Genomic DNA, 257591 nt, shown 5'->3' on the forward strand with positions numbered 1-257591 from the left:
GAATATGCTTGATGACTCATGTTAACGCGTGTGGAGTGCCTGAAGCATTGTTATTTTTTTGTTTGCTTGTATGTTAACTACAATCAGTGGCTCCACAATCACACTACTCCACACGACATAAGTTCAACTGTTTAATAAAATGATAACCAAAATTATCCAATTGGCAGAACGGCGACACTGCTGATGAGTAGTTTTTAAAGAACAACAAAAATACATTGTTACAGTTGTATTTGGACTGGTTTGTGTGTGTGTGTGCAGTCAGAAGTACTATTTTAACAATATGTTTATTATTGTGGTTGTAGGTTGTGGTGTATAAAATGTGCTGCTGTAGCTCTGTGTGAAATGTACAATGCAAGACAATTACTTTTTTATGTAAAATTTACATTAAAAACAAGGTAGTAAAGTTAAAAATAAATATCCAACTACTGTAAAGTATATTATATAATTTTAAACCCTGCATTTTCGTGGTTTAGCAGTTTTTTTAAACTAATTTGGTGCAATACCCATTGGCCATAACCATAACTACCAACCTTTGAATACATTTGATCAATGTGTTATGTACTCCATTTTATTAATTTTACTTTATTTAATATTATAGTATCCATTTCATTGGAGATTGAGGGTGCCGGACTAGTACCGGATGTTGAATTAAAACTTGAGGCAACAGTGTACACACCGAGATGATATTCAGTTGTGCCTCTGTGGCTCTGGTCATTAGATTGTCACTGAGTGACTGTGACCAGCCACTGAAGCCAATTGTCAATTATGATGTTTATTGTACAGCACACTACCTTAAGGGGGAAGGGCACCCATTCCCTACTTTCGCCTCCTGCAGGCTAATTTGGAGGCTAGTGACACTGAGCCTAAAACTGATAACCATTTCTCCCCTGTGGATTTCCCTTGGGGCGGCAAGAAGATGCAGGCCCCTTCTTTAATATTTGTTCATAGTCTCCTGAGGGCCAGCATGGAAGGCTTTTTTTTTTTTTTTTTTTTATAAATCACAACTAGGTATATAATTTAACCACATTGAAATGTAATTATGCTGAACTTTAAAGAAATAAAATGTCACGTGGTTTTATTGACATATACGGTACAAACATTCACTTTTTATTTTGTCACTGAAGTGCATTTTAAAGACCTTAGCAGCAGTTCTTCATATACTGTAAATGTACATCATCATTAGACATTTGAGGATCTCTTGTCAACATGTCAGATACGATAGATTTTTACATATGTACACATAGGTAGAATATTGCCATTTAGACAATAATTCAATGTATTTCTGATAACTAATGGGTCAGTCTGTCTGTGATGAATGCAGTTGACACACAGATGAGAAATAAAGCTTTATTAATTTATATGAGATGAAAATGCAATGTGTGGATGTGTCTTGTTAGTTTGCTACAAGACTTTCATTGCTACACAACCACTGCAACATGAAAAGCACTTAAAGGTACAGTATATGAGCTTTCCGTAAAAAATGTGGAGTGGGGGCAGAAACTACAGTAGATCTGGTTGAATCTGGTTCAAAAGATCTACACGATAGTTGTTTACAGTCAGACCACAACATTGGACACAATCTATATGAGATCCAATTCAAAAGCTTTATTAACAAATATTAGGGACACCTCCCAGTGTGATGCTAACTACAACCACAATAATACACTTATGTGTCAACCCAAAGTACTAATATTCTAATGAAGGTTGATACAGTTTTTGTACTGAATCACTTTGGCAAATGTTCCTGTTGTGAGAGAGTACAGTATATAATATTTGATATTGTGTGTGATCTCACCGCCAACTGTCCGGAGAATTAAGATGTGGCAGTTTATTTGTCACCATAAGGGAAAATTACATTTGTTGTTTTATTTTATTACATGCATCAACTCGCCACAACACCAGGACCACGTGCACAAACAAACTAAAACCTCATTAATATTGTTAAATGAATACTTCGGTGACAGTGTCAATTAAAAAACTGGCCATTGTTATCACTGTAAAGGCAGAATTTTTCTTTTGTATGGGATCTCTTTGGATTATTGCATAGCCATATATGGCTACTGTTCAAACTCTTGGTGTAAATGTGGTGCATGTATTTGTAGGTTCACACATATTGACTTGATATTCTCCAATAATCAAGGTGTCTGCTCCTTGGAGCTGGGGGGCCACAGGTCAAATAACCACAACATGGAATTACCAGATGTCACTCTCACTGCTTCCATGTTACTTACAGGCCGAGCCATGCCGCTGTCTGTCAGTCTCCCAAATCAATGTGCAGCCAGCACAATCATAACGCAGATTAACAGCGACCTGCATCGAGTGGGTAGCAAATTACATTGCTGAACTAGTGAGCATTCTCTAAATCAGGAACAATAATTTTCTCCCTGTGCTTGTTTTTTATTTTTTATTTTTTACTGTCACTCCAGCTTCCTCCTACATCCCAAAAACAAGCATGTTAGATTAATTGAAGACTGAAGAATTGAAGACTGAACTGAAAATGAAATGCTATGGAATTTCAGATAACTGTTGAAGCATGGGGAAGATCAGAATTAGAATGGTTTGAATCTATCGCGAAATTTGGAACGAGGAGGTAAATATATAAAATGTCTGTGAGTTTTGGAATTATAATGTGAAAATGTGTACATTTTGGAAATGTGATCCTTTCTCAAGATGTCTGAATGAGCTAAATATTTTGTTGGAAGTTGGAATGGTTTGAATCGGACAAAAAAATGTGGGAGGAGGAGGTACATTTTAAAAATATATCCTAATTTTCCAAGGGAACTATGTTGAAGTGAGTTGAGGAGTTGAGACAAGAGTAGTGCTTTACCTATCTTACCTATCCTCCATTATTTATTGAAAAACTCACATATTCGCTGTTTTGTACTCAGACCAAGACCCTGACTAAAATTATAAAATAATAATATTGCTTTGGTGCCATCCTGTGGCACTTTGGTGCCAAGGAACTACTGTAAGGAAGGAGCTTTATTTTGGCAGGGTGTAAGCCCGGTCTAATAGAGAAGTAGCATTTTGCTGCCATCGTGTGGCATCTTTTGGCAATTAGAAATCTTTTTGGGAAGGGGAAGGGCATCAATTGCAGATTTTCACAAGTCGCAGCAGGGCTCAGTCCTGAAAGCAAAAGCAACAGAAAATAAAAAAATGAGAGGACAAAAAAATAAAAATAAATAAAAAATAAAAAATACCTTTTGTGGCATCTCATCTCACCTGTTTTTGTTTAAGCTCAAGATTTTTTCAACTTTTGGATATACTTTATATTCCTTAAGAGGAGTCCCTGTCCTCTTAAACAAAACAATACAAATCTATAATATAATAATAATCTTTCCCATCATTAGAACATGATGATCATAGCTGTAGAGATTCAGGTCAACAAGGCCTTTGTGTTCAAAAAGTGACGTGCGATATGGAGATGTGGATCCAGGTCAGGGCACGGAAACGGTAAGGAGATATATTTAGCATGAAAGCATAGAACAGAAGAGTCACTCTCTCCATCATCAGCTCCACTCGCACTTGAGGAAGCGGTAATGGCCGCACTCATGTACCTCGTCTTCTCTCGACCCAGTGTGGTGTATTAACCTGTCGTCATGTCGTGTTGAACTGTGCTGTGCTTGAAAAGCGAGGCTGCAGCGGAGATTGACAAGGAGCGGGGGTGGGGTGAGTGACGGAGACAAAGGAAGTGGGGAAAAAAAGGGCGAAGTCAAAAGAGGGCAACCATAGAAAAAGGTGAAGGGTTGGTTGAGATGGCATTGAATTGTGTCTCTACCTTCTTTTTGTCTCACTCCCTCCACCCATCCCTTTCTCTTCCTCTATCACCCGTCACCATGACAGGGCCAGTAATTGGATGGGGTCCTCTCCCTCTCTTGCTCTCTCCTTTCCTCTTTTTCTCTCTCTCTCCCTTGGCTCTGCTCCTCAGCGGGAGCCTTGGGGCCCGGAAATAGCTGATGACAAGATAGCGGCTGCCTTTCATTTAGCTCAAGGTTACTCCACCCTTCTGTGACAGACGCCACACCTGAGAGGTGGGGTTGCAGCAGGGTGTGTTGACACGTGTGTGCGCGTGTGTGAGTTTAAAGGAGGCGTTGGCTAAAAAAAACCCCCAAAAAAACAAAACACACAATCCCTTTTATTTCCTGTTCCTTTCAGCACATCCAGTTGACCTTCCGGTGTTTGTATTGACTGGTGGAGCGGATGTGTGGGACATTCACAACAAAACACACACAATGATGACAGCTTTCCACTCTCGGTTATGCAGGGTGTATATGTTTGCAAAGAGCATGGCCCCTACCTTACCCTAAAAAAAAAAATAAAGGTTAACACATTCACACGCATGTACACACACACAAACACAGACTCTTTAGTCTCATAGCAGGAACTGTTCCTGCTCAGGTGGTTTCTTCACCCAGGTGCCCAGGCCTGTTTCTTGCAGAGACCTGAACCACTGCTGCTTCACTGTCTGGTAAGGGCCGTGCCGCCATCTTGGCCTGGGAGTAAACGAGCTGACTGTCTTCTGGGCGGGACGCGGGGACCCCCAGCTGGCAAGGGCAAGAGAGCAAAAAGAGAGGGGATGTGACGACGGGCGTAGCAGCTTCCACCGTCACCAAATACATTCTTTACAAAGTCAGAACATTTTTGCCCATTTTAATGAGCGTAGGTTTCTGCAATCATGCTCTGACAAGAACAAGGCAGTAAAATGGCAATGATTGGCCTTTATTTTGCAGCTACACACAAACATAAAAGACAGGGTCTCTCTCCCGGTGCAATATTGAGAGGGGTGCTTTGTGAATGCTCTTCTCCGTGGACCTCGCGGTACATTTGCCGCAGCGGAAAATATGCGCTCAAACATACTAACGGTATGTAATGCCGATATTTCTGGAACTAAAATAAAACTAAGTACCTGTAAAAGAGTAAAAATAATTATGGCAATCACGACAGTCAAGCTAACATAACCAAGTGCCTTATTATCATCAAAGTTTTTGTTTATACCTAACTGATCTATATCTTTTTATCTGTCTTGTTTTAAACATATTTTTCAAAAGAGTAAAGGCCCGACATGTTTTCAGTTTGGTATCATAATCATTTCATAAGTTAACTCCTATAACGGAAACACATCTCTGTTTTATATTTGTTCTTGTCATGTATTTTTTTCAATACACCTGTTCCCCTCAAATTGAAACCGCTCTTTGTAATTTCAAACGGCTTCTGAGTATTGTGACAAAGTAAATTGTTGTGTATTTGTACATTACCTGTGCTGTTTTGAATTCAACACAGTCGTAACATTTGAGTTTAAGTTGTAAACAATGGATTGGTTGGTTCTATGGTGCGAGCTCAATAAATAATTATATTTTTTTAGCTTAGATATTGGGTGAGAGTTTTTTTTTTTTTACATCTTATCGTATTTTCACACAATACATTCTACATGGCAGGAACAGTAAACAGTAAAGTCTGCATGAGGACTTTTTAACACATCCTTAGGTTTATGAAAAATAGCTACGGTTTTTGACATTTTGGATTTCACATTTTCTATATGAGTTTATTCATGATTTAAATAAGGGAATGGAATCAGTAGTTTTACTTTTACACAAGTATCTGTACGGCTACTGAAGTACAGAGTGTGAGTATTTACTTACAGAATTTTATTTGACTCGATCAATGGTGTAAAGTCTACCTAACGCAACAAATGCCACTCAAAACGATACCGTACCTCTCCCCTTTAACCTTGGCAGAGGTAAAGAAATAAATGACAAAAGACAAAATGGGCTGCAAGGCTAAAGGTTGCGGTGGCGGAGCGAGGGAAATAGACGAGCAAAACAAACCGAATGAGGTGGCACAAATGCATTTAGGAGGGGTTGCGGGGAGGTGGGGGTTCGGGGCCTTCAACAGCTGTGTAATCTCCCCCATTTAAATTTCACAAGCAATTGAACATTCTCTGCGCTTTCTGTGCATTACTATTGTCGCGAGGGGAAACAATGAAGATCAGCGCGGAGACAAAGAAGGGGGGAGAATAAGAACGCCAAAGTTTCTTCTGGAGATTAGTGCGACTGCTCTTGCGTGGCCCTTATGTGCATCGTGCAGGGAACACTTAGGTTGGGGGGGGGGACGTCGAGTACTTCACCAAATAATTATCGTTTTATAGTCATTATGCGTTAACGGCCGCCATTTGGTGATGAAGCCACTTTCTGTTACATAAAGTTTCTGAATGGAAATTAGAGTGCAGCGAGGTCTGCTGTTAAAGATCTACGCTGCCAGGTTGTGATAAGCTGCAAACACAGCTCACATTGGCGGGTCAACATATTTATCTACTGGAGAAAGACAAATGTGCTGTGCACATCTTTTTTGTTGATGTTGTTATCATGGATCTTCTGATAATGTGCCACACGCACATTCTGATAGAAATGGGCTGCTTATTTTATTTTTACATTATTTTTAGGCCAGGGAGTGTTCAAAATGCAGTGCAATAAGAGAAGATTGACATCACATTGTGCCATTGCAGAACAATCCTGATTATAGTTTTGACTAAATAACTTAATAAAACAAAGGTTGTACACTTAGAGTATTTCACTGTTACTGTGATTGGCCGGTGACCAGTCCAGGTTTAAACCTGCCCCTTGCCCAAAGTCAGCTTGGATAGTCTCCAATTTAAGGAGGAAAAGCGCCATAGAAAATGGAAGCATGGGAGTTTTTTATTTAGGCAAAAAAAAAAAAAAGAAAAAAGTGGAATGTTATGATAAGGTCATAGCATATAATACGAAAAAGGCTTTCTCTTCCCCAGAATTTTTTTTTTCTAATCTTAAATTGTTATTTTGGAAGTACGGATGGATGGATGGACGGATGTTTCATTGTTTTACAGTACAGCGTTCATCCACATATTCGCAATTCGCGACTTGCGGATTCACCTATTCTATTTTTTCGGCGAACCTATCCTATGTTATTCGCTGGAAAACTTTGTGCCAAGGAAACTATGCGGAAGTGACTTGAGGAGCTTTATTTAGAGAAAAGTAGCTATTTGCCGCCATATTCTGGCAGCTTTTGATAATCAATTACTCGCGGATTTAGGCTAGTTACTGCAAATAGCAGAGAAAACACTATCGTCAACGTTTTAAACTTGTGTTGACAGTTGTGTGACGCACATCTGTGAGCGCTGTCACCTCGGCAAGATTGCTTTATTTTGAAGTTTTAATATAAAACGTGGTTATTTTTACACATGCATGCTTGATAAGAGAGTTCAAATGTTACTTAACAGTGTCTGCACATTTTGACATTGTGCGTTTTTATAGGATTCAACTGCCATGAGAAAGCAGCGCCAATTTGGGATTTATTTATTTAAGTAGACTTGGACACAGAAAAGGAAACTTTATAAAGCAAAAAACGAAATGAACAATGTTACAAAGTGTGTGCAGTCTGGTGTCACGTTTACTGGCTGTCATTGCAACAAGGGCATCTTGATGGTGCACCTGTTGTTCCTTGCGCAATGACCTACCACCATTATTACTATAGACACGGGCAACCTCCCTTTGTTGGACTAAAACATTACACAATAGTTGAACTTATCCAAAATCGGATTTTACCGAGCAAAATTGCTGAACACATTATCAGGTTTCAGAGAGGTGTTATCTTCAGTTTGCTGTGAGTAGCTCACAATGGAATTCTAACCTTGAGGGAACATTTGCTACTGAAATGGTCCATGTGAGTAAAATAAATCAATTTTGGCTGATCCACAGCTAAGACAAGAGGTTAGAGTTGCAGCTGTAAAAATAGTAGATGGACACATTTCAGGTCGATGCAAACCCTTCATAAAACCCAATGCTGAAAAAGAAAGTGAACATTTGAATCGCATCCCAGATGGCTAAGAGAAAGAATGTAATATTCCAGTTTAAAATCTTGATTACATACAGAGCACTGAGAACAAAGTTAAGTGAGAATGGTCAATGCAAACCCAAATAATTAACCCCTAGAATCAAACTCAAAATCAGCGGAAGAGGAAAAGATCAAGATCGAATGATTGATTTTTTTTCTTCTTTTCTTGGACCACACCTTCCACCTTTCCTGGTGTACTGGCCTGTCTCCTGGCACCTCCTCCACACTCTCGACATCATGCTCAGAGACACAACAAGCCCACTGGCCATGGTATGGAAAGCCGCTTGAGAATTGATTTGATATCCTAATTTGATCATTTTCCATGTACTAGTATTTTTCTTTGTCCTTCAATAGTAAGACAATGCAGTGCAGGAAGGCTCAGTAACAGAACGACTAGTAATAGAACGACCTTTGCCACTAATGCCTTCTACTACTGTATGACAGTTCTGCACACTACTAAAGCCACAAGAACAAAAACTATGTCTTAATAATTACTACTACTGGTGCTACTAGTTGTTCACGAGAATAATCTTAGAATGTCACCAGTAGAACAGATGATTTGCAGTCAAAACACAGTTACAGTTGTCTAAAGTAGTAGTAGATTTTCTCTCCCTTCCAGTGGCTCATTTTGGCCGAGTCCATTGAGCTAAAAGTTAGTCCTCACCTTGCAGTAAAGTCTGTTCCAGCGTGTGAACAGTGCGTGTTTGCAGAGGCGTGAAGGCATCCCTGAGTCACGTCTCCGTCCTGTGGCGGTGTTTACCACCTCCAACTGCGCGTCGCCCGACGTCCAGTTGACACTCACGCACAAGACCTTCCCTGAATACTGATACTCGACACAGCTTAACCCTGCAGAAGAACCAACAAATAGACTAAACCTCCTCAAAAGTTACGACTGTTCACTGTATTTGATTGCTGTTATGAAGTACCGAGTGTAGATTTACAAGGATTTTACATGAGTTTAGCTTAAGGGTTCAACATAACAACTGAAGAGGATCTGAACAGTCTCTGAACACATTTAAGCGTATGCTCCCCGAGGCCAATACCAGGGATACTATTTTATAGCCGCTTGAAACTGTAGGGCTTGGCTGCATATATACATTTTAATAACCGCTCAGAGACTGAGGAAAAGAGGTGATAACGAGAGGCCTAGAGGTATACAAGCAAAACTTAAGCATGTACAATACTGTCATCAGTGACAAGCAAGTATTGCCAGTTATATGCTGAAACTGTCCCAAAACCCATCGATGAAAGTTTTTTTTTTTGGGTAAACATTTTCTTGAGAGACAGTTATAGGACAAAATAAATAAGTAGTGCAAGTGTCAGCAACGTTAAATACTCAAAGTGCCATAGGGATCCTCTCCCGCAGAAAAACAAACAATCAAAAACAACAAAAACAACAACAACAAAAAAAACATTGACAGTCAAAAAAGACGCTTTTAAGCTTACTTTCAAATTAAATTTGATGTTTAATACAGGGCAGTGATATAGTTGCAAAATGTATGCAATAAACTTGCATATAATATAGTAATATATAGTAATTTTGGGCCATCAGCATTTAGTTTACCAGTCAAACATTGTAGTAAGCCTGACTGACATGACATTTCTTTTTTTCATCTTGGCCTTCGGACACAAATGGATGCTTGAATTGTCGTCAAATCCGTGTCTAGCAGGGATAAGGTGACCATGATCTTGGACCTTCAATTTCTGGATGAATCCCAAAACCTGAACTGTTTTACTATACGTACTGTAAGGTCTAATGTACTTTTGTCACACAGTTTTGTAAAGTCACTTTTGTCAAATTAAAAAGTTTTTCCAATTAAAAGGCATTGAAATGTCATTAATCCATTCAACGCCTCCTCAAAATGTTTTTAAAATGTGTTTTTAATCAATAAAAAGCTGAAAATCCCAACAACAAAAAAAAGTGTCCCAGTTTTACTATTCTTGCTTATTGAAGCTGTCTACACATTTCCTATATTATTGGTAATATGCCAGTTACTTTCCACTGTAACGGTTTCCAGTTGGCTACCGTTAAAGCGTATCAGTCAAGAAGGTACTCATTCTTGGATGGCTACTCTATGTTTTTACTGAATTGCTGCTAGCTCCTCAGCGGGTAGCAGCACAACACTGGCAAAAACAACCATCCAGGGTAAAGGGTACAAAGTTTAGTTGGAACCTCGTTGTACATCTGTTCAACGGCTTGACTCGTCCATCGCTTCGGCATCCGAGGAGCGCCCCCTGTGCACAATACTCGCACTGGATTGCTAACTACCACCACTACCTCGAACACCAGTCGGCCACGAGATTCAATTGAGATCCTTTTGACAGTGAAAGCAGATTATTTCTTCCCTTTGTGCTTTAGGAATTTTACGGTGCAATTTGTTCGGTCGGCGCCACGATGGATAACTGGTTAGCACATCGCCTCACAGTTCTGAGCACCCCGGTTCAAATCCGGCCTCGGCTTTGTGGAGTTTGCATGTTCTGCCCGTACCTGCGTGGGTTTTCGCCAGGTATTCCGGTTTCCTCCCACATCCCAAAAACATGCATGGTAGTTTAATTGAAGACTAAATTGCCCGTTGGTGCGAATGGTTGCTTGTTTAGATGTGCCCTGCAATTGGCTGGTGATCAGTTCAAGGTGTACCCCGCCTCTCGCCCGAAGATAGCTGGCATAGGCGACCCTAGTGAGGATAAGCCGTGTAGAAAATGGATGGATGGATGTGTTCGGTCTTACCTTTTTGTTTCCCGTGTTTGTGCCTTCCTTGTCTACTCAAGCAGCATTGTTTGCCTTTGTGTTGTAAATAAACATTTCCAGTTCCTTTGCCTCCCCTCCACCACACCAAAACCTAGACTGATAGCATGCCTACAGATCATCTCACCACCATTTCCCTATAATCACCATTATTCGTACATTACCACAGCTGCTCCTGTTTTGGAACTGGAATGAACTGCCTGCCACAGCAACAATCATCACTGTGTCTTATTACCAGTTTTCTCTCTCTTTACGACACACTCCTTTGTACAAAAGAGGCGCTCTATCCATCTTGGCTTCACCTCCCCTTTTCTCGCACCATTCATGGCTCATTGAATCCCTTCAATGGACTCGACTCCTCTGTCTGTAATAGCCAATTTCATTTTTCTTCCCCTGATGGAAGACTTGATCGGTGTCTCGGTCTGGGAGAGAGGACGCTCGGCAGACATGAAAGAGGCAAGAATTAGCGTGTTTAGTTATGAGATGCGTGACTGTACAACACACACAGAGCAGTGGATTAATATCAGAGTTTGCAGTGGTGCCTTGAGATAAGAGTTTAATTTGTTCCATGACCACATTCGTAACGCAAAACACTCGTATTGCAAATCATCTTTCCCCATTGAAATGCCAGCCTCCAGAAAATGTTTTTTTTAATGAGAAAAATAGCACTCTACAATTATACTTTACAAAAAGTAATAATAAGAGTTATTACATAATTGAATAATATTAAAAATTGTGAAACATTTTTTGACACTTTCTGCTGCAATGCACATTGTGCTCATTCTGATGTGTGTGCCTTGACCCCATGGTGGCAGTATAAGACAGACTTATACTACCTGTCTGCATGTGTTGCTGCAACGTTTGTGTTCAGATACTGTATTTGTTGCTTAAAGAGTCACAACAACCACCACATAAACACTAATTGTTATCCCGTGTGCTGGCTATGAGGTTGTTTCAAATACACAATGTGTAATTGTCTTTGTTTTATGTTCAGTTTGACAGTAACCTTCAGATACAGTAAGAGTTGCAATAAACAGCTTGAAACTTGTTTCTTGAAGAATATTTACAAATTGACTAATCTACCAAACTCCTGCTTGTTGTGAAGTGAGTGAGTCACCTTTCACCATATAGATTCAGTTTGTGCTCGCAAGTCAAAGCAAAAAATAAAAAAATAAAAAATAAAAACAGACCGATTGACTGCTCATATCTAAAAAATCTCATGAGTCGGGTCACTGCTGATCTATTGAAAATGTCTAAACACCCTTTTTTATTCATGGACCTCCAAACATCCATTCTGTCACAAGCACAATATTCTGATTCAATTACTTTTATTGGATTTATTTCATACAGAACAAAAATAGCACGCGGTCCTTCTAAGTGTTAGTATGAGTTAGATGGAGCAGTGCGCACGTCTTGATTGGCTGAAGACACATCCGCTACGTTAGATATATTCATATTTAAAGTGTGGTATATTTATCTCATGGATTTCAATGACATTGACATTGACAATGAGTGACAGGAAAACTCCATGCTCAGTGAGTTACAGCCAGCCTTAGAAATCAATGTATCACACCTCTTTAGTGTTTGCACACTCTTTCAGAAGTCTGGATGGGAAAATATGTGTCAATAAAAAGTGTGCAAGTCCAGGCTCGTAAAAAAAGATTTTACACACAAATCCGAAAACATAGCCCAGACAATAATACTAGTGCAATGAATACCTTTTTTTCCTTGATTCATTCTGCCCTCATGTTTCCCTGTGACCATTTCTTGGTGACTACTTGAATAATGTCATATAAGGACTCTGATTACATTGATTTGGTGGAGGGCCATCTCCACTCTCTGTCCATCCTCCTCATCTCCCTACTCGTCAACCTTCCATAGCCTTCAATGGACCGCTACAGCTACTCTAGCTACTGCAACCATAACAATCTGACACACACAAACGCAAAGAGACCACTATCATTGGAGGGAATGTCAGCGTGCGGGGCAAAGTGTTTGTTGCAACTCTGTTTTGAAAGTGTGTGGAGGCAAAGGGCACAACACTATTTGTCAACTCAAAAAGCATTCTTCTTGCTCTAACACTGTGAAGAAAAGACACTGTGAAGCCTTCAAAACATTTGTAGACTTAAATTATACTCTTTTCCCTGCATGTAAAGTTTTTTTTTAACTGCAATACTGGTTATTATTAGGTCATATGGTTTATTTCTACCTTTTTTCATGGTTAAGGCTACACACCAAACTGTTATATCAACTGTGCCTTTAAGTGTGTATGACAAATGTCAAATATCTTACTATACACTACAATTGAAAATATTTTTTTTTTGTAAATGGTTGGATGAAATAAAGTTGAGTTATGTGCAGTTTACATTTCCAACTAACTAACTAACTAACTAACTAACCCACAACATTTAGCTTTTGAAATTGAAATGGGTTAGTTGTTGAGATTATTATCTGAAGTTGAATTTTCCCAAAATCAAAAAACAATCTCAAAATAACATCTAACATTCTACAAACAGAATAGCTAGAAAGAATGGAATGAAATCAGATTTTTTTTTTCGTAGAAACATTTGTTCCTCTGCAGATAGATTATTGTGAACATATTTTTGTAATCAATATCATCCATAGAAAGACATGCCCTACATCGCATGTATAAATTGCTCAGGGAGCGGCCTAGATTGGAAGTGACGGCTGAGGCAGTATCTACAAGCTGGGTGTCATTCAGATCCTCTTCCAGCATTCAGCTTCACTCCAAACGAAATATTCGAGTCTCAGTGGAACCTTGGAAGCACATTCGCTTGTCTGGCTGCCACAATGGCACTGTAGGGTTGGACAACTAGATGAGTTTATGTGTCAGTGTGTGTGATGTTTGCATGCACTACTGTTATAGTTCAATTGGTACAAAGTTGACATGTTTGGAATCTGTGAAGATAAACCCCATACGGCAAACACAACTGTCAAAAAAGAAGATTCTTTATCTAGATTCTGGATCGTAACCTGGAGGCATCTTTGAGGAAAGTAAGAATTGAAAGCACTGTTTGTCATTTAGCTGCAGGGAAAAACTGAAATGTTTTAACATAGTTTTGAATTGAGTGGATATGCTGAGAATTTGTAAATGTATAGCAAAAAATGCATTATGCAAGATTCATTGAGCTAGATAGTTAATGAGAAGATTCCTTACAAATTCAGTCTCTGATAAATGTGAAGGTGGAATTCTTTGTTTTACTTTTTTGCCCCTGGAAAAAAAAAATCAAGTTGTACAGTACTCTTGTGACTTGAGCTTCTTTCCAAGTTTAGACAAACATAGCTTCTGTAATGAATTTGATTGAACTAATTTGCAGAGAAAAGGAGTCCAAATTGTTTACAAACCACAAATATTATACAAAACCCACAGTAGAGAGCGGACCTCTGCCAAAATTAGTTTGGTCCTGTATGTGGCAGCAGGGTTCACATATATGAGATCCAACAGGTGCCAAGGCCTCGCCAAATGCTGCTGAGCTACCAGTAAAGACATTCAATTCATCAATCTGAGGGGTCTATTTTAATTCATAGATGACACTTTCATTGCTAAGCTGCCAATTACGCATTTTAGATTGCAAACTCCAAAAGTAGCCAACAAAAGTAGTATAATTATGTACACTAGTATCAGGCAGCTACACACAACAGATTGTACAAACTTGACAGACAGCACGTTTTTCAAATAAAAGGACCTTGGACTGGGACATGAGATCCAGGATTCTGGGTTCGGTCACATAGCGGATTAAGCTTCTGGGATATTGCTTTAGTTAGTTAATTTGTGAGCAATAGAGGTTCACTGTACATGCTGCTAGTGTGACAATACTGTAGAGTCAGTTAGAAAATAGACCCAGGACACACCCTTGTTTGGATGTGTGTGTGTGTTTTTACCACTGAGTAGCGGCTGGTTGCGTCTGTACGTGGCGGGAAGGGGGCCTAATCGTTCCTGCCGTTGGTTCAGGACCCTGCCCAGATGGCCCGTGTGGCGCAGGCTGCCCACAGTCACGCTATGAAGGTACACAGGCTCCATTAAGTGGCTCAGCAACGCACCCTGCAGGCCAAGAATATTCCACCTGCGCGCAGGAAAAGGGGAAGGACACATTCAGGAGCATTTATGTAGCTGGTAAGCTGAGGTGGATGGTGTGGAGAGCAGGTGGGAATGAGGGCACGGTGAAAGTCAGGGGCTTGGTTGAGGTAAGAGAAAGGGGACAGGCAGAGCGAGAGAGACCAATTTGAGAGCCTCAATGACAGGAAGAGACAATTTGATCGTTATCTTGATGTGGGACGTGATGAATAACATCTGCTGGACTGTCAATACACACAAACACAAAAACACACCATTTTCCCATGGTTAGAGACACAAACCATCAGCAGCGTCGACAACAACAACACCGCCACAGGTCAGTGCATCAGCATTCATTACCACAACAACACATTAGCATGCATGCATTTGTCAGTGCCAACGGGGTTAATGCACTGCGCAACGTCGCAGGCAGGCGTCCGTCCGTCACCAAGTGGGAGGTCGATCGCTGAGGGTTTGATAAGGGAGATCCACCTGTGTCGGCAGGGGTTCATCCCGCCCGCCTCACTGACGCCCGATAAGGTAGCCAGCCGGCCCTGCCTCGGAACAGCGACTGCTGGAATTCTCAATTTTACAAGCAGATGCTCATTCGGTGGTGGAAAAATTATAATTATGATGTTTATAGTCCTTTCTAGCCTCGCAGAGATATTCTGCATGTGTACCTGATCGTTTTTCTACACTTTTTTCTACATCGTTTTTCAAGGACTCGTGAAGTTAATATAGGGCAGGGGTGTCCAAATATTTTCTTTTAAGGGCCCCATAGAGAAACATTGAGGAATCCAATGTCCACTTTGACATTCTTCACCTTTGATTTATTTAACAAAACCAATCCACCAATACGTGAAGCAATTATATCTTGTTTTGTATACATTATATAGCACATAAATAATAATAATACAAAAACAGCAGTATGATAAGGCAAACATTTCAAATTTTTGGGTGGCTTTTTGGGTGGCTTGTATCCCACTAGAATCAAAATCTCCACATTGAGAACCAAAACAAGAGCAATCACTTCTAAGCTGACCTGAACACCGTTTACAAAGTGGAGCAAACAATCGCAATTTACGCTATTTGCTGCTGTAACGGAATTATCTTTATTCGATGGGGTGTCATGAATATTTTCCTATTTCCTATAACACATTTCTTCTCCTCTTGTCCTCCCTTTCCATGGAGTGTAGAAAGTAAATAGTACCATGCAGGCAAATGACAGAGCCCATGTCAATTGTGAATTTTAGTACACGCTGGGGGCCGCTAAAACATTTAGGAGCGAGCTTCCGATACCCCATGGTCGCGGGACATGATCGCCGTTGCATTTCCAGTCGTTTATTGAATGGAACAAACACGCAACACAACACGAAAACACTCACAAGGAACATGGAGAAGACGCTCACACTGAACTAACCCCATGGTAAATGGAAAACCGGAACTGGAGTCAACGCTCCTAAAAGCACTCTCTAGGCCACGCCCCTTAAAGGCACATGTCAACACATGAATACTACAGTATAAGTGTATGCGACTTTAAAGGCTGTGGTCTAGTGAGCGACATCAGGAGCGAATGAAACTTCTAAAGTCAAAGTATCACTTTACCTGCCATGAAAGCACCAGTGTCGTTCAGACATGATATGAAATTGACTAAAGTTTAATTCAAGGTCAAGGTGACCCTTGTAGTCAATACTGATAACAGCCTCCCCCCACCAACTTTTATATTGAATTCCATCATTAGCTGTAATTTTCTAAAATATTAGATTAATGAAAAGCACTTTTTTGGTTGTCCTTTAGCTGGATTACAAAAAATACTCTAGTTCCATGAAATATATGAATATGGAATCCCTGAATTAATTTGTTTAATAAGCATTTCCCCCCTACATTTTCCCTGATATGTCAGTGGTTTTATTAATGGCACAATTCAGACATGTGCATCAGGTGGATATCTATGAAGGTGTTGAGAGAGGTCTATTTTCTACTGAGTAACATTGCAGTTCTTTTGGTTAATCATTGTCGCTTTATCATGGTTGCAATTACGGTGACTACTGTTTTTCTTTCCTGGCTGACTTAATAATCACTCATTACAGCGCCTTTCACTTCCTAAGCAGTCAATTAACATTAGCGGCTATCAGGGAATCACTAAATGAGCTCATGACGCGGTGGCCACATTTTACCTGCAATCTGTCCACACAGGCGCTCAGAGCTTTGCACATACACACACCGCCTCTGCCAAAATCTAAATGGTTTAGCCTGAAATATTAATTTAGCCAGAAAGCGACACCGTGAATCAGAAACATCTTCTAATCTCATGCAAGAAAAGGCAGCCATCTGGCTCGGGTGTATGAATTTAAAGAGTGGAGAGAGGGGAAACGTCCACTCTCCCTCTCAGTCACTCCTCACTTTTTCCCACCCTCTGTAAACGCCGCCATTAAAGTAATGTGATCATCTGCATGAAACTACGAAGGAATGGAAAACATCATGATTATATGAGTGACATTCAGGACCCTCAATTAAATCCAGCTGTCAAATCAAATATTAACGCAGGGGCAACAGCGGGCATTCACAACTCTCCGGCTGGCCTAAGAAAACAAAAATGGATTATTATCACTGTGTGGCATCAGTGCAACTTATTAAAAATGTTTATGATTAGTGGAAAGAGCCTACAAAAATCCTCCACAGGCAAGGCTAAACCAACCATAATAAAGTGCAGGTCCTGAAGGAAGACGGGATAAAAAAGTAATAGGACTGTAGAATGGGTGTTACAGAGGACAAAAAGAGCATTGATGGGGATCAGTGTGTGTGTGTGTGTGTGTGGTCACATTGCAGTCCTCTCACCCTCCACCCTGACCTTGATAAAGCGGCCCTTGGTGACCCACTCACTTTAACGATGAACACCGGTGATTTACAGCGATATAAAGAGTGCTCAGAGGAGGCTGCAGAGCAAAGAGTGTGTCTGGCTCGATGGTGGGAGAGGGGGAGAAAAAAAAAAAAAAAAAAAAAAAAAAAATCAGGGTGTCCCTTCATCCTCCTCGTCACTCCATTATTTTATTTTATTTTTTTTACAAAAAATAATAGCTTTCACCCCTGGTGGTGACCTGGGTATATTTAATCACACCATCTCCAGCCCTTGCCAACTGAATCAAATTGGTCAAATTAACAGAGGCTCGAAAGAAGGAGGGCTCGCCTCACGCTATCACTCTCTCTCTCTGTCTGTCTGTCTGTCTGTCTCTCTTTCTCTCTCTCTGTAGTTTTATCAACCTCTTCAAACAACAAAAGCTCAGCTACGGTTCTCTCTAAGTGGAACGTTAAGGTTCAGGTCCTGATGAGGCAAATTTTTCAACTAAGCTCCAATTAGAAATTGCTATAAAGACTATTTTTTAAAAACTTTTATTTATTGTTATTATTATATATATTTTTAACTTTCTTTTACTTTTTAACTTAACTCAGTTTTCCCCACTGCAATAAATTGAAACGCCATTAATCCATTTGAGCCCTCTAAAAACCACCACAATGTTTTTGGCTTATGTATTTTTATCAGTCAACATAATAAAAGAGGATTTAAAGAAATGCTTTTGTAAAGTGTAATTATTGCATGTTGACTTACACATGCCCAAATTAAGTTTTTCGAGCTTTGTCAATTTTTTGCTGTGCTGCGAGCCAAAATTCGAGTTAGAGTGAACTCATGATACATGAGTGAAGTGGGGAAAAAAAAGAAAAGAGCAATCCAATGCACTTTCAGCTGTTTATCAAATGGGACAAACAGTTAAAAACACAAATACAAAATGAAACACTCCCAAGATGCACGAAAGAAACCCTTACACTGAGCTTACGGTTGTGGTAAACGGCCAACCAGACTAACTCCAGGCTCTGGCTGTCACTCACTAGGCCACGCCTCTTAAAGGTACTACAGTGTGAGTGTAAAAAACTAGTTCATTTATTTAATTTTACATTAGGTTTCTACATTTATATTTTAAATAAAAAAAAAATTTTTTATAAAAAATTTTAAACAAAAAGTTAGTTTTTTGGGGAGCGCTGGAGTGAGTTGTGAGCTTGGTCACAGATAGAAGTAAACTCGTAAGTCAAGGTACCACTATACGTTTATCACGGATGTGCATATGTTTTTCTATTTTGTATTATGTTTTGAGATTTGGCAGCACAAACCTGATCATTTTGTCAGTGCAGGACATGGTGATGAGCTGCTCTCCCTGTAAAATCCCGTCCCACGTCTGGACGGACCCCCGACACCTCACTGGTACCGTACCCTCGCCTGATTCGATTTTGGTTCGCAGGTGGCAGCGGTGCTTCCTCATGAGGTTTCTGCTGCTGGGTACTTTAAACACAAAAGAAGCACCAGAGCTAAAGTTCTTCAACAAGACATAATTTCAATTCTTGTACTGTGGCTTTGCTGGGTATTCAATCTATAAATAACATTTTAATTGCAAAATAAAACTAATCTATTTCCTAGCAGCAAAAATAATTAGATTAATTTTGATTTTGGGATGAAACAGTGATCAACCTTAAAGAGTGTTCCCAGATGTCTCATAGCCAACTATTAAACAAATCTGTTTTGGGTTTTAAAGTAACCAATACCCCCCAAAATCTGAACCTTTTTGACAAAATAATCATTAAATATGGTAAAAAAAAAACTTCAATCTGTTTGCAGCAAATATGTAACCTATTTTCTGTGGCCCAGCTGTGAGTTAATGGAAGAAATTCAAACATGTTGTGTTAAAATGCTGCAAATTGGTCTCATTCACTGCAAAATTATTAAAAGTAAAATTTTAAAAGCGTGTATTAGTGATGGTAACCATTGTTCAACAATTTTAATATCTACTATAATCTATTATTAAAATCTTTAATCCTTTATTTCAACTTTAGAAATAATTCAAATTTAAATAAAGCTCATAATTATCATTAAGTGTCCAATAATAATGTTTTGTGGTAATTTTGAACCAGTTACCAAATATAGTTCCTTGTGTCAGGAGCAAAAACTTAACTTTATACAGTAAGCTTCCTGTAAAGCACTGAAAAATGCTTCAATTCAAATTAATGGGCACAAATGGATTCTTAAATGGGGTCCATGTTGTAATGGTTCGCACTCTGAATCCAGAAACCAATTTAATGGCTTGGCAGAACTTGATTTCATAGCCTCTACCCTGCTCTATGCTTTTTCCTCACAATTGTAATTAGTTAAATGCATTTAATGTATTAAATACAAATGTAAAAATGAGTTCATGATAGTAGAAGGGCCTAATTTTGGAAAAAGAAGTTGATTCGTTTTCATTAGCCTAGCAAGAATTTTTTGTTGTTGCAGATAACACAGTGGCGCTGTACACCTGAGAGACACTGTGACGTGATGAAAGAAGGGAGAAGTGTATTATGTTTCTGGGAATATAGTTCTGTAACATTATTTAATGAGTTGAAGTGACGTGAAGACAAACTTACAGTCCGTGGTGATTTCGTAGGGCGAGTTGAGTCTCCCGTCCCCACACGGCGAGGTGCTGATGTACATGTGGAAGTGGACGCTGTCTCGTAACCTGTAGCTGCGCTCCTTATGCCTCACAAAAATAGACTGTTCCCAGTCTTCTGGCCTTTTACTTTGGTTGCAAACAAGCAAACCAAGCAACAAGAACAACAAAAAACATACAATGAGAATAATTACAGCAACACAAACAAAAAAACTGCATGAACCAATGAAGGGGCTCAGTGTTGTGATGTTCATTTGTGCTATTAATCAAATAAATTCTCAGCACTTACTACACTGTTGCACGGGTCGCACCGAACATCCCCCCCCCCCCCCCAAAAAAAAATCTAGATTTTTGAAAATAAAGAAAAAAAATCTGTTTTGAAAAAATTTTTTTTGACAAGACTGAAGTTGTAAGCTTTTGCATTCTTGCAGTGTACCTAAGGTTTTGCTGCAGGTTTACTGATACTGTACATCTATTATTGTGATTGTAGTTACCGGTAAGTTGTTTTTGTTTCTTGCTTGTATCTTAATAGCTAACCAAAGGAATGTTGTTAACATTTCTGCACGACTTGACTGTACCGGATGTTTAAACCCAACGTACCACAATAACTTCAGAAGCAGACGGGTCAAAAGAGTATAGTTAACTGAACAAAAATAATGCTTTAATTCTGAATATAAAATCGAACAAAGTCTAACAATCCTAACAAGAGATGTGAGATGTTAGTATGGTTCTGTAAAAAATGTAAGAAAAACATACGCAACTTGGATACACCTGATCACAAGTTTGCCATTGATTCACTGGTCGGTATATTTAAAAAAAGCATCACAAGCACCTTTTTAAATAACCTCTCATCTGTCTGTGGTGTCCTTTCACTGTGGGTAAATATGTCAGTTGTGGCATTTTGGTGGGTCATTTCATTATGAGTTATCTCCTCCATTAGCCTTCTTGCTCAACCGTAACTCCTTGTCACTGCCGTCCAGCATTGTGCTGAGATGGAAAAGTGTATGCAAATATGACATTCTGCTATCTACACTTCTTGCCACTAATCTGACAAATCAGCCTTTCCATTAAGTTCTTTGGGGGGGAGACACACAATATATTCTTATGCACTGGAAGCAGGCGTCACAACACAAGACTGTCTCTCGGTGCCTATTGTGCGAATTTGTGCGGACTGGACCACAATGCACAGGTTGCAAGAGCACACACAAAGTAGGTACATTTGCAACAGTGCTATAATAAAATTAAAGGTCATCAAGACTCTGAGGTGTTTCATTAGCTGGTGCACATAGGGTGTAGTGATTATTAAGAAGTCAATAGTGAATGGAGCTTTGCCATGGAGCTTAATATAGAAGAGAGAGCAATTCTTAGCACTGCAGTGGGAGGTCACGCCAAACAAGCTCTTTAATGCTATTAAGCATTTAATGTGATAAGTTGTTAAAGTTGCTGGAGGCATGTTGGCAATAAACACTATAAACCCGATAAGTCGGTAAGCTGAGACCAGTCTGTTGCATTTGGATCATCCCAAACATCAACTTTAAAGGTAACCCCTGCAAACATGCTTGATTTAGATCACTACCTTCATAGATGGGTTTGTCAGCAATTAGGACATTTACAAAGGTTATCTAGGATTTGGATTCAATTTCCTCAAAAAGTATGTCTTGGGTCAAAAAAGACACGATTGTCTCTGTCATGCGTGAATTGCCGAGAGGCTGTTTTGATTGCTATTGTTGGTGAGTTTGTTTGTTCATCAGCAGTAGCATATTAGTTTCATCAGCCATTTCTTCTTTGGCTTTGTGCTTGCAGTCCACATGCAACAGGGTCAATGAGCTCCATCAGAAATAGTTTTTTTTACTGGCTGTGATAGTTGGCAATCAGATAGCATAAACAGTTGCAGTAAATTGCTTTATATACTGCAGTTAGTATGATTCCTTGCAATCACAATTTCCATTTCTGTGCTTTTAAATTCTGGTTGATTTTACACAAAATTAACAAAGAAAAGCAAATGGTCTGATCTAAACTTGACTGCTGTTAATCTTTAAACTGTTAAATTACGATATGACCACATTATGAATTTTTTGAATATATTATCATTGTTGTGAACAATTGTTGAACAACAAATAAATAATAACAGAGTAGACTTTCAGATTAGAGCACAATAAATAGCGTATGTAGAGCGATACAGTAATAGTACTTCAAAGCAATGCAGTTAATGTTTATTACATGCTTTACCTAAAGAAGAGCTCCAGTTGAGAATAGAGGAAGCGTAGCAGGGCTCTGCGTACTGTCACTTCAGCGTGACAGTCATTGACCACTTGTCCCTGGTCACTCAGATTCTCCCCGTTGATACATTTGGTTCCTGTGGACAACGCCACCACCTGGGCATAGTTAATGTCCAGACCTGTCCAACACACAGACATGCTTTGCATTAATATGTTTCTATTAGTTAAATAATAAGCCCTTGTCATGTCCTTGACAAGGCCAAGGACATGACAAGGGCATGTCCGTGACAAGGTCAATCCAGAAAACAACTTGGAACATCACGTTTCAGAAGAAAAAACAGTGGAAAGAGCCCAGAATTCTTTGACTTCCATTTGTTCGTGTAATCAGATGCATTGTGTGTATTTTCCTGACACCCTCCAGTTCCTCCCTGTGTACACCTGAGCCACCATTACCTGTTCCAGCTTGATCACCTGTCATCCATCAACTCAGCAGCTTTACTCCTTTGCCGGATCATTGTCTCACCAGCTCCGTTAACACTTTTGCTCTTCCTTGCGTGATTAATCATCATTTACCTCAGCTCCCTGGGTTGCCCTGCCAGGTTAGACTGCTTGCCTGTTGGCCCACTCGTCAGCCACCTTGTCTGCTCCATTCGCTATCCTCTCTCCCCTGGTTCATTATATCAGTTCTTTGCAACTCACTTCATTATTCTCTGTCAGATTCTTCTTGCTCGCCGACCTCCACCACCAGCTCCCCATCTTTCCATATTATATTCAAATAGATTCACATATATATAAGAATCTATGTTTGGATCAAGACCTTGAGCCTGCATATTTATTTTATCCTCTTTGTTTTAACATAAGTGCTACATTTGGCTAGAGTCTGCAGAGATTAGCTTTCATAAAGGCAGCTGATAGCTAGCGATAGTGATGACAACATTCGTTTCGCATAAGCATTAACCAAACTGACTTGTGTTGGATGAAATTAAATGGTTTAATTCAACATTTGTGCGCTTAAATATACAATGTTTAATTATCTTTTGTGACAGTTTTACAATAAACTTCAACCGGGAGTGACAAATAAACAGCTTGAAGCAAGCACGCGTGGTTTCTCTTTTGGAGAACAGTCACTAAGGACTACTGTAAAAAGTGTTTTGATAAATTTAAGGGTTTTCAAAGCATGAGGGAGGGGTAAAGCTATAAAAAAATATTATATCACCTCTCTCTATTGCGGATTTTATGACAGAACACAAATCCACCTCGCCTCATACTTGTTTCCCAAAATTTCTCATAGTGATGATTTCTGAGACCAGCGTAAGTCAGGTCGCGCAAGTGCGTGATGCACAGACGAGACGCAGCAGCACATTAATGGCAAGCCATTCCTTTGTCAGTTGCCTCACATCACTCTCATCGCCTCAGAAAGTCAGGCTCTGTTGGCTACAGGCAGACCCGCAGGCACTGCCGGACCGGCACATGAGCTTTTATCAGCTTCGGCCCAGACGGCACTGTGGAAGGAAGAGTCCTGACACCTGAGAGGAAATGGGGCAAATGTTAGGAGGGTGGGAGTAATGGGTGGCATGATGAATGTGTGTAACTGTGTGTGCAGTTGTGCAATAAGGCATAGCAGGAAAGAACCTGTATTTCATTCCTTGAAAATGCTCATTTGTGGAATAGCAGTTAGCGCAGGAACTCTGGATTTCTCTCATAGTCCAAAAACATGTAGAGTATGTGCTGCATATATGAACAGTATGGCATTGTAAATACTATAGATAATTAACAGGAATCCAACCCGTGCATCCAAGCCAGCTCGGTGAACCACTACATTACTAATGACCCTGATGTGGATGTTTTTTCCTCCAATGCAATTCCATCAGGAGGTTCACATCTGTTAATTGTACTACAGCGTATAGGGCAAGGAACCATTTTTGCCAACTTAAGTGACACTGGAATCTAAATAAGTTGACATACTGCTAGTTGGGACACGGCTTAAAAGAACTGATGCAAATCACCTTTACTAATTTCCAAAGATGTAGCACCTTTTATTCAGCAAAATGATGGGAAATAATTACACTGCAAACACTCAAATCTTACATAGTTAATTTATCTTATTTCTCGTGAAAACTCTCGTGTACTTATTGTAAGACAATTTTCAGAAAGATTAAAATCCAAAATCTTATTTTAAAAATCTTATCCAGTCAATTCATACTAGTTACAGTGGCAGATTTGATCACTTAAAACAAGACACTTTGTCCCTAAAGTAAGTGGAAAAAAACTCTGCTAATGGAACTAGTATGAAATGAGTTGATAAAATCCTTAAAATAAGAGCTATCTTAAAACACGTCTTTTTGTCTTGCTGAAATTTTTGAAAGTCCAAACTGTCTTAAAATACGTACAGTAAGATGTTTTCACTAGAAATAAAAACTTCACTAGGTAAGATTTGCATTTCAGCAGTTAAAAAAATTGGACAGGCTAGCAATGGTACACAACTACAACTAGGTATACTGCACAAAACACACACACAATGATGACTTCAGTGCACCCAAAATCTCCACTTTGGGTCAACGCTTTCCATTCCCAGTTAGTTTTCACTATATTTCCTTCACAGTGATAAAGTGAGTTCAAATAGGTAACAGACTCCCAATTTCACTCTCCTGCTTTTCCTCACTTTTCCACTTTGCAATTGTTTAGATCAATTTTGCAATGGATAATTTCTGCAGCGCTACTCGCTACCGTGGCATGAAATTGGCACAGAGTTCATTGTTGGTTTGCAGGGGAATGTGAAAAATGGATGCAAGGTGGGGGGCGAGGGGTGGGAGGCAAAGTGAGAGAGACAGCAAAAGATAAAGCCTCCCATAAGCTACGTTTTATAACCAGAAATAAGCGGCTAAAATACAAAGAGAGAGGGTCAAAAGTAACATCTCTGGCCACAGAAATCTGTTGATTATTCATGTCACACATCTAGATAAGAGCACTCTCAAAAAGCATGAACATCACAGAATGAGATCTGGATGTACAGTGCATTGGGTGAGGGGTTTCACATCAAGTTGCATTTTTTTGCCTACTCTCCCTGAGCGGAAGACAAAGGTTACTTTAAGTTACATTAACAGCAAGACTCCAACTATGGAGTTTTTGCTGTGGATTGACATGTATTGATATTTACATTGACATTTGCTCTTTCATGTTGCTCAATGAGGCAACCAATGTATTCAAAACACCATTCAGTGTGATGCAGTGCAGTTCTACACCACTTCGGCAAACAAAAACACTGTTAACTGAATACTTATCTGAGAGCGCCAATCAAACCTGAGCATTATTATCTTTGTTAAGGCAGAATTTTTAAAACTAGGTATGCAGATGGTCATAATATTGTGGCTGGTCAGCATACTGTATATGATGATGCAATGAAAGTACAGATTGTACTATAGTAGCCATTGAATGTTAGTACACAGGCACGTGCACACATAGACACACCAAGTGGTGCTCAAGCACCTGCCCCTTTGCTTCAGCCCTTTTTTGGTAATCTTTATTTATATATTACAAAAAATAAAATAATTAAAAAAAATACTCTGTCATCAATCAAATCCAGTGATTTGATATGTGAGGGGCATTTAAGGGCAAGTCCTTGGGAGAATTGTATACATGCTCCCACCTTAATTTATTTGAGGTCAATCAGAGGCACTTTAAATGGTGGCAGGTGTGTGCTGATCCCCATTTAACATGAGTTTGAATTGCATGTTTGAACACAGCCACATCACCATTTATAAGAGGGTGTGTGCATTTGTGCAACCATTATTTTTATTTCCCCTCTCATTCCCCCCCCCCCCCCCCCCCCCCCCCCTCCCCAATTCAGTTGTACAGGTTATAGGTTAACTCATTGTGGAAAAAGTCTTAAAATGATTTAGCTTGTTCTCAATTTTGCATACCACAAAACCTGAAATTTCAACAGGGGTGTGTAGACTTTAAAATTTCATTATAGCTTCCCTTCACTTCCTTTGTTAAAAGTTATTGACTGTGTTGATTGTGTTAAGAGAAATAAGTAATAAGTTATACTACAGTTTTTTGTTATTACGATGAACAATTTTGGCAATGGGTGCCCCTTTTTTGGCTTGAGCATCTGCCCCCAAAAATGTCTGTGCACATGCCTGTTCGTACTACCTCTTATTTATTATGTTTACCTTCAGGGGTCATGGCCTAGTGAATGACATCAGCAACATGGCCGGTTAGTCTTTGTGTGAGCATCTGGATGTGAGTTTTGGACTACTTTCGCTGCTTGTGATTGTTCTCATTTTGTCATTGTCGGTGAGACTATTTGTACTGTTCAATAAACGTCAAAGTGCATCGACCACTGTGGATCTCCTTCGAGCAGCTCACTCAAGTCGCGGCACATCTGAAGCTCATTTTGGTTTCAAATTTCGGTTTCCAACACAAAGTAAAAAAACAAATATTATCATGAAATGCAAACCAACATATTCTATAATCCAACCTCTTTCTGCTTCAGCTAAAATGACCTTGCCCACATGGTAATGTCCAACAACCCCAGGCTGCATCACATTGCACTGCTTAAGCTTGTCTCTTGTGAGATTCACCCATGTTCTTTTTTTTTTATTATCAGTCCATTCTATTCATTTAAAGGAAGCAGTTTGGTTGTTTCAGTATCATCCTTTTTGTCAACCTGGGGCACAAAATTGATCCAGGACTCAAAAATCAATAAACCACAGCAAAGTGTTGAAGCATTACATGCTACACCAAGGTTACAATTAATATATAATTTGCAGCACTTTTATATTCTTCAAAAAAACTCTTACTCTTACTAAAGTACATTTATGCTCTTATTCAAAATAAATCACCATACTTATGACAAGTTGACAAGATACACATGCAGTTTCCATCACTGAATCTTGCAGATTGATGCTCATTGAGAAAAACCAAGTCTGTCAACAATAATTCTGTTTCTCTGATTTAGTAGTAGTAGGCTGAAGTCTTCGTAAATTTGGACCATTCATTTTGAACTGACACTGTTGTAGAGGAAGTAAGGTCCAAATCACTGTTCAATGAAAAACCTGTCTCTCACAATTTAGATTTTAGCAAATGTTTTCCATACATTTAAAATATTGTGCTGTATATGATGACCGATGGCAGCATGGTGATTAGAGTGATTAGCACATCTACCACAAAGTTCTAAGGTTGGTGATTTGAATCCGGGTTCCAGCCTTCCTCTGTGGCGTTTGCATGTTCTCTGTGTGCTTGCGTAGGTTTTTCCAGGTACTCTGGCTTCCTCCCACATTTCTAAAACATGCATGTTAGGTTCATGGAAGACTACGAGTGAGTGCAAATGGTTGTTTGTTTATACGTGTACCGCGATTGGCTGGTGACTAGTCCAATGTGTACCCTGCCTTTCGCCCAAAGTCAGCTGGGATAGACTCCAGTTCAACCGCAACCCTAACGAGGATAAGGTGAATAGAAGATGGATAGATGGATGAGTGGATGATACCTGTAACTGAAGGGGAATTTAGCTTTCTTCGTGTTTCGGATAAAACAAAAATACAAAACTTTATAAAATACATTTACATCACATTTGGTGAAAGAAGCCTTTTGCTGGACAGCATCGAAATGTTACAGTTGAAAGCAAAAATAGTTAAAATATTTTTGGGAACATTATAGAACAGGTAATACAACCTATTCGAAAGCAGGATAACATTTGGCATCAAGTTGTCATCATCATAAAGCCTATCTTCTATGGTTTGTTTTACCACATTAGGCTGGGTGATTAGCTGGAATGTCATCCAAAACATGTTCTTTGAATTATGGGAAACCTCTAAAAATCCTCTATGGTTGTAAAGAGGGAGCGTTGGCAAGAATAGAAAGAGCACCCTGTTGAATCTTTATTAGCTATAGCAGTCAACTGCTCTGAGCACATAAGGGTGTCTTTGTGAAATGGTACTGAAGCTCCCAAAATCTCTCCCTGCGCCGCAACATGCTGTGCACATCTCTGCTTTTCTTTTTTTTTTTCTTCCACTTTGAAAGGGTTTTCTTGCTGCATGTGATTACTGACTTGTGCATTTTCAGACAGCTTGAAGACCAGATTAAGTGGTGGGAAAAATCCCTGTTTGAAAATGAACGTGCAGGCTAAATACCGTAACTTAACTGTCATTTATAATCAACATATTTAAATCCCCTTTTCTCTCATCTTTTTTTCTTAAGTCCCTCTGGTAGCTCTGTATGCTTCTGCATTTTGTAGCTAAGATTAAAGAAATATGATTCTGAAAAACTTGCATCCAATTCACCAAAAAGCAGTTTCCAATACAAACAGATTTTTCATGTCTCTGAGCCTATTTGAACATGAAAATCTACACACTATTTGATGCCGTGTGCTGCTACTTTGCTTTGACTCTTGTCTCGCGACGCTCACCCTGCTGGCGAGGCTAATCTTGATCTCATTGGGGCTCAACTGCCTCAGCACGACTCCGTTGGTATATGTGGGCAGGGGATTCGCTGTCCGTCTGCGCTTCAAAGACGGACCCTGATTAGAATTCTTGAGGCGCGAGATGGGGCATCAGACACATGGAAGGGGACAAAGAAGGAGGGAAAAAAGGCAGCGGTGGCGGCAGACAACGCAGAACAGGACTCCCCAGTGTTCCTGTCAAGTTCTGTGTCTGCATGAGGGGCGGCAGAAGCAATGCGACAGCCACTTCGACAAATGCACAGCCCGTTTGTCTGGATCTTTGAAGATAACGTGCTATTAATAAACAAACAGAAGCAATTACTGGGAGGCAGAGGAGAGCAGAAGGATTGGATTTGGTCAGGATGAGCGCAGCTGAAGTCTACACTGATGCGCTGCAGCAGAGATACCGATCCCTTCTCAGTGACCCCTGAAACCTTGCTTCCTGCAGCCACAAGGGTTGGGGTCATTTTTTAATTACAGTTTTTTGCGGAGGGTTATATCTTGTGAAATCTTGGTTCCAAGGAACTATGTTGAAGTGAGTTGAGGAGGTTAATTTAGACAAAACTTGTGACCTCTATAAGCATAAAATTCTTTTGGGGGGGGGCTCAATTATTCGTTATTATTTTCACTTTTTGTGGTAGGGATCAGTCCCTATCGCCCATGATTAGAGGGGAACATTATATATACAGTACACACACACACACACACACACACGCACACACACACACACATACTTTAAAAAAAATATATTGATATTTTGCCAATTCAAATGATTTAACACTTCTTATGAAACTGAAATTTGTGGCCATTTTGAGTTGCGGTGCTTTTTTTTCACCATAATGCAATCTATCCATCCATCTATTGAAAATGGATAGATGGATGGATAGATCCTTTCTGGATCACATCATGCTGGGACCAGGGATTACATCCCTGGTCCCAGCATTCATCTTCTACCGCTAATCCAAGGTCGGGTCGCGGGGGCAGTAGCTATAGCAGGGACGCCCAGACTTCCATCTCCCCAGCCACTTCATCCAGCTCTTCCGGGGGGATACCGAGGCATTCCCAGGCCAGCCGAAGGACGTAGTCCCTCCAGCGTGTCCTGGGTCGTCCCTAGGGTCTCCTCCCGGTGGGACATGCCCAGAACACCTCACCTCACCGGGAGGCATCCGAATCAGATGCCCCAGCCACCTCATCTGGCTCCTCTCAATTTGGAGGAGCAGCGACTCTACTCTGAGATCCTCCCGGATGACCGAGCTTGTCACCCTATCGCTAAGGGAGAGCCCGGACACCCTGCAGAGGAAACTCATTTCGGCCTCTTGTATCCGGGATCTTGTTCTTTCGGTCACGACCCACAGCTCGTGACCATAGGTGAGGGTAGGAACGTAGATCGACCGGTAAATCGAGAGCTTCGCCTTTCGGCTTAGCTCCTTCTTTACCACAACGGACCGATAAAAAGTCATCATTCATTTTCTTCTAAATTAAGCTCAAATTTGATGTCCCCCCCCCAATAAACGCTACAGGGTGTAAACAATCTTTATCCGCATTTTGCAAAATGTTATGTGCCAAAGCAACAGGTGGCACTGTAAGACTTAACTGTAAGTCCACTACAACCAAACACCTGTGGAAGTTGCAACATAAACATTAAAAAAAAATTGTTAAACTTAACAAAAGAGTGCAGTGAAGACCCGCTGTTCTGTGCCTTGCCGCGAATAGTAAAAAAAAAAAAAATCGGTAATTGCCCCACCAAACGTTTTATATTATATTGCAATTACCTGTTACTAGATAGTGACAAAAGACAGCTCCTGTCTAAATGAAGCACCTCAATTCACGTCATCACTAACCAAGAATACTACCAGATGGCACCAAAGCAATACTTTTAGTTACTGATACTGTTTTTGCCACCTTTCCATCCTTGCGCTCCCTTATCACATACACAATGAATGTGTTTGTTGAGGGTGCACTGCGCCTTGCTAAGTGCAGTATGAAAAGGTCTTTAGTAGTATAGAACATGGATGGAAAGTTGGCAAATTGCCCTTAGCTACTGCCAACTAGTCAACCTCCAGAAGCACACTGAAGCATAATATCATGAGCAATTGAAAAGTAGATGGATTTGGATCGGGCCAATAACAATAGAAGCACAAGAAAATATGGATTGTCTCAAACTGAATCACACCACAGTGCTTAGTGGAAATGAGACTAAAGTCATTTAGGATTGCCTCAGCTGCACCAAAGTTTATTTAATAAAAATGTTTTTTGTTGTTGTAATGTGAGAATGCATATAGGCTTTTTGGTAGTGTGCACAGGTGTGCGGCTGACGATCCCCATATAATGTGCAGCAAATACAACCTATGAAAAATGATTAAAACATGAAAGATGAATGTGCAGTCATAACTCATTGTTTCACATCACAGTGAGAAGTGTCCTCCACCTTGCTGTTCTTTCACTGTGTCACACAGTGAGTCCTCAGACTTAAGCTGATGTTGTTAGGATTCCCACTGTGTCATCGGCAAACTTGTGTCAAAGCTGCCTGAGCATGGAAAGTCCAGCAAGTATGAGGGAGACTGACTCCAATGAGCATGCCCCCCCCCCCCCGAGAATGAGTAGTCAATAATTCACCAGGAAGGGATAAACTACTCCATGTGCACAAAAAAAAAATCTTCATAATGTTTCTCCCAATCGAGACCTCCCAGTTTCTCATCTTCCGTCTCTTCTTCCCCACTCTCTTTATATTGCAACACCTTAATAATTCAAGATGATATATAAAAGTCAATGAAATTTACCATACCTCGGGTCATTACGATGCCTGCCAGGGATTTGTGTTGAGAGTAAGCTGGACTGCAGCCGCCCAGCAGTGTGCGATACTTCTCCCTCACCAAGTGGAATATTGAATCGGCAAAGTCCTGGAAAACACAGAAGAATTGCTGCCTTAATTTCTGCTAGACACAAATGAGAAACACGTTATATATAATATTATGTATTAATAACTGCATACTTTTAAGACAGAATATATCCAGTTTAAAAACAGAAACAAAGTTAAACCAAAAGAGAAGTGAACAGGACCATTGTTTATTATTATTATTATGTTTTGTTTACCTACTGTATAACTCTTTCCTGTGCGTACCGGTGTCAAATGAACAATGCTAACGAAGTACAAATATGTCTATACTTTTGCTCCCTACATTTGAGAACAGACATCTGTACTTTCTACTCTTTCCTTTGTTAAAATATTTTTGTTACTTATATTTCAACCTCTGCAGATGATGACGTGACTTAAAAAAAAAAAAATAAATGGAGGAAATAAAGTCACCCTAGGTCTTGATTGATACATTGGTTGAGAACTTGGAGATTTTTAAGGCAGAAGAATCAGGGACAGCAACAACACGGAGGAAAGTAAACCTGGAAGCATCAATGACGATGCCACAACAGATTTAGAGAGGCAATCTTTTCTTTATCCATGGCCTTATTTAAAAAATTGTCTGATGCTGACAACATCAAAAATTAGCAAGTTAATGAAAAAGAAAACAACATTTTGTGCTATGTTTGTTTTAAGTTTTTTGTTTTGTTTCCTTTGTGCCAAGTTATGTTAAAAATGCATTTTTGCTTTTGTACTAACATTTCAGTCTGTACTCTTTTTAAACGTTTACTTAGGTGAAGAGGTTCAGTCAGTACTTCTATTTTTTTGCTGTCTTTTCACACAATTAGTGTCAGTACTTTTGCCACCTCTGTAAAACCCACCCACCACCAATCACCCACCACACTAAGAAACACCAATACCCAGACACAGGCTATAACATGCAATATGCTCACTAATTCAGTCGCTGTGCCTGTCTCGTTCTTTTTTCCCCCACCCCTAATCTCTCTCACTCTCCCTATGGCACTGCGGCACCTCATGATGTCCTGTTAGCAAGTGGAGGCTTAAAGTGTCCACAAGACCCACTCTGCTGCCAATCTGTTGTCCCTGTGATCCTTTTAAACTCTGCAGTTGGTGTGAACAATGCTTGAAAACTAACCCTTAATAATCACTCAAGTAAACGATTCAAAGGGGTGTGATCAATATGTCTTGGCAGCAACTGCTGAACAGTGTGCAGTTAAGTGGACCACTAGTGTGAGGTACTGCCATGGCTATAAGGATGTCTTAAATGCAACAAACTGCTCTGAACTGGTTTGCATTTACAGTATGTACATGCGTAGTCCATCACTAACCCACACTATGTCCGTAGCAAAGTCATAATTACAGTAAATATTTATCTGTAAAACACAGTGATGAATCTTGTGGTGCGTCGCCTTGGAATGTTGAATGTCGGGACCATCGCAAACTCAGTCATTCCTGTAAATTCTAACAAATCAAAGCAATGAACCTCCACTATACTGCTGTTTATCGTTCATGCCACTGCTAAATTGGAGTTGTTTTTTTTTTTAAAGTGATTGTTCTTTGAGTTTTTATAGTAGTTTACAGGTAACTCTGAATTTAGAGTTGCATGCCTTTAGTGTAGTACCATGTTGTGCTGCAACATGGAGGGCAGCACCGAGGTCTACTAAAAAAGATGCAGTATAATTAAGAGTAAAAATAAGACGCAGAGACGGTCCCTAATGACTGTAATCTCCAGTAATAGTTATTGCTGCCACAGAATATATGAGTGCGTGCAGGAGCCGCAGACAAGGGGGTGCCTCAGCGTGTTCCGTGGGCCGTGGGCGTCGCTGTCTTGCTGTACAGCAGCTACGACGGTCCGTCAAAATATGTTCCCATGCTCCGCCTGTGTGGAGTTTGCATGTTCTCCCCGTGCCTGCATGGGTTTTCTCCGGGCACTCCGGTTTCCTCCCACATCCCAAAAACATGCATTAATTGGAGACGCTAAATTGCCCGTAGGTGTGACTGTGAGTGCGAATGGTTGTTTGTTTGTATGTGTCCTGCGATTGGCTGGCAACCAGTTCAGGGTGCCCCCGCCTCCTGCCCGATGACAGCTGGGATAGGCTCCAGCACGCCCGCGACCCTAGTGAGGAGAAGCGGCTCAGAAAATGGATGGATGGATGAAACAAAAGTTTTATTTGCTCTATTTGTACAGAAAATAAATATGTAACAAATAGGATGTATGGCTACAAAAGTAAATCCAGTGAGGTCATTGGTCCTGAAAAAAAATTAGCACCAAGCAACAACCTCTCATTTAAGAACCAGACCAAAATTGTTGCGTGCACCCCTTACCATAGCATTGATGGTAATTTATGTTAGTTTGTATGTAATTTCACATTATATGTTAGCATTTACCTATCAGACTTTTTGGTAGACTAAATGATATGGGTTGATTGAACATTTGGTACATTTTTTTTTTCCGATAAACTGATCGTCAATTTGTATTGTTGACTGTGAAATCAAGCCGTCATTAAGAGTATTGTGTATGCTGTATTTCTTCAGTCGAAATGTTTCAGGGTGTTCTGATTCTATATATGAGGACATTCTGCAATATGTAAAGGCAAAGAAACGCCTGCCATGTTCCTTATACCTGATAGTGATTATATCTTACAGAATCCTGCTTGGCTCGGCAGCCTCAGCTGCTGTCGGTCACAGTCTGAACCCTGAGTCAAGTCCTCCATACACCCCAAGAGGCCTTTTCATTGATGATATAACTGAGGTGTGAGAAGGTGGCAGCTCCAAAAGGCCTGGACAGCAAATGTGGAAAAGACCCTGGCGTAAAGCCCAGCTGTTCAACTCCTCCTCCTTTTCCCCATCTCTTATTGTTCCATGTCCCTTTCTCTTCGCTTCTCTTTTTGGTTTAACCTTTCCTTTACACCTCTGGCTTCTACATTTTACCACCCTACCGCTTAGTTCTCAACATTTTCTCTCTTGTGCTGGGTTCTGATGGAGGGCAGGACGTACCAGGACTAGGGAATCAACACTTAGCCATTCCTATGTATCTGCTTATGTAATGTCAATATAAGTATATTAGGGTGACCCTACTTAGAATTTCAAAAAAAGACACTGGGAGTGGGTTACTAAAACAACAACAACACAAAAGTGCATACCAACTGAATTAGTAAAATCTTGGAGAGATTCAACATCATGGCCAGATGTTTTCTTTGGTCCTAAAAGCAGCACACCCCCTTGAAAAAGAGAACTTCTGGTCACACTAGTCTGTGGATCTGTGGTTTTAGATAAGATGTCTTGTATTTGCCTTTGTTTTTTTTTACGTAACCTGTACAATCACACATATCTTCCTCCCTCAAGGAGAGTTGAGTTCCACCTTCACTCTGAGCCTAATGTGGCAGAAAAATGGGGCCAAGGATCGTGGTCCACAGTCAGACAGATTGTCATGACAACCTGCCGCCGACTGTGTGTGGGGATCGTTGTGTGCCTGGCTGGCTGGCTGCCCAGATTCCTCTTGGTTGAACATTGAGCTTTACCCTGCTCCCGTAGCTACGCGTTTGAATTTGTTTTTCAAAATATATTTGACTGAACTGATGCGATAAGTGTCCGCTAGCTTGATCAGTGCTGAAACTGCTGCAGCGGCCATTGTGTGACTCACCCCACCTGGTGTCTCTGCCGCATTAGTTCTGAACAATTTAACAAGAAATCCCATTGGGCCTCTTCAGAATGGAGAAAACAAGCAGTAGGATTTATTTAGTAACTGCTTTGGCTGCACTAAAGGAGATTTATTGGGGGAACACTTCCATCAACACAAGTGCGTTAAGGCTCGCACCCATAATCTCCACTTGTCAAATCAGAAATATTGGGTTTTTAAAAATGACTTCATACTCAATGAAAAATAGTTTACACTTTCATTAAGTACACCTGCACAAGTAATAATATCCAATACTAGAGCAATTACAGCATTTTTATACAAGTAAATGCAAATTGTTTAATGTAATGAGATTGTGCATGTGCATCTCATGTTGTGATCAGTGTATGAGAAGGTAAGTAACGAAGGATCAAATTAAGGTAAACAGATGCATAAAAAATGTGACATATGTACCAAAATTATATTTAAAAAAAACCATCTGATATTTGACTTCACAAGCTCAGAGTGTATTTTTTGTGGAATACAAAGACATTCACGCTACATGATTCTTGGATAGCTTTAATGCTTGACAGGACGGTAGTGGGCTTAATTTGACAATTTTAATTAGAAGAAAACAATTACCTGCTACATGTCAAAATGGTTACAATAGTGGTTAAACTGGATAAAGAAGCAGGATATACGACCGCTATAATTAGGTAAAGGATACACAATCTTAAGAATATAAAAAAAAGTGTTGAAAAATAGACACTTGCAAGTAGGGATGGGAATTGATAAAAATTTAGCAATGCTGATTCCATTATCAATACTGCTTACCAATTTGATTCCTTATTGAGTCTCTTATTGATTCAGATTGGGAGAAGGAATTAAATAATACAGTTGATATCAGACGCCCTGCTATCATCTTTTCGAGTGAAATAGACACATTTTAGAGTCCTTCTGTCTTGACACCATGTTAGAAAAGCTCATAACTAATATTAACTTATTGTGTTTGTAATATGGACAAAATCAGAAAATCCTGATATAAGTAATTTTATATCCCGATAACGATATATATCCTAAAATAATATTTCCCCTTAAAATTATATGAAATTGATGGCAGATTTTCTTGCATCTTTTCTCCCATTTATATATAAAACACATTTTATATATAAAAAAAACAAATAGCCAATGGCAAAATAAATACCATTCAAAATAATTAGCAGTACAACCAGTTTTCAACCAATGCAACAAAGTTCAAAGCATTAAATATCCACAGAGCTTCACGTTACAATGAAGTATGCTTACCAATCAAAGCAGTCAAAGTGCTAATAAATTAACAGTTTGAGATGTTGTTCAGCTTGTTGTGAAGATCCTGGTTTACTCGACGGCACGCAAACAACAAGGGCTGTGTCAAATGTTAATTTTAGTTCATGGTGCGGGCTGCTTAAAAACTGTAAAAAAACAAACAAACAAACAAACACCCATGTTACGCTCCTTAAAACCTTCAGAGAGCCGTAAATAGCCCCCCCGGGTCTTCGGGCACCCCTACTTGAAGCTGCTTATAGGTTTGAAAAAGAGTGTGAAAAGTTGTTTTTCAAAATGTGCCCTGCGATTGACACCTTATCACCTGCCTGCCGAGTCCGGAGTGTATCCTGCCTCTTGCTCATAGGCTCCCGCTCACCCACGACCCAAACGAGGGAAAGCGGTCAACAAAATGGATGGTTTGATAGTAGTCATCTGCTCTTGCAAAAACTCAGTTTCTCAGCGTCTCCATTCTGAATAGCAAAATACACATTTTAACATGCATCTCCAAGGTAAAGCGGAATGTCACCAACAATTCTCCTGCCGCCTTCCCTCTGAAGTCAATATTGTGCCAGAAAGACAAAATGTCACTGGGGAAAATTTCTCCGCTGCGTCTTGACCTAAAAGTCAGGCACACTGGCGTGTGTGTTTGTGTGTTGTGAGAGTAAAAAGGAAGTTTAATATATTGTTTAGCTTTATGGCATCTAGGGGGAAATGATTTAAGAACAGTTTTTTTTTGTTTTTTTTGCCACAGGTAATATTTGAATGCCTCTTTACAGTCTCCATACGCTTAGTATATTGCACTTTGTAGCTCTGTTAAAGGTAAGAATGCAATACCGTACCCACGCATGATACGTTACGCCATTAATGTGGGCTTGATCCCCCACCTCACACACGTGCACATACACAAGCAGACACACACACTTTTAACCCAACACCTTCTCCCTCTTATCACCTGCCTGCAGAGTGGCCAAGGCAGCATAAAAACGGGGCCATGTCTTATATTTCTTTATCGAGGTATTTAACAATTCATTCTTCTGAGTTTTAATAGCGTCTGTCCTCTGCTTGCATATCTTCAATCCCACTCCCCACCAGCACCAAGCCCACCTTTCCTTCTCGCCATTCCACGTCTCATGCCGAGCAAGGGGCTTTTGAAAATGATATCTATTCATTTGGTGGGATCAATGCCTTTGGTGGCTTTTGAGAATGTAAAGCCAGCCTCCTTGTAACGTGAAAGATTTCCCTCTCGTTTGTTCTCTTCATTCCTCTCACTTTATTATTTTGCTGACCTCTGGATGTGTGTCACAAGTTCCCTGTCACTATTTCTGTTGTCAATGCTCAGTCCTCCCGTCATCATCTTGATGTTGAAGACTCATGAGGACACTGGCCATGTTTACATTCGCAAATTAATCAGGTTACTAACATAGTTTGTCTGTACTTTCTCTTTCTCATGATCTTCACCATTGGGCCACTAGTGGTTTCTTTATTCTTCAGTACATTACAAATGGTTTTACTGGCTATGACCAGTGTTTGTGCTCGGCTTGATCATTGTCTATCTGAAAAAAATTAAGCAATTGGTTCGAGTCATTTTGGAAGGGAGTGTGCATGCAAGAGGTTTTCCAATCAAAAAGTTTTGAGCACTGTCAGATTAAGCCATGTACATGCATTTTATGTCTGATTCAATGCAATAGTTTGTTTTTCTTTGGTACGGTACACAAAAATGTACTGAATGCTGTGCAACGTGTCTATCTTTATATGCATTCACTTGCCTGTATCCACCATCTTTATCGCATGATGGCCACTTGGCCTTGCCGCTGGTGGAACAGACTTTCCCCCTGAACAGCAGGGCCCTGTCAGTCACATCAAGGAACCGGGCTGCACCATGTAGCCATCGTCATCGTAACAGGCTGCTCCCTTTTAAACTGCACGCTTGATCTTTAGGCGTGGGAACAAAGGGATATGAAGATGCAGTCACAGATCCAATCCATCTTTACTGGAGCTCACCCCATCCTTGCATGTAAGAGGGGAGCAGTGTGGAGGTGGGCTGATGCACCACAGGCTTCGGTAAGCAAAGCGTAACTCAAGCAGAGATTCATCATTAGCTTCGAAAAAGGTAGAGCCCGGTATCAAAGTCAAGGATGAGCACCTACAAGAATGATAGCTCCGTCCAAGAATCAAGGATTGGACTTGGATGCAATGATGAACCTAAACTTAGTATGGGACCATAATTTCTTCTTTCCTATTTACCACCTAGGGATGCGGTCAACCATCAACGCATCCAAACCTTGAGCCTAAAGGCATGGTGAACTACAAAGGCGCTGAGCAGCAGGAAAATACAAATTTTAACTGCACCAGAACAGTCAAGTGTTCCACACAGGTGATTGGCAGTACAGGACTGTGTAAATGGGAACAGTTAGTGCTGTGCAAATCAACACGCAGATGTCCTGACAAAGAACAGGTTGAAATAAATAATCAGTTCAATAAGAAATATTTAAATTTCTTTCTCCAAGAGCTGGAGTCCATCCACAATATTTCCTCCAGATCTTGGCTTGTTACTTCATAGGAAACTAATGTTGCGTTCTCTGTTCACACCAAAGTCATTCAACCACACATTTCTTTGCTTGGTGGCAAAAAGTCTTGCTGGAACAGACAATGACTTCCCCAAATTGTTCTCAGAGTCAGAAGCATAGTTTGTCTTGCTAAACTAAAAAAATCACTTTTGCAGGGGCCTAGCCCAATCCCTCACTAATAAATAAAAAAACTGCTCCAACTTTCCCAACTAACTTCATATGTCGCTTGACTGGATACATCTGCTAAAATCCAGCGGAGCCCTTAAGCTGTAAACCAAACATTTTGCGAATTGCAAGCCCCCCCGACAAAGAAGCCAAAAAGGACTACAGCCAATGAATCATGACCACAAACCGCACGTTAAGCATGGCAGACTCTGGAACTTATTATCAATATAAATTATCGTCATCGAATCAAACAAGCAGAGCCAATTACAACAAAGAGAGTCACTATCAGACCCGGGCCCATCTGTGCCAGCGTATTTGGTTAGGTAGTAACATAAAAAACTATGCCAGGTCCACCAACTCTCCATATTGACCCACTCAGGGGGGTTCTCTCAGATGAATACCATGTTTACAAAGCGTATTTAACTAAGCTCTTTCTGATGCCCATGTACCATGTTTTAAAACCCAAATCTTTCAGATCAGATGTTAGAGAAAAAAAAGGAATATGCAGCAGCGTCATGGATGATGAACATAATCTGATTCGGCTCTATGCACTGTAAATTAGATAACATCGCTATTTTTTTAATAATACTGAGCATACCTGCTACATGCTCGGTATAGCAACTGAGATACTGTAGTATACAAAAATGGCTTTCAAAATTAAGACACAAATATGAAAATGTGTGACATTTTACTTAAAATAAAGAAAAATCCTCGTCAAAACAAACCAAAACAATCCCAACATTATTGTGAAAAAAACAACAACAACGTACAATTGGCAGAAACACTTTAAAATCTATATTTTCGATTTTCGTTCGTTTAAATGTACAAATGTATGTATTATTAAAATGCAAATTAGCCAAAGCTTCTTTAAAGCTCGAGATATCCTAAAGCAAGTATAGTATAACATATACTTTTTTTTAAGCCAGTGAAGAGAACATTAGGGGAAAAAATACGTATAAAACGTAAATTAACAGTTCACACCCAAGTATAGACATCTGTAAGCTCAACACTCAGGTTAATGAATACATGTATTTCTATTTGAATCTTTCAGTTCCATTGCTAATGAATTTTACAGTAAATATGATAGGTCATGGCGGAAAGGTGGACGACTGGTTAGCACATCTGCCTCACAGTTCTGAGGACCGGGGTTCGAATCCCTGCCCCGCCTGTGTGTAGTATGCATGTTCTCCCCGTGCCTGTGTGGGTTTTCTCCGGGCACTCCGGTTTCCTCCCACATCCCAAAAACATGCATGGTAGGTTGATTGAGGACTCTAAATTGCCCTTAGGTGTGAATGTGTGCGTGAATGGTTGTTTGTTTATATGTGCCCTGCGATTTGCTGGCGACCACTTCAGGGTGTACCCCACCTCTTGCCCAAAGTTAGCTGGGATAGGCTCCAGCAAGCCCGTGACCCTAGTGAGGATAAAGCGGATGGATGACAGGTCATGTCATGTAAAAGCCTATAATTTATAACAAATTGTTCAGTCAAAGCCTGGTTTGGAAAATGACATTATTTAATTTTAAGATAAGATAAGAAGGCATGCTGATTATGAAGCATTATAGTTGATCATTTTATTTAAATGAGGAAGTAGTTTGGCACAGGATATACCAGTGAATAATGAGAGGAAAATGATTGATTTAAGTATGAGAAAATGGATGGATGGATGATAATAATAATAATACACAAATATTGAGCGTTCCCTCATCCGTCAGATATATAATTCCTTTTGACTGACCTCCATAGGGAAGATAAAAGCAACGATATGGCTGAAACAACTTAATAATGTCAGACAGTATAAAACACACACCAGAGGCTTCATACATTATGCACCAAAGGCCAGCAGAAGAATTCCTGTCAAAAGATTACATGACCCTACCCTTAGGGGAGATGTGGAGAGCAAGAGAGGAAAGAGAATGAGCAGTAAAACAGGCAGGCACAAGGCAAAGAGGCTGGGTGGAGATGAGAGGAAATGAAAGGGTCAGTGATGAAGTTCCAACCAGTCTATTATCTCCATTAGCAGACTGAGACCACTCCTGACTAAATTATATTATATAACACATCATTTGTACTAACATATACAGTAAGAATATCTAATTAACATTTTATTTTGACAAAACACCACTGACCAATAGCAATTCTTTTCAGTTCAACTAAAGATTGTTCAGATCGATAGAGCCTTGTTTGCGTACATTTTGGAACATTGTGTATATACACTACACAAGTTTCAATCATATTTTCGACATGCTATATCTTATAACCAAAGCCATACTAGAAAGGTTATTTGAAGTCCGATACTGGATATAGATTAATAAATATACAGAAAAAAATAATGGTCTGGAGCTGTGGTCAGGGACAGACCTCCCGGCTGTTATAACAGGGTTGCATTTTTTTTTTTTTTTTTTTTTTAATAAAAGTCCTATATTGGCATGGTGTGTCCTCTCACACATTTATCAGCCTAACAATATTGTTCATCTCCCTATAGAGAAGTTCAGTCTGGAAACTGATGTTGGATGTCTGTCAGAGCAGACAAATATACTTTCAGATCCACAGAATTTATACTAGAAGTACAACAATTCTATATATATATGTGTTTACTTCTGGAAGGGGTCCAGTCAATTATAAATATAATTCGCCAATGCAACTACTCTTACCTTGAAATCCCAAATTACATTTTGTATAGATTTCATAATAATCTCCAACTATACTTTTTGCAGTGTGGTCAGATAATTTCTGTGTCTGCCTTCCCGCTGCTGATCACTGTGTGTCTCCTCAATTTCTTGTTTGTGGTCAAAATCCCTACATACAGCCGTTCATCGTCAGACGTTGATGTTGCACCATGGCTGATATTGTTCTGAATTCAGAATTCCGAAAAGTTTACAAGGGATCACGGGAAATGTTAGTGGTGACAGCAGACACAAAACACATGGGTGAGTAAGGAAAGTCGTTTGAGCATTTATTCAATATTGTGAATTTTCACCTAAAGGTCCATGTACTAGTACACTCTTTGTCCTCATTAGTAAGACGATTCACCACAGTGTTGGATTGAATACCGCGCGCTAGTAGAATGACAGTCATAGTAGTAATGTCTTTCCACGACCGCCTTACACCACTGTATATATTATTTCTCCACACTACTAAAAGATCTTTGGCACAGTCGTAGTAGACATCTAAATGTTACTAGTGAGGCAATATTGTACACTATTTGACATCGGCGTGCTACTTGTACTACTAGTGAAGCACTAGATGTTAACTAGTAGAATTATATAACTAACCATCCCTCGTTTTTTTTTCTTCAGTCGAAGTCTGTAATCTGTGTTATTCTGATATTGATATAAAAGGGTGGTCCTCATTTTACAATGGTCCCGACCTATGACATTTTGTGGTTACAAAAGGCACTCGGTGAACTACTTTGCGCCCCTTGTGTACCACAGGAAGAAAATATATATATAAGGATTTTTCCCCCCATTTTTAATTATGTTGTATTTATGTCCTAGAAGAATTTTTCCAAATAAATATTTACTGTAATTGTGACTTTACTATTGTGTTAACTTACCATAGATTGGTGAGAGAGACTATATGTGTTCCGTGAAAAAAAAGGGTTATGTTGTGCATACTGAAAACCCCTGCATACAGTACACTATATGTTCCCATGTGACTATCTACTTTTTTTCATGTTTCTTTTACCAGGATCCATTAGGCAGCATGCATGGGGATTAAGATCAGATAGTATGTGACTGTAAAACCTTAAAATACAAAAAAAAATAAATAAAAAAAAAACACTTCCTCTCTCTTAAAGTCCATTGTCTATAAACACTAAAGGAAAGGATTGCAAGGGATGGGTCAGAGTATGGTCTGTCCAGTCACAAACGCATATAGTGTCTGCGAGGGTAACTATATAGACTTCATGTTTGGCAGCGGTCATGATCCAATAAATGCCATGAACATTTCTACATGTAATGCATAAGCATTGACCTCTCCAAGGGCACATCTACCATGTTCAGTAGCAAGGGAAAAGAAATGGCATCCAGTAAAAAGTCCAAATGTCTTCATTTTGATTTGCAAGTATTTGGTGTACACTGGATACCAAACCTGCTAGCTGAGACTGCACATTTTGGAAACATTTCAAACATCAGTTCATAAGTTTGGTCCATAAGAGGACTAAGGGCTAAAACAAAACGCGAAGCCAATGTTGTTGTGTTATGACTAAGACATACTTTGGATGACTGTTGAGTTTTTCCACCTTGTTTTGGCTGCAATTGAGTGGTGGAAAAGCTGAGTTTTTTGACAACCTTTCAACACCCCAGGACAAACTAAATGCATGTTTTCAAACTCTAAGCAATGCTGTTCAGCTGACATTTGGCAGATGTAAAGTTTTTCCCCAATAGCATTGATATGTTTCTCTTGCACATAGACGCTATAAGTTTACACCTGGCCTTTGCAGAAACTAGCCTTGCTCTTTTCTTTGCTGATGAATATGGCTCCTTAAACATCCCCTGACAGAAGCGATCCCTCACATTGCCAACCCCCAACACACACACATACAAACACGGTACAACATAATGGTATTATACACTTCACAGCCTAAGGAAAAATGTATGAAATGGTGTAGAAAGACTTTTGAATGTGCAAAAAAACTGTCTATGGCCCAATGCTCTTTTAACATTTACTAAAATCCATTATGTGTCGTCAGCAAAGTCGGCAGAATGCTAGATTGACTGGAACAAATGCATATGCTCTCTTTTGTCATCTTTCTTTTATGTTAACCCATTCCAATGAGCTTGCATACTATCATGTGTCCACACACTCTTTCTGGGGTAGAGAGCAGGAGATGCACGACAACAAACAGATGGCACAGTTAATACTGAACTATGTGGGATCAAAAGCAAAAAACACAATTAATTATCTGTATTACAGCTATCCTTCTGAGAGTATGAGTGCAGCCATGTTCACAGGGTGTGTTTTAGCTTTGGCCTCTGTGACGTGATCTGAAAAGTGCTTTGCAGCGGTGATAGAATATTATGAAAGAATATTAGGATTCATGGCAACTCTGTCTGTCATCTGTATGCAGAGTTCAGCATTTCCTGTACTGACTGGGTATACGCGTTGCCAAAGAAACATTGTTGTATGACAATAAGGACACAGACAGCATTAACAGGCCGCTCTAGGTCCACATTTAAAATGCTGAGGTGATCCTTGTGACCTGAATGGGATATTAAGATTTTTCTGGAAGCACAAAAGTAAGATGGGAAAGGTCAGTAGAGGAATGGAAAAGAATGGATAAATGAATTATGGATGAATAAATTAGGGAGCACCCTTCGTGGTTGTTTGCCCATATGTACAGTATTTATTATATTAGCAGGTCACTTCCTAGATCATGGAGGATGATGATGTTTGGATAATCATCATTGATTGATTGATGTGTGTGCATGTGGTTGGTCTGTGCAGTACATACAGAACAGATTGAGAGATAATTTATTAATCCCAAGGGTTGTTTGCTTTCTTTTGATAGAGAAAATAAAGCTGTATGTTGAAAAAAAAAACATGAAAACATGTTTTGCTGGTTAAATTAGCCTTTGTCTCATTGAATGGCAATGACCTATGGGGTCCCTCAAGGGTCAGTTCTTGGACACCACCTGTTCAGCCTGTATATGCTACCCTTGGGTCAAATTCTTCAGAACTTTAATTTTGACTATCATAGCTATGCAGATGACACACAGTTATATCTAGCAGTGTCTCCAGATGACTACAGTTCAATTAAGGTGTTGTGTCACGGTCTAAAACAGATAAATAACTGGATGAGTGAAAATTTTCTTCAATTAAACCACAATAAAATTGAGATTATTGTTTTTGGCCATAAAGTAAAGAGGCTTGCTGTTAGTAAATACCTGGAGTCACTCTCTTTAAAAAACAAATAGCAAATCTGAAACCTTGGTGTTCTGATAGATTCTGACCTGACTTTAAAAAATCATATCAATTCAATTACTAAAACTGCCTCCTACCATCTGAAGAACATATCCAGAGTGGAGGCTTGCATGTGTCAAGCAGACCAGGAGAAGCTCATCCATGCTTTTTTCTCAAGTAGACTTGACTATTGTAATGGTCTTCAGACTGGACTCCCTAAAAAGAGCATTAAACAGCTGTAGCTCATTCAGAATGCTGCAGCTCGGGTTCTGACCAGAACAATGAGGTCAGAGCATATTACTCCAATTCTAAAGTCTTTACACTGGCTTCCAGTCAGCTTTAGAATAGATTTTAAACTTCTGCTACTGGTCCATAAATCACTCATCAGTTTAGGTCCTGAATACATGAATGAAATGCTAATGAAATATAAACCCAGTAGGGCTCTGAGATCGACAGACTCAGGTCAAATAGTGGAGCACCGAGTCCAAAGTAAACATGGTGAAGCAGCATTGAGCTATTATGCTTCACACAAATGGAATAGGTTGCTAACAGAAGTGACATCAGGCCCAAGTGTGCATGTTTTTAAGTCCAGGTTAAAAGCTCTTCTTTTCCCCCATGCTTTTTAGAGCGTTTCCACTTTTAAATTATATTTCTTGCACTGTATGCTGTTTTAATTGTATTTTTATTGTTTCCCCCTCTTTGTTTTAAATGTTTATAAGCTGTTTTTAAAAAAAAAAATGCTTTTAAGCATGTATAGCACATTGAGTTACCTTGTGTATGAAATGCGCTACATAAATAAATTTGCTTTGCTTTGCCTTGTCAGAATCATCTAATATAGGTCTGGGTCCATATAGAAAGGCGTCTGGGTTGATTATGGACCTCTGCTCTGTAATGTGCTGCTTCATAAAATTAATACTAGGAACATTTCACCCATTTGCTGCTTATGTCCCATCATATTAAGAAAATATGATCCACTAAAACGGGGCATAACCACAATCCAACCATAGCATTATATGTTACATATATGACCCTTCTATTATTACCCAGTGGAATAATGTAAAAATACACAGATGGAAAAAGAGGAGCTCCATCTATTAGCCAATAGTTGCAGGCACTGCAGAGGTCCTAACTAGCTGCCTGTTGTATACTCATGGGCAGGCTGACTGAAATATGAGGGCTGAGGACGAGGTCTTCCCAGAATGCTAAACTTTCTCTCTGCTGCCTCGCCATATCTTTCAGTGCCCCCCATCCCCCATACTGTGCCCTGAAACCAATCTGACGCCTAATTAATCCTGAAGGTCTTTTGTTCCGCTGAGGTTTCCCTCTTTTTCCCCCCCGACTGCAGTCCATCCATCCTCACCTCTCGCTCCCTCCCATAGCCTTCCCCTCATCTTCTCCATGCAATCCAGGATTTTACTCCTCCTCAGCAACACACCTACACACATTCTGTGCACCGTATTCCCCACTCACCCATTTCATCATCTCCAGAGAGGCTCTGTCTAGTCTTGCAAAGCAGGACAAAGGTAACAGATGTTTTAGGTCTTACATCTTCGGCATAATTTTTCAGGAAAAATATATTTAGCTAATTATAGTCATACAGAGACTTGATAATGAATTTGTCAGCAACAATGCAGGGATCATAAAGCATGGCAACTAATCAGCTAAAAAAATATATTTTCAGGCTAAATGATTCCCTTCCGGATTATAGAACATCGATCCATCCATTTTCTTTACCCTGAACTGGTCGCCAGCCAATCGCAGGGCACATATAAACAAACAACCATTCACACCTACCGGCAATTTAGAGTCCTCTATCAACCTACCACGCATGTTTTGGGATGGATTATCAATAGAACCATGTCACATAATATTATATATATATATATATATATATATATATATATATATATATATATATATATATAAATGGATGGATGGATGGATTATAAATGCTATAACATACAATACATTTTAATTATATTTTATTATATTGACTAAATACTGGCGGCATGGTGAATAACTGGTTAGCACATCCGCCTCACAGTTCTGAGGACCAGGGTTCAAATCCTCCCACATCCCCAAAACATGCAGGGTAGGTTAATTGAAGACTCTAAATTGCCCGTATGTGTGAATGGTTGTTTGTTTATATGTGCCCTGCGATTGGCTGGCGACCAGTTCAGGGTGTACCCCCCCTCTCGCCCGAGGATAGCTGGGATAGGCTCCAGCACGCCCGCGACCCTAGTGAGGAGAAGCGGAATGGAAGATAGATGAATGAATGAATATTATGTGACATGGTTCTATTGATAAATTACCAAATTTAGTTACTTGCTCGGCAGCACGGTGGGCGACTGGTTAGAGCGTCAGCCTCACAGTTCTGAGGACCCGGGTTCAATCCCCGGCCCCGCCTGTGTGGAGTTTGCATGTTCTCCCCGTGCCTGCGTGGGTTTTCTCCGGGCACTCCGGTTTCCTCCCACATCCCAAAAACATGCATTTATTGGAGACTCTAAATTGCCCGTAGGTGTGATTGTGAGTGCAAATGGTTGTTTGTTTGTATGTGCCCTGCGATTGGCTGGCAACCAGTTCGGGGTGTGCCCCGCCTCCTGCTCGATGATAGCTGGGATAGGCTCCAGCACGCCCGCGACCCTAGTGAGGAGAAGCGGCTCAGAAAATGAATGGATGGATGGATGGATAGTTACTTGCTCAATGGAGGGTTATGATAAACTAGTTGTAGTACATTTAGATGTGGCATGTGATGTTTTCCTAGTATTTCTATGAGATAGTGATTTTTTTCTCCATCCATCCATCCATTTTCTGAGCCGCTTCTCCTCACTAGGGTCGCGGGCGTGCTGGAGCCTATCCCAGCTGTCATCGGGCAGGAGGCGGGGTACACCCTGAACTGGTTGCCAGCCAATCGCAGGGCACATAGAAACAAACAACCATTCGCACTCACAGTCATGCCTACGGGCAATTTAGAGTCTCCAATTAATGCATGTTTTTGGGATGTGGGATGAAACCGGAGTGCCCGGAGAAAACCCACGCAGGCACGGGGAGAACATGCAAACTCCACACAGGAGGCGACAGGGATTGAACCCCGCACCTCAGAACTGTGAGGCTGACGCTCTAACCAGTCGGCCACCGTGCCGCCGTGATTTTTTTTCTTTCTTAGTTATTGTTCCTTATCCTTCATATGAGATTTCTATGGGACTTCAACATTCATATACAGTGGTACCAGGTTTAATTAGTTCAGTGACTACTGTTGTGACTCAATTTACTAACCACTGTAGTATTAAAAGATGAGTGTCACAAGAATTGACACACACACACACACACACGCACACACACACACACACACACACGTCAGATGCATGACAAAGGTTTTAAAGGAAGGAAGTAAATGATGTGTACAATATCCGTCTACAAAAATGTAAAAACTATCCACTGTCTGTTCTTGCGTACATGATTGTCTACATGCTGCTTGACTGCACATGTATTGTGGGACTGATCAGTCAATGGAAGCGGAATAAAATTGTAGTAAGCAGAGAAAAATAATATTTCTTTCTTTTTTAAGGCTGCATTAGATTCTTCTTAATGTCTTCTTAGAAAGTTGTATCTGTGTTTTAAAAATAACAGGGAAATGTCTATCAGTGGCGGCACGGTGGTGACTGGTTAGAGCGTCAGCCTCACAGTTCTGAGGACCCGGGTTCAATCCCCGGCCCCACCTGTGTGGAGTTTGCATGTTCTCCCCGTGCCTGCGTGGGTTTTCTCCGGGCACTCCGGTTTCCTCCCACATCCCAAAAACATGCATTAATTGGAGATTCTAATTTGCCCGTAGGCATGACTGTGAGTGCGAATGGTTGTTTGTTTCTATGTGCCCTGCGATTGGCTGGCAACCAGTTCAGGGTGTACCCCGCCTCCTGCCCGATGACAGCTGGGATAGGCTCCAGCACGCCCGCGACCCTAGTGAGGAGAAGCGGCTCAGAAAATGGATGGATGGATGTCTATCAGTCAGCTTATTGTACGTTGTTAGTATGTTGCCTTCACGAACACTGCGATTTTCCAAATGTGATGCAGTGTGTGACAAGAGGGTCCATTGCTGCAGGTTGGAAGGTCATTAAAAGCGCAGACATCCAGACCCCTCCTCTGCCTGAGAACTAGAGATAAATATGCTACACACCAGCCACGCAGGACCAATAGTCATGATTTATCAGTCGCCATTAGCTATCTGAGCGCCTGTGAAATTGTAATGAACTTGGTTATGCTTTTAATGGACTGTGAGGCGTTCCTGAGAATGAACTGTTGCCACACTCCAGCACGTAGGTATAGACACCGTGCAGGGGGAAAGAAGGACCTCAAGACAGTCTCCAAAAATGAAGACTTAGTATATAGCACATCTCAGGGTGAGCGGAGGTTCTTTGGAACCAGATCACATGGGCGGTTTTCATTATATGCCAAGTGACTTGACCTGACCAACCATTTTGATACCTTCTTGTTAAGGGATTTTCTCACAAAGCTGCATGCTGACGCGGTACATTACATTTAACAGCCTGCAGCCTCATAGGTCATATTTTGCATACTTATTGGACAGGTGAGGATGATGCTAACCTTTCTACAGTATGAACAACGTGCTCCTATTCAGCTGAAGAAACATCGTTTGGTGATTTCAGACACAAATCTCCACTATTTTATCTAGCTTTCCCTTCAAAGGTAAATAATGAGTGTAGTGGGCTGCGGAAAGGGCAACTGATAACCCAGAATTAAAGAGGATTTCACATTATTTGGCAAACTATGTAAGATACAGTATTGTGGAACTTCATAGATGCACACCAGTCACAATAGTCCCCTTTCTTACATCAATTACAGAGGTCAAAGACAATAATTAGCTTTGATTAGGGCTGTTAAGTTCATGCGATATGACTAATTAACTTTAATGAACTAATTTAACAATTTTAATGCCCCTATTTTCTTTAACGCAGATGAACACATGCTTTGTTTTTTATGACTTTTTGATTTCGTGATACTTCATAGTGAGCAGCTCAGCAGCTGTATGTAGAGGGTCATCAAACAATAAAACACCAGCCGTGTTAATATGACACACTCAGCAACTGTTCCAGCCAACATTTTTACTTTATTAGGTTGTTTTAATAGTCAGAACACATCAGGTCATAAGTGGCCAAGTCCAATTTCGTGCCAATATATAATCTTTTTGACTGTCTATTGACATCAACTTTCAAGTGACCTGTATCCAAAATATCATTGTGATTTTGTTACTGAATATTTGAAACAGTTTAGATAAACTACACTACCTAAACATGCCTGTGGTTGCCCCCGGTGAGGGCCCAAAAATGTAAGGGGGTGGGGGGGTCTTTAATTTTAGTGCTAGAAGTAGTCACAATTTTGAATAAAAATAATACAAATTAATGTGTATACATACAGGACTTGAGTTAAGAACTGGTAGGAGTCGGCATTCAAGCATTTCATGATGATGAATGGTCATGTATGTACACTGAATATAAAAAGTCTAAACACCTGTTCAAAAAGACTATTTTTTTTGCTATATATATATATATATATATATATATATATATATATATTTGCAATAAAACACTTTACTCCCAAGCATGAATGCCCATTTAGCAATTAGACCTAAAGGTACATTATCCCCAGTGAAACATAAAATGGACATAGCGAAATAGTTTGTCAGGCTATTTGCACTACAACATTAGGGTGTTAATCACAGCTGATCCCGAGAGGACGGTGTGCTGTGGTGGCTGTCACTTTCGTGTTGATCTGCTGTCATCACTGTCCCCATGCTGTGGTTGTAACACTACCAACACTGGTAATGAAGTCCTCTCGAATGTGTTGTTCACACCTTCTCCCTCGGCGGCTTGGTGTTTTTTTTCTTTTTTTTCCCAAGACGGGTGGCTTGGCTCGGTCACGGTCTCCAATTTGTTGTGGTAATATTAATTAATGATCAGACTGTCACAGCTGTTTATAGTGAGACAGATTAGAAGTGGGAGAGATTAGACAAAGAAGGCAATCTTCTGAAGACTCGCCTACTGACAGGGGTCACCTTCACATGTCTCAAATCATATTTAATTTGCTGTGCTGGAGGCAGAGAAATTACTCCACTTGACCATTTTGTAGCCTTCTCTATCTGTGAGGAGTTAAATGAATCAAATCACTTTCATTTCAGATGACATCATGACCAATACAAATATTCTGTAGTAACGCTTTGTTTACATAAACTATAATACTGCCTTCTTTGAACTTCCAGTCTTTGTATGCTTGCTTTCTTCACTTTCTCCTTCATTAACCTTAATTGTCATTCAGCTCTGCTGCAGAACACATTTCCCTAATCAAATGAACCTTAATCCAAGGTGGCAGAGTGCAGCGTCCCGACCACTAACCTCTGGGCTGTCCTTTCGCAAGCATCTGCACCCACTCTCTCACCGTTGCTGCACACGTGTTTCAGACTCAAGCGACATAGCAACACTGAACTGCATTGTGACAGAAATGGGAGCTAGATTAAATGGCCAATCATGGTCTGAACAGAAGGCCAATTATTCCACTTGGCGAAATAGGTGGCAGGATTATTTCAATACTTTGTCATTGTAAAGACTAAAATGTATTTTTAGAGACAAATTAGACCTTGATTTTAAAAAGAGGTTGGTGGGGTTAATGCCTGGCCAAGGATATACTGTAATCCTTCCCTGACTTGCTCTACTGCAGATGTGCCCATAACATTAACTCTCAAGGTTAACAAAGCAGTTTATAGACAAACATAGACTGATTGGACACATTTTACCTTCCCAATCAATCTCACTACTCACCAAATGTTAGGGAATATTGGATTTATAGGTGAAATTTCAGGATGAACCTAAAATGCACTATAGCCTTTATAGGTGAACTTCTTTTGAGCATCTTCTTCTTTGACGCTTTAAATGTTCAATATGTGAGATTATTTTTTTTTTTGCACTTAGTTGCAGAGAACTAGCTGTTCTCTAAAATATAGCTGTCAAAATTCAAAACAGGTGTTTGATCCATGAATATGTCCAAGGACGTCCACTTCTAGTCCTTTCAGTGACTCTACCAGTATCTCTGTTGCAACCTGCTGATGACACTGTGACGCTCAGTGGCCACTTCCCTCTGACTACATCCTTTTTTGAGCCTTGAATCGCTCAATCAATAGGACGACAGACATTCCAAAATTGTTTTGAAGTAGGTGCAGTCATCTTGTCACTCTGATAAGACTGTTTCAATTAACATGCAGGGGCAATACATCTTTTACAACAATACATTATTACAGCTAATTTTATCATTTATATCTCTACCATTCTTGGTTCCGCGTTGAAATTTTGAAATTTAATTCTGGTAAATAATATTCAAATTCAGATTTCAATGAAGAAACATAATGATTGCCATAAACCTAATTGGTCACCAAAACCATAAATGGCATAGCACCATAACGCCTCCTACACTGCAGCCTGCATGCAACCACATATTACACATCCCATGTGCAGGGCAGTCACCCATTGCCTAGTCAATCAGTGTTTGGGATGAGGACTGCTTCACAAAAATAGAGCAAGAGTATCTGTGCTTTATTGCCAATGACTCTTGAACACGTCATATTTCAAACACGCCTCAATTAATCCCACATGCATGTACCCAAATTGTTGAACTTTTCTAATTTTTCCTTTAGCATTTGAAATGAATTACTTGCGAGTCTGGCATACAGTCGCCTGACTTTCAAGAAATTTCCACAAAAGAGTGGAACTAAACTGGGGCGCCAAATCCTATTAAAATCGCTTTAGACACCGTGGCAGAGGGAGAAAGGAAAAAGTTTCTCCCAGCCAAACGTGCAGGTTTGTTAGGTTGATGTCATGCTCTGGGGAAGGACACTTGCCAGTTTATTTCTTCAAGGATGGAAAAAGATGATAATTCTACACAACATGCACCTGACACAATTCTGTCAATAAAAGCCTTCAAGAAAAGACTTTCGCTTGGGAGGCTATGGCTATACTGAATACAAGAAGTGAAGTGTGGCGTTTTATCCAGTGTTTTACTAGTTTCAGTTTTATTAAGGCCACAGATGAAAACCGCTAGCTGATGATATAGGCCTGGAGTACAATTCATATCCTATTACTACAAGGATATTCGAATACAATAGAAAGAATAGAAATTCTTTCAATTGCCCATAATAAGCTTTAAGTTTCCAAACAACAAATTAAATCAGTCTGACAATGTAATTAGGGTAGTTTTCTTTAGATGGAATTCTGCAGCTGAAATTGAGTTTGGAATAGGATCAAACAGGTGCCAGCCAATCTCACAACTGACTTGCAATTTTCTCAAGTTCCTCCAAAACTAGTTTCGTCGCTCTGATTGCAATTTGGGTATTTGGGTAAATGACTATGACATAGGCTCAGTGTTTTGTTTGTCTATTTTCTCTATACGTCTCTATCAGCTTTGAGCAACAGATTGAATTTATGCTTGTTGTCGCTTTGAGGCCACACGATGAGACAACACAGTTTACAAATTTACAAAACCTTTTAGCTGTGTCCTGATCAGTTATGTACCTTCTAATGCATGAGTTTCTAAAAAGGCCAACAAGCAGATGAAGTGTATTCAAACACAATTTGTGATTTGAATCATATGATGCATTCCCTACTTTTACAAATACAGTAGAAACTCTAAACTCCCCTCAGGTCTTGCAATTAAGAATTGGAGAATTTAGAATCTATTCTTTAGTCGCTCAAAACTACATTGAAAAAAACTACATGCATGACACGAGATATCAGCAAAGTTCATAGTCAAGAGATGTCACTTCAACAAGGGTTCTTAAGAGTAGAAGAACATGTGAAGAAGAATATACAGTGGAAGTTACATAATGTAAGTATACTTACATTGAAAACAGTAAGACTCCAGCAGTGTTCCAATGCTTTTGCTTCCTTGTGCTCCATTACTTTTATCCAGTGTCACCATAAGAATGATCATTTCTCATCAAAGTTGAGGCAAACACACACACACACGCATACGCACGCGCATGGCTTGGAACCGGCCGTGGCTGGGAATTGGCGCACTGACCGGGAATCAAACCTCTGCCGTCTGCGTGAGAGGCAACAGCACGTACTGTACCACTGCACTACAAGCATCAAAGTTGGGTTAATTTGTTTAAATGATTCATGAATCAAACAGGTGCCAGACAATCTCACAACTACTTATACGAGTAGTTAGCTTTCTTTTAGACTTGTACGACTAAGACTGACTAAGAATATCGCGTTATACAGTATACAGCATGTAAGGTAACTCTACAGTATAACACGGACAACTTTCACATTACTTGTCGTCTACTCAATTAGTTCTTCTGGGAAAAATGCTTTAAACTCTGAAAGACAAATGAAGGTCAATCTGTTTCCTGAAATGGATTGTGTTTGATTATAGAGAGTTCACTGTACTTTTGTATCCCGTCTTTTTCAATTACTTCTCCAATATGTTTGCCTTTAAGCTGCATGACTGCTGTTTTGGTCATTACAGCCCCTGTATGATTTGTAGTGCGTGCCAAAAAAAATAAAAATAAAAAACTTGGCTAAACACAGACCAGGCTAATTCTCTACTCACCTGGGGTAAATGAGGGCATATCTTCCTGCTGGCTTTGAGACCCATCCTCCCTTCAGGGGCTGTCCTGATATTAAAGAGGGCCTCAAGAGCGCACTGGGCTGCCTGGGTCTTGGCCATCTTCTTGCTACGACCACAGCCCTCAAAAATCCGTCCATCCACGCGTACTGCCATCACAAAGCTACGCAGCCGCCGGCCCTCGGCACGCTCAGAGAGACAGGCATAGCGCAAACCCGGACGCAGCTCATTGAGCAGCACCACGGGACTCTTGGGCGCATTGGGCTCTGGAACAATGCCCCCCAACCTCTGCTGAGCCTGTACCATCAAGTCCAAGGTATGGCGAAGCAAGCGTCCATGTCGCAGGAGCTCAGTTGATAATAGCTGACTTTCTGCTTCTGAGTTGCAAAGGGTGAGGCCATCAGAGCATTCTGAAGATTCAAACTCTTTGAAAAGAGTGTCGGGGAAGTCAGCTTGGTCTGAGGTGAAGTCGGCTGATGGGTTTGAGATGTTTCCCATGGCTAAGTGGGCCTGAGGAGCATTAGGAAACTGAATAAAAGATTTAAGGGCCAGCTCTGCTGCCCTCATCTTAGCCTTCTTCTTTGTGGGGCCTGTCCCTTCAAAGGTCAAGCCATTAACCTCAACAGCAATAGAGAAAACAGGAGCGTGGACTGGACCTGTTTGTGAAACCATGCGATACTGAAGACCTGGCCGAAGCTCATTGAGCTGAACCAAAGCATTCTTTGGTGCCTCAGACCAGGACAGTTTCTTATAGATCAGACGTAGTTGGCTGAGGTGACCATTGTTGTCTTCCTCCAGGGGCCGTTTCCTCTTCAGACTAGAACTCCCACTCCTTGTAGATTCAGAGCAGAAGAGTGATTGACACTCAACTGATGCTAAGGAGCGATCCTCCAAGTTATCAATATTGCGGTTCTCTTTCACCTCTGCACTGCTGGTACCTGAAGAGAAAGAATGCGCTTAATCTCTACTGAACAGAATGAATATAGGAAAATCTCTCCAGGCAAATTGAACAACTTGATATACAACGAAACGATAATGAACCAATCTCATACAGGTCTTAATGGTATTTAAGTGTTTTAAAATACAAATCCCTTAAAATGGGGATGCTATCTGCCGAATCATTCTGTAATCTGCCTCTAAATTGGTTGGAAATCCTTGTTGTAAGTGAGAAACATTGGTCCCTGTGGCCAATGCAAAGCAAAAATCCTATTTGTAACGGTGCTGGGGATTCCACCAGTGGCAGGCGCAGGGAGAAAGGAGAGAGAAGTGTCTGCGGCCTGCTTTATTTCACACTTCTATCCTCCATGAGAGCAGAGGCTGAACGGCTGTGATACGCTCTTCAAATCTAGTTATAAAGTGGTGGTGTATTGCATTACTGATGGGAAATTGACAAAAATGTTCAGAGCTCACCCAAAAAAGTCTAATAGGAGACTGGGGTCAGGTAATGGTTGTTCATCGAGATGTTTGTGCATGCACCCACTGATTTAGACTCATTATTACTGAGGCACTTTGTGTTGCTTTTTTAAGTGTGAAGAGTGCTATATCAATGACGTATTGATTGATTGAAATGTAACAATGTTTCATGACCACTTTTGGACCAAATGTTTTGGCCCAAATGGTGACACTCACCGAGTGAGAGAATGAGAGAAAAATCTTACTTAAACTGTCCTCGTCCTCTGTGCTGCTGGTCCCAGGGCTTATGTACTTGAAGGGATTGATCAATGCTGACATCATACTGACTTTCTCTGGAGGAGAGACAAAGGACAACATGAGTAAGGAAGCACTGAAAATATTTTGATAGTGGAATTGATTAAAAGCCTTGATAAGCATGGAAACAAGTTTATGTGATTATACAACTGAGGTCTTTTTTTTTTTTTTCCTGCATGAACATGAAAGCAACCCCTTCACTTTTGGTGATAAACGTCTCTTCTTATTAAAGACAACTTGCTGGCAGCTGCTCTCTCTCGTTACCCCCAGGGGACCCCCTGTTGTCCAGGTATGCGTGTTGTTTGCAGTTTCAAGCCCTATTAGAGCAAACACTTAGTCTGGTGCTCTTCATGCGGTACTGAGCCGAATTGACAGACCAGTCTGGCTCCTTAATTACACTCTGTGTTTGGAACATCAGCTAATCATCAATAAAAGAGATTTCAAGGAGAGGGAAGAATAGGAAAGTTTTGCAGGAGGAAAGACTTGAAGTAGGAGAATCAGAGGTAAGGCAAAGGTTGAGGTAGTCTCGGAAATCCAAACCTCAGACGTGTGGCAGGCTGGCAGCAGCAATTCACATAGCTGAATGCTGTATACCCTTGGTACAACATCACAGTGCAATAAACATGTTTGGATAAGAGCATCAGGTTGTGAGTGAGATTGGCCCTCGGTGCCCTCTTGCTCTTGTCGCAGCGCAACAGCACTAGAGAGGCTAAATGAGTCACAGACACACACCGATACGCTCTAAACACAGAGGTTGGAATTGTGCTGGCCCTTGTGGGCCAACATCACAATACAGCCATTTACATTCTGACCTAATTATGGCTAAAAGCCAAACACCAGCAGCAATTTGGCACTAAAGGACTCCCTGGACCACCATTATTTAGACCATTTTCAAATCAGCCTATATTGTTTCTCAGTTCTTTTGTAAAACATGGCTTTCCACATTAGTGTTTCAGCAGAATTAGATTAAGTGAAGTTGATTTTCTCACATTGGTCTTCAAATCTACATGTACATGTCGTTGGATGACAAATGTTGTAATTAAGGCGGAAACTATTAACTGCCAATTGGCAATCAAGCTTTCTTTCACATTGTGGTCCTACATTAGATAGTATGGTTATTCTGTGGGGTAACGCCACAAACTCATCTGCTTGTTCCAAGTCCAATGTCCCACTAGCCTATGAACTATAAGGGTTTAGTACACCAGTTATAAAGGAATAGGCTGCATTAACAACTGCATTCCAACTGGAGAACAATGATACATTTTCATGAGAGAACCTCACATTGAATATATCTGGATTTTGTGTTATATTGCATATTTACTAATTAACCTGTACCATGGTCTCTCTTAAACCAGTTCAGTAGAGAGACAAGTTGTTACCATTCTGGGCCGCTGTACTGCAAGGTCATGTTTGGAAATGTGGAAGTGAGCTTTGACAAGTTGTTGACATACTGTATGTAACTAGCCTCGTCACATTTGTTTGTACCGTTGCGTCACGTTGTCCATTTAAAAATGCACACAATGTAAATTGTCCGTCTGAGGAGGAACAAAAGCAGACTTCTGGAACTTCATAGTTGGGTAAGCACATCCATCCATTATCTGAGCCGCTTCTCCTCACTAGGGTCGCGGGCATGCTGGAGCCTATCCCAGCTGTCATCGGGCAGGAGGTGGGGTACACCGTGAACTGGTTGCCAGCCAATCGCAGGGCACATAGAAACAAACAACCATTCACACTCACAGTCATGCCTACGGGGAATTTAGAGTCTCCAATTAATGCATGTTTTTGGGATGTGGGAGGAAACCGGAGTGCCCGGAGAAAACCCACGCAGGCACGGGGAGAACATGCAAACTCCACACAGGCGGGGACAGGGATTGAACCCCGCACCTCAGCACATGACCCCGCACCTAAGCACATGACGGAAAATCACTCTTTAAACAGGTAACAGAGGGGGGTACGTAGTGAGAAGAGGCCAGCGAAGCGATGGGGGAGGGAGAAGTGAGGCAGTCGAAGCTGTCAAGATGGTCGAGACAAATAGATAACGAGCAGACTGGGAAGGCATGGACAGGACACACAAGAAAACAAATCAAAACTGAATAACAACATAGAAATCTGTAATTAGTACTGTCATGTTAAACTAAAAACCAAAAAAACAAAAAACAAATAAAGTGCAGATTATGACAACTATCCCTTCTACATAACGTATAAAAAACGGCTTTAAAATGGATAATTTTAAGTTTCAAAATTCTTTAAAAAAAATGTGCGTATGAAGGGCAGACATTTCCAACAATCACTTTAATTCAACATGGTTACCAATTTAAATGACTTCATCCAAGTGAATGTACACAGCACAACAGAATCCTATAATTGCTTTTAAACAAGGAGTGGCTCGACCATTTAATATTATTTTTAATATGTTATATACACTTGAAGGTGGTTATAAAACTGAAAAAAATAAAAATTAACGTCAGTGGTTGCATGCCACAAGTGAATACAAATGTAACAAGACATACTAATGAGAGCGTCAACATAGGTTGGGTAGTTACATACACTAGGCTAAAATCATCCCTCTTCAGAATTTTCTCACTCAATACTGAGAGTGAGAAGAACTGAGCCCACAGTTCATTTGAAACACCTGAGGAAGCAGTAAATATTATGTTGCCCACTAACTGATGCTGAATCGACTATACAGTGGTGAGCCGTGCAGTTTAGGGGTCACCTGTGAAATGCCACCACTGATCGTCATTTCATAGCTTTATGAAGTGCTGGCACAAGCACACGGTCTGATTTATGAGTGGGCTACGCATGTATAACAGCAAAGGCAGTTTCTTTTAGTGGTTAATAGTGTGAAGGGTGATTGATTTTCCTGTTGCGGCAAAGTATGTTTTCAACCTTATAAATTTAAATAGACAATACAGAACTCGCACAATAACATAATGGTACAGTTGGTTTTCCCTATGAATTATGCCGTTTTGAATATCAGTAGGCTGAGATGGAAAGAGGAAATTCGATGCGGCCATGAGCTCATCTAGTCTCTTTCAGTGTACTGTCTTTATGCATAAAATAAATGCTCTTAGCTATGCTTTACACCTGCCTGCTTTGGGTATAAATTCATCTGTATCAGCTGGATCTGCACACAGCAGAAGAAGAAACAAGAGTCAGTTTTAGAATAAAATGTTATGTAGTGTTTGAGATTCATGACAATGCTGTAATTTTTTCCCTCATCCATCGATTGTCTGTACCACTTATGCTGCTCAGGGAGATTGTTTTTTCCCCAACTACAATACATGTTCTCGTCTTAGACTAAAATGTAATTTAGTAATTTTCCAGTTAATTTCTGTTAATTCCTTTGGGAAAAAAAGTATTTGTGGATATTGCTTTTTTTCCATGTTGAAGTAAGTTCCATTTCCGTTTCTATGGTCAGCATCAAACATTTCTGTGACGTGACACATGATGATGGTTTAACGTAGATTTTGTGACACTTTTGAGGAAAACCAGAGATTTTTCATTGTAGTGCAAACTGTGTGCCTTTTTTGTAGACTTCATATATTTCAGCTTCCACTGCACAATCAATAGAATACTCCACAAGAAAGTCTTTAATAAACTATACATATTTTTAATGGCCCATAGTGTTGAAAAGACGAGAACATATTTCTGAAAAGCTGTTTTTAAATTGTTTTACTTCCCATGAATTTATTCGATAAAGAAGTACGGTTTTATCATTTTAGAAATTACTGCATGTGGCAGTAGCTATCAGGAAATGTGTCCACGTAAAATGTCTTCTATTTGTAGCAGAAAGCGATATCTTCATTAGTCAAATCCTTCTCGTGACTAAGATTTTATACAGGTCAATAAGATGACTGTACATTAAGGATGAACAGTTTTCTTTTATAAAGTCAAACTACAAATCCTTCCGTACTCTGATTGTGTCATGTCTGATGTGGACACCGTTACCTTTTGTGCCCTTCACAGTATCTCTCATCCATTCCTTCTCATTCATCAGCGGGATGAATGAAGGAGACAATGCATGCCAATAAAGTCTCAGTTCACTGCGTCCATCCCCTCGCCGCACAGTGTGACACAGACGGACGAGATGACGCTCATTTGTTTCCACCAAAGTCGGAGAAGCGGAGGAGAGCCTTGGTACGTGGTCACAGGCTCCTGATAGTGAACACTTTGATGTGTGTCCATTCACAATGTGAGAGACTTCTTGGTCTTGCTGTATAAGTTGTGAGGAGAGGGTAATGAGCCCAATCAGATTTCCCCATGGTTCAGCATAACGAATGGGTCAGATGAGTGAAGGCAGACGCTATTGCAACAGGCACTGGGGGAAATCATTGACTGATTTCTTCTGTCTTTCTTTGCCTCTCTCTTCCTCAGTATTTCTCTGCAAACCTCATATTGAAAGTCACTAAACCACTAGATGAGAGACTGCTTTGTTTTTCCACAGCACTTGAACAATTTTTTGTCACTTTCCTAATCCAATTCTTTTTATCACTATAGGAACGCAGAAGTCCCAGACATGCCTTGCAGCTGACTTGCCAAATGTATGACCTTTAAGGATAGAAGGGAGCAAACATGGTGTCTTGAACTGGGACTCATGTCAACACTTTTTTTGTGGTGCAGAAGTAGCCAAAAATATAAAAATAATAATTGCCTTTAATCACTTCAATCATTTATGTGCTATAAATGTTTTCTTTTCAACAGGGTTTGTGGTTGGCAGGTAATGCTTCTTATTTAATCATGTTAAAAGTGATGCATGAAACCCTTTGAGGGCTGTGAACGATTCAACGGCTGTGAGCCTTGTGTTTTCAGTGGGGAAAATATCCAAAGTAAATTTCTAAAATAACAATTCCTGAAAAAACTAAAAGAATCATGGAGAAGCACCTTTCTGAACAATGATAACCCAAAAAACAAACACCAAAAAAAGCACACACTCCTTACATATTTATCATTATTTTCCACTCATGTCATCATGCTGAGTCCTGAGCAAACGCCTCCATCTGTCTCATGTTTGAAGAGTGACTTTTCCAAATGGCATGTTTCAGCTCCTTCCACATATCTTCAATAGCATTTAAATCAGGGCTGTTCAGAATAGTCTGTTGTTTTGTTCTTAAGCATTCTTGGGTATTTTCCACTGCGTGTTTAGTGTCATCGACGTGTTGGAGGAACCATGACCTGTGGCTAAAATCAAGCTCCATTGGGAAGCAAATTTACCTCCAAAATACCTTGATAGTTTTGACATTTGTATACTGCACTCTGCACATTATAGCCAGTACCAGACATAGTGAAGCAGCCTCACAACTTAACCGAGGCTTTTTAATATAATATTGCTTTTGTCAGTTGGAATTTATATCAGTGGTCACCCTATAACAGAAGGGTATCAACAATATAGCCTATATGTGTTCTAGTGAAGTGCAGGCTTTGTCTTGATGATAAACAAGAGCCTTATTAAATCCTGAGCCAGTGCAGCCAGGGAAATCGTATTTACAGGAATTAAAGTGGTGGCCACTATTCAATATTCAATATCAGAACATTATTGGGAAATGAGCAACTTTGAGATATTGTGGCACTGTGTAAAAGTAAAAACTTTCATTTGCTACTTGATTGTAATAGCCAAATCACAGAACAGCTTAGAGTGCCATGCCTGGTTTCAGTGCAGAACAAACTTTCAGAAAATTGGATGATGATAAAAGCTTTTTAATGTCACATGTGCAGTCTCGAAGTATGCTGGTGGAAATAGCAATACAATATGAATTTTTCACACCATGTTTCTTTTATGTTGTGCATCTGGCCTTAAAGTAAAAGTATGCTTCCTTTTGGACAATGTGATTGCAAAAGCTTTTAGCGCTAGAATAGCAAGATCTCAACAATAGTGCTTCATAATCCCAAAAAGCCTTTTGGGAGAAAATGGAGGTACATCTTAAAAATGAGAAAACCTGCAGTTGAAATATCAATTTGGCCAAAAAGAAAGTAGGATTGAAGAAAGAGAAACATTTTTTTTTGCCAACAGGAACACAAATCAAATCATGATCTGTCCCTGATAAGTGGCAGATGTAATGCACACTCCTTTTCCTCCTTAACACAATACATTATTAATGTAGGCTGTCATCCATGAGAATGACTCATTTACAAGCAATCGTAAGGAGCTGAAGGCTCAAACCTGGATGAAGTTTGTTGCCTCGCACGCTTGATAACAAGCAGGCCGGCGTATTTACAAGGCACAGCCAGGAAGATAAGTGTTTGTCGTAATGACACACAACAGATCAGTGACGTATCTCCCGCTCAGTGTTTTGTTGCACATGTCCCTCTCGATCCCGTGGCACCCTCAACATGCACAGCATTCTCATCGACACCATAGCTTGAGAATGAAATATGGCCATGCTCTTTTTTAATACACAGAACTTCCTTCCTCTTTTCACATCTGATTTTATGTGTTCAGAACAGCTGACGGACATAAATTCGCAGTAGAGCGCAGTCCTCTACCAAGGCCAAATAGCAAGACCCTTGATCACAGTTTTCACAATACTATTTCTACTACTACTGCTACTACTACTACTATACATACCTACACACACGCTAACAAAATCAATAATAATCATCCTTTTTATTAATTGACAGTCAACCAAAAATCGGTATTTTTAATAACCTCCCATGCAATTGGGTGGTTCTGCATTGCTCTTTAGTTAATTCAAAACAGCCTTTCGAAAATCTATTTCGATCGAATCGATTTTTTTTCAGCATTATCTGCTATTTTTCAGGCTCGTTTTATATATATATATATATATATATATATATATATATATATATATATGTGTGTGTGTGTGTGTTTGTGTCAATTCAATTGCACTATCAGACAACATGAACGTTGGTCTTTTCTAAGTTGCTATTGTGACTACTGCTTTTCCGGAAATAACTTTCTTCAGCCTTGTGATTACGGTTACAACAGTCCTGTACATTTCTGGAAAAAGAAATGGAACAGAACCGAAATTAAGTGATTAGCAGATGTGCTAGCCACATGCACCACTGTACCTCCCTAAATCCTGTATATTACAGTACAGTACAGTGAATTGATTCCCACATAATTAATCCCCATACTAGGGAAAACTTGTAATAGAAAAAAATACTTGCAAAAAAGTTGATAAACAATAGAAAAGTATATTCTTCTTTAGCCTATCAAAAAACCTTCAAGGGTTCATTGGCTCTTCCCTGCTGTGTTTTATCCCTCACATTACGACACATCGAATCTGACTAGTTGGTCCAACTTTTTTTTGCTCCATGCAAATTGCTGCGCTGATGGTTTAGACAAAGCACAGATGGGACGTGGCCACTTTTTCATCGGCTGTTCCATATCGCAGAGCGCAACACATCTGGAAGGCAGTGAGAAGCATCTTTGCACTAATTTGTTTGTCACTATACATTGAAGGGACTATCTATCATCCTGCCATGCTTTGGTTGCGGCACGATGTTTGAAGAACATGGCTTGTCATAAGTTCCTGGCAGCCCGGCTGCTTGGCCACACGGGACTCACTCGCAGGAGCCATCTGACTGGAGAGGGCGGGAGGCAGGGATTGTTGGTCAAAAGAGAAGACAGTATATCTCACATTCTTGAACTCAATAAAAATGTAAGTTAAGTAGTGATGTAGACAGCATGCACAAAGTACATGCGTACATATTTGTGGCAAGTTTGAGGGTTTTATGCTTGAACTGACCGGTCGCCCCATATATTTATCAGTCATTTATCATTTCTAAAGCCTCTTCTTTTCACTACTGACTGTTTTCTGCTCCTTCGTCTGCCATTGCTTTTCACACGTGTCTGTTTAGTTGAATATGCGACGTTTGTGTCGTGACCGAAAGAACAAGATCCCGGATACAAGCGGCCAAAATGAGGTGGCTCTGGCATCTGTTTAGGATGCCTCCCAGACATCTCCCTGGTGAGGTCCCAATGGGAGGAGAACCCGGAGACGATCCAGGATATGCTGGAGAGACTACGTCTCTCGGCTTGTCTGGGAACGCCTCGGAAGAGCTGGATGAAGTGGCTGGGGAGAGGGAAGAATGCCTCTCTGCTAAAGCTACTGCCCCCGCGACTCGACCTCGGATGAGCGGAAGAAGATGGATGGATGGATGGATGGATGTGACGTTTGTCACCTTTGGATAACATATGGGCCAGATGACCGTGACCTGAGTCTCCGGACTGCAATCACATCGGATACACGATGATGGATTTATATCCACATACAAAGGAGATCCGGGTCAGATTTGGGAAAACAAAATAAAACAAAAAATTAAAAATAAACATCGGAATTGTACTGTTTACAATTGACATGAAAAAAATAAATCTGATACCGGTACATGTCACTTATGGGCAAAAAAGAAATCTGAATTGACCTGCAGTGTGAACGTAACCTATGATTCTTCCTTGACAAAGCTAATAAAACTCAGTTTTAATTGACACTGTCAGTGAGGTAATTATTTAACAGTACACTACAGGACGATATATTAAAACATTTTTGGGTAACTTTATTTAGTTACCCGAGATTGACGAATTATTAGAAACACCTTTAATTAAGATGCAAACTACAACCACAAAAACAAACTTATTGTTAAACTAATACCTCAAGCAATCAAAACTTAGCATCATCTGCTATATGCGGAATGTCACGTGATCAAACCCGTGAAACAGGTTAGTTCCTTTGGGTACTTTGTTCCGGTATCATGCTATAGGGCTCAGCTATTTACCCGAGCGGAAAGGAAGTACTTCGACCTGTTTTGCCGAATGCGGAGGTTGGCTGCGCATAAACCCCATTATCTATGTGAAGAAAGAATTTTTGAAACACTTATTGTATTATTATTTGATTGTGAGTATATATAGTATACAGTGTACAGTATATTATATACCTGGACATACATTTTTCTCAAGATATAATGGAAAGCAAAATTCTACTGGAAATGTGGTGCTTTTGAGTGAAATGTTAATGACTGTGCTTGTACAAAGATCTATTTTTCACGTGAAAAAAAAAAACACTTATCTGTTGACAAGCACTTTCCTGGACTACTTAAGAACAAATTAATATTGCAGGGGAGGATGTCGCTATGGTAATAGTAGCTGCAAAAAGACTTTAGAGCACTCCACATCTCAGACGATTAACTTTAAGGTTTATTTAAATTGAAAAGGTAAAAGCATCCACGTCCTGCTTTGGGCCTGAAGCCCAAACTTACGCAAAGAAACTGGCAAATATTGTCCAATATTTAGGAATATACAAATAGAAAACAGGTAATTACATATTGTAAAGTGCACAAAAATAACCATCCATCCATCCATCCATCCATCCATTTTCTACCGCTTATCCGAGGTCGGGTCGCGGGGACAGTAGCTTTAGCAGGGAGGCCCAGACTTCCCTCTCCTCAGTCACTTCATCCAGCTCTTCCAAGCGGATACCGAGGTGTTCCCAGGCCAGCCGAGAGACGTAGTCTCTCCAGCGTGTGGGACGTGCCCGGAACACCTCACCAGGGAGGCGCCTGGGAAGCATCAGAATCAGATGCCCCAGCCACCTCACCTGGCTCCTCTCAATGCGGAGGAGCAGCGGATCTACTCTGAGCCCCTCCCGGATGACCGAGCTTCTCACCCTCTCTCTAAGGGACACAGCCCGGATACCCTGCGGAGGAAACTCATGTATCCGGGATCTTGTTCTTTCGGTCACGGCCAACAGCTCATGACCATAGGTGAGGGTAGGAACGTAGATCGACCGGTAAATTGAGAGCTTCGCTTTTCGGCTTAGCTCCTTCTTCACCACAACGGACCGATACAAAGTCCGCATCACGGCAGACGCTGCACCGATCCCCCTGTTGATCTCTCGTTCCATTCTTCCCTCACTAGTGAACAAGATCCTAAGATACTTGAACTCCTCCACCTGGGGCAGGATCTCATCAAGGGCACACCACCCTTTTCCGACTGAGGACCATGGTTTCAGATTTGGAGGTGCTGATTCTCATCCCAGCTGCTTCACGCTCGGCTGCGAACTGCTCCAGTGAGAATTGGAGATCACAGCTTGATGAAGCCAACAGAACCACATCATCTGCAAAAAGCAGAGTTGCAATTCTAAGTCCACCAAACCGGACCCCCTCTACGCCTCGGCTGCGCCTAGAAATTCTGTCCGTAAAAGTTATGAACAGAATTAGTGACAAAGGGCAGCCTTGGCGGAGTCCACCCCTCACCAGAAAAGAGTCCGACTTACTGCCGGCAATGCTGACCAAACTCTGACACCGGTCGTACATAGACCGAACAAAAATAACCTTTTTTTTCTCTCTTTTAATTCAATAGCAGAATTTTGAAAAGTAAAATTTAAACTTAATTTAACAGAATGATCATCTACTTTGAGCACAGAACACTTTTACTGGAGTTATTTATTGTTATTGTTATTTGATCAGACTAAGGAAGCCTATAATTTTGAATGAGATAGCCAAGGTAAAAAAATCATTACCTCATTTATCTTTAAGGAAACCAGCCTGGTCATACCACAATTTTTTTGTTGGTAAGTCCTCACTCTGCACATAAACCAACACATAACTGTGCAGACTTTCCGCCTCAAACTCAATTTGTCCACTTAAATTGCGTGTGGCATTCAAGGAGGGTTTAACTGGTGCAAAAAAATAAATAAAAATAAAATAAAAAAATAGCGTTCACATGGCATGAATAAAGGAATGAGCAGAGAGAGAAAGACAAAAATATAAGAAAGATATACAGTATTTAACTATTCAAATAGTCACCACTTTCTGAGAAGTGTCTTAAATAATGAAATGGTAGAATGGGAGCCTTCAGATGTCATAAAAGGATTTTGCTGTATTTCTTAAAACTAGGTGGCACGAAGGTGAAGGTGTGTTGTGTGCTATGTAACAGCTTTAATACTGTTCTCAAAAGTCTAGTATGGCTTTAATCTTTTATTCCCTTGCCACTTCCTTTGTGAGTATTACGTTTTTGTTGAGTCATTTTTTGGGGTACTTATATCCAGTTATTAAAGGAACATAGATTCTGGCGCCTTAAGTTGCGTCAACATGGATGTACAAGAAAGGTTTGGACAAGGATTTGACTTTTACAAATTTTAAAACTGGCCACTGCATGGGTCCTATGTAAGTTTTTATTTAATATTTTGTAAGTTCCAGGTAATTAGGATCTATGCGTTGTACACACACTGGGATAGACCATAATATACAGTCAGTTATCTGGCATAGATGGGGTGCAAACCAAACAAGTCTTAAATTTAACAATATAAATTAAGGTTTTTCACTCTTTCAATGCTCACTGAAGAATATATGGCCTGGGAGTAGTGCTGACTATTATTATCATCTCATTTTAAGTCCTTAAAATTACTTCCATTCATGCAATCCTCCCACCTCTCACACACCTTCTGTGAGTCAGTGCTACCATCCCACCACAGTCGGGCCTCATTAAATTATAAGTAATCATGAAGCAGAGAGAGGTCGTTATATAGATGTGCATGTTTGAATGGGCCCACCGGAGGCTTCATTTGTACACCATTCACTTCTTTTGACTTTGAAGTGCACGTCACACCTGACTTGAATAGGGAAAACTGGTGTTCCTGCTCATTTCCACTTTTTGAAGCTAAAGACGCTAAATTATTCCAGCCCGGAAATGGAACGTTGAGAGAGTAACCTCTCTCAACATAAGGTACACAAGATATATATATATATATATATATATATTGTATATTAACTTCACAGTAAACCACCAAGCAAAAGTATCATAAAAAATAGGTATACCGCAATAATTACCTAGTCTCAGTTTAGTCACAAGTGTACCTGTGGGATTGTTTAGTTGAACACCAAGCTGATCTATTTTCAGGAAGGCATGAATTATTCTGTCGTATGAATGCAACATGTAGATACACAGGATTATTGAAACTTTTGCCATCCGATGGAAGAGCATTTAATTCTTCTTTCGCCACTACATAATTTAAGTAACCGTAATACAATAACAACAACAATAATAAATGATAATAATGCTTTGAACATGCCATCTCTTTTGACCAAACTATACAAGACACCATATATTTTTGTCAGAGTCATGTACCAAACCGAACTTAAAACCGTGACCACAAAAGCAAGATATGAACCGAACCATGGACGCACGTGTTTTGATTCCTCCTTTGGCTTCTTGCCACTTTTTTTTTTGTTTTTTTAATTAAATCTGAATGGACGGGGGTGGCCGACTGGTTAGCACATCTGCCTCACAGTTCAAATCTGGCCTCACCTGTGTGGAGTTTGCATGTTCTCCCCGTGCCTGTGTGGGTTTTCTCTGGGTACTCCGGTTTCCTCCCACATCCCCAAAACATGCACGGTAGGTTAATTGAAGACTCTAACTTGCCCGCCGGTGTAAATATGAGTAAATGATGGTTTGTTTATATGTGCCCTGCGATTGGCTGGCAACAAGTTCAGGATGTACCCCGCCTCTCTCCCGCAGTTAGCTGGGATAGGCTCCAGCATACCCACGACCCTAGTGAGGTTAAGCGGTGTAGAAAACGGATGGAGGGATGGATTCATGGATGGTGGTACGACAAAGAAAAAAGTAAAAACAAAAACAACAAGATACAATGAGAAATTTGCTGGCGTCAGTAAGAATGATAATATATACTGAATATACAGTAAGCAACAGAAGTCAAGGACCTGCGATATAGCAAAATAAGATGAAAAAAAACAGATTGTTGTAGAAAAAAAAACAACACCTTAATTTTCTCTGAAACATTAAATAAGGATTAATTATCCATTTAGCAATGTCAGCCAGGCTACTAATACATTCAATTTATCATTTGATATAAACAGTTATGATGAGTATAATCTTCCCCTGGATCAGAGTTGACCTGGAACATACTGTATAATGTTTGCATGGAAAACAATCCATAATACAGGAGAAATGTAGCTTAACACCATACCTTTAGAACAATTTCTTCAAGAATTTTACAAAAAGTAAATCAAGTAAACCGAGACGGTATTTACTGTCAGTGTAAGAAAATGTTTTTGCTTCTGGTGCATGACCCAAAACAGGGAAGTCCACGGAATGGAACATCGGCTTAGTATTGCTCTAATAGACTCTGATGGGTAGAAGCAAACTGAGCTTGGCAGTGGTACACAACATGGCTGTGTGTAATGGAGAGCATCCTAAATGCTCTCTGACACGAATACAACCCTCTGTCTGTTTAGATCCATAGGAGTATGCTGTCCTTGCATATAGCCTTACTGTCTACTGGGTATGTTTGCATGCCTGCGTAATTTACGAGGAACAGTAGTAACCATGCGTTACTTCTGAATGCCATGTAGATAGTAACTACGTCCAATGTTTGACTGAATGATAACACTACCTCAAACAATTTTTATATAAGGCAGAATGATGCAAAGTTGCTGAATCATATACTGTTGGTCAGTGATTTGAGTCAGGAAGTACGAGTCCAAGGAAACCATTACACTGAATCCTATCAGTCTTCCGCTCAGTACACATGGTGAGTTAAAGAAAGACAGTCAGATGACTCCGTTGAATCAGTTCACTGATTCGAGTTAGCAGACCCACCGGAAACACAGCAGAGCCAGATTATTTTGTTCACTGGCTAACTCCAGTCATTGAATTTAATGCCAAATCCACATGTGCATGGATATTTTCAAAAACACACATTTGTACCATTTGTTCATGAGCAGTTTTCATTTTATTTTGTTAAATCCTTAAAGGTGGTGCTTTTGGAAAACTCTGGCCAGTGTGAAATCCCTTCAGCATTTCTGTATACATAGGTGAAACAGAGTTTTTTGCCTTGTCCCCTTAAAAAGATGTCACAATTATGCACAGTTATCTCCTTATGAGGTGAATTTAATTTCTGCAGTGGAAGACATAACATTGCTGGTTTTGTTTACATTTTATTAAATAAATAATATAAAAGTAACTGAACTTCAGTATCGGCCCACATTTAAGTGTCACCATTCCTTTGAGCAACCACTGTTCTAGAACTTACAGCCACTAACATCATTATTATTTAAAAAATACATATATAAGACAATATTGTCAATGTTATAATTAGCAAAAATATTTTAAACTTTGGTCCATGGGAACTTATTCTGAACTAGAAAAGATCATTCATGCCCTTGTCCACTCGTGTCTTGGCCACTGCAATTTTCTCTCAACAAAACCTCCTTAGACAGTCTCCAGTTAGTTCAAAATGTCGCCGGTAGACTTTTGTCTAAATCCCATAGGTTGAGCCACATCACTACCACTCTTTCGTTCATGCACTAGCTCTTTGTCTCTTTGTTTCTGGATTCAGTACAACATTTTAACAGTCAGCTACAGAGCCCTCAATGGTAAGGCTCCTCCGTACTTATGTAAATATGTATATTCTGTTAATTATAACATCATACTGTACATTCTTCTCAAGTGTGAGGATAAAAAGGTCACCTTGTTCGTGTCTGTTTCTTTCTCTGATATTGTAGTATCGCTTGGCTGTGACAACAAACCAGATGTCTGTCTGGGAGGGGGCCACCAGTTGCATAAGGCAGAAGATAACTGACTGTTCTTCTTTGTACTTATGAACTATATTAAGAGAAATATGCATTTCTTAGCAGCATCCAACCAGGTTGTATTAAAACTGTCTCCTTGCATGTAAGTTTTTATTCAATTGTAGTGTATCTCTCAATTTTCTCAAAGAGCTTATCCTGTCTCTTGTCTACTAAAGGGTTCACAATTTTCCCGTTACAGGTCTGCTGACTGGGTTTACTTAATGTCCCTCACTCAAGATTAAAAACTAAAGCTGATAGAGCCTTGCAGTTCATTGCTCCCAAATTGTGTAATGCACTTTTGAGCTAAAGTATCTTTAGTGGGCAATTTTAAAAAGCAGTTAAATTGCTTAATTGCGTAGGCAGGCAAATTTGCTTAGGCAGGCATTGCAGGAAGACTATTTTTTAATTTGTTTTGGATTTTAATTAATTAATTTTTTTCTTTTCTTTAATAGCTGCAATTGGCTGGCATCCAGTTCAGGGTGTACCCCGCCTCCTGCCCGATGATAGCTGGGATAGGCTCTAGCACGCCCGCGACCCTAGTGAGGAGAAGTGGCTCAGAAAATGGATGGATGGATTTTCATTAATAGATTTTTTTCATGCAACTATAAATGTAAAATGTGATTCTAAATCTTATCCATGTAAGACTATTTTAACAATGTGAAACACTGTGAGTCCTCTGTGAAAATTGCTATATAAATACAAGTTATTTACTCACTAAGTGGCATATTTTCATTGTATCTGGGGATTGGTCCAATTTGCTGTGATTAGAGTCCTCACTTCATGTCCCTCTTCATTTTAGTTGGGTTTAAGATAGAATAGAATGGAATAGAATTGCTGGAGTCGTTGCCAGTTAATTGCAGGGCACATACGGACAAACATGTTTGACCACCTTTTTGACAACAGCCACAAACAAGGGTAAGTGTTCGGGCATCATGTGACATGCGGTCAGTGGAGGCAAGGGAGGCAGAGCCTCACCTGCACCTTAAGAGTAACAAAAATCAAATAATGACGACAATTATTTCCTTTTTTATTTCTATTGTCTGTGCTTTATATTGAGTTTCTTTTTTAATCCAATAATGTCCAGGATTTCATGGTTGAAATTGCTGAATTTGCGTATTTTCTGTTCAAATATATGGGCGAGACAGGAAGTGCGGCAGCGAGCAGCCAGGCTCACCTCAGATTGAGCAATTCCTCACAAAAACCAGAAATAGCACAGAGCAACAGAACCAATTTTTTTTAGTAAAATATTTTGGAACATTTCGGTGTAGGCCTAAATTAAAATGAATGTTTTTCTACAACACAGTAATTTAATGAGTAACCTTTTAGATAAAGAAATTAGTAAGAAATCTACTCTCTCTAAACCACTGCAAATAATGTTCCCTGTGGCCAAAGATTGTGTGAAAAGAATGCTGAAAAACAGTGAGCTCCATTGGGTCTGAGTGGGTCGAACGGACTTCAATGTGCATTCGCACAGCCTCTTGTATGTTTCTCCATTTCCAAGTGAAGTTCTTTTAAACTGAAATTTTGACATTTGAGGCAGACACAGATGACAGCACCTGACATAGCTGCTCTTTTTCATAGTCCATCCATCCATTTTCTCTACTCAGGTCATGGGTGAGATCTGCAAAGTTCATATAGATTTCTGCTGCTTATGTTTTACATAAATACGTCTGAAAATGTTTCTTCTGTGTGGGGCCACGTGGAGGCTGTGTGCAGTTACATGACTGCCTGGCTCCGTTTGAATGGTTAAATGGCTTCAAACATCACTAGTAGCTCCGAACGTTGGATTGGTGAAAAAGAGTCATGTGACAAGTCTCTCTGATGTACCAAAGCAAGCAATAATAAATACCTGTAGATAAAAATACAGGTAACAAGCGGACTGTAAAGGAGTAAAAGTAGTGTTATTTCTTAACAAAAATACTCAAGTAAAAAGTATGCTACATTAAAACTATTCTTACAAGTAAAATTTATCGAAAAAGTTAGTTTAGTATATGTACCTCATTACTACCCACCTCTGTACATAGACATACAGTAAGTATACTGTACATCTCATAGATGCAAAAGGTAAATCATCAACAAAAGTGTTATGACATCAAACTTTCATGGAGAATTAGAGTTAAGAATGTTTAGTCAACAGCCTTGACTTATATAGAACAATTCTGTTCATCAATTGGCAATGCACAGTAAGATTTCAGGCCAATGGTTGTGTGTCGCCATGTCTCATTTCCTGGTCAAACTGTGCCTTTGCCCTCAGCAGAGTGCCTCCATCCGAGTCACATGTGCCTGGAAGCAGCTTCTCTACCTGGCTGCATGGCGCTCTGCCTGTCAAACCGACTATCCACCTTTCAATCTGTGAGTGTGTCCACCTGCATGTGGCGATAAGGAGCTGTGGGTGTCTGTAGCCCTGACACCAGCTGATTTATGCCAGCCTCTTCCCATCAGGGGTCCAGTTTGTGACAAAATCCCCAGAAAGTCATGTTGTTTTGTGCAAAATGAATGCGTATCGCTTTGTCAGTCTGTTTGCATGTGTGCGTATCACACCAGCATCACATCAAAACAAAGATGACAATGAGCTGTGACATCTTCACTGTCACATTTCAACTATCTTACATTTCTGTTTAATCTGGTGACTTGATAATGACATTTTTTTTTATTTTGGGGGAAGATTCAGAATTTTTAGAACAAACTTTTTTTTCAACTATTCCTAACATGCTGCTTTCCCGATGTTTTATGTTCCACTGTTACAGAAGCAGCACATGCCACTTGATCACCTTTAGAGATACAATGCAAAATTGTCAATTTCAATAGGAATGGATGTATTTCAAGAGATCATATTGTGTTTTAGTTATCACATTATTATGATGTCCATGATATTTTTAAAGCCTGCTATATCATCATTACTTCTTTTCTTGGAGTGCTGGTGCCAAGTGACTCTGAAATGATACAATCATAATGAAACAACGAGACTGCACGGGTTCTAGCTTCCACACAACTCTGATAGAATATCGTACTGTATATTCAATACACCCAGAGCCTGTTTGTTGAGATAATTAAATTCTCAAAGGATGTAAGGAGATGCAGCACGTAAATTAATTTGAACTGCAGCAAGAGAAAGGATTTGTACCTCATTGGAGGGAGTATTCACTTCCAGAAAAAAATAAATGGGATGGTTTTTTAAATTAATTACTGTTTCAGTGTGCCATTAAAGAGCATCAGTTAACATAAATACTATGAAATACAGTAGACACTTTTGATGTGTTATGATGAAATGTAACATCATGTAAATTATCCTTCCTTACTGCAGAAGAGTTAGATAGGCTTATCCAGAATGTACACAAGAGGACAAAGTAAACAAGATATGCCATTTCAAAATTAAAAAGGTTCTATGTAAGTCAACTCTTTGCCACAAATGTTACTTTCAAGGAGACTTTGAAGGTGAAGTGGAAATACCATTCCCAATTTTGCAGGTTAATAAAACAGCACTACATTTAGGCTAAAATACCATAAAAGACATACGGTGAAACCTAGGTTCACGAACAAATTGGTTTACGAACATCATGTTCACACACATGATGCTTTCATTCAGAAGTAATGCTTCAATCTGCAAACAGTCACAGCATCCACATGGAACACTGAGTTGTGCTTTCTCTCACACGGCGTAAAGGTTGTTCGCTCCGTGTGTCATGTATTCTAAAGTGAAACCGAAATAGAGTTAACCAAGGCCGAAAACTGAAACACCAAAATAAATTATTATGCCAATTATTAGTAAAATTGCATTTATTGCTGTGACTGTGCATGTACTAACCTCAGGTTGGGCAATACAAAACATATACAATACAAAACAAATGATCACAATATAATGTTTTCATATCATTCAATCACAATCATAATCATGATTTTTTTTAAATGTTTGTAAACTAACAGTTTTACAGTCTCTAACGTCTGTTACTTGGTGGTACTGGAAAATTTGGTAATAGATAGATGTGTTTTGTTTTTTTTCACCCAGAAATTTGCCCTCAGTTTGACTCCCAAGAAAGTGAAAAGTGATTGTGATATTTGAAAGCCTTAGAAAATATCTCTGCTCCGGCAGCTTTCAGTGAGCTCTTACCGCTAGATCCCCGCCGGACAACCCGCCCACATTGCAGCTCCGGCATCCGCTCTACCGTCCACTTCTTGCCAGCTAGGCGGAGGAAGCTTGGTTCTTGATCTGGAATGGATTTATTTAATTCAATTTATTTTTACTGCAAAAAATTGCCTGGTTTGGAAACAGACATTTTAGTTTGCGCGAGAGAGCCGGAACAAATGAAGTTCGTGAACCGAGGTTCCATTGTACATAAAAAGAAAATTTGTGAGCACAAGTAACAATCAAAACTAATGTCCAATTCATATCAAACCCTTGATTTCAAAGATTACTGTAAAGTATTGCTATTTGTTCTGACACAAAAACCTTTGTGCTCCTGCTATTATGATTTATTCTCCATCCCGAGAGGGCTTCAAATGCAACTTCAGATCCTGCCTTAGGCTCATTCAGTCCACTTAAAAAAATAAAAAATAAAATAAAATAACCTTCATTCACATCAAATGAGGTAACATGTTTCTGAATGTAGGCCAGAATTGTGGCAGATATGACTGATAAAGTTTTGAGTCTCTTGGCTGTGATAATGTGGGGCTGGATTTAATAGCCTGGCTGTTAATCCAAGTCAAGAAAGGCAGAAAAGGTCCATTTGACATGGGCTAACTTCCCGCTGTAATTAGAAAACCTCATTAAGTTCATTAAGTCATCCGTTGTGTTGGGGGATTTGTTTTACATGCACCACAAAAAGACACTGCATCCAGAATGTAGGCTAACTGAGGTTGTTCTCTTATAGACAGAATTCACCATGAGGCATTTAGGCTCATAAAAGGGACCATTATTTGGGATATTTAAATATTAATAAGCCATGTTAATGTTGATCATAATACGCTGTTGAAAAAAAAAAAAAAAAAGCGGTGAGTGAACACACAGCAGCACTACGTTTACAGGGAAGGATATCAGTGTGACACATCCCTGAATGGTCCTTTGTCTTTTCTATTTATTAGTGGCCTTGAGCGACACTGTAACAGATGACTAGACGCCACAGCTAAAGGCCCTATTTTCCCCCCCTCAAGTTTGGCCAATGATTATAATTTGGGTGTCAGTGAGAACAGTGATTTATCATTGGTGGGATTACTTAGCGAGCAACAAGCAGTGTGCTATTCATCTCTGTAACAGACACAACCTCAGTCAGACAGACACCGTTGTTGCCAGTGCGACCACTGAGACTGATGTGGTTGCTGAAAAATAATAGTAACTCTAGGCATGTAGTCACATATAAGTGCTGTGCTGTGTCCAGCACTTACATGTGACTACATGCCTAGAGTAAATCTTTTCCTAATATACCGGGCTAGTAAATCCCAGTTCACTAACATCCTAGTTCCCGAGGATGACCAAAGATAATGGGGCTTTCCAATTTTGCATTCTGGAATGGAGAAGGAAATTTCTAGCTGATTAAAAAAAAAGCAACAACTAACTTTGTTTTACAAAAGTGAAAAAGATAATGAATGCACCAGCATATTTTTTTCTTGTTTTCAGTCTACTTTTCGGACCCCTGAGGGAAACAAAAAAATGACTGGAATCAAACACCTTCTCCAAGTCCACAAAGCACATGTAGACTGGTTGGGCAAACTCCCGTGCACCCTCGAGAACCCTGCTGATGGTGTCGATCTGGTCCACAGTTCCACGGCCATGAAAAATACCACACTGCTCCTGCTGAGTATGAGATTCGCCTTCCCGACGGACTGTCCTCTCCAGCACCTCCAAATGTACCTTACCAGGGAGGCTGAGAAGTGTGATCCCCAGTAGTTGGAGCGCTTCTTAAAAAGGGCGAGCACCACCCTGGTCTGCCAATCCAGTGGCACTGTCCCTCATGTTCATGCGATGTTGCAGAGGTGTGTCGGACAAGGCAGCCCCACAACATCCAGAGTGTTTAGGAACTCCGGGTGGAGCTAATCCATGCTTGCTTTTTAACAACCTTGGTGACTTCAATCCCAGAGAGGCCCAGAATCTGAGGTGTCAGTGTCAAGTACTCTACCCGCCAACTCTCCGGTTCGAGTTCAGCAGCGTCCCATTCCCATTATAGACAGTGTTGATGGTGCACCGCCTCCTCCTCCTGAAATGCCAGATGGTCGACCAGAAATTCCTCAATGCCACCCAGAAGTCGTTTTCCATAGCCTCACCGAACTGAGTTTTAGTTTTAGCTGCACTCAGCTTGGCCTGCCAGTCCTGGAGTCCCACAGGCCAAAAATGCCCGATAGGACTCCTTCAGCTTCCCTAACTGCTGGTTTCCAGCACCGTGTTCAGGGTTGCAACCACAACAGGCACCAACCACCTTAAGGCCACAGCTTCAGTCGGCCACTTCAACAATGGAGGCATGTCTAATTTCAAAATATTTTGCTTTGGCGCCATCTTGCTTCGAAGTAACTATGTTGAAGTGAGGGGAGGCGCTTCATTTAGTCAGTCCATAGCTTTGTCCAATAGAAAAACGGGTCTTTGCCGCCATCTTGAGGCGTCTATAGACAATTACAAACCTATTTGAGTGTGCATCGTAATTACTTACAGATGTTCACTATTCACGGCAGGGCTCGGTCCCTATAGAAAGGGAACACTGTATGTGAAGAGATAGACAAGACGTTGGTGAAGATGTGCTCCTAATAAAAGTTAGAGGGAAAATAACAGTTGGAAGTTGTGGTAGAGAGTTCCACTCCAATCCCATCCGTGGTGGCATTAAATGATGTTTGCAGAGAAATTAAATGTTGTTGTTTTTTTATTAGTGCAGTGTTACGTAAAGTTATAGTTGCATGTTTTAAATTATACAATAATGTTTTAATATGATATGCATGGAGGCACATTCATGAAAACACATGCTACTGTATTGGTCCCCTCCACCCACCCATCCGATTTCTTCTGCCCTGGCAGGCCTAAACACCAGCCTATGCTGCTGATAACACGGAGGAACCGCTTGCTTCCCTGCAGGTGAAAAACAAGGTGGACAACTAGATACCGTGCCTCATGCAGCATGCTGAATTTACAATAAAACCTCTGTGGCATCAACATTAATCTACAGCATGTGTGTGTCCGGCATATGCATGACTTAATGGCCTAGTGTGAATGCCAGAAAATCTATTCATTTTAGAGGGAATAAATATACATGGTGGAGATTCAGCACTTATTATTCAACAGTAAAATGTGGCAATACAATTCTTGCAAAATTATAATTTTCTGTACAAATATGGTTCTAAAGTCACACAATATATTGCTTTTTTAAAATGTTTTACACTTAACAGTGGTTAACTTCTTTTTACCCTCATTTACACTGTGGCCATTAAGGTTAAGAAGTGGAAGTAAACATTATGCACATTACGCTTTTGTCAATAGTCATTAAAGTGAAGTGTTTTACATGCATTTTAATATATAAACTAATAGCTGTTTAACATATTTTTACACTTATATGACTGCTAAATATATTTCAAAATGCTATTTCAAAAATTGCCTGTACATTCAATAAAGGTTTATGATAGTGGAAGTTTGGCCCAGGAATGGATTTGTTCTATTTCAATTATTTGTAATGAGAAAAACTTTTCCTAGATCTGAACAAACTAGGTGGTGAACCGAATTTTGGAGTTTGATTGGTCCATTAATACCATGCACTAAATTTTTTTATTTATATATATGCAAAAATTCAGCAAACTATACAATCAGTGAACTTCATGGCAACTCAGAGAATGGACTGCAGAAGCATGCGCAGTCACCTGAAATCCCACAGCATAATTTCAAGCCTTCATTGAGGACGAAGAAAGACATGAAGGGAGAAAAATGAGATTGCATCTTAAGTTCGCTGATTCATGCAAGTTGTATCAAAAGAAAAAGTAATTAAATCGTTTGAGGATGTCATTGGAAATGAGGATTCTATCGTACAGTATAATGCCCGGAGCTTATCGTGTGTGTTTGTGACAGACATGTCACTGTGCAGTGGAAGATGACACCTCTGTTGTGCATTTGTAGCTGCCACAGCTAGTCGCTCCTCATTAACCTTCTAAAAGATAAGCCTTTTTTTTTTTTAAGTCATGATTGAACAGCCTGTGTGAAGTATCTCCCACTGATAGGTGGCTAGGAAACCACTACGAGCCTCTTCCCCCTCATCTTTCACATTTGTTATTCCTTTTCCCTCACCTCTGCCAGATTACCAGAATTAATTTTCAATTTTAATTACAGGCCTGTAAATCTCCATGAATTTTAGCACCTGAGCCACATTGAATCAGGGAACAAGCATTCTGGGATGGCGTGCTGTCGTGGGCTGCTAACAAGGTTAAAAGGTGCACAGTGTGTGTAATGGGAAGCAGAGGAACTCACTGAGCAATCGTTAACACTGTATTAGGTACTCTCCCTCTTTGTCTCTTGCCATGTTACCTTCCTATTTACCCAGTGAAATACACAGAGCACCTTGTTAGAGGCACCAGGCTAGAAGTAATGTAATTTAGCTAAGTGGTGAATGTGGAGGTGCCAGATGTGTCTTTGCGCTGGATGGTGTGCGTCGAGAGGCAAAGCTGTTACATTATCTGCTACTTGCAGCGATGCTGGAAACAGGATGTAATAATTGGTGAAGAGGTAAAGTCCTTCAACGATCGGGCATTACCTTTCGTGTTTTGTCAAAAATGATCAGCTGAAAAAAAAAAAAAGGTCCATTCCATTAAGAGGACCTCCCACATTTAAAAAAACATTTTTAAAAAAAATGTATTTCTCAACAAATTGAAAATGTATTGGAATTAAAAGTTAAATAATATTTCTATTTTGGTCCAAAGAGGGGTTTTACTGACTTGTTCACAATGCATTACAGGACAACAAAGACTTTTTTTTTTTTTTTTAAACTACTGTTCATTAATTGATCAAGTTTAGTCAAACAGTTAGAGATGTTAGTAATTGACATCAGCCAAGGCCTACATTCACACAATCCTCTGGGCAGTGATACAACACTGGAATGGAAACAGAAGTTCAGATCATTCAGGGAGATAAATATTGTTTTCATCGTGTTACAAAGATTGGTTTTACAGACCTGGCAACAGACATCTTGCTGATGAGCAAATAATAGATAGATCAATTCATTTATAAGTTTTAATGCCTTTCCTTTATAATGTATACTTGTTATGTTTGTTAATTACTTATAACATGGTTTAATTTTGTTTTTTTTAAATTTTCACAGATGAATATTTTCAGGAAAGGAAAACTTGCAATTGCACTCCTTAACTGTTATTTTTTTTAAACAAATCAGACTAGACCCAAACATTATGGTTACTCTATTCTATTTCAATGTTCAAGTACATCTCCGTCAAAGCTGCTTAATTTTCAAATGGCAAATAATAGTTCCAATAAAATGATTGGCTACGTTGTTTTGATTTTTATCTTTTTTGCTTGTTTGCTTTGAAAAAGTGACATATACAGTATATGGCTATTTAGCCCAAAAATATTACACTTGGATATGACTTTTGGGCCAGATATCCATCCCTTCTCGGACACCCCTTGATATTGTTGAAAATTCTTACCTTTAACCTATTTTCTCATGACATGTCTTTCTATGTCTATCAGACATTTCCAATGTTTAGGTGATATTTGTAAACACTGAACACCCATTTAAGTTGAATACAATACATTTTGAATGATTAGATTAGATTTGTGGTGTTTGATTGACAAGGTTGAGCCGCTGCTTATCAAGAGAATAATCGCCAAGTCTGCACTCTCAAGTGAGTCTGAGCAACAGTAAATCCCACATATGCTCTTTGTCTCAAGCTGCAGGCTGTGAATTAACCAGGAACAATGTCATGCAGTCTGTAATACAATTATGTGTGAGAGGACTACATGTAGGAATGGTGAAAGGGGTTTTGTGACAGGATTTCATCACTATGAAGAGAGATTTTCTAATTAAGCAGTGGTGCATAATAGAAGTCTTTGAGCTTTCCACTGTGTGAAATTGTGTGGCAATTAGATAATCATCTACTTTGGACATGAAAAACATTTCCATGATGATTAAGCACATAATTATGGCTGTCGTTTATTTTGTGCAAACTTTGAGCTATTATTATATTACAAGCCCTATTCCAGTGAAGTTGGGACGTTGTGTTAAACATAAATAAAAACAGAATACAATGATTGCAAATCATGTTCAACCTATATTTAATTGAATACACTACAAAGACAAGATATTTAAAGTTAAAACTGGTAAACTTTATTGTTTTTAGCAAATAATCATTAACTTAGAAATTTATGGCTGCAACATGTTCCAAAAAAGCTGCAATAAAGCGAGAAAGTTGAGGAATACTCATCAAACAGCTGTTTGGAACATCCCACAGGTGAACAGGCTAATTGGGAACAGGTGGGTGCCATTATTGGGTATAAAAGATGCTTCCCTGAATTGCTCAGTCATTCACAAGCAAAGATGGGGCTAGGTTAACCTCTTTGTGAACACGTGTGTGAGAAAATAGTCAAACAGTTTAAGGACAATGTTCCTCAATGTATAACTGCAAGGAATTTAGGGATTTCATCATCTACGGTCCATATCATCATCAAAAGGTTCAGACAATCTGGAGAAATCACTGCATGTAAGCGGCAAGGCCGAAAACCAACATTGCATGCCCGTGACCTTCGCCCCCTCAGGCGTCACTGCATCAAAAACCGACCAAAAACCAATGTGTAAAGGATATCACCACATGGGCTCAGGAACACTTGAGAAAACCAATGTCAATCCAGTTTGGCGCTACATCCGTAAGTGCAACTTGAAACTCTACTATGCAAAGCAAAAGCCATTTATCAACAACAAACAGAAACGCCGCCGGCTTCTCTTGGCCCGAGCTCATCTAAGATGGACTGATGCAAAGTGGAAAAGTGTTCTGTGGTCCGATGAGTCCACATTTCAAATTGTTTTGGGAAATTGTGGACGTTGTGTCCTCCGGGCCAAAGAGGAAAAGAACCATCCGGACCCTTATGGTATGAGGCTGTATTAGTGGCAATGTTATGGGTAACTTATACATCTGTGAAGGCACCATTAATCCTGAAAGGTACATACAGGTTTTGGAGAAACATATGCTGCCATCCAAGCAACGTCTTTTTCATGGACACCCCTGCTTATTTCAGCAAGACAATGGCAAACCACATTCTGCACGTGTTACAATAGCGTGGGTTTGTAGTAAAAGAGTGCGGGTACTAGACTGGCCTGCAGTCCAGACCTGTCTCCCATTGAAAATGTGTGGCGCATTATGAAGCGTAAAATATGACAACGGAGACGCCGAACTGTCAAGCAAGAATGGGAAAGAATTCCACCTACAAAGCTTCAACAATTAGTGTCCTCAGTTCCCAAATATTTATTGAATGTTGTTAAAAGAAAAGGTGATGGAACACAGTGGTAAACATGACCCTGTCCCAGCTTTTTGGGAATGTGTTGCAGCCATAAAATTCTAAGTTAATGATTATTTGCTAAAACAATAAAGTTTATCAGTTTCAACATTAAATATATTGTCTTTGTTGTGTATTCAATTAAATATAGGTTGAACATGATTTGCAAATCATTGTATTCTTTTTTTATTTATGTTTAACACAATGTCCCAACTTCATTGGAATTGGGGTTGTACCTTGGCACTGCAACACCCACCAGTACCGGTAACCATATTCCAAGAAAAACATTAGTTACTGTACATTTGCTCAATCTGTAGTTATACAAGATTAATTCCAGCAATTTGTTTACATTAGCTTGATTTTGATCACCAGTCCGCTAAGCTCCACAGATGTTTAGCCACGTGTCTAAAACGTTTGAAAGCCGAGCAAGCAAACAAGATTCTTCAATTTCGAAGGAACAGCTTCAAAATCCATCAATGGCAGTGAATGAGTTAAAAGTTAAGAGCAGAATTTAGATCAGTGATTCCCAACCAGGGTGCCATGGAACACAAGTGTGATGGCAGATTCCCTGCAGGAAATTATCCAATTTCACTTTTTTCGACATTTATAATTTATTGCACGGCACAGTGAATGACTAGTTGGAGTGTCTGCCTCACAGTTCTGAGGACCGGGGTTCAATACCTGGCCCCGCCTGTGTGGAGTTTGCATGTTCTCCCCGTGCCTACGTGGGTTTTCTCCAGGCACTCCGGTTTCCTCCCACATCCCAAAAACATGCATGGTAGGTTAATTGAAGACTCTAAATTGCCCGTAGGTGTGAATGTGAGTGTGAATGGTTGTTTGTTTGTATGTGCCCTGCGATTGGCTGGCAATCAGTTCAGGGTGTAGCCCGCCTCCTGCCCGATGATAGCTGGGATATGCTCCAGCACTCCCGCGACCCTTGTGAGGATAAGCGGCTCAGATAATGGATGGATGGATAATTTATTCCTTACAAATACATCTATCTTTGTTCATCTATCTATGCCAGCGACGTATCGTGTCAGGCTGAACAATTAAATTCTTCCATTAGATGCCAGCAGGTACAACAAACCTGTTGCCATTCATACAACAGAAAAAGTTCTGGCTTCCTGCGAGTATATCAGCTTTATGTTCAACTAAACAGGCCCAGATTTCACACTAATTAAATCTGTGAGGAAATTGAAACAAAATCATCATTGTTTCAATATTGATATTTTTTGTGACAATTTTGTTTGGTGGGACACGTGAAAATTTGCGTATATAAAAATTGACTGAATTATGCATTGTTTTATTAATGTGCAATTTGAAATAAAAACATTTTGTAGATTTGCACAAACAAGTGCAGGTGTTGTGTGCATAGTATGTGTGTGTTGTCAGACAGTTTTCAGGAAGCAGCTATTTCCCCACAAATTTTAGATGTGGCTAAGCTTTTGGAGATAATGTGGCTGTTTACTTTTCAACTTTGATAAGAGTCCATTATTCAACACCTTGATCAGGATAAAAGCTTTTAACAATGGACCCAACCAAAATAAACGTGATCAATAGTAAAATGCTCGAGCGAATGAGAGAGCAAAAAATAAAAAAATGAATTTTTCATGGACAGACTTGATTTTTGTGTTGAGGTCAGCTTTAACCGAAGATTTTATTTAAATAAAAACTAACATTTGGGCTGTTGTGACTTCTGCCAATCAAATTCTGGAGCAAAGTAAACCAACAAATGCAAACAAAGTACAACTAGAGGTATACACTCATCTGACACTTCAGTAGGTACACCTGCAAATCTAATGTGATCTAATACAAGGGTCATATCACAATGATTATAATAATAATCATTCAATTGAGGATTCATAAACATTATAACTGACAGTGTCAGTAAAGTATTAATTAAACAATATAATTAAACAAAATGTTATTACCCATGACTATAAAAAGACACAAATGCCTGTTTTTCATCGTTATCTTTGTAACAAAACAAAACAAAAGACATTGAATCCAGTTCGGCGGCACGGTGGACGACTGGTTAGAGCGTCTGCCTCACAGTTCTGAGGACTGGGCTGTTTGCATGTTCTCCCCGTGCCTGTGTGGGTTTTCTCTGGGCACTCCGGTTTCCTCCCATATCCCAAAAACATGCATGGTAGGTTAATTGACAACTCTAAATTGCCCGTAGGTGTGTATGTGAGTGCGAATGGTTGTTTGTTTGTATATGCCCTGCGATTGGCTGGCAACCAGTTCAGGGTGTACCCCGCCTCCTGCCCGATGATAGCTGGGATAGGCTCCAGCACGCCCGCGACCCTAGTGAGGAGAAGCGGCTCAGAAAATGGATGGATGGATGGATGGATGGATGAATCCAGTTCTTGAATTGAATCTCATTAGATTGTGCAGCTCTACCTATTGTCCCATTACTATTTTATTCATGCATCCCTTAACAATAGTCTTATCATCATAAGTGCCCGGGAAGGCTTGAACGAATTCCTAATATACAATAATACAATAATACAATAATATGTACTGTATCTCAGCCTCTCAGAGTCTTAGTGATTACACACTTCACAAGATGGTACACTTGTAATATAGAATACATCTATCGGCTGAGAATAATGAGTAAATTTCTGTTCCTCTGCAAATCAATAAAACATGTGTTTCTTCCAAAGCTTTCTATTTCCATTATTTTCTCAGGGAAAATCAAATTCTAAATTTGAACCAGCATCACAGGGGCTACACTCTTCAGTAGTCCATTGACTCATTAAGAAAGCAGTCGCTTGCTTACTAAAACATTGGAAGGATGAACAAATATACAAAATAGTGCTCCACAATTTATTTTCCACTTATTTTTCATTAGCTTGGTCATCTGCACCATTCTTGATGCCGTTTTTGTATTAAATGTCATTAGATGGTGATGAACCCAATAAACCTAACGCTTTCATGCTTTAAATATCAATTTTATTTCCCATCCATCTTGTTAGAGTGAAGTGTCATATAGTGTTTTTGTGCAGAAGCTAAACACGTGCCTACACACACACACACACACACACACACACACACCTTGAAATTTACACCTCCCTTCAGTTTCACAGTCAAGCAGGGAAAGCGACTCCCCAGACAATATTATCTCATATGCACAGACAAATTACCTCTTTGTTTTAAGGACATTAGTATTTTTTTTTTTAAAGGGGAAACACACACATTATGAAAATCCCCCCATAAATAGGAAAAATAAAGCACTCAAAGGAAAGCTAAAGTGGCACTTACAGATACTCGGGGTAAGAAATTCTCTCATTAGATGGGTCGCACTCTCACTTGTCTTGCTGCAGAACTGATGAAATGAAGGTTATGCTGCCCTCTCTCATGGCCTACATCCTGATGCCAGAGCTAATTGCATAATTTGTTACAGAATTAAAAGCTAATAGCAGTCTCTTGCAGGCTTATGCCAGCCCCTCTCCTTTCCCACTCACTCGCTATATATTTTATCTGCCCATCATATTTGAACTATATTTGCACAGACTTAGCAAATCTACATGCAATAAAGAACTGCAGTAATGTGCTGAGAGCGGCAACAGCTTGGTGAACCTAACAGTTTTTTTTGTGTAAATATATACACACAACATTATGACCACTTCCATAATGATATAATTAAAAGATCCGAGTATTTGCGTTAAATCGTATAATTATTTGTCAATGCATTTTAACCAGAGTTACAACTGTACAACTCTAAATTCAGGCTTGCCCATACAGTATAGTACTGTAAACCCATAAAAATATGCGCTATAGTAGGGCTGCGAACAATAAAACGCGAGATCATCATTAGATGTTTTTACATGAGGATGGCAGCTAGCTCCATTCCTAAGAAAAGACAAGCTGAGAAAGTCACTGAAAAGGTTGCTACAAAAGGTTAGTGACCTCGCATAAGACAGTATCCTTCACTTCTCTATGTGATAACCAGTCTGAATTGCAAAACTAAGCCAAACAAACAGGAAGACGGGTCAAAAGAGCACTCGGTAGTACCAAATTAGAGACTCAGGATAAAATCCAAACTGCCTCAGAGCTACCAATCATTGGCTTCACTGTTCCCAGGCATAGAATAACAATTGCATTTATTTATCTTCCATGCATACAGTATATCTGCAAGGAGGAACAACTACAATGTTTATATTATATTTTGAATGGAATTAATGGATTTTTTGGTCGGTCAAGTTTTGATCAAATATGTCATCATGGAGTCATTTCAATTAATAAAGCTGCATGTAGTGTTCGGCTATGTTGGAGGTGTTCCCTGCTCTAGCCTGAGTAGCTTTATAGCAAGTTCTACGGCCATCCTTTGTTGTGTCTGTCAGCTTACTCAAACAGATGGCTGTGTACGCAAAATACTTCCAGATTTAACTTTATGCTTCTTTCTTCGTCAGCTGCGGACGGCTCACAGAAGTGCGAGAGCTTGTCTCTTTGTTTTCGAAACACACTTAGGGGTGTGAGAAAGGCGGCGCCCACCAGAGGGAGGAGCCAGACACACAGACTGCTTCCTGCCATGGTTCGATCACTGTACTGGCACGCAAAAAAAAGTGGTATTGTTTCCGTTTTCACATGCACCCAGTCTGGATATTGGTCTGGTTTGCCCGTAATAAATATAATGGTAGTTGGGTCACTGTGAAGCTACACTCACAAGTCAGTTCATCCTGTTTTTACAATGATAATAACGCTCAGTTTTGATTAAAACTGTCAACAAACTATTCATTTTAGTGGAATATCTTTACTGCCTCTTTTACCTAGTTATTCAATTTTGATGCACATTTTATCCACCTTGCAATTGGCTGGCGGTGAATCCAGGGTATACCCCGCCTCTAACCCAAAGTCAGTTGGGATAGGCTCCAACTCACTTGCAACTCTAATGAGGACAAGCAGATAATTAATGTTAATGGAATTGTAATTGACAAGCTCCTCCACTAGGTAGAGTAACTGTCACTGTGAGTTCCTCCACTTGTGTACGGTATCGTACACAAGTATGTATGTACAAGATGCTTTGCATTGCTAGTTATTGGACTTGTAGGTTACAGTGGTAGACTGGGTAGAGGTACAGTGTTTCTAATATTTGTTGTAGATAAATAATGCAAGCAATATATTCAAAACATCTAGGTTGAAGCAATCCAGTTCTGCACTACTGAAAACTACAGTACAACCACAATATTAAATGCATTGCAGACAGTATAAAATTAAGTAAAACTAAGAATTATTTAAAGGGAGCTTTATTTTCAATACAACTCTGCTGTTTCAAAGGTCATTGAAAACCTGGTGACATGGCAGGTGTGAATTACGCACTTGATTGCAAAGCCCAAAAAAGGTCCCCATGGTAAATATTTGAATATTTTCCTGTCACATGGCTTGACCCAGGTAGCCAATGATCTGTATCTGGCTCTCGCTCCTTCCTGATGCATACAGTACACCATGCAAACAGAGCCCCGGGCACAGCTCTTAATTAAGTTCCTGCTCAATGTGCAACCTTGAGACAACTTCACTGAAACAAAGGGAAGAAATAATAGGAAAAAAAGCACCCCCACCACCTCCTCGCTTTTTAACATTTAGGAAATAACAGCATTGAACGTACCTCATACCTTTGCCTGGAATGTGATTATGACCTCGGGTCACTGTTTCTATTATGGTACGTAATAATGTTCCATTGCATTGATCCTGCTTGGAAATTTAAATTTGACAGCTCCCACAAGTAGTTATATCAGTACATTATTTCACCATGCATTCATACACTCAAAATGTGTGTTTGTTAGATTATTTATGTGTGGTTAAAAAAAAAAAAAAAAAAAAAAAAAAAAATATATATATATATATATATATATATACACACACACACACGAGTGGAAAGCCTGTTTACATTATTCCCCTTTTAAGGGAGCCCGCATTTCTAAGGAACATGCATTTGTGGGTTAGGAAGCATTACTGAATCTGTGCAATGAACCCATGTAAAATATGCTAACTTTTCACTGTCCATGCCAAACCTCTAACTCTACTGTTGCCTCTGACTCGTTTTGAGCTTGTCACCTGCACTTGTGGAGGAACAGAGTCCCGACTCTGCCAATCTTTGATTGTAGGGTCAAAGTGGGAAGAAGATAGGGAGATGGCTATGCAGATTGCTGCACCACTGGATTACAAACTTTTGGTGGCAACTGTGATGGTGTCGGGTGGCGTCTCCATCAAATTAGGCTTGTCATGACAGAAGACAATCTCATTGCAGAGGCATATTGAGATGAGATTCTTCAAATGTTAGCAATCCCATCGCGTCACAGTTTGGGACCAAACTCCCTTCTCCAAGATGACAATGCTCTCCCCCACAGATTGTTTATCAGAGACATATTCAAGCCTCCATGACCCAATTTAATCTGCTTGTGATCAAGTGACCAACACAACTGGCCAGATTAGTGACAACTCCTGGTGAAGAAGTCCCATCTAACTGCAGTGTGTGACCAGCCTGGATTTTGTCAGTGTATCGTTCTTTCACCAGCAAATGAGGTCTCTGGCTGTTTCATATGCACATATCTCAATGGTATTACACCAGAACACAATGAGCAATTTTGATTTGCTTTCGCGGGCCACATAAAATGATGTAATGGGCCGGATCTGGCCCCTGGGCCACCACTTTTCCAGCTTGTAAGTAAGACTTCAATCAAGCAATCATATTCCATTCAGCTGAGTACATTTGTCCTGCATTTGCACTTCTTTCCTAACAACTCACCCATTGTAACCTTTCAGTAGCGGCAGTAAAGTGGGCTCCCCACTAACTATTATTAGATGTGTGTGTGTTGTTGTACTGTATATGTGAGTGAGAATGAGCACGTGTCACTTCACTTTCAGCGGTGCTCCTTATAAGCCCCCCTCGTCCCCTTACGGGCCACCTTCCGACACACAGCCTGAGCAATATCAGCAGCACCAGAGACAGTATATGACCCAGCTTTACTCATCTCAGCTAAATCCATATGACACCCACTTGCGCGCACGCACGCACGCACGCACGCACGCACGCACGCACACACACACACACACACACACACACACACACACACACACACACACACAGCACAGGAAAGTTAATAACAGTCCTACCTGCTTCAGTCAGCAGCAGAATAGCGAAAAAGAACGGAAACGGGGGAGGGGGGTGCGGATAGTTTATGAACCACAGATGTTATAAATTAAGAGACAACAGAACACACAAATGCGGCTATATACTGTAACCACTAGTGTTTTTGATATATGTACTCCATGTAGGCTGTTTCAACATCACAACTTTCATGTTAAGTGCGTCATAATACACTTTGATTAGTGTAAACAATTTCAACCATGTCTAAAATTATTGTAAGCTTGACCTCATCTAAATTGTGTTCTTAGCATTTGTGGACATCAACAAGCTCATTGCAGTGGTTTATACACTATATGTGAGTCGATTGTGTTCTGTTGCTTATATTTTCAGTGAAAATAGGCATACAGAGTGTACATATCTTCTTGCTGTTTTTAATGTGAGTAGGTGTAGTTTCCTTTCCAAGAAGCATACTATAGCACTAGGAACCCATGTTTTTTTTTTTTTTTGTTGTTATTATTGGTCTCACAATATAAAACTATTTCTTACTTCCTGTTTTAAACAGTGTTGTGAATGTTGTACATAATAATGTCTTGTCTCCACGTTAACCTTGAATATGGAGCTACTGTATATTGCAGGAATTGCCAAATACGAGGCAAGGTTTCCACAAGGAAGAAAACCGTGACGTTGATGGAACTTTATCATAGAAAGCACTAGTATGTTTTAACTTTTACGATATGATATACAGTTGATTGTGTTACTTTCTGAAATTGTATGACAAGGAATTTATAAACCACAAATAAGATGTCGATCACCATGGTTGCAATTTAGAAGCATTTCCACATAGATAAAATTATCAATATAATTTGCTCATGGGACTTTATAACCTTGACAACAATCTAACCTTCCACTTTGCCTGTAGCTATTTTCTGAACAGTAACTTGTTGCAATGCTCCCCTTCACGCATAACAAAATGATTATTTATATAGTGATAAACAAGCATTAGATGAATGAAGTGATGCAAGAGAAATGTTGATATCATGATTGGCTTTTCAGTGCAGGTAGAAGTGGGAGATTTTAATCAAGATTTGAGACATTCTACCACGATTGGCATAGGTTATCGTCAATTTCCTTGTGTGTCAGCATCCTAAAGCATGTTTTCCTTATCAACGTTTAGCACATTGATAACACCAGAGAATAGCAAAATGTCATGGCTTTGCTGAAGGCAGGCCAATATGTCTCTGGTAAACAACCTCTTTAAAACAATGGAGTTTATTAAGTGGAGATGTAATTTGTCCACTTCATTACACACAAATGCATTTTCATTGTTTTTCTACTTCTATATAAACTTGTTAGATAACAGTCATGCAAATGTAAAATTATTCCCCCCCCCCCAATTTTCTTTGATGGCTACCCTCATTAGTTGCATGGATAAATTATTGTTCAAAAAATAAAGTTCCTCTCCAATGAGATATATTTTAAGAGGAAATACTGTAAATAATGTAATCTGTCCCAAAGGAGAAATTTGTTTAATTTGGTCTGACGTCTTAATCAGTTATTAATTTTGATTTGTATTCAAAAGTAATCAGAAATGAATAATGGGGTGTTTAAAATGGAAATGTGTGTGTCAAACTCTGGCATAAACATGATGATCAGTTTTTAGTATTATCAAAATATTGGTGAAAGAAATCCAAACAAAATAAAGTACAGATTCACGCACCAAAAGCATTGCAATAAGTTTTGAATACAAAAAAAAATGCACATTAGAAATTGTAAATACCAACAACCAAAATGAGTTTCCATGAATTCAAGACCCCACAAAATCTTTAAATTACCAAGATGACAGTAACAGTGGTCACAGAGATGACTGGTAAGATTACAGATACACATATACAGAGTAATTCCATCCATCCATTTTCTGAGCCGCTTCTCCTCACTCGGGTCGCGGGCGTGCTGGAGCCTATCCCAGCTGTCATCGGGCAGGAGGCGGGGTACACCCTGAACTGGTTGCCAGCCAATCGCAGGGCACATCGAAACAAACAACCATTCACAGGCATGCCTACGGGCAATTTAGAGTCTCCAATTAATGCATGTTTTTGGGATGTGGGAGGAAACCGGAGTTCCCGGAGAAAACCCACGCAGGCACGGGGAGAACATGCAAACTCCACACAGGTGGGGCCGGGGATTGAACCCGGGTCCTCAGAACTGTGAGGCTGACGCTCTAACCAGTCGGCCACCGTGCCGCCTACAGAGTAATTAATCTTTATTATTCAATCTTAAAAAAAGTTAAATACACACTTCTGGACAAGTCTTCTTTGTAGGTGAAAAAAAAATCAGTTGGCTTGCCTTCCACCACGTTTCGTAACGTGTTTCAGATCTCTTTTTTTTTTTTTTACAACTCGGGGACTCTTCGTCTTGGCCTTTTTCAATAGTTGGATCCAACTACTACTCTCAGAGACGCTAAAGACAGCAGTAACGACAATTTTAAATGTGAAACGCTAAAATTTTAAATGTCATGGTTTATCGGTAAGCCATAAACTGTCTAATTCCTAATGAGTACATTACCAGACGTTTTGTAAAAGTGATAAAAAAAAGGTTTACCAACAGATAGCATGAGATGAATATTGCATGGAAAAGCAAGCAAAGATTTGTTATGACTGAGAAGTGAGAATCCAAACAGCATTTTTTTGGCTGAGGCTACAAACAGGCGTGAGTTATCAAGCTGAACAGCAGCTTGCCGTCAGCCTTCCTATTTGTCTGTCACACGAATCATTCCACTTTCACCAGATGTGGAGTACATCTGTACTAACGTAGTTTTGCTTGCCTCAAGACAAAACAAGCACAACAAACACTGAAATATGTCCTTCTCTTGTCCAACCCCCTCGTCTACTCTAGTTTAACTTTTCGAAATTGAATTGATGTGGATACAGCAATCAAAATCTTTTGCAACATTTTTGATTCCTTTCAAGTCGTAATGCTTAACTCTGACATACTGTACAAAGTGCAGAAATAAAAAAAAGAGGGAACCAAAAACGAGTTGCTTGGGCAGCCCATCTATGCAGATTGATTTGATGGCTTCCACAGTTTGCAGTAGTAAATACAGGATGATGATGATCATTTGAGACATCCCATTTCTCCACCAAAATGATCATCATCATTCAATGTTAAACACAAGCCATAATAAATTAACATTTCAAATGTTCAACAATTTAACGTGACAAAATGAGGAGGACCGCACCGCCGCCAGCTTTCTCATAGCATTTTCTGACATCGAGTCTTACAGGGGGGGAAAAAAAATAAAAATGTTCACCGCGAGTGTACCCGTGAGTGCCTTCCACCGTCTCCTTTCTTGTCATACTGAAAACAATGTAAAATCGACTCCGCTCATGTGACTCTTGCTGTACCTCCTATTCTTATAGCTACACTGTAAGATGTTACCAAGCTTTCAAAAAAAATAAATAAAAAAAAAACACTAAAATACTATATTGAGAATTTTATCGTAAAATCACCACTTTACTGTGACAACAATAAATTACAGAATAAGCTTGAACTGCGATGTATTGTGCATTTGGCACAATCTGAAACCATGTTTCTCAGAGTGGATGAATTCCGCATGTTGCCATGGAGGTGCCAAATGCTAGACTAAGTTTGAAAGCAGTCAGCTTGCCCAACACTTGGCATGGCGTGTATGCAGTTCTATGACAGGAAGTGAGGTAACTATTTGCAAATGATCAGTTTTTCTAATTCTTATTTTGTTTTGGTTCTCTTTTTATCTCTATCTCTCTGTTAGTGGCTGAAATAAATTGATTTACACTTTGATTTAATTATATTGTAGCGACGGTGAATTGTGAAGCTCCGTGGTTCCCAGTATGCATTGCGATATGAAATATTGAACAGTTGCCGTAATAAGCGCCCCAATGAATAAAGTTGGGTATATAAAGGCTACACTGCAAGGGCTGGTGGCAGTACTGGCACAGTAACTCATTTGGGGGGCGTTGCGCTGTACTGTAAATATACAGTAAAATACTGTCATTACACAGCTATATACTGCTATTTCACAGAAATTTCATGGTGTGGCAGATTTGGGACTACAGTGTGCAGTTGTAGTTTTATCATCATTTACTGTGAAATATTTACAGTACAATGACTGTGAAAGTAAAGCAACAAGTAGCCAGTAAATTACTGTAAGTTTACAGCCCAATATTTTACAGTGTACTCTGTTCGCAGCCACGTGGTGTACTAGTAGTGCACACCAGTGAGGATGTGTTTAAACTCATTAGGATGCGTTTAAACTAAAAACAAACGTGCTGAGCAATAATGGATTAAACACCCAGTAGAATGTTATTTGCTTTGCATAATACTTTTGTTTATAAATTGCAAGACATTTCCTTTTAATATCTTATTCATCCTTAAACCTCTTACTAGGTTCTGCTGTCACCTGCTGCAATATTGCATGCTCTTGCCCTTGTTTTGCACACACAGTTGCAAGATTATCTCTGAGGTGAAACTAGAGCTGGTGGTGTTTGTACTTGGAATCCAAAAACCATTTGAGACCATTTGAGCGCAGATTTTTCGGCACTATAGTTCATAACTCTCTCATGATTTGATTGGCAGGCCAAGCTAGACAGCGACACGGCGCTATAATTACTGACGGTGAGGTTGTATGCACAACACAAACAGAAGCTGACACAGATATCTACGTAGTGCTGAGCTGCTCCATTCATCTCAACAAAGAGTTGTGCTAACATTATTCAATCACATCATGAATGATGTTTCCCCTTTTATGGCAGGAACAAACTCAAAGAAGCAAGCTTTTGTCAATTTGTTTTTTTTCTTCCTCTTTCGAACTGGTGCTTGTTTCCCCTCCCGCAGGCAGCCACATGTTGCTGTAGCAGTTACACAGTTGATGAAAGAGGGCAAGTACTGAATGGTGAGATGAGATGAAATAAGTGATGAACTGGCAGACTATGCTCAACATAAAAAACATGTCATGTCTTGAGAAAATAATGCCGAAAATCTTGTTTGCTTCACCTTCAAATGAAAAAATGTCCCTAGGATTCACCGGATTCCTAGGATTCATGATTAGTTCATAGTGTATTCCTATGGTCTGTCCTATGCTCTGACAGACGTTGTGTCAACAGTGCTTGTGCTTCAATTTAATTTAATTGATGCCCACTATAATTGCATTGAAAAAAGGTATTTTTTTATTTATTTTTTTAAACCCCAACATTTTTTTAAAAAGTGGGGATAAACCATCAAAAAAACATCATTTTGCGGGTTGGTTTTCTCCCAAAAAACAAACAAAAAAATATATTTTAATAACAATAATAAAAAGCAACAACACACAAATGGGTGAATCTGCGGGTGCCGGACCGCAAATAAACGGTGGTACCGTTTATACTGCATTTACCTTTTGCTTTACATTATAAACATCTGTCCATATCCACATCCAAAATACTTGTTTCTTGCTACAGAGGCTGAAACTAATGAATGTATATGAACTCATGTTTATGTCATGTCATGATTTTAGCTAGCATCAAAGCTTTTTCAATCTAAAACAGAGCCTATTTGTTGTTACCAATAATCCATGCTATTGTGTTGGTGTGTCTGAGAATATCCTGACTGTTGTTTTAAGCAGCTGTTTACTTTGTGTGTTTGAGGAAGAATTCTAAACAGATTTTTTTGTAGAAAAATGTGGAAACTTAGGTTTATTTTAAATTCAATCTGTGCTTTACACATCCAGTGCACAGTCACACTGTACTAAAGAACTGGATTTGGGGTGGCCAATGATGAGAGGTGACCCATTTGTATGTAGCCAAAGCCACAGCAAGAGGAAGGCCCATTCTTCTGCCATCTGCTCCACACAGAGCCACAGTTGCCTCTTGCCCCCATTGATTTCAACTGCCTGGACAAGCCACTGCTAAGCCAAGTAAGTCACAAGGAGGAGCATTCAGGTCCTGCCAACTCTCCGCTCACTTACAGAAGCTCACTGGGACAAAGTAGAGGGCCAAAAAGTACTGTAGATGGATGACAGCGAAAGCAAACAGCAATAATGAGGTGTTAAGAAAGCTTGATAATTGGCAATACATCTGTTTGTCATTTTTCTGAACTTTATGCCATCATAAGAAGACAAAACAAAACTCAACTGACTAATTAAAATAGGTTTGACGCTTCCACGTAAATGTGTAATTATTCTGTGAGGCCAGCCAGTGAGGGCAAGCATTGCAGTTATGGAGCCTAATTAAATCGGTTTGTATGCACTCAGCCAATCAAACTTGACAAGAAATGTTACCTCGTTAAATAACAGTGCTGAATGGATGAAATGACAGAAAATCTCATTTTTATTGTGAATAGCAAACCTATAAAATCAGCAACCCAATACACTTTCTGCGCATATTTGCCATTTTAAAAACAGCTGCAACGGAAATGAATTTTCAAGCATGCAAGACTCCATCGATTTTAATTAAAACTAAGACAACAACGATTTAAACTAATCATAGAAAGTTAGGAGTATTGCGCTTTGAGGTGAAATTTCAAGATGAACCTAAAATGCACAATATCTCTCCGTCATGCTGTTCACATTTTGAAGCAGACACCTAACAATTTAACTGTACCACGTCTTTGTGAGGCTATAAACAGGATTTTCTCCAAGGAAAGTGGGCACTGAGCTTCATGTGTCACAGAGTGTCAACACCAGGGTGCTACAGAGACAGAGAGAGTCTAGAAGAGTCACATAAAGGCAAATACGAGGAGATCCTTGGAAATTTAAACACATCCCACATCTGTCAGGAATTTTGCCATTCAGCTTCTTTTTAGAGAACAGCAAGTTGTGCAAAAAGTACTGAACAGTTGCAGGTAAAAGTTTATAGGTTAAACTGGAAAGCTTATAGGACATCTTAGGTTCGGCCTCAAATTTTAAAGTCGAATATCACTATATATCACAATATAACTTTTTGGGAGTAGTCCATTTAAATAAATTCCAACTTGCATTGGTGTGCAATTTGTGATCACTAAGATGAGAAAACAAAAACATGCCCATGCCTGGTAAAGATGATGGACAGATGATAGATGTGAAATGATGGATGTAAATGTAGATGATGAGATGGCATTAAAGAGGGACCTTTTGATGACTGGGCAGACTGGCATATACTGTAGATGACATGATTAATGGAGTATTGGATGACAGGATGATGAATGAATGGCTAAAGTCATATAGATGAAAAGATGAATTGGATCCACATTTGGATTGTGGGATGGCTGGTCGGACGCTCTCCACAAAAAGTGTGGTGACATTTAAACACATTTTCAAAATGTTCCCATCAAAACATATCCGAGACAATCACAAATGTAAAGCCTATCACACAGTGAACAAACAAACAGCTGGCTACTGACAGCAATGTCAACCTTGCATCTCCTTGGGATGCATCTCTTTAGCGCACTCTTCATGCGTAACCATTGTCAAAATTAACTTCAGAGCAGATAAATAACAAGGGAGGATAACATTGTGGCTGTCACTTAGCTGACAGAATGAGACATGGCAGTGATGGACAGTGCTGGACCACATGCAGAGATGCTCGCAGTTTGGAATGGAAAACAGTTATTCCATCAGAAGTGTTATGACTGCTGGACCTATCATACTCAAATTTCAGAGGATTGCATGAACAGTTAAGTAACTACATATACATATATATATATATATATATATATATATATATATATATATATAGACTAAAGGTATTGAGATGCAGGCCCATTAAACTGGCAGAAATGGAACACGGAACTGGTATCTTACATACAGCATACAACAGTTTTTAGACTTCTGGGAAAACTTGATTTGTGATTGTTTTTGCCTAGTAATACAGAAGAGTTATGGGAGATCATTTATGTTTGATGAGAGGATCCTGGCTCACAGTGTCTGTTCTTGGTCAGTCCAAAGCATTTAATAAGCCAGAGTTAATGGCTAGGTGTTGGCCACATGATGGATGTTCCCACATAGGTGGAAACATTGACTTCCTCAAAATGTCTTGGTAAAAGTTAAAAATCAAGATTCAGGAGAAATCATTGGACCTCGACAAATGCTGAATGGTTAAGATGCTTGACACAAGACTTGTAGATATATGTACAGGAAGGGATTATGAGAGCATTAAGTGCTGCCGCCAAAACCTGCCAGCTCTAATATAATGTTGGCACAGGGAGGCTTTCAGTGAATATTTCTAGTGTTGCGCACAATCTGTTTTTAAGGCTAAATATACAACTAAGAGTAGGCGCATGGCAGTTATTCAGGTCTGACTCAAGATGTAATAACTAATTGGTCAACCATGACTTAAAAACGATTATTTTAATATCGCTTCTTGGAGCGGTGTGTTGTTCTAAATCTGAACAGTTGATAGTCTGCCAAGGATAAGCCGGGCCAGCCCACAGTTCTATCTTCATTTCATTGTTAGCTCTAATGTGCTCAATAGTCTTTTGCCTGAAGCATCTACTGGTGTGTATCAATGTTGTGTTAACTGGCTCAAGCACAGCAGCTGATCATCTGTTTGGATTTATCCATCAAATAATTACATCTCTTCCAGATGTTAGTGTGTGTGATGTGTGATTGTAGAACAATATTTTATCATCTGCCCTGACATGTAAAAGTTACAGAGGATTGACCACCAGTGCCATTGGTAAGTAACGATAACATAAATGCAGACAAATGTGGATTAATGCCATCCCAAGCTAACTCGCACTGTGTTGCGCTTGTATGTGCATGTGTATGCATTAGAAAGAGGAAAGCGTTTCCTCAAGGCGATACAGCAGACACCAAACACTTCAAAGACTCGCTGCACGATACGGAGCATGATATGTGCCTAAAGAGACAAGGTTTAAGCTCTGATCCGCCACTGTTTTCATTACGATTAACCAGGCGGTGGAGCAGAATGTCTTTTAGTCTAACACTGTTCTGGTGGATTTGCTGCACTGTTTGTCTTCTTAAATCTACAAAAGAGGGCTTGGCAAATGAACCCTGAGCCCTGCGACTAAATCAGCAGGGGGAAAGCAGGGAAAGTGGTGTGAAAAAAGGCTCGACCAGTTAGAGGTTTTGAGGAACTAAGATGTATTGAGAGCAATGGGATTGGAGTTGATCACAGGTGTCAAACTCAAGGCCCCCGGGCCAAATTCCTACATCCACTTATGCGGTACATAAAAATTTGCAACAATTTTCCCTTGACTTCTGTCAAGTGTGCTGCCCCCTCTGTTGTGCATGCCTTACCCTGACTGAAGCAGAAGTCATGAGACATGATCGACTAACCAAAAGGACAAACTGCAACAGACAATCAGGACTGCAGAAAGAAACGTCGGTACCCCCCCTCCCTTCCCTTGAGGACTTGCACGCAAGTAAGGGTATGCAAAATCCTCTTGACCCTCCACATCCTGGTTACCACCTCTTCCAGCTCCTTCGCTCAGGTAGGCGCTATCGTTCAATGCAAACTAAAACCAGCAGACATTCCAACAGCTTCTTCTCTCTTGCCATTAACTTTTTTTTTTGTTTTTTTGTCCTATTCGACTGTTAGGTCAAGCAGAATGGAGGCTGTATCCCTTTTATGCCGAAACAGTTTTACTGTGTCACAGTGGAGTTTTTAAGCTTCTGCTGTGGTTTCTTAGTATTATAATTGTAGTTTATTGAGAATCAGTCGATCAGTCGAACAGAACAAAGTTTCTTGAGGGCTGAGAGAAACATAAACAAAAGACAAAGCACTAATTGTAAACAGGATGAGAAAAGTAAGTCATGACATTATCTACAACAATGAAACAAATACGAGTGTTGCATGGAGATGTAGAGCTACACCCTGTGAGGGAAGGACAGGGCAAGATAGAACAGGACAAGGACAGGAGAAGAAGCATGCAGGACAAGGATCGTGAACCCGACCTGTACAACTGAAGTGTGGTGGGATTGACTATGTAAATTATAAAAGTCTATCGGACGAGAGTATGAGTGAGCGGATACACAAGCAATTCGCATATTTATGAGTAATTTGTCGCAATAAGTGAGTGGCCCCACAACCAGTGAAAGAGTCCTAGGGGTGTGTGCCTGCGGACACATGCAAGTGAATTGACACCATTTTACATGCACAAAGACAGACAGAAGTGTCCTGTAATTGTTGTGCCCGCACCGCGGAGGCTGAGGCCCCCACCCAATCAATCGAGGGGCGGGATCGGGCCCAGGGGTCCACCCGAGAGCAGCCCGGTGGACGGGACACGTCCCACATCAAGGGACCCAGGGCGGTGCGCCATCCCCACAGAGGCGCCCCGACAACTGGCCACCAGGTGGGGGCCGCAGGCACCTAATGACCCCCCCCCCCCCCCCTCCCCTCCCAGCCAACCCCCAGGAGACCCAGACGGCCCCCCCAACCCGCAGGGCCCGCGATGCAGCCAGTCCCCGCCCAGCTCGAGAGCGGGAGAGTGTCCTTTGTTTGTTAGAAAGGAGGACGGATAGGGGCACCCGACAAGGGAATGATAAGGGGGGAACCCAAGGAGCAGCTGCGGGTCATGAGAGGGGAGCCCCAACGCCAAGCAGTCATCCATTAGCCATTAACTTCTTAAAAAGTTAACTTACAATTCCATTGTAACAGGCTGCCAATTTTGTCTTTAGATTGTTGTCACGTCTGTCGGGACACTTCTACATTATTTGTGCACTCACTGTAGTCGTCTCATCACATCTGTTGTTGACCAATAAAGGCCACTCATGTGCTTGAGAACTATCTGCACCATTTGCACAATTGTCACTGTTCCAGATTATCGCAATACTAGTCACTTTGAACTGCTTAAATTTCTTGAAGACTGCATCATTTACACAATTGTCATTGTATCAGCATTTCCACATTACAGATAACCTTTCATTGCTCAGTGACTCTCCGTATTGTGTTTTTATGTCTACCGGAGACAAATTCCTTGTGTGTTTTTGACATACTTGGCAAATAAAGATGATTCTAATTCTGATAAGATACAGTAATAAATTTTTTTTTTACGCAGCGCAAATATAAGCCTGGTGAGTATTGTTGTCAGCACTGTTTGTATGTGTTATTGCTGTGTTTATGTAAAGGTAGCAGTTGTTTGAGGTTTTAGAATTACATCATTGCCAATTTACATTACCCCATCTAAAGGCTTCTTTATACTCCTATATACTTCGCGCGGCCGACAACGCCCGCATTACATCATGTGACCGACGGATTGCTCCGCATGGCCCCTCTGCGTAGCTTGACACGCACGCGGCAAAAATTGTTGCTGCGCGTCAAACCCCGCAGAGATCATCTCTCGTGATTGGTCCGTTTTAGTCACATGCTGTGATGACGTACTCAGCGTGTCCCTTGTTTCTACATACCATCTACGCCGCCGCCTTCACGATCGATTTTGCAGCATAATTAAATGCATCATCTGGTCATCTAGGTCCATTTGTTCTAGCAGACACTGTTCCACGGTTGCCATTGTTGTTGCTTTGTTTCCTATTACTGAAAGAGGAAACTCCTCCCTGTGGTGTACTAGCCAATAACAGCCGTAGCGACACCCCTGACTTGGAGGTGAACTGCAATATATTTTCAAAACTGCACGGGTGGGTTGCGCTCGAGTATAAAAGGCAAACTACGCGCGGGACAGCCGCAGTGACGTCAGTGAGGATAATCGGTAAAGAAAATGGATGGATGGATGGATGGATGGATCCATTTCTTTCCTTATTGTACCCACTGTTTACCAAACCAAGGCCTTAAACCTAAGGTATGTACCAAACAGTGACTTGTGGCATACTGTTACATAGTTAACAATCATACATTTATGCGGTTTCACCATTATGTGGCCCACTGAATGCAAACAGCACGACAAAGTGGCCTGTTTGACACCCCTGATAGAGAAGTAGTGGTTACCTGCTCCAGTAGGAAAAACAAAAAACAAAAAAACAAAAACTTTCTGGATTTAGTGAGCCACTGTAAGGCTATCCCTATGGTTATTGTTATATTTTACTATAAAATAACTTTTCTCAACCAAATATGGGGAATGATCTGTTTCTCAAAGCCAACATTTCTCAAAGCCTCCTGCTTTGGACATTAAAGTGGTCATGTACCCTTTCAAAGCTCTACCAGTCACAATTTTTAATCAAATTTTTAAAATTGGTTGAAGTGGGATTTTATCTGTGTGCAAACCAAACTGCTATTGATTTTCAATAATGACCGACCAAGTTTCTCGAGAATAATTGATCCTTGAGATGTCAGAAATCATATTTGGTATAGTTTTTTTGTCAGTTCTCCTTTGTCGTGTTTGCGGGGACTCTACTCCATTTGGTCGTCCATCCATCCATTTGCTGTCCTGCTTATCCTAACCAGGGTTGAGGGCGTCCCAGCAATTGCGGGCAGGAGGCAGGGTACACCCTGAACTGGTTGCCAGCCAATCGCAGGGCACATAGAAACAAACAACCATTCACACTCAGATTCACACCTATGGGCAATTTAGAATCTTCAATTAACCTATCATGCATGTTTTTGGGATGTAGGAGGAAACCGGAGTACCCGGAGAAAACCCACACAGGCACGGGGAGAACATGCAAACTCCACACAGGCGATGCCGGGATTTGAACCCCGGTCCTCAGAACTGTGAGGCAGATGTGAGGCAGTTCACTGTGCCGCCCCATTTGGTCGTGTTTAAATGTTTAAATCTTTGAATGGGAAAAGTCATATTGACCCTAGTCTGTTTTCATTTGTTAATAACAAGGGTGCTAATCTAATTTGTGACATCACAAGTAGCTTTCCTAATTCTAGCAAACAAGTGATTAAATGCAACTCTCCCAACACCAGAATATTCCATCACTATCTAACACAGACCTGTAGGTCATTAGCTTAGAGACAGTTTGGCCCAGTGACATTTCACCCAACATAGTCAGTCATTCCTCACTAATGATTATGTTCATTTGTGGCCAGAGAAAGCCTGTGTAATTTTTCCCTCCTTTTATCACAAGGATGCAGGCCGGCACAGCGGTGGCATACGTTCAACACTCTGCAGGGACAGACAAACAGGCTCTGCCAACAAGATGAAGCATTTATGTATTTTCCTCATCAATAATAATATTCACATACCTCTGCCCATTGCCCCTTTATGGGTGCCACAATTTCAAAAACCCTTTAGCTAGATGTCTCCACTTGTGGGGATTGATGACAATTCAAGGAGCCCTCCTGACCCACAAGTTCTAATCATAACTGTAACTCAGTCACTCACTCACTCACCTCCGCTACAGACTTCTTGCCGGTCCCTGCGTGACCAGTGGGCTCATTAGCTTATGTTGGGGAGAAAAAAAAACAAAAAACTATTTTTGACAAAGGTGGGTTGTTGTTCTTTAATTAGTTCAACACTTTTTCCCATATGCATTATTCAACTGTGTAGGAGGTATTTGGAAAAGAAGAAACCCAAGGGAAACATGTTTTCCCTCATTCTTTGCATTCATTTGATTCAAATCACATTTAATTTGAGAACAGTTTCTCATCAGTTCTTGCAGTTACTTTGTTAACAATGCCACATATTTTTTTTGTGGGATCTTTCAGGTAAGGAAAATATGTTTGCCAGTGAGTCAGACATAGATTAGCACAAAAATAAAGGTGAGAGGTGGTGGAAGTACACATCCAAGTGCAAATGGATAATTAAAGGTAATTTTTTTTGGATGACTTCAAGTAATAAACATCCACCAGTGAGGTTTTAGATGAAATGTTAATGTGCAGTGCCAGTTGTGCTTGGCTGCAGATACACTGGATGCTATTTCACATTCAAAGGTCTATGGGCAAAAAAAGACTTCAATTTAATATTTCACAAAGTCAAATTGTGACATTTAGAAAATCCCCATTTTACCCTGACAAACCAGAGATGGGGAGGAAGTGGAGGACAATCATGGCTACATTTTAGCAGCTCGTTTTAAGTGGCTTAGTGGGTACCAGCAATCTGCAGAGGGCACCTTCAGCAATCAACAGCAATAGCTGCCACATGTGAGGTGCATTATGGGAAGTCAAAAGCACAGAACAATACAATTAATCCCACAGGATTGATGAAAAGAAGACATTCCATAGAAAATTATTGTGCCACAACCTATTTCCTATGCATGTGCCTGTTTGAATAAGTACTTTGTTTAATAATAATTGAATGAGGAGAATTCTGAAAGGTGAACATTAGGGAGCGGGCTGGTGAATTCTGCCCGCTTTTTCCTCTTCTCCCCAGAATTGTATTTTATGCTTGAGTGAATTAGGTGATCATTTTTTTTATCTTACATGCCATGGTGGCTTCTGGAGTTTCTTGCTTCAATTGGAGGGGAAGAAGAAGTTGAACATTTATCGCATGCTGAGGTTAATCTCCTGAAATGGTGGGATTTGGTCAGAGAGCAAGTAGAAAATCCACGCTTCCACTTGCAAGCTGCATTACCGTCACATTTCGTATGTTATTTCTTCACTCCCCCCTTCTCCTTTTCTCCACCCTTCCTCTTTAGGATGGAAGTAAAATCCTTGGAGCTCAAGAGCGGTGACAAGGCGAGGCAGCAATGCATAAATTAACAGTGACTATACTCGTCACTCGCTCACATCCACTAATAATGCTATAGGCTGTTTGAATCATGCCTTTCAAGGTAAGCAAACACCTGCTTGGTGTGCTTGTGAAAGATTTACTCTGGCATGAAATCAGATGGGAAACACTTTCATTGGAAATTATTTCAATTTTGAAATGAAGTTATTCGTGTACTTCTTGACACTTAAGATGTGCTAGCAGGTGTCTTTTTTTAGAAATATAAAATATACATACAAATGTTTCAGTGAGTATACACTGTATATTTCCATGATAAGATTTACATTGTAAAATTATTATGATGAACCTATAAATCTTCCCCATTATGAGATAATTTCAATGTAAACATACCAAAACATAGTTTTGAGGCCAAGGAAGTATATCATGCTTGAATGTGGCACTGTGCCCTCACACTAGTCAAACAATCAGAAAACAATCAGAACTTTAGGTGTCAAGTGTGCTTGATTACGGTGGGAATTGGCTACCATGAGTGTGCCCTAAATGGCCCATCTCACCGGCTGAGATGTTGCCGCGACTGCTGAGACTGAACAGTTGTGGCGACTTGGTACAGCTTGTGCTCTCACCAAGGCAACGTCGTGTGGAAAAAAAATTGGCAACGCAACGTCTCCACGACGTCACAATGATTTCTTCGTGTGTATATATGTGAGTCTATATGTCAAAATGACATGTATCAAATGCCAAAATTTGAGTTTCTGGACATTTGTTGTTGGACATTTATTTTCAATATAACACCACTGCGGTAAAATTTGTTGTATCATATGAAGAGCTCTGCTAAATAGGTGGTAGGAGGGAAAACATGATATTGATAGACTGTTCGCTATTTAAATATACAAATATACTGTATTTATACTCTATATACTGTAACTATGAGTTATTAAATCAAATACATCTAATAACATACAGGGGCACTGCCAGGCAAGTAGCTGGTAGTTCTGAGCTTACGTGAGTATCTTTTATGTTAACATAAAAATAATATAAACAATAAAATAGCGTGAAACAACATTCCTAATTCAAACATTTAATTTTTGCGAATAAAACAAAAAACTGAGCACAAATTTTCATATGTAAAGGCACAATCAAATAAAACACTTATGGCTCAGTCACGTGGTCTCGTCGCAGTGACTTTCAACAACTGGTGGGTTGGCACTCAAAAGTAAAGAAATTACATATATTCTTATTTAGATTTTTCTGCTACATCAGAGAGGTGTACAAAGTTCCAAGTTGCACTCACTTAAACATTTTTATCAACCAGGGCTTTTCACATGGCGGTACATCTCGTATTTTACGCCATGATGTCGCTAACCTTAGAATATTTTAAAAGTAACGAGCCTATTTTTAAAATGTTAGGAGTAGAAAAAAACAGATATTTGCGTTAAAAGTAAGGGAGTAAAACAAAAAGTCACCAGAAAAATAAATACTCAAGTACAGATACCAGAAAAATTTGTATTTGTACTTTGTTACTTGACACCTCTGCACCAAAGTCATACAAACTGTTCAGGTAATGTTTCAGAGTTTTACCAGACTAAATTATCTTTGTAAAATTCAAGCCAAATCTTTCAGCTGACCATTACGGCTTCAAGCCTCAGAGACTGCTATTGTTTAAAAGTCCTTTGTTTGACTTTTAGAACATTTTCTGGGTTTAACTTCCCCTATTACTGTACCACACTTTTTGGAATGATCTGAAGAGTACTGGTAGGTGGTAGCAGGACATGTACTGTATCACTCTGCTTCTGTGATGCACTTTTCCTCTTTCCGCCTCGTCCTCTCCTCAACTTCCTCACCTCTCTTTAGACTCTTTTAGAGAGGCACGTGTCATGTCAAACCTGTCTGCCGAACGGACAACAATGGGCAATTTAGGTAGATGCGTGTTGAAATGACATGTTCATTAAAGATAACTGCATTTCTCCCTGACCTACCATTGAGGTGCGTCTTAGTCAGCAAGGTAGAAAAGCATACCCTCTACCCTACCACACACAAAATATGGCAAACCTTTACAATCATGTATAAACGGCCACAGTCCTTAAAGATATAACTTACAAACACTTGAAGTGAATTCCTCCCCAAGACTGGTGGGCAAGTGTTCTAATTTGAAGCCTGCTCTTTTTGACAAAGAAATGCCCGACCTGCTGTCAGTAATGAGACCCGCACTAATGCACTCCCTTTTTCCTATCCTGTCAGCCACTTGAACAAACCACTCGCATGCCGTGGTGGCTTGTACCTCAGCAGCAAGGCCGGTGGTCTCATCGCTCCACACTACATACATACATGCCTGTGTACAATAGCTCCTCTCATTAAGTCAGTTATAATGTGTCCCCCCGGCAGGAATGGCGTGTAATATGAAGCCGTCTCATTAACGCTGTCACGTCACTTTCATTTAGAAGCTATCCAAAAGCATTACGCGCCTCTTTGAGCACTCAGGCCCTCCCAGGCTAGTTCAGCATGTCCAATGACTTATTCCTGCTTAGCGCTTCATATTTCCTTAACTTTCACTCATTATGGATGGATTATGAAAACATATTCCCGGAGGATTTATGCCAATTGAATCCTTTGTTCATGTGTATGGTAATGCAATCTAATAAGCGTCAATTGAAAATAAGGCTTGATGAATACGTCCTGGCTGTGGAACAGTGGACCAGCTCTACACCCTCGGCAGGGTCCTCGAGGGTGCATGGGAGTTCGCTCAACCAGTCTACATGTGTTTTGTGGACTTGGAGAAGGCGTTCGACCATGTCCCTCGGGGAGTCCTGTGGAGAGTGCTTCGGGAGTATGGGGTACCGAACCCCCTGATACGGGCTGTTCGGTCCCTGTACGACCGGAGTCAGAGTTTGGTCCGCATATCCGGCAGTAAGTCGGACTCGTTCCCGGTGAGGGTTGGATTCCGCCAAGGCTGCCCTTTGTCGCCGATTCTGTTCATAACTTTCATGGACAGAATTTCTAGGCGCAGCCGAGGCGTAGAGGGGGTCCGGTTTGGTGGCCTCAGTATTGCATCTCTGCTTTTTGCAGATGATGTGGTTCTGTTGGCTTCATCAAGCCGTGAACTCCAACTCTCATTGGAGCAGTTCGCAGCCGAGTGTGAAGCGGCTGGGATGAGAATCAGCACCTCCAAATCTGAGACCATGGTCCTCAGTCGGAAAAGGGTGGCATGCCATCTCCAGGTCGGGGATGAGATCCTGCCCCAAGTGGAGGAATTCAAGTATCTTGGGGTCTTGTTCACGAGTGAGGGAAGAATGGAACGGGAGATCGACAGGCGGATCGGTGCAGCGTCTGCAGTGATGCGGACTTTGTATCGGTCCGTTGTGGTAAAGAAAGAGCTAAGCCGAAAGGCGAAGCTCTCAATTTCCCGGTCGATCTTCGTTCCTACCCTCACCTATGGTCATGAGCTGTGGGTCGTGACCGAAAGAACAACATCCCGGATACAAGCGGCCAAAATGAGTTTCCTCCGCAGGGTGTCCGGGCTCTCCCTTAGAGATAGGGTGAGAAGCTCGGTCATCCGGGAGGATCTCAGAGTAGAGCCGCTGCTCCTCCGCATTGAGAGGAGCCAGATGAGGTGGCAGGGGCATCTGATTCGGATGCCTCCCGGACGCCTCCCTGGTGAGCTGTTCCGGGCATGTCCCACCGGGAGGAGACCCCGGGGACGACCCAGGACACGCTGGAGAGACTACATCCTTCGGCTGGCCTGGGAACGCCTCGGGATCCCTCCGGAAGAGCTGGATGAAGTGGCTGGGGAGAGGGAAGTCTGGGCGTCCCTGCTGAAGCTACTGCCCCCGCGACCCGACCCGGATAAGCGGTAGAGAATGGATGGATGGATGGAAGACGAGAGGATAATCAATGGCCAGTCCTCAACTGATTTGTGAAAATAGCTTGCATAGTCATTCCCTGGACAGATAATGGAAATAATTTCTTGCAGAGTGACCAATCAACTTAAAACGGCATATGAATCACCTGTGTTCTGATTTTGGCAAATAAGCGGCAGATTACTCCCCATAAAGTAATATCTCTCCGCCATATCAGTGAAAATGAATTACATTCTGTCTTAGAAATGGACCAATAAGAAATAACTAATAATTACAACTAATACATTCATTTGAAATTGTGCCTGGAGACTGAATTGTTAAAAGTAAATAGTTCAATCCTATCCATGCAAAGTCTCATGTTTAGCATATCTTATCTTTATATTCAATTTTGTTTTTTTTGTTATTTTGACAGTTAAGATTGACTATTTGTATTTTCTATTATGTGAACCCTGCGATTGGCTGGCGACCAGTTCAGGGTGTACCCAGCCTCTCGCCCAGGGTCAACTGTGATAGACGCAAGCATGCCTATGACCCTAGTGAGGGTAAGCGGTATGGAAAATGGATGGATGGATAGTATGTGAAATCAATTGAATGTGATTGACTAGTTCTGAACAACACTGAACAAGGATGTCACATTTCATACAATCACCAATTTATGTTGCTCACGAGCTGTATCAAACATTCTAAATATATTGTATACTGTATGTTTGGGTTAATTAATAGGGTTACATGAGAGACTGTTTCCAGTAAATTTGAAACAGCTCAGTATAATATATTGTATAATACTTTTTGCTTTTACAAGAAAACCAAGATAATTGGCATATAGTCATGCTAATAATTCTGAGGTAATGTGAACATAAATTGTGCAAGGGCAGAACTGTCTATAAATATATATTTTTATTTTGAAACACCTCTTATACTGGATCTAAGTATTACTTACATATTCCAAAAGCCAGAGTGAGAAACTAGAAGGGGTAATATCCAGGAGTGACTGTTTGGAAGAATTCATTAAAATCCAAAAAGGACATTTTAGATGAAAATAGGTTAAAATGATTAATTTACACTTACACGGGCGCATGATTGGAGTCAAACCAAAGGAAAAGCCCTGGAGGTGATCATGACTTCAATACCCATGTCAACAAGTCCATAAAGAAAAGCTGTGTGTCCACCTGATTGGTTTTGTTGGGTAAGGGTAAATAAGTTGACACTTGCACATGGAAAGGACTAAACCATTGACCATTGAAATGACCATTCCATAAGAACAGTTTCATACATCCAGTGCATTCAACTACCTCAATACTATGTTCCACTTCTCGGCAGTAACTGCAACTAAAAACTAAAGCCATCATAATAAAAAAAAAAGGTATCACTCAAATCTTGGCTTTATAATCTTTGCAGAATGTTTAATAGCCTACAGCTCTTGCCTTGGTTCTCATTCGATTATGCAGGCGTATAATATTGTAGCATGTGAGTGAACAGTGGTGACTCACACAGTGTAAAATTTTCATTTTCCAATCCAGTGAAAACTAGAAATGCGGTTGTAGACCAGGGTAACATATCACATCAGGCATCCTCCTGTTTGTTTTTACTGTATCAAAGTATGTACAATAACAGTCTACAAAAAATAGGTCCATAAATACTGTAAGTTCACCTCAAATGAACTAGTTAACTTTACCATTTTCTGTAATTCTTATCCTCACTTCGAGTAGCATGGTGAGCTGGAGCTCATCAAAGATGATTTTGGGCGACAGGCGGAGTACACCAAATTTGTTAGCTAATCACAGGCCACAAACTATAGACAAACAGCCATTTGCACTCACATTCACTCCGATGAACCTTAAATGAACCTAACAGGCATATTTTTTTAATATGGGAGGATACTGGAGTACCCAAAGAAAACCCACGCAAGCACGGGGAGAACATGCAAACTCCACACTGGAAGGCTGAAGCCAAGATTCAAACCCAAACCTGAGACTGTCAAGCAGATGTGCAAAACCATGTGTCAACCGTGCTGCTGATGTTAAAATATCCATCCATCCATCCATTTTCTGAGCCGCTTCTCCTCAATAGGGTCGCGGGCGTGCCCAGCTATCATCGGGCAGGAGGCGGGGTACACCCTGAACCGGTTGCCAGCCAATCGCAGGGCACATACAAACAAACAACCATTCGCACTCACATTCACACCTACGGGCAATTTAGAGTCTCCAATTCATGCATTTTGGGATGTGGGCGGAAACCGGACTGCCCGGAGAAAACCCACGCAGGCACGTGGAGAACATGCAAACTCCACACAGGCGGGGCCGGGGATTGAACCCCGGTCCTCAGAACTGTGAGGCTGACGCTCTAACCAGTCGGCAACCGTGCCACCATGTTAAAATATATTAATGAAAAATAAAGAGTTTGAGAATACATTTTTGGCCCGTTTTACCTCAAATTTGAGCGTTATCAAATTTGGGGAGTTGATGATGATTCTGTTACTGACAAAGGCTCGTGGAAATTGTAATTTTAACATGCATCATTGATGTGGAGGGCCCCAAAGTAAAAAATATATACATCATAGCATACTTGCCTTTACACTGAAGAGAAGAAAGGTCAATATTTAAATGTAAGGTTGTCAAAGGAAACGTATAATATGTGTCTGGAGTGATCATCAGTCATCCATAATCATAGAACTATTTGTAATGTGGAGCTGAAGTGGTGAGTTTATGCCGATAATTCTCTTGGGCCTTTTTCCAAGCAAATTATGTGCAGTTCACTTGACACCGCTTATGACTGACAAAATGCCAGGCAAACATTTAGCGCGAACAGCAGGCTGTGTTTGAGATTGCTGACAATACAATCTCACATCTCCATTCGCCAAGCTGGCACTTTTTTCCCGAGCCATGTCTCTAGCTGTTTGTTCTCCTTTATCAATCCCTACCTCATTTGGTCGCCTCTTCCTTTCCTATCGTTGTCAAAAGCAGAGACGAATTAAACGACGCCCCCACCTAATGGTGGAAACATAAGCCTCTGGCAGTGTTCTATTAGCCAGGCTGCCTATTTGTTAACCAGCTGGATTAATGTGCTGCACTTGATATGGGAGGCCACCTGCTCACAGAGTGAAGGGTATTCACAGGCTCACCAGTCCGCTCACTAATCTTCCTCCAAGGATGATTGCAGGTTTCTGTGGCATGATAAGGCAGCTCTTCTTCTGTCGCTCTCTTTTTTTAAAATTTTATTTATTTATTTATTTTACATCAGTTAATTTTATGTCTTGCGGTAATGGCTGAGACTCCCCCTTTCAATATATCGTAGGCTACTCAGTTCTCGCTACAGATTCATATTTCATACTTTTTTCCTAGAACTCTCAGATGTTCTTTATGATTCGTCAGCTGTGGAGAAGCTAGCTGCTTCCTTACAGTACGTCAGGGCTCACAAGATCACAAATAACGTGTATGAGCATAACAGCCATGGTTCAGTTTGAACATGGTTGGTTGTGTACTATATTACATATTTTTTGTATGACAAGCTACATATTATATACGTTGTATATAAACCACACACTATATTGCCAAAAGTATTTGCTCATCTGCCTTGACTCACAAATGAACTTTAAATGACATGCCATTCCTATCCATAGGATTCAATATGACGTCAGTCTACCTTTTGCAGCTATAACAGCTTCAATTCTTCTCGGAAGGCTGTCCACAAGGTTTAGAAGTGCGTTTATGGGAATTTCTTACCATTTTTCCAGAAGCACATTTGTAAGGTCAAACACTGATGTTGGACGAGAAGGCCTGGCTCTCCCTCTGCGCCCTAATTCATCCCAAAGGTGTTCTATCGGGTTGAGGTCAGTACTCTGTGCAGGCCATTCAAGTCTATCCACACCAGACTCTGTCATCCATGTCTTTATGGACTTTACGCTTGGTACAATGCAGTCAGACAAGTACCGGTCTCCTGGTAACCGGCATCAGATTGCCAGATGGATTAGCGTGATTCATCACTCCAGAAGAACACATCTCCACTGCTTTAGAGTCCACTTCATCTGATATTTTGCATTGCACTTGGTGATGTATGACTTGGATGCAGCTGCTCGGTTTTGGAAACTCATTCCATGAAGCTCTCTGCGGACTGTTCTCGAGCTAATCTAAAGGCCTTACGAAGTTTGGAGGTCTGCACCGATTGACTCGGCAGAAAGTTGCTGACCTCTTCGCACCATGCGCCTCAGCATCCGCTAACCTCGCTCCGTCAGTTTACGTGGCCAACTACTTCATGGCTGAGTTGCTGTCATTCCCAAATGCTTCCATGTACTTATAATACAGCTGACAGTCGACTGTGAACTATTTAGGAGCAAGGAAATTTCACGACTGGACTTGTTGCACAGGTGGCATCCTATCACAGTTCCACGCTGGAATTCACTGAGCTCCTGAGAATGACCCATGCTTTCGCTTGATTTTATACACCTGTGGCCATGAAAGTGATTGGCACACCCAATTCTGAGCATTTGGATGGGCGAGGGAATATTTTATATGTATATGTATGTGTGTGTGTATACACACACACACACACACACACACACACGTCACACAGGCACATACAGAGGAGATGTCACACTGTCAGATACCCATGGGTAGCGCTATGTTCCATGTCAGGGAAGAGAAATGATCTGTGAATCCTAAGGGAAGCAGTCAACTAATGTGCACTGAGCCCTGGGAACCCGCACTCCCTGGATAAGTGACATGGCGGCTTCCCTTCACTGCCCATCCCAGTCGAAGATATTAAATGTTTCCCCTTAAAATTAATTGATTGATACAGGGACCACATTGTTCCCTCCAAGTATGAGGCAGAGTTGGTGTGACTGGTTCCATTGTTACTCAGAAAGAAAATGACATCAGATTCCCACACTTTGTGGACTTGTGTATTATAAGTGAAACCATTATTATTTTAGTGAATATCTAAATAACGGATCCAAGATTTGTAACGTAATTACCACTACCATAGGAGGATGGTATGTTGTAATCCCTGTTTGTATATAAAGTGCTGCGCTTTTAGCAATTCTATTATGATGATGTGACTCGAATGTCACCCAGTCGAGTGAAGAACTGTTACCAAATGAAAATGAATTTGTGGAGTAGTGTTTTTGTTTTTCAAGAAGGATGACAAGCAAGTGATGCAATTGTGATGCTTGGGGGTAGGCAGTTCCATTGACACTTCATAACTCAAACAATGAAAATAAAGTCCCCTGACCTTTATTCAGATCTTCATGACTGTTATATTATGTCAAATTCGCTGCTGTGAAGATCATTAAAACAACCAAACCAGTGATGACATATGACTTGCACAGTAGTTTATATAAGTAGCATTTAATCAATTGAATGCTCCCCCTCAAAAGCATATTCCAGTCAGAAATGGGTTTCAATATCTTTTGAACCTCAAATGTTTTCAAAGAGGTCTAGTCTAGTCTGGAGCCCTCGTCACACTGCAAGGCACACTTTTTCATATCTTTTTCCCCCTTACTGTCCTGTGTGAAAGGGAAGATAACGAAATGCGGGGTTGGAAGTTGACCCACTTCTGATATAGTATCAGATGCGGAATGCCAGGTGTGTCAGGGGATAGTGTGAAACCGCGACCAGGATGTTAAGCCTAATAGCCGAAACTCATTGCCCGCGACCCTTTGTGTTGAAAGCAATAGTCGCAGTTACAGACTCTGACGTCAGCCCCTTAGGGCACATTCGCAAATAAATTCTCCTCTACCCTTATAAGTATGATGCGGCAGTTGTAAATCAACATGATCATCATTTTGCTTAATAATAATAGTAATCATTTTCATCTATTTTCTATATCGCTTATCTTGTTGAGGGTCATCTGGGCTGACTTCAGGCATAGAAAGGCATGAAACACAATGAACTGGTTGCCAGTCAGAGTGGTACCTTGACTTACGAATGCTCCAATTCATGTTTTTCGAGTTACAAGCCAATAAACTTTCAGTTGTTTATTTAATGGTGCAGTTAAACAGACAAATACAAGATGAAAATACTCGCAAAGAGCTACAGTTAGCCAAAATTCATGCCCAAGTTGGACCAACCCGACTTAAGTTCCTAAAGTCACTCACTAGGCCATGCCCTTAAAGGCACTTTTGACTTGTCCCAGCATATCGTAATGACAACCACTTTTTTCCCCCTCCTATGTTTTATCATGTTTTTATACAATGGAGTGTAATATTTTTTACATGAAAACACGTAACAAAAAATGTCACGCTGCTTGTGGTTAAAGTCAAAGTCAAAGTCAGGTGAGCATCAAAATCAGTGGCTTACATTTTTTTTTACAATGGTGAGCCAAGTATGTACACTGGGAAAAGGGCATTACTGGCCAGTTATATGTATACGTATATATACTTACCTCATCAATGCTCCTCTGTGTGAGATAGAAATTTGAACAAACCTGAACCAAATGATTTGTTGTGCTTTTTCATACCCCAAGTGATTTGCAATGAGGAACAGAGACGCTAAAAGCAGGAGACGCTATGATTGAATAGAAAATCATCACAGAGAAATGAAGGGGAAAAGAGATGAAATGATGGGAGTGAGCGAGAGAAACATAGCTGGGTGCCAACACTCTGTGTAGACGGGTGACACAACACCCTGTGCCCGCGGCCGTCATAAAAGCAGTAATGGAGTGAACGCACATTGTCATTAGCGATTGATTCATTTCCAATTCTCCATTAATTTCAGGGGGGGCATCACCATGCAGTGGCCTTTTTTTCCCTCCCCGGGCTACATTCCTTAGCTCCGCCTGACATAACTGTGGTAATTACTGTGGTTTCTACTCCCGCCCAACAAGCTGTTCGGTCTCATACCACAATAAAAATTGAATGAGTATTCGAGAGCAAAATGCACATGATGGGAAGAGGAGGAAGAAAGAAATGTTGACTGAAACGGGACATCAAAGTGCAATGAAACACAATCACAGTGTATATGAATAATGATGCTATTTTTGCCTTAATTGTCACATTGTTTGATTTGTTCAAAGTGTGGGAAATGTGTTACAGCTAGGACAAAGTTGTGAAGGGAGGTGAGAAGAGACATGTTGTGACTGAGTGAATGAGTCAACGCCTGCCTTGAGAATAACCACGCTTGAGTCGTCAAGTCCAAGTTAAGTATGCCAAGTGAGCGGTGACACATTCCTACTTTAAGGCCATTGAATTCCCTTCTGCTGATAAACACATCAGGACGCATATGATGTATGAGAACGTGGCACTGACCTATGGTTCAGATTACAGTTGAGGTTTATCTTAGTAAGAGGTCAGTGATGAACTGTAGATGTGATGCAACCCATGTAAAGATATGATACACTTGCAAGCAAATGGGTGGATACACACTGAAGGGGAAAATAGTTCTTACCTGTTCCGAGAATGGGTAGCACAGGGTAGAAAGAGAAAAACAGTAGTAAATATTCATTTAAATATAATACATGACTACAAATTAAACTACAACTTGTCAGAGACAGTATTCAATGTATTGGTTATATTTACATGGACAGCCATTACCGAACCACTGAGCTTATTATCTTCTAAGGTTATATTTTGGTTTTGTTTGTTTCCAATTTGTAATAGTGATCAACAGACTTGATTTGTTAACTTGTATTTTTTTTTTTAATAATGGGGAGACTTTCATAGGAAGTTCCAATTAAATATTGATGAAAATGTACACGTTGGTGACATTGTAACATTTACATTTTTATTTTTTCCTTATTTTATGTGCTGTACAATGTAAGGAAAACTGCATTGCATCATTTCTTTATATAGCATTTGGTAGCAATGTAAATAAAACATGGAACACACAATTAGGAATGTCCAGAAACACCTCTGTCAAACATCATCAGATCAGGTTAGAATGTGTTATGGTAATGCTCCTGTTAGCCATCGGGATCCTAGATTGTAGTGTTTTCTCACTGATTTCAGAGGGGACAAATGTTTGACTGTTGGTGAAAATCTGTATTCTTGCTGAAAAATGGTCATTTGAGTCACATTTCATTATAATGTTTAGATGCCTGAGCCTCTAATATATATTTTTTTTAGAATCCCAACTTTACAATTTTTAATGGAGCATGACTAGCGTTTCCCCATCAGTCTTGAAAATTCTCTTGATAACTGCCATTAAACAACACTAAACTACAAGAATATACGGTACGTAGGATCTATCAAGTGGTTCCAAAACTCTGTGAAAACTTGTATGAGTATACAGTACAATATTGTGTAGATGATGAGGACCATCACTTTTTTCCGTTTTGCTTATTCATTATGAGTGTTTGGTGTTGAATAAACATGGTAGCACGATATTCAGAGTAGTGCTATAACATTGTTGTAATGATGTCCATGTAAAAAAAAAAAAAAAAAGGTTGTCCTATTCGCATTGTTTTGCTTCCTCTGAAGGAAAACAAAAAACATACCAGTACCGTGCAGCCTGAAAACCTACATAGAGGCGACACATGTTTAGTAAGTGGGGAACATTACTATTTTGCCATAACCTGCTCAGGAAAGCAGCACATTCATTGCACTGGAGGCTACCCAGCGGTGTGGAGAGGGAAAAAATGAACTCCATCAGGTACATCTATCACACCAGCTGCCTCCAATGCTCCACAGAACACGAAAAAAGAGGGAAAACAAATGGCAAAGCAAATGAATTACATGAAAAAGAATCATGTCACCTGTCAAATATACACTCCGCTCTGTTGTACTATTTTTTTCCTTCTTTAACAGTGCACCTTTTCGAGATTGAATTTTGAAAACCTTATACATTATTAACACCGGCTTCATCAGTTTAAGAGGTAGGCTATGCTTCCCTCCTCTCTCACTTATGGAAAAATATATTCATAGCATTGATGTGCTTTTTAATCCAACACATCAGCAGTAATATAAAATACACCTGTTATTCTGTTTCAAAATGCTTATGGAAATAAAGATCAAACTAGAGACAAAGGATGGCAGGGATGAAGTGTCAAGCACTATTCCTAATATTTAAGTCAATCATGAAGCAAAGTATGATGGGTGCTTGAGGAGGCCAGAGGCAGCATCTCTGAGGGTAATATATATATTGTATATAAAAATGGAGAGTTTTAAAATCTGCACTTATTACTTACTTGGGGGGTGAAATAACAACAGTGTTGTCAAGGTAACAAGTGCCATTGTGACACCTTAATCTTAAATCTTAAAATATAATTGGAAAAAGGAGAGATGAGTATCTTTATTTCTGAGTGTGTGACGTACTAAATATATCGCAAAGGAAGGTGCCTGATCACTCATTTGTGGAGTGAATGTAAGAATAAACAAGTGACAATATGAGCAGACATCTTTGGAGGCTAAACAAAGAAGCTGTTGTGTAGAAAGAGCAATATGGATTATCCATCTATCCTTCATCCATCCGTCCATCCGTCCCTCCTCATTAGTGACTGGACTATCTCCAACATTGAATAGAAGACATGAAGAGCAAAATGTGCAAAATGACATGCAAATAAGAAAGAACTTGAGAAATCTTTACCATCTCTTACCAATTATCTTGTTAATTACAAACCATTGTCCAAAGCTTGCACTGTGAACGGGCTTGCTGATTATTCAGTGCATTTCTCCCCACTTTCCACAGCCTAATCAGTAATTACTACCTGCGGCCGAAACACTGCACAGAACACATTCGGACATTTTAGGGCCTTGGGGAACACTGGACTATTTGACAGATGGCTCAGTCGGCATACTGACATATTCCACTCACTTGGTGGGAACTTGGAGCTGCACGTTGCATTTGTCACCTAACAGTCAACAAGTCTCATTTTCACACCTCCTTGTTTTTTTTGTTTTTTTTTTTGGGGGGGGGGGTTAGTTGTTATGAGTAACATTATAATCATAATTTCCAAATTATGATTACTACTGTGAAACCACCAGACAACCAGGCAGCAAGTGACGGGAGAATTAGCAAAAGTCCTGTGTTCAACCCAAAGTATGCGTTTGGACCTGGTTCCCCTTTTCTTGTTGTTTGATATGGTGATATTTCTATCAGCTTAGACGTCCCAAAAAAAGGGTTGGTAATTTCACCACACACATGCCACAATATTTGTCTATTCCCAATACCTTTTGTTCTCATTTTAACACAACATCTCGGTGTTAATTCCCCTATTTCATACTGGAGCCAAAGTGAAACAAACATCGCCTTAATCAAGGATTTCATCAATCAATCAAGGAAAATACTAAGACAGAAAACAGTTAATACATTGTCAGATACAGTTTGTGCTTCCCTCCAATTCATGAGCTGGTGTTTGGAGTCATGATCACCCACCAGCACCTGGGGGATTTGCTCTTTGGTAAAAAGCAATGCATACCAATAAACCAGCTATACAAAAGAGGCATTAAGGGAGAGGATTACCGAGAAGTATATTACTGAAGGGGGGTATGGAAAGAATAGTTCATTTAACTATTGCCAAAGCCATATTATATACATACAACGCCAATTCCAATGGAGTAAATAAAAACAGAATACAATTATTTGCAAATCATGTTCAACCTATATTTAATTGAATACACTACAAAGACAAGATATTTAATGTTCAAACTGATAAACTTGATTTTTTTTTTTTTTTTTTTAGCAAATAATCATTAACTTAGAATTTTATGGCTGCAACACGTTCCAAAAAAGCTGGGACAGGGTCATGTTTACCACATCACCTTTTCTTTTAACAACATTCAATAAACGTTTGGGAACTGAGGACACTAATTGTTGAAGCTTTGTAGGTGGAATTCTTTCCCATTCTTGCTTGATGTACAGCTTCAGCTGTTCAACAGTCCGTGGTCTCCGTTGTCGTATTTTATGCTTCATAATGCGCCACGCATTTTCAATGGGAGACAGGTCTGGACTGCAGACAGGCCAGTCTAGTACACGCACTCTTTTACTACGAACCCACGCTGTTATAACATGTGCAGTACCTTTCAGCATTAATGGTGCCTTCACAGATGTGTAAGTTACCCATAACATTGGCACTAACACAATCCCATACCATCACAGATGCTGGCTTTTGAACTTTGCGTCCATAACAGTCCGGATGGTTCTTTTCCTCTTTGGCCCAGAGGACACGACGTCCACAATTTCCAAAAACAATTTGAAATGTGGACTCGTCGGACCACAGAACTCTTTTCTACTTTGCATCAGTCCATCTTAGATGAGCTCGGGCCCAGAGAAGCCGGCGGCGTTTCTGGGTGTTGTTGATAAATGGCTTTTGCTTTGCAAGTAGAGTTTAAAGTTGCACTTACGGATGTAGTGCCAAACTGTATTTACTGACATTGGTTTTCTGAAGTGTATCCTTTACACATTGATGTCGGTTTTTGATGCAGTGCCACCTGAGGGATCGAAGGTCACGGGGATGCAATGTTGGTTTTTGGCCTTGCCGCTTACGTGCAGTGATTTCTCCAGATTCTTTGAACCTTTTGATGATATTATGGACCGTAGATGATGAAATGTCTAAATTCCTTGCAGTTATATGTTGAGGAACATTGTCCTTAAACTGTTTGACTATTTTCTCACGCACTTGTTCACAAAGAGGTGAACCTCACCCAATCTTGGCTTGTGAGTGACTGAGCAATTCAGGGAAGCTCCTTTTCTACCCAATCATAGCACCCACCTGTTCCCAATTAGCCTGTTCACCTGTGGGATGTTCCAAACAGGTGTTTGATGAGCATTTCTCAACTTTCTCAGTCTTTTTTGCCACCTGTCCCAGCTTTATTGGAACGTGTTGCAGCCATAGTTTTTTTAAGTTAATGATTATTTGCTAAAGCGGCACGGTGGCCGACTGGTTAGAGCGTCAACCTCACAGTTCTGAGGACACGGGTTCAATCCCCGGCCCCGCCTGTGTGGAGTTTGCATGTTCTCCCCGTGCCTGCTTGGGTTTTCTCCGGGCACTCCGGTTTCCTCCCACATCCCAAAACCATGCATTGATTGGAGACTCTAAAATTTCCCGTAGGTGTGACTGTGTGTGCGAATGGTTGTTTGTTTGTATGTGCCCTGCGATTGGCTGGCAACCTCCTGCCCGATGACTGCTGAGATAGGCTCCAGCACGCCCGCGACCCTCGTGAGGAGAAGCGGCTCAGAAGATGGATGGATGGATGGATTATTTGCTAAAAACAATAAAGTTTATCAGTTTGAACTTTAAATAGCTTGTCTTTGTAGTGTATTCAATTAAATATAGGTTGAACATGATTTGCAAATCATTGTATTCTGTTTTTGTTTATGTTTAACACAACGTCCCAACTTCATTGGAATTGGGGTTGTACACACACACACACACACACACACACACACACACACACACAGTCACCTGTCAACATTTGGGAGTGGGATTTTGATGGCATGGCACAACAAGAAACAAGGGATCTTATCACACCAGTTAAGCTGATATCCAAAGCATTACAGTTGCTAGTAAATGCACAAAAGGTATTCTCAGTGGAGCTGGCAGAGAGGCAGTGGTGCAATTCACTGCTTACAGTATGTGTGCGTCCTTGTACATGGATATGAATGTGTACTCATGTGACTAGTCAAACAGATAAAAACCTGGCGACCTTCAGAGGTCAGGGCTCCACTGTCAGACTATTAATCACAGTCATGTATGGGTGCTCTGATGCCATGCACATAGTCTGACTGGGTTTATTGTACTTTTTCCAAGGTAGACACACATCCCTCAGGCACCTACACTTTAGTAGGAAACCGTACAAAAGCAAAAACTCAACAATTTTCCCGCAACATAGGCATTACTGCAACAAGCTCTGGTGTGTGCATGCACAAAACCCAGAGGCAACATGCCAAAACTGTGAACCACTGAGTGGAGCTCAGTCCTCCGCAAAAGCACCTAATCATGTCTAACTGACTTGTTTGATTGCAGAATCGTGGTATGCCAGACAATAACGTAGGTGGCGGTAATGTGCATTGCAAAGTTTGTGGCATCTGTTGGCTCCGGTGGATAGCTGCTGCACCTTGGCACCTTAAACTGTACATTAAGACTCAAACTCATGAGCCACCCATTTACAGTTTCAGGGACACTAGGTTTCTAATGTTTGTATAACCAGGATATCTGGCCACCTAACAAAGTAATTGACACAAACAGCCCATAAGACAACAACAACAACAATAATAATAAAAAAAGAACACACCGAAAAAGCATTTCCATAGAAATGTTAATTACAAAACAGTTTGGGATATTACTTTTATAAAAACAAATAAAATAATTTCTACTACTTACAATAACACTAAAGCAGCCCAACAAAAGTTTGCTTGACCTTTCGAGTTTTCATATGATCTCTTACTATATTCTTGAGGGTCTTTTGGCAGACCTCCTACACAGGCAGAGCGGTTTCATTTGGACAGATTAAATTAAAGCCCAAACTATTTATATTTCAGGCATCAAATTCAGCACACTTTAAAGTACTCCTATTTTTTATGTCAATAAGTGACATATACTGTAATATTGACTCTCCATTAAGGCTTACATTGGTTGATTTAGACTTTAGGTAGAGATAGTGCTCTTCTGTATGTGTCCGTGTGCATGTAGTGATGGGGATGGATGGATTAATGAAGGAGAATGATGGAGAGGGCCCCGATGGACGCAGCAGGTATAGGAAATGATGGGGAATGGCAAGCGTGAGGGTGAGGAGGCATGCCAAGAAGAGGAGGGCTGGTTGGCGAGGTGGAGGGCTGGATGACAGTGGAGTGGAGAGAAAGGAGAATGCTTCACTGCTTCCACTTGACAGCTGAGTGAGAGGGGAAGCGGAGTGGCTACTCCATGTAATTTGTTAGCGGCTCCATGATGCATGCAGGCATAATATCACACCAGGGTCGGAGAACACAAAACGCCCTGCTAGAGACAGACAGATGACTGATACTAAGAAGAGTTTCGACAGATCATGTTGCATCAAGTGTGAGGGAAGAAAGGACAAATGAGGAGAAAATAAATCTCTGTTGACCAGCTAGCATCTGTAACACTCTCGCTAGAGCCAACACTGAAGATGCTTTGCAAAACTGTGTCAGTATCCTGCACTTGCATAATTTCTAAACTATTTACCAGAGGTGGGGGACTCGAGTCATATGACCTGGACCAGAGTCGACTTGAGTCACTGATTTCCTGATTTGCGACTTGCTTGGCTAAAACTTGGACTCGACTTAGACTTGGCATTCATGAGACTCGACTTGACTTAGACTCGAACTACATGACTTGACAATTCCTAATGTTAATATCGTTTGACTTCTGTTTTTTAAAGTAATAATTTTTTTGGGTCACCCATGCCACTAATTCGTCAACCCCGGCCCCCAGTGGTTGGCCATACAATATGTTGGTGAAGTTGGTTGGCAACTCCTCTTTCCTTCTTGCTGAGGCAAGGAAGGTTGGAAATTGCCAGGTAGTTGTGGAGGTTTTCTGGCTTTAGAGCAGGCTTTTTGAGGGTGGGTGTAACTGAGGCACTTTTAAACTGGATGATCCAATGCCAGATTCAAGGGAGGCATTGATAATATTGACTAATACTGACTAAACCAAAGTAGTGGGCATAGGGTCCAGGGAGCCTTGGCTCAAGTGACATGCTTGGTCAATTTTGGTGCATTTAGCAGGGGGAATGATGTGAAATGGCACTAAGCACCACGTTGCTTTGACATGCACATGACAACCGAAATGCGTTGTTTTTTTGGTTTGTTTTTGTTTTTGAACAGTGAATACTAGTGACAAAATAATAATGTACTGGTGAATGCCACAATATACTTTGGGGTAAAAAAAATAATACAATTCTGTCAGAGTCTGAAATACCCATTTGTGGTGAGTGCTATCTCACAGCTCTTTCAGGTGATTTTCATCTTTGTATACTGTATGTAAAAAGCGTGACACGCACAGGCTTATCTTCACTGCTGAATAAAATGGCACAAATACTGTATGTGCATCGTGCCACTAATAATGACACCGTGTTGATGTGGGACCCTTGTGTTTGTGTGCGAAAGTGTGTGTTTGTGGCTTGTTGAAGTGAGACTGATGCAGTATGCCATGGCAGCTGTCTCCATTTATTACATGGGAGCCCGGTCACACATACTGTACATATGCACACTTAAACAAAAACACAGTCAGATACACATTGCTGATTGCTTCATGAGACAAAGTTTTTCTGATTGGCTCCTATTTTTACACGAAATAAGTGAACACGTGTTTCATTCCACAAATGTTTGCACTTTTCGACTGTGTTTTATTAGATGTTACGTTAAAATTAAAAAGGCCGGTTTTGCTTTGGGAAACAGTTTGTTGCATGTGTAATTTTCAAGAGACTGGTGCTTGAAAGGGAAAGGTCTGGGAGGTAATTCTGAGACTGAATGACTCTATAAACACTGTCTGCTGTTTGACTAACACATTCATGCCCTCACATACATTCACTACACAAAGCATTCCACTGCAGCTTTCAGCACGCACTCATTTCAATATTAGCATAATGAAATGTACAATTATTACGTGCCTTGAGACTGGCAGAAGTGAAAATGAAATATTAGTTTTCTGGATCGATCAAGCAGAAAACAGAACAATAATGGGGACCAAAGAAAATGCCATATTTTGACCCCAGAATCTCTCTATTCATGATTCATAATAATGTTGGTGGGTGTAGGCTATTGTGGGCTTCTGAGGTGGTTTACTCCCAATCTGACTCCATCCAAACAGGATATGCAAATGTCATTTTGCTGATAATGGCAATCAACGTCATGGCTAAGAGGCGCTGATGCACTTTACATGGTGTTTAGCATTTGAAATGTTCATGATTCAATGATATACTGTACTTACATGCATCTCAAAACATTTAATGCAAATGTTTCATACAAAGGAGAAATTGTGAAATCTTAATGTTGGGCAAACACTTCAGGATAATAAAAATTAATAAGTCTGATTCAACCCTCCTGACAATTTCTATAGCTCCTGTCTGATTATTCTTTGACCTTCCATTATTTTTCTCCTTGTAGTTGGGCCTGACCACCCTCCCCTTTGAAACAAAGTCAATCCAAATGGAATTAACCAAGATGGCTTCTTATGCGGAGAAATTAGCTCTCAAGTGGAACCTCGAAAATCCAACATCCGAGAGATCATACAATTTGAATTTGGAAACAAACCCAAAACAAAACATCAAAACAAATTTCACAAAAATCCAGTGTTGGAACGAGTGTCATGTATGTTATCACATGAGACTTCCACTCAGTGAACTCCTAATTCAACTCAGTGCCACAAGGGGAAGCAGTACACATGTGACAGTCTGTTTGTCTCTGACTTCTTAGTACAATATGATGTTAATTATTCAAACGGAATAATAGAGTGAGACTGCAGTACACACAGGAAAGTCAGCTGCATTTTCTATTAATCATAAAAAATTTACCTATGCACATTTTTCACTTAGACAATTTATGGTTTTAACTGTTATCATTTACCGTGGTTAAATAGCACGGCAGATACGATTGTTACAGATAAGGATTTTAGAATTGCAGTTATTCGTATGTATGCATTCTAAATCTGAACAAATTGGCAATTGACCATGGATTGTGTTCAAATTGATATGTGGGGGTGTAAAACTGGCCATTATCATAATAAAGTGTGTTTCTAATATATTATCCCTCTTTCATAGCTGAGAAAGCAAAGCAAAGTACTGTCATTCTATGTATTGCATATTGCAGGTGTACCTAATGCAGTGGTTGGTGAGATTGAGTCCCTCTACAGTCTCACAAAGGACAGTGGCCAACAACTACAGGAGTGTAAACAGTGGGCTTTGTCTCTACGGGCACACCTACGCAAGAGGATCTCTCTTCTTCTAATCCTCCCTTTTACAAGTGCTACCACATTCCTGGCCATTGTGGTCGGTTGTCTCCCTCCATTTACTCTCTGCATGGCACTCATTTCAGCCAGTTTAACGGCGTCTGGGTTCCAGGGGGAAGGATTAGGACACGATGTGTGACAGCTAGTGTGGCGACAACATTGACTACATAGTCACGCCTCTCTCCTCCCTCAAGGACACACTTGTGGTCTGAAAATTTTCCTCATGAATTTATGCTGATTATCTGTGTAAGCGTGCATTCTTAAACCAATCAGGCGTTGCAGCAGGAGGGGAGCAGCTGTGCTCTTTCCGACATTCGGATGAATCCAGTTAGTCCATTAACTCCTATTAACTCTTTTTCTACTTGAAACTTGGATGCTGATGCAGGGAAGCAATCTTGACTTGTTTGTCTGGAAACAGCCGGACTCTTCCATGGAAAAAAACAAAACAATATTATTTAGTTGCCTTTACTGATAGCATGAAATATAACACAACATTACTGAAAATATCCAACAAATCTATTCACTGAGACCAAACATTTACATGTTGAAGCTTTAAAGCTTCAAGACTAATTCTACACAGTTTCCAAAATATTATTTATTGCTTCATTAATGGTAGCCTGCCAACTGGTATCGTTAACCCTTACCGGTTCACAAAGGCTGACATTAGATGATGGGGATGTACCATTACTGATTCTGGGTCAGGGGAATGGTAATAACTGTTATTTTAAAATGAATAAAGGATCACATCACAACTTATAATTAAAAGTCCATCCATCCATTTTCCGTGCCACTTATCCTCACTAGGGTCGAGGACGTGCTGGAGCCTATACCAGCTATCTTCGGGTGAGAGGCGGGGTACACCCTAAACTGGTCACCAGCCAATCGCAGGTCACATACGGATAAACAAACAACCATTCACACCTAGGGGCAATTTGGTGTCTTCAATCAACCTACCATGCATATTTTTGGGATGTGGGAGGAAACCGGAGTCCCCGGAGAAAACCCACGCAGGCATGAGGAGGACATGCAAACTCCACACAGGCGTGGCTGGATTTGAACGCGAGTCCTTTGAACTGTGAGGCGTCATTGTAAGTTGTGATCTTAATAAAGGGTCACACCACAACTTATCACTAAAAGTGTATAAAAAAAAATAAAACGTGTCAGTGCAGGTATCTAATTTGAATAATTTTGGTATTTCACAGATGCAGATAAAATCATTTTAAGAATCTATTCCCACAAGCACTTCCTGAAGGGCAGCAACAGTGAATTACACATGGAGGAGATGGTTACGGCAGGTCACTTATTTGAGAGAAGCGGCAGAGGTTAACCACCCACATGAGTTGACATGGTTTCATTTAGGTTGCAAAAGGCTAACACAAAAAGGCGATTACCACAGTGGGCGAAGCCATTAAAAATCTGACCTTTTCTTTTGGTAAGCTTGGTGCATGTTTCTTGGGGGGGCGAAAAAAAAAAGACAACCTACATTAACTTGGCTTGCATGATTGTGTATTTGTAGTGTATGGTGGCGATGTAAAGGTCAATATGCCACTTGAGGGAATTTCAAAATCTAATATACAGTAATTGTTTTAAAATGTTTCCAGTTGACTAAAAAGAGGAAACACAGAACTTAAGTCCACAATCATTATTTTGTTATCAATCCATCCATCCATTTTCTTCATAGCTTCTTCTGCCTCATTTGGGTTATGAGTGAGCTGGAACCAAACTTTGAGCCCGATCGCAGGGGATATTTTGTTATTTAACATTGAGCCATTAATTACGTTAAAGTGATTAAAGTCTACAACATCAAATCAAAACCAACAGCTTTTATTTTCATTTGAATTCATGAATTCATTTGGATAAATTACTGGCCAGCAGTTTGACTGCTTATTTTTAAAACATGCCATTAGCGATTATCAGAGGCCATTATGTTCCATTCAAAATGAATCGGTTAGAGGAACAGCCAGTGTCCTTTTGTGAATAAACCACTCCGAAATGTCCTAATTAAATCTGGCCATTAGTGAGCGAGAGAAGTCAACAACAGGGTGTGCAGGGGGGGAAAAAAAATCAAATTCCTTCTCCCAAAAGCGGAACAATGGCAGCAATGGCCGAGCCTTGACTGACAAAAGGAGACATGACGACAGCTGAGGCGAAAAGGCATTCTGGTTGACTTCCTATTATGTTTGTACCTCAGAGACGTTGGGATCTGTTTTTTTTAATTTTTTTTCCTCTCGATCCATTCACTCATACATCAGTCCATTATCTTTAAATACATGTTTGATTGCCTCACAATACGCTCCCTCCTCACAGTGAACAATGAATGTAAGAGGAGGGAGAGAAAACACATTAAATAAATAGTCTATGAGTGAATGACAACAATAAATATATTTGCACTGAGAGTAATGAGCAATGTTTATAGTGATAAATGATGTATAGAGGTGGTGATGCAATACAGGCACCCCAGACGCCACGAAGGAAAGTGGGTGAGGACAGACGGAGGGTACGCTAGAAGGGGAAAAAGGTTGTAAAAAGACGTTAACAGTTCATTTTCCAGGACACGTATGTAAATTAAATTTTCTAAACTAGGTGAGCCTATATTATAAAAACGCATTCCCCACTAATACTGTTAAGTCCTAACATTTTGTTCCAATATAAAATGACATTTTTGGCCTTCTGCATAATGTGGATAAAGGTTAGCATGCTAATACCATCAAAGACATCCATCCATCCATCCATCCATTTTCTGTTCTGAGCCGCTTCTTCACACTAGGGTATAGTTAATGCAAGCATTCTCTTATGAGAGAAGCACACTTGCCTAAACATCTTACTGTCTATATTCTTATATTTTGTCAAATTTGGGATAGCCATGAACATTTCCACATCCATCCATCCATTCTCCACACTATACGTCGGAGGTCAGCTGACTTTGAGCAAAAGTCGGACCACAACATGGACTGACCACCAATTAATTGCAGGACAATTGCGAATGCAGCACTGAACTGGTCCCATGTCCTCTACACAAAAGTCAGCTATGTGAACAACTACATTACTAACCTCCTATAGATGTTATATACCAATAGTAATATTTTCCTGCTTTTTCTCTTGAATTTTTACTCTCAGTCAAATGTTTTGTGCTTGATATGAAGTCTTCAGATCCTTCAAATCATTAAAGAGGCCATTACAGTACATCCAAACTGACATTGTGTGGCGCAACGCCAACAAAAGGTCAAATCATTTAGTCCCTTATTTTCAATCTTCTCTGCAATTACAGAGCACATAGAGGACCTGTGGACCGTGACAGAATAGATGGTTTTATATAATATATAAGAGGGATGGACATCTTTTAACCAGCTTTTTGAAGGGCTTTTCTTAAACTGACTTCAACAAGCCTGGAGGAGAAGTTTTTTTCTTTGTTGTTAGCCATGAGCAAACAGACACAACACAGAGCGTAAGGAAGAGTAAATATCTAAAATATCAATAGACATCAGCCTGGAGGTTCTGATGTCACTCACTTGAAATCAAGAAACCTAAAAAAAACAAAAAAAAAAACAACAACAAACCAGAAACATAAAAAAAATAAATGTTGGAAGACAGGTTATGTTTTGAGTGAAGTAATCTGACAGGTTCTTTTGGTGCAAACAAAAGCGACTGACATCTTTGTACAGTTTTGGGAGTTGTGGTAGCTATAAACTGACAGCTCAATGGAAAAGAACCTTTTGCATTTAGTCCTCGAAGCGTCCTGAAAGGCACTCTGGGAAATGTAGGAAAGCAATTTATATAGTAGAAAATAATCATGGCATGTTGTGGAAAAATGGGAGGCGAGGGGGGGTTACTCCCAACTTGCCTCATTCACTAATAAATGCGTAAAAATGTTCCCACTCTGCGTTGAACGAGCGGTCCGATTGCACTTCGTGCTCGTTCGGTGCCAACTTCGTACTGCACGCAGACAGCTGCAGTGGGGACACATACATTTAAATGTACATACTGAACAAGCACGGAATGAGAGTAAACGTGATGAGAAGTTTCCTTTTCATCATTTAGGACAGTCAGTTCATTCAAACAAATTCCTGGTTTGAATTATTATCACCAAAATTATTGTTTTTATGAATGACTGTAGTAGCAATACAATTGTGCATCTTAGATAAAAGGTGTTTTGAAAACTGATCTTGCATTTATTGTGCATTCTCTGAGGAGGTTAAAAATTTTTTCGCAGAGTACAAACAAAAACAAATACAAACATATTGATGAATCACAGAACGGTGCGTACGCATGTTTATGAATGAGACCCATTGTTTCAATTCACTGTGGTCCTGCTACGCTCTAATCACAAACCTCCATGCCGACATGTTTTCTGGGAATACAGATGGAAATGTGTTACAACGCTCGACTACTTATCCAGATTAGGACAAGACACTCAGGAACTCTGGGACCTTTGTTCACGCCTGTGTGGTCTTGGTGCAGTTTTCTTTCGTATGCTTTTAATTTTGTTCTGTCCTTCATCCTCTATGTATTGTTGCACGCAGGCTCGCACGCAGACACACACAAACCTACGTGTGCACTCCATGCTGACACAGCTCTGGATCGAGAGGGGAGGCTCATCATCACACCGCACTGTGAGATAACTGAAGAAAGGCCAGGGCACGATGGGTAATGCTGCTGATTAATAGCATTCAGCAGATATTAAGGCCCTATGATTATCTGTCCCACACCGTTCCTCTCTCTCTCCCCCGCTATGCTAATTATCGTGGTGTCACTCCGAGGGGTTATTTTTTTTTCTTTGACACACAGTCGTCTCTTTTATCATCAACTCATCAACAGATGCTATTAGTTACTTTTGACAGTTGAGATCTTCTAAGATGTAGGTATTAAAACGAATCCTGGATATAGATACATTATATAGCACTGAACAGAATGACCACATATCTTAAAACACACACTAAGACAATTATTAAAATCCAAAGTGACACATTACCTCCCCAAACACCACACTCTGGCATGTGATGAAATGCACTTCATGATGACTAAAGCTGTGCTAGATAAAGTTAAAGGCAACTATTGTTTTTAAACTACACAACTGAGGCAAATACTAAAATGAACACATACAACTGAACTGAATACAGCTACTCAACAATTAGAAATCCTCGCTATGCACAACAACAGTACATTCTGCTGGCCACAGCACAGTTTGAGGAGGTAGGCTTCAGCAGTGGTTCACGCATAGTGCATCAAACAAAACATCTTGAAATGGGCCACAAAGTCAGGTTTTGGTGAGACATTAGATCGTGATGAGGTGCATGAAAACATGCTGGTGTGCAGCAAAATGTCTGTCAGCCAGCAGGGGACACAGTTATGGGGTGGGGGTAATCAGGACAAAGCATGGTACAATAAACCAGACCCACTGCTTAATTATATCTTAAAACAGAATTGGAAAGGAACACTAAATGTCATTGCAGAGCCTGAATCTGTCCTATTTACTGTTACTATGTCAAAATGACTGTTGATGAAGAAAAAAAACAAAACAATAATAACCAGGCTAGTGGTGACATACAGTAAGACATTTGCACAGTATTGTATCTAGTTCCTTTATACTTGAGCCATTCATATACATGATGGGCAACATTCATATAGTGCCTTTTTACCTTTGAGTTGCTCAGATTGCATTTATCACTTAACTATCACGACTAATAACACAATGAGAGTGCCGATTTTGAAAGGAAGAAACCATCGCATTTCCACAACTGGAGCAACTAGTTGTTTGGTATTTTGTTCAACAGGACAGAAGGGGAAGAGGCTATCGAACCAACAACCTTCTAGTCCCACTGTGAGCCTACCAAGGGAACCAGTATACATTGTGTGTGTGTGTGTGTGTGTGTTGGGTACACATAGCTAGTGGCTATTGTTGTTTAAAAAAAATAATAATAATAATGTTGGAACGAGTGAATGAATCTTTCAATTATGTGCTACCATAGGTGATGGCTACAGAAAAAAATTAATGATCACATTACTCTTGTTTTCCAGATATACAGTATGTTCACACCTTACATTAAAATATGTAATTGAGTGATCAAATTGACTGGTCATGTCTGTCTTGTCAGTCTATCATGTTTTTTTCTAAACTACATAAGTGAGCAAAATGGGTTTCAATTAAGGGACTACTGTCACAATTGTATACAAATACAGCTGATTGTGGTGACTTGGTTATTGGTTTTCAACTGAAATGAACAAAACAAAAACAGAAAACCCTGTTCCTCTGTAACCTGGCATGACAGACTGATTGTTTCACAAATCTAGGCCCTTTGAAAACTACTTTGAAGGTGATGAAATAAATTACAGGTCAATCATATGCCACTTAACACCAACTCCAAAAAGTTACCCGTCTCTTGTTGAAGTCAGTCAGCAATAAAGAAATCCTTTTGATATAAACTGCTGCTAATTTTCATTTAGGGTCACAATTGTTTACATACTTAAATCGACAAGGGGGACACAGGTTCCCTGGTGTTCCTCTATAGAACACTGATTGCTGCAATCAACCACAATTGTATCAGGCAGCATTTAAATTTGCTCGACAGAAAAAAGAAAAGAAAATCACAGTAGCAAATCAGAGTGTAGATAATGATATGGGATAATGTAGATATGTGCTGTCCTGTAGTATACTTTTGTAGAAAGTATTGAGAGACATCTTAAGATAAATTACCCATCAGGTGTTGGCTTGATCTCCTAGCCACTTCGAAGCTTAAGAATCCTTAATTCCTCATCTTGTCACGATGTCTTTTTTTTTCACATTTGGGGAAAGACACTTTTCTTGTCCAGCATGCTTGTACCCAAAGCAAGGTTTATAAAGTCATAGTTAGAAGGAGTTTGGTGTGGAACAACCTGATCGTTTCTTGTCCTTTGTATATGAATGTGTATAGTATTTGCACAAGAAGTGTGACTTGTTCATTAAATTAGTGCAAATTGCTTTGGTGCACATTCGCTACCAGTTTGTTAGGTCTGAGTTCACGTTGTGTCTTACAGCTGGAGATTTATTAAGTTTGTTTTCCACTTGCAACCACAATTTAATTTTATCAAGCACAATCAAAATGATGGCGATGACACCTAACTGTAGCTAGTGTTTGCGACGTGTTGTAAAATTAGAGTGGAAAGTACTGTATATAATGAGTGCATACCACATGTAGTAGACCAGCTATTGACAAACATTTACAGGAGTTTTGGTTCAGAAAACTAACACATGCTGACGTCAACAGTACCAGCAAACTAAAAAATTATGATGCAAAATCTCAATCCCCACATGTGATGAGTGACAGGACCCATGAAACACTTGACAGCCTCATTAAGTCCTCCTGAGACTGAATGTGACAACGTTGCTGTCAGTGTGAGACGAGGGAGCGTTTTCACTTCCACCCGAGCTTGGACCTGGATGCAAAACATGCGGGAATAAACTTGGACTGCACGCAAAGGCAACCCCTTGTTGTTTCAATCAGCGTTCCAGCCAGAGTCTCTACTCTCCCAGGGCCTCTTCTTCCTTGCCGTCAGAAAATAAAGATGATTATCTTGAAGGGCTACTGGAGTTGTGTTCTGAAGGAAAGCTCTCCGGCAGAGCCAGGGGCGGTGGCAGGGCTTTCTCGCCGATCCAGTGCAACGGTTCGGATCCAGCCCTAGGGGAGCAGCAGCTAAAGGCAGGATGTGAGAACTGACACTTAACATGAGCAGTGGCATGATGCATCAGACAAGGAAGGTCACAAGGTCCCATTGAAAGTGTATGCTGTTATGTAGCATAAAGACTAATGTGCATGGTGTGTGTGTGTGTGTGTGTGTGTGTGAAGAGATAATAGAAGCTGACAATAGCGAGGTGCGTCCTCGTACTCTGGGACTGACAAGGACATGTGACAGCAACCAGGCCAGCTCAACTGTCAGTCCCGCTCAACGGGAAGACAAACTGATGACAGCAGACAGCATCCAAGCACCACCTCTCAAAAAACACCGCACACATAATAAGCACACTCCTGTTTTCATATTTACTGCCACTTCTCAGAGCACCTAAAGTTAGATTGTGTTTCTCTGTTTGAGAATGTCAGCTTTGCTTGATGTGGCAACCTTTCCCTATTAAAGTTTGCTGGTTGGGCTCCTTATCACTCAATGGGTTTTCGAACTTGATGCGTTTCCACCATGGTTCGGTTATTTTCACACGGTGAGAAAACATGATCAGAAGAAAACCACTTGGTATCATTGATGTCTATTATGGCTCACAAATATGTTCACAGTGTTCCATCCATTTTCTGAGCCGCTTCTCCTCACTAGGGTCGCGGGCGTGCTGGAGCCTATCCCAGCTGTCATCGGGCAGGAGGCGAGGTACACCCTGAACTGGTTGCCAGCCAATCGCAGGGCACATAGGAACAAACAACCATTCGCACTCACAGTCATGCCTACGGGCAATTTAGAGTCTCCAATTCATGCATGTTTTTGGGATGTGGGAGGAAACCGGAGTACCCGGAGAAAACCCACGCAGGCACGGGGAGAACATGCAAACTCCACACAGGCGGGGCCGGGGATTGAACCCGGGTCCTCAGAACTGTGAGGCTGACGCTCTAACCAGTCTCCACCGTGCCGCCGCAATTTACACTGAATACATTTTTAATAATCAACAATTACATTAGGTTATATAATAACCTGGAGTTAAAAAAATAACTATCAATGACTTTTATTTGTTTTTTGCAAATTAGTCAAATCTCAATGTTCCAAATTATTATCCAGAAAGTAAAAAAAAAAAAAAAAAAAGTGTTTGAAGCGTATATCAGTGATTTAAACACACGAGAAACAACCTGCATGAAACATCTTGCAAAAAAACTCAAATATTATCCTCCATTTGGACGAGTGAGTCAAACATCTCTTTAAAGGTAATATCCATATAAATGAGTGTCTATTTAATCCACCAGGCTACAGTACACCAACAAATAGACACGTGCACTTTAAGAGGACACTGAACACTGAAATTCTGAACACTGAAAAACAAGACGCTATAAGACAACATGATAACATTCTACATGCTAGCTATTCAGGAAATCTCATCTTTTTGTGTGCCCCCAATTGAGGTTCCTTCAGGGTATTCCCCTCCAACACCCCAACACGCCTTGTTCCACCCCCACTCATGGTTCACCTTTGAGGATACACAAGAAAGTCGAATCATAGTTCTCTGACAGAAGCAATTTAAGGCCTTTCCTTTCCCATTCTACCTTTGCTGTGATCAGCAGTTCAACCCTCCAACAATCCCACATTTTGTGGTATACTGATATACATTTTGCACACAACTTCATCCGAAGTGCAGTGAAATGCAGTGCGTGCGCAATGCATGCGGTCTAGCTAGTGGGTATAACGGCTTTGCAGTGTGAGGCCAATATGTATCCCGACAGTCAGCAACTGTGCTTGAGGATAATGAATTTTGGGTGACATCTCACCAAAGGTTTGAGTGACCAAATGCTTCGGGGAGGAGAGGGAACAGAGAAGAGCCCCTCACAACAAAACAGGAAAACCGATGACTCCAGAGCTGACCTGTATCTTTCAACCTTGATTAACAGTTTAATGAGGATCTCTCACTGGAGGTCTTCAGTGACCAGGAATAGGGGAATTGGCCATGAACCAAAGCTGTGCTACCTGTGAGAAAGGCAGCAACTTTTACCAGTATGCCTTAAGTAGTGGAAATACAATAATGTTATTGTTGTGAATAAGCACAACCAAGATTTGCCCTCTGCAGCTATTCAAAGACAACACGCAAACGCCATTGATGAAATATTGGAACATTTGAGATGTAAGTAAAGTAAGTGTCCATTTCTGTCTCCTACAATCTACGGTTTTGGGAAAATGCTTGATACATTTATGTGTAAACAGCTAAAGTAAAAAGTCCTTCCGTTCTCCTTTAAATCCCCCACGGAATCTGAAATGTTAATGAATCAACAATTCCATTTTCTCCTGTGGCTGGATGCAGCAGAATTGTTTACTTCATATCCAACGCTCCCTCAGATCTAAAAAATACAATTTAGCAGGCACTTTGTTATGATTATGTTTTCCAATCTGATGGGATTGTTAAAGCAGGGAAAGTCAGTCTGGTGGTGATGTTTATTTTTTATTTATTCTTTTACTTTTTCCAGGCACTCATCAGGGGTCTTCCAGCTGGGCGAGGATATTGGCGTGAAACACTTACGTGCATGCAAATACACACTTACACGTGCGCCCACATCAACCTAATCAAGTAATAAGAGTGGTAATCAAGGCTGGAATAACAGAACGTTTCAGAGGTATATCAGCGATGCAAGGCTAATTTTGCCAACCTCTCTTGAAAGTCAGAAGGTTGCCGTGCTAATCAATGGAGCATGGATGTTGTCCTGAGGCGCACACACGCACGCGCACACATGCAAGCACATATGCCAACCAACTTAGTTCCAGAAAAAACGCACACACAAAAGGAAATAACTTTGTATGCAAGTGCATGTGTGTTTGTGTGTGTTGGAGATGTAATCAAGTGGCATGCAGCTGCACTCTCAATCTTACAAGCCTTGATTGGAGATTGGAGACAGACACACACACACGTAGGCAAACACAACAAGCAGACAGAGTGACAAATTTCCTGTTAATGCTATGCTCCTTCACTTTTGGTGGCAGAAAGGGTCTGATGGGTCTAATGTACGCTAACTGGTGTATTAAGGCCATTATAGTGATGCATGTGATATTGAGGCTTTTACCAAGTCCTTACCACTGAAAGATTAACACCATTTTTACTTGAAATTCTGTCACATTCACACTTATCTGATAGAAGCAAATGCTATCATCGTAAGGGAAGAATTTTAATACAAAATTTAGTACAGCTCGCTTACCCGGGCTTGTTATGTTGAGCAGGTGCACCAAAAGAAGTGAATGTATGTAATACTGTGAATTTAGGGTGTAGGAGGAATGAAGGAGTGAATGTCAGACATTGGTATGATAAGGGATGCAACCTTGATTATACAGGACCTCACCTGGAACACTACCACCAACTACTCCATACAAATACACAGAGCACGCACACACGGCAGCATAAAACAGGACAAATCAGAGGCTGGGAAATATACCGAAGCCAGATGGGACGAGGCAGCACATACACCTGTTCGAAATAACACAACCTGTCAGCAGACAAAAGCCCGCAGTGGCTGACACAATTCGCACCCTTGTTTTCCATCATCAGGACAGTGCACACTGTCATCGGGAATCATTAAACAGAGCACTAAACTGGGATGACTTTGTGATGCCTCGCAGAATTACATGCTTTCTCGCTGCTCTTTTAGCTGTGTATGAAAACTGGATGAAAAGGTAGCTCTTGGTCTGTTTTTTTTTTTTTTTTTTTCTTTTTCTTTCCCCCCAATCAGCTTTGGGGGCGTACAATAGAAGCAAAATCTTTAAAAGAGTGTTCTTTGCAAGAATCATCTGACGTAGGGTGTGAAAGGGGGGTTTCCCCTCTAGCAAAGGGACTGATGCCAACCCAGTTTCTAAATGACTACACTCTTGAGCTGAATCCTGACCCAGAAGCATAATTCATTATCAGCGACATCATGTAACAGAAAATGAATCGGAAGAAGGAAAAATATTACTTCTAAAAGCCATCAGTGGTCTGACAAGGGCACTAAATCTTAGCTTGCACTCAGGTGTGACTGCGTTTTGTGAATCAGGTGTTAAATTTGGAATTAGCTGCTTGCTGGCTAACAACACATACATCACACTAATGCAGTTCTGTCACTGCCGCGCTCGCCCTTAATCAGGACGCATCTGTGTTCTGATGAGCCACCTCAGTTCACTGTGATGCATGCACACACACACACACACACACACACACGCACACACATTCAAATGTTTGCATTGGCCAGTTCAGCTCAACAGTCGAGGATACAGTTAGTGAATATTGTGTGCGTTTTTGTTGAGTTGATCCTTAGTCGAGACACAAGTGTACATCATTGTTTGCAGCTCAGTTTTATATTTTATACATTTTGTTTATATAAATCCAAAGTGGTCACTTATTTAATAGCTGTAAGGCTCCAAATATTAACCATAAATTTAAATGGGTTGCAGATTGCGCTTCTCTGATCTTTCTTCACAATTGTGGATTGGTCAGTAAATTTTCTTTAGTTTAAAACTTGTATTTGACGTTTGTTGATCTGTGGCGATAAATTGCAAAATAATGTCCTTTGTCCCACTGTATCTAACCTAGTTGCCTTTGTTCCTGGCTGTAAGATTTACATTTCAAAACAGTACAGCAGGCGTAGATTCTTTGCCTTTGGCTGCATGTGGTCTCCTAAGGAGATGGATTTTATTCGAAAGGAGACAGAGAGCAGCAACAAAACGGACCGCTGCAGCACAGCGCAAACTATACTCAAGAGCTATGGCACAGCAACAGGGTGAATTAATGGTACCATTTGTGTGTGTTTATTATTGGCATTTCTTGTCGTCTATCCTTAAATCTGCTCAACGAATGGCCATGATTTGTTTACGACACCCTTACGGTATTGGCACAGCACATTTTCACTATGAAATCACTATGAAATTTTAATATGAATCCAAAGAAAATACGTTCTCATTGTGTTCGCCCTTATTGGCCACTTTGCGAAGTTAAACCTCAGGATGTCACCAGGAACGTTATTTTGTATTTTCTAAATGATCAGAATGGTTACAATTTCAAGATTGAAATAAATTCACCATTGCCTGATTTCTTGAAGATTTCATACAGGGGGTTCTTGGTTTATGATGGCCCCAGAATATGACATTTCAATTTAGGAACAGAATGACGATAAAACCCGGAAAGGAAAGAATGTTTGGGAGACTAATGAGACTTATCCAGTAAAATTCTTTTTGACATTTTTTTTTTCTCAAAATAGGGGCTCTTTGTTTGTTTGTTTTGTTCGTTTGTACAAACTAGAAAACATACTCAAATACAAACAATTAATAAAAATGTATGTAAGTTTGTTAACATGTTAGTTAAACTATTAGCTCATCATGTGTACTGATTAAGAGTGCCGTTTATGGCTACTTCATCTTGGATGGCCGTAACCAGGTACTATTTACTTTTTAATTCCCCTGACCTCACCGTTTACTACAATTCCATACTCATCAGCAGCACTGTCAGCAGTTAGTGTCACACTTGACTTTAGGAAAGCTCCATCTGTGACCGGTTCGTCCTGGTTCGTCCCAGGGATTATCAACTATCACCGACTGACTTTTCCGCCGTGGCCGGCTCTCAGCTCATCTGCTCCTGAGCAGTGCTCGACTGCCCATCATAATTGAGGCCGATACCGTTCCCCCATGGCTGCCATCTTAAAGCGCTCTCCATCCCCCTTACCATCATCCCTCTGTCTTCTTCCATAGGCCTTATCAGTGCACAAAAATCCTTCCTAGACCAGGCAACAGAAAACTACCTGACCTTTTTCATTTTCTGACTGACAACAAAAACAAAATGTTCAAATTTCTATTATTATTTACACTCAGCGGTCATAGATTTACTTATCCAGAGCTTTTAAAAATGTTGGCTTCACAAAAATAATACTTTCTCAGCTGACACTGCTAGAAATGTATTTATTTGATGATGGTTGTGGTTTACAGTGCATTTCATCATGAAAGGTATTGCTAATATTTCATCCAATCTATTTTGCTATAAGTTAAAATATTAGAAACACATTTCAGTAGGATGCAGTGCAGTTCTACCCCATTCAAAGCATCAAATCTGATTTCTGTGATATCATCCATGTAGACCTATACCCATTATGATATCATTACAATATGCTGTGATAATAACAAGCATCATTGTCCGCAACTCTTTTATCCAGTCAGGCTACAAGATTTTTTTCCCCATTCAAACTCAATTTGAAGTTTGAAGAGAAATCTAAAGGGAAAGCCAACATTTGATAATAATGTTTAACCCTCTTCAACAGAAAAATAATCTTCCATTGTCAGGCAAACAGACAAAAGTGTGTTGATCTTTGAAAGGCTCACGTTGCAGGTTGACAGTGTTTTGATCAGCCAAAGTGTCAGACAGCAGCAGATAAGAAGGACGAGGTGAACGCTCACTTTTTGTCTAATAAAACACATGGCCAGGTAACATTTACCGCACATTACATTTACGTGTCATTTTGACCCTCAAATTAAAAATTTCTGCCTCACACTCAAAGACCAACTGTTCAACGCTTTGAAGAGGGAAAGACAAATATCTGCAGCCATCATGAATATGTTGGCGACAAGGAGTATCAAAATGAACCATTTCAGAGAAGGAGACACTGGAGATGAGCATTTGAATATTTGTTTGAAATTGTGAAAATGAATAATTGGTTACTTGTTTGTTCTTCTTTAAAATATTATTTTGGCATGAGAGAACTTCTGTTTCCATGCTGTTGTTGCATTAATTGAAATGATGCTGCCTGGAAGAATTCTGCCAGAGTGGAAATTCAAGTGAATGTAGCTCAATTTTCCAAAACTGTTCCGTTTTTCTTCTTTAGACCACAAACTAGTTCATAATGAATCAAATTACCTCTGCTGGTTGCAGCCAAGTGCTTGCAGCTTTTTTCCTCAATTGCTTCAAAATGTGATTCATCAAGAATCAGTTCCGCACAATCAGATTTTTTGGACTATTCAATTATTATGTCCTCCCAAAGATATGAAAAACAATCTACAGGCAATGCAAGACTGTATATAAAGACCAAGATTTAATAGGTTCATTTATCAAGTTAAATTAATTTAAATCTAATTAATCAGAAATCCTACACAAAGTGATTCAAAGCACTGTCAGCGAAGCTCATCCAGACACTTATTATCGACCCAATTCTTCAAAATGTAATTCAATGTCATATTGCTGTCGTGAGAATACAGCTTAGTTTCTTCTTAACAATACCCAGACTAAGTAATGCTGTCCGCCTTTCAAGCGAAGAAAGCCATTCCACTGAGTAAACTTCTGAAATGAGACATCATCATCATGCAGAAAAAACTTCATAAAAACCACGACTAGTGATACAATCTGAAAGTGCCAACTTGCTACTGAGCAAGCTATCAGGCTTTGACGTCGACAAGGATGGGATCTTATTATCGGCTCACATTTCACCACAGAAGTGGAAGTAGTGTTAGGGGTGAGGCAGACGGTGGGATGAACTTCCATGAGAATGCTTCGTTGCATCTCCGCACCATCAGCTTGGCAGTCTGTAGGCACTGGAGAAGACAAATTACCAGACGAATGACTGGAGAGTACTGCAAGCACCCCTTCCCAGCCTCCTCCAGATGGACATAATTAAACCATTAACCAGCAAGTGGGGGCTGATGACTCCATCAGGACCCATTTTGGGCTTAAATAAACGATAGAAAATAAAGCTGCGTTCAAAATTGAAGCCCGCTTGTTCATGCGCCGTTTACCAGCAATGTGTGGTAAACCACCCAAAAGAAGGGGTGGGCTGCTTTTCCATATTTATCTGTTTTGTGTGTGTGTGTCTGTGTACTGAGCTTCTGGGAAGAATTTGCAGTGCTTCAGGATTTCCACATTTTATGTTAGTCTTATTCCAAACAACAAATTCTTTTCCCCCCATAATTCTACACACAACCCCATTATGACAGCATTTATTTTCACAAATGTATAAAAAAAAAAAAAAAAAAAAAAAATCACATGTACATAAATAACAACCATTCCTCTTTTGCAGCGCCTCTCATGCGTCAGATTGAACGGGGAGCGTTGGTGTACAACCATTTTCCGATCTCTCCAGAGATGTTCGATCGGCTTCAAGTCTGAGCTCTCGCTGGGTAACTCGAGGACATTGACAGAGCTGAGCTGAGGCCGCTTCTGAGGGTCCTTGTCGTGGTGAAAGAAGAACTGTCTCCCCGGTCTGAGGTCAAGTGCTCCCTGCAGCGGGTTTTCATCCATGGTTTCATTCATCTTTCCCTCGTTCCTTACTAGTATCCCAGTTCCTGCTACTGAATGACGTCCCACAGCATGATGCCAGCTCCACCATGCTTCACTGTAGGTAGGGATAGTATTGGGCAGGTGGTGAATGGTCCCTGCTTTCCTCCAAACATGACATCTGGCATTCACGCCAGAAAGTTAAATCTAGTCTAGTCTCATCAGATTAGAGATCATGTTTTATATTTTATGGTCTGTGAGGCCTTCAGGTGCCTTTGGCCAAACTCCAGGCGGACCTGCCTTGTGCCTTCTATTAGGGATTGGCTTCTGTCTGGCCACTCTACCAAACAGGCCTGTTTGGAGGATTGCTTCAGAGACTGTTGTACTTGTGGAAGTCTCTCCTTTTGACACAGAGGAACACTGAAACTCTGACAGCGTGACCATTAGGTTCTTGGCCCTTCACCCCCAATTCCTCATCTTAGACTGGTGGTCAGCTCTAGAGATTACTGGTAGCTCTGAAAATTATTTACTCATTTATTTAGTTAGTTTTACAAAATTTATAATAGGATGGAGGCCACACTGCATGCACATTGTGAGCCTTCAAACAGACATTGTTCTGTATGCTTCCCCAGATCTGTGCCTAGTGACAATCCTGTCTCGGCGGTCTGTAGACATTTCGTTTCATGCTTGGTTTGCGCTCTGACATGCACTTTCAACCAAGGGCACTATATAGACAGGTGTGGGGCTTTCCAAATCATGTCCAATCAACTGAAGCTGTAATAGTTTAAGGATGATCAATGGAAACAGGATGAACTTGAGCTTAATTTTGAGCTTCATGACAAAGACTGAATATTGTAAAAACATCTTATTTGTATTTTTTTTTTTTTTATACACATTTGAAAAAAGCAAGAAAAACATTTGAGGGGAACAGAATGAATCTATTTTGCAATAAGGTTGTAACATAAAATGTGAAAAAAGTAAAACACTGAATACTTTCCGGATGCACTGTTTTCACAGACGTATTGGTGATGCGCTAAAGAGTAAAATGAAAATAATAATAATTGAAACAACTTTGATTCCTATAGCACCTTACAAGGGACCCAAGGACTTTGAGCACTGATACCAGTAAAACAGAAACTTAAGAACAAAAACATCACCTGAACTGTACTTAATTGCAGTGATGAGAGTAACATGTTACAAAGTAATGCGTTTTACTGCCAAGTTAAGCACACAATGCATTGTAGGTTAATTATTCATACCAAAGTGCGCAGTTAGAAACCGTCATGCAGGTAAGGACTCACTCAGTGAAGGACTTAGAATACTTAGCTTAAATAATATTTACAATGAAATGGTTGTTTATGTGTGCCCTGCAATTGGCTGGCGATCAATTCAGGGTGGACCCCGTCTTGCCCGCAGTTAGGTGAGATAGGTCCCAGCATGCCCGCGACTCTAGTGAGGATAAGCGGTACAGAAAATGAATGTATGAATATTTACAATGAAAAGTGGAAGCTTTCAACTTTGTCTGGAGTCCGGACTACTCATGCATGAGCTGGTTTAATGCGCTGCACCGCTGATGTTGCTACAGTCAGTCAGTCTATCTAAGAGTCTAAGAGAAAAGTGTACTGAGAATGGTGTCCTTGTTGTATTTGTCATGTCAAGCCTGAACTAAGTAGCTCATTTAATGCGGCTTCAACTACACTAATATCAAGTTATTGGTTAATGTCGATGACATCATTCTGTGACCTGTGTAGCGTACATTACCAAGTAATGGGTACGGTTAAGCGAATGCTTTTTTTGTACTGTTGAAAAGTGGATATTCCTGCCACTTGCTGAAAGTAACTTGCAATGTAACTTAGTTACTTTTGAAATCAAGTAATCAGTAAAGTAACTAAGTTACTTTTCCAAGGTAACTGTGGCAACACTGCGTAATTTTTATAGATTTTACCCCGCTGACAGATATTTTTTCTCCCAACATTTCAGAAGGCAAAGTCTTTTGAAAAGCAAACAAATGGAAGGTTAAGCGACACTTCTGATTGCATTTAATTTCGGAAGATCCACTGTAGTTCTCCAGGCATCATTTCTTGGATCAAGTGGAAGTGGCTTGCTGGCAACACCACAGTAAGGTCTTAATCAGAGGTTATTTAAGATGAAATGTTCAGGGTTGTGCTCTGAAGAGACTCACTGCCTCTAGGGTCTAGTTTGACTATCTTCACCTCAGCTGTCCCATATATCCCGGCAAGGACATCATTCACTGCGCCTGATACTCCAAGAGCACCTCTGAGTACCACCACAAGTGCAGCACCAAGCAATCATGGCCAAAATGGCACTGCATTTACTCCCTCTATCTGCTGCATTTACAGCACGCGTCTGAGAAGAAAAAATATGATTTTCCGTGGATGTTTTCTTTACAAGCGGATTTAACTGAAGCAAAGGTAAGATTTTCATGTTATGGCTGCAAAAAGACAGTTTTGTGTAAGCTGTGACCTGAGCTGTAGCACAATCACTTTCTACCCTTACCATTTGACTTTAGGGGCATTACTCATACTTTACCTTGCCCTATAACTGTGAATAAACATGAAATAGCAACTTTGAAAGGTACATGACCCCACGGTAACGTCAGCCACGGGGATATAGCAGTCCAGATGTCACCCAATGAAGATGAAATAATGGCAGATCATAAATTCACAGAGAATGCTATACAAGTCTTAAGGCCCATTTGTTGTTAGGTTGAAACCTAAACTGTCAAGTTGGTCTGAAATATAGCAAAACTACTTTATACACTCCAGCATTTGAATTATAGGGGAATTACTTATATTCAAGTTACTCAGACATTTCTTACTTTACCTTTACAGAGCATGTTAGTGTTTAGGTAATGAGCTATAACAGCTTTTTTCAAGTCAAGAGGCGGCGGCACGGTGGGCGACTGGTTAGAGCGTCTGCCTCACAGTTCTGAGGACTGGGCTTCAATCCCCAGCGGGGGGAGCAGCACTGGCGCAGGATAATTCATGGATATGGGTCTAAGAATATGGTTTGAAATTAAACCTTTGATTTGTAGATTTTTCACAATACATTTACAAATAAAAACGCATCTCCCATAGGAAACAAAGACAATAGAAATAGTTCCTGGGCTGAACAGTTAACCATAGAACCTTTAACTAAACTGCCAACAGCCAATGTATGTTTAATTTTTCCACTTATTTGCAATAGAATGTTAATAGTAAAATGTAAAAACAATGAATCACTGTACCTTAACCCTGATGACACAAAGGAAGCTAGAGTCTTGCCTTGAATACATGAAACTTATGGAGTACAGTATATTATTCTTAAGACTGGCTCTCCCACAAACTAAGAATTATTAATACTTGGACGACTGCTAAACTGAGGTCTTGGCTAAGTCCAAACGTTTGTGTGAGTTTAGAGGTGTATAGTTCCCCCAAATTTTTGTTGATTTCCTGAATTGTGCCTTCATCTTTGTTTTCCTATCCTAGACTGACAAGACCTGCACTAACTTTCCTCTTCTACACAAGCTGATAATGTAACTGAAGGTGCTCCAGGGTCTCTCTCCTACTTTTTCGTGTGCCTCATCTCGAGCCTTATCACTTCTCTCTGTACCTCAAAATATCGAGTGTTTCGCTCCCTTTCTTGTCTCTGACAATGAAATACAGTGACACCAATCTCGGGGTCCCTCGGCGCCAACACACAGCTGTGTGAGTGTCCCATTTTTCTGCCATCCAACAGCCCGCCTGCTAACATTTCCATCACTTAGTTCAACAGACGGCTCTGATTTCCCTTTTTCTCCTTGTCATTTCCTTTAACCTGTCAACTCCTCCCTCTCTGTTCTCTCCTCTTCCGTCACCCACTTTACAGGAGGTTGGCAGCGTCTAAGATAAGGGCCAAACAAATAGTTGACGTCTCTCTGAACATCTGCTCCGTATTTGCTGCTCGTTCACTCTCGTGCTCCATTTTTAACGTTTGATTTCTCCTTCGGCATCTGGGGAACAGCACTGTGAGCTCTGAGTTGACGACATGCTAGAAGGCTTCCAAAGCTGCCTTGTTGAATTAAAAACATCAGCACATGCTGCTGAGAGCACCTTGTGATGACATACAGAGTAGAAATACCCTCTCTTAAGGAAACGAAGCACACATACAGTACCTGTTGGGTAAAGCAAAGTGTTTACGGATATAACATCTTATTTGGATACTTGCAGAATGCCAATAGAGTCTCATCTTAGTACCTAGAGGGCAAGACTTCATTCTGCTTCAAATGGTAATGAGAACAGAGAAGCCTTATTGATGTTGCTGGGAAATTGTAGCAAGGAGGTTAGGTCAGAATCTAACATGGAACGTCCTGGCTGCTGGGATTAAGAGTAGTTTACAAACTGTCAGGATTAGACTACACAATGTGAACCTAATTATAATCTTGTAACACAGGAGGTGTTAAAGGGAACCAACTACAACATCAGCCATTTAGACGCGTCTACTTGAACATTTGTGTAAGGCCAACAGCTTTGTCAACTTGCATTTGCATTCATATCACATTTTTCAAGTTGTATACCAAAGTGCAGTTTTTGGAAAGTGGATTACCTGGAGAAAACCCACACAAACACGGAGAAAATGCAAACTTGAATAAGCAGGGAGACATCACCAATAAGTGTGGGGGGGGGGGGGGGGGGGGGGGGGGGGGAATCTGTGAATGTGAATCTGCTGAACCACAAATAGTCCACTACATGAGTAAATGGAGGTACGAGCTTGGCCATGGAAAAAAATAAACTCACTAGCCAAGGTACCACTGTATTTTGGATGTGTTTGAGATGACAAAAAAAAGGTCATCACTGGTAACATTCACCAATGAAATGTTAATCGTTTCACATTTTTTGCTGCTTTTTTTTTTTTTAACTGCAGGCTAACATTTCAGTGTGCAGTTAATATGCATTATCGGTGTAAATAATTGACTACCAGTATTCTTAAAATTCACTCACTTGGAAATTGTCATGACTAAATCTTACTTTTAATAGAGCAAATTATGTGTTAGTGAATCCCTTGTGGCTAGACTAGACATGGACGTTAAAAATATTTCCAATTTCCATGTTGATAATTGGGAGAGAGGTAAACAAAGATTGGTTGTTAGCTAGCAGGAATATTAAAAAAAACAAAAAACAAAGAAAAATGACACTTTCTGCTGCTGCAGTCTACTTGCATTGGGACCAAGTAGGAGAGCGATCAACCGGAGCTGCACTGACGGGGCTGCCGTGAAACAATATGGCAAGTCATGGTTTTTAAGAATATTCAACTTTGATGGCAGTCTGTGCTCTACTTTATGCTACTCTAATTTTATACTGTAGACTAATTGTCATCCAATATGATGGATTATTATAATTTTTTTTTTTTTTTTTTTTTTTTTTTTTTTTAGAGAAAACCTACAAAATGTGGAATACCCTAGTTCCAATCAACCAGTAATAGAAAAATGAAAATGAAATAAAAACAGAGTTCAGTCATGTATGTTTCCAGGCAGTTCAGCAGTTGCATATGAGGTTGAGTGTTAATTATGACACACGGACACAACAGCAAGTAGCAGAAGACTTAAAAAGGCAACCGCAGGCATTGATCCAGAACACCCGCTCTGAGGCCAACCACCAGCCAGGCAGCGCGTGTGTGGGGGAGATTGTGTCTGTCATGTTCAAGCTGAGACCCAGCAAGAGCATCCTTTAGTCTTCTCCCTCGATCGTGCTCCCAACCCTCTAATAATCACTGGCACTCTCATCCCTTCCCTCCTCTCATCTGATGTGCCGCAAAACTGGCAATTGGCCTCAAATCAGCCAGACATAATTCCGGCATCCTCCTTGTTTTCCTGGCCGTGCCTCCAACGTGTGCAAGAAACAACAGAGAACAACAAAGGGGCTGGTAGACTTCACATCTCGATCTGGATCAGCCTCTCTGCCACCTCTCGTGTCAGAGAGAAGCAGTGTTTAGCGCAGTCAGCTAGCATGGTGCTGCCTCTATTGTTCTGTGTAATTGCACTCAATGGACCTTGTGAAGAAGACAAACTGTAACTGGTCTTTCATGCAATCAAGGAACGCTGAGAAGAGGTGAAAGCAAAAACAAAACTTTCAACAATAAGTTCAGGTTTTGCTCAATTGTTACGCATCCACTCAAAAAAACACATACATCCCATTCTCAAGGATTGAAACCCAATTACAAAAAAATGCAGCTTCTTCAACACAATCGAACATCCAGTTTAATGATCCGACGTTATACAATAAAGAATTCAATCAACTTTTCCGTGGGGGGTAAAAATACTTTTAAGTTGCCCCATACCTTGCCATTTGAAATCAACATCCCACAAAATTAGCATATTGTTTATTACTGTATATCCTTTCCATGACAGCAGATCAAGAAATAAATAATAGGTAAACTGAGTATTTTACTAGTTTTTGTGTCCCTTACCTGTACAGCTAAAGGTTTTATGAGCCCAGTTTGAGCCTGTAATAGATTGCTTTCTATCCCCATTATTTTCTTTTTTTTTTAATGAAAACTTGTCCAACTACTGTACCAAGCACCCAATCAAACTGATCGGATGTCATCCCTATGGAAGGTACAGCCTTTAGGTTCATATGTGCATGGTGCTGCTAACATCTGAATACAAAACATTGGCGCCAGACGTTTTCCTGACTGTTGACTACAGTGGGATATGAACACGATTCCCTGGGAATCACTCGTTTCCAATTTATCATCCAGCGTCATTCACCCACCACACCATCACTGTTTGTGACCCACCACTGCTCCAGTCCCCTCTCGCATCCCAGCAGACTGTTTTGACATTGAGGCAGCAAACTCTTGTACCAGTGACGAGGCGGCACCGATGCAGGAACATACTCATAGACATGGACCGAAAACCACTGGAAAGGCAGGTGGCATTCTCAAGATAATGATTTTCACACAGTGCAGGTGCAGCGTAGATGAAATGGCTTCTGAGCCCAGTCTAAAGAAATCTACAATTTCCTTATGGGAACATCATGTTAACTTGAAACGGACTCAGTAAAAAATACGGGAAAGGGGGCAGCTTCACTCTTGAGTCTTGCATTACTGCACAATTAGCTAGTTATGTTTGTCATTTCCCTGATTACAGGCAGCTTTGGGGAGGGGCAGGATGAGTCATTTATTCCTCATATCCACCACTTGTATTCATTGAATTTATTATAAGTCAGTGGTGCTCTCAAATATTTTAAGTCATCTAGCTGAATAAGACAATCAAATTATGGAAAAGATGAGTTTTTAAAATTAGGTTTCACCCAAATTATACTATATTCAAATTGGGCTTTGACATTGACATTTTGAAATGCCAATCCACTAGTCCTAAACCATTGTTTCTCTCTTGGTTTGAAGTTTCATTTGACAATAGTTAACGACACTGTTAAACAGCACACTTTCAACACATCATCACAACATGATAACGCTCATGATCATGAGTCGATGGCAGTTAAAATTGCAATTAGCGCAATTACTTGGTGTGTGAATGAAATTTGCATGTGTTTTGCAGAAGGACGGGAGGTGTGAGAGGGTCTTAGAGAAAATCAATGCTCAAGGCTCCCATTTTTTCCAACTTCAATTCAATGGCTTGTGACAGCGCCTATGTGAGGGCATAGCTGCGGCACGCCACTTGACTCCAGTCATTAGGGTGCGATGGTGCCAGGCTACAGCAGTTTTATAAGCATATTTTTAGCAGTAATAACCAGCTGGTGAACGTGGCTAGCTGTGAAAACACTGGTGGTGGGGGGTTCACAATTGCACCATGTGGAATCAAAACCCCTGGGGGATAAAGTCTTGGGTATTTTTGTGGCATTCACTGACAGAAGAGCGTCTTGTGTTTTAACTCTGTTATGCATTTGATAACGAGCTCACTGAATCACTTAGCTGTCGGTGTAAATGTACTTCTGTTTAAGAGACAGACTGCATCTTTTGTCAAACAATTGTCAATAGATTAAAAAACTGCGAGACGTAACAGGCTACCAACTTGCCCGTCAGTTTAAGCCCAATTTAAAAAAAAATAAAATAAATAAAAAGTACTAATTATGCTACATGTTCATCTTTAACAAGCACTCAGGTATATCGTCTCAGCTGTCAGTTATAAACAAGACTCACAGTTGCAAAGGAAGGAAAATCAATCGACATCTGTTAATTTATCTCAGGCAGGAGACCAAATTGAAAAATGGATCGCTTGACGCGGAGCTCAGCGAAAAAGATCTGCATTGTGATCAAAGAGCGATAAGTCTCAGCACCTGTTTAGCTCATTATAATGGGCACCGCTGCAATTTTGCCAATTGGGGAGCCAGAAATGGATCGGATAGCCATCTTGGCAATTGGTTGACAAGCAGGTGTGGATGACCTGAAACCGGAAGCTGAAGCTCAACCCCAAGAAAGACTCAGCTGCACGGACGTCAGTCATCAGAAGTCAGTATGCGCGCCACAGTCTCCTCTTTGTTGTAGTGCTCAATGTTGTAGCTGCTCTGCTTTTATAAAACATGTTTATCCAACAAGAAGTGAATAGAGGAGATTCTCACGACGGCTTTCCATTTTTGCTGTTTGTTAATGTGTCTCATCCTGACTGATGTGTTCAATGCGGCGTCATTTTGTTGAAAACCGACCACCCAAATGGCAGTTAGTAGTGTTTAATAACGGCGAGCAAGTTCTTCCACGAAAAACTCAAACAAACATGCAATTATGTGTGGATTTTCACTATTCATGGTCGGGCCGAGTACGTGAATAGCGGGAGTTCACAATATTTGAAGGAGGTGCCATGGAAAATTTGGTCAGGGTGTCTGCCTCACAGTCAAATAATCTGGGTTTGTATCTCAAATCAGATATTGAATGCTCTCCCCGCGCTTGCATGGATTTTCTCCAAGTACTCTGGCTTCCCTCCACATTCCAAAAACAAGCATGTTAGGTTAATTGAAGTCTGTAAATTGCCCAAAGGTGTGAATGTGAGAGCAAATGGTTGGTTGTCCTTCTGTGCAGTGATCCATCTCACTCATGACATTAAACACGATAGGCCGAAGAACATAGATGAATGGTATTTGTAAGCGTAACTTTCGTGAGCACCATATTAATTTGTATCAACATTACAAGTTAGTTACAAGTTAAATAGTTTTTTATGCACATATTTTATACAATACATTTTCTCAACTCCCTTCATTATGGTGGAAACAGCTGTCAGACTATGTAACCCTCAATACTATATTGCAAAAAAAAAAAAAAGTTATGCATCACCCACAAAAAAACAAAAATATGCATGCTAACTTTTTTAAACGATGCAACACAGTATAAAGTACCCCCCCCCCCCCCCCCCCCAACATTATGTGTAATGTTAAAAGAGTGCTAGTAGTCTCATTCAATTCTCCTCACTTTGCTGCTTTCACATAATTCCACAATTTTCCTTCCACGTAGTCATTATTATGATCCGCAGCTGTAACACTCGTTTCCCCACAGGGATCATTAAGGTTTCATGTTATTTTATCTTACCTGAAGCGATGACGTTCGTGTCTAAGTAAAGTGCCTTGTGTAAAAGAGGTACATTTGCGCTAGGAGCAAACCAGTCTTCATTATAGGAGTCTAATGGGTGACAATGAAAGACAATGAATCTATTCACCATTCAGGGTTGTCTGGTACATTTCACAGCAGCCACACTAATGATAATGCACTCTCTAGTTTAACAAAGAGTCACTCTATACGGCTTAATGCTCATTGCATTGCACAGCCAACTACGGAGATGGAGAAAGCTTATCAGTTTATATGGTTATGATTATTCATATTGATGGCATTCTTGTTTTCATTACCGTTTGCAGTTGATTATTGTAAAGTGACTGGTAATTGTGCTTATTGCATTGCATAGACAAAGCTGCAAAAACTGATGCGTTTAAAATGAAAAAAAGTGCAGTTTGTCATTGGTTGTGTAAAAATATATTTGCATTATATCACTATGATCATGAAAGCCGCTGTTCTTAAACAAGGTTTCTCAATTCTTTTTGGTGTCATTATTATTATTATTCCTTTTATAAAAAGGTTCTACAAACATAGTCAGGGGGAAACTAGCCTATTAGTTCTCAGTGCTCAGACCCCAAGCATATAGGACAGCATCTAACAAGGCTTGTAACAACTACACATTGGAAACTGGTAAAACGGGACACAGATTTAAATAAAACATGACAGTGTGTGCATGTGCGGTGTGTGTGTATGTGTGTGTGTCACCGGAAGAAAAATACTCTTTTGACCTTTGCATGAAGCACCTGCCCCTGATGCGTGATAACTCATGACCCGGTGAAATGATAGGTCATGCATCTCCCACCATGATGAGGATGAGTGTGATGATGAACACCCCCCCCCACCCCTGCACCCACCCCACCCCACCCACACACTGCTATTTAGATAGCCCTGAAGTCACAGCAATGACAAACTACCCACACAGGGACCAGGCCTTGTTTATACGGTCGACCCATTCGACAACAGACCGGCGGTGTATAAAGTCGAACTACGCCATAGGCGGTTAAAACAAACTCAGGGTCAACTTAGAACATGGGCCCACTTCAGTGAGGCTGGGGTTGTACAGTTTGACAGTTAAAATTCCTACTGTAGCATAAACGCCGCTGCAGAGATTTTGAGATACCTATTCTATTTACATTTTTATATAAATAGCAACACTGTACACGTAATGATTTTTTTTTTTTATTAGAACAGTATAAAAGCACGGGGCTAAAACGGTTACAAATTCCACTACGGGAACCAAATTATCATGAAAGTGAATAAAGAGATTGGAAAATTAAATTAAAAAATCCAGAAAAAACTAACTTTTTTTACAATAGAGGAAGCTATATCCAACAAACTGATACTAAGGAAACATTTGCATTTAGATACAATTTCAGTAGATCACTGTAAAGTGAAAAATGGGCATGGAGAAAATTTCTTTTGGTGTTTGGGTTTCATTCATTCATAAGCAGTTTGAATGTTCAAAATTGATCTTAAAGCTTCATCTTTTTAATCATTTAATTTGTCATCCTTTTACCGATAATGAACCACCACTTGTCGCAGAGGAAACATTCCAGACCCACCCATGATGGGTGACAATATGTGATAGAGATTATATAAACTTTATTTTTATTTTATAGTTTTACTCCTCCCATACACTTTAAAAACAAAGAAATTAAAACAATAATAAAGTATTCTTTAGTACATATTTGGACGGTTCCGCTGTCAAGTAATGGGAGACATATGTTGTATGTAACCGCACTTGGAGGAAATGAAAAGAAGAAGTCTTTCACACAGTTCTCCAAATAAAAGCCAATCAAAATGACTCATTTTGGGGAAAAAAAACAAAACAACCGTCGAGTGTTTACTTTGCAGACTCTGAAAAACAACAGCTTTTTTTGTCTCGTGTCTGTCCAAACAGATATTTCAGTCCACTTCTCACTTGAGAAAACACCTTGCGGTAAGTTGCAGATGTTTCGATTGTTGTTTTGGCAGTGCATCTGGTAACATCAGCCCTATTTTATGGTCATAAATCACTGAAAAACATGCTTTTTGGGGATATGTGCCATGCTCTACTCTTAATCTCTCTCTCGCTCACGCGCGCACACACACGGACTCCCATATTATTTATTTTTATTAACAATACTCTTACTTGAGTACAATATTTGGCTACTCTACCTACATTTGACTAAATTCTTAAGGCTGGATTAATAGATTGCAATGTCCATTCCTATTTTTAAGCGTGGAACATCCACTCATGATACTCATTAGAAGCAATCTATCTAACCTATTATTTGATAAGGTGCTTGAAATTCCAACTTCAGAACGACCTGTACCAAGGCTTCGATGCGGTCTGTATATTATTTGAAGTATTTGTCATGTTGGTGCTTTAAGCCTCAGAACATTGGAAAAAATATTTTAGTTGGAACAGGTGCCAAGGAGCAGTCACTGATGGTGTAGTGGTACACTCGCCTGACTTTGATGTGGGCAGCGTGGGTTCAGTTCCCACTCAGTGACGGTGTGAATGTGCCCTGTGACTGACTGGCGACCAGTTCAGGGTGTAGTCCGCCTTTCGCCCGAAGTCAGCTGGGATAGGCTCCAGTGCCCCGTGACCCTAACCAAGCTAAGCGGTGTTGAAAATGGATGGATGGAGCTGCCAAGGAGATAATAGCCAGTATAGCCCGCAGCGGTGGCCTCTTTCACCTGTGGGCAGCTGATCTATTGTCACCGCACCCACGCACCTTCTCGCGCATACTCTTTTCCACATAAGTATCAGCACACATTTAGTACACGAGTGAGCAATTCACTCCTTATCCAACTGATGGCCTATTCAAATTCTAATTAAGCTTCATCACACTAATAGGAGTCAAGAACAAAGCGCTGGCTCTCTGCAGTCAGCAAGAATAGCAGCAGGATTATGACTGCTGTCGTCGGTGCCATTATCATTAAACCCACACGCGCGCGTGCATGCACACACCAGAGTTTGTTGCATCGAGAACGAGCCCATGCACAGAAAATCTGCCGTCAACAAAACTGTTTCTTTCAAAATAAAAGCATTCATGAAAATATTTTTCCCAAACCTGAAATGAGACGAGAAGTTAGGTTAACGGTAGCAAAGTTTGACATTTTCATTTTCATATCGCAGTGCATTCAACGTAAGTATAGACAAGGGAAAGTAATACACATATTAGTTAAGCAAAGCTTGTGTTGAAATGTGGAATACATGGAGTGGAATAGGTTTACAATGCCGTTTTGCAACCAAGAGTCATGACTTACTCTTTGTCCTTTATGCAAGGGAACTTTCATCGCCTCTGCTCCTTAACACCCTTCACCCATCATTGAATGCTGCAGCCCCAAAGCACAGAAGGAAAAAGTGGGTGAGGGATTTAACCACCGTACCAAAACCCTTGCAAGCAAACCTGCCAAAGCACCATGTATGTACAAACAATTCAAATGAATTTGAAATGATGTATACTCAGCCCTTATCTGGCCCAAACCAAATACACTCTGAGCTATCAAGGGCCATGGAGGGGTGATTGGAACTCGTAGTTTTTCAGCAAAGGCAAACATCTACTACGCTCCATCACTTCAAGCTGTACAAATCAAAACCGGGGCAGAAAAGAGGAAATAAACACCATGCTGTGTGACTGTTAACAAACTTGGAAAACAGGATAGTTTGCAGTGCACAGATCAGCCCGGAGGCTGATGAATTTCCAATTTGGCCATCAGTCCTAACTCGGAGGTGATGGGCTGAAAAGCTGATAGCGGTAATGCAGGCAAGGATTTTTAATACTATTTAAGGATTTGTAAAGATAAGTCTGTCGGCCTCTCCTAGAAGGAGACTCTAGAGGATGCTGGAATCGATGGATGAGAAAGGATCTACTGAAAGGTGAGGAGAATAATCAAACAATCATTATCAATGGGCTACTCTGCCATAAAGCAATTCCAGCAGTCATGGATCTAGAAACTTAACATTTACTTAACATTAACACCAGCCATCAAATTCATTTACATATTGAAGCACAAGAAGTCAAATACAACTTGTGACTTTTCTCACAGAATGAAGTATTCCAATGTGGGAATACATTATTCACTGAAGAACTAAGCCCACATTCTGTACATCACATCCTCATGACTGTGGTAAATAACTTTTACTGTACTTTGTTTAGGGAAAAATATCATCACTAAAAAACAAGACACTTGACAATATATAATAAGATATTAAGATACGGCGGCCGACTGGTTAGAGCGTCAGCCTCACAGTTCTGAGGAATGGGGTTCAATCCCCGGCCCCGCCTGTGTGGAGTTTGCATGTTCTCCCCATACCTGAGTGGGTTTTCTCCGGGCACTCCGGTTTCCTCCCATATCCCAAAAACATGCATGAATTGAAGACTCTAAATTGCCCGTCGGCATGACTGTGAGTGCGAATGGTTGTTTGTTCCTATGTGCCCTGCGATTGGCTGGCAACCAGTTCAGGGTGTACCCCGCCTCCTGCCCGATGACAGCTGGGATAGGCTCCAGCACGCCCGCGACCCTAGTGAGGAGAAGCGGCTCAGAAAATGGATGGATGGGGTTTATCAGCTTAATGTAATTTCAACTCACTTCATTGGGAAAATGGATTTGAGTCAAGGAACTACTGTTTTAAAAAAAATAAATAAATAAACAAGTACTTGATAAAATGTACTCCTTGGAGTTTGTTGAGGCATGGGATTCTCTCTGACCTCCGGTGGGATCCCTAAAGAGAGGCCCTCTTGTAAAACACTCATTAATGGAAATAGATGCAGTGAGCGCCCCACGCCCTCAGCGCCTGCCCCTCTCAGTCAGCAGGAAGAAGTGTCTATTCTTCCCTAAAGTCCCCTTCATTAACGTTATCTCAAATAGGCACCCAGTCTGATGGGAAGAGTAGGGACAGTGTACAGTTAAGCGGCTTCAACCAATTTCATTATTCGGTAAGAGGTGGGGTATCGGTGTTGTCTTTGCAATGTCAGCACACCAGACGAGGTGGCTGCATGTTCTGTCATGTGGCCAAGGCATGACATCACTGCTGAGCAAACTCAACCAAATGAGAAATATGCAAACAGTACTTTTACTTTTTCATTTTCAAATGTGCTGCGGTAAGATGGCAGGAGAACACATTTCCTGGCATAATTTCTAACACCCTTCCCCTACCTATTTTCTGCTCATGAAATATGTTCTTTTTCACAGTAGCAGCGAGCCTACTGTGAATACATGCAAGCAAGCTGTGGGACAATAATACAAATGTGTGCGATGAAACAAGAATGAAACAGGAGGAATGTGAAAGCGAAGGTGAGGATGAAAGTGTTGGGCTGTGGGCCGTCAAATGATCTGGCGCGTCTCCAGGCATGATGACTCGGGGATGATGGCACTGTTAGAGCTAATTAGGATCATAAACTGGAGAAATGTTTTGCCTTCTTAATACACGGGGCAGTACAGGCAGAACTGTTAGATGTGCAAGCTTACGAGGCGTCATAAAGGTTCCAGGACTGGTGTTACCAAAAGATATTTCAAACCCAAACTACGAGCTCTCCCCTTCAATGTAATCGCTCTGGAGCAGGAATGTCAAACTCATTGTAGTTCAGGGGCCACATAATGCCTAATTTGAAGTCAAAGGGGCAGGAACACTAAAATCCTACCATACCTGATATAATAATAGAGACTGTAAAAAAAGGGGGTTTTCTTTGAATCAAATCAAATGCATTAGGAAAAATATTTAATTTGAACAAAACAACCTCAGCAGCACGGTGGCCGACTGGCTAGAGCGTCAGCATCACAGTTCTGAGGACCCGGGTTCAATCCCCGGCCCCGCCTGTGTGGAGTTTGCATGTTCTCCCCGTGCCTGCGTGGGTTTTCTCCGGGCACTCTGGTTTCCTCCCACATCCCAAAAACATGCATTAATTGGAGACTCTAAATTTCCCGTAGGCATGACTGTGAGTGCGAATGGTTGTTTGTTTCTATGTTCCCTGCGATTGGCTGGCAACCAGTTGAGGGTGTACCCCGCCTCCTGCCCGATGACAGCTGGGATAGGCTCCAGCACGCCCGCGACCCTAGTGAGGAGAAGCGGCTCAGAAAATGGATGGATGGAAAACAACCTCAGATTTCTTTAGAATATTTGCAGCCATTTGCTAAAATAATTTCAGTTCCTTTTTTTCCAAATTTTTATTTCAGATTATGGAGGCCGCTGTGCTCTTAGGAACCTTAAGTGCAGCAGATTATTTTTTTTGTAACCTTGGCCAGATCTGTGCCTTGCCACAATTCTGTCTCTGAGCTCTTCAGGCAGTTCCTTTGACCTCATGATTTTCATTTGTTCTGACATGCACTGTGAAATGTAAGGTCTTATATAGACAGGTGTGTGGCTTTCCTAATCAAGTTCAATCCGTATAATCAAACACAGCTGGACTCCAATGAAGGTGTAGAACCATCTCAAGGAGGATCAGAAGAAATGGACCAGAGTTAAATAAATGAGTGTCACAGCAAAGGGTCTGAATACTTACGGCTGTGTGATATAAATCTGCAAAATTTTCAACAATTAATTTTTTTTTGTCATTATGGAGAGCTGTGTGTACATTAACAAGGAAAAAAATTAACTTAAATGATTTTAGCAAATGGCTGCAATATAACAAAGTGAAAAATTTAAGGGGGTCTGAATACTTTCCGTACCCACTGTATTTTAAGGCACAAAACTTTACCTCACATTTATTTGGAATTAAAATATTGTATTGCATTTTAAAATGTAATCAACTTATGAAGACCTAGGAATTATTGCTATTCCATTTTTTTTTTTTTTACAGGAGTATGATAAGTCTCAGTTATCCTTAGTTCGCACCACCACAATGTTTTTTGTATTTTTTCACTTTCAAATTCATCCTGCGGGCCAGATTGTACCACCTAGCAGGCCGGTTTTGGCCTGCAGGATATATGTTTGACACCACTGCTCTGGCGTATGTAACTAACTTTTTTTTTTTTAAACACATGCTTTTATATTCATATCCTCTGTGTCAGGTGGTCAAGCAATGAGCAGAGTGAGTGATGAGATCAATGAGACCAGACTTGCTAGGGAGAGTCATCACTGGTGACACAATTGGGTAGTAAGGCATTAACTCAAGTATGATTTTGGATAAATTGTACTTGAGTAGTTTGAATGAACCACACTTTTTACTTGAGTACTTATTTGAAGAGGAATCGATACTTTTACTCCGTTACAATGATCGACATGCCGCTCGCTACTTTTATTTATCCATGATTGTGTGCACGATCTATTTTTAGACTTCATCGACTTCCACATAGGTTAAAAGGCGCAACACCACTGTTCCACATCAATCCAACGTGATCACTTCAGTTCACAAATCAGACGGCACAAGGCAGTCACATGACGGCACTAACAGCCTTCGATGGCCAATCAAAGTGACTCATTTTAGGGAAAAAAAAAAAAAGCCGAGCATGTGTTTACAGACTCCAAAACACAACAGCTTTTTCATTTTGTGTAGTCTTAACTTGTAACTGCCCAAACGTGGATATTTCAGCCCACTTCTAACTTGAGAAAACACACAGTAAGTTGCAAATGTCTGTCTCTCTCTCTCTCTCTCTCTCTCGCACACACCCACATTTTCAAGTCTGGTCAGCAAACAGCTTCTTCATTCAGTCATTTAAGTGAATAAAGCAAATAATGTTTCTGTAGGGCCCAATTCACAGGCTCTTGGTTTTTGCGCAGTTTAAAATTGAAATAGTGGCAGGTGTGTGTGGATTCCCATATAATATTTTTTATTATTTTATTTTATTTTATTTTATTTTATTTGACGTCCATGCTCTTTTTTGTTTTAGGTTTTTGACTGTACTTTCTTACTCTGACTCAAGTACATATATAGAGGACTACTTTAACTTGAGTCATATTCTAATGTAACAGTACTCTTACTTGAGTACAATATTTGGCTACTCTACCCACCTCTGACCGGTGATGAGTCATCTTCGAGTACAACCTGGAGACCAAATCCAGAGCATTCTTTGGGAGAGCCCAAAGTTGCCAAGGCCAAAGAAAGCAAGGCTTTCGAAGTCCAAAGTGAAAGTCATGCTGATGACATTCTTCAATGTTAGGGCCATCTTCCACAGAGAGTTCTTGCCACAGGTCCAAATGATCAATAAGCACATCTACAAAGAGATCCTGTGGCATTTGTGAAAGTTGTGACAAGACAACTCATGGCTGTTCACCATGACAATGACGTCCATGCTCTTTTTTGTTTTAGGTTTTTGACTGTACTTTCTTACTCTGACTCAAGTACATATATAGAGGACTACTTTAACTTGAGTCATATTCTAATGTAACAGTACTCTTACTTGAGTACAATATTTGGCTACTCTACCCACCTCTGACCGGTGATGAGTCATCTTCGAGTACAACCTGGAGACCAAATCCAGAGCATTCTTTGGGAGAGCCCAAAGTTGCCAAGGCCAAAGAAAGCAAGGCTTTCGAAGTCCAAAGTGAAAGTCATGCTGATGACATTCTTCAATGTTAGGGCCATCTTCCACAGAGAGTTCTTGCCACAGGTCCAAATGATCAATAAGCACATCTACAAAGAGATCCTGTGGCATTTGTGAAAGTTGTGACAAGACAACTCATGGCTGTTCACCATGACAATGACTCTGCTCACAATGCCCTGAGCATTCGACAGTTCCTGGCTGAGAAGAATATCGCAATGCTGGAGCAACATCCCCACTCACCTGACCTGGTAACTTGTGATTTATTTTTCTCTATCCTAAGCTTAAGAGGACACCTATTTAAAGATGTGGATGACATCAAGATGGTCGTGACAATGGAGCAGCAGAGCATCCTGGAAGAATCCTTCCAGAAAACCCCAGCTGCTCGTGTCCCTCCCCCACCTAACTTTCTTTCCAGCCCAGCTGCCAAATGGGCGTGGAGGTATTTTGGTAAATTAGCTGTTAGGTCACAATCTTGATTGGGTAGGCAGGCTATACATAGTCCCAACTATTCCTATACTACACATGCAATAATAATAAAAAATTGTATAATTTATCCCATTAAATAGCAAATATGAAAAAGTATTTTAACATGCACAAGCACAAATATGAAAGACCATAGCACAAAAGTACAAATATCTATTAAAAAAAAAAAAAAAAAAAAAAAAGCCTGTCAAGCAGTAGGAAAAACAGGCTTGCATACACAGATTTTGATCAATCTTCTAGTACTTATCCTACCCCCCCTCCCCCCAAAAAAGGCCAAAAATAAGAAACTATAAATCAAAGAGCAGGAAACAAATTCATTTTTGAAAAAACTGTTTTTCAGCACGTAACAGAACGTCAAAATCTTTTGACGGTTGCTTAGAGGCACATCCTCTCTCTATTTCACTGTGGAAATATTACTGTCTCTGGCAGAGTGCACGCGCGCGCACACACACACACACACACACACACACACACACAACTGGCTGGCAACAATGCTGCTGACTTGCTGTGATACATCTCTGTTTATGAAGACTGACAGCTCACTGTGAACTACAACACACCAGCACGCGGTGTACAAATGCCAGGGAAAGAATACACCCAGAAACATCACTTTTGCCACATGCGGGAAAACGACACACGCGTTCTGATTTACATTAATTAAGTGGTATTGCATATTCAGTATTCAGTTGTCAAGTGCTCCAAATGGCTCATTGTTTAAAAATCAACTAAGAACAGATTGATGAAACACAACCGCTTTCTATGTATTGTAGTCATAGCAACAAGTGCAACAGGTTCTAAGAGATGTGAGTAATGCCCTTATCTCTCCAACTCTGAGTGTCATCAACCAACAGACTAATTAATCTAATGTCATCTTCTACAGGCTTTAAGTCTGCATCTGTGCTTCTACATGTGATTCATTCTTCACAACCTGACTGCAGCATTTCACCATTTGCTGCAACAATTTTTATTTTTTTTTGTTGTTGCCTGAACTTTAAGTTGAAGTTCTGACTACCACACTGTAAAAAGCCAAGAGGGACTATTACAAGATAATTAGTAATTATGCTAATGTATTTTGCCATTTCTTCTCCTTGGTCATTTTATCATCTGTCCTCAAGAGACCACAGTCAGTAGTAATAACCATTTTTCCCTCAGCTAAACGTTCAGTCACTTAGAGGACACCGTGTCCTAAGCTGCAGAATTCTAACGCTGGTCCCCTTAATCAGGAAGCATCTGTAAATTCACATGAGCACGCTGAAGGAGTGCAGTGCTGTTTCAATTGCTGCTGACCTTCATTAACCTAATAAATGCCGGCGGTGTTTCTGTCGCAGCACTTAATGTGTTTATCAGCACAAACAAACAAACAAATGTGACAAAAGCCTTTCAGGGCGGTAACGGGAGCTTCCCATCTGTGAAATGTATCCCGTCACCCACAAGCACCTTCTCCCCCCCTCTTCACCACAACACACAACTTGTGTGACTATGATCTCTCCTGGCAAAAAACCCAACCAGAAACAACTCAAACATGTTGTAATATCTACTTTAGGCCACTCATTGCTTTTCTTCGTGACCGAAGATCTTATGAAAGGGGCCATTCACGTCGATTGCAGGTGTACTGATGGCTGACCAAGCCAATGTGAGACAAGCAGATAATACAATCATGGATAATAAATGTTGTCTAATTAAAACATACAACAGCGTCATTGATTTTGGTGCCGTTTTATTCCCTCTCGTTGCACATTGTACAAAAAGACCACTACTACTACTACGTAGGATGATATTACTTCTTGATGTTTTGCATTTTATTTATTTGTTTTTTGGACTCAAACCGTACTGTACTACTATTTAACGTCTACCCACCTACAGTCCCTGTGGTGGGACTAAAGTCAGATCAGGTTGTACTGATCCTAACTATACTGCAGCATTTGGAAACAGTTCTGAACTCATAACAATCTCAAGAAAAGGTTGGCATTAAGCGACATGTTAGATAAAAATAACCTTGTGAATGCTTGTTTTACCAGCAGCATCACAACACACACGCACACACACACACACACACACACATACAAACACAGCCTCTACCCCCTCACAGCTCTCGGACTCAGAGCAGTATTTAGAGTATTGTAAGAGGAGTGCAGGCATTTTCTCAATGAAGTCTCAGCGCCATGTTATCTGGCTTTGAGAATATCTATACTTTGTTTACTAGTGACATTTGAAGCTATTTATCGAGGCAGTCATTCAGTCCTCAGCAGACACCATGTGTTTACTGCAGTGTACAGTTTATAAAGGGAAGCAATTTATGCCAATTTGCTTGCAGATTTGACACTCAAGAGTTTGAGTTGATTGAGGAAAAGATGTAAGCAAGAATATGCAGTGAGACAATTACTTTATAAGATGGAACTGGATTATTCTGGTTGTCTTAGAAGACGTTTTGCCTCATCAGAGCAGGCTTCATCAGTTCATACAACAAGGCCATTGTGAAGGAAAGGACTGATAGCTAGCCTTCTGTAGCTTAGCACCTTCCACTACACGCAGGGGGTGTCAAACTATTGCGGGCCACGTAGTTATGGTTTACCGCAGAGGGCCGTTATGAGTAAAACCATATACATGTATAATCGACTCATATTACAAATACAACAATTTGAAGAATAACTAGTTTTAAAATCAGAAGCTAATGAAAACTGGGCTTGTAATTCTCAACGTTATTAAAAGGTGAAAACAATTTTCAATTTTGTTATTTTAGCAAGTCGATGAAGTCAACTCACATGATTCGCTTTCACGGGCCACATCTGGCCCCAGGCACTTGAGTTTCGTGCCCGTGCAAAGTTCCATCTGAAGGGCTCAGAAAAGACTATTAATGCTCCTGGAAGCTGCGTTGGCGCCACATTTTTTTTTTCATGCTACATTGATATTCACATTAACATGATGCAGTTTCAAATTATTTAATACCAAAAGCCTCTGTTTTCAGGAACTTGAGGAGGCAAATGCTAAGGTAAAATAGCATGTAGTCAAAGGTATAACGAAGAATGACAAGAAAGACAACCACTATCAATGTGCTTTTTTTTAAAATATATATTCATGTTTTCTTTTCACAACCAACAATGTTAGGTATCGGTTAATTAAACAGTGTATCCCTAATGAAGCAACACCGCAAACCTGTGGCAAATTCTGCCGTTGGCAGAATGTGGGTATTTAGTTCAAGAAAAACCTATAAAACTGCTGCAGGTGTCAGTATTGCGCCGCAAATATTACAGTCTATGTACGCTCAACAAATTGACTTGCAATATTTTAAATTAGATGCTAGACATGTTTAAACAAAAGCAAGACATTTTGGTTGGAGCCTTTTTTTTTGGCGGACCATTTAAGAAGGTTAAAAGGCGCAACACCCCTGTTCGGTTAATAAAGGTTTTATGATAGTGACAGGTTTAAATTTAACGGATGATTTCAATTTCCATGGAAAAGGTGCTTTGAATTGAAATTAATTGGTCAACCAGCTACCCGGAATGGATTGCGTATTATTATGGATTGTGTTCATAATGCCCCCGCACTACCTAACGTACACAAAAACACGGCCGACATGCTGTATCCACAGCCGAGATTTTTAGTCAGTCAGGAAGTATGGCTTATAATATACAGCATTATTTTCAAAACAAACAAACTCATACAAGCTTCTAAATAGATCTTTGTGTTTGACAATTTCTCAAATATTAATTTTGGTTGTATACCTTAGCAACTCCTGTGTGTCAGAGAGAGTGAGGCCACTCACCCCCATTAATGGCCCTGGCTGTGGCCCCTCTTGAGAGAGCGATGACCCCCATACGCTCGCTCTGCCCGGCACCTGCCGTCCTCCACTCGACCCCTTTACCGACTCTCACTCGGAGGCAGTGTAAACAATAATTGCAACATGAATTATGTCCCCCAAACCCACCAACTGCCCGGCTCAGACTCCCCTCACCACAAACACCTCCACATTCCCCTCAACGGGCACTGCGTTGATGATATTCTGATTTACTGTACTGTGTACACGGGGGGTGCAGGGTGATAAGTCTGGTTGTAAAAGAATAATATTAGTCTATAAATCTCGATGGTACGTTTGGTTTGATACCAAAAAAAAACCCTATGGATAAAAGACAAATATGTGGTCCATATGCCACAGATAAAAGGAAACGGGAAGTGGGGAAAAGGTCATGTCATACTGATGGAATAGATTGACAGATGTGATTTGGCAGGCAGTCACCCTGGGTTGTTCTGTAACAGGCGGCGCGGCACTTTTTACCCAGCTGTTCCTGTATATCACCAGACTGTCATATATGTTATGTTTGTAACAGAAACATGGCAGAATCATTCCAGACAAGCACAACCATAAATCCCAGCAGTGTGTTAAATTTACAGGCAACGAATCATTCTGGTTAAAAACAGAAAACTAAGGTTCAGCAAATGCCGAGCTGCCGGCAGCATTTTAACATTGAATGAACAGTATGGGCAGGTAGCGGCGGCTCGGTTGTGGACAGAAAAGTGGAAGCACTGGTACCAATCAAGACTATAGCTCCACTTTTAAAAACCTGCTATAACCCTCTGAAGAAAAGGAGCCAACAAATGAACAGAGACAGCAGGAGGTTATAAATCAGTTCAAACTCTTGAAATCACACTTACTGTAGGTTTATATGAACCCATCTACAAAATAATCCCCAGCCTTTTCAAAGGATTAAGCCTCAAATGCCATGAGGTAATCGTCTAGGACTTTTTTTTTTGCCTTCAGGTCCACAGATAAAAACTATGAAATCTGAAGATTATGCTCACTTGGTATTTTGTCTGCAGACAGAAAGACTGCTAAGGCTAGATTAAAAATAATTGTATGAATGGGGAAAATAAAATAAAATAAGAAAAAATCTCAATGACGATTATGGCCAATTTTTGGTCAATTTAATAAGATGGAAAAAAATTAGTGACGCAGGACATTAATTTTGCCAGCCGAATAACCAAAAATCTTCATTGCGAAAGAATTTGGGACTGTACTGACTTTGCCTCCTCTCGCAAGCTTTTGAGGAGTCAGCGGCTATCGGCACTTCCCAAAGACACACTCAATTTACAATGGATGTCTGAACTGGGCCTTAATGTCCCGTGTTATCAGAATGAATCAGCAGTGCTGATAAATTAGTCCTCGGAAAACACACTAGGAATGCCTGTCAGCTAATGTGTATGCTTTGTGTGCTATTCATATGCAATGCTTAATGTTCTGGAACCAATTCTGTCATTTCCATTATGTAAATACATTTGCCTCAGTTCTATATTTTAATATATTGTCTCCCTTGTCTCAATTACTTGGGCTATTAAAAACCAAGAGGTTATGGAAATGAGGTGCAGTTATGTGTTTGCAGTTTGATGACATGTACTAAGTGTTTCTGAAAGCTCGTTACACATTCTGTTGCATTCGGATACGTCAACACATGAAGCATTCATCCGTATGCCTCAAGTAGGATGACGTCAGAATTTGGGAAGCATAAACATCTAATCAATGAGGTCATTTTATTTGGACATCCACTAAAAGTATCAAACAAAACAAAAAAACAATCCATATTTCTGAGTGCTCATGAGTTTGAGCTAATTAGCCAAAATGATTTATTGCATTTGAGGTGGAATCTTTTTACAAGCACTTACATTTTTAAATGTGACACACACTTTTGTAACTCATGCCGAATATGTGCACCTTCTCAAGTATCCTGAAAATAGTCATTTTTACATTTTCCATTGTGAGCACCGTATAGTGTGTAAATTACCAATATTCTATGACTGCATATTTTCCCCACATGGGACAAAAGCCTGTTGGATATTTAGGATTTTTGTTAATATAGAACACATCTAAGAAAAAGGTTTAATGATCCATGCAAATATTTATTTTCCAAACGATAAAATGGGTTAAACACAAGGACCAATGCAGACAGACATGTCCCTGCAGGTTTTAAAGGTGACATAAAACCAGAAAATGATATTTAAGCTCCACTCTTGGTTAACAAAGTGCATCTATAAAAAAAATTATTACAATCAGCAAAACGTATCACTGTTATTCCATAGTATAACCTTTTTAATTTTTTTGGGGGGGGGGGTGGGTTTGGTAATATACAGCTTGGAACGGCCTATAGTGTTCCACATTAATTCATTTTTATGGTATTTATTCAATCATTTATCTTTCCCCCCAAAACAAGCTATTTTCATATGAATTTTCGTAATTATCACAAATGACATCGGTGATTTGACATAGATCCCTGGGGGGGGGGGGGGGGGGGGGGGGGGGGGGGGGAGATCACTCCCAAATTAGTTTATGCCAACAAATCCTCATTGAGTTGCAAAAAAAACTTTATGTCATTTTCTTTCTGCAAACGTTCATATATTGTGACAAGACGACAGCAAGCAGCATTGGCTACAAAGCCCCGATGTTGACATCGTTTTATTTGTCGTCTTACCCCCCCAGAGATGAACATAAATAGATCTTTGCGTAGTTTTCAATGATTTATACTCCTCTTAAATTAAGATTTTTCACATAATTAAACTAATTTGTCAATAACGGGAACAAACCGCATATATAACTTTAGTGTGATGACGACGTCGGTTCATTTGTAACTGCATCAAAAAGTAGATTAAAACAATCACGACGTTAACAATAAAGAAGAGAAGCTTGTCGCGGTAACCATAAAAACACTTATTAAAACGAATTGCCTTCATTGGGTGATGCGGGGATGAAACGGCAACTTGGGAGTTAAACAATATGAAGGTTTAGGCTCCTCTGCCCTCCCAACTATCATTAGCATCTTGTTTGTATGTTTCTCAAACGTATTTGATGCCAACTTGAACCGACACGCGCAGTAGAGAAGCGGAGAGGCTGAATCGGCGCACGGTCACCCGGCTGCCGCGCTCCGATGCTTCGCCAAGGTGCGCGCGACCTTAGTTTCCCCACTGGCTCATTCAGACCGAAAAAAGAAGGGGAAAAAAAACAGTGCAAGAAAAGTTGTGCATTTTCTACCTTTTCGCTTGGATCTTCTCCTCCTCCTCCTCTTCAGCTTGCATTTAACCTGGCCACCTTGAGCCCCCGACGCGCGGCTGTTGTTCCCAAGTACGGACGCCATCTGCCCTTTGGAACGACTCGTCGGACTAACTTGAGACTTGTGGCCGGACTCTTCCCTTTCGCCTCCTTTATTTGCCCCTCCTCGCAACAACAACAACCAAAAAAAAAAGGAGGCTGCGTTGTTTTGTTTTTTTAAGCAGCTCCTATTATCACAACCATCTGGCTGGAAGTCCGCTTGTGGAGGAGACCGTTTTCTCTGCGCTCAGCATCACTAGTGCGGTTTTTCAGTGCTCTCTGCCTCTGTGGAAATTTAGGCGTCAGCTACTGTGGATTCAATCAAGCAGGACACGCGTGACGCCTATCTATTCCTCAGCCAGCTTTCTAATTAGGGTCCAATCGTGGCTGCCTGGGAGGTGTGACATCACTAGCTCCACTCATATACTGACACCCCCTTAATCACCCGCGCCTTTGTTTTTAATACTTGTGGCATTTCACGTCATACTTGAGTTGTGTGTACTTTGTTTCCTCCGTACAGGAAAGCTTCATTGTGCCTCGGGAAGGTCAGATGTGACGTCACATTGGCAGGGATAATGGGAGCAGTACGGCTCATGACGAGAGCTCAATTTTCAAGTATTTTGTCCTTAATGTGGAATTTGCTATTTTAACAGTCACATCACCAAGTTTAAATTTTACTTGTATGCGTACAGGGTGACTGAAAAGTAACTCCCTTTTTTAAAATGTACATTTTGCTGTTTTTGATACAGTTGCAAGCTATTGTGGTGTTAAAGCAAAAGGTGGACCCAAGTGCAGGGAAGCAGAGAGGCAGGCAGGAGTTCAGGATTTACTCCAAAAAAAAAAAACTAACAAAGTCCAAAATCTAATTTCAAGTAAACAAACTCACCACTCCAAAAAACATGACAGAACTATGTAGACATGATTTCTGACAACAATGCACCAACACTGACTGAAAGAAAGCAAGGATCTAAATCCGAAGAAACTGACGAGACAACAAGGAACACCTGGACTAGACGCAAGTGTCTGGAGGGAGCTAATTGGTAGACACAAGTGACCGAGCTGGTGAGAACAGAAACCAAGATGCAAGACATGACAACATGGTTGCAAGAAAACGAGACATAGCATAAAACGAAACTGAATATAATGTAAACCTCAGAAACGCACACCATGACAGCTTTTGTGTGTTTGTTCTTTAATGTATGAAAATCAAATCTGTAATTGTTCTCCCCTTTTGTGTGGGTGTGTTTTTTTTTTGTTTTGTTTTTTTATGTACGAGAATTTAAGTAACGGTGTGGTGGGGGATGATTTCAGACAGGATTGTGGGTCCATTAATTCCAATCCATTAAAAACTTTGGAAGAATTTAAAGTGTGAATACGAGAAGTTTTGGGTTCCATTCCACAAGAGTTCCTCTTGACGCAGTTCCTGGGTAGTTTAAGAAGCTGGTAGCAAAATCTGAATTCCCACACAGTGACAGTGTGAATACAAGTACGAAAGATTATCTCTTGCTGTGTGTGCCCTGTGATTGACTGGTGATTAGTTGGGTGTGCCTTTCATCCAAAGTTAGCTGGGATAGAGTGTGGTGGTAAAAGTATTCATACTCTATTTAAGTACAGATACTTGTGTTAAAAAGTAAAATTACTTTTTCAACTCCTTTACTCAAGTCAAAGTTAAAAAAAAAAGTGCAGACTGAAATGAATTTATCAATTAGCAAATGAAAACTGAGCAAATAAACCGTTCCTGTATGTATTTTTAGACAGAATTTTTGAATGCCAGAAGATTTTGGGTTTAATGCTAAACTGAATCACTCTTGGAGCCCACAACATCAAATAATTCTAAATAGGGCCATGCATGGGAAATATCTTGCTTTACTCAATCTGTTGCATCATTGACATTGTTGCTCCATGGCGCTGGTGTCCCTGGTTTTTCCAGTTCCCTAGATCGCAATTGATCAATCAATGATCCAACAAAGACTGAAAGAAAGCAGGGAACTAAATACAAGCACATTGACAAGACAACGAGGCACACCTGGACAAGGCATGAGTGGTTGGATGGAGCTGATTGGGGACAACAAGACACAACATAAAACTAAACATTTTCAAAACAATACCAAAGTCAGGATTCTGGAGGTTGTGGTCTTAATTTGCACATTAACTGACAGAACCACACACAAATGTACTCACTTTGAATCTTTCCATTTCAAAACATATAGAGTACTGAAAGTTGGTTCTTACTTCTACTAATGCTCGGTTTATTGACTATCTTTAAATGCCATTCCCTAATAAGTACAGCGAAACTAAGAGTTGGTAGAGGGAAGGATGCAGTGCACAATTCTGAACACAAGCGTTCCTCTCCTTGTATGTTTGTCCTCCGAAGTTATGGATTTGAAATAGATTGCTCTTTATTGTAACTTCTGAAGGCCCAATGGATTTCTTTCTATGTTGTACAAAGGAAGCTTGAAATGATATTCTTTCAACCATGTTCCTTAAGTAACAAATCAGTTACATCATATACATCTCTGACATTCTGTTTGAATGAAATATACCTGTAGTTAAATTCTTCATAACAGTTAGTGATTTTAGTAAAACCACAAATATATCTCTGGCAATCGTCTTTAGCTGGTAATCTGTTAATGCAGTTCAGACATTTGCACGCAACCTAGAGGTTGCACAGCAAAACTCCACTGACAGCGTGGACTCCGTTTAGTAGCCGCAAACTTTGAAGATTGTGACATTTTGGCATTGTTGTGTGAAAGTAGAGTGTCAGGGCTTTCAGAAAGCATTTTCAGCTCGCCTCGCTGGAGGTTATTGTTTTAGTTCCTCTAATGCGGAAGGTCAGTTGGGTGTGCAGAGGAGGCACCGTGGTACTGCTGGACATGCGCTCAGAAATCACCGTAATGGTTTTGTAACTGTCCAAACCTCATCAAAACATAACTATTTGGGTCTCTTTTCTCTTTCATTTTCATGTACCTAAAACTGCAACTTCTCTTAAGGGCATCTAATTAACATTCATCAAGGGTTAATGGTCAAACTGAATAACAACAGAAAAATAGGATCGAATGTGCAGAAATAACAGCACAACATGTTTGCTGATGTCAGACTAAAAAGTCACTTTGAGGCACTGTTATTGGATGGAAACATTTTCACCCGGGCCTTCAGGCAGAAGAGCGAGGAGAGCGAGGGTGTCGGGGCCGTGTGCCTGCCCTTAGGACGCCCACAAATATCCATGTAAATTGCAGTTTAAGAGAAATCAATACAAGTGACAAGTTGCCAATGCCACTATCTGGGGCAGTAATGAAGGTGTGCTGGCAGGGGCCTGAAGGGCACATAGATAACGAAAAACAGGCTCGGTGGGCAGGTTACATTCATAAACACACAAGTACAACAAGGTCAGTAGTTCTTACACTGATGCAAGGTGTCCCAAAAACCTTCGACTACCGTTTCATACTATCACTCCTAAATGCATCCACCAGTATTCTATACATTTATATATTTAATATACGGTGTGTTTGACTACATTTCCAAACAATTTTGTGACTTTGGACCAAAAAGTGTGACAAAAACTATTATTCGCAATAAATTGTACATCATACTTTGTAACACAAAAACTCTAATTATTGAAATAAATGGAGCCTGCGCTATATCATCGTTCACGCCCCCACTATAACTATAATGGAGGATTCTTAAGCAATCGTTTTTTTATGAGTTTTTACAGTCTAACGGCAATTCTGAATATAGAAATGCGTACCGTCAGTGTAGTACTACGTTGTGCCACAACATGCTAGGCAGTCCTGAGGTCTACTGGAAGAGATGAAACATAACAGCAAGAAGAGGCAGAGAAGGTCCCCAACCCCTGGGAATATTTGTTGATCCCACAAAGCAGAGAGAATATATGCCTGTGAGTGTTGTATTGTAGGCTCTGTTTGTATGTTACTGCTACATGTGTATATAATACTGAAGCAGCCGTTTACAGGTTTAGACTTAATGTGACATCTATGCTAAGTTATGTTAGCCCATCTATTGCGTTTCACGCTACATGTTAATCTTAAAATAGCAGATTTTGTTTAGACAAACATATGGTTAGTTTGAACCTTTTGGTGTTTAAATATACAATATTTCACTGTCTTTTGTTTTATGTTTCAGTTTTAAAGTGAACTTTAACTGGGAGTGACAAACAGCTTGAAGCAAGGACACTTTCAATCAATCAATCAATATTGTGTAGTGTCAACAGACGCTATCCCTGCTTTGTCTTAAAGAGGAAATGTGCATTCTTTTCAATTGAATACAGTTCCCCGCTATTTTTGTCCTTTTTCTTTCCATTGCAAAAGGCAGTCTTAAGTATGTTTGTAAGCATCTAAAATGCTATGTGCACTTTCCTAAATGTTTTTGGATTGGAGTTCGTTCTTAAGAAAGTCAATTGCTAATTAGTGGGACAAAGTGCAGCTGCTGTCTGGTTCCAACACGCCTTCTGTCCAAACCTGCAATTAAACATACACAAGCACACTCGGGGAGGCGGAACTCAGGATAGAGTGGCCCGAACGGTGTCTCCTCTCCTTTTTGTCCTGTTCAGCTGCATGGTCCTGCTGAATCCTGGAGCTATATACCCTTTTATGCTGGAACAGTTTCTGTGCAACAAGGGATTTTGCAATACCCCCTCTGCAGTTGTTTTGATATGTATTGGAAATGCAGCTGGATAGTGCAAGGTTTGTGAGGGGACAGACAGAGAAAAGAGAACAGAACAGAAAGAAAAGAAGATAAACAAAACTCAATAGAATAACATGATGTGTGACGACTATAATGTTACATAGGTGTTATCTGTGAAGGAAAGGCTCTGATATCATAGTATCATATGAAACGAGTTGCCAGTTTGCTATAGTCGACGCTGGTATTTTAAACTTTGGGTTAAATGTAAAATGTCATGTCAATGACATCTTTAAAAAAAAAAAAAAAAAAAAAAGGCACAATAACCACATCTGTAGCAACACCATTATGCCTACTGTTTCTGTAAGTGACATGACTTTTTAATGATTGGTGATGAATTAAAAATACTGATCATGATATATCTCAGCAAGACATGGACAAATATGATTCAAACACTGTGTCTGCTCCAGATGTGTGGAAAGACTATGAAACTGGGAGCTATTAAATACAATTTACACGATTTCAATTTCATCTGTCTGAAATCATTCAAGCTAATACATGTTCATTTGTGCTTAATAATGTATGTGATGGAGGGTTAAAAGTTTATTAGGAACTTCAAAAATACCAATGTGTTTTTGTTATGAAGCCTTGCAAATCCAGGCATGTCTGAATGTTTGTTTTTAGACTTTTCGTTTGATGTCATATCTATGGATTAAAGAGATTTCAAATTGAGATGACGCCAAACGCATGGTGACAACTCTCCTTTTTTCCCCTTCATCAAATCAGCCACCTGTGATCTACGATAAGGAGACCAATCAGTACGGCACTTATACACATTCATTTACTACACATTTGATTTGGACTTCACTTTGGAGTAAAGATGGAATCTTTAATTTATGCAAATCATGCAGTTGTTGGTTTGTATAAGCTGCACTTTATATGCTTGTTTATGTATATTTTATTTCAGCAGGATCATTTAGCACTGAGATACAGTTAAATGTAATGTCTCAGTGTCTTATGGTATTAATTAAAACACTTTTATTCCCATAGAGGATCAACATTCAGTGTTGACATTTTAACTACCAGCTCATGTGGAAACAAAATAAGAAAGTCCATGTAGCCCTCATTGTCTTTTAAATATAAAAATATGACAAATAACAAAATGCAGTTACTTTTTACTCGATGGATTTATTTGAGTCTCCTTATCAACCTTTGCAGCTAGGTTGTAGAGATGGAAGCCTGGGAAGCCTCCTCCCCATTAGTCTTTGGGAGTATATTGACTTTAAGCTTTTAGTTTGCTATTTCCAAAGGTGGAGCTTTGGTTTGGTGTTGGTGAAGGGGATTAGTTGGCTGTCGTCTTATCATGTGTTCAGACGGGCAGCTGGGAGAAACGTGCACCTTCATCTCCCCAACACATTCACTTTGCTGCTCTTCGGACGTCACTGCAAACTAACATAACGGCAACAGATTGAGGCCAGCAGCCACTGTCTCTTTTGAGAGAACTGCGATATATTAATCTGGTGATATCATAAAATATCTGTTAATCATACTTGTGGATTAGGTTAGATAATTGAAATATCCAACAAAAGATGTGATTTTGGGCTGTGTAATTCTTTCACTGACATGAACATTTGCACAATCACAATAAACTGCTCATATTTTGTGGCAAAACAATGACTATTTAATTATTTGTGAAATTGTCATGGACAACGATGTATATGTTTTTGTCATAATATGATACCTTCAGGGTTTTTTTTGTGTGTGTGTCAGTGTAGCCCTATTCCTGTTTCTAGAGACAACTACCTCTCATCAAGATGCAGAACACCCCTAAAATACAATCAAAATAGCAAACATTTTTTAAATACCTCGATGACAGTGCTGCTAAAAAAGAAATGTGTATGTATTGTCTTGGTAAAGGCAATGAATTCAAGCAGGTGTGTGCGTGCGTGTGTGTAGTAAGTTATATACCAGAGGACTTTCTACTGATGTTAACATGCCGCCAAGATTATTTAAGGGTAAGTAATTGTGGGTGACAGACTCCACCATGCAAGAGTGGCCACACCTGCAGCTCAAATCCACATAAATCCAAAGAGGGAGGAAAAAAAACTAAAATATTTCAAAAAACACAAAGAGCTGGAAGTCAACACAAACACACAAGATGAGATGAAAACTGAAAATGCAAAGTTCTAAATTCTAATAGAAAGAAATTCCCCTCATGAACGGAAACACCAACCTCATGATTTAAAGTAAAAAATCTGGCAAATGCCAAAGCAGGCATGCTTCATCATGAGAGCCATTAACGTTTGTACATCCATAAATTCCAATCAATGTAGTTCCCCATTCAGTCCTGTGGGCGGCTTTAATGTGCATACAAACAACTGAAAGAGACTGACTAAAAGATGAGTCTTCAGTCAATAACAGGTCAGAGGCCACATAAATGCTGACATTGACGCCGAAGATGTTGTAAAAAAATGCCACATTTGACCAGAATTACAGTTAGTTTGCCTGTTAAGTAATAAAGCTTTTATGGATTATTTTTATTTCCAAAATTTACTGTGGCAAAATAATATTCTAAATATTTTTGGGTGGCTGACCCTTTACTGGTGATTAATTTTCAAACACCAGTGAACGTACTCTTAATTTCATGAACTCAAACTGTTTAAGCAACCCCAAAATTGTCGGGAAAGAAGTGGCAGTGTTAACTTAACACAAACTAGAAATGTTTGTCTCTCATTGAAGAAAGGCAAAGTTACAATGTTCAAACCTTCTTTAATAAAACTAACATTTCTCACTGAATGTAAAGACAGCGGCACATGGGGGAAATATTGCAATAGAAGCCCCCTCGGGCCCATCTGCTGAAGTACACTTTTAGTGGGGGATACATTCTTGTGCCACACTTTCTTTAGCTACAATGTCCTTTGAATGGCTTGTTTTTCCCCCTCCTCTCTGCGACCTCTCTTCCACCCTTCTTAATTGACACCCATTAATCACATTAAGTCTTTGGGAGAATTGTCTGCCCAGCGTCAGTCTTGGCTGACCCCAACATTTGGAGAGTGAAGATAAAGATGATGCAGTGACAGCTCTGAAATAGCTTCTTTTTTTTTTTTTTTTACTTGGGTCAGCATTTAGGGATAATATGAATGTCATTATACATGAGAGAGGAAACAAATGAGTCCTTTAAGAGGAATTGAATGAAAGTGGGATTTGAGCGTTTCTGAAGATAAATTGTCAGGATGGATTTCAAATTAACATATTAGAAGCAGACTTTTGCATTTTGATGAGATCATCTTGCCCACTTAATATTACAACTTTATTAGTATTAATACAATCATTATTAATTGTTTGGATTTGTGGTGGTTTTATATTGGATTTCTTCATTTTCGAATGTGCTCTTTGTGAGGGTGAATTCCAATCAAAATGTCTCTCTGAATAGAAGCTAAAATATTGCCCTTAATGTCACATAACATTATCAGCCCTGTGGTTCAATACAATAGAGACATTGTGTTCAGTGGGCACGGGGGTGGGGGAGAGGGTCTTATCAGTGAAAGACAGGAAAGGAGTAAATGAATAGAATAAAAGTAAATTCGATCTCTGTTTTGTAAAGGCGAGATTTCTCCAAAAAGTATTATTCAATGCCCGATTCTGAAAAGTCGTTCAAATACAGTACAGATGAATTACAATGGCTACCAAGGGCGTATCCATGGTGGGTTTTTTTTTTAATTTGGATTTCAAATCATATTTGTAGTGGCTAGGTTGAAAATATGCTGCAGTGACTACCTAGAATTATAATCTGCATTCATTCAACACTTTGGATTACAACACTTAACACACAGTGTTCTGTAAATTGACTGTCTGTTGTACTAGAGCGGCTCCAACTACCGGAGACAAATTCCTTGTGTGTTTTGGACATACTTGGCAAATAAAGATGATTCTGATTCTGATTAACTGTAGAATTAATTAAATGAATTCATTAAATAAAAGACCAGAAAAACAAAATACTCTGATCACTATACTTTTACTAGTCTGTTTTTCTTCTATGATATCAGAAAACATGCTTTTTAAAAAAATAGTGGCCCCACTTACTGTACTTGTAGCGTATGGGCCTGGACTGGTCCTCAGTCAACAGTAGTGTGCAACTTTAGACTTATATACCATAATGTATTAGCATAAGGCTGACCTTTCTCGTGACCACGTGCATGATGACGGCATATTCTGTGACTGTATTCCATGTTGTGACTTCATGGACATTTGACTCGAGGTTTCACTGTATTTTGGTTATTTAGGTAAAGTAAGGCGGCACGGTGGACAACTGGTTAGAGCGTCTGCCTCACAGTTCTGAGGACCGGGGTTCAATCCCCGGCCCCGCCTGTGTGGAGTTTGCATGTTCTCCCCGTGCCTGCGTGGGTTTTCTCCATGCACTCCGGTTTCCTCCCACATCCCAAAAAACATGCATGAATTGGAGACTCTAAATTGCCCGTAGGTGTGAATCTGAGTGCGAATGGCTGTTTGTATGTATGTGCCCTGCGATTGGCTGGCAACCAATTCAGGGTGTACCCCGCCTCCTGCCCGATGATAGCTGTGATAGGCTCCAGCACGCCCGCGACCCTAGTGAGGAGAAGCGGCTCAGAAAATGGATGGATGGATAGCTAAAGTAAATATTAGAAACCATTCACACCTATGGACAGTTTAGGGTCTTCAGTTACCCAAACATGCATGTCAGAGTACCCAGAGATAGCCCATGCAAGCACGGGAAGAACATCCTTGCTTCCAACACAGGAAGGCCAGAGCTGAGATTCGAACCCTCAGAAATGAGGCAGACGAACAAACCACGACAACACCGTGCTGCCTCTAACATTATCATCTTTAGAATATAATTTTTCTTACAGCTCTTGTATTGAATCAAATTTTTACAGAATGCTCTCGTATATATATATGCAATCTTGTTCCCTTTTAGTTGTGTGTGGAGAGATGTAGATAACAATAGCGGGAAAGTTGTGGAGGTCCCTGAAGCTACAAAAGCCAGTTGTGTCAGCTCTGATTAAGCTGAATTCTGCATCGAGGAATGGGTGGGTGGCATGTTTGGGGCCTCAAAACAGGTACAGGTGGTCTCCTGACATTAGGAATAGGAATTCCACTGATGTAATTTAAAACTAGCACTCCAAAAAAATAGCACTGCTGTAGGCCTAACACTAATTTATCATCAATATTTGCTGTAAATGCACGAGACAACACAGAGGAAGACAAAGACATGACAATTTAGCTATGATCAAACATTCTGTTAAAGTGATAGCACCTCAAATGTTCCTCTTGGGAATTGTACTGTATTGGAATTGAAAATCACTAAACTAAACATGATGTCATGTCATGCATGGATGATTTATTGATTCAGTTAGCCTGTATTGCATACAGTGGAACCTCGATAGAAAGGACTAATAGGGGCAGGGGGGTTTGTCCAATATAGCCGGTTGCCAGTTATATTGAAGCACTTTTTTTGAGGAAATATGCACCCATATTACTATAAAGTACAACATTTGTAGGTTTTTTTCATGGCCTAAAAGGCCCAGTAAAGTACAAAGTTATTGTGACTAAATATAAAAAAAGCTTGAAAATTTCACATTTTATCCAAATTTACCACGCCAGTGTGCTCGGTCATGGTGACATTGTTGAAGTAAAGTACGCAACATAGGCAAGCCGCTTTCATGAACCGCGAGGAATTAGTGTGCTTCCTAGTTCCAAATGTTTTGCCAAGGCGAATGGCTTGACAATTTTTTTTTACTGTGCCAAACATAGCATGTTCCAGGCTCCAGAGACTTGCATTTTGTAATCCTCAGCGTTAATGCTGCCACCATGTCGCTCTCTCTCTCTGTCAGTGTGCTATGTACAATAGACAATAGATATAACCATCATGAAATGGCCGCCACATCAATGCGCCACCACATAGGCATGGGAGGCACATCTTTTGGAATTTTCTGCATTGCGCCACAGCGCCAGGAAACAACAGTTGCCAATTCTGGAACTAGCAGACTTTATCAACAGCAGTTTAAGTGAAAAATGGACACATTGTTCAGTCCCGATGGCCCGTTTTATCCAATATCCGTTTTATCAGGGTCCGTTTTATCGAGGTTCCACTGTACTTGTAACGAGATGTTTTGGAGACACAATTAGTAAACATAATATCATCCAAAAGATCCTAAAGGCCTTGAAGCTCAGCTGTATCTCATTTTGGAAACAGATTAATTGCCTCTTTTCCAGGCCAACATTAATCTTTGAAACTGCCTCCATTTGGTGTTCCTGCATCTCAGGGAGCCTCCATTCATCCCTCACACTCCACTAAAGCCATTGCGTAATGTCAAACCGGCCCTCCCCAACTGCACACACTTTACGACATCACTAACATCCAGCTCATTAGCACTTTAAACCTTTCCTGAATTACTTTAAGTCGTGTTTGATATATTTCAGAGTCACAGTTGTGTGAATGGCAGGAAGCACAAAGATCAATGTTGCTTCTCATGGCGAGCAGTTCGTTAATCTCGTCATGCGGGGTGATTTGCTAGCTCGGGTGCACTGGATATTTTTGGGGCCCTTGTGGTTTGCTGCTTCAGAGCCATCTAATACCTCTTGGAATAAACGCAAAGATCAGGGAGTGAGGCGCTGTTGTCCCTATGTGATATTTGCAAGGAACCTTTTTAATTAATTTCCCGTCTTTGTTCACAGGACCGTGCACGTACAGAATGGCAGCATATGGTGCTGCTCTGTTTTGCAAATCCTCCAGAATCCAATGGTGTGGGATTTATGAAAGTAACAGATGAGGGTTTGATCATTATGGCGGGCCCCTGATTGTTACCACTGCTGGAAACTGGTTGTGCCTTAGATTCAGGTGGCACAGCATATGCTAAGTATTGATGGTGAGAGGTCATCCAGATCTTGGGCTATTTCATTATACTAACAGATGGCTGCAAGGATTTTCATCATTAAAACAATCTGCTAAAACAATTTCACATCATGAAAATAATGAAATCGAAGTGCCGTCATAGCTGACATTAAACGAGCAGTCTTTCTGGCTGTATTGACACTGCATGGAATCAGACATCTTCAGACCATAATCTTCCAAATGCGGATAAAAATCATATATTGTATATCTGCCAATGGGAGTGCAGCGTAAACACACAGTGGAGTAATGCGAAAGATACCCCCAAACAATGGGGTTAAGAGTCAGCCCATGGCAGCTAAACAGTATGTGATGTTCAATATTTCTATATCATATTTATCTTTTACTTCTGACTTATCGCTACTGGGTGTTTAAGCTTGTGGAGTTATTCACGTACAATGTGGACATTTGCGAATGTGGGTTGTTGCACATGATATGTCACTTGAAATGTGCAAGTAAATAGAAAGTAAAAAAAAAAAAAAAAGATATTGGGCACTTGGACCTGCAGTGTAACTCCTAAGGCCTTTATGAATTTCCCATTTCATGAATACAAGAAAGAAAGTGCTACGAGGACATTGATGAATAAAATGTTCAAGTTGAAAATGTTTACACTGTAGATTATAGTAAAGACCCAAATTAATTCTGTGACGAAGTTGTGTTGAAATTGAATTTTTATTCGCTGGATGATTATCTTTTAGTGAACAATGACGGGTGAAGTGCAAAATACTGCGTTACCAGGATCCTTTGGAATGGTGCAAAAGATCAGCTAAGGATGCACTCACAATAGGCAATTTGTACCCTGGGGACAGTTGATACCTATATCGTCTTCTTCATTTGACTAGTGTGACTCGTGAGTGCTACAGTATGTGCTGCACTGAAGTGGCACACTTGGACTGGATTTGAAGCATTAGTGTGTGTGGTGAACAGGGGAAAGGGTGTTATCACGTCAAAACACAGTACAATACAACTGGCTCAACATGAGCGTGCCTTAAAATGTTCATTGAGATCAGGGATATGGAAGTAACGAACAATGGAAATGGTTAAAAAAAAAATGTCAATAATATTTGTAATTTACAAGCAAAATTGGACCTGTAAACTCATTCACAATAATTGCCAATTTCTCACTTGAGGTTAATATTTATTATTTATTCATTGTGATTGAACTTACAGTGACAATAGTGTTTGTTCCCTTTCATTTTTAGAGTACTATTTGAGCTCCCTGAAAACTGATGTAGCCTATGCATAAAATGGTTGTAATACCTAAAGATGATAGATGCCATATTTTTGAGAAACTACATAAATCTAAGTCTATGCTTCAGATATATATTGCTTGTTTTATTTCAAACCACTGTGGTTGTGTGTCAAGGCACAATCATTAAAAAATCATATTACTAACTGTATGATGCATCAAGATGGAGATCATTGATGGTTATGATTTGATGAAAAATGAAACGATGTATTGGAATTGAAATTCTCTCAAAGAATTCTTGATGGGAACAATATATTTGTATCCACTGGGGAGAAGGCAGATTAGACCTCAATAGCACCACCAGGAATGCATTGGTCCTGATTACAAGGCGGCACTGACTTGCCATTCTCTCCTCCAATCACAATGCCGGGTAAATAGTGTGTAATCAATTTTTTAAATCCAATCAGAGATAGGCGCTTGTTTGACTGACAGACAGGTCTCTGTGAGACTGAGGAGGGTGAGCAAAAGGCCTCCTCTGGGATCGAGGGGCCATGACAAAGATATTCTGACATAAATTTACTCAATTCTGCCTATCTCGTGCCTCTTTTTCCCCATTAGTGTTGGGTGATAAATGGGGCCAATTTGCAAGGTCTGACACTTTGAACTAATCACCAAATTTGACAAAAAAATATAAATGATTTTGACATGAATGAGTGCACATGTATCGCCTTGTAATGTTTATATAGCTACTAGCCACAACATTATGACCGCTTGCACACTCTATAAGATTCTGTCTCATTGCAATAGCTGGACTATGTCTTAACAAAAATATGATTGTGACAGGTTTTGTTCGATCCTATTACAGAGGTAAAAGTGTCACCACATATGCATTTGTGTAGTTGTCTACAGTGGAACATATCGAATTGTGCCTGCTATTTTGCGTCTCGCTGTCTAGCTAAATGAGAAACAACTCTCTGTGATGATTATTATGAATTATTTATATTAAATGTATTTTATCTCAGTAGACTGTGCAGGGCTATATATAAAATTATCCTAGTCCAAATGTGATACAAACTCTCAATACTTAGTATTGGTGGAAAGACCTAACCCAGAAATGGTGTGTATCCTTGGATGAGATGTATATCTAGTGCCTCAGGTAATGTCAGTGTTAACATTATGTTCGCACTAAAGCGTATAAAATTAATGAACCGTAATATTGTCATCATGACCCATCATTTACGTCAGGATGAACATCGTTGATCTGATGTTGATACACTCCTCGAGATTGGATAAAAAAACAACTCCTCCATGTGAACAGTAGATGGTAGTAGTAAACATTTTACATGGAGCCAAGATAGAGGCATCATATTTTGAGACAAGTATCAGTTTGTCATTATGGCTCCAATCTGGAGTGCTTGTCCTTGACCCCATCTGACCATCTCATTTGACCTTCATCTTCATCTCACCTTCATTAAGCTACACATTTAGGTGAAGGGTTAATCTATTACTGACTTCAATATAACAACAAAATTTTGTTAGACTAATCTGGCTACAACAAAAACGCAGATGTGGTGTACTCAGCTAGCAAAAGATGGTGGATTAATTACTGGGAACCATGTTTCTCTCAGACACAATACAGATCAATCTCATCATCATAGATCAATGATCTATGTGATCACTGAAATACATCACATAAATGAATATTCAATATCTCATTTTAAAGATTTAATAGCAAATAGAATCCACAACGTGTCAAACACAGTTACCTTCATCCTATTTCCATAGCTCTCAAAATCTGTTAACTTGAAAAACAATGGCTTGCAATATGTCATAATTTAATGGTCAAAGGTCAGACCAAAACTTTAGGCTTGCAAAGAGAACCAAAAAATATGGAAATCCCCTTAGTTCTGTATTTCAGTTTCATACATAGGCTAATTTGCTTCTACCCCTTTGTTAAAGAAGGCAAAGCCCATAATCACAAAAATAAATACAAATGTATTGAAAATTTACCAATGGAAGTCAGGAATTGCTTTGCGTGGTCCAATAACATTATTTTAAAAGGAAATAATGAATTGGCCCATGATTAACTAAGTAATACTGTACCACTTAAATTTTTGTTGCATAACCACTGAGGCAATCACTGCAACCAAACAGTATCTGTAACTTGTGCACCTGTCAAGAGGTACATTGGCCCACTACTCGTTCCAGATGTCTCAGATATGAAGGCCTTCTCTAAACTGCATTATTCAGTTCCTTCCAAAGATGTTCAATTGTATTTAAATCAGGTCTTATCAACGGTCTGATGCATTTATTCTTTGTCATTCTTAGAAGTTTGTTTTGAGTCCCGTAACCTGATCCCCAGGATCAGTGGCTGAGACCAAACTTTCTGACACTGGGCAACATTTTTTCTCCAGAAAGCCTTTATTTTTCCGTGTACAGATTAAAGACTTCCTGTGCCTGATGCAGTCAAATAGCCCTTGAACATATGTATCGAAGCTGCTTGCACATTTAACCAGTTGTTCTCTTTTTGCACATGGCACAGGAAAATTGGTACCCTTCTGGAAAAGAAGTGATAAAATAACTCAAATGCTCACTGAAATAACTTGAAACTGAATATATTGGAATTTTACCAAATGTATATTGACAAACCACATAGCTTCTATGATAATGTTCTTTGGACAGACTGAGACAAAGCTGGAGTTTACAATCCATTCCATCATACTCTGATCTGTTTGAATAAAAACATTTGAAAACAAATTTAAAAAATAAATAAAATTTCCCATGTAAAATAATGATTATTTTTTTTACAAACACCATAAAACCTCTGTTCACTGCAAAGGCAACTTCCGTAACTAATAAAAATAAATAAATAAATCAGTTAATGCTTGCTAAAATTAAGTGTAGTGGCAGTCTTGTGTGACATCGTACATGGTGAGGGTATAGTTTTGTGTGACTTTAGAGCCTTTAGAAAATTCTGGTCAGTAATGAATTGTATGACCTCAGGAGCATTCAACTTTAGAGATTGGATGTTTCACTATCTGTAAGGCGGGGAACACACTGCACCCGTCGCCACTCAATCGGACGCCAGAAGTCGCGCTGTCACATCATATTGTGCTGCCTTTAAATATCCATGTTTCAAAATGAAACATGCTTTGCTTATCAACTTAAAAAAAAAAAAAAAAAAAAAAAAAAAACCTGCAGTGACAAATATAAAGGCCCAACAGCATCGTCGTGTCTTTCAATTGACAGAGCCGAGGGATGGTAAACTGTCAAGGGAATTCTTTGTTTTTCCTCTTTAGTTGGAATTGATTTCTTCAAAGGCGACTTGTTTTTTTAATTAAAACACTGAACTAGCTAATTGTGAGATTGATTGAGGCTGTGTTTTGCATGGTGTAAAGCAATATTCTGATGCCCTTAGTGCTATCTATAGTTATCAAGAAAGTGCACCTTCTGCCTGTCTTGAACTCTCTTATTATCTCAGACACAGGAAGGAATTTTTGAATGCTTAATGCTATAATCCCACAACCACTCAAAATGTTGTGGAAGTTATAAGCTATATGTACAAGTGACAGCATGGAAGTCTTTAACTCACAGCAAACCCAGTAAGCTCATCCTCAAAGTAGCTTGAAAGACTGTATCAAGCAGGATTATACACTGGACCCATTCAAATTTCACGAAGGGATATGCACTTCGTTTACAAGTAGCTCTTCTGGATAATGGACAGATGAACTGTAAATGTTTAGTAAAAAGACTTGATTATGATGAACTTATTGTACTTCTCCCCCTGCCAGTAAGATTTACAACTTTGGTGAGATGAGATTTCCTTTGGAAAATCATGTGCCAAACCTTCACATTCGTCTTTCTTGAGGGCTAGCATTACCTTCAGAGACATATCTCAGCAGTTTTTTTTTGCCAGTGGATTCATCACTGGGGCTTTAATTATTCATTCTGATTTTTTGCAAGTCTCAATATAAGTCTACAATTTCATGAAATTTTTTTTTTTCCCCCATTAAAACAACAAAGCCTTCTTGACAAAAAGTCCATACTCGCTTTTGTCTTTTACTTACAGTAACTGAGCATGAGAGCAAAATTCATTGGTGATATGCATACACAAATTGTAATCCCGATTACAGCAAGTAATTGGAATATTATGAAAATCATACAAACAAATGGAAAGATCCAGGGCATCAATCACTTTTTAAAAAAAAAAAAACAATAATTTGGTTTGGAAACAAGTTAGTCCAACTGAAATCATTACCATACTAAACTATCATTGTGAGATTTAGTAAAGCAGTTAGAAAATGATTTATTGTGGCATTTATACTGTGTGGCATTTTTCATATACTGGTATGTTTACTTTGAGTTATATTTTACCCTAAAAGCAACAATGCCAGTTTTAATAGAGGTTTATTTCTCTCTTTGTACAATATGCTTGTGGAAGTAAAGAATATTGGACTGGCCCACCTGCTGTCGCAAAATTTCCTCTAAAAAGAAGCGTGCGCAAAATTTTAAAAAGCAGGTCTGAACAACTGAAAAGTATTATTGCAGAAAGAATCGGACAAAACTGAATTCGAACGAAATTTAAAAAATATATTACATTTGCCGGTAATTAAAAAAAAAAAACATTTCACATCTGGTTTACAGGAGGAGATTGTCAATTAAGTGTGCAGTGTGCTGTGTTAGTCATTCGAGTACGCCACACACAGTAGTAGCAATAAGAACACACATAGCATTTTTTTCCCCCCACCAAAAAAATTTAAATAAATAATAATAATAATAATTTGTGTGTATAGCTTGGATAAGTTGATGTGCCATTTTATTACCTTCTTATCAAAGTATAGACATGACAGGGCACAATCAAGTAAACTAACTCCCACTCGTCTAGTGTTCACTGGAGCAAATCTCTCGTGTTGGCCTGTTTTGGTGCAGACCTACCGAGACGTTGGTTCAGGTCTGGGTCTGACAGACGTGAGAGCACCATGAGCCGCTCACGCTGTTAAATACGTCAGGGAAATGCATCCCTTGCTTGCTGGTTCAACATGTTCCAATTAATCACGGCTCACTCAACACATGGCGAAATGGTTCCAGTCAAGTCAAGGAGTCAAGCTTATTCATTCCTTGCAAACATTTCAAAACTTCCCATACACACAGACACACACTCATTAGACCTCCCAGTGGGGCATCATAAATCACACTTGTGAGCCAATGAGGAGCTTTGATTTCCATCTTTGAACCTTCCCAAGGCACTGTTAGCTGTCGTGCCATGTTAGCACTGCAGAGTAATTAGTATGACACATCCGCAGGGAGAGACTGCCACTAATACACAGTGCGGTGTTACTGTATTGCTCTTGTGACTCTACTATCTGGAGAGAGTCAACAAGGGTTATGGACCACCTGTAAACATGGTCCTGTTGCTGCACTTAGTAGTGTGTGATGCCACATGGTAATCTCGCTTCACCGACATGAGCTCCTGATTTAACTGTGGTTCACTACACGGGTATGTACGGGAAAAAAAATAAAAATTAAAAAAAGCAATGAGCGAGGGGAATAAACATTGAAATGTTATGTCAAATAGGGGCCAGTGAGAAAGCTGCAAACCTCACTGCTGAGAGAAAATCATTCTCACTTAAATCCCAGCGAGACTAAAACGGATTCGAGGATTACAGCATGTGCTCACTTAGCTTTAATCAAAGTGCAAAGCTGTGCAGGCTAGTTTGGTCCTTGTTAGACATTTAAGCCAAGCAGGTTCTGTCTCACGGCAAGGAAATACTTGTTTTGCAAGATCTACCTCTGATCTACAGTAATACCACATTTCTGTTTTGAACTGTTTTTGTTTCCCCTGTGTATCTTTTATATTTCAAACAATTTCAGGCTACAACTTTCATCTTGATAATCTGTGTTCCAAGCTCATGTTTTTGCACAGATTGCAGTTGGTTGTTTTAAGTGTTTTTGACATTGCATTTTTATCCTAGAGCACTACGTGTCTGATCTCCCTGTGAAAGGCTGCATGTTGATCTCTGTGAAGCAATAAAATACAAGTTTCTTTCGTTATACCAACACGTGTTCCCTCTGGGATGGGGCTTGTGTTACTGCGAGTCCTTGTAAAATCAGTGCAGGTATGTTTGCCTTTGTCTTGATTCTTTCGGGAGGAAGAAAAGACAAAGATCGCCCTGAAGCTTTCTCACATGAACAAAAAGAGAAACAAGTAAATATGGGTTATTGCACGACATGAGCGTGCGTAGGCAGCAGGAACAGAAATAACCTGATTTAAAAGTTAATGTCCATGGAAAACCTCTATTAGAAATATTTTTTTTTCTTCATTGATTCCCAATTCAAACTAGGGATAAATACATTGTGAGAAACATTCAATTTATTATGTATGTCATTCTTTGTCTTTGTCATAAAAATTGTGCAATATACAACACGCTAATCATTCAAGCACCGTGCTGTACTGCTTGTCATGCAAAATAGTCAAATGTAATCACTTTGTGTGGGCCACTCATTTATGTTCATGCAAAAGATAATTCCTGACATATCTATGCTAAAATTTTGGAAACTATCATGCATTGCGATTTGGCTTCACTGCTATTTACAGTATTTTTTATTTTTTTTTGCTTCAGACATGCTGAATTTATTGTTAAGGTACTGCCTGTTTATCTGTGGATAAGGTCATATTAGTGTTTATCTATCAAAATTAGGCCTGTAAATAAACTAAATCCCAAACCTACCTAACTTAAAACAATGAATAGAATAGAAAAGAACCATAAATGACATGTTCTGAAGCTAAGGAAGCCAAGCCAATAACCATTAAACACTGCCTGCCTTGTACACTATGCCCTGAAAAAATAGATTCTTTTAGCATGAAAGTTTCTACATGCATACACACAACTGAACAAAATAGTTAATATTGACCCAAGTGTTAACCCACAATTCCCTGACTAATCCATACATTTTATAGAGCCCTTAAACCAGTGATTTCGACTCAACACTGTAATGCATGACATTATTTTTCCTATTACAAGCAATGTCTGGATCAAATTCTATTTTTACAATCCTTGCTTCTGGAATCTCTTCCCAGTTCATCAGTGTGAACTTTCTGAGTTTTTCCTTACTCATTAGCAGTATAACCTAAGTAGACCGTGTTCTAGGCCTGAGAGCAGGTCCATTCTTCAAAGGAAAAGCAGGGTTGAAGATGTTCAGGTTACTAGAGAGGATTCCATTTAATGAATCTCTGTTCTCACTAACCAGGCAGCGGCTTCCAAAGACAGACCTTCTTTACTCTGGGATAAAGGCTGAAGGCGCTTAAAGGTTTGAAGAAGAAGGGGGAGCAGCTGAGGTTCATGCTGACAACTCTGCATTCTCATTCCCAGAATTGAGTTGTCTTTCTGTACCTATTAGAGTCCTCCTGCAGTGGCGCACCCAGGAATTTTTCAGTGGGGCGGCCAGACAATTTGAGGCAATTGAGGCCACCCCTGGCCACCACGTAGCTCCGCCCCTGGTTCTGTCAGGAGAGGCTAGGCTTCAATCGTGGACCTGTGAATTCAGCTTTGCCCACTACAGTTTGGCAATGGTAAACCCTGATCTGGCTTGCACATTGTTGACCAAACATGAATTTGTGGTCATAAATATTAAACAGGTTTAAGATTTATTTTATATATTTTTTTCCCAGCAGATCAGGGAGGAGAAGAGAAAAAAAACAAATCACTTAACTTTATTTAAACTACAGGATAATTGGTCACTATATATACAGTATTTTTTTATTTGATAATGGAACCTTGACTGACTAATTGGAAAGGGGTAAAAATGCTTAAATTCAGACTTGATTATGGGTACAGTGCGTGTCAACCCTGCTGAGGATGTCTCAATACACACAAAAAAAAACAAAAATCATCACTAATATTGAAATTGATTTATTGTCAATATAGTTTTGATAAATAGATACACCAAAATTGAGTAAATGGTCACCATGGCTTACTGTTACCCATACAAAAGACCTACATTTTCTCTAATCAGTCACTGCAATAATTATTCAGCAGCATAACAGCATTCAATACTGTAATTTAATTACTTTTACTATATAATAAAAACTTTCAGTGTCCTTTTTCTTTTAGGTGATATCTTATAATCGTAAGGGGATCACAAGCTTAGTTCTTTTCTACAATGTTTCTTGATCACTCTTTGTCGTCAGTGTTTTGTATTATCAAAATAAGAATATAAATCTGTCTTCAGTGACAGTGCTCTGGTTTATTCCTATTCACGCTCTCTCACTAAGAATATTATTTTGAATACATGGCGTCAGCATGTTCCAAATCTTTGAACCTTTTAGCCTTCTCTGTAATGCTCACAAAGGGAAACTTAAAAAAGGTTGAGAAACTTAACTATATAGGAGGCCACTGCACACTTGTGCATCATAGTATAAGCAGTGTGTTGCCAAGTTTGCATGGATGACACAAAATGCTTTTCATAAAGAAAAAAAAAATGGCACGCAATGTTAAAAATGTGGATTTTTAAATAGAAACAGAATGACTTGTCAAGTCATGTAGTTCAAGTCAGTCAAGTCACATCACAAGTCCTACAATTGGCGACTTGATTCTGAGTGCCCTACCTCTGGTCAGAACTATTTATGAAGGTAGAATTTTCTTTCTGTCTTGAATCTCATTATAATATGCTGTTCAGTTACACACTTTACAACATGTGTACATCAAACATGGTAGATACCTTTGAAGTGTAAATTTTACAATGTTTTCTAATACTGGAACTCCTCCAGTATTAGTAGTTCAGACAACATGATAACAGTCAAGGGAAATCAAAGTAAACCAAAAGTGTATTTCTGAGACTTCAGGTGAGTCAAAAGATTTTTTTGAGGGCCAACAAAATAGTGTCATAATGACACATTTAAGTCCAAGAGGCCGCAGTTCAGATGATGGTGATGCTGCTGCCTGGATATGCCCTCTTGTTTCATGTTGACTAATATCCAGCTTTTTGCCAAATCCTCTGTTTTTTCTTTCTTTTTTAGAAGTCTTTGATGTTTATACAAGAACAAAGACCACAACACCAAAGGCGCATCCAGACACTCCAGGTTATGAACCTAACAGCGATGACAGACCAAACTGATGCAACTGGGATGTTTTATCAGCTTTCCACACACTCACTGGGCATTATGCATGGTTATCTAGCTGAAGTTGGGAAGGGAAGGTTTTTGCTCGGGAGACCTTTAGAAGACATCTTATACATTGTCCAATCAACCTGTACTGTTCAAAGTTTTTAAAATCATCTGGTGTGAGATATTTTATCTATCAGGATTTTTCCCCCCATCATTCTCCCTGTGATTCTCTCCATCATTAGCTATAACTGTAGACACTGATGCAGCTTATCGGTGGCACTTTCACCATGCCCTTTACCATCACTCTAGAATTTAGTATTGGTCTTCATGCACGACAATATATGAAACACCAGCAAATGCTGCCAGGCGTAAGCTAACTGAGAATTTAGCAGTTTGCAAGGGAAGCAGCAGCAGCAAAACTGAGAAATTTGGTGAGCATAGATGCAAAAATGGAGCTTATTGTTAGGTAGCGGAAGCATTTAGACTAAAGTGGTGTATGCATATGGTTAAGTCAACAATAATAAGGTAACGCTCTTGTTAGCACACCTGATCCTTTGCACTGAAACACATCGCATCTCAGTTTTAATTGACAGACGGGTGAAAATGAATGCACATGCATACATTGTGGTGAGTATTAAAATCATCCACATGAATCCAAACTTTATCATTTCTTCTGTGATACTTTTAGTGCATCTGCGAAATTATTATTATTATTTTTTTTGTAGATTCCTAAATGTGTGTCCACGCCAGTCATAAACCCTTTCAGTAATATCGCCGTGCTGTAAGTTACGTATTTGTGAAGCTATTACCAATAATTAATTATTTTTAGTCAATTGCTGCCAGGAAAGAGGCAAGCAATTGACTTGTCAAAACACATTTACAATTTGGGGCTGAAAGATGGCTGAAAGGCGCTACAGCCTAGGATGAGCATAGAATAGACGTGGCCCTTCTGTTTGAGAGTACATGACATTTTAAGTTTGGTCTGTAAGAATTAAACATCTCCCTACCTTTTGTTTAGTGTGAGTCTTTTTAAATGGTGTCGTCAGTGTTCTTTTTCAGTCAAAAGAGCGAGACAGTTCAATTTGTAAATGATACTTACTTTGACGGATATGTAATCGTGCCAACCAATTGCAGCATTCTAGATGAGCAAAGTTTACAACAGGGACCTTTTCTTGGCATCTGTCAAGGATCTAACGTTAATCTTCCGCTACTTGTTACATCATTTTTCCCTTCTTAGGACTTCTTATTTTTGCTGAAATGTCTTTGATCCCCCACAGACCCAGGTGATCTCCACCGCACCTCTTTGGTTAGGTGCTTAGGCAGGATTAGGAAGGATGTTTGAAGACTGAAGGCATCCGTTCTCTCCTTAGCAATAAACCCACAGGGAAAAGTGAAATCCAGCAAAGTGGACGGACAATACACTGGACAGCTCGGTATACTTATCTTCTAACTGGTTAAAAATTAGACACCATCCTTTATTTTCCCGTTCCCCCACCCCCTTAATTACCCTTTAGATTGTTCTTTCTCACTGCTCTACAATGAGATCCACTTTGGAGAATTAAACGTACACGAATGTGATTCATGAGTAACATCAAACTTTTATTCTCTATTGGCAAGGGAAGAACAAGCTCCTGAGAGAGTTGAACAGAGTCATTAGGTGAAAAAAATATCTAATCTGTTATTTAATAAGACCAGTGCAGTGAAAATGAGGCGGCACGGTGGCCGACTGGTTAGAGCGTCAGCCTCACAGTTCTGAGGTGCGGGGTTCAATCCCCGTCCCCGCCTGTGTGGAGTTTGCATGTTCTCCCCGTGCCTGCGTGGGTTTTCTCCGGGCACTCCGGTTTCCTCCCACATCCCAAAAACATGCATGAATTGGAGACTCTAAATTGCCCGTAGGCATGACTGTGAGTGCGAATGGTTGTTTGTTCCTATGTGCCCTGCGATTGGCTGGCAACCAGTTCAGGGTGTACCCCGCCTCCTGCCCGATGACAGCTGGGATAGGCTCCAGCACGCCCGCGACCCTAGTGAGGAGAAGCGGCTCAGAAAATGGATGGATGGACAGTGAAAATGAGAACTGTCAACTAGTCTACAGTGGGGTTAGCTTTTTCCTCTGTACCCATGCCTATCGCCCAGGCTCCGTCGCCTGCTACCCACTTGGGAAACACGCAAGATGATCCACTGCTGTGTGGCTCCCAGCCAGTCGAACACAAACCAAAGAACCTTTCAAAGTTAAACAAATCACCCTTGGTGTTGAGAGATTCCAGATTTGGCTGAGACTATTGTAGCAAAGTAATGTTTGTCGAATACATAAAACAGCTGCGAGGCACAGTCGAGAAATAATATTAGACAATACCGTGATCTTATTTAACTTAAGTTAAATCAGCAGGAACTAACTGGGTTACTTGAAATGATAATCTTAGTTGCGCACTAAACAGTCTGTTATGAGCAATTAGTATTCTTGAGTTTTATTCTCAGAGTGCTAGTTCATGGACAGGATAACTACATAAAACCCTGTCTGTTTTGACAGAATGTAAAAAAGTGTTTCATATTAAGGGCCTCTCTCGCTGACCTGGAGACTCGAGTCGCCGCTGGTTGCGAAGACATCTTTGACTAAGAGTTAACGATGGAAGAGGAATTTAAGTATTCTTTAAATCCTGCCTTCCACTCTTAGTTCCAGGCTGATTCTCTCAACCAATTAACCGAAAGCAGAATGGCTGCTCCTCCCTACACAAGCGAATCATATCTCAATGAATTAATACTGAAAATTGGGATCTGATATTATGGGGCCCTTTACAATGATAAGGCTGACAAATACCTATCATCATGAATTGAACCACACTGTACTACTACTACTGATGAGATAGGAAAAGCCATAGGCCTATGTGATTAACGTCAAGTTGAAACATCATTCTTGCATCACAAGAAGGATGACATATCTACATTTTTCAAACATCTATCCAGGTATTTAGCAGGCAGGTCATGGAGAAAAGAAAAAAAACAAAACAAAACAAAAACAGGTCTGGAAGGCAAGAGACTGATGAAGATAATCCAGACATCCACATCCTTCAGGTTGCACTGCAGCTCTCTAAGGAAAGCCTGAGGCATTCTCAGGCCCTATGAGCTGTATAATCCTTCCAGCATGTTCTCGGTCTGCCCTAGTAGTTGAACATGCACAGAACACCAGACAGATGGGAGGCATCCTAATCATATACCATGTCCACCTTGGCTCATTCTTTTTACATGAAGGAGACAAATTCTGCCCTGAGCACCCTCCAGACTTTTGAGCTGCTCAACAGATCTCAGACTGCCTGTACCCACATTTCACTCTCTGACAAAACCCTTAACCACTGTTTCTTGTAACTACAGCAAAGGTTTGGCACATGTAACGTGAATCATTTTTCAACATATTACTACATCATATTTAAAAAAACTTAAGCAATAGATATATACAATGCAATAGTGTATTAATCCATTCAATGCGAGGACAGAGGTTTTCTGCCTCTTCTGACGACAAATGATCTGCTGTTCTTTCTGCCATGCGTCACATACATAAGTCACTTTGAAAATTGTGGGTGGATCTCGTCTCTTAATTGCAGTGTTCCTAGCTCCTCAGTGCTTTGACCGTGACCCATAAATTGTTCTCATCCTGCTATATTAAAGCGCATAATAATCACTGCATAATAATATAAAGGAAATCTTGTTTTGTTTCGTGAACCACTGCGACAAATATGCAAGTACAAATAAAGCTAGCTTTCTGGATTCTTTAACATTTTTGGCTTAAGTTGTCTGATCAAATAATAATAAAGAAACACTTTTACAGCTGTATACTTACAAATTGGAGAATTTTGAGAAGAAACAAAGCTGTACAGCAAAGCTGGATGGTAAAACCTTATGTGGTTATGTTTTTTTTTAATTTGTAAAGACTTTCATACTCTCCTCTTAAAGTAAGAAAAATTGCTTACCTTGGGTAGGAAAGAGGCCAAAGTCTTGTGTCTTCTATTTTTTACTTCTCTCGACAGAAGAATGAATGATCGCTCCATCGGTGATAAGAAGCTCTTCCCCATTAGGTTCCTGCTGCCACCCCTGTCCCACTTTCCCTGAGCTATCATGGCAGGCCTGTCTGAGAGGGCCATGATAACGATAGGCCTGGGACACAAAGGTAAATCAATCTTTGCAATGGAAGCGAGTGGTAGGAAATGAGTGTGTATGTGTATATGGACATCAGTGTATATTTTTCCAACAGCTGTCATGGAGATGTTGCTAGTGCATGCACAAACATTTAGGTGTGATAAAAGACATCAAGATACTGAGCAATTTGTTACTGTACTGCAGTGTATGAAATTAATACAGATAAACTTCAAATGGGTACCATTATTTTTGCAAGCTTTTATTTTTCATAATTGTCTCAGAGATAAGACAAAATGAAAATGAATTGACAAGTGCAAAAGCGTGCAAGCTATAACAAAACTACCAATGCGCGAGCAGTCAGTATGTACATTGATTAAATCAATTCAAAGCGAAGAAAGGAGTAGGGTCAAACAGTAATTTGTTGAATTGTTTTTTTTATTAACAAAAGGCAAATGAGGCATGTAGTAAAATCAAAAAACTAAATTAGCAAAGTCTAAAAAAAAAAAGATTCAAAGTAATAATGAAACAAGGTAGGAAACAAAACACTCACCACTGCAGACTAAGGACAACATGACGTGACAATGGAAATGTGACATATGATGACAACGAACCGACACAGACTGAAAAAAAGCAGGGAGCTGAATACAAACTAATTGATGAGACAATGAGGCACACCTGGACAAGACACGAGTGGCTGGAGGAAGCTTATTGGTTGACACAAGGTTGAGGGCTGACGAGAACATGTGGAGGCGAAAACCAAACAAGCAAAAAAGACATTAATATTTTTCAGGAAAAAAAGACATAACATGAAACAAAAGTAAAACCAAAAGTCCACGCAAACACTGATCATAAGAGTTTATTCATTTTCTAGCTTTCTTATTGCTTTAAAAATGCTATTTTAAGCTACAGTGCATGAAGGGAACTTTCAACGTAGGACTTTAATTGCTGATTGTCACCACATGAACACACTAGGGCTCATGTTTGTTTCGAGGCTTTTCGTCTTATTAGAGATGTGCTTACACTTCACACGGTGAATACACTCCAGAAATTAATCAATATGTCAAGACATGGCATTTGGAAAAAGGCAATATTGAGTTCAGGAGTGGTGATTGACCCATTATTTTTCTTGTTCATATCAAATATCTGTGTGATATAGTTTAAGGGGGACATTGTGCCTTGCAATGGACTGGTGATCACTCCAGAGTGTGATCTTTCACAGACAAAAGCAGATGCACATTCACTGCCATTGACGGCTTTAGAAGTCAAATATCCATTTTAACTGGGAGGGCTGGCAGTGAATGAGTTAATTAGACCCTGTCCTGATGCTTGATTAGAATCTTACATTAACTCCTTCTCAGTGCCCCCTCGTTTCTGTCAGCAAAATGCAAAGAGATCATTTCCATCATGCACTGATTTGAAAGATCAAATCTAAAGATGGATGTGCACACCAGTTCATACGCCCCTGCTCACCCAAGACAACAGTGGATATAAAAAGTCTACAAATCCCTGTTCCAATTTTGGAGAGGGGAAGTGAAAATAAACTGAAATAATGGGGTTGCATAAGTATGCAGACCCTCTTATAACTGGGATGTGGCTATGTTCACAATCAATCATATTCAAACTTACATTATGTTAAATGGGTGTCAGCACACACCATTTAAAGAACCCCGATTAACCCCAAATGTAGTTCAGATGTTGTAGTAGGATTTTACCGACATTTTTTTTTCTGCTTTCTAGCAGAGGCTTGAATGTTTTGTGCAAACACTGACTGCTAATTTGAACTGTTCACAATTATATCCACCTTGTCTAAGGCCCCAGTTCCATCTGAAGAAAGACAGGCCCAAAGCATGATGCCGCCACCACCATGCTTCATGTAGGCATGGTGTTCTTTTGGTGAGGAGTGTTGTGTTTGCGCCAAACATACCTTTTGTAAATATGGCCTAAAAATTAAATATTGGTTTCTTCGGAACATAACACATTTTGTCACGTGCTTTAGGAAAACATAGTACTGAGTGTTTGTGTCCTCTACTAAGGTGACTGTGCGAACTGAAAGTAATGTTTTTTAAAACTAGATTTATGCAACCAACACTTTACAGGTACTATAATTACATTTGGCTGTCAGTGTTATGGACTGCAACGCTGATTTACAGGTGCAGTAGTGCACCGCAGCATGGAGCCATTTTTATTCATTTACATGAAAATGCCAAAAATATTTTTTTAACAATTCAAGATTGAAGGTAAAAACTGAGCTGGAGAGGCATTCAATAATTATGGCGCATATGAAAGTGATCATGGAAAATCAATGGAACACCATCAAATATATTTGCTCATATCTCGCACATGACCTTTACCAAATACAATTTGACATTAAACTAATGCCGTCTTAATCAATATGCATGTCACACTTTAAACAAAACATTGATTTGCTGAGTATACTAACCACTGCAACGCTGTCTGCCACATCACAATAATTTTATTTGGAGACTATGAGATAAAAAGATATTATTGCTTTGTGTTTTTTTAAATTATTATTTCATTAATTAATTCTATTAAAACAGCACCCAGTATCCTGCTCTTTAAAATATATTTTGTCAGTCTGGCAAAAGTATTTTTTTAAACAAAACAGGGAAAAAAAATCAATATTTGATTATAAAATGTGTATTTCTTATCTGTGTTGTGGCTATCACAACAAAATCTTGTTATCCTTAAAGCTCAACCTTGACAAGGTTATGAGGGATTTACTGATGGTCTCTGCTTGCTCTTCTGTTTAAGTAGCACGAGTTTAAATACAAGGATACATGTTTGACAGGAGACAGGGGAAATTAACTGTTGAACATTGGTTCAGCAATGTAGCAAAGTGTTATACATACAGAGCCTGACATATGACAGCCAAGACTAAAGTTTACTTAGTCAGTACATTGTCAGAAAAATATAGGTAAATATCAAAGAAAATACTCACCATGAAAATATATTTTTAAGGGAATTTTAACCGCCATTTTGTGACAGTAATCGAACTGCGATTTGTTCAACTTGAAGAACAATTAAGCTCAATTATATTTGGAATTATTTTCACAGTCTAACTGTCCGCATAAAAAAAAAAAAAAAAACATGCACACTATTAGACCAACGTGTGGCCCAAACCCTATCACTGACACTTCTGCTCATTTTCAACAGATATGGCAATGAAAGTTGTGTAATGCTGGACAAAAGTACTTAAAGTGTCTTGCCTGTAAGTCTGCTTGTTTCACAGAGTATTTTAGATCTGGATCATCTGCTGCACTTGTTTTATTCTCACCACCAGCATCCTTTCATAACATAGAAAGACAACAAAGAAAAATACAAAGAAATGTAAAATGCATTTTGTGTCCTGTCTTTTACCCTGACTGCAAGACAAATTGCCCTTTTGGACAATAACGTATTGTATACCGAACTGAACTGGCTTCACTTAGAGCAGTGGTTCCCAAACTTTTTTTGCAGCGACCCCTTTTGGAGATGAAATTATTTTCATATATTATTTATATATATATATATATATATATATATATATATATATATAAAAAAAATCAAATCAAACAGTACGAAATGTTGTATTGAACAATAAGCAACAATGATTATATATATATATATATATATATATATATATATATATATATATATATATATATATAAACCATTTTGAGCTTAACAAGAAGTCGGAGGCCTTTTGGGGTGGATAACATGCTTTCCTTCTCGAAACAAAAAAATATTCAGGGATGTTCTTGAAGCTGCTATTGTGTTAGCATCCACACTATTTTGATAGCACGTACATTAACATCCCTTATCAGTCGCATTAGGACATTTTGGATAGACAGAATATTGCATAGATAGAACACATCACCAGTATCATTGAAAGCATAAATAAAAACATACAGTATGTGGTGTGCTCATCCATCACATTACAGCTGCATATGGTGGCCTCACATCTGACTAAGTGACCTTGCAAAAGTCTCCTCTCATTTACCACCTGTCTACTGTATATGCTAACTGGACTGGCTCACCATTATTGTTTTTCAGTAGTGCCCCTCACCTCTTCCTCCCACAACAATGTACATCCTGTGATAGCAGGTCTGAGCTGTCATATCAGTATTTCTCACCACCAAAAATTAAGAATTTAATTACAGTGGCACAAAAGAGAAGGCGGCATCCCGGGCTCTTAATGCAGTTTCATGGTAATAAGGCGGCAGGAGGTTGAAGGCAGCATTTGTAAAGTAATCATTGAGCCACACTTGATGAATTTTAAATGGGGAGATAAAAGGTGAGGTTTGGAATTGTCAGTACAAAGGGAATTCTGCTGCAAGATTTCAAACATTTTGCCATCTGTGGGCAAAAGATACCGAGAAGTTCATGACCAGGTCGTATCATCGGAACAAGGCTGGTATTTATATTGAAAGAGCCTTGTGATGCTGTTTCTGCTATGGTGGATACTGGAAGAAATAAGATACTTGATGAGCAGCCTGTCTTTGTGATTCGCAACACATGTGAACTCAATCTTCCCACAATTTAAATTGCTGTCAAACTGGTAGAGAAGAGGATAGTTGGAGGAAATGTAGCTGTGCAGGCATTAATAGAATCAACATAAATCAAAAAAAAAAATAGTAAAATGTTGTGACTGTATTTGGGCTGGTGCAGAAGTAACACATTTATTTTACTTTTTTTTTAATTTTTTTTTTTTATGGTCCATCCATGAATTCCTCATTCTTTGGATTCATCCAGTACTTATTATCTGATTAACAAATCTGGTTGTTTTAGGTTTAGGAATTTGAATCACATTTTTAATCATCAGACATATTTTTTTCCCTGGTGTCAAATGCCTGGGGCCTACAAAAGGCATCTGAATTTAAAATCATCCAGGATTTTCCACTCTCAATAGCCATATATTAGTTAACTGCCCAGTTGTTTGTGTTTTTGTTCTAGTCCTACCTTCCTGCTTCTTTGACCAACTCTTTACTTTTTAAATTCCATTCACGTTTAAAGTTAAAAAAAATGTTTTATCCCAAATTAATTTTCAAATATTATAAACATAAAATTCAAAGGCTTTTGATACATTGTAATAATGTGTGTTTAAATTCATATCCTTCCTCTAGAATAATCAATTTGATTGAATCTGGTCATCCATCCATCCATCCATTTTCTGTACCGCTTATCCTCACTCGGGTCATGGGCGAGCTGGAGCCTATCCCAGCTGACTCTGGGCGAGAAGTGGGGTACACCCCGAACTGGTTCCCAGCCAATCACAGGGTACATATAAACAAACAACCATTCACACTCACATTCACACCTATATGCAATTTAGAGTTTTCAATTAACCTACCATGCATGTTTTTGGCATGTGGGAGGAAACCGGAGTAAATTATATTATGAAACACCATGAAAATTCTGCGGTGACCTGAAATACCTTTCTGAGCTGCAATGCAGTTGGTTATGAACATCCATCCATCCATTTTCTGAGCCGCTTCTCCTCACTAGGGTCGCGGGCGTGCTGGAGCCAATCCCAGCTGTCATCGGGCAGGAGGCGGGGTACACCCTGAACTGGTTGCCAGCCAATCGCAGGGCACATAGAAACAAACAACCATTCGCACTCACAGTCATGCCTACGGGCAATTTAGAGTCTCCAATTAATGCATGTTTTTGGGATGTGGGAGGAAACCGGAGTGCCCGGAGAAAACCCACGCAGGCACGGGGAGAACATGCAAACTCCACACAGGCGGGGACGGGGATTGAACCCCGCACCTCAGAACTGTGAGGCTGACACTCTAACCAGTCGGCCACCGTGCCGCGGTTATGAACATGTTTGGCTAAAGATATTGGTGTACACTGATTTTGAATCTTAACAGTCCGTTTATGGATTAATCCCCTTGATACACAGGTAAACTGCATCTTCATTTGGAGGTTATCAGAATCCATTTTGTGATTATGACAGCAAGAGCAAGATTAGCAGCATGTTTAAACAGGATGTGGCCTGTAACCAAAAACCATCCTTGTACTTGCTGAGTGGTAGTGCACTTGTCCTGGAGGTCCAGTGATCGTGTGATTGGATGATACAGACCCCCAATTCCAATGCAGTTGGGATGTAAATAAACATAAAGAAAAAACGAAAACATAAATAAAAATGGAATACAACGATTTGCAAATCCTTTTCAATCTATATTCGATTGAATAAACTATAAAGACAAGATAGTCAATGTTTATATTGATTAACGTCATTGTTTTTTTTTTAAAATATTCTCTCATTTTGCATGCAACACTTTCCTAAAAAGCTGGGATAGCGGTAACAAATGAGGAAATGAGAAAAGTTGAGGAATGCTTAAAACATAAAACACCAACTTGGAACATTCCACAAGTGAACAGTCGAATTGGAAATAGTTGAGTGTCATGATACGGTATAAATGGAGCATCCCCGAAAGGATCAGTTGTGGGGGCGAGGTTGAGCACTTTGTGAACAACTGCATCAGCAAATAGTCCAACAATTTCTTTCGTTTTTCAATGTACAATTGCAAGAGATTTAGGGATATCATCATTTAAGGTCCATAATATCATCAAACGATTCAGAGCATCTACGGAAATCTCTGCCCGTGACCTTTGATCCCTCAGTCGGCATGGCATTAAAAAACAGCATCATTGTGTAAAAGATATTACCACGTGGGCTCAGGAACACTTCAGAAAACCATTGCCAGTTAACACAGTTTGTCGCCACATCTACAAATGCAAGTTAAAACTCCACCATGCAAAGCTAAAGCCATACAGTATACCAACAACACCCAGAAATGCCAAGCTCATCTGAGATGGACTGGTGCAAAGTGGAAAAGTGTGCTGTGGTCTGACGAGTCCACATTTTAAATTGTTTTTGGAAATTGTAGCCATTGTGTCCTCTGGGTCAAAGAGGAAAAGGAACATCCGGATTGTTTTCAAAGTTCTAAAGCCAGTGTCTCTGATGGTATGGGGGTGTGTTAGCGACCATGGCCAACTTGCACATCTGTGAAGGCACCATTAATGCTGAAAGTTACAGAGAGGTTTCGGAGGAACATATGCTGCCATCCAAGCAACGTCTTTTCAGGTACGCCCCTGCTTATTTCAGCAAGAAAATGCCTAGCCACTTTCTGCACATGTTACAACAGAATGGCTTTGTAGTTAAAGAGTGCGATTACTAGAATGGCCTGCTAGCAGTCCAGACCTGTCTCCCATGGAAAATGTGTGGCACATTATAAAGTGCAAAATACAACAACGGAGATCTCGGACTGTTGAGCAACTGACGATGTCAGTCCTAACTTCATTGTAAATGGGTTTTTTACAATTGGGAGCAAACTATTTATACTCATCTTCTCCTTGAATTCTCTCCTGGTTACTACTTGTGTAAAAAAATATCATCCAACACCCCTTATAACACAAATCATATTATCATATTTCCACCCATCCATTTTCGGTACCGCTTTTCCTCACTAGGGTCGCGGGCGTGCTGGAGCCTATTCCAGCTATCGAGAGGCGGGGTACACCCTGAACTGGTCGTCGGCCAATCGGCAATCATTTAAAATAATTATTTGACCTGGATTGCCTCATCACACATGTTGCTGAATGTTTGGTAAGATTTGAGACATTTTTATATATGACCTGCACAGTCTAATGATATTTATTTTTGATTGGCACCTAACAGAGTGATTGAAATAATAAATGAAATATTGCAACTTTTTTTATAGTGGCGTTTGTAATATTCTGTTTACTTTATTTGGTTAAAAAAGAGGGGTAAAATATTAGAAACACCTCTCAGTGTGAGTCCAGTCAGTGAAGCACCACTAATGTAGCATTTAATTAATATAATGTCTCATTATTATCCTCAGGTCCTTGTACAGTCAGACATTGTGATTGACCTCTTATCGCTGATCTCATTAGACTGAGTAAATGTATCCAAAGAAGTGTCCAGTTAATGTAAATCAAACCAACCAATTTAACCTTTAGTTTCTTCTTATTCGATATGAGATTGAATTATATAATTTGAACGTCTCTGAACGATCTTTGGAGAGCTGCATTTCTAAATAGCAGCATAACATCAATAACCTTTAATATGTGGCTTGGATCGCCACCAGCAATTTTAGTAGGTTGGAAAAGAGTGAATTCCGACTAATTAGCTATCCTGCTTGCAGGTAACATCCACTTGCCTGGTTTGGACGATTTGTTATGCACATAATAAATTGTATAGAGGTGATATGATTGATCACTCAGTGTAGCGTTCACAAGCAGCAATATTTTTCTGACTAAGCATGGAGTATTAACATGGAGTACTATTTGAGTATATGACTTTCACAGATAGCATAACCAGCGCAATGCTTCTAATAAATGGACAAAGGCCGGCCTATATGTTTCACTAAAATAGTTTGAGCTGCCCAAGCAGGGAAAAAGTGCTGAGAAAGTCATGCTCATTCAGTACAGTAAAAGTCCTTTCTGGAAAGTATCGTTTCTAAATAGATTAAATCCAAGCCTAGTGCACTGATTGTTAAAAATACCAGGAACAAATGAGTTTCACCTTAGTCTTCTAAATGAAGGGCTCAGTAATCAGGGTAATTGCAAATAATAACCCCGGCCCACGATGTAGGGCCTGGGGTTCTCAGCCAGCCCCTTCTGTCACATTCCTTGTTCCCACTGTTGGTGTCATTAACATAGCGGGGCTCCGAGGTACATCCTGCTGTTCAGCATGATTAAGATAGGCACTGACTCTGTGTCATCAATTCCAATAGTAGCTATTTCTAACTTACTTGTTCGCGTTCATTTACCTGACTGCAAAAATTCCCACCAATGCAGTAAAGTTTACAGTTTTGCATTCCACCAAATGATCCATTCTAGATTGACATGGTCATCCCGCTTCAACAAGACAGGTCTTTATCTATCATGAGCATGTATTATTTAAGCAGTTGATAGCTTCGAACGTTTATTGTTTCTTCCACTTTTTTACTCTTAATTTGAGCCATTACAATGATGTATATACAGTAAAGGGCATACAGCACAGTGGCCCTAGTGGTGGTTAGCATATCTGAATCACAGTTCTGAGGTTCAGGGTACAAATTTCAGCTTCTGCCTTCCTGTGTGGAGTTATCCCACACACGTTATCCCCTTGCTTGCATGGTTTTTCTCCAGGTACTCCAACACCCCCCCATTCCAAAAACAGGAATGTTCAGTTAAATGAAGACTCAGAATTTGCCATTGGTGTTAATGTGAGTGTAAATGGTTATCTTTTTGTGCTCTGCCTGTGGATATTCTCATGCAACCAGGTAATTTCATTCTGTCTTAAGTGAGTGTTATTCCATGATCTGATGAAGCCTTCTCCCAGATGAGAGGAGAAGCATCTTCTAAGACAACCAGAAGAGTCCAGTTGCGATCGAGTCAATGCCCTGAGAACTGTGATTGGCTGGTGACTACTACAGGGTAAACTCGACCACTAGCGGTATAGAAAATGGATGGATGGATGGATTTACTGTATGAAAAGAAAGTATTTGGAAAAGGGCAGCAATGTCTTTCAAAGACATTTTGCAGGTGATTGGACTGGTCTCTTGTTGCCATTCTGCCCATGGATGCTATATTTTAAAATTAGACTTATTGGACTGGATATTTTTATCTTTGCTTTTTGCCCACAATTCAAGCTTAGCAATGGATTCGTAAGCTTGGAGGGCTGTATTCTTGTAAGTGCAGCTTTCCGTGAAGTTACAATATCTCTACTTATTACATTGTATGTACTGCAGCCTTTCTGCATAGCGTTGACATGTGCTCTGTGCTTATTTGAGTAAATTACCTATTTCTGTGTAGTTCCTCGTGCAGTCCTAAACCGTGTAGTTAAGCCCAAACTAGTCAAGCTCTAGTCAAAATGATTATTTATTTGTTTAATGGGTATCTTCAGCCAAAGAACATGTTGGTAGCTAGTGCTATGTGAGCTGTTGATGTCTGCTAACTGAATTGTGATGACTAGTATACAGTAGCTGACGATTGTCGTGTTAACTCTAGGAAATAACTAAATGTGTGGAGACCTACTTCATTTTTTATTGGAGGTCTTGGATTTTGACAGCAGCTTCCTTTTAGTGTTGCACGGTAACCACTGTAACATACAGTATGACTGTTCTGTTAGCTAACATGAATTTGTTAAGGTATTGGCATGGGTATTAACGAGATGTACACATCACTGCCCTCTCCTCCACCAGTGTCTCCAATGCGCTCTTTATCCCGCATCACTGCATTATCAGACAATTTGCGGGTATATTTTAATACACCGTCTTGGGTGGTTAAGAATGTGACATCAAATGGAAGAGATGTATTTAAGGTATAGAACTGCCTGGATGAAAGGCAGCTGGACACTATCGTGTTGTGTGATCACCCAAAGCAGCTACTGAAAAGCTATTGTTGAAAATAGTGACGTTGCGATCACAGTACAGAGAACTGTAGTCAAACTATGCCATAATCCCGTTACTTGTAACGCATACTGCACAACACTGTGAACAAGAAAGCAGAACATTTATTAATGGTTATTAGGTACATAAGGACTGCATCGCAACGCACCCGGCTGTCAAACTCATGAAGTTTGCAGATGACACCACTGTCATCGGCCTCATCAAAGATGGTGACGAGTCTGCATATCGACAGGAAGTGGAGCGGCTGGAGCTGTAGTGCAGCCGACACAACGTGGAGCTGAACACGCTCAAGACTGTAGAGATGATCGTGGACTTCAGGAGGCATCCTTCGCCACAGCTGCCCCTCACGCTCTCCAACTGCCTTGTGTCAACCGTCGAGACCTTCAAGTTCCTGGGAATTACACTCTCTCAAGACCTGAAGTGGGCGATCAACATCCACTCTGTCCTCAAAAAGGCCCAGCACAGGAAACAAGGCCTGCTACAGGACCTGTTGAAGCAGTTCTACACAGCGGTCATCGAATCAGTCCTGTGTTCTTCCATCACAGTCTGGTTTGGTGCTGCTACAAAGAAGGACAAACTCCGACTGCAACGGACAATCAAAACTGCTGAAAAGATTGTCGGTACCCCCATACCCACCCTTGAGGACTTGCACGCTGCCAGAACTAAGACAAGAGCCTGCAAAATCCTCTTGGACCCTCCACATCCTGGTCAGCAGCTCTTCCAGCTCCTTCCCTTAGAGAGGGAACCTGCCGTGTTTGATGGAGAACTTGCCCAGCTGTTCATTTCGGATACAGAAGATGAGGACTTTGATGGATTTATGGCTGAGGATCGATCAAAAAATAACGTAAGTACATTGTTAAATACTTCAATAAAATACAACCAAACTCAGTTTTGCTCCCGCTGCCTTTTTAAAAACATTGTTATAGCATGCATGCATGCTACCATATGTTTTAAGCTAGCGTATGTTTTACCATGCCTGCGCCCAATAATACGGTGCGCCTTATGTATGTGTTAAATACAGAAATAGACCCCGTAACTGAGACTGCACATTTTAATACGGTGCGCCTTATGGTCGTGAAAATACGGTACTTGGCAAAATAAAGATGATTCTAAATATGTAAAGTATTTAGGGAAATATAAATGGGTTTCTTCCTCTATTTCAAATCATTCGAGTTAGCTCAGCGGTTGCTTCATAAAATGGCATCAGTTGTCTCATCAATTTTTCAAACCTCCCATAAGATGTCTTCACTGGAAAACATAGTCCTTTCAAACCAGGCTTAAAAATATTGCCTCCGTGGTTGTCCCTTGCCATTTACAACACAGAGGATGATATTTGTCCAGCATCTTAATGCTTAGATCCCTGTCTCCTAATTGATGTTGTTCTTCAGACAAGAATATTGATGGCACAGCTCAACCAGACTGGCAGCTGCATGAATCGTTATTAGCCCGGCAATCGGACACCCCAGCGTGTTGCGAGACGATGTTCAAGTAATGCTGCTGGACCCTAAGGGATTTGATCATGGCTCCGACAAGAGATAATTAACCATCTGAGGCCTACGGCCCACAGGCCAGCAGCCCGGTGAGACGGTGAATGGGGGGAAAACACAGGATTGGATAGCAACCCCTGTGGTGTGTTAACACCATGATGGACATACAAACATCACAATAATATGGTATGAACCTTTACTTGTGGCTGTTGAGAAAGTGGGTCAACATTATATTGTCTCAGTTGACAGAATAAGGTGATACATTGATTTACAAATGTAATCCGTTATGTGACCAAGCTCTTAACTCAATTTACTCAAATATCAAATCAGTTTTCCCCATTGAAATGAATTGAAATGCAATTAATTCGTGCCAGCCCCCCCCAAAAAAACAATTTGATCTTGTTAATGTTTTTAATAAGGAAAAAATAGCAATGTACTGTAAAATATAGATATAAAAACACAATAAAACATGCAAAGACATTAACTGATTTTGTAAAGTGTAATTTCGTCATACACAAACACTGTAGTATATTTGTGTGTTGATGTGTGCCTTTAAGGGGTGTGGCATCGGGATCCGCAGTCATTCATTTACCACATTACTCCTTGAAAGTGTTTTCATTTTGTATTTATTAAAAAGAAGTGTCAAAAATACTGCACAGTAATGATATTTTAGTTATGTTAAATAAGTAACTTATATGAGAGGGGCAACATAGAAACACCTCATTACCATGGAGTCCAGATCGAGTTGCATCACTGCAAACTACAAGCACAATAACTGTTACATTGTTCATTAAAACTGAACAAAATTATTTAAAAATGTGTTTGCTATAACTTGTATTGTACAGTTAGTGTATACATGGAAATCATGTGAAACATGTTATCTAAGCTTTGCTTTTCCTTACAGCATTGTGTCAGAGAAAAATAATTTAAATAAATGCTATTTATGATAAATGAAAACATTAATTTGATTAACAAGCACGAAGAATATGCTAACATCTTTACCATATTAATTTTATATGATTATAAACTGCTGTGCTGATGAATCATGTAAAAAAAAAAAAAAGCAGAGAAGCATCTAAGTAAAGATGAATGACCTGAAAGCAAATCGCTCAGCTCACATCATATACTGCATCTTTTTTGGATTTGCATAAAATATCAGTACAATAAGACCTCAGTTTTGCCCATGTATTCCTGATATTCCAAATTTACATAAACAGCTCTGTTTAATCACATTTGTCAGGGAAGTGAAGAGATGCTCATCTTCAACGCTGTCACATTTTCCCACACCTGACAATTGTAGCCCCTTTAATACAAGTTCGGAAGAAGCTTTTGCAGGGCTTAATCTATATGGTTTCAAATCGTATGTGCTTATACACAAGCACACACAGACCCGAGTAATTGCACACCTTCTACATTTATAAGTCAAATGGAACAGCAGATCAGGTGAGGCAACGTGAGTAGACGCAGGTTGTGGACATAGGATAAAGCACCATGTTCATTTCGTGCTCAACATGGATATTGACTTTCTGTTGTCCTACAGTCACTTCATTCCCTCTCTACACTGTTGACATGGAGACTCGCAGCTTGAAGCATCACGCTGACACTAATGTGGTGGCGAGGCAGGATTGGATCTCTGAGAGTACGACAAGACTAATTACTTAATTCAGCAGTTGCTCCCATTTATATTCATTAGTCACTTTTTGTTACTTTAAACTAGGATATTTGAAGACAGCAAGTTTTTGTTCAGTTTGTCTCTCTCCTTTTGCAAAATTGGCCTCATTTAATCAATAAATGGAAAGGTCAGTTATTTTTACTCCGCCATCTCAGAAGAAGAATAAACTCACCAATGCTATAAAATACAATAACAATAAACCAAATTAAAAGAATATAGCACAAAAGAATATTACACTAGCCGCTAAACTATAATGGATTCCGCCTCTTTCTGGCATTTTGTAATGGATCCCACTTGTTTGTGTAGGTGAACCTAATCTTTTGTCTAGGAAGTGCTTGAGCCCAACTCAGCTTGTGTAACAAAACCTGTTTTCTAACATCTCCTTGAGCCTCAGTATGATTGTCTGCACCCATCCAAAATGACTTTACAAATGATAATGTGACAGGCCCTCTGTCAAAATGACAAATTTAATTATGAAAACGATAAATAACAATACATAATAACCTTTAACCAAAGCAACCTTTTTTTTAGACCGTACTGTATAGATCATTGGTTGCCACAGGGAAGCACAGCTGGTGAATTATCTTCCTTAAGGGAGCATCCCGTCTTTGAGTGTGAAGTGATATATTACCAATATGAGGCTGCTGGAGCTCAATTATTTATTTACAACTATAGTAAAGTATTTTTATTACTACTCTGCATCTTCACTGCAAATTATGATCGCTGCAGATTTACTACACTATTTTAAAAAAGAACTAAACAGAACTAAATGGAGAGAAGCAGGATTTTATGCTCCCAATATCTGGAACAAACTCTCAGTAAAACTGCACATCCGCTAAGACACTGAGCTCATTTAAATCAAGGTTAAAAAACGTACAACTGTTCAACATTGCTTTTTACTTGATTATTTTAACTCTAAATGCACTGTAACGTTCATGCCAAATCTTTTCATTCTTATTTCTGTTTCAATGTCTGAATGATTGGTTTTGATATTTTGTAGATTAATTCTTTTTTTCTGTTTTAATGTCTCTGTAAAGCACTTTGAGTCACCTAGCTGTTGTATTGTGTGATACAAATAAACTTGCCTTGCCTTTTCGCCAAGAGTACCAAAATCCTTGATCACACATTCTGGCAGGTCCATCTCTTAATGTGGAACAGTTATTGAACATTCACTCATTCATTAGCATATGTTTATCTGTCATTGCACAATGAAATCCCTTGAATCATTAAAATTTAATCATGAGATCATTTTTTTATTTTTTATTTTTTTTAATCTTCTAACCAAGTTTAGGGCATATTTAACACTGGCAGAAGTTTTCGGCAAGTTTTAATGTAAACATAAGTCCAAAATGCACGGGAAAATTTTTTCTGTAGGGACATGGCCAACGACCAAGTAATTGCAATTCATACTAGATCCTTCGATAGCATCAAGCTATATCAGCCTAAATCACAAGTGAAGGGAGGAAATAAGGAGTAAGAAGCAGGAAGGGGGAAAAGAAAAAAAATCAACAAGCTACAAATTCAAAGGCTGGCAGTCATTATGTCCATTTATCACCTGGTGCAGTGTGAAGAATGAAAGGCCTGTACGAATGGAGTCTATTATGGAAAGAGAGAGCCACTAAGCTGCTTGCCAGTGTTGATTTCTTGCAGAAGTCAATAAAATGAGCGAGGCCTAAGCAGGCTATACGTTGTGTTAAACAGTGGGCGCTGCTTGGCATGTTGCATTTGTCACCAGCGCTTTAGCTGATTGCATTGCTGTATTGACTCGCTGTATTCATGCGCTCGCCATGCAGAAAATGCACCAAAGAAAAATGCTCTCTGATTGTGCTATAATGGCTCTAATAATACCTCTCATTTTGCACCGTGTACATTAAACCAAGACAGAGCTGAGTGTGTAGCAGATTTGGACACATAGATCACACTGTGATCAGAGGTAAGAACAGGAAAAAGACAAAACGAGGGCAAATGTCAATCACAAGGATTCACATTTATTTATGTTAATATTCCTCTTATACAAACAAAACGATTGGCTGGCGACCAATTCAGGGTGTACCCCACCTCTCGCCCGAATATAGCTGGGATAGGCTCCAGCACGCCCGCAACCTTAGACAGGATAAGCGGTACAGAAAATGGATGGATGGATGGATAAAAGCAAAATAACTAACTTTTCAACCAAAAACAATACTATTTTGTTCAATTCCTTTTTTTAGCTGCATTATTGAGAATTGGGAAGTCACTGATGGTGTAGTGGTACACTCGCCTGACTTTGGTGCAGGCAGCGTGGGTTCAGGTCCCACTCAGTGACGGTTTGAATGTGAGTGTGAATGGTTGTCCGTGTCTATATGTTCCCTGCGACTGACTGGCGACCAGTTCAGAGTGTAGTCCGCCTTTCGCCCAAAGTCAGCTGGGATAGGCTCCCGTGACCCTAACCAGGATAAGCGGTGTTGAAAATGGATGGATGGATGGTTTATTGAGAATTTTTTTTTTTAAACTTAATGAGTGACAACATCATAATAGCAAAACAAGCCATATTTATTGAATATTTATGAAAACAATTCTGTTCTGCTAATATTCCACAGAAATGTTAGGAAAATAATTTTTAAAAAAGCTACTGTGTAAAACAAGTCTAATTGTTTTGAAAATGTATGTATGTATAAATCAAGTGAAAATAAAAAATCACTCCTACACCCCCTAAAACATTTGACCGTCAAAATTCCATTAACCCAAAAACTGTAAAATAAAAATAAAAAAATCATACATTTCAGCACAAATATGCTTCAAAAGTTGTACAAATACTCCTAGATCAAACTGCCGTCGAACGGACGTCATTCGTGATGTGCACGTGACAACACAAACAAATCTCAGTATATGTCACCAGAGTTCAGATTAGTCAACATCAGAGGATTACCGGAATCTCTGCCCACGTTTGGATTTTTCTTGTTCCAAAAGAAGGGCCATCTTAAACAAGCATGTAGAAAAAGAACAAAGAGACATATTGTACAAAAGTGACATTTTAATTGCTTGTACTGTATACTTATATTTGGGTTTCTGGAGGGCCTGCCCACCCATCAACTCCAAAATTACACAACGAAGTAATACTTTTTGTAAGCTGCTTATGTTAGAAAATGCATCTTTAAGCATTCATTCAGGATGTGGCTAATTTAACATATACATTCTCATCAAGTACATCTGCTATTGTTTTTTCTTTTTTCTTTTTGCCACTGAAACAACAGAACAAGGTTACATAGGCTAATTATTCTAGTTATAAAGTTAGTTAGTTAGCTAGTTAGTTTAGCTGGATGTCTAACTTAATTAGAATTAATGTAAATACACAGCTTTTATTGTGCATCTATTTCTGTTTATTAAATCAATCAACATTGTCCTATATTAGTCGCACAGTGGTGTTTTTTTTATTTATTTTTAATTTTTTTCTGGCGCTTGTCCTCCTCTCACAACTGCTGCAAATGGCACCGTGTTTTCCCTTTGCCGGTTTCTCGTCGTTCCTCCTGTCACCAGACTGCGTGTCTCTCATTATTTGCCCTTGATTATGTGAAGAGTTTGTCCTGCACTACTTAATTACTTCTTCCAGGCAGATGATAAGTTAATTTTTGCGATTAACCCTCTGACACTTCAACAGACGGGAATATCATGAGGAGATTATCATTTTAGTTACCGGCTGACTCACTCTCTGACATCGGAGGCACTTGTTTGTAAATGGGCGGAAGAGTGTACACAAATGAATAAATACATAAAAATGTAATGCAAATAAATATTTTTTTTATGTTTATTCATTCGGGAACCCCCCAAAAATAGGTGGACTGAGCACTTAATTGCAAAATCCATTAAACTGGAACTCCTTTCTCTCAGAATAAAATTACATGTCCTTGGGCCCTTGATGGTATTGTCATTTAAAGAAGATGGCAGGAAACAAGTTGCAATTAGTGCTCTGGCTGCATCCCTTCTTCTCTCTCCCCACTGCATCATCTCCTCTGATTACTGGCATTAACGCAAATTTGCAGTTGATAATCAGCCTCAGATTCCTGCTAAATTTCTCATTACTCTGCTGGAGATGTCACTTGGGCTTTGAGTTTGAATTAATAGGGTTTAATCTGCAAGTGTTGTGTGGCGTGTGTGTCTATGTGCATGTGCGTCTGGCCTTGCATCCGTGCAAACACGTGGCCTCAGACACATCACACATGTCAGGTACAATCTTGTAAGAATTCCCATGATGCCTCTTGTTTAACAATTACCCTTCATACTTCATTATTTCTGATTGGTGCAGAATAATTATGTTCAACCTTCTCAGCACAAGAGCTCAACATTCTTTGCAATAAGAAAGTCCAAAAGCAACTCCTCCGTCACATCGTGTCCAATCCAGGGCCCACTAGATGATCTCAGAAATATTAAGTAGTAAAACGATGTTCATTTTTGCCTTGAATGCACTAAATACTCAACTAATGCAATTTATCCAGGCATTCTAATGAATGAATAAATGCTGCAAAGTACATGCTTATGCCTCTATTGCATTTCTGATGGGAAATCAAAAGGTTCGCGCTCTTAAAGGTCCCATATTTGTGCTACTTAGACCTCCAGAAAGTGACTTATATAAGTATAAAAGTGTCAATTTCATTTAAAAAAAACATCTTGGTTTTGTCATACAACTGTCCAGAAAAGGTCCCTCTGACAACTGCTTTTGTTTGACCCAGTTTTGTATTCGCTTTGTCCATATTTGGCTAAAACCAACCCCTTTCCTTTGATTGGTTACCTCCGTGTAGAAAACCCACTTATGATAGCAGACGTTTTTTTTGTTGTTTTTTTTTATGTTGACAGCGCAGAGAGGTAGCTGGAGACCTTTACTCGTGACGTAGATAAGCTCGAGAAATTCCAATGACCTAATTTCAGGCCTCTTGGTAGAAAAATGTCTGGAATTCAGGAATGCGTGGACAATTTTGATTCATATTTCACATTTACTGAGGCACCATACAGCCAATATAACATCCCAAAGAGTAGAAAAAGTTGGTTTGGTAAAATATGGCACCTTTTCAGAATTATATATATGAATCCATCCATCCATCCATTTTCAACACCGCTTATCCTGGTTAAGGTCACGGGACGCTGGAGCCTATCCCAGCTGACTTCGGGCGAAAGGCGGACTACACCCTGAACTGGTTGCCAGTCAGTCGCAGGGCACATATAGACATGGACAACCATTCGCACTCACATTCACACCGTCACTGAGTGGGAACTGAACCCACGCTGCCTGCACCAAAGTCAGGTGAGTGTACCACTACACCATCAGTGACTATATATATATATATATTAATCATGCATTGTATTTATTTTTTCTGAGCTTGAAGGGACCACAAGCCAATATTCCAGCATTACATGGGCCAGTATCAACCACAAAGGGGTGGCGTGGGTGGGAATTTGGGGGGGGGGGGGGGGATTTTCAATACTAAACTAATTAGATGACCCACGGTCATATATTTTTCCATTAATCAATATTATCCTGGCTGTCAATGGACATTTTAAATGTGATTCTGCACTTTTAATTCTTAATCAAAATGTGAGGCAACACACTGTGCTCCACAGAAGTGATTCCTAATCAGTTCTCAGTCATTAATATGATTGCAATATGGAGCCCTGGCTTGTGAATAAACAAGATTCTCATTGGCCCCCCGCCTTAATCACTTGAAAATTATCCCACCGAATGCCACTTTGCGCATCATCAGGAAATATACCGAAACTAGTTGTTGACATGTTAAGCAGAGAACTCCCCGATAAGACAGCTTGATCAACAGTTAAACATTTGTATTAGTTTTAAAATTTCTGTTTTTTTTTAATCATTCTGTTGAGGGAATCGTAATTATATCTAAGCTTAATTGAACTCATTGTTCCTGATCCTTTGTATCTGCATATTGAGAGTAAACAATTAATTTGTTTTTTTTTTTGTTTTTGTTTTTTCTGTTTATCGGCTGTTGTCACTGGTCATTTACAGTATCAAACCATCTTTAATTAGTGGCACAGGCAATACAAATAGGAAACAAGGTACAATCAGTGTAGATCAGTCAAAATGAAAAATAGCTTAATGATTAAACATTAATTAAGCACTTATAACATAAAAATGAAATCAAGATTTGAAACGCAAAAGCCGCCAAGCACCATGATGAAAAAAATAGAACTAAACATCAACCAAACATGGCTGCACTACTAGTATTTCCAGTAGTAGTAATACTAGTAGTATTTTGTAATTGAGTTGTATTTTACAGTTTATTTTGCTGTAATGTGCTCAGTAAGTGATTAATAAAGCAATATATTACATATTCATCCATCCATCTATCCATTTTCTGAGCCGCTTCTCCTCACTAGGGTCACGGGCGTGCTGGAGCCTATCCCAGCTATCATCGGGCAGGAGGCGGGGTACACCCTGAACTGGTTGCCAGCCAATCATTACATATTCAATAAACCAAAATGTTTGACTGAAATGCTTTGAAGTCTGACCTGGGATATATCTGAATTCCCTACAATTTCAAATGCAGCATCAATGCATTAAGTCTGCACAAAGTATGTCATTTTTGTCGTGTGTTACACTAAGTAGGACTTGCCATTTTCTTGGTGGTGTGTTAACATGGCCATGAACTCGGGTGCAGTGATAGTCAAGTTGATGGAAAACTATCCAGATAGCAATATAGTGTAGTTCGGAACATTTTGTAAAAATTCCCACTAAATTAATGTGAGAAAAATGCTGACTTTCATAAGACAGGGGTCTGGAATGGGAACTGTTGCTTAATAACTATGAAGCCAAGGCAATGCTGGCCCTCTTACAGGATATACAATGTCCTGCTAAGCCACCATTGCCTCCAAGAGTGCAAACCGCACCAGACCACATTTACTGTGTTTCATCCTATTATATAAACTGATATATCCCGAGATCTTCGCCTTGCTGGAAGCCAAACCTGACATGATTCTCACTGACGTATCATGACGTCCATCCTGTTGTAGTCTCGAGGCGCTCTGGTCCAGCCTGGTGCTCCACCACCTCACATCCTCTCTGCTACCCAAATATTAACACTGTGTTTTACCAGTGGGAGGGACAGCATGAGATGTGAACACAGAACAAAATGCTCTTCAGGCCTCACAATGAAGCAACTCAGCAACTATTTACATTTCTGTTGTCAAAGGTTGGTATTGTACAGATCGGTACCGTACCATAGTTGCGGGCAAGCTAGAGTCATCGCTATCATGGGCATTTTATTCAACTTCCCTGATTGAGTATGGAGGAAATCAATTATCATTTTCTTGAATGTTTTGAGATCATCATCCATACAGTATCCTATTGAGCAGAAGCTTCCATAGCTGGTTTGGCCCCAGGCCTGTATGTTTGACACACTGCTCTACAGTATCCAATCTGAACACCACTCAGTAGGGTGCAGACCTCAGCCAAGTCAAATCTGTCAACAAAACAAAACAAAACATTGTCCTCTTTGTTTTTTAGCAGGCATCTTCCTGGTTTATGGAGGATGTCATTATAATTCTGGGCTGTGGATGGCGCTATTAATGCAGCAGGGTCTCAAATAGTGAAAATTCATTCCTGTATCTGCACCTTTATCTAAATCTTCAGCAAAATCGGATCTAATTTTGTCTGACATTTTTTTGCATGTATGTAAATGTATATGTTCAACTCTCAGCTTTTAAACATTAAATTTCTGTAGAAGAAAATAAGACAGGATGTCGTAAAACACATGTAGCTCATGTGACATTCGTTTAGAGGTCAGAAAGAAATTGCTATTTTTGTTCACTGAAATCCCTAAAGTGTCACAATGAATTGACGTTGAACTCATTTAATGTCAAATTGTTTCCTTTTTTCACATACTGTATATGAAAACTGTTCTGTGGCAGAATCACCTTGCCTAGTGTCAGGCAACAGGGGGCTTTTGCAGATAAGCAACCAATAATATTTAAGCAGTGCTGTGAAGTAATGCAAAATTCAGCCTTCTCACTTCACGCTGTGCTGTGCCTCAACCAAAGGCAGACACACATATAAATAAATAAGTGGAGATGTGCTCTTGAAGCTGCATTACCAGGCTGACGGCTTAAGCTTAGGGCGAGAGGAATGAGGGACAAATTTAGCAGCAGATCTTAGAATAACTAGGTGGGGATAAAGCTTATAAAAAAGTGCAAATGGCTGCACTTCTGGACAGCGTGCTTACGGATGACAGGGATGAAATGCTGACTTTAATATTTGCAATTTAGCTGGAAAAAAAATCATTAATATACACACTTGAAAACTCTCACAGGCAGTGTCTTCACCGTTACATATTTTCTTCTTCATTCTTATTACATGGGATGAAATGTAGCTTCTTCATTTATTTAACACATTTGTAGCTATCTTTCACATGCACTGGGGTGTGTTGCCTCAAATATGATGCAGCATCCTACCTCGGCCAGAAGACAGGATATCGGTTGGCAAGAAAAGCGACAGTAGAAGTGTGGATGTATAGAAGTGTCAAAATTTGGACGAATAATGTTATGGAATGTTTGTGCTGTACTGCATATAAAATGCTTGTTTGTCTATATGTGCCCTGTGATTGACTCGCGACCAGTCCACAGTGTAACCTGTCTCAGCACACCTGCAACCCTAATGAGGATAAGTGGTAAATAAAATGGTACATGGATTTAGCAGTAGAAGTAAAAGTGTTAATGAAAAACTAATAATAGTATTCCTTTTAGGATGGCAACAACTGGCTTGATGGCTGCATTGCCCCCTCTCCTTCAGCGCTTTGTTCCCATTTCCTAAAATAGTTTATGAGCCACCATCTGTCAGGACACAAACCAGAGAGTCGAAAAGTTGTGTTGTGTGTCATGTACAGTAAATAACTATTTCAATATATCGTTATACTGCCAGTTTTGTTTTTATCGAAGTAGCTTGTGAAAATGTACTTTACAACACTTGGGAGAGTTTCTTAACAGTAAATTTGATATTTCGTCTTTTCATTTCAGGAGTGTAAATTACCTTTGCAAACAGTAACTTGTAATAGCGGTCATGCTGCTGGAAAAAAAAACAAAAAACATCCAGGTAACGTTGGACTGCTTGTTGTCTTCCTTATGCCCAGGTGCTTTTCAATTCAACGCATTGAAGTGGTTGAGCCCAAGCTGATATTTTTGCAGGGCACTTCTGCTGCTGCCAATTTGTCATTGTGTGTCCTTCATATGTCACGGTTTCAGAAAGAAAGGGGTTAAAATGATACCATGCAGTGCTGGTTTCCTGCCCGTCCTCCGTCAGCAGCTGATAAGTGGTATTGGACTCTCGGCTTCAGTGACTGGGACATCTGGTCCTCCCTTCAGTTATGCACTCCTTCCAGAGTGGCTCATCGCCATCTTCAAGCATTCAAACAGAAATGTTGCTCCTCGTCTCTCCTCCAAGTCCTCAACTCGAGTCAATACACTGCTGCTCCTGGAGCTATTACCGATATGCTCTGGCCAAGTGTAAAACTTCTATCATCTACTTATCGGCACACCAGCTATCGTCCAAGAAAAACTTCCCATTATGCCACAGCACCTCTCTATTTTCGGCAACAATGATACAGAAGTTGTTTTGCTGCATTTGAGCCCTTTGGATAGGACGTTTGTATAACATAAGCTCTCTGTCTCTTAAGAACAATTAACAGGCCAATGAATGTGCGTTGAGAGATGGACACTGCAGAGTAAACTGTTAATTCTTTACTAGGAGTAAAAAGAGCTTACTTATATAAGTTGCATGTTAGGATTTTCATCAGCATACAATTCAAAAGGTTCATGACAAAATATATTTTTTCACAATTTCTCACTCACACACGCCAAAGTGCGAGCATACACACATTTGTGCACACACTAAACAATTGATGTGTGGGTGTTCCTGTGCTTGAAGAATAAGTGGAGCCGTCAGAAATTGATTAACCTTCTAAAACAAATTTGGTCTGTGACTAATGGACTCATGTTGTACTTTGAGATCATTTGTAAAACAGAATGCAAATGGCTTTAATGAAAACAATCAGTATGATCTTGCATGTACTGCGCAGTAAAGTGAATCACATATCAAAACACGGTGTTTTGGATGGTTTACATACATCTACATTCACTGATTCTTTTCTTTCTTCTTATTTATATATATATATATATATATATATATATATATATCTGAGGAGCGAGGTTCAATCCCCCCGCCTGTGTGGAGTTTGTATATATAGTCATCAGTGTTGATCTTTGAAAACTATATATACTCACTGGATTTAATTTCAAGTATGTTAATACAGCATAGGCGGCACGTTGAACGACTTGTTAGAGCGTTTTCCTCACAGTTCTAAGGACCGGGGTTCAATCCCCGGCCCCGCCTGTGTGGAGTTTGCATGTTCTCCCTGTGCCTGCGTGGGTTTTCTCCGGGCACTCTGGTTTCCTCCCACATCCCAAAAACATGCGTGGTAGGTTATTTGACAACTCTAAATTGCCCGTGTGAATGTGAGTGCGAATGGTTGTTTGTTTGTATGTGCCCTGCGATTGGCTGGAAACCAGTTCAGGGTGTACCCCGCCTCCTGCCGGATGATAGCTGGGAAAGGCTCGAGCACGCCCACGACCCTATTGAGGAGAAGCGGCTCAGAAAATGGATGGATGGATGGATGGATATATATCCACCCATTTTCAACACCGCACATCCTGGTTAGGGTCGCAGGGCATTGGAGCCTATCCCAGCTGACTTTTTGCAAAAGGCAGACTACACCCTGAAATTGGTCGCCAGTCAGTCGCAGGGAACATATAGACATGGCCAACCATTCGCACTCACATTTACAACGTCACTGAGTGGGAACTGAACCCACGCTGTCTGGACCAAAGTCAGGCAAGTGTACCACTGCACCATCAGTGACTTATATAGAGTGGGTATGGAAAGTTTTCAGACCCTCTTAAATTTTTATTGGACGACCCCCGAAAAACCTGGTCTTGTGTCGGTCTTGGACGAGCCGGAATCAGGATTTTCCGTAGAGAACGATCGAGACCAGCACTGATCTGTCATTCTTCAACTATATTCATGTGATAAGAAGGAGAAACACTGCATAAATAAAACAACAAATCCCTTCAATGTGACTAACCCACCAACGCCCTAATGACTGTAATGACTGCAAACTTTGCGGTGTTGTGACTGAGGGAGTGTTGAAGACAATGTGTTTTTGACTATGAAATGTATTTACAAGAAAATAAAAATTAAAGAGAGAATGATCTTTAACTGTCCAACCTTGTCATGGTTTTTAAAACTGATTTTTATGTTCTTGGTCTTGTCTTGGTCTTGGTGAGTTCTGGTCTCCAGCAAGTCTTGGTCTCAAATACTGTGGTCTTGAGCACAACACTACAAAACATCTGCACTATATAAAAAAAATCATGGTCATAGACCACCAGGCATCTTAATTTTTACATACTTTGCAGTCTGCAAATAGATGGTACAACAATCAGAGTGTGGTTGCTGAAACATGTTAACTTACTTACTTAACTTCATCATATATATATATATATATATATATATATATATATATATATATATATATATATATATATATATATATACACACACACACACACACACACATAAGTAAGGTGACTATGGGCGACTGTGTGTGGTGTTGTGACTGTCTACCTCCGGTTGATTGGTCAAATGGACCCAAACGTCACCAGTAGTTAAATTGCATTGGTGAATGATTCATATGACAGGAAGTTTCTCTGACGAACCTAAAAAAGTAGCAGAAGCAATAACAAATGCCCGTAGATACAAATACAGCTAAATACATAATATCTCAATGTAACAGTGAAAGTAAGTAGTGTTTCTTCTGAACAGAAATAGTCAATACATGTAAAAAGTATGTTGCATTAAAAGTACTCTGATAAATACAATTTATCCCAAAACGTTACTTGAGTAAATGTAACGGTTTGTTACGACCAACCTCTGGTGACGATGAATCAAAAAGAACTACAAGCACTCGTTTAAAGACTGAGAAAGCGGAACTGCTCTTCTTTGGCTTTCCATAAACACATGTTGGCCCCTAGGGTGGCTAACTTTGAATGTAATAATCTATTTAATCACAAGTTAACATTATTGATCCTTGTGTTAAAACCTATTTACTTGAAGGCCTGTGGGCTGGTCGAGCGACGAGCGCACTCCCCTCTGTGTCATTAATTTCCCATTTCAGCTTGCCTGCGGCTTGCAGCCTGCTGAGGAGATAACAAATTAAATGTGCAGAAAGGATCATTTTATGCGCGGCCTCAAGAGGACACGGTAATGCCTCACTTAGGTCACCACAAACACATTTATGTGTACTAGATTGTAGCACAATCATACTGTTTGTACATGCATCTCTATGTGTGTTGGGGGCTGACGACAGTGACACATAACATTTAAAAGTTTCATTTAACAGACTTTCCCGCAAGTAATAGATAGTCATCAGTGTTGATCTTTGAAAAATATATATACACACTGGATTTAATTTCAAGTATGTTAATACGGCATAGGTGAGTGCGAATGGTTGTTTGTTTATGTGTGCCCTGCGATTGGCTGGCAACCAGTTCAGGGTGTACCCCGCCTCCTGCCCGATGATGGCTGGGATAGGCTCCAGCACGCCCGTGACCCTAGTGAGGAGAAGCGGCTCAGAAAATGGATGGATGGATAATATAGCATAGGAAATGAAAATCAATCATAAGGGTCAACTGAAAAGTTTTATCAATGGCAGGAAACTTATTTCCTTGGACAGCACTCATTGTTACCTGCTGAAGAATTTTTCAAGCTTATCAAACATTCTTGTTTGTTTTTTGTAATCAATGTTTGAAACTTTGCATACACGTTCAAATACAAGAGTAGAAAAATAATGAAGTTATGTTGATTGTATTTTCAGTTTATTTTTTAACGTTTTATTGTATTTTCTGCAATGTTTATTTAATAGATTGCATGATTGCAGATTTTTTAATTTTAATTTAAACTATTTTTAGAACATGAATTATCTTAATTATCTAGATTGCTTTAACTTTATAGCTAGTATACTATGTCAGTGGTTGTCAAACTTTTTACACAGAGTGCCATCTAAAAACTATACTCAGCATGTTCCACCATCATGACCAAAATTAAAATGTTGTGTTCCTAAAATTATATTTAGTAATTCTGTCCTTAAATAATGATTACATTAAAATGTATTGGAGATAAAAGTTAAATTGAAATTGTTCCATAATCGTACAAAAATAATAAGCAGTCCATGATGATTAAATAGCTTAAAAGATAAACACAACTGAACTCTACTTAGGCAGTGATTATTTTGCATTCCGCTCGAGTGAGCCCATGTACCACTAGTGGTACCTGTACCACACTTTGAGAATCACTGTACTACATTATATAATAAAGTGTAAATTTTAGTTCAATAGTTCATCTATTTTTATATTCATATATACTTTACTATTTATATTCATTTTAATACATAAGCTCCTATATACTCCATGTATTGTATACTTTTTTGTCATGAATGCATTTTCACATCCAATAGAAGATATTTGATCCACATCACAACTGTAAACATAGCAAGCACAAGGCATTAATGACAAAGTGGCATTTGAAAGTAGTTCTATGACCAAGAATCAAAGCTGTGACCTGTAAGTCCTTCGCAGTGTGTATTATGCCCTGTGTTAATATTTTAACAGTTTGCATTATTCAATTTACATTTTGAAAAATAACAATCTTCAATTACTTTGTAGAAGAATGGGATCACATCATACTTTATTTACCATATACTCACATTCCAACTGCATATGCCAAGTTATCATCATATGCCATTGTTGCGATTAATGCCTTACAGATCCTGGAATGTGTCCTCCATCGAACTTTATGTTTTAGAGATGAAAGGAGAACAGGGCTATTTGAAGTAAACTGTTTTAATTTAAGGAGAGACCAAAGTACAGCAGAGTCAGAGTTTTTCAGCAGAAATCAAAATAAAATCTGATTGGATGCATCAGAAGAAAACAACACTTCCGTTCGTCTCTTGTGCGTAAAATAGGCTGGTTAACTCCAACATTAGTTGCATTAGCACATATGTGAGCCAGACGTGACCTTTACTGTCAAAAACTGCATTTAAATAGATAATAATCCTCATTTGTGATTGACATCGTCAGAGAGGTATTATTTTTTTAATGTAACCGTCTTTTCCAAGAGCAATGCTATTAACCATACAAACAACGAAAATAAATTGTGATTCACTAAATAACTTAACAATTGTTGAAATACCATTGTATCTATCTAGTTATTCCAGCAATGGTGTACATGAAAAGATTTGCTTGGATCCTTTTATTCAAAATCAAAATCAAACAAAACAAAAACAAAATCATTTATATTAGATTAGAAACGTATTAAAATGACCCAAAATCTCTCAATTGAAGACCTTCCCAAATGTAAATGACTTCTTGAAGTAGGTATATCCAATTGGTGTTTCAAGGTGTATGCAAATGGTGTTGAATTTGCCTTCCAGAAGCCAGAGAAGCCAGAGAAGCCAGAGAACCTGTAAACTCAAAGTGATGCCTCAGTATGTTATTCTGGGGCTTTCATGGGCTCTCCCGTGTCACTGCATCAAAGGGGTCGTGTCTGTACATGAATCTAACCATGCTCGCCTTCAACCCCATTATTCAAGTGAAGCTATTTGTATCCTCTTAGTGCCTCTCGCACCATTACCCTGCATGGGCAGTAGTCCTTCGGTCCTCCTTTTCAGCCCTACTTTGTTGCTGGAAAAGGAGCTTTGGGCAACATGTTTTGGAAGAAAGAAGAATCATTATAAAGGTTCTTGAATGTAATGATAATAGACCATTCCAGTCATGATCGTCTGTACCCATAACAACAACTGAAAAGGACATTTTTGAGAAAAACGATAGAAAGCTCATATCCATCTTGCTACATTAAACTTGAAAAAGATTATTATTTACCCCTTGTTTTTGTGTACCCGCTCACTCATGCAAAGCCGATCACTCACGTCCACTCCACAGAGGCTGAATAGATTTGAGAAACCCCAAGGATAATTGGAAATTGATTTTTATCTTCCCCTATCCATTTAAATATGATTAACAGTGAGCTTGACACAGCTCGTCCAATTAATAATGACGCACGCTGGGAAAAGACGATCAATAATTGACATGATAAATACAGACAACAGTCCATAATGCTCCCAATGCAGGTCACATGCATTGATAACAAATGAAGCACTCACATGGGAATGATAATCAGGAGTCATTAATGAGGCAGGTGTAAATGGATGAAACTGCAGTTTGACATCACCTCGAGCCGCTGAAATTAACCAAGCTCCTTGTCTTGCAGTTAAATCTGTTCTGCTGCCTGATAGGAACCTAGAGGTCATTTGGCACCGTGTTACTCCTCCACCATTCCTGCCCCAATGCTACTCCACTGTTTCCTGAAATCAAAAATGAAGTGGCGGTTAATGAAAATGAATATCACATTTTTATGTCATTAGTAGGGAGTTATGTAGGGGGAGCATCAAGAGTGTGAACATAGTTCAACAGCCATTATGCAGAGGTTAACGTCTGGGCTCGACACTGTGTTAAGCTCCTCACATTATGTTGATTCACTGAACTGTTGAACCATTACCACACGAGCCCCTACTCATTCTAATAAAAGCATTTGCTAACTTTTTTTTTTTACCTTATCAGATGAAAGTTGTTAAACTGCGTTCACTGAATTTATTTGTTTGTGTGTTACCAGCATGGTTTCTCAGAAACTTTGAACTCAATCTATGATTCGTCAGATTTTATTGTGTTTGATAAAGTTATTGTATGTTATTTGAGAAAAGAATGCTTCCACTAAATATAGGCAAGTAAGAGCAGCCTATTTGATTTTTGGCTCTTGGTCCTGCAATGACCTTCAAAGTTGACTCAAACTAGCCTCGTTGTTATCACTGCATAGTTTTAAATTAAAAGTTGTTGAGTTTATTGAGACACGGTGGACACGGTGGACAATTGGTTAGAGCATCTGCCTCACAGTTCTGAGGACCGGGGTTCAATCCTCGGCCCCACCTGTGTGGAGTTTGCATGTTCTCCCCGTGCCTACGTGGGTTTTCTCCGGGCACTCCGGTTTCCTCCCACATCCCAAAAACATGCATGATAGGTTAATTGACGATTCTAAATTGCCCGTAGGTGTGAGCGTGAGTGCGAATTATTGTTTGTTTGTATGTGCCCTGCTATTGGCTGGCAACCAGTTCAGGGGGTACCCTGCCTCCTGCCCAATAGGCTCCAGCACGCCCGTGACCCTCGTGAGGAGAAGCGGCTCAAAAAATGGATATATGGGTGGATGAATTTATTGATACCAGTTGCTCCTGCTCTGACATCTCACACTTTTCTTTATACGTTGATTTTGTGATAAGCTAGACTGCTGTTGTTTTGTTGTGCTTGCATTTTGTACATTCAATCAGTATTCTGCTTGGATTGTTGTCTAATGACTAGTTTTCTGTACGTAGATGCACTGTGTTCTTTTATGTATACTTTTTGTCTACTTTTATCCATTAGTCACAACACTGCCAAGTTTGAAGTCAATATGGGGATGCTGGATGGTTAGTAACACATGAATTGCAGGTATTGGTTTTCTTACCAATTGCTTCTCCTTGTGATTATATTAATAAAGTTGGAAAATAGCAGATCAGTGCTGGTCACGACCACTCTCAAAGGTAAATCCAGTCCGGTCACTCCAAGACCAAGATAAGACCGTGACTTTTGGGAGTCAGGTCCAAGACAAGACCAAACCCTTCAAACTGTGGTCTCGAGACCGGTCTCAGGACCGAGGCCATTTTTGAAAAATACATTTTCTTGATTGTTGTGAACTTCAATCAAAGTGGTTTGCTACTTTGCGACGACAGAAAAATATGGGTTCTATGACAACAAAATTCTAGAGGACCCAAGTATTCTAGAGAGTTTTTTTATTTATTGTTTTACTATTTCTTTCTCTGTAGAAGAGATGCAAGAAATTATCTAACTAAAATTTCTAATGGAATGAAAATCATTGCTAATCCCTTTGGGGACTGCCATATTCTCATGAATACTGCTGCCTTGCAAAGTGAGCAAAATCTATCTGCTAACTTATCTTTTGCCCGCTGAAAACTATAGGTTTTTGATGGCCGAGCCCATAAACGGGTTATCTAAAATCCAATATATATTGGAGGTGCAATCGCAAAGGGAAAGGCGCATGAGACTGTATCATCTTGATCTATAACCTGATCTCAAACCAAGGGCCCATTTATTGTCGATTTCATCCAAAAGATGGGCCTGTCACTTGGGTGGGAGTCTTGCCGCTGTTTATTTTCGAATCAATACTCAATTACTATAAGGAAGATCAGCTCCCTTGCTCGTTTTCAAGATGAAATTATGGACTGCAGCAATCATGTCATAGAGTCACAACCAAGGAGCAGAAATACACTGATTAAAAATTGTAACAAAAGAAAATATCTATGCAAGGGCATTTCCTCTTCTATTAGCCTATTCATGTCTATTTAATCAATCTTTGTTGAATGAGAGATGATCAGAGCAAACAATTTTCCCCAAAAGAGCCTTTTAATTTTAAATTCATCGACTGCGGTGACCAACAATCCATCAGTGCTTGTATTTAATGCAGTAAATGCACTTCCTCTTTTGTTACTGAACAGAATAAAAAGGCAACAAGAGGCTCTTCATAGTTCATGTCATTGATTTGTTAAATGCCAGACATTTGCCATTTGACAGAGTGCTGTCAATAGCTTTGGCAGGGTGTGTGTAATTTACTCCATTATGTGGCAGTTTGGGGTATTTATCGCTGAGAGAAATTGATGGTAGATGACACAAATGTGCATGGATTGTGTGGCTGTGAGTCCAATGCCAGCCTTGTTAGGTAAGCCAAAGAAAAACAAGCTTCCTGAATAGCACAACACTGTTTGGGCCATAAAGACAGACAAGACATCATTCACTGTAATTCATTATGACAGAGAGACTTTGCTCTTGTGAAAGTAGGCCTGATATGTCCAAGGGGCAGTAGCCAGGCCTTTGAGAAGCGCTGACAAGCGGTTCCGTTGTAGTTATTGTTCGTGTCTACTGTACACCAGTTGGACAGGTCAGTCAAAACAGACATGAAAAACTGTTAGAAACAATGCTGCCTCAGAAACAGAAATCACAAAAAGGTCCGTGATGACAGGCCCAGACATAAACGGGGTACGATTAGTTGAAAGGGATCATCATTTCTTGCGTCTGATCATGACGCATATACAGGAACTATTTTATCCAGACGGCTACAGCCACGTTATAAATATTGACTTTTCTAAACACCAAAAATTCAGTTTGAGGCTAGCAAGTCCAAATGACATGACCAAACACATGCTCATTATTGTCACTGCATTTTAAAATGTTTACGAATTACAAAAATGACAAAGCACAAAGATGAAAACATTCTCTTATAATAATCTGAAAACCAAGATATCTCATTTGGCAAGTATTTTATACCAGCATACAGTGTGATCAAACTTGTTAAACACACCTAAGCTGGTAAGACAACTGAATGAACCTAGAAATTAACCACTTCAGGTCAAATGATGGCTAAACTTTTGCGATAAACATTCTATACATAATTATTTTCTCTTCCTCTTCTCAAGAATGATGCTGAACGAAAAAAGTCAATTAATCAAGTAAATTAAAGGGGAAATAGGGCATGTGAAACACAACAGTCAGTTCAAACCTGCTATGCCAACATTGAACAATTGACGCAGCAGAACAAAAGCTCATAATAATTACATAATTATAAACAGGAAATGGTCGGGGAGTGATAGCACAGAGCACAATTCAAAGTTGCCATCAATCATGGATACAGTGAAAAAATGTCATCTTTTCACATTCATTGTATTTCATGATGGTGTTGGGTTAATACATTGTAATGCTGTGGACACCAACCTTTTTTTTGCCATTGACCGGTTCAGGCTATGTTTTGCGGACCGTCAACAATTTCCAAGGCACATACGATGGGTGGGGATTCGCTCAACACATTGAGGCACATTTTAACGCAAAAAAAACTTATTAAAGCCTTACAATATATGTATGCCTCGGCGGCGCACGTACAGACACACACAACAGTAAAACAGGTATATGCCACGGCGGCCACATACGCATGCATGTGACTCCCACATTCAACGTTAATCGTATGGAGAATTGTGCCCTTGTGGTCTGAAAATCTGTTTCTCTAAGTGGATAATTAATCCTCGCACAAGCTACTGCCGTGGAGGCACCGAAGGCTAGGCTAAATTTGAAAGCAGTCAACTTAGCTCACTGATGATCAGACCCGTGATACTGTACTTCGACAGGAAGTGACGTGACTATATGCAAATGATCAACACTGTTTTTCTCATTTTCATTTGTTTTAATTATCTTTTTATCTTTATCTCACTGTTCGTGGCTGGGTACACTGTCTACATTATTTAGAGCGTACCTCGTTGAGTACGTCACTCAAAACCACAATCAGTGGGTTATTGTGTGGGCTTTCTTTCTCGACACGACATTGTAGAATGAAGGGCTTTTTTTCACATCTGGAAATATATTTCAGCTGTTTTTACAATGTGCGACTGGATGAGAAAGTTCCTCAAGTGATTGCTGATGAGGTAGGTAGCGCAGTTGAGCATGTGGTTGGCGCCTATACCTCACAATCGAGAGGTTCAGGTTTCAAGTCTCGGCTCGGGCCTTCCTGTATGGTGTTTGCATGCCCCTCTAGTCCTTGCATGGGTTCACTCCAGGAAGTCTGGTTTCCTTCCACATAAAAAAACAAAACAAAACATGCATGTTAGGTCAATTAAAGACTTGCAATACTTGTGAATGTGAGTGTGAATGATTTTTTATATGTGCTCTGAGATTGCCGTAGGTGCCCCACCTCTCGCTCCAGTCGTAGAAAATGATTGGTGAATGAATGCTGATGAGGCTGCATTCAAAACTAGAATCACTTGGCCCGCACGGGTTTTGGATACCTGCTACACTCTTGCATCTGCAGAGCGTCTCCTACAGATCTCAGAGGTTAAATCAAGAGTAAATAAAACGGTAAAATACAGGTGGAATTGTATTTAATATTAATAGAAGTAGTTGCTTTACCTCACAGTGAACAAGAATTGTGTGGTTAACAGCACCTTATATGTTAAAGAATATCACATGCAGTAAAAAAAATTAAATAAAATAAACAATGAGCATGTCAGCACTTCTTGCCTAAAAAAATTTAATATTTTTGTATTCATATCCATGTTCCGTGGGTTATAACATTGAGTGTTTAGTGCAAGTTCATTTAAGTGTTATGTGTGCATGCTTAGGGTGTTGTGAAAGTCTTACATCACATACATTATGGTAAAGAGTAGCAACTACCCATTAACTGTGGAGAAACAGTGCCAATGCTGTTGTTTCTTGTGTGTTTCAGCAACAATAACAGCTTTAATGTGACATTTATGGAGTAATTACGAACTAACATGTGGCATCACATCAAATCATCATAAATGTTTGTGCTAAAATATCAGCGAATGAGCTATGAGTGAATTTCCGAAACTGTAATCAGCATCTCATTAGCTGTTCTAATTACTAATTCAGGCTGCCATCAATGACAAATGTAATTAGTGCTCCATAATCACAGAAATGGTGACAGCATTGACGCAAATAAGGCAGGAAAAAAATTGACAAAGCCTTCAAACATCTCACCATTATCCAATACATAATATTGGTCTTGTACCTGTAATACCATCAAAGTCAATAATAGAACTCCTAGAAGAGATACTCAAGTACTTAACGATGTTGTAAAACCTTTAATCAACAACTACCGTATTTTCACGACCATAAGGCGCACTTAAAAGTCGTAAATTTTCTCCAAAATGGACGGGGCGCCTTATACTGCGCCGCGCCTTATGTGTGCACCGAGTTCCAAAATGTTGTTGTTTGATGAGCGCTCCGCTTGACTGACTGGAAGCACGCTGCTTATACAGAGGAAAAGTGGACATGGCTGAGGACAGCATGTGGACGTAAAGGGGGAAGGGTGCGTGTGAAGGAGGACCCTAAAGGCACGCCCCCAGTAGGTATATAGCGCCAGCCTCCACTCGTAAAGTAGCAATCAAGCCAGAGTGTTTGATTGAGAACTTGCCCAGCTGTTCATTCGGATACAGAAGATGAGGACTTTGATGGATTTGTGGATGAGGATTGAGCAAAAAATAATGTGAGTACATTGTTAAATACTTCAATAAAGTACAACTGAACTCAGTTTTTCTCCCGCTGCCTTTTTAAAACCATTGTTTTAGCGTGCATGCATGCTACCGTATGTTTTAAGCTAGCGTATGTTTTACCATGCCTGCGCCCAATAATACGGTGCGCCTTATGTATGTGTTAAATACAGAAATAGGCCCCGTAACTGAGACTGCGCCTTATGGTCGTGAAAATACGGTAGTTGAAGAATGGCAGATCAGTGCTGGTCTCGACCGTTCTCTACGGAAGATCCTGATTCCGGCTAGTCCAAGGCCGACACAAGACCAAGTTTTTCGGGAGTCGAGTCCAAGACTAGACCAAGACCTTCAAACTGTGGTCTCGACAGCGGTCTCGAGACCAAGACCGGTCTGAAGTGTTTCAACAGTAGTGTTTTGGTTCTTTTACACATGAGAAACAACAGACAAGGACAAGGAGCCATAGAAAGTTTACATTCCTTTCTCTTCCTAAATTCTTATTCTTCACAGATCTTTCAATGTGAATCGTTCACCCATCTAGTCCAGGCACCATGATGACCCTTCCTACCATCCTGCTGGCTCTGACTTCCTCCACGTCTGCCCGCACTTCCTCCTGAATGAGGTTTCACTGCTATTTGCCCCGGGCTCTGTCAACTCTGGTGGCCGGAAAGTAGATAATGTTTGCACATCCTTTGTCTGGGCTTCGACTATGGGCCTGATAAATGAATGATGGAGGCCCTGGTTGTAGGCAAATACTGCCAGGGGTATACATAAAATCGACTGACAAATTGCTCATAAATTAAATAATGAAAGTATTACACACACTACCTCTGAGTCTAAAATGCTGCTGAGACCATATACGGTGTTATAAAGCTTCATGTTTCATCTGCTAGACAGTTTGCTCATTTAATTGATTTTCTTAATGCCTTAACATCATCCAAACTTTAATTTAGATTCTTAATTGCTCTTATAATTTCAGCTCATTAATTACGCAGAAGAGTACAGAATTAGTCAGCGATCAGTCTATACCGATAAGACACAATTATGTCTCCCGAAGCAAGTTTTTAATCAAGATTCTAATATTCAAACAGCGCAGTAAACTGTCATAATGAAGCAACTTCCTCTTTTTGTCCTTTCAAATACACTTCATCATGTGTGTGTTTACTTTAAGTTTAATGAGGCATGGTTATTCCATAAACTTGGACTTTTGAAGACTAGCATTTAGTGACTTATTTGACATAGATGAATGGCAAAGGGAATGAAAGATGCCTTTGAAGGAAGACATGCCAAATTCCAATCAAACATTTGCAAAGGTTAATGAATAACATTAGCTCAGTACCAATAAATTTAGACTTGTACTTGCATAAGATGCAAAATTTAGATAAGGACTAAATCAACAGCTACAGTATATACCGGGAACACAAGGATGTGTTTCGAAGAAATTACCGATGAATTGGAGGGGACGCAAGATTGAAAAGTTAACAAGAAGAAGCTACTGTATGCATACTGTATTTATGGACTTAGTATTTATCAGGCAAATTTATTTCTGCATTTAGTTATGAGTGAGATTCCTACTGAAATTGAATATTTATAAAACTTCTTCAGTTTGGTATGCTGCATGAATAAATGCTATACCAATAAGCTTTGACTACACAGTGGTTTTAAGCTCACTTTTGGGAAGTGATTTAGTTGTTCATCTATTTGTATCTCTTTAGCTAATGGCTCATCAATTTCCAAAGTGTCCTTCTTGACACTTCTAATTCTAATGTAGGCATTCTCTATACTCCATTACTCCCTTCAAATGATCATTGGACTACTTAATTACATAATAGTTGAATTATAGCCTCATCGAGGGCCGCGACCTTGAAGAGAAGTTGTGATCTGACAAATGACATCCTGGTGTTGAAAGCCAATGGGCAAGACAGAATGACACATTGTTTTGGAAGGGTGTCAATGCTCCCTGGTCACTTTGAGGAAGTTGAACGCAGTCTCCAGGGAATATCAATTCTACAAATACTAGGCACTTCATTGGGTACACCCGGATACTGTAATAATGTTTGATACAACAGCTATATTTTAAAAAACGTCCCTTTACACAAAGATGTGATCTTGCATTATTATCAAAAGGTTGTCCAACTTTCTGGGCCAAATTCAACTTCATTTTGTCATGTTAATCAATTAATTAAGATTACATACATTTTATGCTTAGTAAACGGTCAAACGTAAAGTATCAGGATTAGTTTGTCTCGATCTCGTTATTACTTTCACACTACCTCTTGTGTGTCTCAGCCAATCAGATCCTTCCCTTCCCTTGTGTCCTGCTCAACGGTGCCTTTGTTTTATATTTAGTGTGAATATTTATTAATATTTATTCACCTTGGTTCAATTCGGTCATGCTTTGTTCATTGTTGTGCTGTCACATGTTAACTGATGTTACGTCCTTGTAGCTTTTTAGATAATGTTTCATGATTTTACAAAAAACAAAAAGAGACTTAGTGAGTCTACTTTTCTTGTTTTGATGATGAACCTTGAATTTGTCCTTATTTTCTGCCTTGGGATCCATCTGAGTACACCTACACCATAAAAACATTACACAAAATAGGAGTACAGTACTGGCACCCGTGCTAAAAACTACTTACCGTCCTGCATCATATAATAAAAATAAATTTTATGTATAGACACCTTTAAAAACACCCAAATACACATTATAAGCAATACTTAAAAATATAACATAGTAATAATAATAATAATAAAAAGACACAGCTGACCAGTGTGGGAGTCAATGTGTTTGGTTGTAGTCATGCAATGCTTTTTTCAAAATATGCTAATTGCAGTACATTATTTTGCATATAAAAGCCCACAAAAATGATGTGCAAACAAAAAGATGTACCTGTGTTCTTGTTGTGAAGACCTTTAAAAATAATATTAATCAACCAAGATCAAACAGTCATGACGCTTTATTTGAGGAGGGTTTGGCAGTCCTAGTTAACCTGACTTGATGGAGCTCCTTCCCCATCTCAGAGGCGCTACAATCATTCTTGATGTACAACACCACCACCGGATCACTCCGGCAAGCAAAATCCCCTGAGATGTTTCTTTTTTTTCATAGCCAACGTGAAATATTGCTTTTCTCGGTGTTCACTCAAGTGAGCAAAAAATCATTGCCTCGCTCACGCTGTAAGGCTGACAGATGGCTATCCATACTGTGAGAAAAACAATGGCTTGGATGGCACAATGAACATGCAGGTCAGTTTGTGTTTTATCCCCTTTCCCTTCCTAAAACTGCCCCCAAGGTAAAAACGAGCAGGCTGTTCTTGGTTTAATTCCAGTAAATATTTTCCTTTAATAAATCAAATGTGATTTTTCAATTATCCTTATATGTTCTTATCCTTCTGAATCCTCATGTATACCTGGCAGGATATCTCTAAACCTAGAGCCAAAAATGGGCAGGATAATAAGAAGTATAAAGAAATTGAGACCGGTTTTGTTCAGCTGGAGGTAATTGAATTCTTTTCACATAATTTTTAGAACAGTAAGCGACATAACACTGGTTGCCAACCATATGAATAGTATCAGAATGAATCGCTTTAATGATAATTACATGGTGGCAGAAATATATGAGAAAAGCATTTCAAGCTGGGCAATGAAAGAAATAAGCAGTGTTAAATGCTGTACTTGAAGTTTTTTTTTAGAATCGAATAGAATCCAATCCAAATGTATTTCTAAAGCACATTTAAAAACAACAAGGTTGAAGAAAGTGCTGGACATTTATTAAAACACTTAGGATAGAAAACAAAACAACAAAGCAGTTTATTCCATTGTATGGGAGGCACTGGTGAACGGATGGAACACATTTGTAAAAGATCACTGAAGGAGGACTTTATAAGACCATTTTAAAATGGACAGTGGTACCTTGACTTCCGAGTTGAATTTGTCCGTGACCAAGCTCGGAACTCATATTTACTCAAAATAAATGTTCCCCCTTGAAATGCCATTAATCTCTTCCATCACTCCCAAAACACAATATATTTTTTTTTACGTTTTTTAAAGAAGAAAAATAGGATTGTATAGTGCAATATATTCCCCCAAAAAAATTTTGCATCATAGTACGTAACTAAAAATTGGACATTCAAACAACTCTTTCCTCTAGAATTAATCTCCATTTGAAATAAAATATACTGATCTGAGAAAGAATCAAAAGATTGATAATAGAATGATGAAAAGATGACGAACTCTGACTTGCCAGTGATGGAGATGCGTTAGCCTGCAATATGGTGTCAGCAAAATGGCTGGTGGCTGTAAAACGACAATATCAGTCTGCATATAGACAGGGTCACTTCACCTGGTTACCGAGGGCGATAGCCTGGTCGCTCAACCCTGAAATCACGTGTAGAGGACGTTTCGATCTGCTGAAGCTACATGGAAAAGCCATCGCATAGAGGAGGATTTCACTCAAGAAGCAGAGAGGCAGAAATTTGGAAGGCTGAGGTGTTTGGACCTCATGAAGGGTTGAATATTAGATCTCGAGCTAGGAGCTCACATTCTTTGTTCACCACAAATTACCACTATGCTTTGATATCATTCACATTGAGCAGCTCTGTGGGGTGGCCATAACTCATCTAAGGTTTAGTTGTAGAAGAAACCCCAATCCTTGGGGATCAAGTCAGTGTTATCCCCCCTCAGAATTGATTAGAGCTCTGTTCCACTGACATGGACAGAGACAGTATCTTGGATCTGTCCAACTGATAATGCCCACCGCTCAAGGAGGGTAGGACATTAAACCAAGCAGACACTGTGCTCCTGTGTCTCTCCTGCTAATGTCAGGAGAAGGCGTTTTGACAATGAAGAAATGGGGAGGTGACCCAGCTAGGCCACAACGCTTATTGCTTTGACCCTCCCACTTAGCCTTGTCATTGTTTTTCAATTAATCCTGGCCACTTTGCGTCAAACGACACAGACAGATGGCAAGGTCTTTGTCAGGGTTCATGAAAGGGGCGAGGCAGATAGTGCTTACTGGTGGGGAAAAGTGAATTTTGGGGCTAAATGATACACACCCCTGAGCAGAGCAGCTGAGGCAGATTTCTAAGTGCTGATCTATTCAAAGTGCAAGGAACCAGGAAATAAGGTGGTGGAGGAGTTTCCAGGTCTAGAGGATATTAGCTGGCTATGGCGACGGAGAGCAGTGCATGATGAAGAGATGTCATTGAAATTTCATCACAGTTAGTCGATTAGGCTGCAAACCTTTATTGCAGTGTACAGTCCTTAAAAATATCAAGAACAGAACCAAAAACTTTATTCATCCAAGTAATTCGTACCCCAATAACTTAATTACAGAAGGTTCAATTTGCAAGTGGCAAAGTGATCTACATAGGGATGGACATTGGACAAATTAGAATGAATCAATTATTTTACATTTAATTTACATATTATTCTTAACAGGATAAGAGGAACACTCATTGTCATACTGAGGTGAATATAGCTCCCATAGCTGTTTGGCTGTTTTTCCTTTTGTTTGATGAACTTTTCTAAACTGCAGACTAGCTGCGACTGAATGAGTGTCATATCTGTTCTTTGCAGTCGAACTTCAGTTGCCTTCTCTGCTTCAAAAACGCTAACTCAACAATAATTTCCACCCAATTAAACATAATTTTTCAATTAATCATTTATATTATTCCCATCCAATGTTTTATCCTACCCCGACCCAACAATGGACCCTCAGCCACAATCCCCAAGAAACTATTGAACCTTGATTTTGGGGGGATTTCAATATAAGGATTATCCTACGTTTGCATTATGTACCTGCCAGGCGCAGCAGTTCAGTTTGCCCAAAATATAGTGGGCTAAGGGATTTTGGCATTTTTTTCCCCCCACAGTATTCGTCTTGTTAAGTTTTCTCTTGGTATGTCGCAGTACCCGGGTGTACGGGACAGCTGAGTCCTGAAGGCTCAAAGGCGCTGTTGGTTTCGGGCCATAGTTTATCACGGATGCCAGTATGCTCCCTCCCGGCCCGTCACGTTCTGATAAGCTCTCCTACTTGCGTCGCAATCAATGTGGGGGATCATATATATACTGCCCCTCAATAAAGGTTTGATTAGTTAGTTTAGTCTGTTGTATGCAGCCAGGTTGGCCTTTGCAAATGAGAATCTGTTCTCAGTTGTCTTACCTGGATAAATAAATAAATAAATAAATCACCAATCCATACATTTGACCAAAACATGCTAGAGATCCCGCTATTCACATACACACTGCACAGTGCGCTCGTGTGCATGCTCTCAAATGTCGAGAGTGACTCTCTGTCTCGCTGTACCACACACACATTCAACATTAAGCCTTATAAACAGGTTTGCTACGGTGGGCATTGTTGGTAAATACTACGGCCGTCTAGGTTTCGCATTTGCACCGTTACTGCCGTGGCACATGTTTTGACAATTTAAATATGGTGCCAGGCATCCACGGCAATCACTGTAACATTTGTTCATCCATTGCCTCATGACCATCACGTTTTGTCTACGGTGGCCTGAAAAGGGGCTGCTGTGACCACTGGGAAAATAAATGTCGCCTTTGTTTCCTTCATGGGTGATAATGGTAATATAATTAACTTTGCCCTTTAACAACATGCAATGAGAATAAACTTGTGTTAGCAACCAGCAAGATACATTGGTCCAAATCAGTGGAGATTTTGCTGAATGTGTTCTCCATGTTTTTATTTCATTAGCCTTACCTTATAACTATTTCAGAAATTTGTGTGTTGCGGTTTCATCCACAGCCACAGCGAGCTATGACCACTAGCTGCCGCAAAATGTAAGAATTTAGAACTATGAGTTGCACTGAGAGGAATTATGCAGCAGTCCGTTTGCGCCGATCCCTCTACTTTATTGCCCACTAAAGCATAGGCATATGTGCTGTTAAGTAGCTCCCAACGATTGTTAGTCGAGCCCTAACTTCTCCCCGGTGCTGAACTATTGATTTTGCATTAGATAAACATGAATCTTGTCAATAAAAGGCGGGACATAGATCCACTGAGCCCCCCATTATGCTGTGCCTGGGAGAGAGCGAGCGAGAGCGAGACAGAGAGAGAAAGCGAAAAAGAGAAACTGAGGCACTGACACAAGGGAGCATTAAACATTAGTCGACACAAAGTGCAAAGCTTCATTTGAGGCGTAATTATCTTTTGCAGTGAAGTGCAGTGAGGGGACAAATGGGAGCACCAGAGGTGACATCGATTCTCTGCTGGTATACTATAAAGGTCAAATCTTGGTGCCGAAAGATAAGGAGAGAAAGACACTAATAATGACTAAAAAATAAAATTTAATTTGAATTCACTCGTCTCGCTGAAAAGTTTTTATCTACTTAGGTGGCGTTTATTTTTGAACACATTCATATACACATATGAAGCCTTATTTTCAACCACTGAAATACCCTACAATACCAAAAATAAATGATGAGCCAAAATATGTGTCTATAATATCTTATCTTATTGGGCATTTAGTATGAGCTGTGATATTCTTGTAATACCGTGACATCTTAGACATACAGTAGACAGTACAAAGAATTCATTGAAATTCTTGGGTAATTCAAAATTTTAACACTGGAAAATTATTATAGTGCATGACAGGACTTTTGTAGTGTAGCACCTGACTACTGATAAGTCATTATTGTCATAATAATACACAAAAATCCGGTGTGTGCGCGGTTAGCACATCAGCCTCACAGTTCTGATGTTGAGGGTTCGTATCCAGCATAAGGATTGAGCGTTGTGGAGTATCCACAGAAATCAAGGCTCCACTGCTGTATCCTTTGTGGTAGTCTTGCTGCTCCTCTCCAGTGACATAAAAATGGGCACTTGTCAGTTTGGTCCTAAATGGAGCTAGTTAATCTTTTGTTTTTGTCACTCCTTTATTATTTTACTTTAAATATGCATATTTTGCGTAGTTTATTTATTTATTTTGGGCTGTATTTAAAACTGAGATTACTTAATTACACTAGTTCATGTTTAATACATGGGTACAGTAAAAGTTATTGCATTTGTCCACATCAAGAAAAAAAAAAGAAGGTTAAAATTGTACAATGTTTTTCCATTCCATATAATACAAACATACATGGGCAACATATTACTGCATCCATACATACAAGTCACTCCAACTATACGAGGATTCGGGGGGCTTGGGAAGCCCGCTCATCATGAAAGTTGTGAAGAGTAACAGTGATCATATTTGAGTTTAATTTAATTCCATTTGAAACATAGAGCATTTGTTGTGATAGTAATAATTCAGACATGGAGATGGAATGGTAGTCGTTGTTTGTCTTTGTCCTTGTAGTGTAATCGTAATCGTGATTGTGTGTTTTTGTTGGTTTTTTTACTTACAGTACTTGTTGTGCATCATTTTGTTGTATCCTAAGTTAAATTTGTGTTTTGCGTAGTGAGCACCCTGTTCAGTTATTGTCTTTGTGAGTTCACTATTGGTAGGTTGAGCAATAAATGAACGTCTCCTCAACCTTTGTGTGAGTCAACAATGCTGAAATGCAATGCATTCTTTCTCAATAAAACATGCTCAAGTACAGGTGAAATGTATGTTGCATTAAAACTACTCTGACAAGTACAATTTTTCCCCAAAACTTCTCAAGTAAATGTAACCCGAGTAAATGTAACACATTACTACCTACCTCTGCCCATGACCCTAATAGAGATAAGCCGTACAAAAAATGGGTGGAGGGATACACCAACTCAAAATAAGTTTCTTTTTTATTTGTAAGTTTTTCATTCATTTGATTTGTCTCTTTTATAGTGTGCCATGTGGCTTTAAGTTGCCAAATGTGGTCCATTCCCCTATAAAGAGCTACCAAGTGTAAGTGAAGGTAAAAAAATAAAGATGAATGAAGATGGGTAATATGTCTTATGAGATGTCATCATTAAAATAAATTCAGTCTCCCTCAGAGATAAGGAACATTCTAGTGAATAGCATTATGGTCCTTTACCAGATCTGATTCAATAAATGAAGTCTGCTGCACAATAAGTCACATTGATTGATAACAATAGCGGCATAGCGGCAAGGTATGTTGCATAACACTACAACACTGATTTTATTTTATTTTTTCATGGAGGATTTAATGACACCAATAATATACTTGAAGACGACCAGGATAGAAATTCATTTCCAATTCTCAACAGACATTCACCCAGCTGTTACAGCACCTTTTTTCCTGTATAGATGGAATTTATGAAAACCTCTAACAAGTCTGATTTATGTTTATTGGCCTCTAAACAGACAGGTAGTCAGTGGAGCTGAGGGAACACTAAACAGAAGTACATAAAAACAATAGAGCAGGGATTGGATCAGCTCAACTGAAACACATTTGTCCTCAGGGGGGAAAAGCCTCTCTGGCAGCAAAATGTTCAGCAGCAGGCAGGGACAGTATATCTGGAAAATGGAATCTTTTGACCGTTTATTAATCAATAATCACATTGGATACCATCAAAGTAGTCTGTTTTGTAATGAATCGAGTTTCACCTGGATACCTTTTCCCCATTCCCTCACAGGATTAATAGTAGAAGTACTTGTATTTCTAGTTATATAAAACCGATATGTTCAGATTTGGAAACAATTTTCCCATTGGAAATAATGAGAACAGAAAATATATTATTATTATTACTTATATTATAAGAGACTGTATTATTTTAGGTCACATTTTAACAGTGGTGGGCCATCAGATCCAGGAGGCTGTCTTTGCTGGCCTAAATACTATTAGAAGCTCTGACCGAAATTCTTATATTTGTCCCATGAAATTGTGTTAATTTACTCGCATCAGTGTGTTCTCTTCCCTTCTTAGTGTTGCTCTTGGCTGGACTGCTTCCAGTATATGCATGTGGATGTATATATATATATTTTTCGATCAGATTTTAGCCTCTTTGTGCTGCCATGTCAATCTAATCTGCCCAGGGCCTTCAGAATCATTAGTGGTGGTCCATGTAACTTAAAGTATTAGCAATGGGACTCTTACTTTAAACAATCAGATTTCCAATTTGGCCTCACAGGGCCAGCTAGCTGGCCCACAATTATGTAAGCATTTTTCCATCATCTGATCAGTTGTTCAAGGCGAAACTCATTACAGCCAAGTTTGACAGGCAAAACACGTCTGTAGTGATCTGCACACATTAAAACATTAGAAGCATCTCTGCTGACTATGATGTAATATATCTGCATCTGTACATGGTACAGTTGTTGTCGGGGTCAGGCTTTCGTGGTGTTGGAGGCAAAACGTGGAGGACCCAAAGCAGGGAGCAGGGAGGCAAGGCAGGAGTGCAGGAATCTCAAAAAAGGTATTTTAATTTCAAAAACAAAGAAGGCAAACAAGGATCATGAAGCAAACATTAAATAGGGTTAGGCTTAAGACCAAAAATCTTAATTCAAAATAACAAAGAACCATGACAATACTGACTACTAAGAAACATGACGGGATAAGGAAAGATGGGCTATGACAACTGCTGACATTTGACATACGACAATGAACCGACAAGCACTCGAAGAAACCAGGGAAATAAATACAAACAAATTGACAAGACAAGGAACACCTGGACAAGACACAAGCTGGAGGAAGCTGATTGGTTGACACAAGGTCGAGGGTTGACGAGAACAGGTGGACACAATAAATAAATGAGCACAAGACATAAACAACATGGGACACAGGAAAACATGAAACAAAACTAATCTAAACTAAAAGACAGACCATGACAGTTGTGTGCTGTTGTATTGCCATTTTTATAGTATTGATGGTTTCTAGAATTGCAACGTGATGTTCAATATAGAGCAGGGCTCTTCAGAATAGTGTAACGTTGCATTCTTCGTCATGCCTATGTTTTTACAGCTATGTGTTTTGGGTCATTATCTGACCCAAATTATCATTGAAAGAGCATAAAACATAAAAGTTCTCAAAGATGTACAACAGCTCCAAATAAAAGTGTTGACATCCAAAGCCTCTCTATCTCCTGAATCTTTTGGTCAAGGCATGCAAGTTGGAGGCTGGATGAGATTAAAAGTGAAAGCCTTCCAGTTTTATTTAACCCTCTGCCCGTGATTCAATATGAAGCATGTCTGTGCGCAGATGATAACTCAGTGCAAAAGGTTGACATCAATAGGAATGAGTGACTGTCTGCTCCTGTGTGTGCGTGTATGTGTATGTGTGTGTGTGTGCGTGCTAGTCTATCTTCAAGCATACATGCATGTTTGGTGGTGTGTTTAGAAGTGATTTCATTACACACGACGCTTGTGTTCTTATCCACAGTTGTGTAAAGTAACGCCCCTGGCAGATGAAATTGTCACTCAGCCAGTGATTAGTGGAACCTGCTATACACTAATAATACTTGTGTAATAGTGTACTCAGAAGATGGCCCGTTGGATTATTGAAATTCAGCGGATCCTTTAATTACATACGGCATTTGAAGGCTAATATGTAACTCTGTCCCGTTTAGCGCTTCAACGTGGAAAACAATCTTCAGTTTTAGTAGACATTGCTGATTCACTGCAGCCTGTGCATTACTTTAGATTTAATACCTTATTAAAAGCACATAGACATCAAGGTGACATAATCAGGGGTAACATGGAACAATCTTCATCGCTGATTAAATAACGGGATCCATGCTTCTTGAGCATAGACTACAATAACATGGGCGTAAAGTGAGCTACACCAATATGTGGAAATGCAAACACATAGAAGCACTGTAATTTTGAGATGTTTCAGAAAACAAATATGGTATCTTTTGTAAAGACACTTGTTGATCAAATTAATTTATGGTAGATATTAAATATTTTACTTATTTTAAATACCTTTGTGCTTAAGCGTCAACATTTCAAAAACCTGTAGTATATATCTTGAAAAATTATGTTGTTTCATCATTTTAGTCTTATTTTTGTTTTGTTATTGAAAGATTACAGAGACTTCAGAGGAGTCTTTCTTTTCCCAGCAGTTTACAGTTTCTCTAGCTTTTTCATCCAGTTGTTGAACCGTTCCAGTTACAACCATGAGTTCCTCCTTTTCTTCCCTTTTGACTGTAGATGCTTGAAATGATTCCTCTGCTTGCCTGCACTGATAAGATGTTTGGAGCCTCGCTGAGGAATCACGATTAGATCTCAGCAATAAAGTCACTTCATCCTTTTCTGAAAATAGCCGCAGGGCAAAAACCTCTTACAGGAGAAAACTGCAATCTACAGAAATGTTCAAACAGACGTTGATACTTGAAAGTGTTCATTCAAACAAGGCTTTGACTTCTTAGTTTCTGACCATGCTTTGTTGGTTAACAAAAACATTTTACCTTTGTAAATTTCTGTCAATGCCACGATTATTGAGGGATCTTGGGGCCCAGAAACACCTAAAAAAATATATATTGTTATTTCAATTGAGTTTCACAGGTTACAGGTCACAATGGTGGAAAAAAGCTAAAATTATTTACAGTATCTTGGTCTAATTTTTTTTACATCACAAAAACCTGGCATATCTATGAATCCAGTTTGACAATGATAGATAGTAAATAAACATTTCCTTGATCTACTATTTGTAATTGGTTTCTTTCTTGCTTCATGCAACAGCTGTCTAGAAATTTTTGTGTTAAGTATTTTTTAAATGATGCTGGTAACAAGCATGCATACGTACAAAACACAGAAGGTAACCTAATTTCCCCATTGTAGTTTGTTCTTGGCAGCAGTACTTCCATCTGTCAACGAGGTTAGGTTTTTATTTGTGCTTCTCTCTGAGGTTATATAGGATATAGTACCACAAAACCCTCTGGACAGGTCGGACGTAAATTTATGGAAAAAAAGTACAATGACTTAAGCGCAGAGCAGAATAAAATCCAGAATTGGACATCTTGGACAATTTCAGGTTAAATTCTTTCTTTAAATTATACATTTCTTTATAATGAATGTCTTTTATGACAAAATTCAGGAATTGCATCTACGTGACTGTAATTTTAATGTGGTGCGGCCGACACAACCTGGAGCTGAACACGCTCAAGACTGTAGAGATGAACGTGGACTTTAGGAGGCATCCTTCGCCACAGCTGCCCCTCACGCTGTCCAGCTGCCTTGTGTCAACTGTCGAGACCTTCAAGTTCCTGGGAATTACAGTCTCTCAGGACCTGAACTGGCCAATCAACATCAACTCCGTCCTCAAAAAGGCCCAGCAGAGGATGTATTTCCTGTGGCATCTGAGAAAGCACGGCCTGCCACAGGAGCTGCCGAGGTAGTTCTACACAGCGGTCATCAAATCGTCCTGTGTTCTTCCATCACAGTCTGGTTTGGTGCTGCTACAAAAAACGACAAACTCCGACTGCAACGGACTATTGTAATATTAGTCATTCGAACTGCTCTAAGTGCTAGAGGACTCTTTTTGCACAATTGTCAAAAAAAAAAATAAATAAATAAAAATTTAAAAAATTTACCAGCATTACCAGATAACTAGCAACCCTTTATTGCTCAGTGACTGTTTTTCTCAATGTCTTTATGTCTCAAAAGTGTTCTCTGTCAATTGACTGTCGGTTGTGCAAACGGATCAGCCCTAGGTTTATATTGTTGCATGGACTTGTGGCTGTGATGCAAGAGCACCCGTACTTTGATATATGGTTCAAGGTTAATGCATGTTGGCTCACCTTTGCACAAACATTGTTGTGATTGATGCATGCTCAGACACTATGCTGAGGGATTAACACGTGTCCGAAAAACAGCGTTTACGTTCTCTGTCCTATTGCATCACCTTTTCACTAGAGCATAGAATACACAAACTTAGATTTACTTTTCTTTTCTACTAGATCCTTTACATTGCTCATCCTTACACAGGCAACAAACGGCTCCTCTGATATCCTTCCTTCTCTTCCCCTTGTAAAAGTACAATTTTGTTCTCATAATATTTCAACTTTATTCTCCTGATATTACAACTTGAATCTTGAAAAACTGAGACAAAAAGGTTGGCTAAAGCTTTTTTAGTCGGCAATATTATTTCAGATCTATTATACAGTATGCAAAACATTTTTGCAAATGTATTGTGTGTGTATATATATTCAATAAATAAAGAATTGTAGGTAATTTCTTAATTTTATTCGACAAACAATAGTTGTCAGTTAGTGACAATATATAGATGTTGATGCAAGTGCTCGCTTATAGTTTCTGGAAAGTTGCGGATCTCAGCTTAATGAAATTAGTATGAGTAACAAAGTAGATGGAACTCTCATCACTAATTTCAAATCAACAAAAAAAAAGAATGTCTTGAAGGAAAGTGTCTTTCTTTCCTTACATTATTACAATCCTTCCACTTGAGCAATTACATTTGTTCCATTCATTTGTCACCCATCTGTATGTAGCGCAAACCGGGCCCTTGGGTGGTGCATACACTGCACGGCATGAGAGTCGATAGCGGTCCATCTGGCCAGACTCGGCAACCGCTCTGCCCAAGGAAAACTACACAAGCAACTCATTTGTAAGTGTCGTAGGGGTCCCCTGTGTCCTCAAACACTGTAATGAGTAATGACGGTTAGTCCACTAAGGATCTGCCTTCCTGTGGAAGCTGAAATGCAAGGACACCTAAATTCAGTTTAATAATGCAATATGTGAATATGACCAGCAGGCAATATATTAATGGACACAATGACCTTCACTTGTGTGATTTATAAAGCTTGTGCATGTGTATTTTCTATTATTGATGATAAAATGCTATAATTAATTCATCATCAGCATTTTCTTATTAATGTTTTCTTCAAATGAAGTCTTGAGTAATGTAACCATACATTAGCACAAGTTTGTTAGTCTGTATGTTAGTCATTTATTTGTGTACTTCTAATTGTCCATAGTTCTGAATATACTGTTCTGAATATACCGTGTTGTTTGTCTATATGTGCTGACGCACAGTCTAGGGTGTACCCCACCTCTTACCCAAATTTGGCTGGGATAGGCTACACCACACCCACGAACCTAATGAGGACAAGAAGAATAGAACATCGATAGATAAAAGTAGAGCTAGGCAGTTACCTGACAAACTGCGTGTGAAGTTTTATCAAGATGAAGCCATGATCACGGGCCCAAAAAAAAGACAAATTAATTAAAAGGTTAATGCTAAAAGTGTTAAAATGCTGTCTGATCAGTTGAGCAAAATTAGTACAACATACAACTTTGAACTCTGACTGAATGCCCATCTATATTATAGCCAAATTAAAAAATAATATAAATAAGTTCAAGCAAGCTTTCCTTCTTATGTGTGATCCTCCATGTACACGGTAGGGGTAATTAGGGTCTAATAATCTTTGATTTAACATCAATCCATCCATTTTCTGAGCCGCTTATACTCACAAGTGTCGCGGGAGTGCTGGAGCCAATCCCAGCTATCATCGGGCAGGAGGCGGGGTACACCCGGAACTGGTTGCCAGCCAATCGCAGGGCACATATAAACAAACAACCATTCGCACTCACATTCACACCTACGGGCAATTTAGAGTCTTCAATGAACCTACCATGCATGTTTTTGGATGTGGGAGGAAACCGGAGTGCCTGGAGAAAACCCATGCAGGCACAAGGACAACATGCAAACTCCACACAGGTGGGGCCGGGGATTGAACCCCAGACCTCAGAACTGTGAGGCAGACCATCTAACCAGTCACCACCGTGCCGCCTTGATTTAACATTTTTCACTAAAAGTGATTGAGATCACATTATCCCTATGAAAAACAAACATACAAGAAGTATTGCTAAAACAGTTGACATAATATGTAATTTCCACCAGAATATATGTTCATTTCTTTTAAACAAAGCACAAACCGACGACATTTAGTGCTTGGGACGTTGTATAAATGAATCAAAAGTTACAAAACAAGACTCAATAATGAGCTCCATAAGAAAGTTATTTGAGGAAGATATTGCTCTAATTTTAGTGCACTAGTCTGTTAGACATAGAAGCCAAACTATGATAAAGACATGATAGATGAAGTGTATACCAGAAGAAATTGGGATGAGCAGAGTTTCAAAACCCAGCATGAAGGACTGCATATGTTCTAAAACCCGCTCTTGTAACAATCCATCAAATACAACTCAAAGGAGGAGTTTGATGTTCGAGAAAATTCATTTATTTATTTCACACTGACAGCGGGTGTAGATTTAAGACTGGAAACCTTGGGCTCCACTGCCAGCACAGGAAGTACCAGGCACCTACCAAAGTGAATCTTCACTTTTCTGTAACCCCGACTGGTTAAAGAGAGGCAGTGTGAGTGGGTTAGAGCACAGTAAACTGTCAAGGCTGGGATTCATCATTGTTGGCACCTGAAACATTTATTTGAAATGACAGAAGCACTGCAATGCCTTATGGGGTCATGTCCATCGGGAGTGAGAGAAGGGTAGAAGGTCCACGACAACTCTACAACAAAGGACGAAGGTCAGATTTGGATGTGCACAAAACTATTTTTCTCATAACTGTTGAATACCCAATGCAAAGCTAACCACTACCCATCCATCCATTTTCTGAGCCGCTTATCCTCACAAGGGTCGCGGGAGTGCTGGAGCCTATCCCACCTATCATCAGTCAGGAGGCGGGGTATACCCTGAACTGGTTGCCAGCCAATTGCAGGGCACAGATAAACAAACAACCATTCGCACTCACATTCACACCTACGGGCAATTTAGAATCGTCAATTAACCTACCATGCATGTCTTTGGGGTGTGGGAGAAAACCGGAGTGCCCGGAGAAAACCCACACAGCCACGGGGAGAACATGCAAACTCCACACAGGCGGGGCCGGGGATTGAACCCCGCACCTCAGAACTGTGAGGCAGACGCTCGAACCAGTCGGCATTAACCACTATATTTCTTTGTTAATCAGATAGTTTATGTTAGTGCTATTAAAGGGTAGGGGACTGTGTTATTGGTTAAAATAAACTTTTGGTATACGAATAGTTGGCTTTCTCACCACCCATCCAGTGCATGTGAAATTAAACAACCACATAAATGTGAAACGATGATGTCAATTTTGTTATCTGACTAAAAAAAAATGTGTCCATACACAGCAGTGTATGAACTGCTGCCTCCACAAGTATATTGCTTGATTTTTGTTTTACACATTCGGGGCCTGATTCTGCAAGTACCTGTAGAAGCAAATAACTGGCCACAGTGCGCAATTGCTACCAAGATGACAAGAGCCAGCTCTGCTGTTAAACATACACTTGCTAGTGGCTTGGCAATTAAAAATTTTAAATATGTGAAAAAGTGCCTGATTATTTTGTTATTTATTTTGTAATGTAACACAGAAAGTAAGAAACAACCTTAAGTCTGATAATGAGCACTAGTAAATATGTTAGCTTGTTATTTGCCACAATCACTCCGGACCATGACCATGATTCTTTAGCCATATTATTGTATATCATGTTTGAAGCGTTGTTGTCCATATTGCTAAATACATTACTTCTGACACGAAAGATATGCTTTTGCTGCAGTCAGAACCATTTTGTTCCACTTCTGCTTGTTTATTTTAAGCATGCAGTACTGACTTACAGGGGCCAGGCCCCCTTACCGAGGCATAAACACACAGTCCCTCGCGTATCATTGCACAATAGTTGAAAGTAGGATGAAAATAACCATGTCGTTGCGGTGATTTGCCCCAAGTCTACGAGTCCACATGTGGGTTGAAAACAATGTAATGTGGTGAACGCATTTGTCATGTTTTCCTCCTTAAGAGTCATATGTTTTGTTAGTCTAAACAATTTACTTCTTGTAGAAAGTTTTAAAGAGTTGTGGCTGTGGGGACCAACCATGTTTTCTTAAATTTTTACCCCGTCCAAGATGCTGGGATCATGTGGAAAAACACTTATGGCGTGTACTTTGCAAAATGTTGTTTTTAGTCTCAATAAATAGGAACATTTGTTTCAATTATTGGATTTTCTTGCCTGGGGGTCCAGCATTAGAAAATGTTTTGCAAGTTTATGCTAATTAGCTGCTTTCCCCCCCAAATGTAATTCTCCTTGTTTGCCTCTGGAAACAGGGATCGGTCATTGTAATTTTATTTCCTCAAAAGGATTCAACTGAAATGCTGATTACCTGACAAATGGAAATGAGACCACAGCCGGAGTTTTTCTTTTTCCCAAATTAGAATTGACAGGGCATACTGTAGGTGGCTGGTTGGGTTCAATCCAGTATTGCTGATGAGTGGGCTGATTTCTATTAACCTGCAGCCTTCAGATCAAACAGACTGTTCCATTCGGATGCTGAGCAAGCGAGAGAAAAAAGAGAGCGCGAGAGATTTTGCTAGCAAACTTTATGACATAGAAAGTCTGCTTAATGGACTGGAAGATTCTTCCCATCCAGGCTGGTGCGGAAATAATAGCAACCTGGTCAGTGTTCAGGAAAAATGGCTTCTCCCCGTTAAGTCCCTTAGAGGAATGGAAATTAGGAAATTATTAGCAGAGTGATCAATCATAGAGGCGTATGTGCTTCTGCATGAAACATCCCCCATTTCCTCTGAGATGAGTTTGTGAGAATGTCGTGTGATTTCACCTGAGCAATTATCAAATCATTGCCTGTCTCAACAGCTCAACTTTGCGTGATGGAGCTTCCAGACTTTATACCAATTTTCGGATGAAGCAATTGTTTTTAACGCCCTCACTCAGGCAGATTTCAACAGTTATAGAAACAAACCAGAAATCTCAGTGATGTTCTTCACAAACATTTGTGCATTTTAATGGATAGCCGATATCTCAGCAGAAAGGACGGTGGAAAGAAAACAAATTAACCTTACTGCTAATTTTAGGATAAATGAGGGTGTAATAAATCAAAAGCACTTCAGCATTAATCACACAAAATTTGATAGCCTATTGGGAGGGAAAGGGATAATCACAGGCGTGTTGAATACATCTATTGTATCATTACCCCTTGCTTTACAATGCATATTTGTTGCTGTGAGGGGTAATCCTTGCCTCTCCAAAATCACCATTTTACTGGGTATTTTGATCAAGGCATGTAACAAATTTGTTGAGATACCTGGGTACTGTTTAAAATTGTGGGGAAAAAAATACTATCTCCTTTAAAATAATTACACCTGCAAACACAAAGGAATGGTGAGGCCTGTCCAACACACTCCAGAACCTTCATGCTACAAACATGCTACACTGAAAATGTTAGAAGTGGGGCAGTCAAAAATTAATTAGCCCAGTTTAATTAAACCTACTAATAATTGTTCTTTTTCTGAAATGTTCATGGTTTGTGGATTAAATACTTGTTTGAAAGTTTATTTATAAAACATTTTTTTAAGCTGGTCCACTTTCTGTCATTGTTGCATGCCCATCAGAAGCAGAGAGCTGTGATTGAATTTCTTGCTTTGGAAGGGGAACCACCACAAAATATTCTCAAAAGGTTGACAACATATGCATGGGGTTATGTCAACAATGATGATGCATGGCAGTGATGTCATCAGTCTTGACGCTACAATCTTCTCTGATCAGTGCTTCAACCCTAGCAGTTTTCCCAGCATTAACCTCCGAAGATGATGCTACCCCTTGTCACAAATGTCACTCAAAACAGGGTCTTGTTTGTCACCTTTGATCCTGGACACCCACTTTTTGACTGTGCTGCAGTCTATTATAGCATCCCCACACACATTTTGCAACCCTTTGAAAGTGTTTAGTGGTGGATCCCCTTCCAAAGCAAGGAATTCAATCATAGGTCTCTGCTTCTGACAGACATGTAAACCTAATTTCCAAAATGGCTTACAGGAAGAGGACAGGCTTAAACAAAACTTAAAATAATAATAATAATAATCATTCAAACAGGTGTTTAAACTATAAACTATAAACTATTTCACAAAACAAATTCAATTATTGGTAGGTTCAATTAAATTTGGCTCATTACATTTTGACTGCCCCTCTGGGAATACTTCAGTCTGTAAGCTTTTTTGGTTTGGTCAAGTCATAGCCAAAATATGCAAAATGGGAGTTTTTACGATAGAGGTACGAATACTACACATAACAATTGTTCAGAACCACCTCTTAGTGAATTAAAGAATCAATCAGGAGTTGGACATCAACGATGTAACCAAAAACCTTTGGACAACTGTAAACTTGCAACTTGTGGGAACAATTTAGGCCATTTCTGTTCCAACATGACTGTGCCCTAGATTTTTTTTTTTAAAAAGAGTAATTAGTTACTCTTTTTCAAAATGTTTGAAAAAGAGTAACTAATTAATCAAGTTATTGAATGTCGAGTTAAATTTGCTACCCTTTTTTTTTAATCAGTATATAAAAATTGGAGAATTAAAAATGTAATATTCCTACTAGGTCATTAAATTCAACAGTTCTACATGAATTTCTTCAGCTACTGTGTTTGAGACTAAGTAAAGATAAATGAGTTCGTTGGAACCAGTTTCTTTAGGTTTTTGCAAAATCCAATTTCCCATTTTTGATACCACAAAAATGGTGAAAAGGAAGGAAAAAAAAGATTGATGGTTTTGGTAAGAAAGCGGTAATGTGGTGAAACAAGTCCTGTGATGGAAATAGGCCTTGTGATGAAAGCTCGACAGGAAAATCCTCGATATAAATTATCTGTATAGGATGGGATGAGAGGTGAGGAAGACTCAGTGGAGTAATGGCCACACAGTTATTCGGGATAGCTATAGGAAAGCTTGAGTGTGTGTGTGTGTGTGTGTGTGTGTGTGTGTGTGTGTGAGAGAGAGAGAGAGAGAGAGAGAGAGAGAGAGAGAGAGAGAGGCAGCATGGGGCTATGCACTGATCACTCATGATGGCACCTTAGAGGCCATCCTGTAAAGGAAGAAAAATGAAAACTATTATAGGCTCGCTGGGCTATGTTGGCTTTGATGTGTCAGCAGTTATTAACCAGGGACACTGGTCTTTAGGTCCTCTTGTGTAGAAAAGAAGAATGTTGCAGAGGAAAGAAAGACACTATGATCAGCTTTTATACTCAGTGGTGCAAACGTTCACACCACGGGTGGTTCCTAAAATGTTTTTTTCATATACAGGTATATATAATCATTGGGAAAACTATTGGAAAATGTATTGTTTCATCCATCCATCCATTTTCCATACCGCTTATCCTCACTAGGGCAACGGGCATGCTAGTGCCTATCTCAGCTAACTTCGGGCGAGAGGCGGGGTACACCCTGGACTGGATGCCAGCCACTTGCAGTGTTTCAATCTTAAACTGGGAAAAAAAGAAGAAAAAAAAGGATTATCTAGATTTTAGTTGTTCAGTTTTTTTCATCAAATACAGTGAACCTGTGTTTATCAGAGAGGATACATTGCTGATCGACCCACAATAGATAAAAATCAGCAATAAAGAGAGATCTTTTTTTCTGTACCACTCCCTCACGCTTTGGACACATTTAAACACACTTTTTGAAGTATTTATTGGAGCTGATTTTACTCTCTCCTCACATAGTTCTCCAAATAAGATGTAACGCCTATTAGTTTCAAGCTGTTTATTCGTCACACCAAGTTGACATTTACTACAAAAATTGACGTAGAACAAAGACAATTTAGACATGTCATATTTAAACACCAAAATGTTCAACCAAACCATGTAATTTCATTTAATGGAAGTCTGGTAATTTAATCAAACATACTGTATAATGTGAAACGCCATAGGCTAGCTATCGGAAATTAGCATATATGTTACAATAATTATAAATCTTCAAACATCTGCTACTTTACCACACTGGGCAGCAACACATAAAAACTGAGCATAAAAATACTCACAGCATACTGTATATTTTCTCTCCTCTGTTGGAACAACAAATATTGAAATGGAAAAACGTGGTGCTGTATTACACTGTAGGGGCGTCCTCTTCTTGCTCCTATTCTTCTTGCTCTTAATTACTTAACTGTATACAACCCCAATTCCAATGAAGTTGGGACGTTGTGTTAAACATAAATAAAAACAGAATACAATGATTTGCAAATCCTGTTCAACCTATATTTGATTGAATACACTACAAAGGCAAGATATTTAATGTTCAAACTGACAAACTTTATTGTTTTTAACAAATAATCATTAACTTAGAATTTTATGACTGCCACATGTTCCAAAAAAGCTGGGATAGGTGGCAAAAAAGATTGAGAATGTTGAGGAATGCTCATCAAACACCTGTTTGGAACATCCCACAGGTGAACAGGCTAATTGGGAACAGGTGGGTGCCATGATTGGGTATAAAAGGAGCTTCCCTGAATTGCTCAGTCATTCACAAGTAAAGATGGGGCGAGGTTCACCTCTTTGTGAACAAGTGCATGAGAAAATAGTCGAACAGTTTAAGTTAACAGTTTTCTTCAACGTACAATTGCAATGAATTTAGGGATTTCATCATCTACGGTCCATAATATCATCAAAAGGTTCAGAGAACCTGGAGAAATCACTGCATGTAAGCAGCAAGGCCGAAAACCAACATTGAATGCCCGTGACCTTCGATCCCTCAGGCGGCACTGCATGAAAAACTGACATCAATGTGTAAAGGATATCACCACATGGGCTCAGGAACACTTCAGAAAACCAATGTCAGTAAATACAGTTCGGCGCTACATCCGTAAGTGCAACTTGAAACTCTACTATGCAAAGCAAAAGCCATTTATCAACAACACCCAGAAACGCCGCCAGCTTCTCTGTGCCCGAGCTAATCCTAAAATGGACTGATGCAAAGTGGGAAAGTGTTCTGTGGTCCAACGAGTCCACATTTCAAATTGTTTTTGGAAATTGTGGACGTCGTGTCCTCCGGGCCAAAGAGGAAAAGAACCATCCGGACTGTTATGGACGCAAAGTTCAAAAGCCAGCATCTGTGATGGCATGGGTAACTTACACATCTGTGAAGGCAACATTAATGCTGAAAGGTACATACAGGTTTTTGAGAAACATACGCTGCCATCCAAGTAACGTATTTTTAATGTTTGCCCCTGCTTATGTGAGCAAGCCAATGCCAAACAACATTCTGCACATGTTAACAACAGCATGGCTTCATAGTAAAAGAGTACAGGTGCTAGACTGCCCTGCCTGCAGTCCAGACCTGTCTCCCCATTGAAAATGTGTGGCGTATTATGAAGCGTAAAATACGACAACGGAGACCCCGGACTGTTGAACAGTTGAAGCTGTAAATCAAGCAAGAATGGGAAAGAATTCCACCTACAAAGCTTCAACAATTAGTGTCCTCAGTTCCCAAATGTTTATTGAATGTTGTTAAAAGAAAAGGTGATGTAGAACAGTGGTAAACAATTGTTGGAATGTGTTGCAGCCATAAAATTCTAAGTTCATGATTATATGTTAAAAACAATAAAGTTTATCAGTTTGAACATTAAATATCTTGTCTTTTTGTAGTTTATTCAATTAAATATAGGTCGAACATGATTTGCAAATCATTGTATTCTGTTCTTATTTATGTTTAACACAATGTCCCAACTTCATTGAAATTGGCGTTGTACTATATGCACTATTGCGGAGGAATTATGATTATGATTATGAATATTATCATGATTATGATGATGATGATGATGATTATTATTATTATTACTATTAGTATTATTATTATATTTAATATAATAACACTTAACTGTGAGACATGGGCCACTGTGATATATTATGTCCCCATTTTTTATATATTGTATACTTATATCTCATCAAAACCATGTGAATGATATGAACTTTTTCTAAGTACACTAAAAGCAGATACTTGTTGATATTTTATTGCCTGTTGCTTTAAATTACACATCCTGATACCCCAGACTTAGTGGCAACACACATTACTACTTTGTTAGCGTTAGGTTTAAGGTTAGTGCAGTGTAGTTTGTGCGTGTTTTAAGAATGCATCTCTGTGCCTATTTAGTTCACATCTTTAATATTACAGTGATAGGTATTTCGCAATTACGTCAAATATGAGTGAGCAGAGGTTCGAAAATATACTGGACTCATGGAACTAATATATGAGCAACAATCTTGTTGCTTGCGCCAGTAAGGCTACTTTGTTCATAACAGGGACAGGAATGGAAATAAATATTGTCTGTTATTCTGTTTATTAGCAGATGACTTTCTTATTCAAATGATTGATGAGAAAATAAGACTTGCCCTGCCATGATGATTCTGGGTGGTGGACCATCATTATATTTAGTGACTCAATAAGGGTTTATCTCTGGCTTATCCACCATCCTTCTACCAAGTTTAACAACTAGATGTGTTTGCTAGCAATATGTGCAACCTAATAAGAACAAAACAGCTTTTATATATATATATATATATATATATATATATATATATATATATATATATATATATATATATAATGCACCAATAATCAATTCTGCCTGATTCTAATCCCAAATAATTCAAATTGTTACTTGTATGTAAGCAGGAAGGTAATCATTCAGTTATTCAAAATGACAAATTAAAAGTCCCAATGCCTTATGAATATGCTTGAAATAAAATCTGTTTCAAAATGAATATGTAAATATTTAAAATACAGCAGCTCTTTAGTTCCTCATCCAATTTGTTGGAAAAGATGGCAGCAACAGTTAAGTTAAACACCATGTCTGCTAATCTCACTGAATTGGGGTGTCATAAAGAATTAGTAAGACCTAATTTGCTCAACTGAATGCACAGTAATTGAATATTATTTGGTGGTTATTAAACGCTGAGCACTTTTACTGCCTCCTTTATGATATGTATGCAAAACCATACACAGGTAGCGATAGATCATAATTGCACTCATTGGTTAGTTTGTAAATTTTTTTATAGAACACATTTACTTTTATGCTCTTCACTTAGCAACCAAAGTAACTTTAACATGTATCTAGTATATACAATATTTGCAAAATGATGCACATTGATATGAAGGCGCACATTTCTTTACTACAATAAGTATAAAATGTGAGTTCTAGTTAATACTAATAGATTTTACATTTACATAGATTTAGACAGACTTTCAATTACATTAGAAAGAGTCCCTTCTTTAACAGGGTTTCATGACATCATCTTTATTAGTTTTGTGCATTTATATGTCTGATGCAACATGGAGAAGGATGTGTTGGTAATGCAGTGTAGTGTGAGTGACATACAGGGCTATGCCAAAGTTTTCACAAAGGAAGTCAGTGGAGATGCTTAAGATTACAAAGCAGTCTGAGAGCGGGACGACAGACTTCAACACACATCAAGGCCCAAGAACAACTGCTGCACTGACATAGCGTCTGCATGCTGGGCAGAAGCCAAAATCTGTATTAAGAGCCCCCAACAATGTAAAAATAAAAGCCTATTCATTTATTTGCAACTAGAGGTGATACATTCCTTTGAATCATTGATTTTTTTTAAATATGTATACAACCATTTTTTTAATGGAAAAAAAATAGCTCAAGAGATGAAATAAAACAAATGCATGAACTGCAGTGTATCGCTAATGAAATGTGCTTGTTTTCTAATGCACTGTACGTCAGGGATTCTGGTACCCTTCTGTGTGGTTATACTACCCTCCAGTGGTGTACAGTACTGCAATTGCAGGTTTAAATAACCAAACTGTACAATCAAATAATCTATTAAATATTACACACATAACGCATATGTTTGTGTGAATTCTAAGTGAGAATTTGTTATCATGTCACCGTGCTGTTTAACTTTTAACTATCCTTTTTAGTTTATCCAATCTTTGATAATTGGTAATATATTAACCAGCATTACACTCCGCAATTCATATCAAAGCTGTTTCAGCATTTATTCTACAGTATATCCTTAAAATCCATCTTAAAGCCCATGTTCTGCTACCCTCTTTGTCCTCAGTAACTAGTAAGACAATTCAGCGCACTAGTAGAATGCCTAAGGCCCACTACAAGTGAGGACAAAGAATGTACTTGTACATGGACATTAAACTGGATATCAAGGCATTTGAGCCATTTGCTCAAAGGGCTTTATGACAAACACAATACAGTAGAGCATTTATTCAATATCCTTTATATCCAGCTTGAGGTCATACAAGTTGGCCAAAAGTGGCACTAGTAGTGGAAAAATATTTACTGCTACAGTACGAGGAAGACACAGTTGTTCTACTAGTGTACCCTAGTTGTTCTACTAGCGGCTGAGTTAATTTTCCAGTGAGGACAAAGAGCATACTAGTACTGTATACAAACCTTAAACTGGATATCAAGGATTGACTAAAAGCTCTAACGACTTCCATGCGGGATTTTGGCTTTAGCATTCACATGCAACTCATGAGGGAAGTTGTTTTTTTTGTGCAGTTCTTAACATATCTGGTGTTAAAAAGTGTATTCACCCAAATCAATATAGTCCCATTTATTACCTGTGAAATCTAACTGTTTATACATTATAATATATTGACATTTACAATATTATGATATAGTAACTTGCAATTGACTGGCAACCAGTCCGTGGTGTACCTCACCTCTCACCCAAAACAAAGTCAGCCGGGATAAACTTTAGCTCAGCTGTGACCCTAATGAGGATAAGAGGTACGGAAAATGGATGGATGGACAATAAAATACATCGTCACTGTTGGGCAAAAATCATTGCGTCTCCAAACCATCATTTTTTTCTGAAATAAAAAAGAATGCATTTTTGTTGTTGTTGTTAAACATTTTATCATAAAAGAGAACAAGCTATTTTCAACACTTAAGATTTGTTAATAATTTGTAAAAATTACAATATTTGGACATAGGAGGTTTTAACCTGACAGCGATGATATATACAGTACTATATAATATTGAATGCATAATTATTATAGTTGTTGCCTTAACACAAAAATAATTTAGTATTATTTCCCCAATATTCAAAAGTACCAAGGCCATATTCAGCATCAGGCTTCTTTGCCCATTATCATGTTCTAATAGCTTGTCCAATGGCGCAGTGTGTTATGCAGGTTCACCGGTCAACCAAGACACACTCCATTAGCCCAAGCAAACCTTACTTTGCGATGCTCCACAAAGCATACCTTATTTGTTTCACATTAGCTCCTTGATGTGGCATGGCATGTTATACCAACAGCGGCAATTTATCATACAATTTTGGCACAGCTTTGCCCCACTTGCAGCACCACTTCCGGTCTTCTATGAGAAGCCTCGGCAGCAAATAAATTAAACATGTGTCATTGAGCATGCTAAATGGCTTGCAACACATAATCATCGAAATAATTACAAGGCTGCCATTAAAGTGAGCGAGATGGATGACACATGAACCATGGTGAAAAAAAAACTGGGGATAATGGTGCAGAGGGTTTTAAGCTTTTCCGTGTGATTTCTTTCCGTCAGTTTTGTTCAGAATCGCAGGCTCAAAGTGTTGACAGACAATGGGCTGATTAGCCCAATCAGAAAAAGTGGTGAGGAATTGTGGGTACCCTGTGCACCCACTCACCCTCTTTTTGTCCTCCTCTGTTTCATTCATCAGCAACCTGAGGCCCTCTGAAGTCTGCTCGGCAGGCAGCTTGTTCGTTTGCTCCCATGTGGCAATCACCGCAGTGAAGAAATCTGTTCACTCCATTTATCCCATTGCCTGAAACTACAGTAAAGATGATTGCTTTGTATTGTCTACTTTTCTTTTACATTTTTGTTGAAAAACCAGGGTCCTGCATGCTCCCAAATGCAACCTCTATTACCACCTAAAAGAATTGCCTTTTAATTTGTCAATTTAAAAAAATTACAATTTGATATCATCTTGGTAATACACTGTTCTAAGCAGTCTCATGTATCATCCTTGATGTTGTATCACGACACAATGACAAATAGATTTTACTGATGCAACATATTGGTTGTGGCTCCTTATCTTTACAGACCATTTTCAAAAATTTCAACATACACGTCACATGATCCTACTTTAAACAAAATTAAACAAGAGTAACAAAGTGTAAACAAAGGATGAATCTCCTTGCTTGTCAATTCATATCCGCCGCACACCAAGCAAGTGAGCGCCCCACACCCTGCAATGGAAAAACTGCTCGCCTGAATCGGGTCCACATACAAAATAGATTTACACTTTTTTTGTTAGTTAAAGCTCATTTGCATTTTTGATTGGCTCTTACATCTGCGAGGTTGTGACTCTATTCATTGGTTCCACATTTTGCAGCGAAACCAATTCTTAGGGAATTGACTCAAACACAACTGGACCCTTCTGGTTGTCTTAGGAAACATCAGTTCATGTGCATAGGCTAGCTAGAACAGCTCTCGGCTGAGTAATGAGTGGAAACTCAAACATTTATTTTTGCTTTTGTGCTTAAATATTTTTCTGTCTACTTTTTTTACTTTTACATAAAGAGATTAATCATTGCTTCTACTTTTATTAGTGTCGTTTCTACACATGTATCTGTACTTTTATTTAAGTACTGAGTGTGAGTACTTTTGCCATCTCTGTGATAACATGATAATCACCTCTGTAATTTATTAATTGCCTGCACAGTTTATAAAGGTTTTATGAAGGCCAAGATTTGACACAGGGACAGATTGCTTTTATTATTTCCTTTGTTTGCTAAGGCAAAACTAACATAATACGATAATAAGACAAAATGGTTGTCTACATACATGAACGATGGCAGAAAACAAGAAAGATAGATTTAACATAATTAATGTTGGGAAGTATTTTTATTTGTTCATATTAAAATGGTGCAAACTGCTGTTAACTATAAAAGATGTTATGTCAACCGAAACAGGATTGAAAGGAGACATTGATTAGTAGTCTTCAATAAACATCATGTAGAGTTGTTTTAATTTCCTCACTCTGGATCATAACAGCTGCGTAAACTGTATCCCAACATAAAGGACTAATCTGAATGACAACTCCAAGCCAATAAGAAAACAATCAATGTGAGCCAATTGCACAATCCCAGTGAAATTGGGACATGATTTCCCTCGGGACACAAGTAACAACTGCACAGTGCATGAGAGACCAGGTTTGTGGCGCTCAATTACAAGCAGGAAATGTCATTTGAAAATAAGTGAGGTTATCTTTCGGCAACTGGGACAGGTTTCATGAATGTCAATATGGTCAGGATGAGATAGTATACTGGGATGCAGGAAGAATGCAGCAGCATTTGTTGACATTGCTCAGCTTTAAAATTTTGAAAATCTATTACCATTGCCCTTGTCCATGTGGCTAATTAGGTATAATGAAATTTAGTGTAGGTACCCCTGATTCTTTCAGAATGAACCATAATAATACTTTTTTTCTACAGCTTGTCCTCATTAGGGTTGCCTATGCAAGGTGACTTTGGGCGAGAAGCCGAGTAGAACCTGAATTGGTAGCCAGTCAATTGCAAGGCACATATAAACAAACAACATATCATGTTGTTTGTTTTGTGTTTGTCACATTCACAACACTGACAATTTAGTCTTCAAATAATCTACTATGCAATGTCGAGGCAGACATGCTAACCACACCGGACATTGAATCTAATACTTAAAAGAGCTGGATGTTTTATGAACATACAGTATATAAATGTAAGCCATAAGTTTGACTTTTTAATGGGAAACAATTATGATCGTTTGTTGAAAACTTTTCATTAAATGAATTAGTTTTCAACAGTGCTGTGAGATCAATAACTTGCATCAATTGAGGAAATTCAGGCCATAAATCTAAAGGTCATGGACATCATTTTTAAAATATTTAGTTTTGTTGTGGAAATATTCTAAATCAGTCACATTTGTATTGTTACAATTTTGTAACTTACATGGTGAGTGACAGAAGAAAAGAGCAAAACTATGATACAAGATCTAGCTCCTATAAACTTTCATTTAAGACTGAACTGATGTTTCTCTAACTAAAAAAAGAATAATATCAACCATTATACAGAACTCCATATGTTATATGGAGCAAACTTTAGATGGCAATAGCTGGTGAATACAGTACATGTTAAATACAGATGAAGTAGTTTTACTTCAGATTCTACATTCATCGCTGCAGTCCCCCATGGAGTGAAACATTATGATTGCTGCTCATTCATGCTCAAGGGGAAACGTGAAGGGAACTATTCCCTCTTGCAGGAGAGCGGCACACAAAAGAAGTCAGTGAATGAAGTGCAAAGGTTCACAAATGAAAAAAAACAACCTCATACATCTATTTTTAAAAATGGAGTTGCCAAGTGGATATTTGAGGCAGATAGTTCAAAATCAAAGCTTAAATACAGATTTAACTGAACTGCTGTGTGTCTCTGTTAAGATAGTGGTGAAACACTTGGATGGCCAAAGATACATTTAAGGACTGGACCCTTCAGTTAACATGTCTTTCAGTTTGTCAGTTGCAAATTTCACTTCATTATGTAAATAATACGAACACCGACGAGTCAACTATTTTATTAACTCATTCACTGCCAGCCTTCCCAGTTAACATGGATATTTGACTTCTAAAGTCGTCAATGGCAGTGAATGTGTCAACATATCATACACCCACTGGATGGATTGATGATTGTGTGCTGTTGTTCACTGGGCAAATTTCACTACTGTACTGTAATTTAAGGTTGGTGTGTGCT

At 39.7% G+C, this 257591-nt stretch overlaps 1 protein-coding gene and 1 long non-coding RNA gene across 2 annotated transcripts; both read right to left on the reverse strand.

Moving 5' to 3' along the window:
• Positions 1 to 1058: 1058 nt before the first annotated feature.
• Positions 1059 to 167297, reverse strand: adarb2 (adenosine deaminase RNA specific B2 (inactive)). Its single transcript, XM_061758799.1, is given in 12 exon segments — positions 1059 to 4477; positions 4479 to 4544; positions 8531 to 8712; positions 14516 to 14697; positions 18852 to 19020; positions 20136 to 20287; positions 22388 to 22556; positions 31602 to 31716; positions 54860 to 55812; positions 56533 to 56619; positions 75237 to 75335; positions 166268 to 167297. Coding segments are annotated over 12 exon segments (2382 nt in total). The 5' UTR covers positions 166371 to 167297; the 3' UTR covers positions 1059 to 4372.
• Positions 139876 to 142202, reverse strand: LOC133470509 (uncharacterized). The gene is made up of 2 exons (XR_009786002.1): positions 142103 to 142202; positions 139876 to 140081 (listed from the first exon to the last, which is right to left on the reverse strand). It is a non-coding gene; the product is annotated as an uncharacterized LOC133470509 (long non-coding RNA).
• Positions 167298 to 257591: the final 90294 nt, after the last annotated feature.

The sequence above is a fragment of the Phyllopteryx taeniolatus genome, chromosome 20 (genome assembly GCF_024500385.1).
Source record: "Phyllopteryx taeniolatus isolate TA_2022b chromosome 20, UOR_Ptae_1.2, whole genome shotgun sequence".
Taxonomy (NCBI): domain Eukaryota; kingdom Metazoa; phylum Chordata; class Actinopteri; order Syngnathiformes; family Syngnathidae; genus Phyllopteryx; species Phyllopteryx taeniolatus.